General features: G+C 43.7%; 4 protein-coding genes across 6 annotated transcripts; 3 read left to right on the top strand and 1 right to left on the bottom strand.

Annotated features, from left to right (window-relative positions):
• Positions 1-35,341: 35,341 nt before the first annotated feature.
• Positions 35,342-44,660, top strand: TMEM61 (transmembrane protein 61). 2 transcript variants are annotated; one of them, XM_080921145.1, is made up of 4 exons: positions 35,504-35,578; positions 36,079-36,208; positions 39,104-39,453; positions 44,435-44,660. In XM_080921145.1, the coding sequence occupies exons 3-4, from the start codon at positions 39,146-39,148 to the stop codon at positions 44,640-44,642; spliced, it is 516 nt and encodes a 171-aa protein (XP_080777271.1). In that variant the 5' UTR covers positions 35,504-35,578; positions 36,079-36,208; positions 39,104-39,145; the 3' UTR covers positions 44,643-44,660. The 2 variants fall into 2 exon arrangements, with proteins under 2 accessions (XP_080777270.1, XP_080777271.1); XM_080921144.1 differs by lacking the exon at positions 36,079-36,208 and having other exon boundaries at positions 35,342-35,578.
• A 6,408-nt stretch (positions 44,661-51,068) lies between these two features.
• On the top strand, positions 51,069-58,779 carry BSND (barttin CLCNK type accessory subunit beta). The gene is made up of 4 exons (XM_080921915.1): positions 51,069-51,391; positions 55,151-55,242; positions 56,421-56,675; positions 57,803-58,779. Exons 1-4 carry the CDS (start codon positions 51,215-51,217, stop codon positions 58,203-58,205), a joined length of 927 nt encoding a protein of 308 aa, XP_080778041.1. The 5' UTR covers positions 51,069-51,214; the 3' UTR covers positions 58,206-58,779.
• A 20,284-nt stretch (positions 58,780-79,063) lies between these two features.
• PCSK9 (proprotein convertase subtilisin/kexin type 9) lies at positions 79,064-98,064 on the top strand (the record flags this gene model as incomplete). Its single annotated transcript, XM_080922139.1, has 12 exons — positions 79,064-79,279; positions 83,389-83,580; positions 85,183-85,306; positions 88,068-88,201; positions 88,340-88,481; positions 91,197-91,393; positions 92,350-92,533; positions 94,195-94,368; positions 94,596-94,744; positions 95,261-95,438; positions 97,066-97,247; positions 97,849-98,064. 12 exons carry the CDS (start codon positions 79,064-79,066, stop codon positions 98,062-98,064), a joined length of 2,088 nt encoding a protein of 695 aa, XP_080778265.1.
• A 1,843-nt stretch (positions 98,065-99,907) lies between these two features.
• USP24 (ubiquitin specific peptidase 24) lies at positions 99,908-225,467 on the bottom strand. Of its 2 annotated transcripts, none has more exons than XM_080922047.1 (68): positions 224,701-225,467; positions 198,332-198,497; positions 197,043-197,110; positions 192,796-192,939; positions 192,083-192,205; positions 188,269-188,304; positions 187,442-187,507; positions 184,608-184,673; positions 182,271-182,345; positions 181,594-181,752; positions 180,499-180,613; positions 180,224-180,327; positions 178,081-178,188; positions 177,853-177,948; positions 177,600-177,761; positions 177,371-177,418; positions 171,971-172,078; positions 171,322-171,471; positions 170,042-170,173; positions 169,173-169,284; positions 167,652-167,728; positions 166,577-166,717; positions 166,348-166,401; positions 164,824-164,939; positions 163,073-163,139; positions 162,844-162,954; positions 161,581-161,679; positions 161,314-161,487; positions 158,701-158,786; positions 158,391-158,484; positions 156,568-156,723; positions 153,598-153,695; positions 151,342-151,437; positions 150,997-151,225; positions 150,303-150,462; positions 148,685-148,840; positions 146,514-146,584; positions 145,730-145,890; positions 144,517-144,578; positions 142,679-142,870; positions 141,670-141,787; positions 139,731-139,875; positions 136,615-136,734; positions 135,980-136,105; positions 134,942-135,040; positions 134,092-134,174; positions 133,559-133,700; positions 133,260-133,379; positions 132,702-132,922; positions 132,141-132,265; positions 131,134-131,275; positions 130,315-130,465; positions 127,668-127,763; positions 126,890-126,993; positions 125,486-125,599; positions 121,334-121,430; positions 119,119-119,235; positions 118,644-118,736; positions 116,989-117,091; positions 115,125-115,246; positions 113,948-114,061; positions 112,171-112,236; positions 110,405-110,471; positions 109,326-109,404; positions 106,123-106,198; positions 104,812-104,898; positions 104,399-104,509; positions 99,908-102,442 (listed from the first exon to the last, which is right to left on the bottom strand). In XM_080922047.1, the coding sequence occupies exons 1-68, from the start codon at positions 225,013-225,015 to the stop codon at positions 102,380-102,382; spliced, it is 7,854 nt and encodes a 2,617-aa protein (XP_080778173.1). In that variant the 5' UTR covers positions 225,016-225,467; the 3' UTR covers positions 99,908-102,379. The 2 variants fall into 2 exon arrangements, with proteins under 2 accessions (XP_080778173.1, XP_080778174.1); XM_080922048.1 differs by having other exon boundaries at positions 198,332-198,494.
• Between the last annotated feature and the right edge of the window lie 62,891 nt (positions 225,468-288,358).

Below are 288,358 nucleotides of genomic sequence, written 5' to 3'. Positions count from 1 at the left end.
CCTTTGGATCCAGGGCTCTCTCCCAACTGCCAGTTCTTCATTCCCCGTGACTTTAGAGTGGTCACGCCTAATGACTTTTATAGTTTTCCTACCTGGTGGCTCTCTTCTCTGAATCCTACTGTCTCTGATCTGTGACCTATGGCCTCCTTCGCCACATCTGACCCTCCTGCCTCTCACTTTGCCCTGCTCCCACTCCCATGCCTAGCCTTATTGCTGTAGGTCCTCTCCTTGCTTCACTGGTCTTCAGATGTTTGATACCCCATCCCCAGTGTAAGCCCACTTGTCACTGAAACAGAGACTGTGTAACCTCCCAGATGCACAGTCTCAGCAAGCAGAAACTGATTTTCAGCCAAGCGGCCTTGGTGCGGACCTTTTCAGTATTGTGCTCTTGCGTGGGACTCCACTGTTGTCATTACATTCTGAGAGGGACAGATCTTAACCAGAGCTGCTTTTGACCTTGCCCTCTATGACATTAAGCAAGCCAACACTATGATCCTTGTGATCCCTGAGTGTTTTTCTCATACAAAAAGGTGGGATTTTCATTTTGTTTTGGTGTGTGTGTGTGTGTGTGTGTGTGTGTGTGTGTGTGCATGTGTGAATTTGGCCTATCATTCCCATTTGGGGAGATGGGAGAGCCCTAGAACAGAGCTCCCAAGAAGAGCCAGAGGACTGTCAAGGAGCCAAGGATGGGAATGGAGTCTGTTAAGCCTAAGACAAGAAGACATCAGGAATAGCCACTAAACTTAAGCCTGGCAATTCCCCAGCCAATCAGAGGTGTGTGTGTGTGTGTGTGTGTGTGTGTGTGTGTGTGTGTGTTCGTGCGTACATGCGTGCATGCGTGCATGTATGTGTAAGTGCAGGCTTCAAGTGCAGGAGACCTGCAACTAAGGAGATCTCCACCCCCATGGTCTTTCACAAGGGAGACAGGAGCTCTGATGGTCTCTCAGGGAATCTGTGGGATACAAACACCTGGAGAGCTCCCATGACCCTGTCTTGCCTGCTCCAAGAGTTGCAGTTGGTGGCCCTAAAGGAGGGTCTTTGATTCTACTACCTGTTCATGGCCCAGGTTGAGACATCAGAGAGCTTCGCAGAAGAATAACCAAGAGGGTGAGAGTGCTGGGGGCAGATCCCTGTGTGTGTCTGCGACATGGAAGGAGAAAGTAGCCACCTGGAAGGGGATCTGGCTGCACTATCGTTATGGTGGATGGCCACCACCAGGGTCTGCAGGACAGCACAGGGGTCTGGCTGAGGGGCAGAGCTGCCAGCTCCCTTGGACCTGCAAGCATGTGTTGTATAAATCTTCCAGGGGGTCAGAAAAGGCCTCAGTCACATCACTGACCAGCCACATCTCCAGCCCAGATATTCTCACTGATTTTGAGGATCATCAAATGAATAAGTATGATAGTCATGCTTAAGCTTGGGAACCACAGAGAAGGAGCAAAGGTTCTATTTCATTGTCTTTGTGACCTTCCAGTTACTGAGTTGACAATTTCAACTCAGCTTACATTTCTCTTTCTCAAGTTCTGTTAATGTAACTGGACCTTGACTAATATACTCTATGATATGCCAATTTACCACTGAAAATAATGTCTAGTCTAGCCCTGAATTACCAGAGGGCAGCCACTGGCCAAAGGGACAAGTCTAACATCCATTAGTCAGAGCTTAGTGCATTGTAATGTGTGTGTGTGTTGAGCGCACGTGTGTACAAAATGCACAAAACCATCATAAACATTACCCTTAATGCTAGGCTTCAAAGTGGCCTTATTATTAAATATTTGCTGGCTGAACGGAACACACACTTTTAGGCTCTCAGAGGCGTCAAGGAATGGAAAATCCAGACGTTGGAGCCAACAGGACTTGCGTCTAGCCTTTATCCTCTCACACCTAAGGCAAGTCGCTCCACTTCCTCGGCTGAGAGGTGGTTCCGGCAACAGCTCCGTGTCGTTAGAGCTCAGAATGACTGTGGAAAGGCCGTGGTACAGAACTACTTTAGATGGCCGCCACAGCACAACGTGTTAAAAGGGCATTAAGTTGATGTCCTAATCAGGCTTCAGAGAAGAACAAGAGGTACGTGGTGACATTAATTATCTGAGAAAAGGGGAAAGTCAGCTTTTGATGAAGTAGAGATAAGGAGGGATGTTGCGTGAAATACTAAAAATGGCGCCATCCCATGATAACTTCGGTTACTTTCTGGCCCCGGTGGACTTACGGCTTCCAAGCACCCTTGCCTGTTCTCATCTTGTAGAGACTCTCTGACCCGGTGCCCCCAAATCTCCGTGCAGGACTCACTAATTTACCATGGCGGGTCGCTGCCACGCCAGCTCCACGCATCAAATTCCTGTGGCTGGCTGGGGCGCCCTGCCACTGTACTTTTCTCTAGAGCTCAGTTGAGTCGCTGCATATACAAAAACACCACAAAAACTTAGTTTGGAGTCAACGGATACTCAATCGCTGGGCGCAGCGACTGGCATCCTAATTGTAAGCCATTCTGAGTAAAATCCTCCGGTAGCGGATCTCAATGAATTTGCCACCTGAACCGAGTGCCTTCCCTACCTACATTTTGGACCCCAAGCCATCCACCCTCCCCAGGCAAGTCCTCGCCTTCCTCTTCTTCCTCTCTCCTACCCGGAAGTCCTATCTTCTCCTCGCCCAGTCATTGGTCCCCTGAAATCTTTATTAGGGGAAGACTCACAGGAAGTCACCTGAGTATGGGATTCACCCCTAGTCCCCGGCAACCTCTCTTGGGGAAGCGGAGTTAGCATCAAAATACAAACAGCACCAAGGCTATCCACAGCAGAGAGAGCAGAAGGCTTCTCTGAGGAGGTCCTTCTCTGATGAGCCCTCTGGGGACTTTAGAGATAGTTTGTCACCACAGAGAACCAATCAACGAGCAAACCCCAGGTCCTGTGGTCCAGGCCTTGTGTTGGGGACAGAGCTAAGGAAGCGAGAACTTCTGTTTGAACTGATGAGGTGCTGTGCCACAGGCTGGGGGACAAAAATGGATTACAGCAGGGCTTTGAGGGGCTGAGGAGATGGCTCAGTGGTCAAGAGCGCTTGCAGTTGTTCTAGAAAACCCTGGCTCAATTCTCAGCATCCGTGTGATGACTACAGTTCCAGTCCCACTGGACCTGTTCGTCTCTCTGACTTCCAAGAACACCAATCATATATATGGTTCATAAACACACATGCAGGCAAAACATCCACATGCATTTAAAAAATAATAATGACTAAAAAAAAAAATAAGGCAGGCGCTGTCGGCAGCAGAAGTCGGCAGCAGTTCAGAAGTTAGTAAGGGACACATAAGACCGACCTGGAGCTGAAGGACACCTAGCTGCTCAGCAGCCTCCTGCTTTTTCCTTTCCAGCTCATCCTAAAACTCACTAGGTCCTCTTACACCCTCACTCTCAGCTCTGCCCCCAGAATGAACTTAGCTGTTGGGAATAGGCATATGATTCTGAGTCCAAGTCCTGTTCTTCCTGTTCCTATCTGGGTGGCCTTGATGTAGCCTAAAGCAGACTTATACCACAAACTGGGTCATCTCTGTCTTCACGGGTTTGTAGCGAGAGCTGAGCGGGGTGACTGCAGTTGCGTGGTTTATATCTCTCGATATCCCATGGGTCATTTAGCATGCCTCTGAAGTGGGCCAGCCAAGCGGGGTCTGCCCCAAGGGCTGTTCTGTGGAACTCAATTCCACAAATTCCGAATCTCCCAATGCTGACACAACCTTCTGTACCGTACTTCTTTCCCATAGTGGGGAAGCCCCAAGTTCAAGGTCAGTGCCACAACCCCAGTCCGAGGCCGAGCCTATGTTTGCAGCTTTCCTCAAAGCTACAGGCTAACATGAGAAGATTTGACTAGACTCCAGGGGAAGCTAAAGGAAAGGTAGGAGGATCCAAGTGGACAGATCTGCTGTGGGGAGGGTCCTAGCAGTGACTGCAAGTGGCTCCATTAAGCACCAGACCTAAATCTCAGTGTTGGCTACACTCACCAGTCAATACCCAGTGGCAGTAGAGGGGTGCTCTTAGGGAGTGGTCTTGTGGCTAACCCAGCCTCACAGCTAGGTTTTTTTATTCCTTCCAGGAGGCAGTAGGGTGCCCCCAAGCCTCCAGTATTTGCCTCCTCTGCTTCTGTGCCCGTCAAAGCAGTGTGCTGCCTACAAACCTTGCTTCCTACGTATTGCTCCCTGCCAGAGTGTTGAGTATGTAGACACTGCATTGCTGTGTGCCTACTGACAGTGATTCACAGTGCAGTGCGGCAGCGAGACCACACAAGAGTACACTACTTTTCCAGGGTCCATTCACCTAGGCTTCTGGGGACTTCTGGGTTCTGGGCTAGGCACCCTGCAAACATGAGTCATAGAACAGTTGGAATTAAAAGGTAGCAAAGAGGGAACCAATTTACCTTTCTCTCCATTCATGTCAGCCAGGGGAATTCCTGCCTGTTCTTCATAGTGAGACCCATCAGCCTTTTCTCTACAAAGCCCCTGTGATCATCAGCTCCTGAACCCACTCCAGCTTTTGGCTAACGTAGCCACTCCTTTCTTGGGCCCTGGTCACTCTATTATGCTAGTCAGGGGTTTGCCCCACACTGTGGTAAGACCAGGGCACTGAGAAGACAGATGTTCTAAGCACTCTGTGGGTTAGTGGTACATGTTCAATCTCCTAGCTGTGATCGGGTCCCTAAACTCGCCACCTTGACTTTCCTGGGAGATACAAATTTCAGAAATGAAGGGGTAGGGGGCTGGTCATGGTTCCTGAGCACCACAGACCTTACAGAGTCTCTCTGTCTGTTGAGGAAATTTATTGGAACGACTTACAGACTACAGTCCAACTAATCCAACAATGGGAAGCTGTGAATAAGAGACCCACGAATCTAGTAGTCACTCAACTCCCACGAGGCTGGGTGTTTGAGCTTGCCTTCTGCATAAGCTAGAATCCTGAAGAAGTAGGTTCCAGCAGATGTGTGGGCAGAGAAGGAAGCCTGCCTCCATTGTTCTTATGTAATCCTCCAGCAGAAAGTGGGGCCCAGATTAAAGCGTGCACCACCACGCCTGGACCTGAGCTTTTCTTTACTTGGGACTTTCTCTGTTCCAGGCTGGCCTTGAACTCAGACATCTGCTTGCCTCTGCCTCCTGGGATTAAAGGTGTGTGCCATCTTTCCTGGGCCTAAGCTTTTCCTGGCCACTGTGTCTCAAGCTCCGGATCACAGGTGTGCTCCCTTCCATTTGTAGATTGTGGTTTATTCCAGATATAGTCAAGTTGGCAACTGGGAATAGCCACCACGGGGGCTGACTCAGTTATGGAGCCATGTGGAGGCAAAGGCAGGGTGAAACCTAGGTCACTCCGACCTCAGAACTCAATGGAAGATCATTCAGGTGAGGTGAGGATCTGCCTTGCCTTATTCATTCTGAGCCTGATGCTCTCCTCACAGAAACAGATCCCAGCTTATTATTTTCAGCCAATGACCTTTGTCCACCCTGGAGAGTCTCACTCCTCTCCCCAAACTATATGACCCTTGGTTTACCCCCAAATAAAGAGTATGTGTTCAAACCCACCCCGAATAAAGACATACACACAGGCTGAAATCATTTCAGAGAGCTGTTTCTAAAGAAATATGCACCAGCTAAGATTGTCTGAGAGCTGGTTCACTGAAGATCCTCGGAGAAGGCCTTCACCTAAAAGAGCTGTAACACTGAGATTCCTGGAGAAGCCCCTACCCCTCACTTGCTCCCAGCATACCCGGGACCCTGCCTGCTCCCTTCCAGCCTGGTGTGCAGCTGCGTCTGAGCACTCTGAGATGGAGAAAGCAGAAGACCAAAGACACCACATGCACCCAAGTCCACCGGAGGGAAGAGGCAGACTGTGACCCCACCCACTCTAGACTTTACCCCGTCCTCTCCAAGCTGGTGTACCGGCAGAGTCTGGAAACAAGAGGAGAGGTGGAACCCGGAACCACAGCTATGATGGTGTTGGTGATGGTATTAGTGGTGGTAACTATGGTGGTGATAGTGTTGGAGCTGCGGATCACAATGCTGCTGCTGCTGCTGTGGAAAAAGGCAACGATTCTGGTGATGATGGTGACAGAGGAGGTGGCGATGGCTAAGTAATGGTGGCCCACTATTAAGGTGCCACTAATTGTTGGTGGTTTGCAGTGTGGGTGATGACAGTGGTCACAATGTGGAGTGATTTGCTGAAAGTGCTGATTGTGTTGGTGGTGATCATGGTTATAGGGAGGGCATTACAAAGGACAGTGCATGGTGTTAGGATAAAGCAGAGAGGGTTTGAAGGATGACATAGGCTACTAGGTCCCTTAGTGCAGGCCTATGCTAACACATGGTTGTCTAGGATCAGGCAGGGTTGGATCCAAATCCCAACTTAACTCCTGTCTTAGTTCATTTTCTGTGGCTGTAACAGAATGCCTAGACTGGATAATTTACAGAGAGAGGTTTATTTAACTCATAGTTCTGGAGGCAGGTCTCATGGTTGTCCCTGGCAAAGGCCTCATATCGTAATAATCTGGTGGGATCACATGGAACAGAGCACACAAGAGCTGTGATTGGTGTGGGTGGACTGAAGAAGAAAGAGCAGAGAACTGGCCCATGTATTTCTGGAAACACTGTCATCTTTCCAAGAACAGGTCAATGTGGCAAGAAAGACAAGAATTCCTCTTGAAGGCTGAAGGCTCTGTGTCCCAATATCACTATACTGGCAACCATTTTTTTTTCCTGGCAACCAAATTTTAGCACAATTGCTTGTGGCAATAAGCTATATGCATTCTACCAACTTTGTCTGTGCTGTTCCACCTGGAGCAGGCTAGTTGCTTCTCTTTGTCTCTTCCTCTTTTGAGTGAGAAGTCTTCACTGAGCCTTTTTACTTGCTCACTCATCCAGCATTGCAGGGTTTACACAGCATCCACAGCATCAGCACAGCACACAAATGGCTCAGAGGAGTGACAGACATCTTGATTCTGGAGTTGCAGCTGAGTGCATTTCAAGGAAGATGGATTAGTAGGGGGTAAAAGCCCACCAGGCCAACAGTTCTCAACCTGGAAGTCAAACGGCCCTTTCACAGGGGTTGTCTAAGACCATTGTAAAACACAGATTTTGTAGCACGATTCATAACAGTAGCAAACTTACAGTTCTGAAGTAGTGACGAAGATAATTTTATGGTTTGGGGGGAGGTCACCACAACATGAGGAACTGAATTAAAGGGTTGCAGCACTGGGGAAGTGGAGGACCACTGCACCAGGTAGAGGATCTGGAAATCTGTAACATTTCCCCTCCCAAGCCAACCACCCCAAGTGGAGTAGAGAGGGTGAGATAGAGGGGACTTGACGTCCTGACTGGTTTTGAAGAATGGATTCTTTAGCACTTTGCTCAGTCTCCCGTGGCCTTCAGTTCCTCCCTTGATATCCTAAGGACATAAACTGTCTGACTTGAGAATCAGGAGAATAGCATCTACTGCCAAATGAACAGGGAGATTCACAACTCGTAATGTTGCTGGTCAGAGGCAAGGACATGCCCAAGGTTATCAAGATCGCTTATCTTCACTGCCTGCTGGAGTAGAGAGAAGGGGAGAGGGAAACCGAGGGGAGGAGGGGAAGCTGTTTAGAGGAGTTAGTTTGGGATTATATCAAAAGCATTCAATAGCAGGTGAAATTCTGCTTCATTGTCAGCTCCTGACCCCACCTCATACCTCAGGACAGGATTCAGAATCTACTAGAAGGATGTAAGAAAATTTCCAGACTCACGAATGTTCTGTCGTGAGGCAGCCAGGAAGCTGAAGGCTGCCCATGTAATGTGGTTGGGGTTAGGAGGATGCTCAGGTATCACCAACTGGACATTTGTTGCAATGCAGTGAAAGACCTGGCCCCAGGCTGCAACACTCCCTGGTAAAAAGGCTTATCTGTGTCACTCTTTCAAAGGCAAAGCTCAGTGGGTATAGTTAGCCTCAGAATGCATCCAGACTTGAGAAGCTAAGCAGAGGGGCCAACTTCCTTCTGAGCCTCTAGTCTGCTGGGTGGTCGGGGAGCTGGTGGGGTGGGAGAGGTGGCTCAGCTTCCTTTTGGCTCATAGTAAAGGTAAATTTTTAATGGAAAAAAGTCCCAGTTCAAATGTCCCAGTGGGTTAAGTAAGCTCGGCCACTCCTCCAACATTCTGACTAAAGGGACAAAATGCTGGCAAAGGACGAGAAGATATTTAATTAATGTGGCCGTTTTGGTAAAACAAATTTCCGAGATCTTCCTTTGGGGGGAATTAACATGAGATTTAAAATTTAAATTGGAAAGAAAAATGTTTAAAAGGACGAGATATACGTAATTACAGATTTCTAGTCGGGATATCTCCTTAATCCTTGTCTCAATCCTGTTCCAACAACACGATTGATTTAAGAGAAGATTGCTCCTGCTCCAGGTGCATTCTCCAACCAGATGACTGTCCTTTGAGATGCTAAACTTTTCCTTCCAAAGACTAAGAGGATGACTTATCTCTATGCTTTTGGGTATGTGCTCTATGTATGTGCTGTATATATGTATGCTGTGTATATGTATGTATGTATGTATATATATATATATATATATATATATATATATATATATATATATATATATATTACACATACACACACACATATGTAAGGATTTTTAAAATCACAGTTGCCTCTCCAAAAAATAAAAAGATTTAAAAATTCTGTTTCAAGACTTACAAAGAGGGTTGGACTTACACTGTTTTAAGACTTACACTGTCTGTTCTTCCAGAGGTCCTGAGTTCAAATCCCAGCAACCACATGATGGCTCACAACCATCTGTAATGAGATCTGTTGCCCTCTTCTGGTGTGTTTGAAGACAGCTACAGTGTACTTAAATATAATAAATAAATACATCTTTTTAAAGAAAGACTTACAATGATCTGGGTGTAGTGATGTTTTGTTATAATTTCAGTATTTGGGAGGCAAAGACAGGTGGATCTCTCTGGCTTTGAGGTCAGCCTGGTCTGTAGCGTGAATTTCAGGACAATCAGGGCTATGTAAAGTGAGCCTGACTAAAAAATCAAAACCAAAAACCAAAACAAAACTAACAGAAACAAAAAACAAGAAAAGATTTCATAAAGATACCGTAAGGTTTACAGACAGCCTTGGGTTACATTACATCAAAGTAATATATCAGGGGCAGTTATTGATATGTGGATTTAGTTTTAAAAACTGAAAGATAATGATGAGACTGGAGAGATGGTGCAGTGGTTAAGAGCACCGACTGCTTTTCCAGAGGTTGTAGGTTTGATTCCCAGCACCCACAGGGCAGCTCACAACTATCTCCAATTCTAGTCTTAGGGAATTTCATTCTCTCCTCTGGGGTCTGGGAGAAGGGAGTAGAGGCAGAGAAAGGAAGGAGACAGAGAAGGACTAAAAGAGAGGAGAAAGAAGGGGAGAGGCTGGCTAGGAACATGGAGAAAGAGAGAGAGAGAGAGAGAGAGAGAGAGAGAGAGAGAGAGAGAGAGAGAAGGGTCCTTTTATATGTGAGCCATTCCTAGAGGAAATGCTAACACACACACACACACACACACACACACATGTGCATATATATATATATATATATATATATATATATATATATACACATGTAAGCATACATAAATATATATTTATATGTACTATGATTAATGCTCTTTGCTCCAAATATATACCTATGATAAAGCTTAATTTACAAACCAGGCACAGTTAGAGATTAAAAACAATAACAAATGATAAAAGAGAAAATTATAATAGCATGCTTCAGTAATCGTTTTTTAGGATGCAGAATATTCCTAGAGTATTTTCCCTGCCTTATTTTTGGATCAAGGTCAACTTCCGGAACTGACATCAGGAAAATCAAAATAGCTATCACAGAGGACAGCCATATTTTCCTGCTTTGAGGCCCTTGAGGGAAAGAACACAAGCAGTTACTCTCTCTCCCAAGCCTGAATGCCCTGTTCACAACCGTTTTAGACATTTCTAAGAGGTTAAAGTCAGATAAATTTGTTACCTTTCAGGCTTGTGAGCCAGAAGTCCAAGGTGGCCAACTGGACTGTCTTCCTGTTCCTCAGAGGCCTAGATTAAGGTGTCTGTCTGTTTAGCTCTTCTATGAGGAACTGAAATAGAGGCAGCTCCCTGGTTCTAGCAGAATTGAGCCTTGGGACCTTGTTTCTTGCTGCTGCAGACCTGGCCTCTTTACTCAAGTGTTCCAGTGTGAAATGTCCCTGGGCTGTGGCTGCTTTCTGCCACAGAAGACAGCCTGATTGGGTGGGACCTATCTCAATAAGCCTCCTTCAGGTGCCAAACCTGCCCAGCATAGCCTGCCGGGCTCCCTTTGTGACAATTTGTCAAATGGAGGTTCACAGAGGTCCACGTCAGGAAGTGAACGTTGTCCTTGGCCTGAATAAGATGAACATCTAGGCTGTCACCATGTCTTTCTGCTTCCTCTATGTGCATTGTTTCCCAAGTGGGTGACTTTTTATTTATGTGAGTGACTTCTTTCCAGCCACCTGCTTCGCCATCTTGCTGGGTCCCCTAGTAACCTTCTTGAAGTCACGTGTTTCGATTCGGACTCATTCTCTAGGGAGCACTGGGAATTCTTTTAAAACTAAGGCTCCAATGTCAAACTGGTGCCCACTGCCCCTTCCTGATTCCTCATCGCTATAAGACATACTTGGCCCATGAGCCCCTAGATGGTGGCCCAGCCACTTGACAACTTGTCCAGACTTGGCTTGCTCTTTCCTGCCTCTCTTCCCACACTCCAGCCACTGGGATTTTTCAATATTTCTGAGGAATCCGATTCCTTCCCATCCCGGGGCCTTATAAGTATGTAGTCACAGTGACTTTTACTCCCCAGAACTCAGCTCAAAAGTCACCCTCACAGGAGGCCGTCCCTAAAGTCCCGCCCCACGGAATCCATTAGCCTGTCAATTGCTTTGTATTTCGCTCCATTTAAAATGGTACAATCGCAGGACCTGGGGGATTTTTAGCTAAGCCAGTCTTGAACTTCCAAACTTCCGGCCTCCACTGCTCTAGTGTGGGGATTACAGGTGATCTCCACCACACTCGGTTTTCCAGACTGTTTGAGTAAGGTCTGTCTCGGGCCGGAACCTGTATGCTGCGTGAGGCCAATTCCGTGTCACACACCGTGGAGCCTGTCAGAGCATAGTGCTGGAGCACAAAGAAGGCACGGTTGGAACTTAATCAGCTGCCTGGTGTGAGCAAGAGCGGGACTGAGCTCTTTCTTAAGCGGTATTGCAAAACTAAAGCATAAATCACACACCTGCCCACAGGAAAGAGTCAGAGGTCACTGCAGCAGGAATTGAGGCTCCAACGGTAACTCAGTGGTTGTAGACCAGTGGCCCTTGCTGTTTATCTTTTGGCTATTTGTACGATGGGAAGATTCATTTTCTGACCCTTGAGCCTATGGATGAAAAGTAAAAGCTGTCACCGAAAGGCCACCGGGTGGCAGCACAGACAACGAATGGAAGTCAGGAGCTTGGCTGCTCTCTCTACCCACCATAGGGAGGAGGCTGACCAGAGGACTCTGTTAGACTCCCAGCTCTATTGAAAAGTAGGAAGTGCAGTTGTCTCAGCCTGATCAGGGTGCCACAGAGGATGCAGAGAAACACACACACACACACACACACACACACACACACCACTTCCTTAGCTGCCTTTGGCTCTGGCTGTCCAGCCCTGGACTTGGCATCTGGCTCCTATCCCCGCTTCCTTCCACTCTCAACCATCTGCATGTTCACCTCTAAGCCAGCTTCAGTGGGACCCAGGTAGACAAAGATCACTCTCCCAGTTTGAAACGTTCTAGTTGGCAACTGGACCAGGGTTAGATGGTAGGACAAATGGAGAGACCCTGAATGTGGGCAGGGGCTAGAAAGATGACACAGAGGGGTGGTGGGCTGAGCCTGAAGTCACCTAAGTAGCTGTGAGGTAGGGTGGGGGTGGGGAATGGGGAGATGGGTGGGCAGAGAGCTGGAAGGGGGGGTGTGGGGATTCAGAAGTTCCTGACCAGAGAGAGGCAGGTTAGGTTAGGGGGTGGCCATGGTGTGTGTATGGGGTGAGAAGTTCTAGACTAAGGTCTGGTGATGGTGATGGTGCTTCCTAGGTAAAGGGTGGGGCAGCTGAAGCATTCTGACCCCCAGACAGGGACATGAGGAAGGTAGAAGTTCAAACTTATGTGTCCTGGAGCCCGAAGGCAGACACATCAGCAACAATCTCAGCCAGCAGATCAGAGACACCAGGACAACACCAAGTTGAGATGCTTTGCCAGGGGTGTGAACGGTGAAACCAGTTGGCCTTTACTCCAGTGGGCCTGGCCTTCCCTGGACAGAGAGCAGCTCTCCCAGCATGCTTAGCAGCACTGAGTCCGGGCAGAGCTACTCAGGCTGAGTGATGGGAGGGTAGACACAGACTTAGAGTGCAGGGGTAGACAAAGGTTCTTCAGAGGTGGCAGAGAAGACGCAGCCTCATGTCCCAAGCTCCAGTTTCACCTGCGGAACAAGGAAGTGTCAACATAAGAGCCAAAGTTAACCTGTAAGCCCACTTGTCCCAAGGACAAGAAAATTTCCTGGCATGTTGGATGCTGTAGTTCTTGGGAGATAACCACATGCTCTCACTCCCCTCGACCAGCGTGTTTGAACCAGCTATATCAGATGTACTTGAGCACACATAGGCAGGAGGTACGTAGAGAGGAGATATGCAAGGGTGTATATTTGTCCTTGATCAGACCTAGTGGGAATTGCAGTTAATTATGGGTTTTGCCTTTCTAAGATTCTGCAAAATATGACTCATGGTTATTCCCTGGAAATCCATGGATGGACCTCATCAGAATCCATCTTTCTGGCCAGTATTTAATTAAAACATGCTTCAATTTTGGCTCAGAATTGTGGTTTTCCTCTCACAAATTTCATGACTAACATCTACTCCCTGACATTCTGATTGGGCATGCTGGTCTGTATGAGAGGCAGACAGTAGCAGGGGTTACCAAGTGGGCACCTGACCATCTCTGAGACTGTTACCCTGGACCACTGATGGCCACTCCTGGGCTACAGACTGGGTGGATGAGATTAGTCTGGCAGTCTGTGCCCTGGTCCTGGAACATAGTTTATTCAGTCACCACTGAAACCTTAGGCTTTCCCTGATGGCAGATCTCACCACAAGGTGGTGCTCACTTATTTTATGTTGGTGGGTTTAATGCTTTATATTTTGATTTTGGATGCAGAGATGAGGCACAGGATTTCATTCACGAGTACTGGATGGATACATGCAGCGCCACCAAGCTACATCCCCAACCTGTCTGGATTTTTGTCCCCATCCCTTCAGATGCACACAGTCATCGCGAGCCACCAGGCTGGAGCTAAGAGCTATGCTAGCTCATTAACACTCTAGCATCTTGCCACATCTTGCAACTATCCTGCCTCCTCCTGCCAGAGTGGGGCGGTTAGGATTTCAAGGCCAAACAAAGGTTCTCATTCAGGGACACTGCTGGCAGTCAGCTACCAGCGGCAGCTGGCACAGTCCTGGAGACAGCTGTGTGACCTTCAGCAGGTCATCCATCTCCTCAGAGATTCAGAGGGGGATAGGAGCAAGCAGAAATGGTGCTTGGATTTTGCTTTTGTCAGAATCTATGAGGTGTCTATGAGGCACAGTCACCCTCAGAGGTCCGCAGTCTGAGAGTCTCTTGAGAATGTAGCCTCCTTAGGCTTGGCATGTGAATGACTTCTCTTAGGTCTCTTGGACAACATGTGGTACCCGAGGGCTGGGACCTGTTTCAGAGTTCAAAACAGTGACTTCAGCTCTCAAAGCAGAACAAGGCTCCTTCTCATCTATCCTAGGACCTGTCAGCACTTTGGCATTATGCTGGTTGCTCCTGGTGAGGGAAGGGATGACTCCTCTGGCCTCCAAGTTAGATTGACAAAGAGAGCTGGTCAGGAAACCTCCCAAGGTGACTCAGTTTCTTGCAGATCTGGCTCATAAACTCTGTATCAAGGCCTGTGCCTGGAGCTGACCCTGTGCTATAGCTCTCTGTACCCAGTTCCCACTGGGAGAGAGCTAGTCTTACAGAATCTCTGACACATCTGAGAGCACAGGAGAGATCACTACCCCTGCTCAAATTCCTGTCTCAAGAGGAACCCACCCAGAGCACTCAGGGCACTGGAACCAAGGAGCAGTCTGGGACAGGATCCTTCCTGTTTTTGCCTGTGCCCAGAGCTAACCCTGTGTTACAGCTCTCTATACCCAGACCCTGCTGGGAGAGAGCTGGTCCCACAGAAATGCTGAAACACCTGAGAGCACAGGTAAGATCACCACTTCTGCTCTGTGAATCCCAACCAGAGCCCTCAGGACATAGGAACAGAGGAGCAGTCTGGGACAGAATTTTTCAAGTTTCTGTCTGTTCCCTGTGCTGACCCTGGGCCACAGCTATCTCTACCCAGACCCTGATGGGAAAGAACTGGTCCCCCAGTAATGCTGACATACAGGCTTATAAGAGGGTCAAGCCACTGTCAGAATCAGCAAGACTAGTTAACACCAGAGATAAGCAGATGGTGAGAGGCAATTCCAAGAACCTAAGTATCAGAAACATAGGCCATGTGGCATCATCAGAACCCAATCCCTCCACCACACCAAGTCCTAGATACCCCAACACACTGGAAAAGCAAGACATTGATTTAAAATCACAACTCATGATGATGTTAGAGGACTTTAAGAAGGTCATCATAACTCCCTTAAAGAAATACAAGACAACACTGGTTAATAGGTTGAAGCCCTTAAAGAGGAAACACAAAAACCATCAAAATCCTCTAGATAATTACAGGAAAACATGAGCAAACAGGTGAAGGAATTGAACAAAATCATACAGGATCCAAAAATGGAAATAGAAACAATAAAGAAACCACAAAGAGAGACAATCCTAGAGATAGAAAACCTAAGAAAGAGATCAGGAGTCATAGATGCAAGCATCACCAACAGAATACAAGAGATGGAAGAGAGAATCTTAGGGACAGAAGATACCATAGAAAACATTGACACAACAGTCAAAGAAAATGCAAAATGCAAAAAGCTTTTAACCCAAAACATTCAGAAAATCCAGGATACAATGAAAAGATCAAACCTGAGGATAATAGGTATAAAAAAGAGTGAAGATTCCAAACTTACAGGGTTAGTAAATATCTTCAAAAAATTATAGAAGAAAACTTCTCTAACCTAGAGAAAGAGATGCACAAAAACATACAAGAATCCTCAGAACTCCTAATAGATTGGACCAGAAAAGAAATTCCTCACATCACATAGTAGTCAATGCAGCAAATGCACAAAACAAAGAAGGAAAACTAAAAGCAGTAAGGGGAAAGGTCAAATAACATACAAAGGCAGACCTATCAGAATCACACCAGATTTCTCAACAGAGACTATAAAAGCTAGAAGATCCTGGGTAGATGTTATAAAGATCCTAAAGACCACAAATGCCAGTCCAGGCTTACTATATACAGCAAAACTTTCAAATAACATAGATGGAGAAACTAAGATATTTCATGACAATACCAAATTTTCACAGTAGCTTTCCACAAATCCAGCCCTACAAAGCATAATAGATAAAAATTTCAACATAAGGAGGGAAACAAAATCCTAGAAGAAGCAAGCAAGTGATCTTCTTTCAACTAACCCAAAAGACAGCCACACAAACATAATTCCACCTCTAACAACAAAAATAACAGGAAACAACAATCACTGTTTCCTAATATTTCTCAACATCAATGGACTCAATTTTCCAATAAAAAGACACAGACTAACAGACTTGATACATAAGAAGGACCCAAAATTTTGCTGCATACAGGAAATACATCTCAGTGACAAAGACAGATACTACCTCAGACTAAAAGGCTGGAAAACATTTTTCCAAGCAAATGGTCCCAAGAGATAAATTAGAGTAGATATTCTAATATCGAATAAAATCGACTTTCAACCAAAAGTTATAAAAAATGATAAGGAAGAACACTTCATACTCATCAAAAGAAAAATCCACCAAGATGAAATCTTAATTATAAATGTCTATGTTCCAAATGCAAGGACACCTATGTACATAAAAAAAGCCTTACTAAAGTTCAAAGCACACATTGCACTTCACACAATAATAGTGGGAGATTTCAACATCACACTCTCATCAATGGGCAGATCATGAAAACAGAAACTAAACAGATACACACTGAAACTAACAGAAGTTAGAATCTAAAGGATCCGATAAACCATCTAAACAGTCCCATAACCCCTAAAGAAATAGAAGAAGTCATTATAAACCTCCCAACCAAAAAAGCCCAGAACCAGATGGGTGTAGTGCAGAATTTTATTAGACCTCCATAGAAGACCTAATACCAAAACCCTCCAAACTATTCCACAAAATAGAAAAGAAAGGAACACTACCCAATTTCTTCAATGAAGCCACAGTTACGCTTATATCTAAACCACACAAAGGCCCAACAAAAATAAAAGAAAACTTCAGACTAATTTCCCTTATAAATATCAATTCAAAAATATTCAATAAAATTCTTGCAAACCAAATCCAAGAACATATCAAAACAATCATCCATCACAATCAAGTAGGCTTCATTCCAGGGATGCAGGGATGGTTCAATATATAGAAATCCATAAATGTAATCCACTATATAAACAAACTAAAAGAAAAAAAACACTTAGATGCTGAAAAAGCATTTGACAAAATTGGATTGACAAAATTTATCAAACTAAATGGAGAGAAACTTGAAGCAATCCCTTTAAAATCAGGGACTAGACAAAGATGCCCACTTTCTCCATACCTATTCAATATAGTACTCGAAGTCCTAGCCAGAGCAATTAGACAACAAAAGATCAAATAGATATAAATTGGAAAGGAAGAAGTAAAAAAATCAGTACTTGCAGATGATAAAATAGTATACTTAAGTGACCCCAAAAATTCTATCAGAGAACACCCAGAACTGATGAACAACTTCAGCAAAATGGCTGGATATAAAATCAATTCAAACAAATTAGTAGCCTTCTACTACTCAAAGGATAAAAAGGCTGAGAAAGAAATTAGGGAAATGACACCCTTTACAACAGTCACAAATAATATAAAATACCTTGGTGTGACTCTAAGCAAGCAAGTGAAAAATCTGTATGACAAGAACTTTACGTCTCTGAGAAAATAAATTGAAGAAGGTCTCAGAAGATCAAAAGATCTTCCATGCTCATGGATTGGCAGGATTAATATAGTAAAAATAGTCATCTTGCCAAAAGCAATCTACATATTCCATGCAATCCCTATCAAAATTCCAAGTCAGTTCTTCATAGAGTTAGAAAGAGCAATTTTCAAATTCATTTGGAATAACAAAAACAAAGCAAAACAAAACAAAACAAAAAACAGGATAGGGCAAACTATTCTCAACAATAAAGGAACTTTGGGGAGTATCTTAGTCAGGGTTTCTATTCTTGCATAAAACATGACCAAGAAGCAAGTTGGGGAGGAAAGGGTTTATTCAGCTTCCACTTTCATATTGTTGTTCATCACCAAAGGAAGTCAGGACTGGAACTCAAGCAGGTCAGGAAGCAGGAGCTGATGCAGAGGTCATGGAGGGATGTCACTTACTGGCTTGCTTCCCTTGGCTTGCTCAACTTTCTTTCTTGCAGAACCCAGGTCTACCAGCCCAGAGATGGCACCATCCACAATGGGCTGGGCTCTCCTGCCTTGATCACTAGTTGACAAAATGCCTTAGAGCTGGATCTCATGGAGGCATTTCCTCAACTGAGGCTCATTTCTCTGTGATAACTCCAGCTGTGTCAAGTTGACACAAAACCAGCCAGTACAGGGGGAATCACCATCACTGACATCATACTGAATTAAGAGAGCAATAGTCATAAAAACTGTATGATATTGGTACAGAAACAGGAAGGTAGATCAATGGAATAGAACTGATGATCTATAAATAAACCCATGCACCTATGGTCACTTGATCTTTGATAAAAGAGCTAAAAATCATGCAGTGTAAAAGATAACATTTTCAACAAATAGTACTGGTCCAACTGGCAGTCAGCATGTAGAAGAATATAAGTTGATCCATGTACAATATAAGTTATCTCCCTGTACAATGCTCAAGTCCAAGTGGATCAAGAACCTCTACATGAAACCAGATGTACTCAAACTAATAGAAGAGAAAGTGGGGAAGAACCTTGACTACATCAGCACTGGGGAGAATTTCCTGAACAGATCACCAATGGCTTATGCTCTCAAATCAAGAATCGACAAATGGGACCCCATAAAATCGCAAAGCTTCTGTAAGGCAAAGGACACTATCATTAGGAAAAAACAGCAACCAACAGATTGGGAAAAGATCTTTACCAATCATACATCCAATAGGGAGCTAATATTCAATATATAGAAAGAACTCAAGAAGCTAGACTCCAGAGACTCAAAAGGCCCTATTAGAAATGGAGAACAGAGTTAAACAAAGAATTTTCAACTGAGGAATATTGAATTTTTGAGAAGCACTTAAAGAATTGTTCATCATCCTTGATTATCAATGAAATACAAATCAAAACAACCCTGAGATTTCACCTCACACCAGTTAGAATGGCTAAGATCAAAAACTCAAGTGACAGCAGATGCTGGTGAGGATGTGGAGAAAAAGGAACACTCCTCCATTGGTGGTTTTGCAAGCTGGTACAACCACTCTGGAAATCAGTCTGGAGGTTCCTCAGGAAATTGGGGAGGGGTAGATATGGAACACACTTCCAAGGACAAATCAGTAGACATGATTATTGGTTAGGTGAGTAGGGTGAAGGAGTGGAAGGGAGGTAGAACCTCAAAAATGCTCAGGGTATGACTGGATGGTGGTAGAAATCCAGGACAGTGGCTTTATGCTCCACAGAAGGATCCAGGAAACCTAGAAAATGACTTGGCTTAGAATTATGATGCTGGCATGCATAGGAATGAGGTTCTATCTTGTACATGGAATGAAGAGCAAGAACTACTCTTTTGAGCATGGCTAATGGGTATATAGCCACCATGGCATAGGATCTCCAGCTTCCCACAGGGTATGGTGGGGGCTGGAGTCAGGCTCTGCATTTCTTGGGGGGACTGGAGTACTCTCCTTTGTTGAACACAGGGAGAAAGAAGCCAGGCTTTGCTACCTGTGTGTACCTCTCCCCACCTTTTCTCTTTAGAAGACCAGATAAGTGGTAATGATCTCTGCTTGATAGAAAAGGAGGAACTCCTGGGAGACTCCTGGGGTGTGTCATTCCCAGAGGTAGCATAAAAGAGACCAAAGAGGCAATGAGGTGACAGACAAGCCACCAAGAACTTGAACAGGTCCTGGGTTGGAAGAGTAGAACACATGGCAGGCTACAGTTTCGTCCTGGTTGACTTAGTAGAAAGAACCATTGTAGGAATTAAAAGTAACAAATACGGGTCAAAAAGATAAAGTGATAAAGTGCCTGCTGTGTAAGACCCAAATTGAGTCTTATATATTTGAGGCTCCCATGAATGAGATCAGTGGTTGATGCAAAAGCAAGAGGTTTATTAGTCCAGTGCACTGGGGTGGCCTATATCCAGAGGAGAGGCAACCACAAAAGGCTGTTACAAGCAGTTTTTATACTTTTTAGGGGTGCGGGTTACATCAGCAAGATTATAATTTAAATTTATTGGCTAAGCATATTGACCTTTAAACCTGTTGGTTAGTGAGCATATGTGTCAGGATCCTATCTGGGGCCAGAGGGTCAGATGGCTATCAGTCAGTACGTTCTACGATTTTCTTGAGAATTATTTACTCAAGGAAGTTTCTTACGCTGAGGCAGGTGGGCCACTGGGCCATTGTTTCCACACAGGGCAGGGAGAAGAAGGAGAACTTAAAGAATGTGTAGAGTAGGGGTACCAAGGGTAGAGAATTTTCCACTGCAGCTTCTTCAGCTGTACAAGTTTGAGGACCAGCGTTCGATTTCCATGTAAGAAAAGCTAGGTATGGTGACATGTGACTATCATCCTAGAACTGGGAAGATGGAGACAGGAGTAGCCCTGAGGTTTACTGGTCAGTCCAGCCTATTGTCTGAAGTTCAATGAGAGACCTGACTCAGAAAACAAGGTGGATGGCTTCTGAGAAATGACAGCCAAAGTAGATTGCTGGGCTCCACATGGGTGCCCATATATGCATGTGTACCCACACACAGACACAAATAAAAATCAAATATCCTGTGCTATCTAGATTGTCATTTTCTGAGGTGTTAGGACCTAAGGCTCACTGTTGTGATGGTTGGTGTTAATTGCCAACCTGACAGAATCTAGAATTGCTTGGGAGTTGGGCCTTTGGGCATGGCTGGGAAGATTGTCTTGATTAGGTTAATTAATATGGAAAGACTCTCATTAGGTATTTGTGGGACTATTCCCTGGCCAGGGATCTTGGACTACAGAAAACAGGCAAAGGAGGCAGAGCATTTGTGCTCATGGATCCCTGAAGCACAGTGACCAGCTGCCTCAGGGTCCTTTCCACCTTGTCTCCCAAGGATCCTAAATAAATATTTTCTCTCTTAGAGTGCTTTTGTCAGATATTTTATCACAGCAGTAGGAAAACAAAGACAAATGTCTTGTGCAATGCCTGCCTGGTGAGTTGCTATGTGCACCATGTGAATTGTGTAACGTTTCAGTTATGGAGTCTATGTTGAGTATTTGGGGTGTGAACTAGGCAGTACTATTGTCCCTTCTCTCCACAGGTCATGCCACATTGACATTACACTGGCCTCTTCCTCACACTGAGAGTGAAAATACAGTCTAGGAAACTGGAAGCTAATGAGCATGAATAGATTGAGGTTAGATCATGCTGTCAGCTGTGGCCAAGCCAGCAAGACAAACAAGGTGATCACAATAAGTATGGTCAGGCCACAGATGCATTTGTGTAAACTTTTCAGAGCAGAGCAATCGTCACAGCTTCAGGCTTGTTCATACCTCATTGATTGGCAGATGGCTTGACGGCACACAGTGGGCTACACTCACTTCCTGAGCCTTACATATCAAGAAGGTGAGACATCCACCAGGAGGGCTACTTACAGCTGCCACGTCCTCCACACGTCACTCAGGCAGGCAGCACCTACTCTGCTAATTAGGATGAGTTTCAAGTGGTTTGTGTCTGATTTATAGTATGCTAAATGGTACTTGTACACAGTATATATTTAATATTTTATGTCTGTGTGACTTATAAGACTTGTTTCTTAGAAGAAAATAAAATGTATATTCAATGTTGTACAGTACAGCTGAGTGTCAGTGACATCCACTGAAGTCAGCACTTTAGATTAGGTGTGTTTTTTGGATTTTGCTGAAATGCATAGTAGTTTGTTAAGTAGATGCTTATGAGTATGTGTTGGTTTGAATAGGAATGAACCTTATAATATACTCATGTCTTTGAATGCTTGACCCATAGATAGTGGCACTATTAGGAAGGGTGGCCTTGTTGGAGTAAGTGTGTCTTTGTGGAGGTGGGCTTTGAGGTCTCATATGCTCAAACTAGACCTAGTGTGGGTTAGTCTCCTTCTGCTGCCTGTGGATCAAGATGAAGAACTCTCAGCTCTTTCCCTAGCACCATGTCTACCTACATGCTGCCATGCTTCCCACCATGACTATAATGGACTAAACTTCTGAGACTGTAGCCAGCTCCAATTAAATAATGGTTTTGTGTGTGTGTGTGTGTGTGTGTGTGTGTGTGTGTGTGTGTTTTCTTTTTTTGTTTTTGTTTTTTATGAGTTGTCATGGTCATGATGCCTCTTTACAGGAATAAAACCCTAAACCCTAACTAAGACAGAAGTTGGTATGGGTTATTGCTGTAATAGACCTGACCATTCTTTTGTTTGGAGGAATGTAGATTTTGGGACTTTGCATTAGGAAAGCAGTGGAATGCTTTAAGTAGGGCTTAATGGACCATCCTAGTAGCAACTGGAAAGATGGCCTGGCTCAAGAGGTTTTAGAGGAGAAGAATGTTAGTATGTGCCCTAGTGATTATTTGTGATATTTTGGTAAAGGATGTGGTTGCTTTCTACCCTGAAAAGTCTGCCTGAGGCTAAGTTGAAGAATTTTTAAGTTAATTGCACTGGCAGAGGAAATCTCAAAACAGGCTACAACTGACTGGATCATAGCCGGTCTTATGCAGATCTATAATGAAAAGGAATAAGCTGAGCAAGGAAAAATAGAAAATGTACAGTTCAAGGAGAAAAGGGGCACCAGGAAGTGGAATGAAGCTAAATCCTATGTTCAAGGAGATAAAGAGATTAACGAAAAGCCAGATGCTAAATGGAATGAAGGGAGGGGTGGCCTGAGGGGAAGACCTCACCCTGCTAAGCTTCCAATCTGTGAAAAAGAATGAAAGAAAAGCTTAGAGCCAGGTGTGGTAGTACACTCTAAGCCCAGCACATAGGAAGAAGAGGTAGGAGGATCTTCAAGTTCAAGGTCAACCTGGTCTACAAAGAAAGTTACAGGGCAGCCATGCTTAGCCAGTGAAGGAAACCATACAAAAATAGAAAACTAGTACAGGTGAAATTGAATGAGGGAAGCCATGTTCCAGCCCCAGCAAGTAACAGAACTTGGCAGCTTCAGCCATGTGGCTTTAGAGTCAAGACAGAAGAAAAGGGCTATAGAATCTCCCTTCATGACTAAGGAAAGCAGCTGAGGGTAGGTGTATCATGGGTGTCCCTGTGTGGGCGTTTAGAGAGGCCTGTGTGTGATGCTGTGAAAATGAAGCCTGGATTGCCTTGGAGACCCAAAGATGTTGGAAACGCCAGAGCCACGTGGGATACCTGCTAAGGAAAGTTTCGAACAGGGAGTGGAATGAGCTCTAGAGAAGTGTGTTGCATTCAGCAAAGATGAAAGGAGTTAGAGATCTGAAGAGAGTTTTGACATCAGGCATAAAAATGTAGTTTGGAGTTTACCCAGCTGGTTTTCGGTCTTGCATTAGTCCAGAATTTTTCTCACCGTGCTCCTCTTTCTTCCTTTTGGAATGATAATGTATGCCCTGTACCATTATATATTGGAAATTTATGATCTGCTTTTTGACTTTAATTTTACAGAAGATTGCAGTTAAGAGATAGCATGAGTCTCTCAAAGACTTTGAACTTTGGCCTTTTAAACAAGTTATGACTATTATAGACTATGGGGACTTTTGAAGTTGGACTGAATACATTTCTACATTATGATATTGTTACAAACCTACGGGATAAGGGAGTGAAATGTGTTGGTTTGAATAGAAACAGCCTCCGTAGATTCATATCTTTGAATGTTTGACCTATAAAGAGTGCCACTATTAGGAGCTATGGCCTTGTTGGAGAAAGTGTGGCCTTGTTGAAGGAAGTGTGTCATGGTTGAGGTGGTGCCCAAGCTAGGCCTCATGTGGCAGTCTTCCTCTGTTGTGAATCAAGATATACAACTCTCAGCTCCTTCTCCACAACATGCTGGTCTGCACACCACCGTATTTCTTGCTGTGACAATAACGAACTAACCCTTTGAAACTGTAAGCCAGACCCAGTGAAATGTTTTCCTTTATAAAAGCTGCCATAGTCATGGTGTCTCTTCACAGCAGTAAAACCTAAAATTGGGCAGGGTATTTTGGTGACACCCATAAAAACTGATTGTGCTTTTTAGATGGCTTGTGGGTAAAATACTGGTTTTTCTATTTAGAATACAAGTTTTCTTCAGCTGCCCAGACAGCTACAATAATGAACTGGCCTTCAGTTGTTCCAAAAAAAAAAAAAAAAAAAAAAAAAAAAAATAGCAGCTTCCAGAGTATTGAAAAGAAACAAACACAACAGCAGTTCCTGAACTGAATGACCAGGGTGGTGGTGAGCTGGTAGACCTGTGCCTCAGCCTCTCCCAGGATGAAGGGTGATCAGCAAGCAGATAACAGTCTGTGGGTCTCCTGTTTCCCCTATCAGGGCTTTATGATGGTGCTTCTATAACTAACTGCCCCAAATATCTCAATCATTTATGGGGAAACAGGAGCAACAAGGGGAGAGACTTGGTCAAGGTCATTCCAGATAGTGATAGCACTGGGAGGAACATTGGAGCATTCTGGCCAGTTACAGCTTAACTGCCATCAGCCCGGCCTTCAGGTCGCTGCTGTAGACTGTCCAGGAAGCCCAGCAGGGTATCCCCAGTGTCTGTAGCTGTGCTAGGCCTGGTGCTGGGTGAGAGGAGGTATAGTGTGCAGAAGCCAGATCCCAGGCAAACAGCAGTTTAATGGAATGAGGATGGCAGGGTCTTCGACAAAGCTGCATGTAAGCAGGCTGGATTACAGGAGGAGGGATAAGGGTACAGGTGCAGGAGCTATACAGTATATGGGTCTCCTCAGAAGACATGGGTCAGAAAGTGGGTGGCAATTCCAGACAGCCTCTGCTCCCTGCAAAGAGAGCCCTGACTTTGAACACAATTTGGAGTTCTATTGGCTACCTGTGGAAGCGTGTGGATGAGTAAGCCTAACTCACAAGAGATGAAGAAAAGAGAGGAAGAAAGAGGGTGCACTCAAGGCTGAAGTCTCAGAACTTCAAGGATCCCCAATCTTTACAGACACAAAACAAGAGGGGCAGAGAATTGGCCAAGGCCGCATATTGTAGTCATGGCCCAAACCACCCGAGTGGTTCCTGATTTTCTCACAGACTCCATTCAGTATGTTGAGGACATTGGCTGCCGTATTTCTCTATCCACCTTGAATCTCTATAAAAAGAGATTCTGAGCACCCCAGGTGTCCTCTGGAGCAAAAGCTTCCACTAGCCCTTCATGTGGCACCAGCAAGCCTGCATCTCCTCCCAGCTCCAGGTCTTCTGGGAATCTTGCCATGGGACTTTCCAGAACTTAGAGTAAGCAGTAGGCTTGTTCCAAGGGAGTGGTGGCCCTGAAGTTTCTAATGCCTTTCTTACTCATGGACTGTGCTTTCCTTTATCCACCATGAACACTGGGCACCAGTCCTTACTTCTCTGTGAACAGGCAGAATTCCAGGAACTGTCGGGGCCACCAGAGACAGCCATGCATGGGTTGTATAGGAAAGGGCACGTCTCTTGTTAGCTCCAAAAATCTGAGAAGTTCATCCTGACTCCAAGTCTAAGTCAACTAACAGAACAGGATCCTGGAGGTTTCCTGACACTTTACTTCTAGTCACCAATACAGGCTTTCTCTCCCTATATAAGTGATAATGAGCAGCCCCTGTGTGCACAGGAGCCTCTTCTATGGGACAGGGGAGCCTATCTAACAGCTAAAAATTTTGATCTCAGGGTATACCCATGTCAGGAAGGGGATGGTGGTCCTGAAGGTACTTGTCTACCTGAAGGCAGGAGGGCATGGGGCTTCGGTGTGAGTGGATTCAGGTTTAAACCTGATCTAGATGATCCTGTGTAGCTGCTTTGACTTCTCTGAGCATCAGTCCCCAACTAGTTGAATCACAGTTAACTATACAATCCAGTCCATGCCTACCCAGGTCACATACCCCAGAGAAATGAAAATGGGGTTATAAAAAACTTGGACGTCTACATCCACAGCAGTGTCCGTGCCAATCAAAAGGTAGAGGCAATACAATGTTGATCAACCGATAATGCAAACTGTGTTTTCATGTGGCCGTCAGATAGCACTTGGCAATGAGTGAGCAATGTCCCCATATATGATAAAGCACGAATAGACTTGGCAAACATAACAAATAAAGGGAGCCAGACTCTGCTTTATATGTTACAGTTGCTACGAGATGTCTGGAAAAGGTAAGTCTGCAAAGGCAGAAAACCGATTACTAGCTCTGGAGAAACTCAACTATGATGCTGAGATATGGGACTTCTCTCCAGGCACAATCAATTATTGCCATGGCCGCATAGCTCTGAATGCGTTTAAGGACACTCAATGGTACACTTTAGGTGGATGAGTTTTATGCTATGTGAATTATTCCTGGATAAATATGAAAAAGGGACCCTTTCCGTGCAAGACTGAGGCTTCTGTGATCTAAGAATATAACACAAGTAGTACAGTGTCTAGCATCTGGCAGATGGTCCGTGGATATTGATCTTTATTCTGCTGCTTGTCTTTAACGATCGGGTTTATGCTAAACTTTAAAACTATGTTCATTGTCTGCATAGTAAAGATATGACCTTTGGTGACTGGGGCTTATTTTGAGCAGAGGTCCCTTTTTACCCATGGGTTCTGCTGAAATCCTGTAATCTACCTCTGGGATGCCTACCTATGGGACACCTTGGGTGTCCAATAATCATTTGGGGTGCTTTCTGCAATGTCATTGATAAGAAATATTCAGAGTCAGGATCGTGTCACCATCTGGCTTGTTTCTGGGTTCCCTGTGAACATAACTTCTGCTTATCTGACACCTGGTAGTCCTCATCCAGCCTCTGACACCGCAGAAAGCATGCTCCTGTAATGCCTCGTGTGTCCCGACACAGTCTCAGTGTTCCTCGGCACAGTATCCGTGGTGGGCAGAATTCGGAGATGGCTCTCTTAACCTCTGCTTTCTGGTGCTGACTCCACGAGGGTCCAATGTTACTTGGTGAGAGAAGGTTGGTGGTTGTCATAAACATCCCTGAGCAGCTGCTGTTGAGTTAGGAGGAGGGTGGTCTAACCCAATTGCAGATGCTTCTCTGCCCAGGGAGAACCGGAGCAAGCAGGGAGTCTGGATGCACCAGCTGGACTGGATTTGAGAAACTCAAAGTTGCCATGGTTGAGATTCTGTCCGTACGCAGGACCTATGTGCATCCATTAGAAGCAGAGTAGCCCTGGCAGAAACGAAAGCAGGCCTGTAGTTCTTCAGTCACAGACCTCAGCTCAGACAGCACCTTGAAAAACCTTGCAAGTAGATCCCTTTTCAGACTCCAGATAAGCCAATACTTTGTTGAACCCTCCAGAGCATCTGCCTTAGACCCTAGGAGATAATAAAATAAATTTTATTGAAAGCAGATACCTTTGTGATAATTTGTGGTGTAATGTAGAAAGCTCACACAACAGCCATTGCTGGAGAGACAGTGTATTCTTGGTTTGTAAGGCATTTTCCCAGGAGCAGAGTGCATTAATTTCATCTCACAACAATTTATCTTAAAAAAATGTAAAATTTCTTGTTTTCAGGATATAGATCAACATCACCACTGGGGACTGGCATGTAGTTTGGTGTAGAGGGCTTACCTAGCATGTGAGAAGCCCTGGGCTTGATCACTAGTATCACGGTAAAGAAGGGAGGGAGGGAGGAAGCCAGGGAGAAAGGGAGAGAGGGAAGGAGGGACAGAGGAAGGAAAAGAGGGAGGAGGCAGGTCATCTTTGGTCAGTTCTGATCTGCAGCCACAGTTTCTCCACCTTCTGGGTGCCTCACTGAAATGGGTGACTGTCTCACATGTCAGATAGAGCTTTGAACCCTAGAGTCCTGAGTCTGGGTCCTGGCTGAGCTGAAGGGCCTCTATAACTTTGGGTGACTCCCTGTCCTTTTCTGAGTCTCTGAGTCAAAGCAGGACAGGCTTTTAAGATGTCCCTCTGCCCTCCCTCCAGTCCAGGCTTTTCTCTAAAGAAAGGTAATGTTAAAAGCTCAGAATCAAAGATTAACATGAATGGTACAGATGTGTGCTGGCAGTGCCTAGGACCTAAGGTAGGACAGAAAAGTGGGAAAGGTTATGGTATCATGGGACAAGACAGAAAGCATGGAACAGAAAAAAAGCCAGTTATCTTGGGATCTGCTGATGGGACCAGGAAGCTTCAGATAGACACAGAAAATTCACATTGCCTATGAAGACAATACTGGACTTCCCACAGATAATCCGGTCAACTCGCATTGCTTAGGGAAACAATGCAGGGGTTTCTTTGAAGATAGCCCAGTCAAAGCAAACACACTCAGTTGCTTGTTGCCAAACCACCTTCAGCCGTGAGAGGTTGTTCATTACTCCAATCTCATTTCTAAATCTGGATAGTCAACACTCATAAATTCGTTTTACGACTTTGTTCATAAAAGAAAATCTCTTAGCCCTTAAGGTGTTATAAATCACACACTGGGCAGGATGACTTAGGAAGCCTCATGGTCATTTATACAGCCATTATAAAGACAAATCAAGTCTCTACCTAAGAATGCCATTGCCCAAGCTTGGGTATGTCTCATTTTTTTTTCTCTCTGAGAATCTTTCTATTATCTCATGTACTTAAGATCTATGTTAAAGACACCTAACAATTAATTCAGTTCTGTTTCATATTAGTTGGCTCTGGAATTCTTTTCTGTGTTGAAGCTAAGAATCCTGGATTTTCTTCATTGAAAGTTCCTAAGGAGAAAAGGAATGTTCTAGTTGCCACTTCGAGCTGTAACTCCACCCTTCACTCGTTATCAGGCCTACCCTTCTCTCCTCAGGACAAGCATTACAATCTCTCTGCAGGACATAGGCCAGAACCTCACCAAGATCTGAACTCCCCTCCACCCGACAGTGGGAACTTCTGTATGGAGATGCTGCCCTGCGTCCTGAGGGTTGCAACCCCATTATCATCCCAGCCAGAGTAACAAAGATGTTTCTATACACTAATAAATATCTTTTGGGAAGGTAGGAGTGGTCAGTCTGAGAACTGCTTTGAGTCATGGCTTAGATGAAGCCAGATTCCAGAATCCCATTCTTTTCTGCATCCATGACCTTGATTGGTTTTCTATGTGCTGCTGAATGACCTTGAACTGTACTGTGCTGTTGGCAGGGGACAGAGGACACTCACCCCCTTCCCCATGGCTCATGCTATTCAAAGTAGTTCTTAAAGGCCTGTTGTGGGTTGCTCTAAAATAGCATGGCAGTGGATAAAGGACAAGGCACAAGATATCCACACTAGTCTTTGAGATGCTGTCATTGAGAGGGGCAAACATGTAAGCAAAGAATTAGAACACACACACACACACACACACACACACACACACACACACACACACGGTTTAGAATAGTTAGTACTAATGGGGACTGCTCTGTGGTTGAGGGCACTGGCTACTCTTCTAGAAGACCCAGGTTCAATTCCCAGCACCCCTAGCATGGCATCTCACAACTGTCTGTAACTCCAGTTCCAAAGGATCTGAACAGGTAAGCGAAACACCAATGCACATTTATTAAAAATAAATAAAAATGAAAAACAATAGTTCTAAATGAAAAATTTACATTCATGCACTGGGTAGATGGTTCAGGAAGGAAAGTGCTTTTGAGCATGAAGACCTGAGATTACTCCCCAGCACCCGTGTAAAAAGCTGAGCATGGCCGGGCTTACTTGTAATTCCAGGGCTGGGGAAGTGGAGACAAGAGGATCCCTGGGGCTCAGTGGCCAGCTGGTATAGCTGAATCTTTGTGGCCAAAATGTGGCACTGTACCTTGGACATGGTTACATTGAGCTTGAGAATGACATAGAATAGGGGCATAAGGAGGTAAGGCTTAGAAGTGGCCAGGGTTTGATCACAAAAACATGAATACTTAGCAGCTGGGGTGATTTTTGGGATGATGAGGAGCCAAGTCTATTTAGGTGAGGGGCGGGTGGGGGAATCTGGTGCATTATAAGGAGCAGGCAGCTTCAGGGAAGAGCTACACAGGGGCAGGACAGCAGTTTAGACTATGATTGAAGAGAAGGCAATGTAGGAAAGATGGAAAAGTCTGGAATATCCAAAGGATGTACATTTTAGCCCTTCCTCTCTCCACTCCTCACTAACCTGGGGTCAAGCAAGCACTTCTCGTGGCACCTCTGGGATTAGCCGAGGTAACAAGAGGAGCAACACTTGCCTGGTAATAAATAAGGAGGAGGCACAAATGTAGCTCCTTTCCCAGTGCCCTTGATGCAGAAGGTGTTGACCGATGTTCTCCTCTGAGCCAGCCTCCTAGTGCCAGGAAAGCCTGAGGCTTGTTGTAGTTAATTTTTTAAAATATTAACAGAGGGTTTCTACCTCGCCTTTGATCATCAGCTCCCAGATAAAAGACACACAACCTTTATATTTATAATAAGCCTTTAATATACTAGAGCTGGGCAGAGATCTCCCTCTTTGCTATTATGTCTGCTTCCCAACCAATAATCCCATGTTATAATTTGCCATGTTCCATCTGGGCAACTCTTAACTCCAATTGGCCAGTCATAATGGCCATTTTTTTATGACTCACCTACCCATGGCACCTTCTTCTCTCCCTACCTTCTCTTTTTCTTCCTCATGACCCCAACCCTGGGAACCCAAACCCCACCTATCTCTCTTCTGTTTAGCCATAGGCTGTAGGCATCTTCATTTACCAATCAAGGATAACTTGGGGGACAAGGCTACATAGTATCACTGTATATGTTCATATTCTCTTGTCCTTAGGAGCAACCAGGCCTTGGGAACTAGTATTTAGCATTACGATACATAGCGAAAGACCAAACCTCAAGAATTGCCCTTTTTGTCTAAATAAGAAGGTTCTTTTTAAAATAATAATAAACAACGCACAGTAAAAACTATTATAGAACAATATGAAAATCATTTGGTAAAAAATATATTTTAAAATTTCATCTGTGTGTTTTTGGCAATTCAGGGGAAAGTATTTTATTATCTAACCTATCCTAGTGAATTTAGAGTTCTGTATTTAAGTAAATTTTTATCCTAATTTGCAATATTACCTTAAAATATCTTTTAGATCTAAAACATTTTCCTAAATGTTAAATAACTTAAGTTTAAGCATGAGACTACAGCTATGTGGTTTTCAACCCCATCAGAAACCCACGGAGGTATAAATATTGCCTGAGTATTTAGAAAATATAGGAATACAGCTCCCAATAATTATAGAAATGACAGAGACAGTTGACTGTACAATCCACAATTATGTCTCTGTAATGTTGGAACATCAAGTTTTCGCTTCCTAGCTCAGTATATCTGGCAGACCTTTTGTGAAGCAGAAATTATGAAGACTTGCTTACCTTGTCTTGGCAGAGCTTGGCAGTTTACTTCCCTGCGTCTAGTTGTTCTTTGCTGGACAGATTTGTCTGTAGTTGAATCATAGGCATTTTCTCTGTCCAGTGGCTAGCTTGCCACAATTGAAGCAACTCCTTATGGACGTTATTGATGCTCATAACCTTTGAAATGGAATAGAGGTACTGTCAGGAGCAGACCTGTCTCAGTCAAAAGGTATCTTAACAATAAAACAATTATAAATGTCAAATTCTATGAGTCTTTGAGACTTTTGAAGACTACCTATTTATGGCATATCTAAACCATCAACAGCATTCATATTTTTGAGATAATCAAGACTACAATCTTGCATTATTTAGCTATCCCAAACAGTTTAGAAAAGCAGCTCTTGAAAATTAATAATCTTTCTAACTTTACAATGAGTTGCATAGGTATAATACCCATGTAAGAGTTGAATCACACACAAATCATGTTGTAACAAAGTTAATCTTAATTTTGTATCAACATACAAAGATTTATACCAACGAAAACCTTAAATCTGTATCAATATGCAAAAACTGTACTAATGTAACAAAAGAAAACCTCAGATCTGCATCAAAATATAAAGATCTCAACCAATGAGAGATTATGATTACAAAATGATTTTTTTTTTGGTTTAATCAACCCCTATTTGTCTAATTTCTTATAATATTTTTATATCCTCCCTTTTTCTTATTAACACCTTCCCTTTACCTAAGAAAGAAAGATAGAGAAAAGGAAAGATAGAAATCCCTGAGTCTAAGCTCTTTATTTTGTTTTCTCCCTGTTCAAGACCATAATTATTTGTAATCATCCCTTAAAATGACAAAACTCACAAAATGACCAAAACCATGCACTCCAACTTAAGGGACTGTGACAACTGTCTTTTTATAATTGTTTCCTGCTGAATTAGGGTGAAGAATTCCTGTTTAAAGGCCCAAAAGCAAACTGAAAAAATGATTAAGTCAAAAGAAAGCTAGCTGTAGGATTGCTGTCCAGTCTCCTTGGGCTGGGAAAGTTTGGGGCGTAACTGAAGTCCAGATTGGAACAGCATGAAAGGCTGGATGAAACGAGGTCATCTGCCATTAGCAGTCCTTTTTGAAGCTGTTCTAGAAGCAAGACTCTGGAAAGAGCATCAGTTTGAGGCAGGATCAATCAGAGATCTGGAACAGCAGGTCTTAGCATCTCAGCAACCCCGAGGGTGAATCTTGTTAGGGCTACCCTCCTGGTCCTTTATGCTGCAGTATACAAACCTTACAAGCAATACATAGTTCTATAAAGACATTCGTATGGAATGCACAGGATGCCATCAATTAAGGATCATTTTCTTAATTAAGGATGATTTCCTGCTCCTTGTTTGAGTAGATGAAAGACAACTATCTTTCTTTAGAAGTCAGTTTGATCATATAATCAGACTACAATATAAATCTTTGTTCATGCCATATGAAAGGATGGTATGTAGTAATAAGTCATGAGAATTTGTAGCCAACAAGATTTATGGGCCATTTAAGCTAAAGTTCTGTCTGGAGACATATATATGTTCCAGTCAGTTTCAGAGATGTTTCAATAGAGGGTTTAACAATATACATTACCAGTGCATTTGATCCTTTTGATTTTCTTTTCTGTCAGCAGCGAGATCTTCAGGGGGTCTTTCCCTGTCAAATCATATCCTTATTACTTTGGAAGGAGTCCAAGGCCTCTTCTTCTGTTTTGTTAACACAAATACACAGCCTCTCTCCCAGCATACCATGCTTTTGTCTGGCAGTTTGAAGTCATTAAAAGTATAGATTGATTTAATTTAACAGCCTCTTTTCTACCTAGATGTGTTTTATTTTTACATCTCTCACAGAGGGTGTGAAATACTATCATAACCATAAACACGTAACCACCTTCATTTAGACCATTTAAAACAATTAAAACCTGTTATTATTAATATCATCATCATCATTATTTATTGAGATAGGTTTCTCTGTCTAGCCTGGGCTGATTTGGATTTGCTGTGTAGATTAGGCTGGCCTTAAACTCACAAGGAACCTATGTGTACCTGCCTTTGTCTTCCAAGTATTGATATCAAAGGCCTGGATTTATTTATTGTCTATGCATCCTTGAAAACATTCCTATCTCATTTATGTATGTTCTCATATTTAGATTATTATCTATGTAGATTTATTTTACCCCATTTTCTCTTAACTTCATATCCTTCTCTGTATTCAACTTCCTTCAAACTCCTTCCATTTACTGTAAAGGCATATTCCCAAACCATCCTGTATCTACTGAGAGTGTTTGACTTGGGCAGGTATCATATTAGGGTTAGCAGTACTCAGTTCTCCCATGGGAGCCATGTTTACAGAGACTGGTTGCTCAGACCAGCGTGGCATCCTATTTTAAGTTAGCCCACATGAACTGCCATTTGTTTGCCTGTGGGAACCCTGCATTCCAAGGAGAAAGTCTGGCTGGCCCCACAGAGTAGTTTAGCTCTCAAGAGCATAGCTTTTGTTTTTCTGTTGGATAAAAGCAGAACAATTCTGCCCCAGTCCCAACTCTGGGTCCCCACATTGACCAGCAGAATATATCTTTCCTAGGGAATTTCTTTTTTGCAACAGAAAAGCATCATCTTTTAATTTGACATTATAAACATACCCATATTCCCCTTTCTCTTCATATAAATTTAATATTGACATGTATTTATTTATTTATTAATGTATATAAGTACACTGTCATTGTCTTCAGACACACCAGAAGAGGGCATCAGATCCCATTACAGGAGGTTGTGAGCCACCATGTGGTTGCTGAGAACTGAACTCAGGACCTCTGGAAGAGCAGTCAGTGCTCTTAACCACTGAGCCATCTCTCCAGCCCATATTTCTTTGTTTATATTACTAAGGGAATTCTTAATTATTACTAAGCAAAGACTTATATAGTACTTTTAAGGGAAAATGTGTCATTTTGAACCCCAGACTGTTGTTTGGAAGTGGTTGCATGTATCAGCAGAAGGTCCCACCCTGACTTTAGTGTTGTAGACCGGGCTGGTCCAGAATTTGCAGATCTGCCTGTTTCTGTCTCTTGGTTCTGTTGTGTCTGAGTCCAGACGCTGTAGTGTCCTGTGACTCGACTGACATCCATCCTGAGCTCAGAGCTGTGTTTCAGCGTGGCACCTGGGAAGAACCTTAAGCCTTAAGCACTTAAGCCTGCTCTTTTAGCTTTCATATATGCTAAGCTGGACCAAGTCATAGGGAACTTGTGACTGAAGAAAGATTCCACTCAGAGTGCATGAGTTCTCGGGGCTTCCATTCCTCCCTCAGGTGAAGTCCCTGTGCGTTGTCTGTTTTCTTCCTCATTGTGTGCCGTCTGCATAGATGTCCCCATTTTATAGCAGAAAACATGCCCGGAGCGGGCTGAGAAGCTGGGTGGCTGAATGGACACAGGGAATTCTGACTTTGCCATACCCCATCAAGACAGCTTGCCAGTGACTAAAGGTGGCCAGCGGCCCCTTGGTGCTATGCCTAGAAGATGTGGGTGGGAGATAGGAGGCCATGGCACTTTTGGCTCCTTTAATTTCACCTGTGCAGGTATCCACACACATAGGGTGTGTCCACCTTCCTACCTGTTATCCCCAGGTGAGTCACTGCACGGGAAGGTTGAGGTCCAGCTTGGACCTTGTTTGACCTTGAGTCTCTGGATAGAAAATCAAAACCTTAACTGGGAAGTTGTGGTTCCCGGCCCCAGCCATTTGCAGACCAGACAAGTCTGGCCAAGTCCCCAGAACCCCCTTCCCAGGGCAGTTACTGGGGCTTAATGAGACCTTTCTTCTCCTAGAGAAGCTGGTCTGTATACACTCTTGCCTTACACAGTGGCTCAATGCATGACTCTCCCCTAACTTGTGGACACCTCCCTAAGGACAGGGACCAAGAACCAGGAGGCTTGGACTTCAGCCAAACACCCTTTCTCTCTTAGAAGGCAGAGTGTCCAGAGAAGGAGCACTCCACGCTGGTCCTCTGACTGATACTACGGTCCCGGAATGTGGGGAGAATAAGGGAGGGTTGGGAAGCTGCTCTCTGGCCCTGTAATAAAGCCAGTCCTGTCAATGTAGGGTGCAGGAAACAACCGGGTAAGTGGCTCTCCATTTTTGAGCCTCAGCTTCTTTTTCCTGTGAAACAGGTGTGAGAGGTCCTGACTTCCCACAGTCTACCCCACCTGGGTGTCTCTGGGATATGAGTTTCCACGCTCAAGTTCCACCTGCGCAGTTTCTACCTCTCTGGAAAATTGCGTCCTCGATCAGTAGACTGACTATCCCTTTAAGGTTGGGCGGGGCCTCTTGGACACTGGACACTGGCCAGTGTGGAAGCACTGAAGCGGGCCACCAGAGTCCTTGAGGTAGTGACGATCCAAGGACTAGGAGACAGTGGATGGGTGGCTTTCCAGTGGGATCCCTAGCTGCTGGACAGGGTGACAAGGGAGAAAGCCGTGGGCTCAAGCCTTACTGGGGACGAAAGCAGGGACCTCCAGGAGCTGGTGAAGTACCAAGGGTGCAGCTGTGGATAGCTACCAGAGCCTTCCCCAGATGCTCGCTGCCTGAAGAGCTCAGCTGCAGGCCTTCTAATGTGCTGGGCTCTCCCCTAGACCAGCCCGATGGCTGCACGTGAGGTGGGTGCAAACATCCTCCCTCCCTCCCTCGGGATGCTAACCTGGACCGAGCAGAGCTGATCCTGTGCCCTACTCCTGCTATTTAATGCCACTGCACTCAGGCTGGTATGCGTTTCTCTGCAGACGGGTGTAGGTTCAGACAGTTGCTTCTTTATAGAAACAAGTATCTAGGGTGATCTTCTAGTGCCATGTGGGACAGGAGCAGGGACACTGCGAGGCTCTCCCCATCTCTGTCAGTCTGGGTGCAGGTGCTGCTCCCTTCTTCCTCTTCTGATGGCAACAGGGCTTTCTTCCCACTGATTTGAAATGAACCCTTTTCTGTAGACAGCTGGGGCCAGAGAGTAGGTACTTTCCTGGTCCAATGGCCTTTCGATGTGGTGGAGTACTCATTACTGGGGGTACGGGTGCATTTAGGCGTTGAAACACTAGATAATTTGGTAGTATCTGAGTAGGGCTAGCTCCAGATACAGCTTGCTGAACTCAACGGCATAAACTCTTAGCCCTGACAGCCAGGGTGTGACCTAAAGATAAGGCCTGCTCAATCAAGGTCCCAGAGTTAACCAACTGGCCAAGAAGAGGGTGCTGTGACAAAGCTTCCTGGTGGAAAATGGCTTCCCTGACTGGACAGAGGTGGGCACAGTCCCTGTGAGAGGTGATATTGGCTTCCTTTTTGAACAGGGGTGAAGTGGGGACCTAATCAGAAGGAGTAACGGATCTAGGAGAAAGTTCCAAGTGGCTCAAATTGATGTTAGGGTGGGACAAGGAGAGCTTGGCAGAACAGTGGAGATGGAGCTGGTTTGTCAGGCCCTGGCAGAGTGCCAGGATGTGGTGGAACTTCTCTGGGGCAGGGGAGCTTCCTGTCTGCCTCTGAGGGGTTGGAAGTCACACCTTCCCTTCTAAGGAGCCCTTCCTTCCTCCCCTGTCAAGATACAGGGGTTGCAGGCACACCCATGTAAAGGGTAATGAAGTGTATGATGGTAGCTTCTCTGAAATGGGAGTGGAAGGGTCCAGCATCAGGACTCAGGACTCACAGATAGCCAGCCAGCATCAGGAGGGGTCCAGCATCAGGACTCACAGATAACCAGCCAGCATCAGGAAGGGTCCAGCATCAGGACTCACAGATAACCAGCCAGCATCAGGAAGAGTCCAGCATCAGGACTCACAGATAGCCAGATAGCATCAGGAGGGGTCCAGCATCAGGACACACAGATAGCCAGCCAGCAACAGGAAGAGTCCAGCATCAGGACTCACAGATAACCAGTCAGCATCAGGAACGGTCCGGCATCAGGACTCACAGATAGCCAGATAGCATCAGGAACGGTCCAGCATCAGGACTCACAGATAACCAGCCAGCATCAGGAAGGGTCCAGCGTCAGGACTCACAGATAGCCAGATAGCACCAGGCTTTATAATGAGAAAGAAAACCACCGCCACACAAGGCATAGGCTGTCTTCTGTCTAGGGGGAATCAAAACTTTCCACCCTCCCTAATGGCAGCTTAGTATGCGCCCTGCCTACCCCCAGGATCCACACTGATGGAGAGAGATCCTTTAGAAGAAGGTGGCCACCATTGAGACACACTGAGAATCATTACAGGGACTTGCCAAGGTTGGGGCACACAAATTGTTATCACATGAAGCCAGAAGGAGGATGGCTTGTTGGGGAGATCATGGATTGGTGGGGCTGACTCAACTGAAGTCACCTAAAGCTGTATATACAGAGGCCCCCCACGCACATACAAGAAAAGCCGGGTTAGGTTAGATCCACATCTAAATCTTGCCCTGACTAGTGTCCCTGGGGTGTCACTGTGATGGGCATCAAGAGAACATCTGTAAAGTGCATGACATGGTGCCCAGCTGGGCAAATGTCCCCAGCACATGCCTGGCATCAATACCGTGAATGTAGACCGAAGGATGACAGTGTAGAGAACAGCCCTGTGGGCTCACGCTTGTCTCCGAGGATTCATTCTGGCATGTATTTTGCCACCTCGCCCCCTTCATGATGAGCAATTTTTGCTTTCTTGGAAAACGGAAAACACCATAGGTGTCTTCAAGCCCGTGTGTCTGGGTGTGAGCTCCACAGATACGTGGATCCCTTCTATACTGGGCTTTGGATGGAAGAACCCTCCCTAGTTCGGCCCATGTCTCCTCAGTTGTAGAATGGCCATCCCTCTGCATTACCCACCTATCTTGGTTATAGGAGTCAAAGGTGTTGAAGGTGGAGGAACCCATCACCTTGTCTGCAGGCCTCTTCCTCTACTGCCTCGTTCGGTGCTTTCTCCAAGCTGGTGACTCCAGCCTTGTTTGAAAAGGGTCTGTCACCTTCCGTGGCCTTGCCTTGATTGGAGGTAGAAGGAATTTTCCTAAATGCTAATTCCCAACAAAGAACTGCATTCTATGGCATCCCTATATGTAGCTGGTGACTCAGTGGTTCGGAAAACTCTGGGTAAGAGGACAAGCCAAGGACTGGCCAACCTTAAGAGGTGTGTGGTGTGCTCCTAGGAGGCCCAGGGGTCTTCAAAAGTTTCCCAAGGAAGGGCAAAGCTGAGCTTTGCAGGAAGGCAGTGGGAAAGAACCACACAGAAAGCTCATTAGGGGCAGTGGCTTAGAGGTGAGTGTTGGGGACCAGTGCCAGCCTCTTGTGGTCTGTAGGACCTAGGGCTAGGCTTGCTTCCTGCACCTTCCCCATGCAATGTTTTTACTAAGTCCTTCCTCTTCCCGTGATTCATATGAGTTCAAAAGAGTAGAGTACGTGAGTGCTCCCCTTCTGACAAGCATTCATGCTGAGCCCAACTTAAAATAAATCTTAAAAATGTGTGGGTGTGCCAGGCAGTAGTGGTGTAGCGGCACATATCTCTAATCCCAGCTCTTGGGAGACAGAGGAAGGCATGTTTCTGTGAGTTCACGACCAGCCTGGTCTACAGAGTGAGTTCCAGAATAGTCAGGGCCACACAGAGAAACCCTGTCTCAAAAAAAAAAAAAAAAAAAAAAAAAAAAAAAAAAAAAAAAAGTGTGGGTATTCTGCCTGCATGCATAGCTGTTCTCTATGTGCATGCAGTATTCATAGAGGCCAGAAGAGGGCATCACGTTCAACTTGACTTTCCCAGTGCTGTTGCTCATACTTTTCCTGCTCCCCCCGTACCCTGTATTTTTGGTTATATGGGGACATAAGGTAGATCCCGTGAAGCAGTGACTATGACTAGGGGAGAAGAGGCAAGTCACAATCAGCAAGGCCTCCCACAAACTGTTCACCATACGAACCATTTGCCTATCAGGCCAAAGCCCTAAGGCCTCTTTAGAGCCCCCGAATGAATGTAGCATATTTATTACTACATTATTAAGCTCCTACTGTATCCCAGGTGTGCTAGGGACCCGAAACAGTTTCTCTGTGACCATCAGAGTAGACCTGTGTTCACAGCATCATCTTCACAGGTAAGGAGACCGAAGTGTATGTCAGAAGACTTCTCCGAGGTCTTGGTACACGTTGCTAGACCATTTCTTCAGATGCTCTCTCTTTCTGTGTGCAGACATGCGTCAGAGGCCGGGCGGCCTCCGCTGTTCGCTACTGCATGACAGTCGGTGGCACGGTGGTCCTGGTGGTTGGGACAATCTGTTTTGCATGGTGGAGTGAAGGTGGTGCAGCTGCCCAGCCTGGCTCACCGGCCCCCACCGTGGAGCAGCCGTCGCCTGAGACGCCCCTGACCTGGCTCAAGTCTATCAGCCTCCTCTGCTGTAGCATGGGCGGGATGCTTCTGTTCTTTGGCCTGCTTTGGTCCGTCCAGGAAAGCACAAAGAAGTCCAGCCAGGGGGACCTCTACCAACTCTCCAGAGACCTGTATCACCTTGCTGTGGAGTCCCCAGAGAAGGAGAGCTACAGGTCAGTGGGGCAGGCTGGGGACTTTGGGTGACCCATCATAGCTATGCCAGACAGTATTTGTCCAGCAAATCCTCACGAGATCCCTCCACTGGATGAGACCTTGCCCTGTATCCCTAGGATGTGGGGACCCCATGACAGAGACAAATGACAAACCAGAGTAATGAGAGTCCAGACATAGTCCTGTGGAGATATGGAGAAATCTGGGAAGCCTTACAGGAGGAGGCAGCAGCCAAGCTCATCAGGAGTCAAGAACAGCATAGGAAGAATCCCTGAGAAACAAGAGGCACTTACCAGGGCCAGGTACTACACTGAGTGTCTTTCCCATATCCCTCGTGCCGTAGTCAGGACTTCTCTATTTGTGGAAGAGAAAGCCAGGCACAGAGACCTTAAATAACTTGCCCAAGGATATCCAGTTATATGTCAGAACTGGGACGTATATTCCAGCCACCTTGCTGAGAACCAGTGCTTGTTATAGCTCCTTGACTCAAGAGACACAGGGGACAATAAGGAAGTTGATGCGAGGGAACGGCTCGGCTCGCAGTAGGTGCCAAGCACACAGTAGGTGTGCTGGAAGTGACAAGTTTTTCTGACCTACAAAGGTGGGTGTGGGTGGGGTGAGGTAGGGGGTTGGATGGGCGTGGGGTGGGGGTTGGTGAAAGCAGAAAGAAGCGATTACAGGCATGCACCTCCATGCTCAGCTTTTCAGCACATCTTCTTGGAATCTGATCCCCATAGATGTGCTGTGGTCTGCGTATGTTGTATGTGCACATTTGTGCTTTGTATCTTGCCCTGTAAGGAAGCTGGTCATACATATTCTCACGGAGGACTTGTTTATTCGACGAAGCAGCCTTGGATCTGGAGCCTGCATGCGTTCTCCGCCTTTTGTCTGCTTGTACCTGTATGTCACTGGGAACTACCATTGCTTTTCTGTTACTTGCAGCTCATGGGGCGAGCCTGTGGTCTGCAAGAGTGTGGCCTCTGCACTTCTGTTCCATAAGCAGTGATGTCAGCTCAGTCGGGGCTAGCCTGTGCTCCTGGGAACTGGTTGGGGGCCTCTCTGGATGTATTTCTTTCCTTTGTAGGTAGACAGTATCTTCTGAAGTATCTTGCTATCATCCCATGATTCCTTGAGGCCAGGTACAGCATTCAACAGATAGTACGTAGGGCAATAGCCGGACCTCAAGTGGGACATGGTGGGGCCCACCTGTAATTCAGCACTTGGAAGGCCAAGATAGAACAATTGAGTTCCAGGCCAGCCTGGGCTGCAGAGCTGAGCCTTGGTTTTAAGAGACCATCAGAGGAAAGGGTACTGTGTCCAGCCAGACTTTGCTCTTCTCAGATGAGAAACGTGTCTCACAGAGAATGACCTACATGCACATGACACCAGCTGGACTCTGACAGCCAGGCCAGCCTGTCCTGAGCGCAGAGGTGTTGCTGTTGTCTGTACACACGGCACTGTTGCCTCAACAGTGCCCAGGCTACAGCTGCAGATTAGGTGGGCTACCCTGTCCTCAGCCAGTTAGGCAGGATGACGAACTCCCCTTACCAGAAAGCCTGAAGGGGCCCTTCCAGCTCGGAGACCCAAGTTTCAGATTCAGAAACTGGTGGGACTGTGTTTGGAGGAAGTCATATGTTTGTCTGAACTTTCCCAGCCCCATGGAAGGGAACCTCATAGCCTAGGGTTACCTGGTTGTAGCTAGAAACAGGCTTTTCATCTGCTTGCTTAGGCATTCCTTTTTTCACAGCAGGCTTTAATTCCCTTCTCTTTCTTGCGTCTAACACTAAGTACCTACTGTGTTGGGTCCAATTCCTAGTATTGATAATGCATCAGGAACAAGACAAAAAAGATCCCACCTTAAGACTCACCTGGTAAGCATAGCCCTGGAGGTGGCAGGGCCAGATGGCCCTGTGTCCCTCAGTGAGCACAGCACACAGTGCCAGGCCTACTCTGAAGGCCAACATTCTGTCTCTGCCCTTCCTGTCAGAAGTTGAGTGTCTACAGATGTCTTTAGATTTCCCAAGGCACACCTGATGCCTCATTTATCAGTTCTGGCAGGAGAAAAGGCAGGCTTACGGTATCAGCTCACTGCCGGGACAAAACACCTGAAAAACCTTGAGGAAGGGTTTATTTGGGCTCATGGTTTGAGGGTACATCCTGCCATAGTGGGGTGGGTGTGGTGACAGCAGTGTACAGCATCTGGTCTTGTGCCCATAGGAAGCAGGTGATGAATGGGGTTCAGCTCACTTGGTTCTTTCCATTCAGTGCAGGGCCCCAGCCCAGGGGATGCCACACTAAACATGTGGGATTATGCACTCACACATATTCCCAGAGCTTTGTCTCCTAGGTAATTCTAGATCTTGCCGAGTTGACGCTGAAGATCAACCAACCTTCCCCTCTCCTCTAGCGTGCTGCTGGGCTCCTGAGAGGTGACCATGGTGGATGTGCATGCCACATGGTTTGCATCTCTAGCTTCCCCTGCTCTTTTTCATGGCAGTCTTGGTCTTTAACAGGCCTGAGCCTTGGCGGCTCACAGGGAGGGTGTAAGGATTAGGCCTGTTTTACAGCTGAGTAAAGTGTGGGGTAAACATGGGTTCTGCCATTAGCAGACTGTACACTTAGCTGATGTGCTTTCCACTCATTCCTCTGTGAGGTGGGCGGGGCCTACTCCTCTCTACTGGGTTTGCTCTCTCAACAGAAAGCCACTGGGGTCAGCACGAAGCCTGTCTCTTGCCCTTACAAGGCATTCCTAGTCTCTGTGCATGACCACACCCTACAACCTCAGAGCTCGTGTTGAGAGTGTACTAGGAGCCCCCCATGTGCTATGACAGGATCTTGCAAAGGCCCACATTCCCTGCATTCTTGTATTCTGGCCTATGGCCTTGGACAGTTAAGTCTGAAGGGCTACTAAGGTGACAGGCGCTGGCTTAAGGGCTGTGGTTCTTAGAGAAGCCTGCCCTCTAAGCAAACTTCCTGCTGGGGGCTGAGCTCCTGTGGTTCCTGAGCTCTAGCCTGCTGGATTCCACATGCTGGCATCTGAGCCCCTTTGGGCCTCTCCACAGGATTACTGCCTTTCCCATCCCAGTTCCCTGAGCTGGCTGTCACCCTCACAGCAGGCCAGCAGGAGGCAGGCTCACCCTCCAGGTCTCAGAGAAGCTCTGCAGGCCCTGGATGTGAACAAACATGAATGGTTTGCCACATGCAGACCCAGAACCAGCTCAGATAATCTGGGGAGGGTAGGACATGTTTGGGTCATGGTCATGAATGGAAGGAGGGCCCTGGGAGCCCTGTGGCCCACATTCCCCTCTGAGCTCTTAACCCTTTCTCTGCGTTTTCTCTTCTGCATCTATGATGTATGTGGAAGTATTCTCTCCACTTCACGGATGAGGAAAAAGAGGCCCAGAGACAGTGAAAACTTGACCCAGAAGCACAGCAGTAGAGTTCGGTGTGCTGCTTCCAGAAACACAGCTTCTCTGCAGCCTCACTCACCTTTCTTTCTTTCTGATTTGCTGAGACAGGGTCTTCCTAGGTAGCCCTAGCTGGCCTTGAACTTACTAGGCAGCCCAAGCTGGCTTCAAACACAAATCCTGCCGCCTTCGACTCTAGCATTCTGAGATGCCATGCATATATCATCAGGCTTGGCAGGAGCATTGCCCTCCCTTGCAAAGCCTGCTGGGAGCTCAGAGGAAGGTGAGCACTGCTTGGTACTCAGCTGCAGGTCTCCTGGTAGGTCCTCAGCCCTCTCCTTTTGTCTTAGTCAGGGTTTCTATTCCTGCACAAACATCATGACCAAGAAGCAAGTTGGGGAGGAAAGGATTTATTCAGTTTACACTTCCACATTGCTGTTTATCACCAAAGGAAGTCAGGACTGGAACTGAAGCAGGTCAGGAAGCAGGAGCTGATGCAGAGGCCGTGGAGGGATGTCACTTACAGGCTTGCTTCCCCTGGCTTGCTCAACTTTCTTTCTTATAGAGCCCAGGTCTACCAGCCCAGGGATGGCACCACCCACAATGGTCTGGGCCCTCCTCTCCTTGATCACTAGTTGAGAAAATGCCTTACAGCTGGATCTCATGGAGGAATTTCCTCAACTGAGGCTCCTTTCTTTGTGATAATTCTAGCTTGTGTCAAGTTGACACAAAACCAGTCAGTACACCTTTTATCCACGCTTAATTCAGGGCCTGCAGAGCTGCTCTGATATCAGGGGATGAGCCTGCCTCCTGCTGGCCTGCTGTGAGGGTGGAAGCCAGCTCGGGGACCTGGGACAGGGAACTAACCCTATAGAGAGGTCCACAGGGGCTCAGATGCAGGACATCTGTGCTTGGAACGTAGCCTACAAAGCCTGACCAGAAGGCCCCTGAGGACCCAGCCTTTGTCTCACGCCACTTCGAGGTGCTTTGGTTGTTTAGGTGTGAAGGGTGGGCTGGAGAGCCAGGGGTGGGCAGCAGCATAGAGTGAAAGGTTGACTTGGTAAGTAATGAGCTCTATCCCCTGGAGGCATGCAAGGAGAAACAATTAGCTTATAACGTACCATGTCAAGTCTCAAGTATCCAGATGGGCAGGTAAATGGAGGCCTCACACTCTGCCCTGAACATCACCACGGTAACTTTACAAGTGATATTTCAGTCTTTGGAAACCTTTATGTCCGTGGACCACCACTCAGTGTCTCAACAAGTCCCCCTTCCCAGAAGCATCTGCTCTCAGTGTCTAGACACTGAAGACAACCCCGGAGTGTCAGTCCGGTGACATTGAAGGGTAGTGTAGGGACTGAATGGAAGAGAAGAAATGGGGACAGGTCAGACGATGTCCCAGGGGAGTTTCAAAGTGGGAGTGGTGGCAGCAAGAAGGGAATAGAAGAGGTGGAGAAATATGAGGAGGTGGGAGAGCTGGTGCTGGCAAGCGTCATAAAGGCGACTCCCCTGTCTCCGTGGCATGCAGAAGAGTTTTGAGCTGGTCCTGATAACAGCCTCTTTCCTGTTCCCACAGGCCTCCGAAGGAGCAGACCATGGACTGCCCTCTGACTGAGGGTCGCCTGCAATTCCCCATGCAACCTGAAGAAGACCTCCAGTACCACGCCCCAGAGGATGCCCTGCTGGAGTCAACATCCCTCTCACCCCCACCCAGCTACGAGAGCATCATCCTCGCTCAGGGACCTGTTTCTGGACCGAGTGCTGCAAGCTCCAGCCCAGGTTGAGCTCAGGCTGTAACAGAGTTCCAGGTCTCCAGCAAGGCTGTGAAACTGGCCTCTAACCAGAGAGCTTTGCTCAGGGCCTCCACCAGTACCGGATTCACAGCAGGCATTCAACAAGGGATCTGTTGCTGGGTGCTGTTTATGCATCTGTTGCTGTGTGAGCATTAGTTGACTTTAAATAAATGTCTCACGTTTTATGCATGGCTGGTTCCTATGGTTCTCCCCATGAGATATTGGGGAGATCATCATCCAGGTCCCAACTGGAACAGGACCTCTAAGCTCATGTGCTGGGTTCAGCAGCAGGCAGCTGGGAAAACACGTATGGCGAATACAGGGCCAGAGGGCAGATGTGGTCCAAGTTTACACACCTGGTTTGTGGCCAAGAGAACACAGACTCTAATCTCAGCTCCTTGAGCCTAGGCCCCGTCCTGTACCACTTCAGTTTCTCCATCATAAGATGGAATAGGCACATCACAGTAGCACCAGCCCCTGCCTCGGAGAGCGGAGGGAGAGGACCCGTGGGGTGACTGCAGTGAGTGCTGAGCAGCTGAATGCAGGGGCACAGCCCTGGGATGGTGGCCCTCAAGCCTGCTGCAAGTCTCAGAGTTGATGGAGGTAAGGTGCCTGCCCGCTCAGCATCCAGTGACAGGGACCTCACTAGCTCTCCAGATGTGCCACTAATAGCAACTTCCTCCCCAGCTGTATTCCGCCAGTGACATCTCTCTCCACTCCACCATGCCTCCAGCTGGTCCAGTTCTGAGCATTCCTAGCTGCTACTTCCTTACCCTCCTCATCCCCCATCCCCCATCAACGTGAGCTACAGATAACACACTGGCAAATAAGCTTCTTCTAGATCAGACTGTGTTAGAAATGTAAGGGAAATATAGCACCAGAGTGAGGAAGGCATATGTAGTCCAGGGTCACTCCCCTCAACTCCCACCCCACTCCTGCCCCCCTCCACATCACCAGGGACAGTGAGGGAAGGCTTTTAAGGAAGCAAGGTGGCATGGATCAGGTTAGACCAGATTCTCACTAGCGATGTTCTCTGTCAGCCGTACTAAGTGACCTCCCTGAAACCCTTCAGCAGCAGGGGCGTGAAGGCTGGCTAAGGCGGCAGCCCCAAGAGCCACCTGGTCTCTGCTCTTCTCACCTCCCCATCGGAGGAACTCCTTATTGTTACAGGTGGGGTGTCCCCACTCGAAGAAACAGCCTGTGCAAGCTGAGAGCTCAGGACACAGTCTAGATGTAGGATTGTCGTCCATGCTGGGTCACTCTGCCTGTTTCCTGCTGTCCTCTCAGGCCACTGAGATTCTCTTAATGCCAAGCCCAGGTAGGGCCTGACCCTTGGTTCATCCCTTACACACTCGAGGCTGGGAGAGGCTTCTCTGCGTAGTAACCCTTCAGGCTCCGGACACTTATTTCTGCTCCTTGCTCTTTGCTTGCAGTCAGACCCCTGGTGCCGGCACTTCATAGCCTTCCAAAGTTATGGGCCTGCCTCCTCTACCGTCCCGTCACATTCCCTCCTCCCAGAGGTTATCCTAGGCCACAGAGGAGTCTGGAGAGGCCTCGTCTCCCAACTCTGGTGGTGACTTAGGCTGAGCCTCCTTCAGACCCTCTGCGGTTCCTAAGAGGTTTCCCATTTGAGGTGTTTACCACAGAGCACAGAGTCAGAGTGGCTGGTGTGAACAGGTTCTGTCTTGGCAGCAGCTGGAGGGCAGGTGGGAGGGCCAGCCGGCCACAGAGGACTTTCCTGCCTCTCTTCACCTCTGTTCCTCTGGAAGGGACAGTGACTTATTCAAGGTCACCAGCCCGAGGCAGGGTGCTGTCTCCTTCTGGGCTGTCTCGATGGTGGCTGAGGAACCTGTGGAGAAGCCAGACACCCAGGGCAGGCTTTTCTTTCTGCAGTCCTGCATGCGGCCAGGCTGCTCCCTGCCACTGCCCTTCCCGAGGCTGACTGTGGGCCCTCCATTCACACTTGGACTCATCTTAAGTCACTACCTAGCACCCAGGTGTCAGGGACCTTAGTGACTCAGGCCTGGCCATACCTTGTCCAGGATCCCTGCAGGTGTGTGTTGCTTGCTGACCCCTCCCTACACTGTTCACCTTTACTCTGGCTTTCTAGAAACAAATCGTGATTTGCCCTCCTTTCTAACTCAGACACTCCCGTTGGTTTTGGGAAAATGTCACTGAAAAGATTGCCTGTTCACATGCCTGTCATTGGCTTTCTTCAGCTCTGGTAACTTTACAAGTCAGCTCTCCCCTCTCAAATGCCATCTGGGGTCTTCCCTGCTCCAGACCCAGGGGACACAGAAGTGAATGACACAGACACACATACACACACACAGACACAGACAGACACAGACAGACAGACAGACAGACAGGCACGCACGCACGCACAAACGCACGCACACATACAGACACACACACTGTAATTTGGGTTCTAGTTGGAGAGACAGACAAGAGACAAAGGGATAATTTGTACAATATGATGGTTGATTAATGCTGTGCGATACAATGTATCAGGAAAGCTGAGGGAACTCCTCCAGGAGGGATTCAGCAGTCTAGGGAATGACCAGGGAAGATCCTACTAAGCTTGAAGATCACAGGCTTAAAGGGATCAGCCATGCAGATATCTGGAGGAAGGTCATCCCAGGCAGAAGGAAGGCAGATGCAAGGCCCTGGGGTGGGGCGTCAGTGCATTCCAGGAAGAGCTGAGAGTCAGAGTGACCTCAGGGTGAGTGATAGCCGGAAGGGGCGATGAGCAAGCTGTACAAGAAAATGGTCCATGGACTTGTGATCACCTCAAGGCTTTTACTCTGAGAAGTTGGGTTGCCATTCCGAGCTGAGCAGTGACATGGGCTGACATCTGGGCTAGAAAGACTTCAGGGGTCAAGTAAAAGCAGAGACCAGTGACAGGGAGAGGACAGTAGAGGGATTCTTGTTTGTGGACGGTAGAGATGAATAGGATTTGGGAAGAGAGGAATTGGGTGGGGGCCCAGGAAGGATCTGGAAGATGGCTGACGTGGCGGCGTGTACTGTGGGCTGATTGTATCATGCAGATCCGTCTTCATCACCGCTGCTGGAGAAGATGCAGCTGTGCTCTCCGTCCTTGAAGCTGTGTTCGTCAGCGAGCCTCAGCCCTCAGAGTGCCCTGTATGTCAGGAGCCTAAGCAGAGGCAAGTTTCCAGAACTTGGCTGGAATCCGAGCTCTGTCACAGACTCCAGCCCCTCAGCTCCAGCCTTGCCTTTCCAGGATCCCCTTGTGCCCCGTGTGCTCCTTCTAACCTTGAGTAGCTTGTTGGGCAGCTTACTCCCGGGACCCCCAATTCCTTCAGGCATGTTCAACTCCTTGAGTTGCAATGAAACACCGTCATTCACAAAGTTCATACTTAGGTTTTAAAAGAAATGTGGAAATAAATTTACAATTAATTTGGTGTTAGGCTGCATTCATAGTTATTGGTCACAGATTGGACACACCTTGGAGAAGACGGCATTTAACATGTCTCTGCTAGAAGACCACCAACTCCCCACCACTCCTGTGGCTTTTCTTGATGCAAGGAAGGTCAGAAGCAGAGAGGACTCAGCTGTGAGAGCAGAAACTGCCTCCAGCAGAATCCCAACCCCATGGAATTCTTTTGGTCTTTTCATTAACATTGTTATCAAATCTTTGAGAATTTCCCATGAAGCATCCTGATTTCACAAACAACCCTTCTCACATCCACCACGGGTCCGCCTTTTTCTGGTTCGCCCAAGGCTAAGCCTTCGTCCTTCTACTGGGAGTTAGGGAGTGGGACCACCCCAAGTGTGGTTGATTCACTAGGGATCACCAAAGAAAACGAACTCACCCTCCTCCCAGCAGCCACCAGTAGCCATTGGTAGACCCAGGCCCACCCTCCTCGCTTTATGCCAGAGGCTGCCTAGCCAGAGCCAGTGCAGATCCTAAGACTGATGTTATAGTTGCTACCAGCCGTATGTGCAACTGCCCAGCCTTGTCCAGAAAACATTGTGCCCCTTGTCCCACTTCCCCATGTCATCTACCATCTTTGGATTCCACAATCTCCTTGTCCATCCTTGTGCGACGATTCCTGAGCCCTGGGGGAGGGATGGGAAAAACACAATCCATCCAGGGCCCAGAACTCCAAAGACTCACCCTCAGTCCAGCACACTCACCAGCCCAGGGTCCACTACAAAGAGAAATCTCTCCAATGAGGCCAAGACAGACATCCATCTATGGGTACAGCAATAAGTCACTAGGAATTGCCTTGGTGTCATGTCTACCCAGGAGAACAGCAGCATTGGACATTTTAAAATATTGTATTAGTCCTTTGGGAATTTCATACAATGTATTTTGAATATATTGGCCCTCCCTTCCCTAACTCCTCCCAGAACCACCATCTCCACCCTTCCATCCCTTCCCACTTAACCTTGAGAAGGTTTTCCCTCTCTAGAACCAGCTAGTCCTGCCCTGTGGCCATTTTAACTCTTTCATAACTCCTGCAGCGATTCCCTCATTTAAGCCAGCACTAACGATCTCAGGTGCTTATTCCTTGTCACTACTGGTGCTTTGGGAAAAGGTATTTTGAGAAAAGGGGCAAAGAGAGACCTGCTTACAACAGAGAAAGAAAAGATTAGCAGAGAGGAGAATGTTCAGCCCTCTCCAGAACGACCAAAGTTAGATCCATTTGCTTGGGCTCTGAAGCATTTGGGAAGACCTTGACTGCTCTCTGTCACTGCCCAGCCTCAGTTTCCCTATCTGGGAAGTGGGCATGGGTCTGGGTGCACAGAGGCAGCACCCACAGGATGTGACAGTGCTGTGCCAGACATACAAGGCCACCAGGGGGCAAAGGAAGCTTCTGTGGATGTGACAGAGGTCCATCCCTTTGTATGTATGATACAGCACTGGCTCTCAGGAGCATATCTAGGTGGCCCTGGGCCGGGTTCTTGTCTGGGATGGGAACCAGCTATGAAACTCTGCTCTCGTGGCCTCTCTTGTCTCCAAGCCTCTTTAAGATGTTTCCAATATCTCCCTTAGAGGCCCCTTTGCCAGTCACGATTTCAAAAGACTTTCCCTCTGCTATGTCACTGTACCGGCAGGGGAAGTGGCCTAATTTCACTCCACAGGAGGCAAAAATTTAAGTCCATTGCCTAAGTTCGGCCCAGGGATGAGACTGGAGGTGAACAGACACTTGGCATCTGGGCAGTTTTCTCAGAGTGCCTGTTCACAGTTCCTGGGACACTCTACGAACGGTGAAGTGCAGGGGACAGAGCTGGGGACAGTGGTGGCGGTGACAGAAAGCAGGTCCTCTCGGGGAAGGGACCCCATGAGCAGGCATGTTGGCAGAGATGCATGAGTGGCAGATGGGGCAGGAGGGACATGCATGGTGCATACAGGAAAGCTCCGGAATGCAGGAAGTCAGGGAGCTCATTGATGGCCTGAGCTCTCCACTTGCAGGATCTCCGGCTGCCGTGCTCTGAGTACCTGTGGTGATTCTGGGTCTCTGCAGTGGCAGCAATGGAAGCGAATCCATCTTTCCCACAGCCCTAGACAGCCATTCTGAAAATAAAGATGACTTTCCATGTTGGGGACCAGGACCAAGGAAAGTCTGTCAGTCTGTCTGCAGGGGCACCGTTCCCTTCAGCCCCCATGGCACACAGGGCTGGGCTGTATGTGAAATACAAAGGTGATATGGGAGAGAAGGCCTAGAGCCAGCTCTGGTTCTGGTTACGCCTTTCCGCCTCCCCTTATAGAGGAGGAAAGTAAGACACAGCTGTAAGCATACACTGCACAGCTGTAGACACAGATCCAAGAGCACCACGGGCTTGGCTGCTCAAGAATGCCCGTGTTCACTTACATTGTGGCTGACTAGGGTCATGCTCGTGAGACACATAGCCTCTCTGCTCTAGTGCCAGCTGCCCTGTAATATCTGTGACTTTGAGCAGGCTGCCTGTCTATCTGTGCATCCTTATTTGTGAAACGGGAGCGTGGCACCTGTCTCCTCGCTTGAACTGAACGGAGACATATCTAGAATGGTGACCATTTAGTAGGTATAGATACTTCTGTTGAGCTTAGATGATCAGGTGTCCTTGAGAAGGTGTCTTTGGTGTCTAAGCTGTCAGGCTGTGGGTTCTGGAAGCTGCCATGGCCCCACCCACACCTCCCAGAGCTGGGAGGTGCAAAGACTGTCTGGGCTCAGCTCCACAGTAGGCAAATGAGATGATGTCAAAGCCAAGGCTGGCCCAGCCCCTGTGACCTCCTCCAGTCCTCCCCTGCCTCTGTCCCATGTTCAGATTCACAAGCTCTAAACAGCTGGGCCCAGAGGGGAGGAGAGTGGCAGGAAGAACGGTAGATGGCTGGGACCTTGGGCCCACTGAAGCATGTCACCTGCCCTGCAGAACTGCTGGGCCCAGGGCTGAGAGCTGGACCTGCGGGGACCATTCCTTGCTCTGTGCGTTTCACCCTGGTTCTCAGCCATCGAGTGTCCCATCACTCCCGGCAGGCCTGCTCAATGTTTGAGTAGGATTGTGGGCAGCCCTCTGCTGGTGTACCCATCAGCTACCAGGACTGGTTAGCCGCCATGGCTGATGAGAAGACCTTCCGAATCGGCTTCATCGTGCTGGGTCTTTTCCTGCTATCCCTGGGCACATTCCTTATGAGCCACGATCGACCACAGGTCTACGGCACTTTCTATGCCATGGGCAGCATCATGGTGATCGGGGGTGTCCTCTGGAGCATGTGCCAATGCTATCCTAAGGTATGGGGGCTGGGAAGGGGCAGAGGGACAGGTGGCTCTCATGGTCTCTGGCACTAACCACTGGCCTCCAGCTGCTGTGTTCTTTCCATTTGAATTCCCAATACTCTCCCTGCTCTGGAGAATATCCTTTTGCGTATCCATTCACCTCTCCTTGTGGCTGATCAGAAGCCCCCGTGTCTGGACCTGGAGCCAACCATCACCGGGACACTGTTTGAGATCTATGCACTGTCCCTGTTTGAGCAGAAGCTGGCCAGCGCTTGCTATCTGCCAAGCCCAAATCCACAGCCCACCCAGACCACGTCCCAAGTGCTCTGTGTTTTCTGCAGTTCCCTGTCCTCCTACCCTGAAGCAAAGGCACAGATCTTGGGATGGAACTTGCTTTAAAAAGCAGTGATGAGCACCCAGGGTTCCAGCTGCTGAGAGAGGAGCTCTGCCTTTCTGGGTCTTTCTGAGACACAGTACTTTCATCTGTAAAATGCCCCCTCCCTATCTCAGCTCTGCCTAGCCCAGAGGCAACCCAAATACGTCTGCAACTGTCGTGTTGTGCTTAGTTAAACAGCGGCGGCTGCTGTTACAATTCTTAATCCTTACACAGCCCAGAGGAGTGAACATTTCAGGTGTTGTAGAACTTCAGTGCCCAGAGAGGTGGAGTGACTGTCACAATGTCACACAGTTAGTTAGAGACAGACTCAGGGAGAGAGGGAGGGAGCAACAGGGGGTCTAACTTGCTGTCTGCCTCTAAGGGTCTGGGAGACTGAGCAACCTTCTTCTCTGAGCCTCAGCTTCCTCAGCTGTACAGTGTGAGTCTGGAGGATGCTGTGGGAAAGAAGGACGGACATCTGAGGTCCCAGTGAACCTTGATACTAACAGCCCTATCCTCCCAGCCTCCCACACCCCTCCTTACTTTGGGGATGGGAGTACCCAGAAGGAGTTCTAAGAACTGGGGCCATGTCTCTCCCAGTTCTGCCGCCTCTGTAGCCAGCCCAGGGCTGTCCTGTCACTTCTATCTGGAGCTTGGGCAGTCGGAACTGGTTTGGAGCCATTTATAAAGCAGTTTACAGTCAACTCCCCTCTATGTGCTCAATGTCCTGCGCAGAGGTCACTGGGAGAAGAAGGCCTTGAGGCCAGAGCCACCACGTCCCCACCTAGGGAGGGAGGGAGGGTTGAAAAGACAGCGTCCTTTCTAGGAGCTGGTGGAGACTGAGTAATAGCAGGTAGCCTGTGTGTGTGTGTGTGTGTGTGTGTGTGTGTGTGTGTGTGTGGTGGGAGGTAGGGCTGAGTATTAATGAATAACTGTTGAAGGCTCATGTGATGTGTGAGGAGGTGGTATGGTGGTGGAAACCCACACCTCCTAACATCCCTCAGACCCCAACTCAAGTCTCTGCACCCTGTGCCAAGCCTGTGGCCTTGGTAGAGTTGCCCCCAATGCCTGGCATGGCCAAGTGGAAGGAAGCAAAGGGTGCTCTGGGGATGGAGGGCTGCTGGCTCCATGCCTGTGTGAAGTAGGCACAGAGGCCTTGTTCTTCAGATGATATTGCTGGTCCCACAAGGTCATGGTGGTGGTGGTGGTGAGGACTCAGAGTGTTAGAGCCATCAAAGTGGAGCAGGAGGGAGAACGTGTTCTCAGTCCTCACCGTGGCTGCTCCATTAGGGTTTGAATACAAACCTGGTTAGATCTGGTACTCACCTGGGCCTCAGGCATAGATGGGGAGAACTGAGCCAGGGTAAATCTGGCGTAGGGAGCTGTTGAATATGCTGAGCCTCTATGTTGAGCTGGGGACTGAGGGGTGAGGAAAAGGGTGTTGAGTGGCAAGGAGAGGAGAGCCTTAGCTCCACATCCTCTGGTCTGTACTTTGTCTGCTCTGCTGGAGCTCAAAACCAGGACCAGGTAGGTGAAGGCCCTGTCCTCTCTGTGGGCTTCTCTCTCTGTGCTTCCTGTGTTTTGGGCCTGATCAGTGTCCAGTCTGAACTCAGACCCATGGGTACTCTGTGCAGGGAAAACTCCTCTGGAAAGCCCATGGCTGTGAATAAAGGTTGAAATCTTTAGCCTGACATTCTGAGGGTTTCCAGGTCCCATCCTTCCCTCTGATCATCCATTCTGTGAGTCCTTCCTCTTTCTTTAGGGAAAAAAATTTGTGTTCTAAAATTCTGTCTCCTCTCTGTCCCTTCGTGCTTCTCATGTCCATGAGGTGGTCATGATTGTGGTGGTGGTGATGACAATCAATGGTCGTGATGATGAAAATGGCGATGATGGTAACAGTTGGGATAGTGATTATGATGGTGGTGGTGATGATGGTGAGAATGGTAACCTGTGTGATAGTAATGATGTTGGTGATGACGATGATGATGACAATGGTGATGTTGGTATGATAGATATGGGGATGATGGTGAGGATGATGATGGAGCAGATGATGATGATGATGCTATGTGGGCCATGAGCCAGCTAGCCACCGAGCATCCTTAGTACAGATGTAAGATGCTTAGATACCTGGCAGGGAGTGGGCGGTGCCTCCACGGGATTGTAAAACCTCCTCTACCGTCATTCCTGTCTTCCCATTGTCATGAAGCTTTGCTGGTGCACAGTGCATCCCTTCCTCACTGAACTCTGTGGGAAGAGACAGCGAGTACTGTTTATGAATCTGGAGCCGTTCACCAGAGGCTCATGGGACATTGCATGAAAAGCGTTCAGACTTGTGAGCTCAGTGGCTTGGACTTCAGTAGGACCAGGTTGTGAATTTCTGAGAAGCTGGGCGTCCTCTGTATTACTCAAGGAGCCCTCCCAGCTAGCTCTCTTGGGGCACAGGCCATTAAAAGCGCCATGAAACATATAAGCGTCTGGCACACTGTGTCTGGCACACTGTGGGTGCACACGCAGTCTGAAACATTAGGCACATCAGCAATGTTTCCAAACTGGGAAATAAAAGATTTACACCCGCCATGCGACAGCGCCCCGTTACTATTCCCATTAGTTTTGGGGAGCCACCAGCCTACTTTCTGCCTCTCTGATTTCCCAACTTAGTGCACTAGGAAAGTGGAATCTTACAGCGTTTGTCTCTGCCCCATCCCAACCTGCCACATTTCACTCAGCACCATGCCTTCAAAGTTCATCTTTGCCGTAACTTGCATGGGAACCTCTCTCCGAAGGCCGACTGGATGCGGTTGCCTACGTTCCTTGTATTTTGTGATCACCCATCTCCTGGTTGTGGTTCACAGTATTTCTCTGAGCATGGAAGAGCTCATGTCTCTTCATTAACCCCAAGAGCTCAAGGAGGCTCTGGAAGCAGGAATGGCTCCCAGGACTCACAACAAGGACCTGTCTCCAGGACCCCCCAGAACTGCTTAATTGGTTTGCCTCCTGCATGGCTTGTCTTCGCACCCCAGTGACCACTGTTGTCACTCTGATAGCTGATCCAGAAAGCTCAGGGATGGCACTTGGTGGCACTTCTGTATCTCTGCCTCCCTGTTACAGATGAACCGTGTAGTCAGTGATGGGCTTCCCGCTCACTCTCCAGGTGCAGATACTCACCCTTAGTAGAGGCCGCAGAGAAATGATGGGTCTGGTTCTCCAGGGATCATCCAGTGAAGGGAGAAAGAACATGGTGACAATAGAAGCCTGGGGATCTGTCTGCTCACTGGAGCTGAGTTACAGATACTCTGACATCAAGCAGAGGCCCTTCCAGGTCTGGGCCCAGCAGCTGTGGAGCAACAGCTGGCTCCAGTCCCGGTCAACTGCAGAGACCATGTCCTCTCTCCTTACAGATCACCTTTGTGCCAGCAGACTCTGACTTCCAAGGTATCTTGTCCCCAAAGGCCCTGAGCCTGCTGGAGACGGGGCTTTCGGAGGTAAAGAGGTAAGTGTGGGCAGAATGCCTTATTTCAGCCTCCTGTCAAAAGTGCTGAAGAGGAGAGCAAGAAGGAAGGAAGAAGGGGAGGACCAGGATGTCAGGGTTGAGTGCCTGAGTCTCTGTCTTGTTCTATTCAGTTTCCTTTTTGCTTTGAGTTTTCCGAGAACACACTCTTTGAAATCATGGGTAATTTTAAACTCCCAGTTTTGTGCTTTGTACATGTAGAAATGGAGGTTCCGAGAAACACAAACCTCAGATCTCACTGGGAGGGTCAGTGAAGGAGACAGGTGTGACTCCTGGCCTTGATTTGCCCATAGCCTGTTTTCCTCCCGGAAGTGCCAAGCCCTGGTTCTGGCTTGGAGCACCGCTGAGGACCCTTTGGCTTTGGTTAATCTCCTGAGCAGTGACTCCCAAGCCCCAAAGGCCAGGCTACAGGCTCTGCCGCTAGGGAGCGCTAAGAGCCGCTCTGCTTGTTTTGCATAGTTTGTAACGGGGGCATTTTCCACTCCTGATACACAAGGAAAAGTATCCCAGTGGGAACTAGCTCAGGCTACCTGGGGTTCCTTCCTTTATCTTGTTACTTCCCAGGCATGTGACCCTGGACAAGGGCCTAGTCTCTGAAGCACAATGGCAGGGAACGATCACGATGATCCTGCTCCACCAAGCAGGCAGGGTCTGCGTCTCTTTATGTACAAGGCAGTTTACATACATGCCTCAGTTTCCTCACAGCACCCCCTGGAGTTGCGGGGAGTGTAGAGGCAATCGGTTCCCAGCCTTGCAGGCAAGGAGCCTGTAGCAGCTGTGACTTGCTCCGTGGCCCCCTCCGTGGCCCGCTCCGCATCTCGCTCTGTGGCTCGCTCTACTCTGCATCAGAGCTGCGAACCCAGAACAGTGATTCTTGAGGAGTGGTTCCACAATCCTTCATGCCGGTCCCTCTCCGTCTTGCTATCACAGGCTTTGGATACATTTGGGGGTACATTATGTGAAGTTGAGTTGGGGTCAGATTACCTAATTTACTTACCTAGTTGGGCCTTAGCCTCATTATCTGTGGCCTGGGTTCAGTGACACCCCTAAAATTTTCCTTGTGAAATCGGTAGGCCCATCCCCCCATGTAGGCAGACAGGGGGTCATGATGAGGAAACTCACACCTGCCTGACTTCTCTCCCACTGTCTGTCGGACCCAGCCCCCAAACCCCCTATGTCAGGCTGTGGGAAGAAGCCGCCTATGACCAGAGCCTCCCAGACTTCACTCACATCCAAATGAAGGTCATGGGCTACAGCGAGGACCCCAGGCCACTGCTGGCTCCCGAGATGAAGACAGGAACCAGCGGTGTCACGGAAGGCGAGCCTTGTTCTGCTCAAGCCTGGATGGAGGCTGCGGTGGTCGTCCACAGAGGGTTGGATGAGAACGAGGGTGAGAAACTCTGTTCTCAGAGCAGGTGAGTGGGCAGAATAGGAGTGGGCTCGGTTCTAAAGGGGGGGTCTGGTCGTTGCACGGGTGGAAAGAACACTTGGCAGTGATGAGCAGGCAACAGAGGGTCACAGACAAATGAGGCTGGGCTGGGGCTTTAATCAACCTCGGTGCTAATCTCAGCTGTGTAAGTATGGTGGGTTTTAGATTTTCCTGAGCAATTTCCTCTCATAAGGACAGCCATTTCCAGCCCACAGGAGCAATGCTTTAAGTAGCCAGCATATAGTTCTTTTCCCAGATGCTCGGGGGCAGCAGGAGGCCAGAAGTAGGGCTTGGATGCTGGCCTGCTCTGTAGCTCAGGCAAGTTTGTCCCTGCCACAGCTCAGTTCCTGCTTATTTTCAAGTCTGTCTCTGATCCATCCACTCATCCACGTGTTCCACCATTACTAGATACCAACTCCTGCTTAGGCCTTGACAGCCCTCTAGTTTCCTGGAGATTCTGTTTCAATGGGGGAGGCAGAAAGGGACACAGAGGGACCTGACAGGGTGAAATGGACTCTGAGGGGCCAGAGAAGAATCTAGAATGCCTGCAGTTCAGGATGAGCCATTTGGCTGGCTTCTTTCCCTCCCTCCCTCCCTCCTTCCTTCCCTGCCTCCCTCCCTCTCTTCTTCCTTCCTTTCCTCCCTCCCTTCTTCCTTACTTCCTCCTTTGTTCCCTCCCTTCTTCCTTCATTCCTCTTTCGTTCCCTCCCTTCTTTCCTGAGTTCCTCCTTCTCTCTTCCTTCCTCCTTCCTTCCTTCTTCTTTCCCTCCCTTCTTCCCTGACTTATTTCATTCTCTCCCACCCTTCCTTCTTCCTTCCTCCCTCCCTCCATCCTTCCCCCTTCCTTCCTTTCCTCCTTCCTTTCTTCCTTTCTTCCTTCACAGCTCTGTGGTTTGAGCATCTATTCTGTGCCAGGCACTGCATGGAGTACCTTGGACAATGTGCCTTCTGTAAATCTCAGTAACTACTGTATGTGGGAGGATTCCCACTGCCCTCAATTTCCAGAGCGATAAAAGGAGACTTAGAGATAGGGGCTCTCCACAGCTAGTGGCTGACATCTGGACCCAGACAACGTGACTCACGGCCTACCCTTCATGGTCTTTGTCTCTGCAGCCCTCCAGCATGTTCCCAAGGCTCTGCACCCTTGGCTTCATTCCATGACGACCTGGATGTGGGCTCCAGTGAAGGCAGCAGCCCCCATGCATCCCCACCTGATAAGGATGAACCACACCCACAGATGTCCTGGGCCAGCAGGGGTCCATTGGATCGCTTCAGTGACTTTGCTCTGATTGATGACACCCCTACATCAGAGGACATAGTCCTGGAGAGGCAGGCACGGGAGGCAGCTCTACCCAGCAAGCACCGATGGTCCCTGAGGATGAAGGAGGAGACTGTCCAGGCAGGTGCAGAAGAACCAGAGCAGGAGGAGGAAGATCTGTACTATGGGCTGCCTGACAGCCCTGGGGACCCCCTCCCTGACAAAGAGTTGGGCTTCGAGCCTGATGTCCAGAGCTGAGTTGAAACTGTTTCCAGGGTCTAGCCTGATAGCACTGCTCTCTCTACATGACCCCTCAAGGGCTCAGGATTATAAGGAGGGTCAAGTGAGGCAGTGAACTGAAGCATCTTGGGAACTGAAGCAAACACACACGGGGGGTAGCAATTCCCCCCTCCAGCGAGCCACACACTTCTGGTGTAGCTTGTTCTGCTCATGTTCAGGTTCAGTGTGGTTTGCTGAGGTTCTGTGTTACAGCCAGATCCTCAGAAGCCCTTTCTATCTCCTAAAGCTGGTTTCTGATTGGGCCTCCTGTGGTGCTACCCAGGGCCTTGAGAGCCCCGTATCCACTGTGTTTTGGTTCTTTGATGGCTGTTTGACTCTCCCCACTCAGAGATGATTCTATCTCATGGCTCAGTGTCTTCAGCAGCCCCACTGTGACTCTCTGGTTGATCTCTACTGACCTGACCTGACCCCTGGATATCTCTCTGGTCCTTCCTGTTCCCGTAGTTGCCCCTAGCTCAGGCCCTTGCCCTGGCTTAAGCTATGTTTTTCAGAGCCCCTTATGCTGAGTGAATTCCCACCCATTCCTATACACCTGCTATCGTGACCTTTTTTCTGCTAGTTTTCCTGACATTCCAACTCCTAGATGGGAATTTCTCTCTGGGCCTTGTGCATCCATTCTGGTGGCTGTTACTTGCCACTACCCTGGGACAACATCTTGGCCTCATTCGCCATGGTTTTCAGAAAACCCTTAGAATGTGCAGATCTCAATAGACCTGGGAACCTTTGCAGATAGTGTCACCCTCCCCAATTTTGACAAGTAGTAGACTCTGACACCCACTTTTTAAAAATGGCTTCTAGGCAGCCATAAAAACCAGGCAAAAAGCTACCAGACGAACCCAGCAGCAGCTCACAGAGCACACTTACACTGGCTTAGAATGGACAAAGCCCAGCTGTTGAATTGATCCCATTTGATGCCTTTGGCATTTACTGAGCATTTGCTATGTGCCAGACCCTCAGCTTGGAAAAAAGTCATTGGTCCCTGACCCCCCAAAGGGCTCATGATCTCAGCTTGCTGTCTTGTAAGTTGGGAACACAGCATGGAGCAGAAGGTGGGGTGGTGTCAGAGTTACCCCCATCTGCAGATCTTGCTACCCTCTGCTCTCAGTCCAGAGTGGAGGAAGCCATAAGGAGGAGGGTTTTGCTACCTTCTCCAGCCAGGTCCCCACAACTTAGATCTGTCTGTCTGAGATGTCTAAAAGCAGGGCACCAGGAGAAGGTTAGGGGTCTCAGCCGAGGAATGGAAATCCCACTGGTGCTTAGTGAGAACATACCACAACCCTGCCCGCTTCTGGGGCATTTCTACCTCTTTCGAGAAGATGCCTCCACCAGGCACATCCTCTCTGCTAATAGGTCACAGACCAGGTGTCCCTGCTCACGTCCCAGCCAAAGGTGAGGTGACATGGAGCAGCTCTGTGTTCTGCTGGCCCAGGCAGGGACGACTGTGACCCACATCAGACAGAGCAGAGCCAGCACCAACGGCTGCAGTAAAATAAATAATAAATAAATAGAAGTTTTTGAACACTGAAAGGTCACCTTTATTTGCCTGAGAAATTCTTTTCTGTGAAACTGCCCATTCCCCTCAGGGCAGAATAAAATGAGGCTTCACGCCTGGCTGCCACCGAGGGTTCTTTGTGAAGTGACTAACAGACACAGAGGTGTGGCCATGTGGGATAGCTGTGGGGGCAATGTCCCTCATGCCCAGAATCATAGCTGCAGAGGCCTCAGATTCCAAGAGCCTCTAGCAGGGGACCATTAACTCCGCCTTCCCTACAGATGGGGATGGAGCTACAGGAGTCCCCACCTACCTTGAAGTGAGACCATGCCCCGTCCAGCACTGCCTGGATTGAGCCCACTTACACTAATGTCTCAGCTGAGGAGTATAACTCCGCACTCAAAGCCATGAGTGGGGGACAACTCAGGGCACCAAGCTTAGCAAGAAAGGATACCTGGGGCGTCGGGGCTTGTGTCAGGTAGCTGATGAAGGCAAGGTTTGCTCCAGATCAGGAAGTTTCAAGAAGCAGGCTGCTATCTATGATCCTGTGACCTGCGACTCTGGAAGGGGAAGAGCCTGGGCACTGATGCCAGGGTAGCAGTGGTTGCGCAGAAGTGGTTGGAGGCGGGGCAGGCAGAGATGTGTTTGCTTCTCTCGTGGCTTAGTCACCGTTTGCTTTGCCGGTGCCTCATATAGGCTGCTTTTGCTGTTGCCTATCTTAACCCTTAGCTCCTTGTCAGACTCTGGAGCCAGCCGGTGACCGGCAGGTAGGGATGGAGGAGAGGGCACCATTGATTTTGATGGTGAGGAAGGGTTGTGAACTTGGGCAGCAGGAACAGTGGCTCACTTTTTCCTGTTCTAGCACTCCCTAGCTCTCTGGTTGCTCACTGCAGCTGCCACAGTAGATCTAGCATTCTGTTGCCTCCCTGACTCAGTGTGTGTGTGTGTGTGGGGGGTACAGGTCAGTGCCTCTGGGTATCCCCCAGATGGCTGATGGGATTGGAGGGAAGCAACCTGTTCATGGTGGCCTGGAGTAGCCAGAAGGGCCTGAAGGAACGTGATGGGTGTCACACCCTGGATTCCAGCCCCCAGCCCTAGGTACTGGTTTGCATGCCAGAGCAGTTGCTCTCCCTGTTTGATGTGGGAGTTTCCACTCTAGGGAGAAAGTAGCTGTGGAGGGGAGGCAAGGGCAGACAGTTGTTCTGGGGGCCCTGAGCACTGGTCTGCTAATGGTTTGCTGTGGCCTGGGTACCCTGTGGTCCTTCTTAGGTGTCTGTTCCTTCTCTACACATGAAGGTAGAAGGAGGTAAGACTATACATCCAGTCCCTGTCCTTGAGCACACTCACATCCTTTATTCTATCTGGTCCTCAAAAAAGCCCTGCAAAGGGCCGTCTGTTGACCACACATGGTAAATGTCTTAACTCCCAGACTCTGAAGTACAAACAGACCTGGGTTCACACTCATTCTCTGCCAAGTCCTTCTGTGCATGTTTGAACAGGTCACTTGCTGTCTTTCTCTGATCCCGTATCTACATTCCTGCGGTGAAGATAACCTCTCTGGGTGGAGCCGAGGGTAAGATGAACAAATGGGTACAGTGCTTGCTGGCATACCACGGGTGTTCAAAATTCAGGCTTCCTTCCTTCTCCATATCTGTTTCCTCATTAGCAACATGTTGATCAGCTACATGTCACCTGTTAAGGAGACATCATGAGAGCGACTTAGTAGGGAGTGTGGAAAAACTCCCACAAGGGCAAAGCTTGAGCCTGTGCCAGAGGTGCTCTAGCATCAGATGGCATGGAGCTAAGTATGGCATCTTCTGAGGGGGGGGGGCGCTGCTGGGGAGATTGATGCTGCCTCCCAGAAGTCAGCAATAGGAAGAAAGGAGGCCTGTGCCTTACGGGTAGCATGGTGCACAGTGGCCCATCTACAGCACCTCTGGGAGCCTATGCGGGCTTCCTAGGTCTCCTACCATCACTGAGGGACTGGTGTTGCAGGGGGCTGAAGTTGGACCCAAGTACAGGCTGTCTGAGTGGTCCCTGGGGCCATGTGGTCTACACAGTCGTGAGACTAGATAGTGCACCTGATTTCCTATCCCTCTCTCAGCCTGCCCGGCTATACTGTCCACATCTAACAGGAAACCGAAGCTCGGTGAGGTTGGATCACTTGTCCATTTTTTTTTCCCCAGAGGAAAGCTAAGTGGAGGCAAGAAAATATAGCTGTAAGAGCTTCAAGTCCTGGTTGGGCGTGTCTATAGCTCCAGGCACACAGAAGCAGGGCCGTGCACAGACAGTTGGGCCACATGGAGCACCTACCCATGCCCACTTGCTGTTGTGAGAACGAAAGACCCACCCTAGCTTCCACATATTCCCTGATTCCTTACTCTGTTCTGCCAAAGGTCAGCTCCCATAGCCTGGCTTCACAGCCTTTCATCATTGGCCTCTACTGCCCTTTTGTGGCTGAATCACCCGCTATGGAGTGCATGTCCAGCAATGTAGACCCACCTTTGTGCTATCTTTGTACACTGGCTCCTGGATGTCCCTCTGTCAGCCCTCAAGGCTTGGCTCGAATTGTCTCTCTGCTCCTGGACCCTGAACCAACCTGTCCCCTGTTGGAGCATAACACATTCCCGTTCCACTCTATCTTCAGGGTCTTTTCATTGTTTTCTTTCTCCCTAGATGGTTGGATGACTGTGGTTTCTGCTTCTGAAATGGGAAGTCTTTATGGGCCTTTCTCCCTACCAACCTTCCACTGTTTGCTTAGGAAAGTAAGCAGCAGCAGTTATGTGGGACAGAGTGGAGCTGGAGGAGCCAGGCGCCCACTCTGCAGGTTCCTGGCATGAGCACAGTGATTCTCAGCCTGGGACAGAGGGTCAGCTTTAGAGTATCTGCAATGTGTGTGAGGCTGGGCTTCCATCTGGCCAGCTCTGTGTCTACGGCCAAGAGATTTCTTTCTTTTTTCTTTTTTTCTTTTTTTTGAAGTCTGAAACAATTCCATTGTTCTTATTTGGAAAGCGAGGCAGTAACAGAGATCAGAGGCACGCTGTGGTGATTTCGATGGGCTGCTATTTATGGAGTGGGTAGCATGCTCATGATGCCAATGAGCCCCCCACAAGCCACACTCATTGTTATTCTTGTCATCTGCAGAAACGAGCAGACCGTGTTCAGAACTGTGACACCAGGCGTCAATGTAGGCACAGGGCTGGCACTCAAATTCTGTCACCAACATTTCCAAACTCCAGGGATGTATCTGGTGGGTAAAAACATCACCCTCTCCATCTTCACTCTGAATGAGCAAGGCAGAGACATTGGGGGAAAGGGCGCTTCCATATTTTGTTTGCTTCATTTCAATGGAATTATGAAAGACCCGAAGCTGGAACCCAGACTGAAAAAAGAAGAGACAGGGGATCTCAGACAGAGGGCATGACAGAGGCCAGCTGTGTTGTGGGAAGGAAAGGGTGTCTTCCAAACTGGGAATGCTTGGACACTGGTATGGTTGGAATGGTGGGAGTCAAGGTTAGAGAGGGGGGTTGAAGTGGTCTGGGGCTCCTTAAATTTCTACACAGAGCCAGATTTGGTCCCAACAGCAAGGGAGACGTGATGACGCTCATGAGCAGAGGGGTGACATGAGGAAGGCAATGCCAGCAGCCATATTGTTAACAGGCATAAAAGGGACCCAGGAAATGCTGGTGGCCTGAGGATGTCCGTGCCCTGCCTGGGGTTAGAATTTAGCACTGACTGTCCATGAAGACTTACTGCACTGGTAGCCCTCACTGGATGCCAGGTCAGGCCTGAAGGCCATGGGGCCATGGTTCCACATCCTCATTGCTAATCACAGGCCCAGCCAACCAACCTAGCAGAGCCCAGTGCTTCTCCCCAAGACACCAGGGCCCTGGCTTAGACAGGGTACAGCTTTGAGGTAACCCACAGTCAACTCTGGGTCTCAGGAAGGCACAAAGGTTGATGGCAGCTCTACTGTAGAAGGTGAAAGTTCTTAAGTGTCTGTGTGTTGTCTGCACTTAGACCTAGGATAGGTAAAGCAAGCAAGGCCAGAGGTCAAATGGCAACGGCATGCTTTAGATGTCTGCTCGCCAGGCTAGGGGATGAAATGGACAGAGTCTGGTAATTAATTAATTATCCAATTAACACATTCTAGCTATGAGTGCCACCTCTGTGCTAGGTACAGAGGACAGAGATGTGGCTGGCCTTTGCATATCACGGGAGCCTGATGGGACAACTGTAGAATGAGCTAATGGTTCTCTGAGGGCTCAGGGATGAGTCTAAGGAGGCACAGGAGGGTAGAACTTGACTTAGAGTGAACAAGAGAGTGATTAAGGAAGCAAACAAGGTGAAAGAGCAGAGATTACACAAGGGTACACATCCAGGCACACATTTGGTCTGTGGATAGTGTTCTCAGGAGGGGATTTGATGGAATCTTGCTTGTGCAGAGGCCAGGGGAGACTCACCCTTTCATATCCCAGACTGGCCCTGAAGCAGATGGCCAGGGATGGGCATAGAGGGTGGCAGAAGAGGGTGAGAGGATGGGAAGACAGGACTGAATTTGGGAGGTTTTGGTGTTCCATGGGAAGCCAGAGGGTTAGTTTGACAAGGACACAGAAAGAGGGGATTTTGTAACACATGTAAGAGAAGTGTGTGTGTGCACACACAAGAGCTGAAATCTCATAGGGAGAGAGATGAAAGGTTATCAGTTCCAGGAATGTGAGTGGAATACAAACAGAAACAACCAGTAATGCTGCCCCAGTAACTCTGCAACATTTTGGAAAGGTAATAGTGAGACAGAAAGTGTTGTTGGAGATGAGGCAGGGGCTAAACTTTCTTAGCAAGGGGTCCTCTAACAAGAGAAGGTCCACAGTGTGAGCTTCAGCCTCAGCAGCCTGTATCATTCCAGCAATATCACTTCTGGGGATTGTGATTCAGAATAGAAATTTACCCTAAGTTAATCAGGCCGTGTCTTAGGGTGGGCGTACAGAGGATATTGACTGATAAAGTTAAAACATGCTAAGATCGAAACGACACCAATACATTGGTTAAAAAATTCTGCTGTTGATTTTGTCTAAAGCTTGTATTATGTTAATTGGGTTCCCAAAATTGCATGAGAATCCACATGTAAGATGCTGAGGGTCCCTGCCCCAGTTGGCTTTGACTGGTAAATGAACTTGCAGCCAATGATGAGCAGAGAGACAGAGGCAAGACTTTACTATTCCCAGGCAAGGGGGACTGTGAGAGAACGGAGAAGAGGAAGGAGGAGGTGAAACCACCATGCAGGGGAAACAGTAAGGCCCAGGCCTGAGAGATGCAGAAGAGAGAGCATACCAGTCATGTAAGAGCCAGGGAAGAGCATGCCTAGTGCCCCCCCATTGGGTTTAGGGTAGAAAAGATGGAATATAGATTTTAGTAAGTAATAAATTAGTATCAGAAGGGGATATTAGCCATGTGGAGGTTTGGGAACTCAGAACACGGGTAGGTAGCGACGAACGTGAGCTGTAGCGTCCCTCCTGGTCAGTGTAAGTCGCTTGATTGCCTACTGCAACCCTAGGAAGAGTACTCTACAGATACTCAATGTTATGACCTTCCATTCAATTTTGTGAATCTCCATTCAATCTCCCTACTCAACACAGTAACTCTCCACTCAGTACAATGATGATTTATTCAACACAGCAATCCACCATTCAACATAGTGACCCTTCATTCAGAACAGAGATGATCTACTCAACACATTGATCCACCACTCAACACAGTAAATCTCCACTCAGTATAGTGATGATCTACTCAACACAGTGATCCACCATTCAACATAGTGACCCTCCATTGAAATTGGTGACTTTTCACTCAGCAGACCAGACCCCTGCACTCAACAGGGTGGTGTTCCTCTTAATATGATAACCCTATGTTCAGTATGATGACCCTCCATTCAACATGATGACCCTCTACTCAATATAGTTATCCCCCACTTAACACAGTGACCCTATATTCAATGCCATAATCCTCTACTCAGTATAGAGACCACCCTTGTTTTTCTGTACCACACAGTAAAACTGAAGCTACACATGTTATGTGCATTTCTCCTGTAGTTTCTGTATGCTTCATTAAGCTCTATACCTCAAGACAGTGGGGCTCCATGATGCTTGTCATTACATCCACAATGCCCAGATAGCATCCCAGAGTGAAATGTGTTCTCAATAAATTATGGTTGAATATGTGACTGTGTTCCTTGATGTGGAACAATGTGATAGTATATAGTTAAGAGAAAGGTGAAAGATTATAAAGCAACACACATGCAGCAGAAGGCTGTTATTTCTGTCTTTTCTTGATTTTGCTTGTGGCGATCACATGCCCACTCACAGCTGGTTAATTATAACTGGCTCAAAGGCACTTATGACAATTTTATTTGCTCCTAAGAATGTCCACAAGATCAAAAATTATAACGAACAAGCCTTAAAGAACAGCCAGCCGTGGTTATTTCTGAATAACACTTTGGTTTCCCTTTAGAAGTGGAGAACTGACTGCCTTTGCTGGTCTCAAACATGGATGCAATGGATGGAGCTGTTGCAGTCATATTGCAGCCATGAGGAAAAGTCCAAGGGAACCACAGAAAGGCTATGATTGCTGAGCCAGTGGACTAGTTAGCAACATTAAGTGCTCCACCTAACTGAGAAAAGTCTACCTCTTTTTTTAAGCTACTGCAGTTGCAGTCAAATGCACACTCAATAGGTGTAGAGTATGTACACTCATCCAAGTGTACAGAAGTGATTATCAAAGCTTAAAAGGTGATATTTAAGTGGGTATTTTCTCCCCATCTTCATGTAAAAACTTATTTTTTTTTACAGAAAATGCATAAATAATGAGAAAGGAATTTATATTTAGGAAATGATATTAATTTTATTTTTTAACTAAATAAAACATCAGGTTCCTGGGAAGAACCTCACATTCCAGTCACCTGTTCGCACCTTAAAGAATGGATTTGAGTGCTCACTGAGTGTGGCACGTGACACTAAAGCTAAGGCCATCCTCCATAGGAGTGTGTGTTCCAAACCCTGATAGGTCAGTAGCAGACACGAGGGCTCCAGGGAGGAGGTTCTGATCTGAAATGATCACCCAAACACTCAAGGACACAAGGTCTTTATCTGAGACCTGGGCCCTGCCATCTATGTTACCCATCATGCCGGGTGCTGTGGAATCTGCAGGGTGGGGCTGACAGGTGGCGGCCACATGTATTTGATGTAAACAGAGACATGTGGGGGAGCTGCCCAGGTGGCTCTTCTCACAACAAACTCAGGTTGTAAAACCCTGTGAAAGTGACCCTGGGGGATAGCATAGGGAATTGGAGGAGAGATGGCACTCTCTCCTTGGTGAACATGCCAGGGACAGCCATGGCCAAATTAAAGGCTACTACCTTGGGCTTATGTAGTCCCCTCAACCTCAGTTTCTCTTTTCTTACAGTGGAGAGCAGGCTGACCGATGACTTTGGGTGCTGCTAGGAGGTTTCAGATGGCTGGCTTCCCTGCATCATTAGCACCCTGACCTGGAGGCCCAAAACCCTGTCACGTGTATAGCTATTCCCCACTCCCTGCTACTTGCCCCAGGGCCCTGGATGCTGAGGATTCCGTCCCTTCCTTTCCATCCCTTTTCTCACCCGATACCAGTGGGGTTCATGCCCTTGGGGTCTTTCAGATCCGAATCCCCAGTCAGGGCAGGGTTGGGTGCTCATGGGGCGAGGCTGCCATCACACCTGAACCCTGTCCTTCCGTGCTTGACTGGTGGATGTGAATTCCATTAATGTGGTGAAACACTTGCTCTCTCAGCTGGCTTCCCCTCCCCTTGGTGAGGTCGGAGTTATGGTCACCATTTTATTGACCAGGAGTGGGCAATGGTAACACTGTACAGCCTCACCTGACTGTTCTTTCCCTGCAAGCCCCCTTTGCCACCCTTCACCTCCCACTATGGCCACTGTCAGTTGCCCCCACTACCCTCCGGCCTGTGAGTTTGCTGGCCTCTGCCTCTGCACTAGATCCACCACACCCAGCAGAGAGCTGCTCCTTAATGGCAGCTGGGCTCCAAAAGCACTTTGTCCAGAGCCACACAGAAAAAGAGAGCAGGGAAAGATGTTGAAGGCCTTGGCAAAGAGGAGTCAGGAGGTAAGGAGAGGTCATGTTGCCTGAAGGGAGTGACCTTGCAGAGTACGTTAGAGGGAAGAACACTGGGAATGGGCTACAGAAGGAGCAACGTTGAGGACATTTTGGGCATTTGTAGGCCCCCATGATATTAGAGGAAACTGACCGTCTCACAGGCTGCCACACATCTGGTGCTCAGCTATGGACATCCTGGAGCATGGGGAGAAGCAAGCATATGGAGTCCTGGTGACAGCATGTGGCCAAGCAGGCATGGGGGGCTGTAGGAGGGGCTGAGGGGCTGCCGCGTGTACCTACTTAGTGTGTTTGTCCTACCCTCTTCTGGTCACACACCCATCCACTGTGTCCTTCTCTGAAACTCCATCACCACCTCAGGCAGAACACTGGACTCCCACTGTCTTGTCTACAGCTGTGACCTGTTGTCTATTATCTTTGAGGTGATGAAGGGAACCTTCTCTTTGTCTTAATTTTAATTTTAGGGGATGAAAGCAGTGTGAGAATGCTTGGAGGGGGATGGGGAAAGGCATGAGCAGGTCTCCTTATGTTTTCTCCAAATGGCCTGCAAGGGGCTTCTGGACAGGTAGAGTTGTAAAAAGAAGACAGTCAAGGACTGTGGGGAACCTGGAGGAGATCCTGTGTGTGTGTGTGCATGTGCGTGTGTGTGTGTGTGTGTGTGTGTGTGTGTGTGTGTGTATGAAAGCATTACTCAGTATAGGGCTATAATAGGGCTACAGTCAAAGCCCTCTTCTGCTCTTAACGTAGATTCTCCATACTCTCAGGAAAGACCTTTGTTGGTCTCAAGAGACAGTAAAGACGTTTCCACCCCAGCCACTTGGGTTGAGAAACGTACTGAACTTAGCATGTGGCAGCCATGACAACTGGACCATAGATCCTGCTTCCCAATGTGCCTGCTTGGGCCACCACCATGGACTTTGGAGATAGAGCTGGGTCTAGCTCAACTCTCTAGAGCAGGTGTTTGTAGCATTGGGCTCTGCTGCATTTGTCTTCAGGCTGAAATTTCTCACTTGTTATACTGGTGCCCTCTTCTGGCCCATTGTAGTCACTGCTCCTAGACCTCCAGCGCTTCCTGTAAGAGGTGGGGCAAGTTTGGTCTTTCTCCCTTCCTCCCTTCCTCCCAGCTTCATCATGCCCAAGACATCCCGGCCCATCCTCAGCCTTGTTCTCTGTGGTCTCTCCATATACATCCCTCTCTCTTTGCTCAAGAATGCCTTGTCTCCTAGATAGCCTGCTTCCTACCTTCTCTTCCCCAGCCTTTCCCAGAAGCATAGATGCTGCTCCTGCCTCTTCTCCCGTTGTCCTCCCGACTCGCAAACCCACAGAGGGCCACATAACTCCCCGTCCATGCTACCCCTGCTGCATGAAGAGCTTGTTCTGACTAGCTCACCGCCACCTCTATGAGAGGCCTTTCCGACACCCACATAGCCTCCCACTCCCTCCATTGAACTACTTACTGACTTTGTCCTATGGTACCCCTGTGTGTTCCAGCACTTCAGTCTTAAAACTCTCATCTGCTCTACTGGCTACATCCTCTTTCCAGGCATCTTTTCCAGCCACAGACATCCTTTTTACTCAGCACCACACTTTCCCTCCACTCTCCATGCTTCCCCTCACAGCCCTGGGTCCCTGGCCTAGAACTTGCAATCCCACCCTTGCCTCAGTCTCCTAAGTGTTTGGCTGTAGGTGTGTGTCACCAGACCCTGCTGTCTATTTTAACTAAACACCTTAGAGCTGGGGGCTGAAGAGGTGGCTTAGTGGTTAAGAGCACTGACTGCTCTTTCAGAGGTCCTGAGTTCAAACCCCAGCAACCACATGGTGGCTGACAACCATCTGTAATGGGATCTGATGCTCTCTTCTGGTGTGTTTGAAGACAGCAACACTGTACTTATATATAATAAATAAACAAATCTTTAAAAATGACCAACATGAATTGCCATTTATAAAACAAACAAACGAACTTCTAGCTGGATGTTATAGCCTGTGCCTATAGGCCCAGAGTTGGGGGGATTAAAACAATGTGCATTCAAGGCCTGCCTGGGCTACAGGAGAAACTTGTAGGGAGCCGTTTGTGCCACACCCAAACATGGCGCCGGCTTCCCGCCGAGAACTCAGCAAACAGAGCTGTTGCCCAGCCAAGAGACTTAATGCGCATGCGCCACATATATCATAGCCCGCTCTCGGGGCATACTATTGAGTTACTGGAGGGTGCACCAATCAGGTAGCGACATGAGTCTCCTAGGCATATATAGCAGTGCATTTCTCTCCCATGTGAGAAGAGAGGAAGACAGTGGAGAGATTGCGGGAGGTCCCATGTGGAGAGAGAGTGGACAGAGAGATCGCACGTGGGAGACTGCACGTGAGAGGTCACCTAGACAGTAGAACTCGGTAGGGAGTCCCAGGCTCAGAGAGAAGTTTCCTGCTCAAGAAGTCCCCTGCTCAGAGTGCTGTACAATAAAGGTTGTCCGCAGAAGAATCTGTTTGTTTGTTGCACGCCTGTTCCTATCGGCGGGAAGCGTGGGCGCGTGACAGAAACTGCCTCAAAACAAGAGAAAGTTACGCTTTACAGGAGATAGTCTAAGCACATGAATTCCAGCACAGTTCTTAGAGAATTTCAAAGCTCGGTCTATTCTTATCACTTTATAGATGAGGTCATAGTGTCTCAGAGAGAGACTGTGTGACCCCAGCTGTCTTGCCTAGTACTGGTCCTGCTGTTTTCTCAGGTTTTTAAGACTCCCTCCTCATCCTTCCCAGCAGCTGATGTCTTGCTGTCCGGTTGGTGAAAAAACTTGTACAATATTAACAGAACCCCCATCCTTGCCCCCAGCATCTGACTGCACATTCCTTGCTGCATCTTCTGTTGCTGTAAAAGAAGTCTCTGGGCCCTCCTCAGTGGCTCTGAGAGCATCTTTTCTCCCCATGAAACACCCCCTCTCACCCATTCTACCAGCGCTTCCCTCATTACTGTGTTTCCCCTTCAACCCAGCATGTCCTACCTCTCCTGTCCTGTGAGAAAAGAAAGCTTCGTTGGCCCCATGTACCCTGCACCCACTGTCTATTTTGGGGCACATTTAAAAATTATTTTTTAAGTTTAGTTACTCCAAAACAATGTGCTCTCTCTCTCTCTCTCTCTCTCTCTCTCTCTCTCTCTCTCTGTGTGTGTGTGTGTGTGTGTGTGTGTGTGTGTGTGTGAATTATGGTTTGATGTTTGGGGCGTTTGTGTAATGATGACATTTGAGTGATTAGTATACTGATGGCTTCAAGCACATGCACTTCTGTGTTATGAGAACAGTCAGACATCTTTTCCTGGCTATGTTGAAATCTACATGATATTTAGCCGCAGTCACCCAGTGCACTAGAACCCCATCCAGCTGCTTTTGCCTTCTACCTGCCTTGTCACTCCTGCAGGAAAAAGCTTTGCTCTAGGGGCGCATCCGGTGACATTCCTGTGCTGAATTTAGTTGCCAGATGCCATCTTCTGGTCATAGTTATGGTAGCATTTCTGCTATAATGGTTCTCAGTTGTTCCAGGGCCACTTCCTTGCCTGATAGGCTCCCCCAGTGAACTCTGGGCTCTGTCTTTGAGTGCCACTAATGCTCTCTGCTCAGCATCCATGGCTTCTAGTGAGTGCACAGCTCAAGAGATCAAACGTGTAAACACATAGCTCCGGTTTCCCCAGTGAGCTCCTGTCTCCAGCTCCGTAAGCAAGGACACCATCCTGTTAGACATGTAGCCCCAAGCACCCCACTCCCCATAGTGCTCCTGCTCTGTTCTGCTCTGCTCCCCAACTGAAGGCTGCTAGCTTTCAAACATTCATGTTCACAGCCCTCCCCTCTTCCTTCGTCACCGGTCACCAAGCACCGCAGGGTGGCTCATGGGTGCCCAACTGTCTTCTTTGTTTCTTCCCTGGCCCCTGCTGCTTTCTGTCTCCTAAGTAGCAGGAATACTTCAATAGGTCAGATAAATTATTCTCCACTCACGGTTCTCTTCATTTCTCCGCCTGAGACCCTGAGGGTGCAGATGCTCCTGGCATACTACACCCCACTTTGGGACCCCCATGTGCCCACCTCCTCATCTGGAAGCAAAACTCATCACCACACTGTGCCCAGGGCTCAGCTTCTCCAGGTTGCTGTCCTCACTGCCCTTTCAAGTCCTTCTATTCCCCTCAAACACTCCAACCTAGTTATCCTCTCATGGGCTAGGCACCTCACTTTCTTCTGAGTGTATTCCATTTTCCTGCAGTGTGTGTGTGTGTGTGTGTGTGTGTGTGTGTTGCTCAGAAGTCCTTGCTCATTGCTCTAACCTAGAAAAGCATTCAGATGCAATGTGTACTTGGTAATTAATTAAGTCGATGGCTAAAGGGATGGATGTGTCAGGCTCAGGTGCTGAGAACCCTTCAGACAGGGCTGCCGCTCCCACCGACTTCAGTTTGAGAGGGAGACAGACACACTACCTGACTGATTCACAAGCAGCCATTCGCTGACACAGCCCTTGTTAAATCCGGGCGGAGGCTCATTTTTGACAGAAAACTGCAGCACCACTCACCCACCTGTTCCCCAATCCCCACCATCTGGAGGGGTGCCATGGCCTCTGACAGTTGGCTCACACTAGACTCAGCCTGTCTTCTCCTGGTCATGCCTTCTCTGGACCTTGGGGAACAGCCGGAAAGGAGTCAGGTTCACTTAGACTCAAGGCTGTATGATGTCTTCAAATTCTTCATCGCTTAAGGAAAGGCAATAGTGTCAGCCCAGCGTGCTGCCTGGAGCCTGGACAGATGACACAGGGAGAAAGGAAATGCTCCAGATAAAGGTGAGGTGGCTGTACCAGGTCTACTGCACTGCCGCAAACAAACATGACAGACCTAAATAGGACACAGGCAGCAAGAACCCTCCAACCTCGTTTGGACTTTGGCCCACCTCAGAGGCAAACGCCGCATATGGTTGGCATATCACTTGAGTGTCATTCCAGAGTCCATTCTGATTGGCGGCTTGGTTCCTAGGGTAGAGATATTAGTAGGGATAAAATATTGGATCGTGAGTTCTTGCGGGAAGGGTCTTGGAAAATCACCGTGGAAGTTCACATTGGAAGAGATTGCGGGGTTCTAACCTGTCACCTCTTTGTTTGCTGTCCTTGGAGATATGAGCCTTTTGGTCCATCACTTGTGCCACCTCACTGGGAATCAGTCCATGCTGGTGTCCTGCCCTGGCAGTCCTTACAGGATTCAGGTTAGGAACTCAAGATTGCCTCTAACCATAGGGGCTAGTTACTCCTTCTCGCCCTTGCCCATTATAGGCCGTGGATGGAGGACACCCCGGACCCTTGCTGGGACTCACATGCACTTTGGCTGTCTTCAGATTTTCACTAGGACAATTTTCATGAGTACCATTTGACACCTTGCCTAATTCTTTCGTGGAATAAATTCTTGAAAAATAAAGTCACCAGGCCATAACTATGCACAATGTCACAGCCTGTTACTGATTAAGAGCTACTAATGCGACAAAATGGAGAGCCTGACCTAGATACAAAACTGAAGGGGGTTATTACTGAGATATCATCTCTCCAGCCCATTACCTGCTACTAAAGGACAGTAACACGTTTAGTATATAAAAGCCTCAAACCCTCTTACCAGCCGCCATGGGTGTAACCACTATACCATGTGGCCCATATGCCTTCTAAAGCTTGCATGCTCAGAAATATGCTTGCTCCCGAGGAACTTGGCTGTAGGAATAAATAGGCTCCCCTGTTGAAAATCCCCATGCTTCCTCTGTCCTTGCCTGCTGTGGGTAAGGAATCTTCATTTTGAAAGTATTCTATTTTGATTGTGGTGTGTGTGTGTGTGTGTGTGTGTGTGTGTGTGTCTGTGTGTACATGTTTGTGAATGTGTGTGTGAGGTGATATGGATTGAAGAAAAATGGGACTCATGTGTTCACATTCTCTCTCTTTCGGTGTCCAGCAAGGTGTCCATTGATGGTTCTTTATCAGTCTGCTTTTGAGGTGAGGTTAATGGCATTGTGAAGAAATGGCCTCCTTTGTGGACAGAGAGGTAAAGCTGAGAGGAAGCCTCATCCCTGTGGGCCTCTGAGGCTTGAGGTTCTGTCTGGTGGCTTGAGTTCCAGCCTAGATTCCAGGGAGTCAGCTTTCTTCAGGGTAAGAAGGAGAGCCTCCAAGTGCTTCCCTTCCCATTCCATTTCTAAGAACTCATGTAAGGAAGCATGAAGCATCCTTGCACACTTGAATGTGACAGTCAAGGAAGACAGGCTCAACGACAGGAGGCTGACTAAAGAACTGTGGGACAGATTGTGTGTGTGTGTGTGTGTGTGTGTGTGTGTGTGTGTGTGTGTGTGTGTATGACTGACTGACTGCAACCTGCTCAGTCTGTATAATGTTATTGTATGTATACTATTTCAAGGTCCATGTGGCGGTTTGAATAGGTGTGGCCCTCATGGACTCATGTATTTGATTGGATCATGAGAAGTGGCATTATTAGGAGTTGTGGCCTTGGTGGAGGAAGTGTGTCACTGTAGGGGTGGGCTTTGAGATCTCCTACACTCAAGGTCCATCCAGAGTGGAATCCAGTCTTCTGCTGCTGAAAGTGGACCAAGATGTAGATCTTAGCTACTCCAGCATCATGTCTGCCTGCGTGCTGCCATGCTTCCCACCATGATCATAAAGGACTGAACCTCTGAAACTGTAAGCCAGCCCCAATTAAATGTTTTCCTTTGTAAGAGTTTCCCTGGTGTCTCTTCACAGCAATAGAACCCTAACTGAGGCAGTACTTGCACCACTATTATGACCCTAAGTGTTTTAATGTCGCATTGGTCCTTGTTGAGGTTCATGGGCATTACAGTTGGGTAGTACTTTTAATTGGTTCCTTCCTTTTGAGGCCTCCATGGCATCCTCTAGAGACATGAATGCTAGTCCTTACGGGGTAGGCGTACAGGTCACATCCAGTTTGAGTAAACTCACTTTTTAAAGGCATACCTGACTCCACTTTGAGTGCATGTGATGAGGCTGGGTGACTCTGTATCTTGTTTATGGATGTAGACAACCACTCCAGCATGAGGCCCAGACTGAGGAGTAACTTATTCTTGAAAGTAAAAACTATCACCTACACGGTGGAGAGGTGGCTCAGCGGTTAAAAGCACTGGCTACTCTTCCAGAGGTCCTGAGTTCAATTCCCAGCAACCACATGGTGACTCACAACCATCTGTCATGGGATCCAATGTCCTCTTGTGGTGTGTCTGAGACAGCTACAGTGTACTCACATAACATAAAATAAAAACAAATCTTATGAAAAAAAGCCTGTCACGTAACTTAGCAAAGTCCATCAGGAGCACATAGACACAAGGCAGCATGAGGTAGCAGACAAAGCAAACCTGTGAACTCACCAAGAGCATCAAACATAGCCCTCTCATCTGGGACTATAAAAGTAGCAGCCCGAGACAGAGAGGTGTCAGATACATCAACCTATCATCTCGTCTCTTGCCACAGCTGTGTCCAGGAAAATCACCATAGGAAAGGACCTCTGCCTCTGTCCCCAGGTGTCCTCTGAAGCCGATTCAGCCCCTGGAACAGCTTTGCTCTGCCCTGAAGTTGGCAAAGCTCCTCTGGTCCCCCATGGAGACCTCCTTGCTCCATCAGCTCTCTCCATCTGCCTCCAATATAGCCTCTAACCATTTCATGCCGACGGAGTCATCACAGGCCAATAAAATGTATCACAGCAGAAAGAGGTGCTGGCAGTACAGAGGCTAAACATAAATGCGGACCACGAGAAACTCAAGGGTTTGGCTCAACTTTGCTGTGAACATAAACTATGCGAAGTGTAACGTGTGACCTCAGAGTTAGGATTAGTACTTAAGTCTGGAGTAAAGGAATCTGTGACGGCCGGTGGCCACTGTCCAGTGAAATGAAGATCACTTAGTGAATTATAAGTGGGGAAACTGACTGCAGGTGAGTTTGTTGCCTGTTGGGAAATTCTGATGTTGTAGGAAGCTGCAAATGTGTCTGTCTGTATCTCTGACGTGGTGCTTTTATGACACTTAGAGTAGCAAAAGGGTCAAGGTGGAGTCGGTACGTGGCTTTATTGACTTTGGCTCAGGGTAGAGCCCAGGTATTTTGGGCCACAATCTAGCAGTCCTTGGTGGTGCTGTGGAATGTTCAAGGTTCCAGCTTGGGTTAGAGCCTGCAGGGGTTGGAGGACCTGCTGCTGGCAAGAGCACAGTTAAGCACTCTGTGATTTTAGGTCACCCCAGGTTTGGGGTGGAGGAAACTGCAATGCCCTACGGCTGGATGTAATGGTTGACAGGGTCTGGATCACACAAGAGTCAAGTTTGTGAGAATTTTGTACATTGGGTTGGTTGAAGGAAGACGGCTTCAGGACTGAGTTAAAAAGAACAGCAGTGCTCATCTCTCCACTGCCTGACTGTAGATGCAATGTGATCATGTGATCGGGTATGATCATGTGATCGAGTATGATCACATGGTCTGGCGTGATCATGTGATCAGGTGTAACCACATGACTAGCTGCTCCTGCAGGTACACTTCCCACAGTGATGGACTAGGCTGGCAACCTGTAAGTTGGAATAAAAACCTTCTTTAAATTGCTTGTCTCAAGTATTTTTCAGAGCAAATAGGAAAGGCAACTAAGACAAGATACTAGAGTTTCCAGCATCTAGAAAGACAAAGTATTTCCTTACCACCTCACCAATAGAAATAAAAGGTTAAATGTTTGAAATTCAGATTGAAAATATTTTTTTATAAAAATGCAGAATCTCTGAAAGATACCCAATAAGTGGTATTATCCATCTCTATAGATGCTAATGCAAATAAATCACCACAAAATTGGTCATCTCAAACAGCAGAGTCTTGTTATTTTGGGGTTCTAGAGGCCAGAAGTCTCAACCAAGGGGGAAAGGAGCTGCAAAGAACCCCTCCTAGTCTCTCCCAGTATGGGGCACCCCCAACCCCCCCCCCCCCCCCCCCCGTGAGCATCTCTCCCATCTGTGCCTCTGTCTTTGCCCAGCCTTTTCCCCAGGTTTCTCTGGCTTTTGCATATTCCTCTTCTTTTGTTTATCAAACCATCCCTCTCTCTAAGTAGGGTCAAGATTGGTCACATCTTTTGAGTGGACATTCTCAAAATTACTACTGTGATTTCGGGAGTGGGAGAACGAGCTTCCCAGTAAACATTCGTCAGTGGTTCTTAACCCTCCCACTGGTGTGACCCTTTATGTAGTGGTAACACCAACCATACAACTATTTTAGTTGCTATTTCATAACTGCAAATTTGCAACCGTTACGGATAGTAATATAAATGCCTGTTATATGAAATACCTGATATGTGATCCTTGTGAAAGGGATCCAACCCACAAAGGGGTCTCAACCCACAGGTTGAGAACCACTGATTTACTTAAACTTGACGGCCAGTACATTTGGGGGATAGGGCCACAGTTCGGTGACCAGTGGCTGGGGCTTGGGGATGGTTCTCAAAAGGGGGAAAAGTTGCTTGGGGCAACTTACAGTAAGGGCATAATTAATGCAACAGGACCAAGTGGCAGGCGCCCAGTGAGGTGTCCTCTCCACCCCTGTGGAGAATGCAGTGGAGGGTGTGGGATGAGTCCTGACTGCTCCTCTGGTTCCATCTGCCGCAGAGCCCAGGGTACGTACCCCCTTCCTCATCTCCCTATTCCAAGGCAGGGGGCGGGGAACTGGACAGGGCTGTGTATCTACACAGAGACCCTCTGTGTACAGCTCCATCATCCACTGGGTGGGCCTGAAGGGCGAGAAGCCTGGCCTCCCGGAGGGAGCACATGGAAAGCCTGCTCAGGGACCTTCTTGCTGCAAAGTGGCCTTGGTGAGGACTCAGACCAAAGCCTGGTTCATCAAGCAAGGCAGAGAGTCTCCAGCCATCTCTGAGGGAGAAAGAATGAGCTCATTTGCGGCCAAAGAAGCTGAGCTATGCGGCGTGGGGGATGAAGACACAGGACAAAGGGGTGGGACCAGCTTAGTCTCGTGGGCCTTCCTTCAGTCCTCTCTCGTGGGCTGTCTGATGTGAGGTCACGGCAAAGGTGGACAGGATGGCTGCCTCGGACAGGACCTGGATTCAGACTGCTGAACGGTGCCAGACGGGGACCCTGAAGCTGCTTGCAATCTTGCTTCTGAGCAGAGCCTGGCCTCAGGCTTTCCCTCTGCGGAACACACTATTGGGTCTGAGGGTGGGATCTCCTTTGCATCTGCCCAGCACACAGCTGGTGTAGCTGGACATTTGCTCCACCGAGCTCTTGGTTACAGCGTATAAAACAAAACAAACAGTCTGAACCTTTGCACAGACGTACACACACGCACGCGCGTGCGCGCGCACACACACTCAGTGCCCAGCTTGTGCTTACAAAGGAGTTTGAGTCTCCGGCATCTTTGAAGATTTAAATGTGGAATCTCTGTGAAAACGTCCCTCCAGGTGACCAGCGTAGCTGGAACCCAAAGAAAGCAGTCTTCTCCAGGTAGGCTAGGGTGCAGGTGGGCCTACGGAGCAGGAGGCCAGGGAGGGAGGGGATACAGGCTCTATGAAGTGTAAAGTTTAGGCAGGTGGAGGCAAGTCACCCCGCAGTGAGGAGTCACGGGTCACAGGAGGAGGGCCCAGGAGAAGGTAGTTAATATTGTTGGAGGGAGAAGTACAGGGGTGGCTGGCAGACCTCGGAAACACTAGGAGGTGGGATTAGCATGCCTGGTTGGCTCCCTGCCTGAGGATTAGAGTGGGGGGAAGAGGAAGGTACTGGAGCATGTTCGGTTTGCAACCCAGTTACGATTTGGGGTTTTGTCCTTTCTCAGCGTCATTTGAAGCTGTCTGGGGAGGGCGAGGACGAAACCCGATCCTTTAGTACCCGGGCCCCGTTAATGTTTAATCAGAGAGGATCTTCCGATGGGGATCGGGGTGGCGTGATCTTCCGGCCCCCAGGAGTCCAGCACCCACACCCTAGAAGGCTTCCACTTTCATGTGGACGCACGGGCTGCGGGTGGGCTCCCGTTCTCTCTCTGTCTGAGACCGGAGGACTGAACGAGTGCTTGGCTCCCCAGGGTCATCACAGCCCGCAGTCCCGGAGCCGGGTGCCCCGAGTCCCACGCGTCCACGTGCTTCCCGAGGCCCGCGTGCACCTCTCCTCGCCCCGATGGGCACCCGCTGCTCTGCGTGGCTGAGGTGGCCGCTGTCTCCGCCGCCGCTGCTGTTGCTGTTGCTGCTACTGTGCCCCACGGGCGCCGGCGCCCAGGACGAGGACGAGGACGGAGACTACGAAGAACTGATGCTCGCCTTCCCGTCCCAGGAGGATAGCCTGGGTGAAGAGGCCGCATATGTGGCCACCGCCACCTTCCGCCGTTGCTCCAAGGTATGGATGCCAGACAACAGTGTTGCTTTGGGTTTGGGGTGATGCTCCCCGAGGGTCTTCTCTGCACATCCGGCCGTCTGGGTGTCTCTAAGTGCAGCCCTGGGGTGCGGGGGAGGAAGGGCAAGACCTAGAGTGCAGCTGCAGAGAGTGATAGGGGAGGCCACGCGCTAAAGGCACTATGGGGCTTGCTTCCAAAGGTGTGAGGTGGGGCGTGGGCTACTGGTGTGATCCTGTAGAAAGGGTGTCCTCCGAAGTAAGGTGACATCCGGAGGCTGAGAATTCTAATGCCACATCTTTCTAAACTGGGTGCCAACAGCCATCCTGGGTGCCTTTTGGGGTTCTGTAGGCCTCGATCTAGGGGAGGGGTGTCAGGGCTGCACTGGTAGGCGAGTGCGTGGGTGGGAGGGGTCAACTTCTTCTGGCTCTGGGTCACAGGAAGTGGAGCAGTCCCCTCCAAATTAATCTTCCCAGGGTTCCTTTGAGGTTCTTTGCCCGACTTGGAAATGGTCTTGGGGCTGGCTGGAGGCTGAAGTCACTCACCTGGCCCTGGGTGGCCAGTTACTTTGTCTTGAGCTTTGTTAAAAGGGAAGTAACGGTCCTTCGGGTCCACGTGGGTGATCTCCGGATGTAACCAGGGAAGAGATCACTTTGGGATTATAGCCCACTGCAGTGTGACCACCTGGCTACTGCTAATGAGGCTGAAGGGGGAATGGGCTTCCGGAATCGATCTAGCCCCAGCCAGTGTGCTGCTGGTGGGCCAGCCGGTGTCATGTTCTCAACTAATCACACCTCCCAATGTACCAAAAGGGTTGTGGAGTCACAGTCAGGGTAATAAAGAGCATTTTAGAGCCAGGCCTGTCTATAATTGTGGCTCTCAGGAGACTGAAGCAGGATTGTGAATTCAAGACCAGCCTGGGCTACATAGCAAGACCCTGCCACAAACGAGACAATTCTAACCACCATCGCCCCCAAAGCGACTGGCACAGGGAATACTAAGGACCCTGTTTTGAGAGATGAGTGGGCAGAAGTGAGTGTGTATCTGAGGGGCTCAGGGGTATCCTAAAAATTGCTCGTTCACTCATTCATTCATTCGTTCATTCATTCAATGAGTGTTTAATGGGAACAAAATTTAGAATGAAAACAATTTTGACAAGGAATTTTAGTCCAGTCTTTTAATTCTAGCCACGAGATACTGGGACCCAGAGAGAGGAGGTGCGCCTCTGGCTTCCTGGAAAACTCACTCCGTTGCAGAGCATCTTCCCGGTTCTGTAACTTTTCATTTGGCAGAGGGCACTCTAGACTGAGCTTTGAAGCATCGCTAGGAACTCAGCAAATGAAGGTGGCATGAGAATCTTCTAGAGAGGGCGTGTCACGGGTGAAGGTGCAGAGTTGTGGGAGGCAGAGGAAGGTTCGTGTGTCTGCAGCCTTTACTGTCTTCGGGAACGTGAGCTATTCTGAACCCCAAAGGTCCTTTGGGGTGTACTTGTGGTAAAGCTTAGGTCTGATCTGACTCAAGAGTAGCAGGGATCGTCATTTCTTCCATCGGGGTGAGCATGGATATTTAGACATTTGCTGCATTGGCCGCTCAGCTTCCTCTCTAGAATGCAAGTGAAGTTTGAATCCTCAAATCCAGTTGACTCCAAGGGCTTGGCATAACACAGGGTTATGCACTGAGCTGCTCTGGCGGCAGTCAAAGGGGCATGTGCGGTGCTGTAGGGGGTGAAGCTGCAGAGTGGATTAAAGTCAAGGCTAAGGAAGAGCATCGACGTTGATCTTCAGCCATTGGATACTAGGGATCTGTGGAAGGTTTCTGCGCAGGCGCAGGCACCTCTGCTCCCATTCCCTCTCCCTTGGTTCTTCCCTGTCTGTATGGAGGTGTGGTCTTGCGAATCATCTCGCCTGCCTCCATTCAACTCTCTCCACAGGGGCGGGGCTGTCCACACTCATCTCTTTTGAGTATCTTTGCAGGTGTGTCCCGGGAATGTTATGAGCTCTGCAACACATGAGCTAGTACCTCGAAGATGTCACTTGCTCAGGGCCAAAACTCCAGTGAATACTGGAGATGGGATTAAAGCCGGAAGCCTTCCGGTGTTCTCCTCTGGGCTGCTTCTGGAGGGAGTCAGAGGTGTTGGGATAGGAAGGGAGTGAATTACCTTGGATGGGTCAGGGACTAGGACTACCTTTGGGTAGAGTCAGCTGAGTGACCAGGCCGTGGATTCTGTAGAGAGAGGGGTGTGATATGCCTTCCCTTCCTGCTGACCACCAAGTTTGAAATTGTGTACACCCCAGTAGCACAGATAGCTGCATAGCAAGGGGACATGTGGCTTAGTCACTGTTTGGTCACCTCTATTTGCAGTTTGTCTACTCCATCTCTCTGGATTCACTCCTAATCTGTAGGCAAGACTGGGTATGACATGGGCGTAATTGACTTTCCCACACCATCCTGTTGTGTGAACTCTCTTTCCATAGAATACTGTTTAGTCCCCTGGGAGGAATACTTCCATTCACTGATGGGATGTTCCGGGCAAGATGCTTCTTCAACCCCTTTAGAAGTGAAGTGTAGGCATTAAAGGCCATTATGTAATTGCCTTTTCAGGCACAGAAATCTTTTTCGGCTTTAACACAGGAGAGTCGTTTGATTTACTGTCTGATGGTCATAACACATTTGCCTCTCAAACCCTATCTTCTGTCCAAACCCCTTAAGCTGTTCAGTGCTCATCACCACTGGAAAGGTTGGAATTTTGATTTTGTGCTGTTTGATTAAAAGTCTGTCTCTCTATAAGTCCTAAATTGAAGGGATTTAGCAGGTTTTAAACAAGCCCTGGCCAGTGTGTCCCACTCATGGGGTATTAGGCGGTTTGCTTCAGTAGTCCCTTTCAACAATCCCAAAGCTATATGGAGAGATTGCTTCAGAAGAGGGCATGGCATGTTTAAAACCCCCAAGTATCTTACAGGGAAGGGATAGTTCAAACTTTGCATGTATTCCTCACTCAAGAATCGACTCCTGATGATGGTGATGGACCCAAGGGTTGAAGGGGTTGGAAATGCAAGAGGCAAGGTTAGGCATACCTCAGGATCCTTCTCTTAGAGCTAACAGAATCTCCCAGGCTAATGCAAATTCATCAACCTGTAGGGGTGCAGAGAAAGGGCTAGTAGAGAATGTTTTATCTAATGAATCACTGGAAGAATCAGAAGACTGGGAGTGGGGTGAGGGGAGCTGAAGGCTTCAAGGCAAGGCTTGTCTACTTCTGTCTCTGTCTGAAGGGGCTGTCTGCTGCTATCCTTAGTGTCAGTAGGATAGGAGTGGTTTGCAAAGGGGAATGACTAGTGATCAGATTAAAGGGGGCTGGACATTTAATAGGCTCCTCTGCCTACGGACTTGTTTAAAATAACACAGAACACCTTCCCATCACTTTATATGAGTGATGTGCCCTATGGTGGCAGCCAGCAGCAGTGTGTCCATATGTTTTGACAGCCCTTCCACCATGCTTTCCACCTTGAGCACAGTAGGCACACTTGGTCTTTTCCTTTGCTTTTGCTTTGCACCCATGACTCTCCTGATGTCCTGGAGTGGCCTCCTGTGTGTTTACCAGAACCACACACCTCTCATTAGATTCCCTCTCTTTCCGTCAGGACCTGTCCGTGTACCACACGTTTCAATCCACCAGTGATTGGGGCAACTCGAGATTCAACAAAACCAGGGCCTCTGTGCTGCATATGAGCCTTTTATTGGTGTTCTGTGGAGGGTTTATTTGGATAGTTCAGAATATGGGCAGAGAAACAGCGAAAGATATACACATTTATTTATGATCACTCTCACCAGATGTACTCAGGAGACAGAAGGTCTCATGGCAGAATGCATTAAAGCTACATTGCTAAGGAGGAGGAGGAGAGGAGGAAGAGGAGGGGAGGGAGAAGGATCCTGATCCTTTCTGCAGCATTCCTTAGGCAGCAGAGACGTTCCTCCCGGGGAGATGAAGTTCTATAGGAACATTGTGCATACAATAAGACAATGTGGGGAAATCTTACAAGATTTACACTGGGTTGAGGTCATGCCGGATCCACTGGGGTTCTCAAGTTCTTTGCTTCTCTTCCTTGCTGGGGATCAGGAAGCCTGGAGGCTGCCAGGAACCTACGTGGTGGTGCTGATGGAGGAGACCCAGCGGCTGCAGGTTGAACAAGCTGCCCATCGCCTGCAGACCCGGGCTGCCCGCCGGGGCTATGTCATCAAGGTTCTGCATACCTTTTATGACCTCTTCCCTGGCTTCTTGGTGAAGATGAGCAGTGACCTGTTGGGCCTGGTGAGCTACCTTGTTGGGCATGGGACTTCCCAGGAAGGATGGGCTTCCATTTCCAAGGCTCGACTGACCTTAGTGTGCCCACTGCTGAGAGGCAGGACTAGTAAGCTCCTGCGACTCTTGGTTCCCTGAGCAGCTTCTCCATCACTCCTCTGGATGTTACCTTTCGTTGCTGAAGGAGTGAAAGGGTAATCACCCACCCTCCCTGTTCTCCTCATCTTAGCACTCCAGGTTCTTGCCTATCTGCTAGTTCTCTTTTCCACAGGGTGCTCTCAGCCCACTGGGCACACTTAGGTCCCAGGGCTCCGGGCCTTGCCCAGACCTTCAGTGTGCACTGTGTATGCCCCTGGACTTCTGGCCTCAGATCACTGCTGCCCCAGGGTTTAAACTGACTTAATGTCTTATTACTAAATGACTGAGTCGTGGATGGTGCCACGGAGCAGGAGGACATCAAGTCAGGGCCTTTCATCCACCCGCTGTGCACATCCATCATTTGTGGCACAGGCTTGAACCTTTCCATTGAGCTTACCGCAAAGGTAGAGACTACATGGTCCATGCCAGAGCAGTTATCTGGTGCCGTGTGCTCAGCACAGTGGGGAATGAATGTGACACTGAAGTGCCAGGTGTCTGACAGGTGCCTGCTGGTCAGGGCAACAAGCTCTGTACAGGAGGCCCTAGAATTTGCTCTAGGAACTTGAGCCTTGGAGCCTCAAAAGATGCGTTGATCTCAGTTCAGTGTCTCACTAGTTTGTTTAGGTTAGAGCAGATGCCTTTCTCTCCCACAATTATCTGTAAGCCAGATGTGTTGATGGGAACCGTCATTTGAGGACTAGCAGAGGGTGTGTAATGCTTTTTTAAACAGGAATAGGTTGAGACAGTGTCTTGTTCTGTAGCCCAAGCTGGCCTCTAACTCATGATGTCCACACCCCTGCTTCTGGAATATTACAGACAGGTGCCAACATCACCACCTGACTGTTGAGTAAAGAAACTGGTGGAGGATAGGTTAAGGAGCTCTGGGGATACTGAAGCACCTAGAGATGCTTAGGCCTTCAGGAGTCAGGAAGGGGGGTGAAGAGAGGAAGCTGAAGCTTGGAGGAAGGGCATGGTGTCTAAGGATGCAGCTGCTGTGAGCCTGGTTAAGGAGCAGATCCCTCTTTCAGACTGATACAGATACTGGAGGCCTGGGAGTCTGGTTGCTGTGGTCTGCAGGGTCAGTGGAGATGGGATGCAGGCTAGAGATGGGGGCAGCCACACCATGGCCACCAGCACTGGTTCCCTGACCTGAGAGCGACGGTATTAAGATTCCTAACCACCTCCCTGAAGCTAAGCATAGCCTGACTCCCAGGTGGGATGTGGAGCTCAGAATCCAGAGAGAGGAGGAGAAAATCCTCCAACCAGATTCAGCCACAGGTGCTATGGGGCGCCTTGCTCCCCAACCAGAGAGAGATGAGGACACTGGCTCCTGGTCTGTCTTCTGGGGCCCAGGAGGGAGACTCTGTGACAGCTGAGGGGGGGGGGTGGACAGTTGGCTCATGTGGGGCTGCTGTGAGCTGCTGTTAGCTGAGAGGTTTTTGAAGCTACGTTCCTGGCTCTCTGGTTCTGTAGGCCCTGAAGTTGCCCCATGTGGAGTACATCGAGGAAGACTCATTTGTCTTTGCCCAGAGCATCCCATGGAACCTGGAGCGCATTAGCCCAGCATGGCAGCAGACAGAGGAAGGCAGCTCCCCTGGTAAGGTCCCCAGGAAGCCCCCAGCCTCCATTTACTGTGCTCTGGCTGGCCCCTTCCCTCCCTACCCAGGGTTCTGGAGTCTGCACTGACCTCTCTGTCCTCTCTGCATTGCTCCATGAAGAAATGCAAGAGTTTTCCTTTAAATGACCCTCCCCACCCCCTCCGCCCAGCTTCTCATCTCCTGTCTTAGTCAGCGTTCTTTCTATTGCTGTGAAGAGACACCATGATCATTGTGGGCTGATGTTAAGGTGAAACATTATTGGACAGTGGAGAAGTAGGCGGGGAAGAGTCTAGGAAAACGGAAGAGGAGGAGAGATTCCAGGAAGATTGAAGATGGAGGCAGATGTTTATGTTTCTCTCGGTGCTTCTCTTCATAAATAATGTTTTATAAATGAATGTTTTATAAGGGATAAAATTGTGCAGTATAATTTGACTCATAAAGGTTAGTAGTACTCTGGATACCTATTGGATCAGAGTAGTTTGGTGTGTTCTTTGATGTGACGACTTAATTGAGTTCAAAGGGTGTAGTGGCCGAACACACAAAGCCCACCACAGACTTGGGATGTGTGTGTCTAAGGCTTGGCAACAACCTGCTAAGGGGAAGTGAGTGAGAACAACATGCTGGGGCGGTCATACCCACCCAGAACAGAAGCAACAGGGGTAGTAGGGTGCACCGGGTCAGAGTACATAGAGGCAGCATAAGGCCCCCAAGTTAGAGATCCCAGCAGTGCCAGATGGCCCGGTGCGGGAGCCGGAAAAGTGCAAGATAAAAGGTTGAACATCATTTAATATTTACCGAAACAGACCAAGGTAACTCTTAAACAGGAAAACATTGAATTGGGTCTGGCTTACAGTTTCAGAGGTTCAGTCCGTTATAGTCATGGTGGGAAGCATGGCAGCATGTAGAAGGAGCTGAGGGCTCTACCTCTTGATTCAGAGGCAGCAGAAAGAGACTGTCACGTTGGACACAGCTCGAACATTTAAAACCTCAAAGTCTGCTTCTACAGTGACACACTTCCTCCAAGAAGGCCACACCCACTACAACAAGGCCACACCTCCTAGTAGCGCCTCTGTCTACAGGTCAAGCATTCAAACACATGAGTGTATGGGGGTCATTCCTGTTCAACCCACCACATCTCCAATCTGGATAGGCCTCTCTTGCTTCACCTCTCTGGGAAGTCAGTTTCTCACTGACTGACCCACCATTTGTGGGTTACGCAGCCTTGTAGACAGGGACAGAGCCCTCAGCAGGACAGACACAGCTCACTTTAATGCTCCCATTTGGATGTTTAGTCTCTCTGCTCACCTTGCCCCTCCCACGAGTACCACCAGCCTGCTGGAGGCTCCCTGCATCTGTCAACATCTGTTAATGGTCTGCCTAGTGTGTCTTGCCTTCAGAGATGGAGAAAGAGAGACTTGGGAAGGTGGTCTGGATCTGGTAGGAGTTGAGAAAGGCTGAGGGGTACCTGCTTTGGGGAAGGATCAGGTGTCCTGTGGTGTCTGAAGTGTCTGTCCCTTTCGGATATGTAAGGAAGGTCAATCTATTGCTTAAACAGATGGATTTGGTGAGACAGATGAAGCCTGGCAGTTGCGAGTATCTGAGCTTCTCAGGCTGCTGGGTTAGTTATGCAGCCAGTCAGGGTACCCCCTGAGGGTGGCCACAGAACTCTCTGTGCCAGGCCACAGGCTGGGAGGGGCAATCCAAGGTTCCTCTTCCTTTTAGACACCTTACCCTGTACCTCTACCATACCTGATAGGGACTGAGCTTGTCCTCAGGTCGGCTAGGGAGGTACTCAAAGACTTAACTCTATGCCCCACCACAGGATGAGAATTCTTTAAAGATTCTCTCTTTTTTTTTCATACATGTGTGTGTTTTGTCTACATGTATGCATATCTACCATGTGCAGGCAGTGCCTGCAGAGCCTTTGAAGAGGGCATTTGTTCTTCTGGACCTGGGGCTGTAGATAGTTGTTGGCTACCATGTGGGTTCTAGGAACTGAACCCAATTCATCTTCACAAACAACAAATGCTCTTAACCATTGAACCATCTCTCTAGTTCCCCAGGCTGAGAAGTTTTGAGTGTGGCTGCCGCCTTGGGCTCCTCTTTCCTTTCCCCTATTCTCCTAGCTCTTCTTCCGTAGGAACAGACATGTGCTACCCTCTGCAGGTCCCCTCCACCAGGCCCGCATGGCACCCCTGTCCCCAAGCGTCTCATGTAGTGCTTACCCTGGGCCTGTTCCTTGAAGGCGCAGGCGTCAGGCTCATGCTGAGTTTCCTGCACTGAGTCCCACCCAGACTCAGTGGGGGAAGAAATAACCCATGGGTTTACCCGGCCCTTGCTGGTGAATCTGTGGACTCGGAGCCTGTTTCCTTCCTGGGAATGTGTTGGGCAGTCAGGACACCAGGCTATCCTACTGGTTTCTTTCTGTCTTCTCAGTCCTTAGTGAGCTGGGAGAGCATATGTTTGGAAGACTGGTTTATCTTATACCATAATATTGTGTTCTGAATGTTCCCATTGTTATTTTGTATGGGACTGGATACCTCAGTTTACCTCCTGGCTCTGTCATTTGCCAGCTATAGGCCACAGGCAGCTCCCAGCTCACTTCTTGCTGTAAGATTCAATAGCACGCAGCTTGCAGGAAGCATATGGGGATTTCTCATGAGCTGTCTGACAGGTGTGGTGGCAGACAGCTCAGTACATGAGCAGGAGTGTTAACCCTGGAACTGTTCTTCCCCGGCCCTCAACGGCTGCCATTGGAAGATGGAAGTAGCCAGGTGGAGGTGTATCTCTTAGATACCAGCATCCAGAGTGGCCATCGGGAGATTGAGGGCAGAGTCACCATCACTGACTTCAACAGTGTTCCTGAGGAGGATGGGACACGCTTCCACAGACAGGTGAGTTTGTACTACTCAGAGGTAGGTGAAGGTGGGCAGAGGTGCCACCTGTGGAGCACTGTGTCAGTACTGCCATCTGTGGGATGCTTTGTCAGTCTGTCCAGACCCTCTCACATGACCCCTGTGTTGATTGATCAGGCAAGCAAGTGTGACAGCCATGGCACCCACCTAGCAGGTGTGGTCAGCGGCCGGGATGCTGGTGTGGCCAAGGGCACCAGCCTGCACAGTCTGCGTGTGCTCAACTGTCAAGGAAAGGGCACAGTCAGCGGCACCCTCATAGGTGAGTTCTACCTGCGGTGTGAAGGGAGCCAAAGCTTAGCAGGAAGCAAGGTCTCACAGTCAGGCAGTCTGTTACATAGTCAACAGTGATAGTCAGCAGGGTCCCAGAGATCAAGAGTGCAGGTGGGAAACTGAGGCTTGGGAGGGGGTGGGGCTCAGTCCAGTGGGTGAGTGCTCTCCCACAGCTCTGCACTGTTCCCTTACAGTGTTGTCATGCGTCACCTACATCAGATTTTTCAAAGCCCTGAGGTTGTGAAAGACAGTTTTCCCACACACAGTTTTTCTGTGTGTTTACTGTCATTGATGGGGGGACTGCAACTGACCTTTCCAGGTGTTTGCAGGTTACTCCATCGGTCCGCTCCAGCGGGTACCCGGAGGGCTAGAACTTCAGTACGTAGGCAGTGAGAGGAAGTAGTGTGCTGGGCACAAGTTGTGGGACTTGGCATGTGACCCTGAGGCTGGCATGAGATGGTGGCTAAACAGTAAGCCCAGCCAGAGAAGGTGACTTGGCCAGGGCCCACAGCGGGAGCCTGCCAGCCTCTGGGGATGGAGCTGCTAATGGCTTGACTGTCACCAACCAGTAAAATGCTGGCCTTGAGCTGACCCACGAAGGATTTGGGAACCAGCGTACCTTATCAGTGGGGCTTCAGTTTTGTTTGTTTGTTTTGGATTTATTTTATTTTATTATCATAAATGTTTTGCCTGGATATGTATCTGGTACTGGGAACTGAACCCAGGTCCTCTTCAAGAGCATAGAGTGCTCTTGACCACTGAGCCATTTTTCCAGCCACATGCTTGGGACTTGAGCACAGTCAGTCACTAACACACATTTAAAGCAATAGCTTCTGTCTCGTGAGGGACCTCTTGTGTCTTTCCCACCCCTCTTATTGACCAAATTCAGTCCAGCTTGCCGTCACCGCAGGCCACTGTGTAGAAAGAGACCAATCCTTCCCTGGAAGTCCTTATGCAGACCCCATATTACCTTCTCTTCTCTTCTCTCTGCTGAACCCCCTCTTCTTTCCAATAAGCCATCTATTTTCCTGTCTTTCGTCTGACAGCTTGTTTTGTGATCCACTGAGGTTCATTACAGCTGCTAGCAAGAGCGTTATTTACTGGGGTATGAGCAACTTAATAGTGCACAGCTGAGAAAAAAAAAGACACCCCTTGCCCTGGGGAGCAGTTAACTGCTAGTAGCTCCTTAGGGTGGGGTTTCTCGAGACCCTCTGTCATCCATGATAGAGTGCTACCCACCTGGTGAGGTGGCAGGCTACTGTCATGAGTACAGTGGCCTTGTCACATTCAGAAGATAATGTCTCACAGCACCCCTGCTCAACCCTGGTCCTTATCTCCTTTCTTACCTTTCTCCTGTGGTGGACCTTGAGCTCCGTAGGAGACAGGGGTGATAAGGATGTCCCGTATGGCTGAGCACTCATGGTCACTAATCCTCACAACTTTGAGGTGAGGCTTCTCACACCAGGAGGATGCACGGGGCAGTGAAGTGGACACAGGAGTGCGGGTGACATTTGTGATCGCAACCAACCCAGTTATGAGTCTCTGCATCAGCTGCTTTTCACTTTATAAAGACCAAGGTTGAGAGCAGCACAAATCTAAGCATAGACACTTAGAAGGCAGTTTAATAATAGGACTAGCAAGACCAATAGTGGTATATTTGCCCCTAGGGCCTGAGGCCTTCCCAGCCATGGGTTTTTGGCTAGCATATGCCACTGGCCAGGTTTGAATTGAACTCAAAGGTTTACGGCTGGGTAAGCTTGTTGACTTTTATCTCCCACCAGCCTGCATAGCATCCTTCAGCTGTGAGAGCAAGCAGCAGAGAGAAGCTTCCAATTAGGGCTATTTAGAGTAACTTAACTTATAGAATGAGCCCCCCCCCCACTTCTCCATGTATATGTGTGTGTGTGTGTGTGTGTGTGTGTGTGTGTGTGTGTGTGCATGTTTGAGAACGGGCACATGCTTATATGATTTATTAGAATGACTTACTTACAGGTCCAGCTAATCCAACAATGGCTGGCCATGAATGGAAAGTCCAAGAATCCAGTAGTTTCTCAGTGTGTGAGCCTGGATGTCTCACCCCATCTTCACTGTATCCCAAAGAAGCAGGTTCTAAAGCCAATGAACCGATAGACTTGCTAGCAAGGTGAGAGCAGGCAGGCCAAGAGCAAAAGCTTCCTCCTGCCATGTCCTTAGGCTTCCCAGGAGAAGGCATGGCCCGGATTAGAAGTGGGTTTTCCACAACTCAAAAGGTCTGGATTAAAGGTGTCTTCCTATCTCGTAGATCTGGATTAGAAGTTGACAATCAAAAATAACCATCACACCCTGCAACCAACGTGTGTGATGTTTTCAGAAATAACATCTTACCATCTAGTTCCGGGAAACACGCAGCTCCTTCAGTTTTGAGTCTAAACTTAGAATTATTCCTTCCTCCAGGAACCCAGTGTTTTCTTTCAAGGCTTTCAATAGATTGTATGATGACCATCAGTGCTTTGGAACTCATCCACTTGACTCGAAGAAAGCGAGTAAGGGATTTAAATGTCAGCCATACATAAAATACTTTCAGGGCAGCATTCAGCTAGGTTTGGCTAAGCACTGGAGCACCAAAGCACCACAAAATAACCCATTGCACCGTGTCTTTGAGGGAAGGAGCTGGAGGGGGAAAGTATACCTCTCTAGCAGGTGACCTGGGCTTGATTTTTTGCAGGCCTGGAGTTTATTCGGAAGAGCCAGCTTATCCAGCCTTCAGGACCACTAGTGGTGCTGCTGCCCCTGGCGGGTGGGTATAGCCGGATCCTCAACACTGCCTGCCAGCATCTGGCAAGGACCGGGGTAGTGCTGGTTGCAGCAGCCGGGAACTTCCGGGATGATGCCTGTCTCTACTCCCCAGCTTCTGCTCCGGAGGTAGGTGCTGAGCTGTTCTGCTAGAACAAAGGGAAGATGGCCCCCTTGCTGCCTGAGCAGCCTGAGCCGAAAGTGCTTAGAGCCCCGAAACTAGGACCCTGATGGGACTCAAGTCTTCTCTGCTCCAGTGTCAGTGGGAAGCTGTGACCCATGCAGACATACTTATGATCCATGCAACCCTTTCCCCCTTCCCCCTCTCAGCACAGTCCCTCGGAAGGGAGAATAGCATTCTCAGTGGTCTCCCCAACCCCTCTGATCCCCTTGTTCACCCACAGACCCCTGAGCCATTTATGTATCAGACCCACTGTCCTGTCCAATCCCTTAGCCCCCTTCTCCACTGTCCAGCTCCCCCTATAACTGATCTTAGTGAGATTGGGGGTGACCGCTGGCCACACACCCTCACGTGATGACATCATATGATTATCCACCATGTCTGGGGCTGTAGCAGATGCATCCTGGGAGGGGTCTGTGGGAGGAATTGACAGTCCAGTGGGCTCATCCTCATCTGGAGGACACCTGCAGAGCATTGCTATGCAGTGATCCATTAGTGCTGAATGTACGGAAGTGGGAGGCACCTGTTCCTGCTCAAGGCTTCATGTAACTCAGCCTCCCCTCCCTGACCACCAGAGCTCAGCAAGGTGCTTAATTTAACACTGCCATCTTGCCTGCTGTAGGCTTTATACAGTACCCTGCCGGCCAGACAGCAGGCCCCTTTCCTACTCGGTCTCTACCCTAGAACATGGGCTCCACGGGGAGTCAGGAAATGGGGTCTGGAAAGTGTTGGGAAGCCCTGGGCAAGGTGAGATGCAGAGTTCCCGGAGGAGCTGCATTTCCCACAGGGTGTGGCGTTTCAGTGGGCCACAGTGGGAACTGGAGTTGGCTAGTCTAGAAGCAAGATCTGGCTGTCCCGTTGTGGCTCTGGTCTTTCTCTACCAACCAATTCCTTACTGTGCCAGGTCATCACAGTTGGTGCCACTAATGCCCAGGACCAGCCAGTCACCCTGGGCACTTTGGGGACAAACTTCGGACGCTGTGTGGACCTCTTTGCCCCCGGGAAGGACATCATCGGAGCTTCCAGCGACTGCAGCACATGCTTCATGTCACAGAGCGGGACATCACAGGCTGCTGCCCACGTGGCTGGTGAGTCACCACCCCACCATCCTGCCACCATAGCCCTTTGGCAGGCAACAGGGTCTGTGCCCCGACCCTCTGGGTCAGCTCCTGTGCCTGAGGGCCGATGTGAGGGGGACCAGATGGTGCCTGTGGTGAGTGGCTTTGCTAGTGTGAGCGTCTGAGGTAACCTACTCAAAGGAAGAAGTGTTTATTTTGACTCATGGTTTCAGAAGATTCAGCCCATGGTCACTTAGCACCTTTATTTTAGGGCTTGTCATGGTGGGAGGTGTGTGGTAGAGCAAAGTTGCTCCCCTCATGTACCTGGAAAGCAGAGAGGAAGGGTACTCCCCAATGACCTAATTATGTTAAAAAGGTGTCCCCAATGACCTAGTTGTATTATGAAGGCACCCCCAATGACCTAGTTGTATTAGGAAGGCACCCCCAATGATCTAGGTGTATTAGGAAGGGTACCTTCCAATGACCTTGTTGTATTATGAAGTGTACTCCCCAATGACCTTGTTGTATTATGAAGTGTACCCCCCAATGACCTTGTTGTATTAGGACATACCTCCAAACGTCTCTACCTCCTCCCTCATGTTGGTGACCAAGCCTGCAATAGGCTGACCCTTCTGAGACCATGAGTCAAAATAAACTCTTCTTCCTTCAAGTAGGTTACTTCAGACATTGCACCATATAGGCTTTTGGGGAGAAATTTAAGAATCAGATTATCACAATGTCCTGTAAATGGAGTTTAATAAACTCTATTGTTTATTAATATGACCTGGACAGTCCCCCAATCCTATGGATTATTTAATCAGCTCTTACACAACTACTGAGAATTACCCTTAAAGCTATTTTACTAATCACTAGACTAGTCACTACTTTCTGGCTGTGGTACCCAAGTACATGCTGTTTGAATCTCGCCTGGGCTACTTCTGCTCCAACAGTCCCTCCGGGAGGGGGGTGCATTTCACTCGGGCACAAGCTCCTGGTCCATCCTGTCTAATGGACACCTCCTGTTCTCTCCATCTTCCTCCTCCACCCCTCTTTCTCTTTCTTTCTCGTGGTCCCTACCTACAACTACCCTAGCCTGGTAATGGAAACTCCACCTATTTCTATTCTCTCCAGTAATCGTCGGTAGTGGCTTCCATTCATCTGATAGTTTTAAACTGGGGAGCAAAGTTTACACAGTATCACTTGGCGTGAGGACCTGCTTGTTGGGGGCAAGATCTTGGGGGCCAGTATTTAGCATTTGAATACACAGACTGACTCCCAACAATGTCCCGAAGAACACGAGGTCTACCAGGGAAATGATGGAACAGAAAACAGTTGGAGTTCTCCCAGAGGGAGCTCCATGGAGGCACACTTGTACAATCTGAAGGTCAGGGAAGGCTTCCTGGAGGAGGGGCATTTGATGTGGGGTTTGGTGGATGGTTCACCTAACAAATGTCTGCAGTTGCCAGGGCCCATAGGCAGGATCAGATGTTTTCTTACCTGGTTTTCACCAAGCAAGGGATTGCAGGTGCTTACATTTTCAGAGGAACAGGGTGTGTGTGTGTGTGTATGTCTGTGTGTGTGTGTGTGTGTGTGTGTGCGTGTGCGTTTGTTCCTGCATGTGTGCCCTGGCAGGAGCCCTATGTTTTGGGAAGAAGGGCAGGGCCACCACTTTCTATAATTCTGCACTCCAGGCATTGTGGCTATGATGTTGTCACGGGAACCAGCACTTACCCTGGCTGAGCTGCGGCAGAGGTTGGTCCACTTCTCTATCAAAGACGTCATCAACATGGCCTGGTTCCCTGAGGACCAGCAGGTGCTGACCCCCAACCTGGTGGCCACACTGCCCCCAAGCACCCGTGAGACAGGTGAGCAGGATGGCGGGGTACACAGTCCCTCCCCTGGTCCCCACAGGAGGGTTTTCTTTTCTTAGCCACAGTTGGAGGGCAGAGACTCTGAAAAGACTTAATGACATTTTCTTGGGAAAATAGCCAGCTTGAAGCCTCTTTTCCTGCCATCAACTGAGGCGATCCCTAACATCTCTGGTGGGTGCTTTCCCCACCCCAAGAACCTACTTTTCTGGGCCTTGTTGCAGGTGGGCAGCTGCTCTGCAGGACCGTGTGGTCGGCACACTCGGGGCCCACTCGTGCAGCTTTAGCTACAGCCCGCTGCGCCCCAGAAGAGGAACTGTTGAGCTGTTCCAGCTTCTCCAGGAGCGGGAGGAGACGGGGTGATCGGATTGAGGTGCCCAGGCCCTGATTGTGTGTCTGTCTACCCCTAACCAGTCCCGGACCTCAGCGGCTACAAGTGGTTGATCCCTGAATCTTCTTCTGATCCCCATCTTCAGGCTTAAAGGCAGGGTCAGAGAGAGCTACATCCAGGATGGGCAGTGCCTACTGAGTGTATGGTCGGAGCCTTGTGGCAGAACATTTTAAGAGCTGCTACACTGTGTTGGTCTGTGGCTCTGGAGTAAAGAGCATGGGGCAAAGGGCATGCAGATGCTGTGGAGAGCCAAGTCCTGATTAGCTAGTGCCAAAGAACTGTCCCGCTGGAAGCTTCATTTATGATGAAGCTGCCTGGAGACAGAACAGTCTGTCTTGGGCCTGGGCAAATGAATTGTCTCTGGAGCGGTGGGGATAAGTATGATGCTGAGGGCTCCGAGGGTCCCAACTCGGTACCTGTGTACTTCTGTCCCAGCCCCGTATTCTTTCTTACTGGTTCTTGTTTTTTTTTTTTTTTTTTTTTCCCCTGCAATTTCAGGCCATAGGGGGCCAGCAGGTCTGCAAGGCCCTCAATGCATTTGGGGGTGAGGGTGTCTACGCTGTTGCTAGGTGCTGTCTTCTTCCCCGTGCCAACTGCAGCATCCGCAACACTCCTGCAGCCAGAGCTGGCCTGGAGACCCATGTCCACTGCCACCAGAAGGACCATGTTCTCACAGGTACGAGTCTAGTCCAAGCTGTGAGAAAGAGGCCTGATTGACTCCAGAGTGTGGTCCTCCTGAGCCTGAGACCCAGGGCCCATTTTAAGCTGGTCTCCATCTCGTCCATGTGGTATGATCCTCTTTCTCCTTAGCTTCCTTCTGTAAAAGAGGGTGATGCTGGTGGAGTAAGGTGGAACACAGGATGGGGGTGCCTGGTGCCATCCAAGGGAAGGCTTTGAGGTCTGTCACCAAGGGGCAATCTCAGTTTGAATTCTGTACTCAGTAGTGGGCCCAAATTCCTTATCAGCCTGTGCTTGGTTTCCTCCTCATGAAATGTAAGGGTGCATGACACGCATGCAGTCTGGTGCTGGACAACATACATCAGCTCTCCTTGCCTCTGGGCTAGGGAGCATTAATAGCCACTGTCAAACATTCCCAGGCAAAGTAGCAGAGGTCACCTGGAGGGACAGGATGGTGGCTCCCAGGTCGGGAGGAGGCCAAACAGTCCTTCGTGGATAGAGGATAAGTGCTGGGCAGGGCTTGAAGGGGTGGGAGGTCATGGGGTTGGCAAAGCACAGGCACAGAGCGGATCTTCAGGGGACAGATGAACCCAGTGGGAGGCTGCGGCCTGAACCATCAAGGTCCCTGGACCTGTCGGTTCCGTACTGGGGTCTTGTTTGCCTGTTTGAGTGCCAACAGTTAAGCTCCAGAGCATGTTTGGAGCCCCGAGAGTCTTTGACTTTCCCTATCTGCAGCCTTGCAGAGATACACATATCAGCTAAGCCAGTGGCTCTCAACCTTCCTGATGCTGTGGCCCTTTAATGCAGTTTCTCTTGTTGTGGTGACCTCCAACCATAAAATTATTTTTGTTGCTGCTTCATAACGGTATTTTACTGCCATTATGAACTATAGTTGTAAATATCTGTGTTTTTTGATGGTCGTAAGTGACCTTGTGAAAAGGTTATTCTATCTATCCTCTGCGAAGGGGTCACAGGTTGAGAACTGTTGAGCTAAGGGATCTGACTCTCCATGTGGAGTGGCTCTACTGAGGTCCTGTAGCTAGGACAGAGAGAACTATAGTCCTCGACATCCTAATATGCAGTCTTTGCCACGAATAGGTTATATGCTGGGACCACACATGTGGTCTCCATCCTCTTCATAGTATCCCTGTGGGTACTCTTGCACTCCCAATGCCACAAAGGGAACCTAGGGCTTAGTATAGCCTAGTGACCACTATCCATGGTTTTATAGCTGGTGGTGTTCCTTACTTCCAAGACTAGAGTCCCAGGTCCCACACACACCTGGCTCACACCTTAACTTTTGGTAGTAAGATGGGGAAGGGAATCAGTTCTGAGCACCTCAGGCTTAAGAGCCCTGTCACTTCCCCTCAACCCCATCTCTGGCTGGAGAAACCATGCTTTTCTTAAGTAAGTTTCCAAGAGGTTGGATGGCTCTCCCACAGCTCCCCCAGATGGTCAGAGGCAGAACTGAAGTGAGAATCCTGTTACTCAAGACAGCATCATGTCTACGTGGAGCTGTTTCTGTCTTTCCCAAGCTTTAGACTTGAAAGAAGTAGCATCAGTTGGAACCAGAAAGACAGGAACTCCACAAAATTACAGCTTCAGCTGTATGTTCTCTGTTCTAGGCTGCAGTTTCCACTGGGAAGTGGAAGATCTTAGTGTCTGGCGGCAGCCTGTGCTGAGGTCCAGACGTCAGCCTGGCCAGTGCGTTGGCCACCAGGAAGCCAGCATCTCTGCTTCCTGCTGCCATGCCCCAGGTCTGGAATGCAAAATCAAGGAGCACGGCATCTCAGGTCCTGCAGAGCAGGTGAAGGAGTTGGGGATGGCTGGGTACCTTGGTTTTGTTGGGGGAGCAGGGAAGAGTGGTAGATAGATACCGTTGAGATGGGATGACAAGCCACAGGGCCACCACCAGGAACAAAGTTTCTGGCAGAGGAAACAGCTAAGGCCAAGAGGGGTGATGGTTTATCTTGGTGACAGGATCAGCCAGGCCAGTGGGCAGGGTGGTACTCAGAAGTTTGCAAACATCAGACCTGGGGGGTGACCAGGCCCACAGTTGCCGAACTGAGAAACAGGAAGGTCTGCAGGATGACCCCTAGACTGCTCCAGGTCTAGGGGGTAAGGGACTAAGCTGGAGTGGGAGGCAGGGGAAGGTGCAGCAACCAGAGATACGTGTAGATGAGGAAGAACAGGTTCAGGGTTTCTGTTGAACCTCTGAACTACCATTAAGTAGGCTGGAAGGCTGCAGAGGTACTTTGTGGATGTGAAGGTGGCCGAGTTATATTTCTGCCCTGGAAGGAGAGCACGTTGGTTACTGTTGATGCGACCCTGCTTGCATCTGAGAGGCTGTGGAGCCTGGTCAGCCCACAAGTCTCAGACACAAACCATCTTCCTCCGGACTCTGGCAGGTCACCGTGGCCTGTGATGCAGGATGGACCCTGACTGGATGCAATGTTCTCCCTGGGGCATCCCTCACTCTGGGGGCCTACAGCGTGGACAACGTGTGTGTAGCGAGAATCCATGCCACTGACAGAGCAGACAGGACCAGTGAAGAAGCCACAGTAGCTGCTGCCATCTGCTGCCGGAGCCGGCCTTCAGCAAAGGCCTCCTGGGTTCATCAGTGACAGCTTCGGGCAGGGATGGTGCGTGGCCGGGTGCAGAGAACCTGCCTGGCTTTCTTGTATGGGAGATTCTGCCTGGGAAAACTGGGTGTCTCACCCTGGGTCCCCATTCCTAGTGTATGTGTGAGGAAGCACCTTCTTCATGGTCAGGGGCCTGTGCTTGGCATAGTTGCTCCAGTGTAACAGAACCTGAGAGCACTTGCTGCAAGGCTAGTGTTCGGTCCTCGGGCCTCCAGGGTGTATCTGTCCTGCAGGAAATTAATGATGGGTCACCCCCTCCCCCAACAAGGTCAGATGTTTCCAGACCAAGTACTAGACTAGAAAAGTGTCTGAAAGCTGCTGGGACCACTCACAGCTTGCTCACATTGGAGACACCAATTTGGGCTCCCTGATTAATGCAGCTCAGTTCTGCATACCTCCAGGGGTGGATCAATCTGCAAGGCCACACCTGTATCTTCCAGATGTTCTCATCTGTTGCACCACAGGCTTTGGACCTGCTCAGGATAACTCAGTATGCACAGAACCATACAGGGCTTACCCCACTACCCTGTTCACTTTATGAAGGAAGAGACCAGAAAATCGATGTCACACAGCCTGTGATGTCAGAACATACATCCAGAGTGGCTGGCCCTGAAGCCATGCCTCTTGGCAGTACCAGGCTGGGCATCTTATTTTTGAAGCAAACAAAAAACTAGGACAGGCTATGCCTCAGTATCTTGTTCCTGGACCTATATGCTCCCTTAGCCCCAGGCCCGCAGATCATGTGGAGACTGGAGGAGTGACAGAGGACGACTGTATTAAGGCCACACAAGAACACCTCTATCCTCTTCTGCCTTTTTATAGTAAGCTTTCCCCACCCGCGTTGCTTTTGTAACTTGATATTTATGCAGGGTTTTGTAGAGTTTTTATTATGTAGTGACTTTTCAGAATAAAAGCAGCTGATGTGACTGCCTGAACCTGACTGAGGCTGCCTGCTTACCAGGTGCGACTATCTGCCAGATGGTGGGGTGCACGGGCCTGCAGTGGGTCCATTCTAAGACCTCCTGATGCCTCAGGGTACTGGTGCTTTGTCCTGGGGGCCCTGCTCTCTTCTGGCAGGGGCTCAACAGTGCTTATGGACCCATTTGCTCACGAGTCTGTGGTGTTTCTGCAAGCAGTCTATAGTTGCCCCTGATTTGAAATGAAGCATGCTCTTAGATCTCTTTCCAGTGTGCAATGTACAATGTTCCAGTCATGTAGTGTGGGCCCCTTAGTGTCACTGTTTTAAGTACCACCTACCTCTATACAGTCTACACAACAGATCTGCCAAGTCTCCAAATGATTTTCTGCACATGGTGTGAAAAGCATTGCAGCTGACAGATGCCAATGGCTCAAATGTCATGATAGTGGCTGGCACCAGAGAGAGTCACTGGCCTGTGCCTTCAGCTCTGTTAAGACCTCTGCCTGTCCCCTTCATGGCAGTGACCATCCACTGGTTGGTCAGATGCCAAATGTGGACAGCTGGCTCCTGCAGATGTAGTAAAGGGGATGGGACCCACGTGAATAATGCAGGCCACCACGAATGACTGACTAGTGCAAGACACTTAAGTTTCTGAAAGCTGAGGCTACAGGCCCTGAGCCTAAGACTGCTGGTCCTGCCCAAGCTGTACAGACAGAGATCCTAGATCAGAGAAGGCTGGGAAGACACATAGCCTCTAACTCCATGTGGTTCCACTGTCCACTGTCAGTGCAGTAAGTACACCAGAAAGGGACCTGGTGTCTATGGTGGTTCCCAGAGTCTCCACAGCCCCAGTTTAACATTCGGAGAAAAAAATGTCTGTGAGACTCCAATTCTACAGTTTCGAAAAATTTATTTTATACTCTTAGAAGCTAAGAACTCCACCACACATGAACCAAATTTAGAATCCAGAGTCTTTCCTAGTTTATCTATTTCCTTTCGAAATCTTATAAACAAGATTTTGTACACAAGAGGTAGCAGAGGAAAATTCCAGTCTGCTTGTTCCAAGCTCAGAAGATGCTGTACATGTCTTGGTGCTAGCAGGGAGGGCAGCAAGCCAGGTGAGTCTGGAGGCCCAGGCTCTGGGTCTTACAGCCATCAGCTGTTGGTGACCATGAGAGAGGCCACCTGGGGAGCTACAGGCAAGCTGCCTGTGGGAGGCTCATCTGTTTGTCCTAGGATGCCTTAGGGGCAGGATAGCAGTCCTGAGGTCAACCTGGACTAAAGGAGCTTCTTTGAGAATACACAGCATTGAGTCAATTGTGCAATTCCTGCTTGATTGCAGACCACTGTAAAAGATTATAAAAACATCTTCATCCAAAAATTGGCAGTAAAAATGACAATTCTTTCAAGGCAGGCCTGCCATAATTGTCACTTCGTGATACTATGTTTAAAAAAGTCCTCAGAAGGTTAGTGGACTGAAGCTGTTGGAAATCAAGTGGTTCTTGGTAACGTGGAAGGATGCTCGCTGCAGCAAGGAAAGAAAGTGGACCAAAGTGAACAGTGCCGGCGATCCTGATTCAGCTTTATGTGAGGACAGCAGGCGCAGGGGCAGAAGGAAGGCGTCGTTTCCATAGGAAATAAGGGACTGGCTAGAAGTGGCAATTTCACTCCTGAATTCGGGCTCCTGAGTGCAGTTGCTGGCAATGATATTCCTCTATGTATCATGGCCAGCGTTTCAATGCGGGTCCTACACAATCTTCCTGCAGGCATGGGTGTGAAGAGATGGTGAATTGGGAAGGGAAATAATGGTGTTCAAAATCAATTTCAGACCCTCACATTCAAAAACTAGAAGAACACCAGAATCAGACCAGATCTGCCACTTGCCTTTGTCTGTTTCCCTGAGGACACAGCTCTGTCTTACTTGCTGTTCCATTCATCTTCATGAGTGTGACCAAACCTGGTTCTGGCCTGTGGTAGGCCACAGAACCCACAGCTGAAGCTGGTTGCAAGAAACATCTACAGTGAGATGAAGGGTCCCTGAAGCATACAGCAGGGACTGCTGCCGGCCTGCCGAGTGTCCTCACAATGCAAAAGCAACCAAAAAGGCACTTAGGGGCTGGCTGTGCCTCTTTGACTTGGCAAATCTAGCTGACAGTGAGTGGCAGCCTGGCATTTCCAGAGGCTCCCCCAGTTCTGTGCATGGCAAGTGGAAAACTAAGGCGGAACTAAAGGCATAGCAAGGCTGACACTGAGCAACTGAAGATACAAAATGTACAGAACACAGGAAATGGCTCCTGAATCCCAGCCTGAAACAAATGGGAGATGCCACGTTGCAAATACAACTAAGTGGGTGGCATCTAACTATTTTCTAGTTACTTCAGAGAAAGTACATTTTAAATCTTCCCTTTTCAGTGTTAGTTACATCAAGGAGAAACAAAGTCTTGAATTCTTTCTCTGCAGTAAAATTCTGACAGATCTCACAAAGCAGCAGTTCCCAGCCTAGGTATTTAACTCAATATACAATCAATGCAAGGGCCACAGAAATTATGTTTAAGCAAAACAAATGATTGCAGATCACATGACTTAAGACTAGTTTATTCAATATGTCTCCAAGCATTAAAAGGATAGTTTTATGAAGTCAAACTCAATAAACTTATAAAGTGCTTTTAATCTTGTTGTTTTAAATTTTATTTTGGGAACAACCCATCAGTGTTTAGTGACTGATGTCAGAGAACACACCCTATTCTTTTAGAGAACATAGCTTTTTGTTTTGTCTTAAGTTTATTATTGCTCTTTTCAATCTTGAATCAGAAAATATCTCAAAGAGCTGAACACTGCTCCAGCTTCTGAGCCTGGAAGCATGCCGTCAAGGTCTGAGAGCAGCTGAGGGCTTTCCCCAGACACCAGAGGATCTGTGCAGAGGAGACATAGTGAATACAAAGGCCTGTGTAAACTGGGCTCATTCCTATTTTACAACAGAAAGAATTTTACCACATATCTTCACGTCATTCTAAGTTGGATATTCCCATTCAGTGTTACTGCAGATTAATCATTTTCCCTCTCATTTCTTCTCCCTGTGTTACAGAGAGACACAGCTTTATCCCTCGTCCCCACTCTCCTATGTCCATGGATCACATTTGCCACCAGATTTATTTCCTAAAATCATGTGTCAATGTACATGTAGATGCTGGGACAGCTGGTCCACATTCCAGAATTCTCCCAACAGCTCCCAGCCTTCTAGTGACCAGAGAAGTTTCTCCTCTGGAGCACTCGGTCCTCATCACACTCCTGGCTCCCATTCAAGGCTCTTTTAAGGCCTTCAACGATGAGATTCTGGTTTTCCAGAAGGTGCTGAGCATCCTATCTGGACACACTGCTCTAAGGATCAACATCATCAAGGTCACTTCTTAATTCACCAATCATCATGGGAGACTCCGAACCCTGTGGCAAAGAAAGGAAGTTAAGGATCCTACAATTAAAGTCAGACAGTCTCCCACACTGCCTTCTTACTCGAGTTCTGTAATTTAAATATATCACTGAGAAACTTAATTCTGCTTATCGAAAGGATGAAAATACAATGCTACCTATGACTCCTTCTGGCAACTCATAGTCATGCAGAACATTTGCATTTGTATGGTCACCAAAAGAACCTTGGACTGGCTGCAGCCTGTACTGTTTCTTTGCACCCACACATGCAGACTCTCATTAGGGCTGGGTGAGCAACTGGAACAAGCAGGGGCATGGGATAACGATGACACTGAATGCCAGTGACACTTTACCTCATGCTAGGTACTACCCATGATAGGCCATTCCTGAGTCTACCATTGGCTTCTGTAACCAGGTGGGCTATATTTGGTTTAGATGTTTAATAATTAATTTGAAGACCTAGCCTATGCCTTGGGACTACTCTCAGTTGAGGTAAGGATGAGGAGAAGAGACAGTCTCCTGTGAAAAGAACAAGCGTGTTTGATAAACTAAAAGCCAACAGTGAGGAGTGAGGTCTATGGGGTCAAGGTAGGCAGCATATATGGAGAATCCTGCAGTGGCAGTGACCACTGAAAAGTTTCAGAACGTGTCATGAAGTCAGCCATAGTACAAGCAGGGGATTCTCACAGAGAGTACAGAGCTTAGGATGAGAGAGTAAATGGGTGGGTGCTAAGTTAGAGGCCTGGGATTGGCCCAGCACACAGGGGTGCTACATATGGGGTATGGGATGTTGAGAGAGTGGCAGCTTTGTAGGGAAGTGAGGAGTTGGGCAAACTAAGACAAGCCGAGATAAAGCAAGTTCACCCTGGGGCTCTGGAGCTGTGCAGTGGTGGGTGGAATGAAAGCCGAAGGCTATCTGTAGGACGGAGGTGAGAGGAACAGTCAGGAGAGAGGGTTTGAGGAAGCCAGCAGTATTACCTGTTGTTGCTGGCAGCTGAGATAAGACCCGAGAAACACAGGCCACCTGCCATTCCAACTATGGGGTAACAAGAGGAGGGGATGAGGTAGACGACTGAGTCAAGAGCTGACTGACTGTCTTTTAAGATGGAGAACTGTGAGGAAGCATCTCTAGAAAGGTCAGCAGAACAGAGTTCAGGATGGGAGGTAAAGTTCTATCGAGTCGGGCAGAAAGTGGAGCTGGCAGTGGGGGAGCCCTGGTCTGAAAGGCCACTTTCCTGATGAATAAGGGTGGTGGTGAGGGAAGCTGCTGAAAACCAGCCTACATTATTTTACATGGCAATCCGGGGCACCAGCTATCTGTAAGGGAGACAAATGGCTGCCCATTGTGGCTGTAAACATGTGAAAAGCAAGCTTTCCGGGAAGCAGCATCTCCACCTGTAGCCTTCACTCACGGGTGGACGGGTGGCTGGCTGCCTCTATGCTCAGAGACTGCTGGGATGGAAGGCTGTGGCCAGGGGAGCCAAGGCCCACAGAACATGCATTTGATTCTCTTTTCTTTCCTACAATCATGAGTAACGAATCTTTTCCCCATCTTCCTTCCTTTTTTTTTTTTTTTTTTTTTTTTTGTGAAACTAATTTTGAAGAGTTTGGAGATCCCTAAAAAGTAGGTGTCCTTCAAGCTGCACAGAACTTTCAAATCCACATTTCTAGGCAGACTGGGGAAAAGCGACAGAGGTTTTCATCCGCTGAGCAGAAAGGAGGAAGAGACAGCAGTAAACGAGTGTACTGACACATCTGCATGCTGCCAGCAGACACCGTACAGTCTGGATCTGCTTCCCTGTGGCACTGTTGAGCTACGTAAGTGTGCCGCCCTGTGTTCTCAGCCCACAGCACCAGAGGGCTGAATTGGCCTATCTTCATACCAACTTTCTAGAGCAAGGCTTTTTGTTTCTTGACTTTTGAAAAGGAGCAAATCTTGCCCTTTCAGCCAAAGGCAGGCCACAGAGATACCTGCTGTAAGTGTCTCTCTCCGTTCTCATTGGCAGGACTGCTCTCTGACCCATTGCTGCTTCCTGATTGCTCTTTTTCATTCAACAAAGCCGTGGCGTATGCTAATGTGTCCTGCATAGATTCAAACACAAGAAGACAAGTTAGAAACTTTTGCTGAGCAGCAATTAGTCTTTAGTGACCTCTGGTGGCACCTCAGCACCAAAGCACCTGCAAAACCCCACTGACCAACCTGCAGAGAGGCTCTTTTCTCTGGTCTATCTAGCTGTCTGATGACACCAGCTTGATGTCTTCTATACAAAACCCAAAGGCTGCTTTTCCACCTCATTTCCTCCCCTCCCCTCTCTTCTTTGAGCTGTGGTTCCTAAGAAGCTGGCACAAGCGTTTTAAAGTACATCAGATCAGACCTGCCTCACCTGAGCTGAGATGGTTCGTTGAAAGGTTTTTCCAGTCGAGGTTTCATTAGAGACATTGCTCTGTGGAGTCCAATAATGCTCTGACATCTGGAACAAAGGCCAGACAGAGGTGACAAGTAAGCCCCCACAAGTACATAGTTCCTATTTCACACCAAAGTGTAGCAGCCGGAGGTGCAAGTCTACCTAGACTCCCACCACCTCAGTGATCATGGAACACTGCCAACTTCCCACAGGAAAATACTGCTTCTCAACGAGTCCCAGCCTACAACCTCTCATCTTCAAAGTTAAGACAAATGTTACTTGTGAATAACCATGATTCAAATATATTGAAGGGAGAATTGAAAAAAAGTCATTCTTAGGTTTTAAACTGCGCCAGTCCGGTCTGCGTGTTGTGATAAAGCCCTGCACTGCTCAAGTCTGGACATTAACATTTGTCCAGCCATGTGCTTACCCTCTATATCTGTCCCTGAGCTCTCTCCACTATTGACAATCTGAAATTCACAGCACCCAGCTCTCCACCTCCCCCCACTCTCATCACTTCATATCTCCACAAGTATTAGCACAGTACAAGATCCTTTTATTACAGACCCTTGGTATCATTATTATTGTTAATCTTGTACTGTGCATAATATTTAAACTAGACTTTCATAGGTGTGCGGCATATGTACGTTTGGTACTACCACTCAGCACAACCCTTCGGGCTGCAGAGATGGCTCAGCAGTTGTGAGAACCTGCTGCTCTTGCAAAAAACTTGAACTTGGATCGCAGCACCTCTAGGTCCAGAGGATGTGGCACCCTCTTCTGGTTTCCATGGTCACTCACGAGCATGTGTAAACTCACATGCATAAACATAAATAAAAATAAAATTGTAAGAAAAAAGAACACAGCCCTATGAGACGTGGTGTGACCATATTAAAACACAGCTTTAATACATGTATGCATGTATCAACTAAAGAAATGTTTGAGGAGCTGGAGAGAGGGCTCATTGGTTAAGAGCATGTTAATTCTACTTGCAGAGGACCAGGTTTGATTCCTAGCACATGTCAGGCAGCTTACAAGTGCCTGTAATTCCAGCTCCAGGGGATCTGATTCCTCTGTCCTCTATAGGCACTAACACTCACGTACACATACATACATAAACGCACAATCAATATTGATAATAATAACATCTAAAAAAATAAATATTTGGCATCTGAAAGTAGTTTGAGGTCATTCTACAAGTTAAGTTTAGGAAACAGATCCTTTTTCAGGTAAGATGCATTGTTTTGGATTCCTATGTTATAGAGCTAGGAAAGTTCAGAATTCTATTACCTTTTTTTGTAACCACTGTACAGCCCAACTCCAGTGGTGGGAATTCTCCTTGAAGTATTCTTTAGCAGCGGGACACCTGGAGATCAAGGAGATTATTATTAGTTAAATACTTTTCTGAAAATATTCTTGTTCAGCCACAGTGCTCCATTTTGAAACATGTAAGCTACTTAAAAAAAAAAAAAAAGATTTAGTTATTTTATGTGCACACACTGTTGCTATCTTCAGACACACCAGAAGAGGACATCAGATCTCATTACAGATGGTTGTGAGCCACCATGTGGTTGCTGGGAATTGAACTCAGGACCTCTAGAAGAGCAGTCAGTGCTCGAGCCATCTCTCCAGCCCAGTGTATGCTACTTTTACTAAACCTAAACTTCCCTTAATGTTTGGACAGGTAAGACCAACATCCACTTGAACTCCAAAATGCAGCAAAGGCACTATAATGCCTGGTCTCACTATCTCTAACGTATCAACAGTCCTGCTAACATCGGAAGCTGGAGAGCTAAAGACATCCAATATATTTAATAAATAATTTTTGATCTAATTCTGGAAGAATAACTTCTAAAGCATGCCTGAGAGCACCTCTCTTCTTTCCACTTCACTTTGCCTATTCATATCTGAAGACAGCGCTGAAGATGCTCTTGCTTCTGATGTGTAGAACACAGGACAGGACGCGGTTTAGCTGCTGCTAGGGAATCTGCCATTGGTCCTCGCACTACTCAGAAATGCCCATCTTGACATGCTGCCAGTATCAAGTCTAAACAAGGAACCCACAGTTGTGGTAGGGTGACACCTGTCTGTGGCCAGAGTACTGTCCTCTAGGAAAAACATTATTTCAAGCAAGCCCTAAGTCTCCATTTAGGAAGATCAAGCACAAAGGATTAAGCCCAACAGATTTCTCATTCTTAATCTGACACACGTCCAAGAATGGCAATTTCTATGCCTACAAACTGGGAGAAAAAGGTGGCTAAGTTCAGACACAGTATAGCCAGTATATAGTCACTGACTGTGTCTACACCACTGTAAGGTCCCAACATCAACTAAAGAACAACACACAAAACATGACACATAAATACAGTAACAGCCTTCAGAAAGAAGGAAGTTCTGCTACATTACAGCGTGAACAAACCTTGAAGATACTGCAGAAAGTCAAGCAAGCTAGTCATAAAGTACCCAGTGTGGTCAAATTCATGAGGCAGAAATTAGAGTGGTTGCCAGTGGCTTACGTGCCAGGAGCCAGCCCTGCCTGGAATGGCTTGAAGTGGGACACAGCACTGGGCGAAGAGGTAGCTTTAAAGACTGATGGTCTTCTAAAAAAAATCATAAAAACTTTCTTGCTTAATTCTATGGTTAAAAACCCCCTGGCTTGGGAGATTAATACCTGTTGCCTAGCAGGGTGGGATTAAATAAAGAATTTATTGTTATCACATTCTTCTCTGGCCAGGCAGCCAGAAGCCTCTCTGGCTAGGCTGGTTAACTCTTTGTGAACCAGAGAGGAAGGAAACTTTTACACAGGCTAATTTGCACAGAAATGTCTAAGTTCATACACACGTTACATTTTCATTCACATTCTCATTTATACACTAACACATTTACATTTTTGTTGGGCCCAACCACCTGTTTTATACACTACACAGTATTCATACATGCTTACATACACATATATACCTACTCACGTACAAACAGACATATACAATTGGATAGATGGATAGATGGATGGATTGGAGGGGGCAGAACTCCCCAAGCCAAATTATCCAATCAACTTTATTTCTTTTCTCTGGTCTTTCTATACCTTCTTAGACAAAAAGTTCTTTAAAAATTACCTCAGAGATAAAATGTTACATAAAATGGGAGTCACAGAAGGATATTGATGACAAGTTCAAAGCAGTGTTTCATACTGCAAGCTCACTATAAGTTCAAAGCAACAGTTTTTACATGGCCTTGCCTTATCATAGTGCACACCTGTGACTTTATTCTTGGAACCAAATGTTTTTTCTTAAACACTAAATTGTCCCAAGTCTATTTCTCTTTTTAGTGTGATTATAAAAGCTCATTGTATTTCTTATTATGCAGCCTTTACTTACTATTATGAGGTGTGGACATTCAATTCTTGGTTCTCATTTTGTTACATCTTTCTAGCAAAGCAACTAAGACCATCTCTTAAAACTTTCTTCCTTCTTCTATTTGAATCAAATCAGGAATTCTATAGAATCATTAATTTATCTAAACAGCATTAATTCATGAAAGTTCATCTTTATGATGATCTGCAGGAAATCTGATCAATAGGGTGGGCTAATGCCCAGGGACTATTATATTAATAATGACAGGAAAAGCATATCAGCTGCAGGAAGCAATCCTCAGATGAAGACCCTTTGGGACCTTGCCTCATAGAGCTCACCCATCACAGACCACATACAAAACAGTGGGCTACCTCCAGGAAGGCCACCTGTTAGCCTCAGCCTATCCTAAATGCCCCCTGACACTCAAGGAAGAAGGAAATGGGGACCCAGTATTTAGCAGGGTTCAGAGTTTTAGGTTTGGAAGAAGAAAGGCTCTAGAAATGAACAGTGATCAGTACAAATTTTCTTTAAAACTTTGTATTCTTTACTATTTATGAGCCATGGTACAGATGTGCAAGACAGAGAACTTGTAGGAATCAGTTCTCCCCTACACACACAGAAGAGGTAAACAGCTCTGCACACTAACAACGCTTCAGGTGACACACTCTGCATATTGTGTCACAATTAGAAACAGCATGCCACTCAAGCCATCTGAGAGTCGGCATTTCCACCCCAAACTGTGGTAAAGGTTAGATGAGGCAGCACAAAGCACCTGGTACTGTGTCTTGGCTCATAAGTACTTGTCAGGTGTAAGTGACAAGATTCTGTCTCTTGAGAGACTGCTTTTAAACTGGAGACTTCTGGCTCGAAGGAGCTGTTGATTAATGAAAGGGACTTCGGGAAAGTACACCAGCCATTGCTCCTGAGGTCTCCAAAGCCCCTTCTGCTATACTATGGCCTTTTCTGGGACATCTGTTACTTTTTAACATTTCCCCTTCAGTTGCTTTAGAAAAAGAATCTGAGCACATTCCTGTAGATTTCAAGCAAGCGTGCTCCCAATCAGCAGCTTCTCTCAGGTTTCTAAACAAGGCAGTTCCCGCCCACAGTCAACCCACTTCCTCCACATTCTTAGTTTGTACTTACTTTTGAGCAAGAGTGACAAGAAATTTGACACACTGGTAGCAACGACTGCTGTCCACATGGTTACTGTGGTGCATCAGTGCTGGAAGAAGAGAAGACACTTTAATAAGGCCCTGGATGGCTTCAGGTAAGAGTGACTGCTCTTGCTCTGGAAGTAAGTTAGATAAGTGGATAGGGAACAATGACTTGACTTGGTAGAAGCATCCAGGTTCTAGAGTTTTACGATGTTTAAAACCAGGCGTTAAGTAGCAGCTTGACTTCTTAGACTGAAAGAACTACAAACCTCCCACACACTGCTACCCAGACAAGAGCAGCAGTTACAACTATTCATCATTTGATAATGGAAACTTGTATTAGTTTTTTTTTTAATGCTTCCCATTTTCTATTTCAGTGATTTAAGAATAAATAACACTGTTACATGCTATGTGCTTTAGACTGCAGATGACCTACTATGGCCGAGAGCCATGATTAGGGTACACTGCTCCAAACTGGGGCTTAGAAACCTGGAGCTTGTAGCTCCATTCTGTGATCAAAGTAGTTTTTAGGTTCCTCTTAATGTTGCCTACCTTGTGCTGCTTAAGGACTGGGGTATATCCTGAGAACTGTTTGGCAGGTGAGGTCATTGTTGTAAAAGATTAGGAGAAACTTATACAAAGGACAGCTATACCACTAGTGACATACTCTTATGTGACATACTCTTATCACACTTCTACAAAAAAAAGCCCAGACACAGAGCATGGTAGACACTGGACACGTGGATCAAAAGACAACCACAGTTCATATATCTGATAGTACTGTGAGTCCAAGGTAAGGAGAAACAGATTTGTTATCAGAAAGACTCCTTTAGCTTGTAGCATTCCCAAACCTTCCCTGAACTGGGGAAGACCCCCAGTCTGCATTATCTGAGTAGAAAGACAGTCTCCCGGTCAGGATGAGGAGCCCCAGTGTCAAGAACAAGACTCCTAATGGAGCAGTCAGCCACTGATGCAAGTCAGGGAGAGCAGAGGGGGCACACCCACCGGACAGAGCTCACTCACACACACTTACAGTGCAGACACTCGTTCCTAAGCTGGCATACTTGCCTAGTAATCCATTTTCTGTCTCAAATACGAATTTGATTCGCTCTACTTGTATGGGATCTTCAATGACCTGGAGAGGAAGGAGACAGAGTGAGCAAGTGGCAGCACAGCTGTGTTCCCTCACAGTTGGACTCCAGAGGGGTTTCTACGGCAACGCTCAATAGTGAGGGATGCTGTGCCACAGGCATGTGTCTCAAACGCAGCTCTAATTCAAACCCAAATTATTAAGGATCTAATCATCTCCTGTATGTATGTTTCTAACAACCATTACCATAGTTCTCTGGGGGCTGTGAGGACAAATGTTTTGTAGTCATAAGGACACGAGTTCATTTTTAGTTTATTTAGCAAAAAATGTGCTTAAGTGTTGGACAGGCTCTTCTTGCATGTCTAGTTATTGGCACTGAGTGCTACACATTGCAGCCCAGTTCAATGATATATAACTATTGTTTCTCAAAGTTTATACAGAGGACTGGAGTCAAAAAGAAGAAAAAGATCAGAAAGCCAGGTTTGCGTAGATGGCATCCATCATGTACTTTCCATGATGTATATTACACACACACACACACACACACACACACACACACACACACACACACACACACTATGAGCCAGGTCAATTATTACTAGGTTTCTCAGAGGCTCTTGACTAGTCTCTCTCATTAGCTCACTTCAAATCAATTTCTCTCAGTTCTTTTCCAACCGATCTGCCCATTGCTGGCTGTCTACCCACTGCCTCTTTTTCTTGCCAGGCTCCTGAATTCCTGTTCTCCCAATCGCCAACCTTGCTTGCTTTAGTTGTTCCTTCAAAACAAATGCCAAGATGGGTACCAGGGGGGGGGGGGGCTCCACCCAATCAGAGGAGAAGGAGAGGGGTACAGGGAAGAACTTTGGGGGGGGGGACAGTGAGTGGGATGTAAAGTAAAAAACACAAATAAAAAGTGTAAGAAAGATTAAAACAAAAACCCAAAACCAAACCAAAAAACAAAAAAAAAAACAAAAAACAAAAAAACAATTGCAAAAGACTCTTGCTATGCAATTGATTCTTTTCACGTTCCTGCTTACACCAGTGCCTGCCAGCACCGATGGCAGAGGCTAGGAGACAAAGGAGATGAGCAAAGATTCAGGAAATAAGGAGTTAAGAGGAACTGGAAGCTACACACACATCCACAAGGAAGCACATGGCTGCTTATCTTGACTGTTTACCAGAGATGAAACTAATACAGCTAGATCACTTCACAGTGAGATTTATCTGTTGAATGTATCCTGTGCCCTACAGGAAGAAGTTGGTGTGTCCTGGAGACCGTCAGCAAAAGCCTTCTGTAACCTGCCTTTGTCAGTACCTCACCCACGCTCTACTGCACAGTTCTATTCTTTAGTCACAGCAGTGAAATCCTCAGAGGTCCCTTGTCATAATGGAAAGGGTATGACCAACAATATCACACATGCAAACCCAACAACTGACTCCTGAGTATTGTCCCTAGTGGGGACATACAGCTGAGGCCCAGACAAAGGCTGTCCTCCATTAGTCCTCTGATCTCTGCAGTATAATTGCTCTGCCTGGCTTCCTCAAGCTCCTGAAGGCCCTAAGGAGGCAGACGTTCATTGCGGACCCTTTCTCAGTCAACAGTACAAGCACCATGACTGTTATGAAGAAGAGTTAGTAAGTGCAGGCAAACGGAACAAAACCCACCAAGGAACTAGTGGTTTAAAAACACATGCTAAGTAGTAAACACGTAAATGCAGTGAGTCAGGAGACGTGTGTCACTTACCAGTATCTCATGCAGTAGCTGGAATGTGTTCTTTAACTCATGGGGAGGAGCAGTTTCTAGCTGGTTCTGAAAACATTTTGTGAAAGAAAAAGAACTGTGGTAACTTCAGTAGAGCACTCTTCTGGAACCCAGCTCCAGTGCTGCCACCATTTGCCTATCAGTAAGCCAACTCTCCCCTTGGGGGCTCAATTTCCCCAGATTCTTATCTGGGAGCAAATAAGCCTTGAAGGCAGTCTTAGCCCAGCATCCCAGGACACTCTGCTATGTTACTGACAAAAGTGAGCAAGAAAGGGAAAGGGAGAATCCTAAGTCACCAACAACCCTAAATTATACACCTACATCTACATTCTACTTTGATCTCTAAAGATGCTGGTATCGAAGAAAATGCAAATTAAAAACTCTGAGGAAAGCTTTGTGTGAAGTATATTAAAAAGGCAGTATACAAAACAGAAACATCCGCTAAGAAAATAAGGTTTAAGGAAACCCTTTTAAACATCTGAAATTTTATTTTTACTTGTGTGTATGCATTCACATGTGTGTGCAGGTATCCAGAGGCTCTGAGGAGACATTGAAAGTTCACTGAGCTGGAGTACAGGCCATTACAAACTATCTGATGTGGGTGCTGGGGACCAATGTCCAGTCCTAGCACTTCTGAGGTGGCAGGGATGTGCCGAGTGCTGCATGGATTCTCAAGCTTTGACGTCAAGTCTCACAGTCAGGGTAGTGAGTAAGCAGAGGGGAACTTCATCTCTGATGATGACAGACACCCTGCTAAGAGCTACAGGGCTACCTCACTGAGTACCTATTCCTGTTAACACTAGTGCACCAATTACAAACACAGGAGTGTGAAATTTTACCACACAAAAGAACTTCTGTGGGTAGACACTAGTGCATACAGTGTGAATTCCATATCAAGAACCTGGAAGGAAACTGTCTATGTGACAAGCTTGTTCCTTAGGGCAGAGTGGAAAGTGAACTATGGATGACTAGCAGTCCTTGTCAAAGTAGACTTTGGCCATATTTGTGTACTTATATTTTTTCATCAAGAGAATCAAAACCACATAATTATGTAAAGATTTAAAAGCTAGTAAAAGGACACGTGCACTCAAAACACAGCTAAGTGCATGACCCTCCTTACTCTGCTCCAGTTTCATGTACTGGAAACCATATCTATCCCACAGGACTACTGGAAAAGTAAGCTATCTGCCATAGCTTCTCTCTTTAGTAGATAGAGAGGTGAGGTAGTAATGTTTATTGATTAGTGCTTTATAATTAATTTATCACTGTTCTAGAATACATAAAACCCCACTTTTGATTTTTAAGACACTGCAAGTAAAAAAAAAATTACAGCTAGTACACAATTTCACAATAACAGCCATCTCAGCATTAATATCATTAAAATATTATTTTTAACTAGTTAAAATGGAACCATTGACAAATGCTCACCACTAGGAAAGGGCCAAGAGAATTATGGAACATGAAGAAATGAAATTACAACACCAAGTGAACAAAGAAAGAATTATACAATCAATAAACTCTCAGTTACAGTAAAATACAAAGACAGAAAATAAAAGGACATAACAGGATAAACTAAAAGAATGCTCCTGGTGGTCATCATTAGATAGTGGAGCTAGGAATTCTTAATTCTTTAAAAATAAACACAATACTATTTTTATAATTATGAAAAATGTTATCCATACTGCCTGGGAGCAAGAGAGTGACTCCCAGGGACTCCCAGAATGCCACCAGCTACTGCTAGGCCCGACCGAAGCTGTACCTTAATGAAATGCAGCATCGTGAAGGAGAAGTGCTCATTGCAGAAACAGCAGTACACCACCATCTCCATGAGTGCCAGGAGGGAGCCAGTCAGCTCTCGCAGAGCGAACATGACCTGGTGGGAGGACAAAGGAGTGGGCTCAGCAGTCAGCACTCTGCTCCTGCTTTCGCTGCACTTTCAGAGCTTAGGACCCAACACACTGTCCTGGCACTGGGTGTTTGAGGCCTGAGGATGGGTTTCAGGGTATGCGACTCTACCTGTCATTTTATACAGAGCTGTACAAACTTTATTCTCTAGAGTCATCTTCACCAGTTTTCAATGAAAACATTCTCATGAGAGGTTAATGGCTAATGACAGGAAATAAAGTTAAACTTAAAAAAATATGTTGCTCACAAACTCATCTCCATATAACATCAGATGCTGGAAGAATTCAAAAGGAAGGTAGCTCTGGGTGGAATGAGCTGGCTGAAGATGAGGCACAGTGTATGCCCTGCACAGGTGTGAGAACAGCCCACAGCCACAGTTCTTTTTAAATTAAAAAAATATTGTTTATCTTATTTATTTACATTTCAAATGTTATTCCCCCGTCGTTTCCTCTCCACAAACTCCCTATCCTCCCACCCGCTCCCACCTCACCACCCGGGCATCCCCTACGCTGGGGCATCTCCTCCCAACCACACATCCCCTCCCAATACAACCACAGTCCTAAGGTTCACACACACATGCTTCTAGGCTGCAAGGTTTTAGAACTAGGGAGAAACAGACCAGGGACAAAATCTTTTGATAATGAAATATTTACATGTGAACTGTCACTCACCTCTGGGGCTTTAGGGGGTAGGCTCTTGGTTGAAAAAGATGAATAATGCCCACTTAACAAATTTATCCATCCATCATCCATCTGTCCATGCATGCATGCATGCATACATACATACACACATACACACACACATACATACATACATACATACATACATACATACATACATACAGTGCTGGACATGGAACATGATGGGCAAGTGTTCTAACATTCAGTAGGCCTCATATAGGAAATAAGCATTTCTTCTCCTAACAATATTTCCTTTCACCAGAGAAACTTGAAAAATATACTAACAAAAGGATTTCACTCAAATGGGAGAAAATAACATAAGAAAATGGCTTCAGCACAGCAATTACATACCTCTAACAGATAAGGTTTCCCTTCAGACAAGAACAGTAAGGCTTCTACTTCCTCATGGAGGGGCAGCAGAGGGCTTGAGGGAGCAACACTAATAGGTGGTCGCTGTTTAAATATTCCAGGAGCTTGAAGAGACCCAAGAAACAAAACACAAAATATAGTCTGTCTTACTTGGAAATGTTCCACGAAACATATCCACCAAAGAGCAAAAGTCTCAGGCCTGCACACACTATTGCTCTGTTCTTACAACTCAGTCCTTCAGACTAACTGAACCATGAGCTATGCAGACGAAATCCGACTATCTTCAAAGTTCATGTCAGCAACAGCTATGAAGTAGCCAAAGCTGCTACCAAAGAGACACTGAACAAGTCACTATTATCTAAACAATTGTTTGCAAATGACCACCCATGCTAAGGCAGACTCAGCCCACACAGCAAGGCTGAGTCTAGAGAAATCAGGACACACACTTGTCTTTTTCTGTTGTAAAACTGTTTGAACTCAAACAACGAGACAGCTTTTTATTTTTGAGATGAACGACTCAGATGTAGAGAGCAAGCTATATTCATGGCCGTGTACCAGTCTGTTCTCTGTCAACTTGACACTAACCAAGGGCCACCTGAAAGAAGGAACCTCAAGTAAATAATTGTCCAGATCAGATTAGCCTGCTGGGTGTTTTCTTAATTGCTAACTTATGCAGTAGGGCCCATCCCACCGGGGCAATCCCATCCCTAGGCAGGTGGACCTGGGGTGTATAAGAAAGATGGCTAAGCAAGCTAAAGGAAACAACCAGTAAGCAGTATTCTCTGTTGGTTTGTTTCAAGCTTTTGCCTTGAGTTTCAGCCTTGGGTTTCCCTGATGATGGATTACAACATGTAAGCCAAATAAACTCCCCCCTCCCTATAAGGTGGTGTTTATCACAGCAACAGAAAGCAAACTAGAACTCTATTCATGTGCCCCTTAATGTCCCTTGTATCCTTCAGCTGGAATGATGCACTTTGGAATCTTTATTTCCCGCCTTTAGATTTTACTATACATGTTGCCACCACACTTGGAAGGTCTGTCACCTCAACCTGTGAACCCGTGTCTTTATGTTTTTTCATCTACAGAAGGGGACAGCTTCTCTCAAGTTTGCTGTGGGAATGGGCACAGTAAATACAAGCACCATGAGAAATCAGAGCACACAGAAATCACTCAGAGTTGTCTGCTTTGTAGTACTATTGTGTGACTGTCAGGACAAACCCTAGGGACTGCACACACACAGTACACATGTATGGTTAGGATACTGGATAATTGTGTAGCACAAGAGTGTATCTGTAACTGTGCCATTGGTAGGTGATAATGGGAAAAATTTCCAATTCTAATATATTAAAAATATTTCACTAATTTACATAAATTACCTTTGCTTTCACAAAGCACTTTGGTATTTTATCTAATTAATCTTTGCTATACCTAGAAATTATTTTTAAACTATTTTCATTTTGTATGAAGGATAAGAAAGGTGAGGTGGCTTGACCAAGTTCACACAGCTAAGAGACAACAGCTCATACCTTGGCTATTTTCCTACTACATAAGTTGCTACACTAAGGTGATGAATGAACTCTGAATTAGTCTTTAATCCTAGAGTTCTTTAAAAACAATCTTTTTTTCTCTCTGCTCCAAACCAACAATTGACCTATCTTCTGTTGTTATTAATAAACTAGGTTAAATAAGGTTTAGCATTAATTAAAAAAAAAAAAAAAAAGGCCCAAAAACTTTAAGCACTCCCCAAATATCAATGGTCACTTGAGAAACAAATACTATTCATTCAGTTCCTAAGATGAAAGCCTCTTTTCATGCCTCTGATGTGGGAAGGTAAGGTCAAACTTACCAACATTTCTCTGTGAAGAGACATCTGTATGCAAGACTAGCAAGGCAACAGTGTTATGGAGATTCCCAAATTCCCGTGCTTGTGCTGAGCTCCATCGGCGTATCTGTCAGAGAAAAGTTAAACATGCTTCTGTTCTGAGTGGGAAAGGGTGCACTAGCTGTCCATTTACTAAACCACAGCATCTCTTGATGCCCACAGTGGAAGAGGTCAACATATAAGGTCATTGGTTTAAAGGCATCTTCACAGGATTTGCTCCCCAGAAAGAAAACATTAACTCAGATTCTAAAACCAAGTATATAGTACAGGTTGGGTAATTTTCTAGAGCCTCGGTGTAATGGAAAACCATGAAGCTGGAGGATAGGAAGCCTGGTCCTGTGGTGTCTCCAGTGTGTTGTATAAATAGGCACATACTCCCTAAAATGCTTCATGTAATGGCAGAGATAATCTACCTGCTCTGCCATTTTGTGGTTTTTGAGGACCAAGTGAAATATTAAGACTGACAACATTTTAAAAGTAGTGTGGGGGCTGGCTCAGTGGTTAAGAGCACTGACTGCTCTTCCAGAGGTCCTGAGTTCAATTCCCAGCAACCACATGGTGGCTCACAACCATCTGTGATGGGATCTAATGCCCTCTTCTGCTGTGTCTGAGACAGCTACAGCGTACTCGTATACATGAAATAAATAATTCTTTTTTAAAAAAAGTAGTGTATTCCACAAATGCAGGTAAGATTGACTGCTTATGTGGTACAAACACAGTGAGTTCAAATCAGTCCTCAGTCTGTGTGAAGAGTAAGAAACAAACAGAGGTACTACAAATCCCAGCATGGTCACCGTACAGTATTGTGGCGGCACTGAGCTTACTACTTAAGAGTCACTGCAGCAAGATGATGTGACAGTGGCTGAGAGGAGCTTAGGAGTGTCAGTGCAAGTCTGTCCTCAACAAAGGACAACTCTGCCCATGCTCAGCACAGCACAGCACAGCACTTCAATCAGTTTCACCAACACCCATGTGCTTTGTCAACTTGCATAAGTTACTTAGCACAGCTGTGCTTAAGCTTAAATTCTCCCTAGAGAATGGAGTAACACTGCTGTGTGTGTCCAAACTGTACCACCACAGAGCGACCAGATGGACCTGCTACAAAAGAAGCACTCTATTTACCATTATTGGATTCTAACATTTTGGGCATTTAAAAAATCTATCAAAAGAAATATATAGATGAGGAAAAATAGAGCTATATAAGGATTTCTATCAGGACAGACCATGTACGAACACAACATCCAAACAGACACCCAAACACACACACACACACACCCAAACACACACACACACACACACTCCTCAATGCTCTGGGAATGAATGTGTTCCTATTATTTGACTGAGAACATCTAGCTGCAGTATAGTTCAGTTTTTAATAGTTCAGCTTCACAGAGTCCAACCACCCTTAAAAAAAAAAAAAAATCACAGCTCCAGGGAAGAAAGAAGAGGACTCCAAGGCCACTTATTCCTTGTCCTACTGAAGTTCCTCTTCCACTGATCTCCAAAGACTTTTAAGACCTACATAGTATTAATATCCAGAACTAAACGAAGTAAAACATTTATCATCCACAAAATGAAAGCCAAAAGCGTCTCACTGGGAACAGGAAAGCAGTCCTTACCTGACTGTTCTGTCGACTGACCCCAAGGAGGAAGCTGATCATGTGTCGCAGTGCTGAGTGACGCAGGAGGAGATCTCCAGCCCTAATACCTTGCTGTTACAAGGCAGTAGAAGGACAAATTATACTCCCAGCCAGATAAAATGCTGTTTTAAAACTACAGTCAGATGAGAAGTTTTAAGAAACCACCAAGTGCTGTAACTTATGTGTAGTGAGTACTTGTTGATGTCTAATTAAAGACTTCTGAACCTTCCACCCCACGGCAAACCACTGCCGATGCCTTTCACCGTTGTCAGTAAGTACACCTTCTTGTACCAGGATTCTTACAGGTAAAATTATCCATTAATTTAGATTTAGTTAGGAACACCAATGAAACCAGAGAACTACACAGAATGGAATCTAACATTTTTCCATGTATGAAATGTTTTAGATTAGAAATCTGCTGTATTAGGAAAATGTATTAGAAAATAGCATTTACCTTTTGTACAAAAGTGTTGAACAGAGAAAAGTACTGAGCACAGTTTTTACAATTTTCTGGGACATCTTTATCCAAAAGAGCAAGCAGGACTTCCAATAACTGATGAAGGCTTTTTAACTGGTGAGAAGAAAAAGGAGATTACATAAAGAAAAGACAGACAGACACTATCACAGGGTTAATTTGAAATAAACCACCCTAAGAACAAAGGGAAATTGATACAATCCAGTCTCAGATTTAGATGGATTTATGCTTTGGAGAGCAAAACAGAGCTATCCTTTTACCTTCAGGAGAGTGTCAGTGCTGCAGAGGACTAAGAGAAGCTACTGTTACTTCCTAGGTACCGGAGTCCAGGCCATGACCCTACTGGCCCAGCTGTCCTATGTTCTCCAGAGCCAACCTCTGTCTTACAGAGAGGCAGGCGACCAAGGGGAGATGGAGTCTCAGTCCCTCCCTCCACTAGGCCGTTTCTTCACAGTCACAGATGCAGAGAATAGAACACAGACACAGGCAGAAGGGCCAGAAACCAAGCCGATGGAGCAAATGAGAGCAGCAGCCTGACAGATGACACGGCAATACCAACTCAACTAGGAACTTACTTGAAAGCCCGCTGACGCCTCATGGGAAGCTTTGAAAAACATTTTATTTGTTTAGAAACCATTTTGGTATGACAGCGCTTCTGCTTTCCCTCCCACCCAGCTGTTTGGACAAGTCCCTAGAAACTCATTTGTTATCCAAGCATTGAGACCAGATTCACTACTCTTATTAGTTCATTCCTTTGAAGATGGTATTCAAAAGAATTCTGGAATACCCCATCCACCTGTCACACCCGTTATAAATAATACAAGTTAGCACTTACATAGCACGTCATTTTCAAAGGACAGTTATAGTGGGTGCCAAGAGGTATAATTTCCATTGTGGGGAAAACAAACACAAAAATACATCAGCTGGATATTAAATAAAATTGACTTCAGGAAGTGGTTTTCATGCTTACAACCTCACTCCTTTCTCTTTCACTACCTGCTCTTCTGTCTTTAAAAGATTGGTGATGTCCTGTATCCTGAACCTATCTACAGAAGACTGAACTAAACCTGCCTTTTCTCTTTGTGGAAAGAAGGAGAGTCTAGGGTAAACACTCTTGAGACACCTTAGACACTCCCAGAGGAGTATCTCGGAGCAATGGTATTCAAGCTCTAAGCAGCTCCCAGGGATGAAAAACTATTGCTTTACAGTGCACATGCACCAAATGACCCTGGAACTGAGAGGAGAACTTTCAGGACCTCTCTAAGAGCACATGTGACTTGCTGTTCCTTGCTTCCTGTTCTTCTGGTGGAGCAACACTGAACTTGTCTGGTCTAATAGCGCTCACTGGAACAGGTAGTAAGTACCAGTAAGCGCTTGGTTGCCCAGATACTAACTAGACCTGGAACATCCTCCTTCAAGGTTGCATAACAAAGTCAGCGGCTGAATTTGAAGCAGTCATTCCTATAATTATTGATGCATAAAATGCCTGGAATCATGTTTATAATGAGCCAATTTATCCTGAAACTATTGTTTTTCAAAGTTTTCCATGAAGTATCAGCTGTTTGAAACAGCAAACTTGGGAGTAATTGCTGTACTTGAGAAGATTTAGTAACAGACTGAACAACCAGAATGTACACAAGGCTTAAACCCTTTGGGAATATACACCACGGTTTGTTTTATGTTTATGTTGAATTAGGATTCTGAAAGTATCAGTGTAGAGAACAGAGTTAGGAAGAAGAAACAAAGCTCAGGGAAGGATGAAGAATGAAGGAGCTACCCTGCCTGGGATGAATGGCTCTGGTTTGCTGCCAAAAGCAGTCAGATCAGAAAAACAGCTTTTGAGAAAACAGAAAGAGCCAAGGGTGACTCAAAAGGCCTAAATGCCGGTTAGTCTCAGTTCATAGGGTCTAACACAAGTTCTTGAGAGAAGACTGGTCAGGGATCTAGAAGAAAAATCTTAAAGCAAACAAAAGCAGACCTGAACTCTTTCAGTCTATCCTGGTATCTGGAACATAAAGAGGGATGGGCAAGAATGCCTTCTATCCTGGTGTGTGTCAGAAAGTCTCTCTGTGTGTTTATGTTTGCCATGTGGCAAAAATACTAGCCCAGATACCAGTTCTAGGTCATCTTTCTTACGTACATCTGAGAACATCTGATAAAAACAGGATACATCAAGTTTACAAGTGAGACTGACCTTATCCTGATAAAACAAGGCACTGTCTAAGGTCTTCTCCAGAATGGTGGCCACAGCAACTCGGACTTCTCTCACACTGCACTCCAACAAGAAAACCCTACAACAAAGAGAAACATGATATAAAAAGGACACAAGCATGTAGCACTGACCTGCTCTACACACCTCCAACTCACAGCCGTGAGTGAAATGACTCAGAGGCACTAGTTCAAGTATCCCGAGAGCTTCTAGGCTCATAGGTACCTGGGGGCTTCCCCAGGTCACTCCATATGCTGAGACAGGAAGTTCACCAAGATTCTAAGTGGTAACTCAAATGCTCTAAGGACAAGAGGCATGCACATAACATCTGCAATGTGACTTAGCCAGATGCATGAGCTCTTGAGGAATACTGTTTATTTCCTAGTGCAACACTAAAGAATTAAAGTAGACCAGAATGGGGCGGGGGTGGGTGGGAGGTCAGGCAAGAGGCTAATCTCCAGAATAAAAAGCAAGACAAAGAAGGGGAGACTTGGGGATGCCAGTACTGAAGGTTAGCATCCATAAGAGACACACATGGACGCTCATGTGTGGACTCTGTAGCACCTGGGTCTCTACAAGCATTGTGCAAGATGACATTTCTAAAGTGTTGGGGGGGGGGGAGTCTGAGCGGGGTGTAAGAAGATATAAAGGAATTCTTAATTTTGCTTGGTTTGAAAATGATATGGTGTTTATGATGGAAAAAGCCAAACTCCTTTATGTGATAGAGACATATGCTGAAAAATGCTAGTGAATTCTGTGTCTGAAATTGGCTTTAGATCAGAAGTAGAAGCGAACTCAAGTCACTGGGAAAAGTTGGTCAGTAAGAGAAGATTTTGTAGGATACTGCTCTATGTCTGTAAGTGTCTTATAGGAGAAGTTCCTAAAGGGTGTAAAGAATCCTTTGTGCTAGTGGTCTACACTTTAAGTCAACTTGAGAACATTCACTATTAAAAACCTCAGAAAACCTACATCAAACACCTGAATAAAGAGAGCAGTGTAGGGTGTTGATAAAGAGAGCAGTATAGGGTGTTGATAAAGAGAGCAGTATAGGGTGTTGCTGTGAAAGAGGCCACTGTCATCTTCATGTTTCAGTTAGAGAGTATTTGTACAGGCTGACTACCTACCCTCACTCCAAAATGTAGTAAAATCTGAGATCTTTGGGTGACAAAACAATGCCACTCTTGGAAAATTCTATGCCATGATACTGTTTAGCATGCAAAAGATGAGCAATGTTGTATAGAATTATCTCCAGATTATGTATATACTTAGATAATAAAGTAAAAGTGTATAAATGTTTGCATTTGCATTTGATACTGAAACACATCTCTAAAAATGCAAATATCCCTCAATTCAAAGAATTTCCTATATAGTCTGGTCCCAAGCATTTAAGAGAAGCCATACTCACCCATGTTCTCACTCTGACTCTGTGTGTGCTAGTGAAGACACATTTACATTAGAGCAATGATAAACTATCTTTAAGGCTCTACGGGATAGATATAGCTCAGTAAAGTGCTTGCCCTGAAACCATAAATTCAATCCTCAGAATCCATGTATAACAACAACAACAACAACAACAACAACAACAACAACAACAACAACAATAAAGAAATGGCAATGCACAGGCCTAGGAATACAAGGTGAAGACAGATGAATCTGCATATCCATGAGATGCTGTCATTAAAAAAAAAAAAAGGTGAGTGCTTTATTCCTGAACATGTCCTCTGACCTTCATACGCAAGGGCAGCCAGCTACACACACACACACACACACACACACACACACACACACACACACGCACGCACATATGATGTATATGTAAAAAAGGTGAGAAAGAGAGAGAGAGAACGCATGAGTGAGCAAGCCAGCAAGCTAGAGATAGACAGCCTGGAGGTTCAAGAGAAAACTAGACAAAAAATATTTTTCTTAGATATTAAAAACAACTTTACTTATTTTTATGTGTATAAATGTTTTCCCTTCACAAAAGTACACCACACACATGTCTAATGCCTTAAAAGGCCAGGGGGGCACTGGATTCCTTGGAACTGGAGTTACAATGGTTATGGCTGTCATGTGGGTGCTGGAAACAGCACAGGCTCTCTGCAAGAGCCACAGTGCTCTTAACCGCTGAGCTATTTCTCTGTTATTTTCTTACAGCACATTCTCTACAATTAAAAGTAATAAGATCTTATAAAAAAGATCAGGTAATCCAGAGGGCTGCTTCACAGCAGGAATACTAAGAACTACTACTAAAGGAAGATAATTTCTCAAGAGACAGTCAGAATCAAGCCTGTCTTCATATAAGGTGATGAATGAAATATTTTCTATGTATTTTCCAAATGTATAATCATTCTTTGAAGTGGTGATTGGGAGACCTATGGGAAATATTTTCCAAATGAATTAGAGAATTTGGTAGAAGGTTATCTATCATTATTGCAAATACTAAAGGGGCAGGCACGAATCTCCAAGAAATGTTCTTAGTTCTCTTCATGAGCTGAATGCACACGCATGATGTACGTGTGAACGAATATTTGAGTGTGGGTTATCTGGCAGGTACTCTGTATGGCAGGGAACCAGCAGACTTGATTCTATTCTTAAGAAGCAGAAGCTCAGCAGGAGAGACAGGCAAAACCTTAAGGAGCACATAGAGCAATAGGGCAGACCTTCATCAGTCTGTGTACATGTGATCTAAGCTGACGTCTGAAGGAACAGAAGAAATTACTATATATGAGTAGAGAGAACCATGTTCCAGACAGGAGGATTAGGTGTAAGGGGCTTGCCAGGCTGCCTAAGTGGTGACTGACTGCAAGGAGTAGGTGCCCACTGCAAGCCTGGAGAGTCAAGTGAATCAAGTAAAGCCCATGAGTTAGTTTTACTGTGGTGTGAGGGGACCCACTCAAGACCTCCAGGGAAGAAGTTATGTGACACAGCTGTTTCAAAAACCACAGAATTTTATAGGAGAAAGAAATGGAGATAGCAAGTAGGCAAATGAGTGTTTGGAGACAAAGAGGTAAAGGAAATGTATGTGAGATTAAGAACTCTGCTAGGGTTCCTATGTAGCCTAGTCCTGCATGTGTGAGGCCCTTGGTTTTATCCCAGTAACATAAAAAATAAAATAAAAATCCAACCAAATTTCTAACAGCACCAGACTGTGCTCCCGCAGTAGGAAGGGGCCTGCATGTCTGAATTTTCTGTTGTGTGTCTGTTTTAACACAAGAAATACCAGAACACATTTGCATGCTGACAAAATGACCCAATAGAAAAGTCTATAAGGTAAAGATGGAGTGAGGGTTAATGAGAAGGCCTGCAGACAGAGTCATTCTGAGAGGGGCATGCTTTATAACCTGGAATGCGACAGTCTATGGCTCCTGTCAGCATTTACTAATCACTTCCTCTGTGATACCTGGCTATTAATCAGAAGAGGGCTTCTCACGTGACAAGTTTGAGGACCAAATCAGAGGGAAGGAAGAGCCTACCAGGGCCAAGAAGACAGGACAAAATCTTGTAACATTGAATGGGGTCTTGCTGGGCTCCTCATACAATGATAAACTTGCAAAGGATAAAGGAAATTACTCCAGTTCAACTGGGAATAAGGTATAAACAATAAGTGTGATTAGGGAGGCTTGAATTTTTATGTGAAAAGGCAAATTATCCATCTACTGTACATAGGTAATAGAGTTCCATGGCTAATTTTTTTTGGGGGGGGGGGCAGAATCTAAGCGTACTTAGACTGTAGTAATAGGGCAGTAATATTTCCTTGTTATGCCTCAGATTCCCTATTTCCTTACATATTTGGTAATATTATAATAAAATACAAATATGTAATAGCTTCAATCTCCCTATTTCCTTGTTACCAAACTGAGCACCCTACTTGCATGTGTCTCCTTAGCCAGAACACAAATTACGGGCTGCAAGCTGTGAGCACCTGGTGACTGTCACCTTACCCTCTTTCTACAGTCACAGAACCCTTGCCATAGTCCAACAGATGATTTTGGAGTGGCCTAATTTCCTTACTACTTCAGTGAGAAGCTTAAAATGGACTCTAATCTGAAAAATGATTTCAACTTGAAATGTAAAAAGACACTTTACAATGATAGGAAAAGATAGAAGTTCTTTTAATTAAAAGATCTTGACACTTACTTTACCAATTCTCGTCCTTCAGAGCTAATAAAATATTCAACAAGCCACTGACAAGCATCCAAACTTTTTGAAAGTAAAGCTTCAATGGTAGCGATCCATTCTTCAGTGTCGACCCTTTAAAAGAGCACAGTGCAATGTGAGGCTCTCCAGCAAGGGACACAGTGCACCCAGCGTCACACCGTCTACCCAGCTAGTCCACAGTCGCCGTGAACAAAGGGGAGAGGATTCACTGGCTACCCACCAACAGGACTCGGCCCTCACCCACACGCAGAGCACATGTGCCGTACCTACACTTTGACCTATTTTCATCTTTTACATCTTCATCATCAGCTTCAACTGGTGAAGACCAGATCTGTCACATTTTGTTTGGCACAAGTAAGTGTGTGTCACTTTCAGAACAACTTAGGTTTTATACCATATTGGTAAAATCAATATCTTGCGTCAAGATTTGGACAGAGAAAAAGTGGCCTGACTACACTCCCTGTAATCTCACACCATTCCTGAGACCTCAGTGCCTCACACCAGCCCCAATGGTGAAAACAGACAAAATATAGTATAACATGCAGATAGGTATGAAATTCACAAGCCTATCTGAATTTCTCCACTTAACCCTGTGCAGACCTTAAACGACAGAAATGTGTTCTTTTTAAAAATCATGCAACTTAGTTATTATACATAAAATGAGGCTGCCATTATTAACTGTTTTTCTTCATTAGTCTGGCAGAAAAGTCTCTTCCCAAACCCAGGTATATTCGCTTTGCTAGCCAGAGTTCAATGGTTTCCCAACATTAGCCAGTTTTCCCCTTCCTCTAGGTATTTTTCTACAAGACCCTTGGCTCTCTCCATTAGTCATATATATTCTGGGCCAACGGTATCTAACCCTGAACCTTTCATGCGGCAGACACCCTGTCAGGTGCTGGAGATAAAAGCCAGTGATGAATAAGATGCAGACCATGTCTGGAGATCATAATATCACTCTGAACATGTCCTGGTTCAAACTCCTCCACGAACTGCCACTGAACACAGCCCAGACTTTCTGGTCTGACACCTAGTGATTAGTCTTAATGAGTTCCTTACAAGTATCAGAAAAATCAGTCACTTATGGGTGGCCTTAAGCAAATCCTGCTTGCTGTTCTAGAGTCTTTCTTTCTGCCTAGAATGATGCCTTCTCTTTTCTTCCTTTTAAAATTCTCTGAAGGCAGCAACAGATATGATTTTACCCAGTTCTCAAAGACAGGGAACTTACTTCTTATAGCGCAGCAATTTCTTCTTTAAAAATCAATCCTCACTAAGCCTTTCTTAAAGACTGAGGGTATGTTTTAGTAAGCTGATTATAAACATATTTTTCATTGAATTAACCAGTGTTTTCTGTAACAACAGAGCAGTAAAACATCCCAACCTTACCTGAGTTTTTTCTTTGTCCGTAGGTAGGTTTGGAAAAGGAACTGAATGGCAAGCTGCAAGCTTACCTTTGCCATGCAAGGGTAATATGGGTGCTTTAACTTAGTCTGCAGGAAGGAAGAGGATACTTTTCATAAAAGTCTTACAGATCATTATATATTCTATAGAATGTAATAATGACAAATGATAAAGTTATAGGAAAAAACCCTAATCTTAGCACTTAGAAAGTGAAGGGAGAAAGTTCAGAGCCATCCTTGATTACTTGGAGACAGCTGGGAAAAAGAAATGCCTAGCCAGTTAATAACAGAAAACACTCATTTAAATTTTTAAAAAGTTAGGATATAGCTTGTTCATCTTAAAATGAAATACTCTCAGAAAAGAATCTTTGTCCTTCTTGGCATTATTAACAATGGTACTGTAGACAAGGAAGTACTGAACAGTTAATTTTGAGTCTGACAGTATGTGATTACAGATTAGGAAAAGTTAGCTCACAGAGCACAGAAAAAACTGATAAAACCCAACCCACAGCCCTCAGTCCAATGTCCCCTAACCCCATAGCCTTCAGCCCCATAGTCCTCAAATTTGTCACAAAAATCTAAAAATTCTGTATGTGCAAACCTATACCACTCATTCACAGTGTACAGCCCAAAGCTGCCTGTGTGATAGTATCACCCAGTAGTAACGTATTTATAGGAAGCAGGGTTTTGCATCTAGCCCGAATGCTGACACCTGTGATGAGAACAATGCCCTTTCAGTTCTTCAGTTACAACTGGATACTTACGGCATTCAACGAAGCTAAGGACAAAACAAAACTGAAATAGTCACTGCTGTACACATCTCTGTTCTTCATGAACTTGAGGTTTTCATCTCTCACCATCTACAAAACAAGATCAGTGGTCATTTTTAGCAAACAGGTAGAATAATATGTGGAAGGTTTGGCGGAGCCAGCTGACAGTCAGGCCACAGCAGAGTCAGGTCATGTGATGGCCTTGCACAGGAACCTTGAAACAGAGAAGGAGAGACCTGAGGTCCTCTGCTTTGAAAAGAGACAAGATGGCTGCTCTGAGTCAGGGAGCCAGAAAATGGAAGCTGCCTGCTTCCTTAGCAGATGTTGACTGGAGTACGATTTAATTCAAAGGCTGGTTTATCTGTTTTTCATATAGATTTGTATACAAATTTTATCCAAATCACATGGGAAATTTCTCCCACAGTTTGGAACTAAGATAGGGAGAAAAATTAGTCACTGACTCCAAGTAGACAGCAGTGATAATTGCCTACTACATATAGGTATTAATTAATAGAAGTCTGTAGCTCCTGGTAGAGAACGTAACAGTTAGATAATATAATTAATCTGCAGGAAACTTAGATTCTTTAAATGTGGGCTCCATGGAAATTTTGGGTTAATTTCCTGGCATGACAGAATAGAAAAAGCCTAAGAATAGGTTTATATAATAATTTAATTTGCTTAATTTGTTTTGGATTGCCTTAATTTTCAAAATGGGTATGATTTTGAATTTTGTGGTTATATTATTTCTCTGGGAGAGAAGTCAAGCTACAAGTTTTCCTGGTTGCTGGCTGAAGGATTTGGGAGATTCTTCATTGTGTTTTTAGAAAAGGTGATTAGGCTCTAGACATTTCCCAGAGCTATAAGAATCAGATTTGATAGAGGGAGACCCCCTGAAGACTAGATTCCAGAGACTCAAACAAAACAGGTATTTTGGTGAGACTAAAATGTTGCTTTGAGATTTATATATTAGAGCTTTGGTGCGTCTCACTGTCAGACATGCTGAACTGAACTGCTTAAACTCCTGATCTCGGACTTTCAGCCAGCCGCAGTCAGGACACACACCAGAGAGTACAACAATCATTGGTATAGCCTCCGTAAGGCCAAACAACTCCCCCATTTTCCCTGCCCCCCCCCCCAATCTCAATGCCCAAGAGCGGCTGCACCGGTTCCCTGGGGGCCTGGAGGTGATTATTTTAAGGTCGTCTTTCTGGGGAATTTAGAAATGGTCATAATTTAACAGTGAGGAATTGGCTAAAACTGATTATGAGCCTTAATTTCATTTGGTAGAAATCCTTGTAATTGTTACTAAGTTGAAGTTATAATCCACACATTAGTACAGAATTTGTTTTGATGCAGAGTCAGGGTTTTCATTGGCATAAATTTCCTCTTCTGTTACAAAAATTTTAATAGTACAAGGCTTGGACCCAGTTCTTCTATAAATGCCATTACAAACTGACCTGAGATGATTAGACACATGAGTTAAGGGACAGATAGCAAATTCATGGCTCTGAGTTTACTGTTAGGGTGTTTTCAAGATACTTTTATTAGAAGTAGCTGAGAGTAGTTAACAGACAACAGTCCAGATTACTTTACATAGTTTTCAGAAACGCCAGAAATCCACAGAATGTGACATTTACTGTTCTTTTTACTTTTGAAGGCTCCACATTTTCTTTAGTTTCTCTGGTTCTACCTACTTAGCTTTGGGTGGTTAGTATAGTCTGGACTAGGCAAGTGGACAGTCTTGAATTCAAACCCTCGCCTTGTGAGATGGTGGGTCATTTCTCTGTTTTTAATCAGCCTTGTTTATTAGTTCCATCTGAAAAAACAGGAGTAACATCTCCTATTCTACAATAGATTTAGAAAGCTTAATTAATAAAAACCTCCTTTAGTCAGGTGTGGTGGTGTGTGCTTTTAATCTCAGCACTTGGGAGGCAGAGGTTGGAGTATCTTTGTGAATTTGAGGCCAGTCTGATCTACACAGTGAGTTCCAGGCCAGCCAGGTAGTTGAGAACCTGTCTCAAACAAAAGAAAACAAACCAACAACAAACCCACTGAAACGTGTTTACAGTCTTTAGCACAGAGCAGGTGTTTAATGAACAATGACCATCAATGCTGACTCAGCCTTAACTGAAGATTATAGATCCTGAATTGCTTTCTCAGATAAAATAATTTCTACAACACGTTTGTCTGCTAAGGGGTGTGCTGGCCATCTCGGCTCATCTTTGTGGCACTATTGCTGTAGTTTCTGTATCTGGCATAGAAGACAAAGGACAGGGAGGGTGGCCGAGTGGCCCATGACAACAGTAACCAGAAGTGCTCTGAAACTTAAAACATGGATTCTGACATTCATCTTGATTTTCTCCCTTAGAGAACGATTTATCTGGTTCCTCTTCCCTTTTAAAGATTTATTTATTTTCATTTTGTGCATCAGTATTTTGGTTCCATATATGTATATGCACCATGAGTGTGCCTGGTTCTGGGAGGTCAGAAGAGGGTATTGAATCCCTGGATCTGAAGTTATGGGTAAAGGTTGTGAACTTCCATGTGGGTGCTGGGAACTGAACCTAGGTCCTCTGCAAGAGCAGTTAAGACTTCTAACCAGCTGAGTCCCCTTCTCTATGCCTGCTCATGTAGTTCTTACCTGGTATATCCGAGCAGGCATTTTCTCCACAAACAGTCCTTTCTTCTCACCTTTTTTAACCAGCTTGGTTAGAATAGAGAGCCTGTCATTATTAGGCCTGTGGGGCCGAGGAGAGGACTGAGGTGAAATCTCGGGTGAAGAAGGAGCTGACCTGAGAGAGAAAAAGTAAAGAACTGTGAATGTAAAGGGTGTTTGTTTGGTTTTTAACTTACCAGATTTATATACTGGGACTGTACTTAAACATAAACTGCATACTTTCCTGGTCCAATTAGTAACGGCAAATTCATTGGGAATAAGACCTTTAAAAGAAAATCTTTCTGGTTATAGTAGTATGATTTGGACAGAAACTGCATTCAATATATGTATATACACATACCTCAATTCTAGATTGAAAATAGCAATCTCAATTCTGCCTTGCCATGAATAATTTATATGCATATTGCTAAACACAAAGTAACTTCTTGCCAGGGCAATAAAATCCAGGGAGCAATAAACAAGCAACTTCTTATTTTCTTTTTTGGAATTTCTCTTATGCTTAGTTAATTATTTTTAAACATTAGGAATTATATTATAGGACTAGAGAAATAGCTCAGTGGTTAAGAGCACTGACTGCTCTTCCAGAGGTCCTGTGTTCAGTAACCAGCAACCACATGGTGGCTCACAACCAACTGTAAAGGGATCTGATGCCCTCTTCTGGTGTGTCTGAAGGTAGCAACAGTGTACTCATATGCATAAAATAAATAAAAAACCTTTAAAAAGAGCATTCTATTTTGAAGATCCTATCAGCACCCACTGAAATCACATGGCAGAGCGACTTACAGAGAAAGATCCTCAGCCTCCTGCCTCACCACGCTCACTCGGCTTTTCTTCGGCAGCACCGGGGAGTTCTGATCAGACACCCTTTGATAGAAGAGCATGTAGGCATTCCAGTATCTTCGACGAACATCAGTGTACGGGTTTGCTATTTTATAAGACGTTAAGAGAGAATTTTTGTAAATAAGATTTTTTTAGAGTGACTATCTATAATGAAGGGACTCCAGATGCAACAATTTATTAACCAAATTTGCAAAGTGCAAAGTGTAAGTAAAATGTGGGTCTTTTTAGTGCTGCCTAGAATATAAGTTAAGGTGCATCCCCTTGGGGTGGGAGGATAGAGGGAAAACTTCTTTATCACACTATATAATAAGGTTTTGTAGAGGTGCTAGAATTGTCTCCTTTAAGTAGTCATATCTCTGCATAAAAAATATGAAAAGAACAAAATCTATTGTATTTTTATATAAAGAATATAACTTCTAATCTGTAAAAACCTTGTACTGGCTAGTTTTGTGTCAACTTGACACAAGCTGGAGTTATCACAGAGAAAGGAGCCTCAGTTGAGGAAAGGCCTCCATGAGATCCAGCTGTAAGGTATTTTCTCAACTAGTGATCAAGGGGAGGGCCCAGACCATTGTGGGTGGAGCCATCTCTGGCCCAGCCCATTGTGGGTGGAGCCATCCCTGGCCCAGCCCATTGTGGGTGGAGCCATCTCTGGGCTGGTAGACCTGGGTCCTATAAGAAAGCAAGCTGAACAAGCCAGGGGAAGCAAGCCAGTAAGTCACATCCCTCCATGATCTCTGCATCAGCTCCTGCTTCCTGACCTGCTTGAGGTCCAGTCCTGACTTCCTCTGGTGATGAACAGCCATGTGGAAGTGTAAGCTGAATAAACCCTTTCCTCCCCAACTTGCTTCTTGGTCATGATGTTTGTGCAGGAATAGAAACCCTGACTAAGACAAACCTTATTTAATAACAAATAAAATGAATGAACTGTATCTACTTAAAATACTTACTTTGATCATAAACTTTTGGTCTATATTCTCCTCCAAAGCACTCATACTCCAGGGTCTCATCATTTAGGTCGAATTCTTCAATCACGGTGTCATTAAATTTATACCACTTTCCTTTTCCGCACCCCCTAGGATCCAGATAAACACTTTAAGATTTAAAACCAATTATGTTCATCCCTTGCATTTTTCTCTATAGATTATGCATAGATAAAGCAGGTGACAGTTACTCAAGAGCATCCAAGAAAAATGTAGCAATACAAGTATAGTAATTTCAGTTTCTAAAACAATTTTTTAAATCAAAGGAGTAAAAAATTATCCTAAGTTTAAAAAATTCAAAATGCAGAACCAAGTATAACATGAATTTTTTTCTAGCTGGGCATTATGACACATGCCTGTAATCCCAGCACTGGGGAGGCAGAAGCAGAAGCACTGAGCATTGGATGCCAACATGAGCTATAAAACCCCATCTTATCCACTAGCCCCTCCCCCCAATTTCTCCAGTGGGTGACAGGCTTCATCAGGGGGAGCAGAGACTACATGGGGGCTTCTGTAAGAAACCCTTACCGCCTGTCCTTGATGAAAGAATAGTAATGGCCAGCATGTGCCTGCCCACTGTGTACAATGACACCAACAAGCTCATAGTTTTCTGTGAGGGCGACTTTTTTCCGTGGGGATCCGCCACCGCCTTGATCCATATTCTTCCCATTTTCACCGACTTCAGAAGATGAATCCTGGCGAGCCATTCCTGCAACTGTGTAAGGCTCCATATTTAGCATCCAAGGAAACTATGTAAAAGTAAAAAGAACACACCAATGTTAAGTGGGAATGTACTGGGTGGTACCTAGTAAGTCAAACAAAGAGAGTCATGCTTTCCTAGGGAAGGGCTGACTCTTACTCCCATTTATACCTGGCATCTCACAGTCATAACCATGGCTAGAATGCCTTCCAGAAATAAAGGGCAACACCTGTAGGTCCCCCTGTTGTACCAGCAGCAGTTTCTCAAACCAGGGCTGCACACCCCTCATGCTGCATCTCAGAGGACAGACAGGGTATAGAAAACAGAAGGAAAGAAGGATGGGATGCGCATGGCTGAGAGAAATTTCAGGAAGGGAAAGAAATTACCCGTATTTGTTCATCGTATTTAATGGATCGTCCACTCTCCCAGTCAAAGCCAAATCTCATCAGGTGAATTACCAACACACTAGGTAAAGACTTAATGCATGTTCTTTTCACTGTTATTCTCTAAGAAAAAGCAAAAACCAAATTAACTCCTTGGAGAAGACTGAATAATGAATGTAAAAGCTTTTGGTTCTCATGTGAAACACAGCAGCAGTCTGCTGGAAGCAGCAAGCAGAGGGCAGCGATGGCCCTGCGGGCAGCCAGACACTAGCACTGTCTCCTGGGAAGGGCGAATGCAGTACCTTCTCTTTACACTTTTCACAGTAGTACGCGTTACTTCCTTCTAGAACTTCACCTCTAACGAACTGGTCCAAAGAAATCTCCAAGCTTTGGCAAGATGTAACTCCTAGATTGAGAGCCATGAAAGCTTCCTCACGCTCATACCTAATTAGGAAAAACAGAAACCCATGAATGGAGAACCACTTCCACTGGCATGAGGCCTGAACTTCAACACACTCTGCAACAGCCAGCAGAATCAGACAGCCTCAGCATGAAAGCACACTGACAAAACTATCAACTTCAAAAATACTTTAAGACTACAAATTATAGAAACTGAGGAAATAAAATTCACTGAACATTTATAGATCCACTAAGAAATAAATCTACAAGTCAGTCAAGAAACTAACATTATAACATTCTAAAACATCATTTTATTTTCCCCCATGGTGCTGGTATCAAAACCAGGGTCTTATACATACCAGACATACTGTACCACTGAGCTACAACCCTATCCCTAATAGTCAGTGTTCAATAGAGTGGTGACATTTTCACTAACCTGTGAGGGCAATCTTTGCAGATCTTCTGATCAGAATAGATGCCCTGGAAAGTATTCTTAAAAATTTGTTCTCGTCCCATTTTCTGTTGGAATAAAAATTTAAGGTTTTAACCAATAGCTCTAGAATGTACAAGTTGGTTCACATAAAATCTTATATAAAAAATTTTGATTCAGCCACCAAAATATAAAGAGTAATGTTAGTAGTTTCAGGCAGATGGAAGGCTAACAACCAATCACTGGCCTCAGTATCAGAGCAATGTAGACAAGAGGGAAAGTGAGGGGTCAGGAGAGCTCATCATCCCAAGCCATCCCAAGATTCTGGATCTTCTTTCTGTGCTACAAGCTAAAAGCTGGAAGCACTTTGACAGTCTTTGCTTTTGTTCAAGGACAGGTACTACAGATCTGTATGGTATTTAGACAGATGAAGCTGTGCTGATTGATACAAGGTACAGTGGCACCTCTGGGCAAGTGTGTTGTTTTACCGAGAAAGGCAGAAACCTTTGAGTCTAGGCCTTAAAACAAATAATATTCTAGGCCTTTTGGCCCTTTGCCAGAGTCTCCCAGTTCCCAGAGCCTCCAGGAGCCATCAGTTCACTAAGCACTCTGCAACCAGACTACCTCTAGGGACATTGCAAACAAAACAAAACAAAGCCTCATGCATAAATGGTCATTTATTATGAAATATAGATTAGGAACTATATTATCTTCTCAGCTTAGGTGAATATTAACTGCAATAATGTGTAGGTATTCATTTTAAATGGCAAAAGAATGGACTTGTGAGTCTCAGTCACCGTGAACCTACACTGTTTCATAGCTGCAGGAGCCAGAGGGCAACGGAGACCCTCATTACCTTGAGATACTCATCCATCTGATCAATGAGGCTGGTGAAGAACTCATATGCGTCCTGCTGCTCTCTCACATAGAGCTCCTTGTTCCACATCTTGAAAATCTACATAGCAAGAATTAGACAGGTGTTTAAAAGGACAGCAGCATTCTCTGAACAACATGGAATCACACATGTGTTTCTGAAAAGCAAGCTCACTCTTAGAGTGTAGATGTTTTACTGGAGTGAGCCAGGCTTGTATCCAGCATCTGTGCATTTGCTAGGTTCTTCCTCACAGCCAGTCTGAAACCAAACGTGAGTGTGGGGTAAGCCTTCAGACTACAAGACAGCAAGTCTCTCTTAAAAGTGACCTCTGCTCTGTGACAAAATGCAGCAATGTTTCTTTGGAGGCACTAATGATACTTGCACAGGTGAAGAGAAATGATTGGAATCACTACTTTAAGATACATTTCCATGGGCTGAAGATATGGCTCAGTGGTTAAGAGCACTGTCTACTCTTCCAGAGGTCCTGAGTTCAATTCCCATCAACCACATGGTGGCTCACAACAATCTGTAATGGAATCTGATACCCTCTTCTGGTGTATCTGAAGATAGCTACAGTGTACTCATATATATATGATACATTTTTATTATTATTTTAAATTATGTGTACATATCAACGTCTCTGTGCAGGTGTGTACACATGAATACAGAGGTCAGAGGTATCAGATCCTCCTGGAGCCAGAGCTGGAGGTGGTTGTGAACTGTCTGGTGTGAGTGCTGGGAATCAAACCTGTGTTTCTGCAAAAGCAATACAACTGTTAGGTATCTCTTTAATTCCTTTAAAGAATATTTTAAAGAGCTAAAATAAAAATCCTAAGAAAGTCAAAACAGATGAGCGGATCCCCAGAAGTTACAAATGACTTTCTTAACATTCTAATCATTTCAAAAGAACCAATTTGTTGAACATTCCAATCTCTGACAAGTTGTTAGTTTTTGAGAGAAAACCAAAGTGGAGACAAACTCTAAATATTATCTAACATCAAATATAGTTACTGTAAATACCTTCCAGAAATTCTCAGGCACATAATACTGCAGCTTGCTCTCCATCAAATGCCCAAAGAGAGACTGAACTTGGTAAAACACACTGTCATCTGGATTGTCTGTATCATCATCCACTGAAAGGAGTGACTATGAAGAAAAGCATTATTAAATGAGAAACTTGTAACTGCTTCACACTAACAACAAACATGCATGCACACATGAGTAGCCACTCTGCTGTTATGCTAGGGCACTAGTGTTTGATGTAGAGATGGCCTTGTAGATATCTAGGTTTGTCATCTCCTAGTAGGTGTGGTTAAGGATAAGCTGATAAGATGAAGATCTCTAGACACACTTATGAAATAGTCTCAAAAGATTGCCTGCTACTCCATAAGGTATGACTATGTTAATAAGATGTGCTAAAAATAGAGCCAGATATTCTAAAATATTAAGTATAACTTCATAAAATAGATTGAGAATTAATTTTGCATGTACAAAAATTACATTTGGTCAAGTTCTGATTAAAAGAATAGATTTACAGAAATGTGTCATTATAACATCTTTACAGATTTTAGAAGCTAATAAAGAATTTTTAACTATAGCTACAAACAGGGAAATAATGATTAAGCATGCCAAATCGGACAGAAGAAGGAAATCACCTCAGGGAGCCCGGGCTGCATATACAGCTGCTGGAAGACTGCATTCATGTAACAAGTAGCACCACCATTCCTCAGCCCCACAAACCCTGAGCTGGATCTGCTGTCCACTGGGGGGAGGTACTAGGAAAAAAGGAACAGAAACAGTGGGGAGGAGAATGAGTATTTTACCATAGCACACTTCTACAACAGCCATTTGGGATGACTAAGAAGAAAAAGTAGTAGACACAGATTTATCCATCCAGCTTGGTATGAACCATCAACAGAACCTACGTTCCTCAAGTACCTGTGTTAGGTGCTGGTACAATGATGGAACGCAATCTTCTTAATGTTTCTTGTCTGTTCATAAAACATGTCACACAACACAGGAAATAGTTTAATCAAGATAAACCTGCAGTCATTTACTTATTATTCAACAGGTGTTTGTTAATGACCTATCATTTACCAGGTACTGTACCAGGGATTAAGAGAGAACAGAAAAGTTAGTGGTCCTTCATCTCCCAAGAGCTTACAATGTGGTTGTGTAAGCTTTATGGTATTAATCAAGCAGAGACACTAGATGCCTACTACACACTGACATAGTTTTCTGAATATTTTGAAACTTATCCTGAGGAATTCTGTAGTGCAACCAGTCAAGCAAAGTAATGTTTTTATATAATACCTTAAAAAACCCCATGTTTTTATATATTATCCTTTTTAATATGAAGTAATGTTCTATTAAAGTTTTCCTATAAGCATACAATTAAAATGACAGGAAAATACCCCACTGTTTTATTTACAAATGTTATCAAACAATGCAGAGCTAACACATTGCCTTTCTGGGCAGGAATAATCCAAATAAGACATCTTGGCTAATGTTGAACACAGCACCTCTGTAGATAGAAGGACAGTATAATTCTATGTGGAGATGTGAGTACACCAGGGGCTTGGCTCTCTTTCCGTAACCACACACAAAGTATATCATGTCAGTAGTTTGTCAGAAAATGCAGACTATTTTCTAGGAGCTAATAAGTACTGACATTTGTTTGTAATAAAAAGCACAGATTATTTTAAGTGATGAAAAATTTTTTTCTTTTGATTTTTTTGAGGCAAGGGTTTTTTTCTCTGTGTATCCCTGGCTATCCTGGAACTCCCTCTGTAAACCAGGCTGGCCTCGAACAAAACATTTTTTAAATCCTAAAGTTTAGCACTTAGAACACACCTCCAGCTTACACTGTATCTCATAGTGCTGAAACAATGTGCTGACGGCTGTCTCTTCCACATGCTCTGGCCTCCCGACAGCTGTAGCAGTGCTTTCATTTCTCAACTTCACACATCTAGAACTTTTCTTAATACATGATAAACTCTATGAATCTCATTGAATTTATCTGGCTTTGTAACTCAAGTGCCTGGCATTCTGCCAGCATAAATTTACTCAAAAAAAACAAAAAACAAGAATATAAAAAAATCTAATGACAAAAATGGTACAAATTTTACTTTTTATTGAGAGTAACTTTTTAATTTGAAAATGGCTCATTGGGCTGAAGAGAGATGGCTCAGCAGTTAAGAATGCTGACGGCTTTTCCAGAGGTCCTGAGTTCAAATCCCAGCAACCAAATAGTGGCTCACAACCATTGGTAATGAGATCTTATGCCCTCTTCTGGTGTGTCAAAAGATACCTACAGTGTATTCATAATAAATAAATCTTAAAAAGAAAGAAAGGAAGAAAGAAAGAAAGAAAGAAAAAGAAAGAAAATGGCTCATCTCAGTAACAAAAGATGAAATAAGTTTGTGGGAATTAAGCCATGTTTAATTGGATACTCCCCCCCAGCCCCCGACTTTCTGTGTATCTTTAAAATTTTTACTGTGGAATGGTTTTCTTGCCAAATATCTTTGTCAGACAAAATTATTAGCCTCATGGGAGATGAAGTAAGCCAGATTTTGGGTGAATTTATGTGGACTTTGGTGAGTTTGTAGTTCTACTTTATATTCATAAAGATAGTTTTCTTCAAATCTATCTTCTTTTCTAGTGTAAAAACTTATCTTTGGAGTAAAGAGTTGAGTGTCCAAGGGTTGTAACAGACAGGAGGTCAGAGGGAGCTGGCCTGGCCTGGCCTCTGCCCCCCCACAACTGACAGACTCCAACAGAAATGTATTTAAATCTCCAGTAGACAGAGCTGGGCAGGGCAAGAAAGGGGAGGGGTACCTGGAGAATACAAAGTCACTTCCCTTTTTTGAAACAAAACAAATTAGAAAAGAAAACCTACGATTTTTTGCTTAGTAAAAATAAAAATATTCTAATGTCCCTAGTCACAGGAACCAGTTCCATGTTGAACAGTAGGAACTTAAAAAATTTGAAAACATTTGGGGAAAGGGAAAATTGGCTTTCTGTTTAATTGGTACATGTTCCAGTGGGAGCAGGGGGTGGTCTGTTTTTGTTGGGGATGTGTTATACTTTATGTACATGTCTATGGCCCTGAGTCTTTAAGGAGTTCATACGTGGGTTAGAAAAGATGACTGGTAAAATCTTGATTATTTCTTTTTGTTAATTTATCTCAATTAAAAAAAAAGAAAATGGCTCATCTTTAACTGAAAGGATATTTCATAATAATACAGTGATTAAGTATAATATAATAAAAATATAGTTGATTGTAAGATGGAAATATGCTATGTTAAAAAAATACTGACTTGGTTGTGGTTAGAATAATGCAACCTGAGTCACAAACTTATGTACTGTGGGGCTAGAAAAACTCCACAGCAAGAACCTTGCTGCAAAGCCTGGTCCCACATGGTGGTGGGAGGTGAGAGGACCTTCCTGCAGCTGCTCCTGGTCCCCATCCTGCTCCTTGTCATGTCATGTCACAAAAGGTGAATATAAGTTATACATTGCGGAGGCCATTCTAAAGACAGGTAAATTAGGGCGATGACTTAGGGTAAAGTGCCTCCTATGCAACTGTGAAGTCTGCAGTTCGGGTCCCCAGAGCAAGCTGGTTACCTAGTCTAATCAGCTCTGGGTTCAAGTGATGCTTTGCATCAGCCAAACAAGTGGAGCATGACAGAGGAGGACTCCAGGATCTCCAGCCTCTAGCTCACTTACACAAACACACCCAAGAAAGAATATTAGTAGGTATAAAACTTACATCAAACTCCTTGGTGAGAGCAGGGTCTGGCTGATGATGCATTGAAAGTAGCTCTTTTGTAATAATCTGAAGATTTGAAGGTGAGCTGTCAGCTAACATCACAAGAACTTCATAGGCTGCCAATCGGCTATTTACTGTACTACACCTAAGAACGACAGCACAAGTCATCTTCAAAAATCAACATTGGAAAACAAAATATAAACATTACAATCTCTTAAACACAGGTAAGTTAGGCCTACACCAGAAATCTAGTAATCTATGTGCCCTAAATACAGGAGGCAGGAAGAGCTTTTAGAATTATTATCTTAACCTGATAATAATCAGTAAAATCCTCTCAAGAAAAAGGAAGCTATGAAAGTAAAAGTAGATTCCCACAAACATTTCAAATATGCTGATGGTCAATAATTCTCCAATGACACTAATAACTTTCTATTGTGTTACAGTTGTCAAATTAGTTTATCAAAGTGACACATGGGAAAGCAGATCTCCTTTACTGCTTACCTTTCAACCCAGGCAGCAATTCTGAACGCTAATTAACCTGGCACTACTGAAGTGATCGAAGGTTAGAATAGATGCACAAAAAAGAGGACATCCAACTTCTGCGTGAACCACTTATAGAAGTGTGGATTGTGCAACTCCTGTGTTAGCACTGTACCTGCCGCTGAGGACAAGGCCAAAGAGGTGACACTGTCCTTTAATTCTTGTCTAAATGCATGGATTGAACAGGCTGGACAAGAAATGAACAGGGAGGCACTATACACAGAGGCAAAAGCAGTTTTGTTATTGCGACAAAGTATACGTTCACTTTCAGAAAACTGTCGTGTACTTTAAATCTCTTTTGCTTCAAGGTTTTGTTGGAAAAGGGGAGGATAAACACATCTGCTTTTCCATCCAGGACTTATACATGAGCTTATCATTTAAATAAAAATAAGGGAAAGGAGTCACCAATGAATTTTTTTCATTAAAACTGCTAGAGATATATTGTTTTGTATTTACTGAAAAGTCAAAAACACTAATGTACTTCTGGTGCTTTAATTAGAATCCCAGAAACCTAGTGCTTCAAGACAAGACCAGACAGGAATGAGATGGGAGCCAGACTGGAAGACAGTTTAAGAGCTCTAAAAGTGCCCTCTCCCCGCCTTCCACTACATTCTGCTAATAAGTGATTTCTCTAGCTGGAAAAGTATTTACACAGGATGCTTCATGAGATGCCATGTAGGTCTTACTATGCCTTGCCTCTATCAGCCATCTCTGAAATTGTAACTCTGTTCTTTAGAAAATTAAGCTTGAATCCAAGTAAGGTAAGTGGCAGCTTACAGCTGCCTTTTCTAGGGACAATAGTCTAAATCTCACTTGAGCAGGGTCAACAATACTTGCAGATATTTCACATTTATATCTCCAAAGAATAGTTTAAAACCTTCCTTCCAAAATTACAACTTTAATAAATTACTAGCAACTGTAGCTATGAGAACATAGTGTGACCCAGCAATGACAGGATTCTAGACCTTTCTCCTAAAGAAATCCTGAAGCCTATACTTGGAACCTGTTTACATTGGAGTAATCCATTATTTCCCCTTCAGTGATGGGGATTGGACTCCGGACATCCCACATGGTTAAACTAATGCTTTGTCACAGGGCTAAAGTCCCAATCTCTACATGGAATTCATACCACCTTTGTTTCACCTTGTTACTGACCAGCTCAGCACACAGTTACTTCCTTTCCCACCTTGATGAGAACTGTACCAGGACACTTTCTGTTTCACTATGTGCCAGGCACACTTTAAACAAAGCTCATTTGCATGCATTGGTTTGAGTGGCAGAAAACAGGACAAACTCACAGGATGGAAGACAAATTTCAAGTTAAGAAAATCTTTTTTGAGTTACAGTTGTGAATTAAGAGATTTTACCAAAACTGAACACAACGTGCAATTTTCCATACTTTGGATGAAAGTCCTGCTGACTGATGGCGGCACTGCCGGCTGGAGAATGACTATTTAGAATAATTCTAGAAGCTCGGAAAAGGAAGTCATCTAACAATGGTTTAATCAGTGATGAACCTGGAACAGAGCAGAGTAGCACGTGAAGAGGACACAGATTTTAACTGGAAGATTCCTATCAGAGCAGCACAGGCACTCGAGGCCACCCAACAGCAACCTGCCTGGTTTAACTTAAAGAGTACTTTTTGAGAGCTCAGTCAGTATATTGCACAGATCTGTGGCATTCTGGGACCAGGAAACAAGGTAAGGAGTAGTCAGGTGACAGTGCCTTCCTTAGGAGTCAAGCTTTCACCTTGGAAGCACAAGAGTCACACCACTACAAGGCAGAACGGTCTGAGGGAATAATTCGTATCTGGGCATTAGGAAGACCGCCACACAGGGACTAAAGAAACTTCTAAGCCTATCTTTGTCAGTAAAATGATACTCCTTCCTTCCTGGTTAAGAATCCCTCTTTTCAGAGTATCCTCAATAGCCATGAAGATTCTATACTGTTGGTATAGTTGATGTTACAACTGTGGTAGCTACATTTTGTTTGTTTTCTAATTTATACCATTTGGATACATATGCCCAAGTTGTAACTGTACTACAGGGGAACCTTACATTTCCCCAACACAGAGGAGGTAATGGCTGGGGACTACTTATAAGAATGAAGATTTATTATAAAATATAACAAACAACAAAAGAGACAAACCTCTGAATTATAATTTTTACTTGATAGTAACTTATGTGATAACTATTTTCAACAATGTAAAATTCTCCATGTGATTTAAGGATACAGGTAAAAGACGCCCTATGTTTTACTAATCATTACAATTACAGACAATCTTCTACTCCTGAAGGTCAAATTTTCATGGAACATCTCGCAATTATCATATTGTCATAATTATACACAACACTATGGTAGTAACTGAGAACTGAGGGACTTTCCCAATAAAATGAAGCAATAATTACCCAGCATTTCCTTTTCTGCCCCACAGAGTGACAGCAGGGTCTTAATGAGCCGCAAATGTCCTGCCAATAGGATGTTGTCTGCTTCACTGGTTTCACACTCTGCTGTTCGATTAGGTTCAAAGTTATCCAGCCATGTAATCTCATCTTCAAGCATCGTAGTTGGGCTGATTCTTAACTGTTCCATTTCTGAAGCTGAGAAGGAGGATAAAGGTGAGGAGGGAGAAATCTATTACAAAGAAAGGCTTCTGTTCATGGAATCAAAGTCCTGGACTAAATATAACAGTCTAAAGTCCTCATCCCACAAACGTTCTGGCTGCAGACCTGCTAAGGCCATCTCTTCCATCAACTAAACATTTGACTGCCTCCTCCAGGTGGGCCACCATGCTACACACTAAGTTTGAGACAATGGGGAAGAACATTGCTCTAACAAAGCACCTGGTTTGGTGAACAAGACTTTCCAAGAGAAGGAGGAATGGAGAGTAATGAGAAGAACTGAGGCTCTCCACAGTGCTTCCTCAACCAGAGGCAGATTTATAAGAGAAAGATCAGGCACCATGAGCTTTCGTCTCCAAACCATGAACCCAACACAACAGAATAATTCCTCTTACCCTACCAAACAGGGACCGACAGTCAAATTCTACACTGGAAGCTATAACTCTAGGCAGTTATATGGACACAGTCCCATTCTCTCTGCTTTATATTTAAGTCAAGACATATAGTCTATGTTACTCCAGTCACCAAGAAGCTCACTGCATTGCACAGAGGTAGAGTTCTCATCTAAAAGCCAGGATCACCTGCCTGCAGAGCTGCTGCTTAGGTGTACACCAGACACTACAGCTTTATGCTCATTTGCAAGAAGAAAGGTTTTTGCATGAAAGTTCTTTTAGAATGAGATGCTGGGAAAAGTTTGTTTCTTTTGAGAAGCCATTCTATTCTTTTTCTAGAGTACAGAGAACAGTCACATGCTGTTTCCTTTAGACCTCCAGCCTCCAGGAACTATATCTATGAATCCCTCATGGGGCTGTCCAACTTGTACATTTCACAGTGGATGTTTATTTTCACTTGGCTTTGATGTTCTACTCCAATTAATATTTCTGTTGATTCTGAATTCTATTTCCTGTAATCTGAAGTGAATTTGAGGGTAAAGAGTAGGAAATATGTTGAACACTTGGTCTGAACAACAAAAATTTACATGTAAAATTTGTACTATTTATAATATATTTGCATTATTTGAAAGTACAGATGAGTAAAATCCCCACATTCTAAAAGGCAACTGCTGTCCCTGCTATTTCACTCACTGACTGACCTCTGTCACGGTCAGTATGTCCCAACAGATTCCAGCTGCCATTCAATAACCCCTCAAGTGCCAGCATGGGGCTGCAGGTGCTCAGTGATACACACTGGCTGCTTTTCCAGAGGACGCTTGTCAGGTTGCTTAGAACTGGCAGTAACTCCATTCTTAGGGTATTTTATACCTTCTGGCTTCTGTAGGCATCTAGGCACATGTGCATACATTCATACAACACATAAAGTAAAAATAAACCTTAAAAATTAAAACGTGATAGAATAAATTATGCTAGAGAGTCAGATCCTTCATGGTAATTCGTTCTTAGTTCAATTACAAATGAGACTTAAAGATTCTGAAGTTAACAAGTCTTCTCTGTACCTGGCTGGTGATGTGACAGAAGCAGGCTCAATGGCACATGAACTTTTATGCCATTTCCAAGAAAACCAAACCCAATGTCAAAATGAATGTTCTCTTACTTTCTGACAGGTACATCAGGTATAGTCTGTGATTTTCATTTCCCCACCCCAAATCAAAGTGAGACTTTACTTACTTGTCAGATCATCTAGTAACTGGCACCGCAAATCAAAATACTCCATACACTGAGACAGCAGTCTAAAAACCAGATAGATTTCAGTTACTAAAATAGGGTCAATTTTAAAAGATAAACCATTTTCCTTTAAAAAATAAGCTCTCAACGCAGCTGAGCAAGGTAATTTTCCTAACATACAATTACATACATTAAACACCAATTTTAGCATGAAGGAAATTAATAATTTTAGTAAACTATGGTCTACGAACAATGGTGAAGAGAGAATAAAACTTACAATTGTATTGTATCGTGTTTTAAAATAACAAACACAATACAATTTGCATTTGTTCACTCAAATGTGAACTTATATCTACCAATTAGCTGTCAAATGCAGGGAATTACTGGATTATTCCCGTGAGCAGGAGCACAGGTCCTAGAATCCGACTGTGTTCCAGAGTCTAAGATCAAAAGCTCTTCCCTAAAAGCAGCATGACTACTTCCATCACCTCTACTCAGTAGAACACCCAAACTTCTAGTTAGAGCAAATAGGCAGGAAAGACGGCATCCAAACTGGGACAGTAGAAATGGACTTTCCTGTTCACTAATCTGACAAACATATTAATTATGGAGAACACTAAAGATTTCACTCAAACCCTGTTAATCCTTGTTAATTTAACAAAGTTACAGAATATAAACATCAACAAAGGTTGTATTTTCCCACCAAAAGTGTACAATCTGAAAAGTGAGTTAAGAAGACAATTCTATTGCAATAGCACCAAGAATAATAGCACACGTGAGATTCACCTTAATCAAGAGCCAAGTCTTATACAGTAATGCAGTACACACTGCTGGAAGAAATTAAGCACAATGAGATGCCTCATGCTTATGAATTAGAAAACAAAGTTTTAAGATGCTCAAACTACCAGAGTCATCTACAGACTCCATAGAATACCTGAGCTTAGACAGTGGTGTGCAAGAGGACAGAAGTGTGATGTGGACCAAGGGACAGGCTCAAATAGCCCTGGGGTGCCACCAATTAGGAAGAGTAGTGTGGGCGTGGGAACTGCTGGAGAGGGAACCTGGTGGGTTTTAACTCTCCTGTATTAGGAAAAACATGCAGAACCTGCATGTGAGGGAAGAAAAGAGAAGCTCTCTTGTCTCAGAAATCCTGAGACAGGACTTTACCGGAGTAGCACAGAGACCCACAGCCCCACTCTGTGTCTTCATTACGTACCTCTGATTGACTCCTCTCATGATACTGGTCGGGGACCAGAGAGGCAGCTGAGCTGTGAGAATGACGCCTAAGAGGAACTGATTTGGCTTCTGTACTTCTGGATGGGTAGAAGTGTCCGTTTGACTGAGAGTGTACAGCTGATCGCAGGCGACCCGACGGATCTGAAATGTTACCAGTGCAGACTACTTAAAAAGTAATACCCTGAAAGCCCACACCATTTACTTGTTCAAGTGACTGAAATATGTTAAAAAGATGTGAATTCTAACTTTGTGTGTTAAGAGATTCTGCAGACTAAATGGACTAATTAAAAAATAAATGTGGTTTGGAAACTTATTTCCCAAATTACTCTACTACTTGAGCTAACAGCTAACATAATTCAATGAAAATAAACCCTATTTTCAATTATTTAAAAATTTTATTTTCATGGTCACATATGAAAGAATTAAAACCTAACGAAAGTTCATGGTTTGAAGGTGATCTCTCCAGACTCCGACCAACATGCTGAAGCCTAACGTCTGCTGCTTTTGCAGTTAATAGATGCTTAACACTGGAGGCTGCCCTTTGATTGTTATCAACAAAATCCAAATACCCGTCAATTTTAACACTAGTGCTGAAGCTTTTGTTGGAAAGTGAAGAGAGAAAGAGAAGGCAGACAGTATTGTCCGAATGGCCACTTTTCCTTCAAGGTGGCGGTCTGTAGCCTTTCATTCCTTCTGTACTCCTTGCGATACTGCAGGCCTTTATGAAAGCCCATAACAAGACCAAAAGTAATAGAAATCCTCACCTCAGCACTTAGTGATCCGAGCAGAACATCGATGATAAAATCAGCAACACATGGCAAACTATAGAAAGATGCTGTGGAAGGAGAACAGGAGAATGAAAGCTAGAAGGAAATGATTTGGATGCACTTACAATGACAGTATTCCTAAGTGATTTCTTGGGACTAGAACTTTCCCCTTTCTACATAGAGGCAAACCCCAGGACTGTCTACAATGGTCTCTGTGACTGTCCACTAGTCCCTGGGAACTGAACGTGCCTCATGGCACATCTCAGCACCACTACCCCGTGTGTACCAGTTACAAAATAAGGAAGTCTTCTCTCTATAAACTACAGTGCTACTAACTATAAAATATACCTTAAACTAAGTTCACACATGATAAGAGATAAAAACTTGGAGACGTTGTACTTTTTCAACTTGAAAATGTCTCAAATGATTTCAGAAAAATTAAATTCTGAATACGGTAGAGGTTTGAAAAGCTATTTCATAATGATTTATACTTCTCATATAAAATCTTCAAATTAATTTGTTCTCAGAAAATTTCTGCAGTTATTACTTTAATTATAAGTTGGAACTATAAATGTCTATTTTCTATGTTTATCTTGATGATTTTCACTTCTGAGCTATACAACTAAGTTTTTGGATGCTATAGAGAACACACCATGACCATCAAGTCTTTAACTATGGTAGTCTGAAATAAGTAATTACAGCTAAGACTGGACAATTAGTACAGTTCCCAGAACTGAAGTTACTTTGCTTCTGAGTATTTCCTGAGAGCTTCCTGCACATTACAGGAAGTATAATGGGGGCTGGAGATTCAGCAGGAAATGCAATGAACAAGTCTCTGGCTTAGTGGAGCTCACAGTGTATTTGGAGGAGAGGGGTTCATGGCAATACCATCAAAAATGAGTACATTTTATTGGCAGTTATAAAAACAAATGATGTTGGAAAGTAAGGGAAGGGTTTGGGTTGTGTGAGGGCATGGGGAAGGCTTAGGCTTTTGGGAAGATGATCAGGGAATGCCTAACCAGGATGTTATGTATACAAAGACTTGCAGGTAAGGAGAGAGCATTAATAGAAAGAGGGAACAGCCAGTGTAAAGGACCCGAGGCAGGAATGTATCTTATGTATTGAGGAAATAGCAAAGAGGCCAGCAAATGAGGGATAAACTAGAAGATGGGAGAAACAGAATCACCGGTATACTGGTTGGATTGTGTTGTGTTTGGGGACTTAGTAAAGAGTTGGTTTTTACTGTGGATAAGCAGAGACACCTTGGAGTTCTGAAGGAGCATGCATGAGGAATAAACTATAAGGGCAGGAGTGGGGAGAGAAATTAGGCAGCACTGACTGGTACAATCCAATTAAGAGATGGCAGCAGTGTGAAAGTACTAACCACACACGAAAGGGGTACAAACAGGTGGAATACAGAATCTGAAGGTTATGCTCACATAACAGAAGCAGAGACAGTAAAAGGTATAGTTACTCCAAGGTTCTTGGGCAAAGTATGCAGGAAGCTGGAACTGCTCTGCTCATACAGAGGTAGAACTTCTGAGTGATATGGGCAAGATCAAAGTCATTCTGGACAGGCTGGGTTTGAGATATCTCCAGTAGAGTGAGGAGAGTGGTCTAGACTACAGACTAAAACTAACATGTAGGGTAACAGTGTCTAGGTGGACTTAAGGCTGTGAAACTGGATGGAGTTACCAAGAAAAAGAGAAGACAAAACAGAGATATTGAGGAACTAAGGCCTAGCATCTCCAGCATCTCCATCCACTAGAAGTTAACAAAGATTAGAGGCAGACCTAGATTTCATAATTTTACAATGGTGTCATTACCAGGAATATATAATTCTGACCTAATTCATTTATTATGAACTAGTAACCTGGGTGCTTCAATTTCTTACTTACAATTATCTCCAACAGAGCAGACATGGTATCCTATAACACCTGATGTAGAATTGTATGTGTGGACACAAAATGTGTATGTATACGAAAGGCTCCGCAAACACTCAAAGACTCCTACAGAATTACCCACGTTAGCACTGTCTTCACCTGGTCTACATCCTTACTCTATCCCTTTTCTCATCAAAAGGGAATTTCTATAAAGCAGTGCCAATTTTTAACAGAAACCTGTTTTTTCTCTGAAAGAAATCAATTTGCTCATAAGCTGCCTCCTACCCAGTTGCTGACTCCGAAGCTGCAGGCACGTAACAAGAAGAGACAAAGCCTCTCCAGCAATCAGAGCATCTTTGGTGGACACAGACTGCTGCCGGACACAGATCCCCGCATGTAGGGCTGCTGGTTCTCCTTCACTACTTGAGCTGCAATTGCTGCCTGAAAGCAGGGAACACAAATTTAGTACAGTTCCTAGGAGTGTGCAGTATTTTAATGCAAGACCACAGCCCCTGTGCAACAGTAAATACTGCAAGAAAGCACGGCTGGGAACAGGAGATGTAATTTCCCTATTTGATGCATACCAGCTGCTTTGTCCTAAACACATCTGCAGGGATTCAAAATGTTTTGACATGACAGAAGTCCTTTCAGGGGGAGAACGCCTTGTATCTTAGAAGATGGCCTCCATAGACTACATGGACACAAGATTCCTAAAATATAACTTACTTAACAGTTCTGCATACTGTCATAATTTAAAAAATATTCTTAAGCTGGGTGTGGTGGCACACACCTTCAATGCCAGCAATGGAGAAGCAGGGTAGAGATCTCTTTGAGTGTGAGGTCACCGTAGTCTATAGAGCAAGCACCTGGCCAGCCAAAGCTACCATGAGAGCCTATCTCAAACCAAGCCAAACTAGAAAAACCTTATACTATTGACCAATTTATAAACAGAGAGAGCAGGAAGAACGAACAAAGATAACAAATAAAGCTACATGAAAAGGCCCAAGAGAAAATAAGTGGTCAAGGCCTAGAAGGGTAGCTCAGTTGGTAAAATGCTTAGCATGCTAACTCTAAGAACCTGACCTCAGTACCCAGAGCCCATGTGTGCAGCCGGGCATAGTAGCACACCTGCAAATCCAGCACTTGGGAGGTGGAGACAGGTACATTGCTAGGGCTTGCTGAGTCAGCCCAGCATAATGGGTGATTTCTATGTCAACGAGAGACCCTGTCTCAAAACAGACCCTCTCACCCCAAACCAAAAGAGAACAAAAATATCTGAAGAACAATATCTTATCTCTAGCTCACACATAAGCTATGGATGGCACTCCTTCCCCCGCCTCCCGCTACACACACGCACACCCCACACTCTGGAGTGGGGGCAAGAAGCTGTGCCAAACCAAGAAAAGAACTGTTTACCATGCTAGACATCTGGGAAATTTATGTTTCTGCCACAAATTATAGATGTTGTAACACTTTTATATGCAGCAAACCTAAAGATGGCAGGACTCAACATCTGCACTTATTCCATGCGTTAATAAATTCCCTTTCTCTTAAAAAAGGTGTCAAGACTCATTAATTTTTTTAATCATGTTCAAAATAAGAGGAAAAGCTTCTTTTTATAATCTAACGAGTCTGCACATGGATTATTCTTACAGCTAATTCTTACCCAATGTTCTATTACTGTCTTTGTTTTTCCTGGAGATTTTTCTACAAAGGTACCGTATATCACTTCTACCCCCATCCACTCCTCCCCCACTCCCTCTCAAATTTATGGCCTTGTCATACATACATGTGTATGCATATGTATACAGGCGCACACACACACTAATGAGGACCAAAAAGCCATAGGGAAACATACTGTTCTGTGTTTACTTAAGAGCACTGTCCCATTTTAAATCAGTACCTGAACTGCTGAGTCTGTTTCTGATTCCAGCAGGAAACAGAGAATTACTTTCTTTAATCGGCTGGCTACTTCCGACGAGGTCGAGCCGTCCTGCAGCTGCGGCCCATGAGAGTCTCATGAAACAAGCCACAGTGGCAGTGAAATCACTTGCTTCCATAGTCTGAGGAGGCATGGGAAGGGTACTATGAGAACGACACGCTTGGGTACAAACAACCCTCTCCTCCCTCAAAGGTCATGCAGGACCGCCCTTCTCACACTGTGTCCTCACACATGCTCAGTAAGAGCTGTATCCTATAGTCTCTAGTTTTACCCAACCATCCCTCAATTTGTCCTATACAGTACACTTCAGCTTCTATCAACATCCAGTCACACAGCATGTGAACTCTGGTTTTGTTCTTTTTACTTGAACAAGTCTCCTCTCCAACTCTCGAATTCTGTTTACCATTTAGTCTTTAAGACCCCGTGGGTTAAACATTCATGGCAGTACAGGTGAATGGAATCATCCCCTTACTGCTGAGAACACGAAGGCTTTGTTTCTGTACTTTTTACACTTGCTACTTTCACCTTGATCACATTTCTGTATTTGTACACTAAGTTGCTTTAAAGCAGTGTTCACACTGGAGCAGTTCCATATTCACACTTCTTCTCTCAAGCAGGAGTTACTTGGTACTTCTTGAGTTTACCAACTACTTACTTGTATTGCAACTCGAGCAGCAGGAATGATTTCTTCAACCCTGATGGAAGACCTGTCTGATACTGACAACTGTCTGTAAGATGACTTTTCTGGGGTCCCACATAATGACATCTGTCTGCTTGTCTGGCGGCTGACATTTCGGAATGGACGGGAAGAAAGGGCTTCTATGCCGTCTTTGGTGAGGTCTTCATCTAATGACGTTGGCATTGTCTGTCCAACAAGTAAAAACCTTGAAACAGAGAAGGCAACGTACAACTGAAGTTACTTCATACTCTTTTAAAATAATAAAATTTAGAAGAAAAGTGAAATATGGCCTTGAGAGAATAATGCGGTACATCTTCATACCTTGCAAGCTGCAGACAGATGGAGTAAACCCCTTGCCTTGTCTCATAGTCTACTTCTGATGGAATGGAATCTCTCTGCATGACATTTACAACCAAACTTCAAAAAAGAACAAACAGAGTATACTAAACCTTCGATTTCTTCAAAACAGAAAACTAAATGCAGTATTTCATAAATGTTTAGTTACCAAATTTCTACACATAAATAAATTACCCACATACATACTTTTATCACAAGGACTTCCATAATAATTCGACCTGTGGTTTTGCGTTACAGATATCCCAGACAGTATGTTCAGACTGCAGCTTTTCTCACTAACTGGTTTGCCATTACAGAACGATGCTTACCTTGGCATTAGCCAAACTATATTAGCAACTCAAAAATATATAAGAATTGGTGTATTCAGTCATGCCTGATTTTAATCTCTACATTTCCTGCTTCCATCCTTACCTCTCCCCCTTCAAATCTATTCTTAGAAGGTCAACCAGAGTGACTCTTTAACATCGATCAGATCATGGTACTCACCTGCACAAAGCTGTTCACTAGCTTCCTATGTAAACAGAAAGGGCAGAGTGTGAAGAGCAGACTGTGAGGTGCTACACATCCTGATCCCAAGTGTCCAGAGTGTCACTGGCTTCGAGCACTCTGGCCTCTGGTGCCCTACAGAGGTACTAAGCAGCTTTCCCACACAAGAGAAGACAACTAGCTGCTGGCCAAGCTTTGCCCCTTCTGAGTTTTCAAGTTTCTGTAAAATGTCACCTCACCAAGTGGATTTTCTCATCTACTATTAAGAATCATAACCTTACTCCTTAGCTTCCTCTTCTGTGTCTTTCTATAGCTCTTAATCCCTTTTAGCATGACCCTTTACTGACTGGCCTACCATTTGTCTCCCTCTCTAGCAGACCGAAAGCTTTATGGGGACATAAATTTTGTCTACTTTATTCACTGCTCTGTTCCCATTGCTTAAAATAATGCATAACATATAAACTAACAAATACACACAGTAAGTTCAAGAACAATGCCTTGACTACCATAGACATGCAAACTGTTGGGCAATTTGAAATTAGTGTTTAAAGAACATTTCTAAAATGTAGAATGAACACTGGATATAGTGGCTGAAGCCAAGGCTACAGAATTGACATACAGCAGGCCCGCCTGAGTTAATTCCAGGCTAGCCTGGCCTACAGAATAAGACCCTGCCTCAAGGAAAGAAGGAGTTGGGGTGGACAAATAAAGGGAGAAAGGAAGCCTGTGGGGAGGGGCTGCAGGGAGAAGGAGGTAAGCACAAGAAATTTCTTGTGCACACCAGAACTTTCACAATTTTATGTTACGTGCGTGTGTGTGTGTGTGTGTGTGTGTGTGTGTGTGTGTGTGTGTGTGTAAGACCCTGCGGGAATCTGAAGATGGTGTTGGATCCCGTGGAACTGTCATTAGCAGTGGTTGTTAACTGCCATGTGGGTACTGGGAACCAAACCCAGGTCCTCTGTAAGAGTGTGTACTCTTAACCACTGAGCCATCTATCTACCGGCTGCTTGGGAATTCTTTTAATCCTCCTTTCCCCTCTTATCTTCAAGGTCTCTACTTAGATTCTCTTCTATGCTATTTTTCCACACAGAACTTCTATTAACCATCTTTTGCTTAAACTCCAAGTTGGTCTTCCTTCCTTCCTGCCTGAGAACCTTTCTTCACTTTTGACCTTCTAGTCAGGTCTACCTGAGTAGACATAAGAGACAAGCAATACATGTTTATGCTTTTTACTCACCCTGCCCTCTACTGGATTATAGCACTTTCTCTGCTTACTGACCTAAGGAATATTCTACTCATTCTCAACTCCCAGCTCAAAGATCGAGTTTGTGAATCATTTCCTAGCTTCTTACTCCGGTCACTGCCTTCAGGCCGGCTAGCTGTAAGTCTCACTCACACGCAAGCTTCTCAAGAGACGAGTGCCACCTAATCAACTTCACCACCATCAGTGCTGCTGCAATGCAGGACACAAACTCATGAACTCAAAGAGGCGACCACCTCAATTTTACTGTTCTTGAAAATCTCCCTCCCTTGCAGAGGGGAAAGACATTCTTCACTAAGTTTTCCCAAGTAATGAAAAGTCAGAAAATGAATAGACGCATCCTAAGATACCAAAGCACCACTCCTACTTGTGCTAACCGTCAGAATGCCTCACACAATTCACTGGAGGAACGCACAAGGCTTCCAAGGGAGAAATAAACCATGTGGCCTTGATGGGTTTTGCAGCTCACGAACCTCAAGCCTCCGGCTTTGAGAAAGTTCTCACAGAAGGACTTCGCACAGCTTCTTGCCATGTCATCATCAGCTGTCGGCATGAGTTTGGAGCTTAGAACCTGGGGAACAGGAAGCAGTCAGTCACTCAAACGTTTTCTGTAGAGCGTACTCTGGCTTACACAGCTCCCAGCAGAATTCCTTTGATGCCCTCTTAGTTCTCCTGAAGATTATGAAAGCTGATCTCCCTCAATAAAGACAATCACATTTTCCCATACTGTGCTTAATTAGGAGTTCTTTTTCTAGTTTTGAGCCAAGTGTTTTCAGGAAATGCCTTCAAGCTTAGATAACAAATAAATTCATGTAAAATATATTCTTTAAACACACACAGGCTAGAGTTTTACAACAGCTCAAAAACAGACAGCACTAGCTGTCCCTGCAGAGCACAGCACCTCCTCACTGGACATGTGCTCTGCTGGGGGCACAGCCGTTCCCTGTAAGGCTGAGGTGGGTCTTCCTCTAACATCTCTGTCCTCTGATACTGCAGAGCCTACCTTGAAGTAAAGTGTAATTGAATACTGTGGTGGGGGAGGATTCTGGCACAGAAATCAGTTTAGTAACAACTCAGTCCTGTTCTCGTTTTATCAGCTTTGAGCTGAGAGATCATGTAATTTCCCCACAGCTAAAGGAGGACACTGACTGAACCAGATGCAACACAAGTGTCAGACCAAGACAATGGTAAGGTGTTCAGCGAGCAGCGGAACAAACAAGTGTCCAGGAAACAACAGAGCAGTTAGTTGTTCTGATTTAAATATCTCACGCAATCTTAGTTTTAAACTAGATATTTTGAACTCAAAATACTTTTCTATTCTAAAAACTCTACTTCTGTGACCTTCTGGGCATTATGAGCTTATGTATCTAATATGGGTTTTTGATGGTTGTTTTAATTAGAGACACTTTCTTCTCTTTGGGAAAGGGGTCCTCAGCTGCAGAGAATAAGCACAGCCTGGAGGAGGAGAGTCCCTGCTCTGCAGTCCTTCCTGTGAGCAGTTAGCCCTTTGCGCGCGCGCGCACACACACACACACACACACACACACACACACGCGCGCGCGCACGCGCACACACACCTCATACTTAACAACAATTTAGTGAAAATCAATTTTCCTCAAAGGACCAGGTATTCATTGTATTAATTTTGAGGTTTCTTGGTAGACAAGTATAAACTAATAGCAAAGTTCAAGGACAGTAGGATTTTAGGAACTAGCAAAAACAAGTACTTTTGGGGGAGTTATGTTTTCTACATATTTTGTACATTTGAAGCAGAAGAGATCTATGGAATGGAACTCAGTTACTTCACAACCCTAAATTACAGCGGAGGTGTTTATAATCAGTGCTTTGGTTATAAGACAATGCGTTCTAGACAGTTTGTGCCAGCACAGCCCTGTTCTGCTAGGTGCTCTTAAATATAGATGGTAAAGGTACACCTCAGCTTCCCAGAAACATCTACTCAAAAGCAATAAATCCAGTAAAAAACCATAAGGTGAAAAATCTAAGTAGGACAAAAACTTCTAGATATTTTTGTTTTTAAATATTATATTTATTTCCAAATGCCCATGTTATATAAGGGCATATTTCATATAAAAACTGATTTATTAAATATTTTCTCTTTTAAGCTAATCTGTCTTTTCAGAATCATGAATACTCTAAGGCTAATATGCAATATCATCATGCTCTGAACATACAAGCAACAAGTGGAACAGAAAAGGGATAACTATACACTCCAAATTACATTAGATGAGTACACTACAGGAAAAATACATGTTTCCCCTTACTAATTATAACATTTGTTATGACTCAAAATCTACTCAAAATGCAATGCTAATCAAGATACCTGTTATCCATTTAGGCACAAAGGTACACCAAGGCTGCTTAGTTACTGATGTGCACATACCTCTGTGCAATAAAGCCAAGTCATTTAATCACAGACACAGTGATTAAAGGGTTTGATCTACGAGCAGAAAGGTCTGCACCCCGGAACTTTCCCCTTTGTTTACACTTTGCTTTCCTAATTAGGTGCACCTAGCATCCCATGTCTTACTTAAAAACCTGGAAGTCACTACCTTTGTCTTTTTTAACTACTGTAATAATTTGTACACAGGAAACAAGTAGTGTTTGGTGAATTAAATATATTCATTTAAAGCTGCTTTTAATGAGGTAAGTAACTGAACTTGAATGACTGTATGCACCCCAAATTCACCCTTTCAAATTTTAATTCCAAGTGTATAACAGGGTGTTGGGGCTATGGGAAATGATTAGGTCCTGAAATGATGTGCTCATGAGGTGGACTGGTGTTCTAAATGACTTCAGAGAGCCATCTTACCCTTTGCCTACCAAGTAAGTACTCAGTGAGCCATGAGGAGGTTCTCATCGGACACTGACTCAGCTGATGGTTTAATCTGAGATTATCCAGTATCCACAACTATAAGCAATAAATTGTGACTTAAGTTAATTCAGTCTATAGATTCATTATAAAACCCTGGATGACTAAAAGATAATATAACAAAAGTTCTAATAAAATAATAATAACTCTAATTCACTTAATAGCCTTCTTAGAACTTGAAATAGTAATGTTAGTATGTTTCTTGACAAATTCTTCATAAATTTGTTAATGGCATCAAACTACAACTTAAAGAAATATTATAATGTATTTAATCAAGAAAGCTAAAGATAATTCATATTATAGCCTTGCAAAGCTTATAGAGGAAGGCAAGAAGATGTCTGACACAGAATTTCCTATTCTTTTACTTAAATGCTAGTTTGTGAGTAAACAATGTGTAGAGGTATAAAGGGAAAAAAAATTAAGAATTTTCAAAGGTGAAAAAAGTTTCACTTTTTCCCCCTGCATTAATTTTCTGGTAGAACATCCCATAATAAAATCTTTCACTTGATTCTGGTGTCTGTCAAATGAAATGGAAGGAAATGGCATTTCTTACTTCCAAGTTGTAGAGCACTCTGAAGGTTGACATGCCAGGAGCAAAAGAGCGAAACAAACTTTCCAAGATGGAGCTGGCGCTTGGCTGATGCTGCTGCTTTGAGGAGAGTGATGGCGACTTTGAAGACTGGGAGCCTGTTTCAGACAGCAGAGTTTTCTATGTTTGGAAGAGTAGGAAAAAACCCACATTACTTAAAAGCACACTTTAAAGAGAAGCAAATCTCAGTGCTTTGTGTTCTTTTTTCTTTAATATAAGTCACAATAAAAAGGTTCTTTAAAAAAGGGAGGGGGCTTCATAAAATCACATAATCTCCATTCACAAAGCACCCAGCTCACTCTGCAGCTGAGCTCAGTGAATAAGTCACACGTCATGAGTGCCTTGGGACTGCATTCTTAGAAATACCCGCAACGCCATTTTGATTTGTTTCCACCTTTATATTTTTATGCTCTTAATAAAACTGTAAGATTGCTGATTTAGTAGTCTTGAGGATTTCTTTTCAACTGACTGATATTTCATGGTTAAATGAGTTCTCTCCAAGCCCCAGACAACACAATTGAGCAGATCCAAATTTCAACTACTAAAATATTAAATAAAAAACTCAGTTTCAACAACTTTGGCATAAATTTCTTCTGAGAATGTAATTAAATATGACATATAAAATAGTTGATGTATAAATCTCTTTGGAAACAATATTTTAGAAATTAAAACAAAATTAATTTTATTAATTTTATTCTCTTTTTTTCTCTGCAGTGTTAGGTACTGAACTCAATACTCTTTATGAGGGCAAGTGTCATAATGCCCAGACCTTGTCTTTTTGAGAAAAGACCCTGTTATGCAGTTCAGTGTGACCTTAAACTCAGATCAGATCTTCCTGCCTGAGCCTCCTGAGTGTTAGATTACAGGCAGGCACCAACAAACTCAGCCAGGATGAACTTTAAGTGTCACTTGTGAAAAAAAGTAACAACAACTTCATTATGCACGACTTCAGACATGGAGTGATCAGATCCAAGGAGGCATCTTCTGGGAACACAGAGGTCCTTGGACCCAGATCTCCAGTGAAACCAGGAGTGTGAAGCATGCAGGATTGTCCTCTCAAAGGCATAGACACGCACACTGTTTAGTCTAAATGACTAGTACATTATCTGTATACCCAGGAACTTGCCCAAGCTCCCATAAACAGAACCAGAAGTAACTAATAGTCCTACACTATATGACCAAGACCACACCAGACCCTTCTTAGGCTCTTAGCTAGTACAGCATCTCTCTAGAACCCATCTTCTTGGAAGAAATGACATGTATCCTGAGTTGAGTTTCAATATAATTATACTTCCTTGTGCACTGGGAGATTATACTACATCAGGATCAGGAAATGTTTTTTTGTTTTTTTTCCCTTCCGTGTTTAAATTTGTTAACAATAAATCAGCATCGATGAAGTCAGTCCAGGTTTCCATTCTCACCTCTTGGGGCTTTACTCCATAGCCTGGTACCGGCAGAGGCCCTTTCAGCATTGTAGAAGAGAAACATCTCAACACATCAGAACTGCCTGACCCCTGAACAGTAAGTACATCTCTCTGGGGCCTCAGTCTTCCCTTCCATACCAGGAGCACAGAGAAGATTCTTCCTAATCCATTTCATAAGTGGATTTGTTTGGACCTTTTACAAGGCAACCCAAGGATCTGATTTTGACTTAAGGCAAGGGTCAAAAAAGAAAAGTACTACAGAAAGATGATATCATATGACCTTCACAGGATTCAGGTAATGCTTTCAGTGAATCATGGCACAAAATTTCAAGCTAGTTAAACAACTATCAAAAATCGGAATACCTTTCTGCCTAAAGAATCCAGCTGATCAAGGGCTTCTTGAATGGCTGGATCAGTGGGTATCAAGAGCAGAAGCTTCCGTACTCGCAGAGTTATCCTGAGACAAATTTCAAAAATAAAGTACATTTCTTTAATTTCTTTCATATAAGCTATGGCTTCAGTAACAAGTCTTTTAATATAAGTTTATATACTACTATGAAATAAATTTAGCATATATATATATGATATATAATGAAATATATTTCAAGTAAAATTTACTTGGCTCATTAACTTTAAGAACGTGCTTTCAAGCCTCACAAATACATGCATTTACCTTGGCTCCTCTAGATTGGCAAGTTGGTATAGCATGTCGAACACATTACATACAAGTGCCATCACCACACCAGGGAGAGACTTCTCCTGAGGGAAAAACACCAAATATAAATACTAGCAAAAGAATTTTCTTTTTCTAACCAAACTTACAAACAACACTTGTTCTGAGAAGTGGGCACTACGAAGTGGGTATCACTCAGTCAACACCTCCCGGCTACCTGCTTGGACCAAGGCCCAAGAAGCAGAAAGCAGAAGTGAAGTAAAGGGGCTGTGTAGTGCCACAACAGAAAGCAGGCAATAAGCTTATCAGTGGCTTTCTGGAGCAACAAGAAAATGAATGATTTGAAAAAAAAAAAAACTGAAGTAGTATCTATGTGTACAACCACTCACATCTGACACCCCGGTAGATGGAACTCAAGGTGAAAATGTTACTCTTGTTTTAACTAATGATCAGAGAAGACAAAGTAAACAAAACCACAAAACAAAGAGGTTCAGAAGTAATTAAAGTCAAGATACCTGGTCACAAGGCACAAGAAATGACATCAATATAGGATATATTTATATGTAGACTTTTAATAAATTCACACATAGACATAACTCTGAATATATGAGTTAGTTTGTTGAATTCAAAATCACTATCAATACGGCTTTGTTAACCATCAGACGACACTGAGATTTCTTAAGTTCTTGTTAAGGAGTACTGAGCTTGTTAAGGAAGTGCTCTGTGCTACCTACAGTGATCATGCCATCAAGAACAAAGAATCCAAGACTTTACATACGGATTAAAGGACTACATGTAATAAACACACATCTTACAAATACTTTCACTTCACATGTATTTCCTCTCTAGACAGTGAAACCCTAAAGAACTGAACAGCTTTCTTCAGTTTTCTGTGTCTCTGACGCCAGCCTCAGAAATTATAAACTGATCAATTATCTCATGAAGTTCAAGTACTGACCAACCCAGGTACTGTTTCAGGTGTTAGGGTAAGGCAGCAAACAAAATAAACCGGTTCGGTCTCATGGAGCTTAGAGAAGGGACACGAGCAGGTGTAAGGCCAGAAATGGGGTTGACAATGTAAGCAGGATGTCCAGGACGGCAGACCAACTAGCTACTGCTTGAGCAAAAGCTGAAGTGAGAATAAGACACCCTGGTGAACTTGCACAGGCAATGAAAGTGCATTTGAGGGCCATTAGCACTGCAGCTATAAAGGTGTGAGAGGAGGGTCATAGCAGAAGGCCTCAGACATGCTCCAGGGGTGGAGTTAGAACAGCAGACCCTGAAGGTCTCGAAAGGCCTTAACTTTTGCTTTGAGTGGGATGGTAGCAATAGTGAGTTTAGGAGCGGCACAGTATGATTTTGGGGATGTTGTGTGCCATGCAGACTCCTGACATGGTAGTTAATACTAACATTCAGGTGAAGGATGATGGCTGCCCTGAACAGTTCAGAAGCTGTGAAGGCAGAGAAAAGTAGCTGGATTCTGAACACACGGGAAAGGTAGAGCCAGATTTGTAGGTGCATATAGGTTTAAGAGAAAGGAAGGCTCATAGGCAGCGGTTCTTAACCTGTGGGTTCTTGACCCTTTCACAGGGGTCACCTAAGACCACGATATTTACACTACAATCCCTAACAGTAGCAATAAAAATGACTGAATGAAAAGTTACTAATGAAAACTGAGGGTCACCACAACATGAGGAACTGTAGTACAGGGTCAGATCATTAGGAAGGTTGAGAATCACTGAATCAGTAAGAACAAGGATGTCATGATCTGAGATGGATTGAGACTATAAAATGAAAAACTTAGGAACGAGGGCAAGGAGATAAGAGAGGGATGACGAGGGGCTCAGCTTTGGGAATATCACTGGGGTGAAGAGTGGTCAATGAGGGGACACTGGGTTAGTAGGCAGATCATGTCTGTGGGCTTCATGCAATGCAATTTGGGAATAAATTCAGAGAAAAGGAAGGTCCAAGGAGTAGGCTGGAAACTCCTCTGTATAAAGGATGAAGAGGAACCGATAAAGGAGATTAAAGACTAGTGCACAGGATAGGGTGAGTACCGAGAGCCAAACAAACAAAAGTATTTTAAGAGACCATCATGCTCCCCTGAAACATGAAGACGGGGACTGAGAGGTGGAGAACACAAACCTGGGCCAGAGCAGGCAGAGCACATACGGATGATGGTCAGTGAGACCCAGGATCTGCCCATCTCTGCTTCCCAAGGGATAGGAATACAAACATGTACCATCATTCCCTACTTTTTACATGGAAGCTAGGAGCTGAACTCAGCTCGCCAGGGTTGTATGGCAAACACTTTACTCAATGACCTACCTTCTCTGCCAGTAAAGTAAGTACTAAAAAAGCACAACATATCTGAGTACTGAGGACAACTCAGTGGAGAGGGATAAAAAACCAAAGAAGAAAGATGTAGAAGAGGACAGCAGGAGGTCAGACAGGAAAATCAAGTCAGTGCTTCAGAACATTCCAAGACTGAGGCTGGACATTCTGTATCCTCTCAGCTCCGAATCAGTTCCCAATTACAGTTATTCAGATCTTCCGAGAATAAACAGATGCGATCACTCAAACCTGTATAGGTTGAAAGCAGAAAGTTTCTACCTGTTCCATAGCATAGGATGAACTGAAGACCCCACTGCTACTGCTGCTGGAGCTGGTTGAGGAGTCGGCAGAGCTCCCAGAGGGGGTCCCACTGCCAGAAGTCTTCACGGTAAGAACTTGTTCATCAGAAAATCCCAGCTGGTGGAGGAGCTTTTGGTCCTTATTCACTGTCAGCTGCGAGAGGTTGTTTCTTAGTTACTGAGAGTAAAAGAGGAGGAAACTATCCAGCCCTGGGCTAACATGCCAACAACTGTTGTTTAAACCTACCAGACTATCATTCGTAAATATCTGTATGTTGTCCACGGGAGAGCACAGCTGTTTGGCTATCTTCCACCGGACACTGCCTATGGTTTCATTACTGTGAGCCTAGAAAATAAAATACAACACTAGGGTGATAGAACTCATTTATTCAGTTCACTTCATTACTCTGTGGAAGGAAGTTCTTAATTGTCGAGCCTTCTCTGCAGTCTTTCATTTACTTAGTCCTTCACACAACAGTACCGAGCATCTGCTATGTACTGGACCCTTTGCTACAAAGTAGGAAGACAGCAGAGTCCTCTCTGAATTCCTGCTCATGGGTGGTTCCCCTTATACAGTGTTGAATGATTTATGCCATGTTTGCATTCCTCCCCTTTATGTGTAGAGTAAGATCTCAAGCCATTCCCAGGAAGGGACTGCTAACTGCACCCTTTCTCATCAACCCCTTAACAGCCACCCTGTGAGCTTTTATACCTGCTGCTCTCTACCTAAAAGACTGCACCGATAAAAACAATTACTCTGCTGCTTCTCAAATCCCAGCTGAAATGTGACCCATCTCAGAGTCATCTTTATCCAAGATATTTCATGAATATCATCATCTTCAACTAGCTTACTATCCTTTACCATTACTCTATAACACTTATCCTCACAAGGCACTGTGTTTTATACTTACTTATATATCTGCTTATATTCCAAGCTGTCCTTTCATTTCAGGCTTACTCTGTTTTATGTATGTGTGTGTATGCATTCATGAGTGTGAAAACCACAGACTGGTGTCAAGTGTCTTTTTCTTTTTTAAAAGATTTGTTTATTTATTATATATGAGTACACTGTAGCTGTCTTCAGACACACCAGAAGAGGGCATCGGATCTCATTACAGATGGTTGTGAGCCACCATGTGGTTGCTGGGTATTGAACTCAGGACCTCTGGAAGAGCAGTCAGTGCTCTTAACAGCTAAGCCATCGTTCCAGCCCAAGTGTCTTTTTCTACTATTCTCCACCTTACTGTTTGAGACACTCATTGAACCTAGAGTTCACTGAATGGCTAAGCAACCTCTAGGGAATCTCCCTAGACCCCGCCCCCAGCTCTAGGATTATAAGTAAATACTACCACGCCCAGCTTTCACCTGGGTGCTAGGGATCCAAGCAGGTCTCATGTTTGCTCCCAGAGATCTCAGTCTGTATTTTCAATTTATTTATCAACTACAGCTGGGAACTGTCATTTATCTCCACCAACATCAATCTTATGAAAATAGGTATAGATAAACCTACCTCTACAGTGAAGGTATCTTTGGTAGACTCGTAGGTAACATTAAGAGTTAAAAGATGTCCATGAAATGAGGCACCATGAGGTAGAATAGTTCGTGGAACAGAGTAAAAATCCTTGAAAGAGATAAGCCAACTGAGTCAGACTTACAGTGGCACAACTGCACAGATCAAACGTAATTTGCCACCTCTTCTAGCAATATGAGTAAAGTCACTCTAAAAGAAGGGAACATACCTCTATTGTGATCACATAGCGTTCTGCCAGAAGAAGCAGTCTCTCGATTATCACAAGTTTGGTTGATCTGTGCATTATGAAAACCAAGAAAGTTTTAAAATATATTTGAAATAAACTGCTGACTTCAGCTCACTTCTATTCTATTTCACAAAACCCAGACTCATAGTCAACAATCACTGGTCACAACTGAAACCCACAAGGATTAGATTCTGATTCCACGCTGTATTTAAACCCACTCACAGCTACTATGCTCAGATGGAATGTGGGAGGTGAAGCCTGCTCCTTCTCATGTTCCCTCTCCTTTTTAAACAGTTGTTTCATGGAAAGTAGACCTAAGTCCTCAGGTCTTCATGTTCACCAGTCCACCAACAATGAACAGCAGAGAATTTGATGTTCATGATCTTATAACTAACATATGTCACAAAATTCGACAAAAACATGGAATATGACAAGGTTCCAACTTGTCAGGACAATCAGAAGACAAATGGAAGCAAATATACTATGAACACAAGTTGTTAACTGAAAATAAAATCCAATGACTATTTGATCAATGACTCTTACTTTGACAGCTCATGTTCAAAGAGCTACATCTGTTAAGGAAGCCCATGCTAACACCCTCACTTTAAATAGCGCTTGTCTCAATCACACTGTCCATCCTCCCAAAGGCGGAGGAGAAATACTCAAGACCTTAGTAAGCAAGAAAAGTGAGCAGCCTGTTCTGAGTCCACCTCAACAATGAACTGAATTACAGACAGCACTGTGATGGTGAAACTACAGTAGAATAACCCAAACCCCCTAGACTACAGTAATTACAGACTCTAAAAGGACAAACTACAATAGTCTTATTCAGACTCAACTCTGAAATAGTTCATTAACACTATTTAAATAAGAACATTTTAAACATTTTTGTGGTTTCTTTAGTTTGCTATATTTGAGAATCAAAATAAAAAGCACTCAAAAAAGATGGGCTAAACATATGTTCATTTAAAGTAGCAACTGGCAAACACAATCTTATAGGTCATAAATGACTGGTGGATAAATTGCTAAGGAACTGAGCAACAGAACTGAACTAAATCTTAGAAACATTGTAATAAGATTTCCATGCACATGCGCACACAGAAATACATGCAAACATATGCTCACACACACATGCACACAAGAATGAGGAAAGCATTCATTCTTATCATGAACTGATTCTTTAATTGCTTTACTTTGGCCATTTAAAATGGGGTCTTGGGACTAGGTTTCATTCCATCACTTCATATTAATAAACTATAACATATAAAACTCAGTGTCTTGACTACTGTGTGTGTGTGTGTGTGTGTGTGTGTGTGTAAGTAAGTAATATCTCAACAAGTTAAAATACACACATTGCTCCAGGAGTAAAAAAAGGACTGTACAAGTATCTGCCAGTAGAGGGCAGCAGAGGGATACTCGGAGCATTAAATAAATCCTAATGATCAGGCTACACATAATCAAATAGAAGATGAAGTAAAAGAACAATGTGTCCATGGGGCAGATGGGCAGGTACAAGCGATACTCAGGTGACTCCAGTGATGACCTGCAGATCTTCAGGGCACTGACAAAAGGTGGACATTAGGAAACATACAACTATCTTTCTCCAAGGTAGAACAGCTTACAGAAGCTCTGAGGACCCCCGTGAAGAGATGTTGGGGAGGAGATAGTGTAAACATTTGTAACTATATTCATTTTTGTGTTGTGCGTCTGCGTTCACTTTTGAAGCCACTTACCTATATGGAGACTGAACTGATGTTGCTACAGTTGGCATGGCAGTTGCAGTGAGCATTTTGGTTGCTCGGGTCACAGCATGTGTTAGAGTGGGGCCACCGAGTGCTGAGCTGGCTGCCTGTAAAGTACAAAACAACATTCTATGTCTGGGTTCCGCACCCTGGTCTCTGACACTGAGGCTAGCTTCTTGCTGCGAAAGCTACCCTGGACACTGCAAAGTGCTTAGCAGGATCCCTGGCTAATCATTAGGTGTCAACCAGATTCTTTTCAGTTATGACAATCAGTATTCACCATGTAACCTGTGGGAGACAAGTAAGAGCCAGTCGAGGGCTATGAGGTGGCTCAGCAGGTAAAGCACTTGCCAAGGAAGCATAAGGATCTGAGCTGAACCCTGGAAGCCAAGTAAAGACAGAAGGAGAACTAACTTCATAAAATCTTGTCTTCCAACCTCCACATATGCAACATGGGATGTGAATCCCTCTGTACTATCACACACACACACACACACACACACACACACACACACACACACACACACAATAAAAAATATTAAAAAGAGCTAACTGAGATCTGCTAATACTTATATTGTGCTTCATATAGAAGAACTTGAATATTTGAGTCATTTATGATGACTTATTTATATAGGAGTCACAATTTGAGGAATACTATATACAGTATAGAATAGCACATTGCCATGAGGGAGATCAATTAACATCTGGGGACAGTGGCATTTATACTTTTATTAGCTATAAAACTTAAGCACAGATTTCAAGTGAACATTAATCAATGCTTTAGTCATCATGATGGAACTAAGGCGGTCAAAGTGAATGAGATGGTATTAAACCACAGGCTTCTAGTGAACAGAGACTGTCAACATATTTACTTCTAAGTCTCCTGCTGTGGTATGAAATAGCATTTATTGGATAAATTATGTGAAACATGGACACTCTACTACCAATGTTGACTCTATGTACAACAGATGGTTCCACATGTCCCAGAAGTGGGAGCTAGCTAGATGGACAGACAGATAGGAGAGGGGATGAGATAGAAGATTTTATACAGAGTGTAATTGGTGTGTGTGTGTGTGTGAGCATGCACACATACGTGCATATGTTCATGAGTACATGTATGAGCTCATGCATGTGGAGGCCAGAATTTAATACCAGGTACCTATTGCTCTCTATCTTGTTTTTTGATGCAGGGTCTCTTCACTGAGCCTGAAACTCAGTGTCTTGGATTAGGTTTGCAGGACAAGTGAGGCCCTGAGAGTCACTTCCAGTACTGGAGTTACACATCCCCACAGCAATGCCAACACCTAGTTCTGAATGTGGTTTTCATACTTTGTAGCAAGCCCTTAGCCCCTGACCAACATTAGTGGTCATACCTATCCCCACACCATGACTTTTGATCGATTCTCCAATTGTGCTTAGACACAAATATCAGCATTCAACATTTATCCGAAAACATAAACTTACAAAAGGGGAAAAGAACTCATTTAAAAGACAAGTTAACAAATTTTTACTCACTTCTAGTCTTGTATAACAATCAGCAATGAATTTTTTATGTAAAGACACTGAGTCCTGAAAATAGGAAGTACATAAAAATTAAAATTAGACTTTGGCATTTAATTGTAACCACTAGCCAAGACAAAATATCAAAATAAATCAAATTGGGATACAACAAGGATCACCATTAACAAAATACATAATTTAAAAAATGTTTACATCTGAGTAACTTTTTTCCTTGGACACTCACCTTCTTTAACCTAGGGTTTAGATTAATGTAACTGTAGTTTATGATTAATTGAATAGCTTCATTAGCAATTTCTTCATCAGGTGATTCCATGGCTATTTTCCAAATGAAATCCATTCCTACCAACTCCAACTTTTCTACATACTGTGCAAAATTAAAATGTAGATAATTAAACTTAATAGTACACTAGTATTACAAAATCACAGGTCATTATTTTCTGCTACATTATTGAGCCTGAACCTCTGTTTAACAAGAAGACCATTATGCCAACACCCTACTATAGCTATACGGAACTCTCACACGGAAACAACCAGGGAGAATGGGCATCCGCCATGGCATTCAGAACAGGTGCAGGGGTGTTTCTCTAGACAGTCCTGACACGAGGCAGACATCTACCCAGAGAAGCTAATCAATCAGAAACTGAAAAGTAGACTTCTCTTCAAAAGAAATGATTCAAGACTGAAGTGGCTACTAATTCTGGGAGCCTGATCCAGTCCTTCCCAAAGCCTGGTTAGAAAATAGTAGGGTACAGAGCTTAGAGTGTCTTGTATATATCCTGTACTTCAGGTAGCAGGACCTAAGCACCAGGGACTTAGAAAAGATCAAATGCTTGTTTTTCTGTCTTAAGGAGATATGTGATTATAAGCACTCTGTGGGTCTCCATTTTCCTACTTCATACTCTGTTCCCACATTTCCCTGCAATCCTTGCCACTGACATCCTAGAATGCACATTTTCTCATTCACAGGTTCATGTGAATCACTGCATGAAAGCCTTCTGAACCAATGCCCCTGGAAATCTACCTGATAACCACAAATACAGAGCTGCTTCTACATAAGAGGGGTGAAGAGTGGGTTGACTTCCCAGGTGCTGAGGAGGGGAGGCAGGGCTAGTCATGCAGCCACCAGTGCCCTCAAAGGAGCCTCTGCCACTAATGCCGGAGTAGGCAAGTAAAAAGACCTTATTTAAACAAGCAGGTCTGTGCTTTCAATCCATTAGAAGACAGTTTTTTTTTTCCCTTCTGAATATCAAGCTATATCAAAGATTTCTATGTATCTAGATTGAGAATAAGATACATACCAATTGAGCTCCTTGTCTTTTCAACCGATGATCACAGAGATTCACATTTTCAAAAAAAGTCTTAAATAAGTTGAAACCTAAGAGTATATAGAATGCCAGTCAAACCCATGCACTCAGACCCAGATAATTGGGGAAAGACTAAAGTGAAGCAGAAGTGAAGGCTACAGCGCTCCTGACAGTGGTTCTTAAACAGGCATCACAGTGTAGCGTACAGTGGATGATGGTGCAGGCTGGCAGTCTCAGAACCCAGAAACTCCAGACCAGCCTGGTCAGTCCACCCAAATCCCATCTCAAAAAAAACCCAAAGACACCTTTATAAAGCACAAGCAAGCCATACATCTTTAATCATAACACTTGGGAGGCAGAGACAGACCTTCATGGGTTGTGGCTGGTTTGGATAGTGAGTTCCATACCAGACAGGGCTACATAAAGAAACCCTGTCCCAAAAATCCAGACAAATCAAAAACAATAACCCACAAACATCAGAAGAAAATTCATGTAAACCAGAATTAATCAAAATGTAAAACTTGTTTCAAGGGACATGATCAAGAAAAGGACACAACATACAAATAGAAATTTTTACATACTATGTATCTGCTAAGGAGCTAATACCCAGAGTATATAAGGAGCACTCACAACACAACAGTCTAATTAAAAAACAGTCAAAACCATAACTAGACATTTCTCCAAAGAACCTATACACATAGACAAAAAACTAGTCTGACCAGATGCTCAGTATCACTTGTTATAAGGAAAAGCAAGTCATAACTATAGGACAGAGCTCACCACCCACCAGGACACCTTTTAAAAGGTAGATAATAAAAGTCCTGACAATGAGGAAAACTGGAACCCTCATACATTGCTGGTGGGATTATGAAATGGTGCAGCTACTTTGCAAAAACAGTTTGGCAGATCCTCAAAGATTAGTTCTCATGGCAATGTGACTCTAAAATTCATAACCAAAAGAAATGAGAACACAAAAAAACCCTACTAATATGAGTGTTTATAGCTTAAAATGACTGATGAGATCCCAAACAGTATATATGATTTCACCTGTACCAAATTGGGCCAGACTATAAGGGAAAGAGCTGAGAGGCTGGGCAAGGGAAGGGTAGAAAGTGGCTGCCAATGAGTGCAGGGCTCCTCTCTGAGGTGACAATATTTATGGTTAGAAAGTAGTCAAGGTTGTACATGTGAGTGCAGGCTAAAGTCATTGGTGGTATATTTATGAAATGGAGTTTTGTGGAATTCAATAAAATAACTCAGCTAAGAGAAATAACTGAAAGGAAGCATTTTGTACCTTAATGTATCTTTACCTAATGAACCCTATTTATTAGGAATACCAAAAAGACATTTTGACAACTTAATCTATTAGGCTATGTTATTTAAAACTCAGTCAGATGCCATGCAGTTATATGTGGAAAATTATGAACTATTTAGTTGCTTCTGAGAAGTAGAATTAAAGGTAAGCATAAAATCTCTCACTCTCCAACAATCTAAAGCAATTATAAGCTTTCCTACCATTCATAGTGATTTCATATGACTCCAATTTCAGAATTTTCTCCTTGAAGAGCTGCTGCTGAACGTCACTCTCCAGATCGTGCTGCCCCTTTGTAAACCACTCAAAGCACATCTGTGGATTAAGACAGAATTGCCCTAAGACCAACCACAATCCACTGCAGACAGAAACATCTGGCTACCTGGATAGTAAAGAGATGTTTTCAGTATTTCTAACCCTCCTATGGCTGCTCAAATGACAAAGGGAACTGAAATGTCTGGAGCTCTGAAGTGCATGGGACAGGAGCTCTTTGTGCTGGTGATGAAAACATGCATTCACACTTCTCTAAACCTTCCGGCCAGGCCAGCATTCAGGTAAGCCTTTGCTGGATGCCAGGTCCACTGCTAAGCCCTGCCACAGTCCTTTCAGTATGCCTATGAAGTAGCTATTAGTATCTGTCAAACAGAGGAGACCGAGACTCAGTTAGCAAGTGCAAATGCTAAAGTAAGTGTTTCCATTTTTACTGTAATTGTTCTTGACTCATGTTTTCATTTCTAGGGATACAACATTTTTGGGAACTAAGTTTTTTTTTAGCAGTGATTTAAAGTTTAGTCTCACGGGAAAGGAAAAGACTAAATTATACCACAATTGTTCAGGGATAGTTTGTTGATTTTAATATTTCAACCAGAATTGAACAAAATGATCACATTTATGCCCATTACAGATGTCTTGTAAGACCTTTTTTTCTAGTATTTACAGTTCCTACTCCACAGTTAAGTGCTTGCATACTCAGAGTCATAGCCAACAGGACTGAGAGAACAGAGACGACATGAGACACAGAGGAGGGTTGTGTTTTAGTGCAGTGTCATGAACCCACAACCCTATGCCTTACCTCTCGATCTAACTCACAGACGTCCTGGCCAGTCACAAGGCACTCCCAGATTTCTTTGGCTCGGTTCCAACCAAGATACAGTGTAGCTTCTTGTAAGAAAAATGCCAGAAATTTCAGATGTGCCTCTAAATACTGAAAAGAGCAATAATGCAACCAGTTAAGTCATTTGAGGCACTCATCCTAAAAGAAACATTACTATAAAATTCTACAAAACAGGCTTACACAGACATTTTTCATGGAATTCATGATAAAGTAAATATGACAAATAGACTCAAAAGCCAGCAATTCAATGCAGCAGAAGCAATCTCAAATTTATTACAAAGTCACGATTTTAGATCTCAATCAAATCCAACGTCAGTAATCTTAGAGTAACCATCATACTCACAAGTGGTGACATCAAGTTTTATTTCTGGCTTTTGGTTTTTTGTTTTGTAGAGAGCAATCTTACTCTGAATTCCAGAATAGCCCAGAATGCAACTTATATAGCCATACCATGAATTCACAAAAATCCTCCTGCCTCAGTCTATGGTAGCAGTTTCAACCTGTGAATTCTGACTTATCTGGTGGATCAAAAGAACTTTTCACAAGGTCACACATATCCTGCATGTCAGATATTATGATTCATAACAGCAGCAAAATTGCAGTTATGAAGTAGTAGCAAAAATAATTCTATGGTTGGGGAGTCAACACAACATAAGGAACTGTATTAAGATTCTCAGAATTAGGAACGTTCAGAACCACTGAGTCCTGAACTACAGATGTGAGGAACCATACCCAGCTGAGATTATTTTAGAAAACATTATTAGCTATCAATTGATTTGAAAAACAAATGTATTACCTACAGAGTTAGCAATTATTCCTAAGAAATACTATTTTTCTAAATTTAATTTGAAATTATAGTAGAGGACTGGAGACAGCCCAGTATGGGTAAGAGCACGTATTGCTCTGGTAGAGGGACTAGGTTCAATTGTCAGCACCCACATGGCGGTTCACAACCATCTGTTACTCCAGTTCCAGGATATCCGATACCCTCATCTGACCTCTGTGAGCACTGGGCCCACATATGATGTACATACAAACATGTAAGCCAACCACAACTTAATAAATCTAATAAAAAAAGAGAAAAATGAAGTTATAGTTAAGATTTAAAACTGTTCCCTCATTTCAAAGATTGTTCATGGTACCCTTTTATAGTTGTACCCAACAAATATTTTATAGTTCAAATAGAAAAAAGTTAGGCAAATCCTGAAAACCCAAAACACAAACACAGTGCCTGATACCTCCCGGTAAGTATAGCGGCCATCCACCAGGGCTGAGCCAGTTAAGCCTCCAGGCCCAGCCACAGCTGCTGCAAGTCGATGACAAGCTAGTAAACTTCCTGTTACCAACTTGACAATTTCAAAATTTTTCTTCAGGTCCTGAATAATGCTCTAAATAAAAGCAACAGAAACGAGTGGCATAAGAATGTGTGGTCATTTTGTTGTGTCACACAATACAGCTTCCATTCCAGAATGAAAGAGCAAATATAGGATTTCCATGGCAATTAATAAAATCAATCTGGTACTTACTAGAGAACTAATATTGCTAACGTTGCTAAGAGAGAAGCAACACCTTGAAAAGAGTTACTGCACTCTATGAGCTTTCCTGGATCTCACCCCCAAATCCTTGACAGCAAGAAAGCTCTACCTAGCTCCTTAGACAAAGTTATCTTTTTGTAATAGAAAATATTCCTTTTTGGAATCTCTTTAAATTTTGGAACTATCATTAATGTTTTTAAAAGCTAGTCAGGAAGAAGAGTTAGGACTGTATCAAAGGAAAGAGTCCCAGTGACTAAGCCACTGACAGCCAGTGAGATACTATCAATGCAGCCTCAGCCATGCCTGCTTATTACAACAGCTAACACAAGAACCAAAGCGAGCGCATTCCTACCTTGTCTTGCTTCTGATAGGTTTGTTTTATAAATGAACGAGTGATCTCATGGAGCTGGCGTAGAGCTGGTACCACCCACACAAACTGCGGATTATTAAGTTGAGATGACTAAAGAGTTAAAAAGAAGTTACATTACTTAATTTTACAACTAAATGGCAGTTTATTAGCTATAAAAATGTCCGAGTCAATTATTTCACCATTACACATTCTAAAGTTTTCCTTTCTGTTACTTATTTATAGTTTATCTCCATGCAATCATAGTTCAGTCTTCAACTTCTTACTCTGCATGCAATTTCCTAAGCCAAGAGCTGCAAACAGGAGTGGATGTGAAACGACAGCAAATGTACAGAGGGACATCAGCAAAAACAGACAGGGAATTAGCAACTTCAGAGGACAGATTAGGTAGCGCAGGGCTGCTAAGACATGTTGGCGCAATAAAATACATTGATGGCAAAGTTCAACACTGAACTGGCGAGCAAGGAACATGGACTAAGAATATGGCTTACTTTAATTAATCATCGGATCAAAATACTGGCAACAAGTTAAGTATTAAAGAAAAATATAACCTGTTTCTATTTCTATTTAAGGTAATTTAACATAGGGAACTCTGCCTTAGTAACTGAGGAAGGGCTTGGATGCAGCTCCGAGCAGACACGGCTCAGCCTGTCTGAGCCCCTGTGCCTCACTTCTAGCACTTCCTGGACTCTATCCAACCCATTACTGTTTTCATTAATTATTGTGGATACTTTACTCAGACTATACTTACTTTCAAAGCACTTTAAATATACTATTTCTGACACTGGTTCAACACTCTGGACCTTTGTGGTGTAGACCAAAGAAATCTGATAAGCATGTAATTCTTCTTACAGAGAATTGGCCTTTAGTCAATGGCATCTTTTAAACTACAAACTTTCATAATAAAATTGCTATTAGATTAAATGCTATTAATCAACTGATTGATTAGTAATCAAAACATCAATTAAATCTATTTAAAAGGCTAATTTTTAAAGTAATTTTATAAAATAATTTTGCAAAATGGAGACCCCCGTTGAAAGGGAAGTATTGAAGTCTTAAAGAAATGCACCTACTACTATAGGTTTCTTTATGCAAACTACTTACTACCACCAAATAATATTTTCTCCTCACCTCAAATATTTAAGCCAAATAAGTTAACAAATACCATATTTCCTGGCTTTTAAGACACATTTCTACTACTCAACTTGAATTTGATATTTCTACTTCTCAACTTGATATTTCTTCAATTATGTAACACATACCAGCCACTAAACATTAAATGCAAGCTTTTCTAACTGTCCATTATCTCTGTATATACAAACTTACCTATACATAAAAGGCATTTGTTCATCTACCTGTTACCTGAGTTGAGATGTCATTTAGTTGTACCAAACAAGGATGCCCTTTAAACCTGAATTTGGGTTACTAATTTATTTAAATATTATCATAAACATGCTATGACATAGCATGACTTCCCTTATGTGACTGTCAAAGCAGTTCAGGTCATTTTTGAAGCCAGAGGCTACCATGCAGACTGTTCCCTTGTGCGAAGCTGTCTCTCTCAGCACTAGTGTCTCTCTGCCTTAAGCACTAATTCACATAGATGCTTAACCTATACTATTCAGTACTCAGAGAACAGCTGCTTTCATGAAAGATGAGCATACAAACTCCACATGTGTCAGTATGCCTCAAGGACTGCTGGGGATGCAACTCAGTGCTAGCACACTTGCCTGCATGTGCAAGCCCAGACTCAATTCTTAGAACCTCCCATACAAAGATTTCAGAGTGGTCCAAACACGACTACAGATAATAATAACCAGTTTGAAAAGGTGAAGTTTATCATTGATAAAACAAAACAAAATGGTTTCATTTAACCCCTGGTGTAAGTCTAAACAATGGCTGGTAAATGGAAAATGTACTTTTTTTTCTTGGTTTCTGGGCAGTCTCAGATACCATGGCTGGCCTTAAGCTCACTATGTAGTTAAAGATGATTTTGACTGTCTGATTCTCTTGCCTCCATCTCCTGAGTACTGGGATTGCAGACATGTGTTATCACACTTGGCTTATAGTGTGAGAATGATGCAACTCTTACTAGGTCTTCTTTATGCCAGGTGAGCATTCTACTAACTGAGCTAAAGTTCAACCCCAAAAGGTAGCTTCTGCTTTTCTTCTCTATAAATCCAGTAATTCTGCAATGTAGGCTCAATCTCTGGCATCTTCAAATCATAGCAATGAGGTATATATTGAAGACAACTACTTCTAAAGTTAGTCAGAATATTTTTGCTAAAACAAAATTGTAAAGACAATGAGAAAATCTGTGAGGCCTTTTATCTGAACTGACACCCTCCAAAAGGATTACAAAAAATAAAATATACATAAACCCTTCAGCGATAAGCAGATACATTTAAAAGTATCATTATAATTAATTAGATCAATTATAGCTGGTGGAAATTATACTTTAAATAAATAAAAAGAATAATCATGTAAGTTGAGATTTAAAAATTATTTCTGATTGTCTCTCTGAAGGTTAGTTATCAGGAAACATGTTAGCCATGGTTATCTATCTATTATGTTGTAAAGTTACAAGAAAAATTGAAAATCCCTCTGATTGCTAAAGATGGCTGCAAATAGACTGATATTTGATGACTTCACTGAATTTTGTGTGTTCTTCAAAGCAGAGTGACATTAAAGGAAGCTGCAAGGCAAACCTGTTTGCATTCTCCTTCACTTTATAAACCCACGGTACATTCACTGCTGCAGCAGGTAAACATTCTGTCCAGACACTTCTCACTAGAAAACCTAGAGGTATCTCTATGCTGTACCTTAGGAGACATAAAACCTACGTCAACTCCAATTTCTCGTATTACTACCCTCTAAGCACCTAAAGAAAGCATTCATATTCTTTTTGAGTTCTCTCCTCTTAGGGCTGAGCATCCCCACTTATCTGTATTGCTATTTCAGTTTTAGATTTTTATCTAGAAATAAAGTTTAAAAAATTATACAGGAAGAAAGTCTTTAAGCAGGATTTTCTCCTCTACTACCTGCACCTCTGTGAGACAGTCTGTCCTTCAGCAAACAGAAACAACTCACTAATATACACATCAACTGTTCAAAATCCCAAATCCTGATTTCTAAAATTGAAAGCACTTTTGAATACTAATATGTTTGAAACTTTTTTTATTTGAATTTGGGATGCTCAACCAGAAAAGTCTATGTAAACATTCTAAAATCCAAAAAGCTCCAAAAACTTCAAACACCATAGGTCCCAAGCGTCTCAGACAAGGCTTATTCAACCTGTGTATGACAGCAATATGTGTCTTCCTAGGGTGCAGGGGAAGAAGAGGAGGGAACTAAGATTAACCAGAAGCCTGCCAGGTGCTGTCAGGAGACCTACAGACAGCCTACGGAATATGAAAACACCACTACTGGAGAAACATCACTTCTGTTTGTTTAGTACTTTTGGATGAGAACATTTAAACTTTTAACTGGAGGAAGAAGTGAAGTAAGAGACAAAGGGTTGGGGGTGGACAGTGGAGGGCATAGATGACGCAAAGGGAAGAAAGAGGACCAAGGGAGCTGAGGGGACCTTGGCAGAATCTATAGAAATGAAGTCAGAGTTTCTGAACATGACAGTGGCACTTGGGAACTTGGAGTGTCAAAAGCAGCAGGAAGGGAATCAGTTGGGGGAGAAGAGGTAGCTGAGGGTAGGAGGGAATAAGAGGTGGGTGATCTTGTCTTACCCTTCGCTTAGTTTCTGTGTAGCCTGGCAGGGAGACATAATCCCCAGTCAGCCCACCTTGCTGCCTGGCAGGAAAGGGCATAGCATAGAAAAACACCTTTAGTGGCAGTAAATATTTCACTCCCCTGCCAGGGGGCTTTGATCTTCCCACTGCCCCCCTTCAGCAACGTGCACTTTGAGTATCTGTGAAGCACTTAGCAAACTGGCAAGTGCTACTGTATAATGCGAGCTGTTGTTACTCGGAGAGAGCAGCAGTGCACTAAGACTTCCTTTCTGGGAGCAGCAGGGACTAAAGGAAGAATATTGCTTTTGAATTTCATAAAATGACGGGGTAGTTTCCGTTTGTCGTATTGTTATAAAGCAACAGACGTGAATGAAGTGACTGCAGAGAGAGGCAACAAAGACACAATGATGCACCTGACTAGGACAGCTAGGGATGCCCAGCTGGGACGAGGGAAGAACAGAGGTCCAAAGGAGTCTCTCGATTTAAAAGCCATTTCCCTTGAGGGAAGGAAATGTCCCTTCAGCTTCGACCTACACATCTATCTATAAAGAAAAAAATGTCTGTTGCCTAGAAGAAAAGAACGTTTTCCTACAGGTCCCTTTTCTTTTATTGAGACTATTGAAGGATATATATTTCAGTAACTCAACAAAAATCATTCAGTCATAGGAAGAGAGACTGCTAAATAATGTGAGTCACTGAGCGGAGGGAACTGGAACTTAAATTCTGAGTAGAAAGCAAGCATTAAACATTCATCATTCCTTTTAACCCCAACATTACTTGTGCCCATTTGTGAATGTCTTTAAAATCACTAAAGCTAGATCTTATGCAGAAAATCCCACTAATCAAAGTTCAATGTCAGAAATATAAAACTCCATAATCTCATACTCCCACCTAAACTGTATAGCCAGATAAACGGAAGTGCACAAAAGCCTGGTAAACTGCTGAAGCTTGTTAGCAAGAACTGTGTTTCTATGGGTATTCACTCAGATGGAAGCCAGCAGTACCCCAGCTCCTGTAAAGAAACGCCAGTGGAAATCATGGAGAAGTTTGGCTGATGAAATACTCAGGTCCCCGTCTATTTTTACCAGAAATGTTTCCATGTTGTTTAATATGAAACTCCAAAACTAGAACTGTTCCTACATGGTTAGGACATAAGTCTAGGGCTGCCGGCTGCCTGAGCGCTGCCTGCGGCTCTCCTTAGGGCTGCTAGGAGAACAAAACCATGCACAGGAAGATGTGCAGGTGTGTGTGCAGGTGCACCAAACACCTACCCTTCCCGTACACCAGCACCACATGCACCTTCCCTGCTTTCTCCTATCCACATTTTAGGAGAAAAATGGGGACAATTTATTTATAATTCAATGTGCTTTAAAAACTGCATATACTCTACATATAATCTAAAAGGAAAATGAAGTTAAAAGTCATACAATTTCCTAAAAATTATTTTTCAACGGAACCCTAATTTTTTCTATTTAAGGGTAAACAGCTACTAAGTTCTAAATAAAGCACAGCTCATAAAAATCACATCTGTATATTCATATTAGTCTAATAAACACTAAAATATCTTAGAAGTAGGATAAAATTTATTAAAGGTAATTATAAAATTAGAATACCTTAGTTGGTTCCATATGGAAATACCTACCTTAAATCCATCTTTCTTGTTTTTTTCTAAGCCCGACCATTCTCCAGGCTGAAAATTCAGAGAGATATAAGTGACTTAGTAAAAACAAAACCTATAGCCCCAAATTTGGATTCTAAGTTTCCAAATAGGAAATTCCACTTAATTGACAGAACAGGGTGGGAATTTTCTTGGCTCTAATCACTCAAAACAGTATCATTGCCCTGACAACAAATTTAAAGCCAAAACCAACCCTTTTAATGTCTTCTATGCATTTAATGATGTAGCTCCTCTTGACCGCTTCCTTCACTGCATAGGCATCACTGAGGATTGTGAGGTGCTCCTCCAAGGCTTGCTGAATAAGGCTACTGGGCAAGGTTGGAAGGTGAGCCAGTTCCCAGAGGACATCTAATACCTGCAATAACACCGTTAGAATGAGCCATCCCATAAGCATAGAAGACCGTCTTAAGCATTTGTAGCTAAAGAAATCCATTTCATTTTCCTGCCTTTCCAGAAGTGGCCTCAAACCGAGCTTCCCGGCCTATTCGTCCAATCAGACTCAGCAACTTCTGCCTTACTCTGTCACTCTCGGTCTCCCAGCTCTGCACAAGAGAACAGAGAAGGCACAGAGAGGTGTCACGGTCAAGCTGGTGAAATTAGCAAAAACTGTACAATTAGAGCTAAAAAGCTTAAAAAGGTAAGAGAAGCAACTTAAAGGCAGCTGTAAACTTTACCTTCTGAATGAGGATGAACAAATGGTTAAGCTGATCTGCATTGAACTTCACAGCCGCCGCAGCAATGATTGTGTGAATGTTCTCAATTACTGTGGATGACTGTCCTGACTAGAAAAAAGACACCAGGAGAAAGTTAAGTCCTGGGACTTGGTAAAACCTAAATCCTCTTCCTGATAACTTACACCGTGACTGTAGTCTAATTAGCACTCACTTCCACGACAACATTGGCAGGGTTACAGGAAGCAACTATCACTGATGGCCACCTGACTACATTTCCACTCTCATAAGCACTACGTCTTTTATGTGTAAAAATGCAAAAGAATCAAGATCTCAGTCTGTTATTTATTTAGGAAGAAAATAAAGTACTTTCAACAAAAAGACCAAACTGATTATTCAAACTTATAAAATTATAAGGCAAATATAAATTTAGTGTTTTTACAGATTTGTGATCAGAGCTTTGGTTGAGAGCATTATTGGCCCCATTTTAAATGTTGCTTATAAAATCTTTATGACTTCAACTAGTACTTATTGACCCAATGAGCAGTAAGTCTGCATCAAAGCTGGGGACCCTACTTCAAGTGAATGACTGACACTTATTTTATAACCTCAGTCATGACACAGGATAGAAACTTGGAAAGCAGGAAAAGATTTGTAGATTCAGTTCATTTTCTCCACAACCACTATGTATATGTAGTTGTTCATTAAATGTAGAAAGCACCCCTCCCCATTGTGTGTCTCTCTGTCTATCTCTCTCTCTCTCCTAATACTCACCTCATGTAAGTTCAGCATGTATACTGAGAACACATATACATGAGGGTATTCACCAAGGCCAGATAAGGGAAGTCTAGGAATCTAAGAGTGCTTTTCTGTAATCCTGCCCAACTGTAACCCTCTCTGTACTGCTAGAAGGGAATCAGCTAATTGTATTCCCACAGTACCCTGTCAGCTCCTTCCTGTGTACTGGGAGAGAAACAAGTGTTTGGGGCTCAGGCTCAGAGAATAAACAGAGGGCTGGCGAGGCAGCAGGGGTGCTGGATCACTAGTGGCACTCCTCACTTTCACTGTCACCTCCCAAAGTAGATTCCTCCCAGCCATCTTCCATCTTAGCAACGCTTTCTTTTTATTATTTGTGTTTGGGTATTTTATCTGTACACACGACCATGTACCTCATGTGGACATGCTCTGTAAACACTTCCCCAGCATCAAGTCCATGTGTCTAAAATGCCCACCACAGTTTGTTTCCAACCAGAGTCTGACTGCTACAGAATTAAGGAGAGTTAAGTAGAGCACCAGCTTTCACTCTGACTTAAAGCTTGGAGCTTGGAATTTTGCTAAGATGTACAAAGGAGGGTGAGGTGCGCAAATATTTAAGTGCTGCACTGCTTAGTCTGAATTAGTATTCATAGTTAGCAACACACTGATGGAGTGAAGGAAACTGACTAATGAAAAGCTTTTGAGGTGAGAAAAGGGCAAAAGATTAAGGCTTGAGGATGGGAAAGCAAAGTAGAAAAGAGGCTCGGCATGATGAACACCCATAAATGCAACACTCAAAAAACTAAGGCAGAAAATCCCAAGTTTGAACTCGTCAGGAGAAAAAGACCGAGACAGAGGCAACACAAACAGAAAAGGAAAACCATGCTGTAGTCTGTCATACTGATGAGTTCTGAGAAGCCAAAATCTAAACACCTGCTGTTACTATCAACCTCATTTATTAGACCAAATAAGAAGAATTATTATGAAAATTAACGATACAGAGAAAAGCAACAGGATTGATAAACAGAAGATGTATACCTACTCTTATTACTGCACTAGCTACGTTTTCAGGGAGACTTTTGGCCTTTTTTAACAGAAAAAAGTGAGACTAAAGTCTGAAATGTCTTAAGTATGACATTCCTTTAAAAAAAAAATTTTTTTTTTTTCTGAAACTGAGAACGGAACCCAGGGCCTTGTATTTACTAGGCAAGTGCCATACTACTAAGCTACAACCCTTTATATATGCAATCTTAATAAACCATAAAACAGACTAGCTATAGCTCACTTAGTCAGAGGAGGTCCCCCTGCTTTGACTGACTCCTCGCCACCCTACCCCCTTTCTTATAGTCCAAATATATCAGAAAAGGGCAAATAATTCTGCTCAACTTACTTGTATCTTCCAAATTTTAGTGAGTTCATCCAGCGACAATTTACTGCCCAAGAGTTCAATGATTCCCTTTATACGATCACAGTATTGTGCTTGGTCTATGTTGCCTAATAGAGGAAACATCAGAGAGGGAACCAGATGCAGTCAGTAACAGCTCTATTAATGCAAAGCAATGATAACTTCCTAAGATTACCTAAAGACTAATAAAAATAAACCAGATGTTTTGTATCTTTTAAAATTACATGTCTAGTAATTTTTATTCTTTGAAAGCAACTTACCTTCCAGTGCAATCGACAGAACTGAGTTTTCAACTAGCCAATCTAGTAACCTGTCTGTGTCTATAGCATTCTTCACAGACTTGGACAGAGTACTGTCTTCTATTAGTTTTGTTACCTAAAATGACAGCATTAGCGTGAGTGAACCAAACGTGCATAATCAAATCTTCTCTTGTATACATATAGACATTCTATAGACTTACCAAAGTCTAATAATTAATCAAAATATTTCAAAACTAGCTAATTTCTTAAAGGTTAACAATTATGATGTCTCCTTAAAAAGAAAACGGAATCATTCTTAGAGCTCTACTTAATCCTTAGGCTACCTGTGACTGGTTAAATGACAAGGACCCAACCCAAACAGCAACCATGACTTGTCCTCCACATTTTATAACTGGAAGAGGAGCCAGAAGCAGACAGCCATCTCTGGTGATGGGAACTTCAGGTTAAACTGTACACTATCCATGGCCACAGGACTGATGGAAGACATAGAGTCCTGGCACGGGCTTGCTCAATCTGTACTTGTTTACACTTGCCTTTGCTTGTGTTCATGGTCTGATTATTCAACCCTTCATATATGTGAAATATCTTAGTCCCTTTCAATAAATTCTTTTGACTTAAAATGATCTAGGATGAGCTGATTTGACTTAGAGCCAAAACTCTGAAAACTAAACGAAAAATAACTGGAATCATGACTGAATTAGGTTATGAGCTTAACCTGCCATCCACTGAACCCAACCACATAGTTTGAGCAGTTCTGAAATGAGCTTGAGGTAGCTGAAAAGTACTTTTAGCGTTTGCTTAGACTTGCACTAGTACTGTAGTAACTTCACTCTGTCTAACAGTAGCTAGAAGATAAAGTTATATGTGAAATAAATAGAATTGTACCTTAGTAAATAGCTAAGGATGATACTGTAGGAAATTTCACAAAAACATTTCCAGAGAGAAAATCTTGAAAATAATACAAATCTGACAGTCACTTGCAGACAATTCACACACAGTACCACTGTTTGTTTCCTCTGTCTTACAGAGTAAAGAGAATTTATTTTCTCCCAACATCTTTATCTTAATAACCACACGAGTAAAGTACAAACTTACTTCTTTGAGGGAATTCATCTTAGCACTAAAATGTGGTGACTTCAGCATACGTAGCAGGATGTCAAGGCGAAGGTCATCCACAATCGTCACAAGATCCGGTTGGAAGCGCATGCAAAGTAACTTAATGGCAGACAAGAGCTCCGGGATGCTAACCAACCTCTTTCATTTAATAAAAACAGAAAAACAAAGAAACGAACAAACAAAAACTGTAAAAACATCCTGATAGTAATTCTTATCACATACATAACATAGCGAACAGAGGCCAGGAGACAACTCATATTTTAAATGGTAATTAACTCACCTAAACAAAAGCTATCTTGGGAGGGGCAAAGAGAAGAAAAAAGATCATTGTAGAAAGGATTCGAGGTAGGAAAATCTTTCAGTGTTAAACTGCTCTAAAGAACTCCGATACGCTAAAAAATACAGTATTATTCTAATCTAGCCTAATTGTAACACCATCCAAATTGTGTTAGGAAGACCTAAATTAGGTTTCATTCCTGAGAATTCCGTATTTGTTCTATTTACTGAGAACACTATCCTCAGTTGTTCTGAAAGTAGCTTTTTGGGTGAAGGGGCATAAAATTAATTTTAAAGCAATAGGATGGGAACTTGCCAAGACCTGGCTTGCTATCATGGACTAAGCAGTGTTAGGTTCTACTTGTCTAGGGAATAATTACCTTGTCTTTGAGGTCTTTCTCCTCTACACTCCGTACATCCTGGATTGTGGTAAGAATGACAGGGTCTAGCATAGGCTGTAGACATAAAAGAGTAGTTATAAATCTCCTGAATCTATGCTACAACAGCTATCCCTCACCTACCATTCACAAAGGAGAGGGCACAGTGAAAGGTATGAATTCTATGTGGCAGTGTCACCACTAACTAGCTGACCATCCCAAGTGCCCTTAACAGATTCTCTGCCTCCATTTTTTCAATGTAACATGAGCAAAGTTCCTCTCACTACACTGTATAAGAGTCATTTGAAGAACAACTCAAGATACACGAACTTCCCTCCTAAAATAGCTATCTTGTTTGAGACAGGGTCTCACTATGTAGACTTGGCTGGTCTGAAACTAGTCTGGTCTCTAACTTAGAAATCTGCCTGACTCCCAGGCCTGACATAAGTACTTTTATAATAAAATATTTTATATTTGACTTTAAAAAATGGATACAAGGAAGCAAAGACTATGCAAAACATGCTGCAAACAAACTACTTTTATTATGAATGAAATACAACACGCTGCTCCAGAATGAGAACACAATCACACATTTAACTCTAGATAGTTATGTGAGAAACCGTAAAATAGTAGTTAGAGGTAAACTGACCCTTTCCAGTGAAATAAACAATTAAAAACAATACAGGAGGGGCTGTGCTGTGATTACAAAGGGTCAGGGCTCTGGTCAGCAGTGCCAGGCCACGTTGGGAGACAGATGCTGTTACAACAGCAGCGCACGCTTCTGACCACACCACGCAATGGGACAACGATGGCAGCTAACGTGGCCATGATGTGTGCACATGACTGAACTGGGGTCAAGGTAGGGCAGTACGACACAGACGACAGCAGCTGTGCCCTACACTCTTCCAGCCCTCACTCTGTGTGCCCTGCAGAACTCAACTGATTAGCATTTAGAGTATTTATGCTAAATTTCTTACATGGAATACATACATTTAAAAGCCAGCCCTGAGCTTGATTCATTAAGCTAACTGAATTACTAATTATAATCTTTTTAAAAACTCACATTATGAGTCCGGGATGCAGCTCAGTTGGTAGAATGTTGAGCAAGAAAGCATGAAGTCCTAGTTTGAGCCCAGCACTGAATAAACCTGATCTGGTGGTATACACCTGTAATGGTACCACTCAGGAGGTGGAGGAGGAGCCAAAGTTCAAGGTTGTCCTTGGTTACATTGTAAGTTTGAGTTTAGTCTGGATTACATAAGACCCCATCTCAAAAATCAAAACATAATAAAAACCCTTATACTGATATACTCATTAAACTGACATCATTAGATGTTTCTAAAGAACTTAACACACAGAATTAAGAAAATATCTAAGTTCTACCCTTTTTCCTTAAAAATTTTTACATATTACTTTGTTGTCCAAAGAAAGCACTTAACATTGAGAAACAGCAGAAATCCCTCACACATACTTTAAAAAAAGTATCACTCCAGTTAATCTGTTTCCAGCAAAATAATATATTAGCAAAAATCAGCACATACAGAAAAGTAAGGTCCCCAGGGGCATTGTGCTTGTTGCAATTTCAGTATCTATTGGAACTTTCACAGAATTACTTATAAAATTTAAATGGAGGTATTCTGATAGGACATTTTGTTTAATAACTTACTAACCAAAACAGAGCAACAAGAAAGTATAAGGCCTTCAGCACTAAAACCTGACTACTAGGAACTAGGAAGATGCTTCAGTGAGTAGAGGACTTGAGCAGACCCTGAGTGCAGGACTCCCTCTCCCTTTTGAAAGTGGCAGTGTGTGCCTTCAACCCCAATATCAGGAGACAGAGGACCCTGGCGCTCCCTGGCCTGCAGAGGCATGCACACAAGCAAACTGGAACACTCTCAGCTTTACTACTTTCTGACTTGATGAATTACTATTGTGCAAAGAAAGGAAGTCAGACATGATATGCTGCCGCACTGTTACCCTGAAGGGAGAGAGACTAGGCAATAAGCATGCCTGGCTGATGGTCAAAGCTGATCTAAGAGAACCCACACAGAAACAGACCCTGAAACAACCCTGTGAAGAAGTCAGGGATACATGCCCCTTCTTTGTAGAAAAGATAATGACTAAGAAATTATATTTGCTAAAAACCCATCTTTTAAAAAAACAACAATATTACAGGTCTCTACTCTTAGGAAAGTACTTTCTGACAGCATTTTCAGTATAAGAACTGCTATCTTGAAAAACAGAAGCTACTCTGTATTAAGCATTATTCTGAACAACCTAATAACAAAAAAGCTACTATTTGTCACATCCCAGGCAATGACACAAATGACTTCATCCTACCTGCACCACAGAGGAGTTGAGGTACTCTGCACACACCCCTAAGGGCTGCACCAAAGCTGAGACGGCCTGGGGGGAGACAGTGAAGGTGAGAGACATGTGAGGTGGCTTTGTGCCATTACATTAAGCAAATCCCTTCCCACATATCTGAGAAAGATGTAAATGCTGACTGGATCAAGTTGTGAAGTAATAATTAGACAAACTAAATTTCTAGACAGAAAGACAACCCACTTAAAACATTACAGACATTTAAAATAATAATGTCAACAGAACTTCCCTGAAAGACTGAATGGAATGATTCTGAAGTTTATAATGATGGATATTGAAACAGTTTCTTTTAAAAAGAATATATGAAGAGGAAGTAAAATACCCTCTAGTCAAAAATAAAGTTAAGGCTTATCTGAAGAAAAAAATTACTAAAATACAGAAAAGAAAGCCCAAATAAGTAACAGAGAATTTGTGTTACAGAGTGGGAAACAGCAATTATAAAAAAATGTCAATTCTCTGTTCACCGACCTACATATTTAATGCTATTCTAAACATAGCCTCAATGGCTTTTTTTTTTTTTTCTGGACATGTTGGTTCTATGCAGAAGAGTGAAAGATATCAAATAAAGCCAGAGGATTTTAGACAACAGTGACAATGCCAATCAGCATAGCTAGTAATTAAAGATGCCCACATTAGCCCAGAGTCAAAGACTGCCACAGGTGTCCAAGAACAAATCACATACTCAGGACTCTGAGATAAGACAAAACTAGTAAACATTAATGACAATGGAAACAAAAATTATTCAAAGAGGATCTTGTATTAACAGGTTATTTATTTGAAAGAGAAGTATAGGATCCCTGTTATAATACAATATAAGTAAATTGAATAAATCAAGAGCCAATTCTAAAAAATTATAAAAGCATAAAAAGAAAGAAATTGTAACCTTGATGTGGGAGAATATTCCCTAAGCAAGTCTGAAAAATGTTAAGCTATTGCGGAAATTGTATAATTTCTGATAGCATTAACACAAACAGGCCTGGCAAGGTGGCTTAGCAGTAAAGGTCGCTGCTGCCAAACCTGACACTCTGAGCTCACATCAAGACCCACAGAGTGGGAGGAGAAAACCATTACTAAGCTATTTTCTGACCTCCTTGCAAGTGCCACACCCTCATAATCAGATACAGGGACACTCACACAAAAATAGGTTTAGAATTAAAAGAATTCCTAAAAATTAATATTGACTTGAAATTAATGATTTACTACTTGAAATATAAAAAGTCAATTTACATGAAATGCCAATAGACAGTAATTACTTGGAGAAATGCTCTAGTTCCCAAAATAGCACAGCACTCCAATTTAATTAAGAAAACACCATCTTTGTCAATTATATTAGAAAAGCACAGATTAAAAGATACTTAGCATTATGGGTCAAACTATAAAATGGGTTTGTAGAGCCCAGATGGGCAGTATAGCTTTTTGGAAGGAGATTTAGCAGTCACCTGTAATTTAAAAACGTATAGTCTTTGATTCAGAAGTCTTACTTTACAAACACATCTACATGAAGACACATATATAGGGAACATTTTTTCTGTAGGAGTAAAAACTAAGAAACAATCCAACGACATTAACAAGCATGGCATGTGCATCAAGGTGCGTACAGCCTTTGCACAAGCAAGCTGGAGTCACTCAGAACATTAATGGCTCTAACTGGGAAGATGCCCATGATATGGTGAGTGAGAGAGTACTAGGTGTACAGCGCGACAGAGGCAGGTCTTAGAGAAATGGACAGGTGGGAGAAGAGACAGAGGAGAGGGAGGGGAGCAGGGGGTAGGCGCACGCACAGGGAAAACCAGTTTCATTCTTTAGTGCTTGTGTCTCTTAACTGGTAAGAATGTGATTATTTTTCCCAATATTTTTCAAGCTAAAATATATGACATCAACAATTTTATCATATGGCCTAAATTTATTCTGGGACACAGCTACCTTCTTAATTGGACAGAAATCAGACACTTCTCATGAAACTTTAATTATACTTGTTATAAAAACGAGAACTGAGGTCACTCTCTCCTCAGTGCATCCTCCCTAGATCACTGTTGCCCAGAAGAGTGATTCTGGAAAATGGCTTGACCTAAGGTATGATTTAAGGGTTTTTAATTCCACAACTTAACACCAAATAGAGAATGAGCCTTCCATACACTGCACCATTCTCCAGTGCTCAACCACATAGGGCAGAAATGGGGGCGTGGGGGGGGGGCTCTGTTGTTTAAACACTAGGAAGTTATTGAATGTTTTTACGTTCTTGAGAAATAAAGTTAATTTCTAACATTTCTCAATAACTAAACAGCCAGTTCTTAAGAAACAAATAAACTAGACAAAACTGTCTCTGAAGAGATTTTTCCCTTTTCTTTTTCAAATCACTATTATCTTTCATGTCAATAAGCCATTTCCAACATACTTAATATAAAAGACAATCCAACAGCCTAAGTGACTCTCAAGGCAGGGAGACAAATCTTTCCAGCTTGTGGCAGCACAAAAACCAGGTCATTCTATTCCTACTCCATCAGTGAGTCTTCTGCCTTCTTCTAAAGGGCAACCAGGGAGTTGATTAGTTGTTGTCCCACAGGACAGAACTGCATCGATCCAGTTATGGCAAGTATCCCACTCCAGGGCTGTTACTACAATGTACACCACACTGGGCTTTTTACTTGGGTTCTGGGATCAAACTCAGGTTCTTATGCTTGCACAACAAACACTCTAATAATGAAGCTTTCCCCAGACATTTTAACTTTAACATTTATCAACCCAAATAAAGTGTACTGCACACCAAGCACAGCGAATGATTGACTCACCCCAAGTTCTATATCTTCTGAATGGAGTTTGGCTTGGATTGCTGCAAATCCACCTAATTCTCCAAACTGAAAAAGAAAGCAAGCATGAATTATTTTTTAAATGTTCCACAGTAATAATTTGAGCAAAGATTTAAAACTACCATTTGCTCTTTGCCACTGTGGTCTGTAAGATTGATCTTTGAAGACCAGAAATGCAATTCTAATGTGAACTACAAGATGTGCTAAGGTGAACTATAAAAGATGAGCTGACCCAGAAGCTGATGTTCAGCTCTATATATCACATACACAGGAAGGAGCCATACAACTCCTCCTCAGTGAAACATTCTTATTTGGGGTAGCTTGAACAAAACTATTATCCATAAGCTCATGCATTTGAACATTTGGTCTCCAGTTGGTGGCACTGTCTGGAGAGGGATGGAACTTTAGGAGGGGCAGCCCTGCCAGAAGGTATATCTGTGGAGGCAGGTTTTGAGGTTTACAGCCTCATCTCACTTCCTGTGCTTGCTCTCTGGTTCCTCTGTGTGTGTGTGTGTGTGTGTGTGTGTGTGTGTGTGTGTGTGTGTGTGTGTGAGATGTAATCAGTCAGCTGCCTGCTCCTGCCTCCTTCTGCCATATCTTCCCCACCCTTATTTACTCTGCCCCTAAATCTGTGGACCAAAAATAACTTTGCTTACACTGCTTTTGGGCAAGGTATTTATTTCATCACAACAGAAAAATAACTAATAAATCTTTTCCATAGGTATCATTTGTTTAAAATACCCAACTATCAGAAATGACACTATAAACTAAAAGTGGCATATCAAAACCAAATTAATAAAAGTGTATACCTTATTTACCAAGTCTACCACCCATCCATGAGGCTCCTGTGAGAAAAATAAATCCAAAAATTAATATGGGAAGAGAAAAGCTTCTGAATTTTTAACCTTTGCATTTTTTATTTCCTAAATGGGAAATCTGAAGGAAAAGCATTAAAAACATACTTTGGAAGTCTTTCCTTAATGTTTCTTAATGTAAGCCTTTGACATTACTGTATACAATTTTAAAATAATTTTTATGTATTTATATATGAGTGTTCCGTATCTATCTACCTACCTACCTACCTACCTATCTATCTATCTATCTATCTATCTATCTATCTATCTATCTATCTATCTATCTATCTATCGTGCATGCCAGACACCATGTGGTTGCTGGAAATTGAACTCAGGATTTCTGGAAGAGCAGTCAGTGTTCTTAACCACTGAGCCATCTCTCTAGCCTCTACAGTATACATTTTTTAAAAAGATTTATTTTATGTATATGAGTACATTGTTGCTGTCAGACACCAGAGGAGGGCATTGGACCCCATTATAGATGGTTGTGAACCACCATGTGGTTGCTGGGAATTGAACCCAGGACCACTGGAAGAACAGTCAGAGCACTTAACCACTGAGCCATCTCTTCAGCCCCTACAGTATACAATTTTTGAAGCATGTGTGTTAAGTTTAGATTTTCAAAGTCTTTGACATTATAACTTTTGAAGCATGCAAATCCAGAACTTTGTGGGATTGCCACATTAGGAGCATTCATGCATTTGGGGCTGCTGGGATTTGTAAATCCTCTAAAAACAGTTGTATTTTATTTATTGTGCTTTTCCAAAAGGTAGGACAAGACAGGACAGGTGGTGTGTAGAATGGAATGGTTTAAGAACACAGAGTAAACACTGGAGGCATGACAGAGTTTTAAATCAAAGACTCTGGTTATGGTTTGAATACAGAACTAAGAAAACAGTCAATTTTGCCAATTCTGGTTTAACTTGAGCACTGGGACAGTCAGTGATGCTATCTACTCAGAGGAAAAGAGGCTGTATGGCAACCAAGAAGAGATGGTTGTCCTCTTAACTCAGACGTGCTCAGAGAAGAGTCTGAACCGCAGACATAAAGTTCTCAACCTTAAGGTGACGTTCTATCGATGAGAAAAGAGGGCATTCCTTAGAAAAGTATAGTACAAAGAAAGGAAGGCCTGGACCAAATTGGGGTAGCAGAAAAGGACCTAATAACATGGTAGGTAATCCCTGAAATCCCAGCAGTTAGGAAGCTGAGGCTAGAAGATCAGGATATCAGGACAGCCTGGGCTATATGAGACCCTGCCTCAAAAACAAAACAAACAGAATGCACATGTGAGTGCGTGCATGCGTGCCTGTTAGTAAAGTGAAAGATTTACATGTTAAATAGAAAACTAAATAAAATACAAAAGAAAGGAAAGTAAACTATAAATATGGGGAGAATAGTATTACAAATATAAAACAAAGAAACAGAAATAAGGGGAAAAAGGGAAGGACCATTGAAGACAGAATGAGAAAGTCTTGTGTGTACCCAATCAAAGTTCTAAAAGAAGACAGAATGACAGGGGAAGTCATTCACTAGAAGAGAGCAGCTGAGAAGTGCCAGCACTGAAACCAACTCTGCTGACCACAGTAAGATGCTTGCTATCGCAACAGGAGAGTGGCCAAGAAAGACGGTGATACCAACTCTGGCCTCATACATAGATATGCACAAAGACCTGCAACACGTGTACAAACTCACATGAATCTATGCACCACAGACCTCATCCCCATTCATGCACACCTCCCCCTTGTGTATGCACAAGCACACAAGACATTAACCATTAAACTATGAAGTCCAATCAATGAATCTGCACCAAAAGAAACAATAAGAATATCTTGATCAGCCACTTAAGTTAAAAAGGGTGAAGGAAGAGAAATCTGAAAAAGAAGGGAGATGAATATAACTAGACCAGGAGCCACCTTCTCACCGGGCCTAATCACAGCCAGGAGACACTGCAAATGACAGATTTATTATTCTGACAAATAATAGCTATTGTCCAGAACTTAAAAGCCAATGAAAATATTAAGAAATGTAAAATAACGGTTCAGCCCATTAAAAAAATAAGGCAGTCACCAAGGGACACTTAAGTAAACCATATTTTATAAGTGAGCTACCTTTTAATAGGGTTTAAAAAGAGGTGGGAAATGATAACAAGGTAGGAGTTAAAGGTTGAGGGAACCACAGGAAACAAATTAAAGCTTATATGCATTACTCACGGGAGAATAAAGACAATGAAACTCAGGCTTTGTTAATAAGGTAAAGTTCAGAGTAGCCAGTGGAGTGGCAGAGAAGCTGCAATCTTTCATGAGGTTTGGTGTGAAGAGAACCCATGCTGGAGTCACAAAGGATGTAAGGGCAAGAACATGCAGAGATGGAAAACACCAGAGCATGCAAAGCAGAACAACTCTTTGGGGAGGAAAAGACTAAGACACCAAAGAAGGAACATGAACTCTAAGGAGCAAAATGCTTGAGAAGGCAGGATAGGCAGCCAGGACTCTCCTGGGAGAAGTAATTGCCCTGTGAGAAAAAGGGGAGACACAAGACTGAGCCTTTCTGGTTTCAGTTGTAGAAAGCAAAGGGAAGAAATTAAATGTCTGCTGAGGACTTATCTGCAATAAGCCACTAAGTGTAACACTTTTATACACTCCTGCCCTGGAACACAACAAATGTGCTGTGTTCACAACAAAAAGTGAAGAAAAGATTTTAGTATTTAGGAAAACTATACTGTGCAAGTTCAAATTTCATGACTTGCATAAATTCTTGCACCTTGCTACCTGGCCTTGGGGAAGTACATAGGTAGTTTTAATTCTCATGCAATGAAAAGGGAATAAGATGGAACCTAACTCACAGGATTACTAAGGGATTTAATTAATTCGCCATCCTTGCCACTCAGCAGCAGGAGAGTGCTCCAAGTGTGGTTCATGAGCATCTACAAGGGGATCTGATGCCCCCTTCTGGCATGCAGGTGTACATGCAGCAAAACACTCAACAAAATAGAAATACTCAAGTCATTCACGACTAGAAAGTTATCAGTTTTTTTATACTGTATAGAATAGTCATGAGCCAAGAGCCATGTAATATTATACTTTTAAACAAAAGCAAAGAGTATTGGTATTTATTTTCCAAACCTAGAATAATGTCAGGTAAACATCAAGTGGTCAAATCAAATGTGCTTCTGTTAAGGTGATGGACAGACACTGTTCCTAACAACTAAAATTGACTTATCTCAATTGTCCCTTAAAAACCAGTGTCTGAATTAGAGGACATTTAGATTACACCCTTTTTGTGGGTATAATACTCCTGTCACATGGCAGACCTTTCATTTGCAGAGTCCTGGATCTGGAAATGTAGAAATAAAAGTTTCAATGCTTGTATGTTTGCAAGAAAATTCTAGATAGTACTGATGACTGGTTTCATTATTTTTTTTTTTTTTTTGGGTAGAATTAGTCATTTCAAGTAATTCAAATGCTCTACTCTCTCAAATACCTCTAGAAAACTGGGACATCAATTAAACTGTGGTTCAGATAATCCAGTATATGAAGCAGTGAAGCAATTTCTTTCACAAAATATAATTTCAGATAAAATTTTTCATAACATTACTTAATAGCTACAAAAAAATAAAGAATTTTAATAAATTTTAGGAAGTTCTATTAACCAGATACAATATTTATCCTTTATTTTCAAATGATTTTAACTCTTCTATGTAAAGTCAGTTCTGAAGCACAAAACTTTTTCAGCATATGGATAAAAAAAGGTGAAAAAGAACTACATTTACCTTTTGGAAAGTAGATACAGGTGAAATAGCAAACATATTTCCCTCTCCAAACACCTCTGCCCAGTTCCTCTGAGACACTTTCATTCTGTTTTTAAAGTGGTATTCATTATCAGGATTGAAAGCCTAGATTCAAAGAGAACAGAGAAACATCACCTACTTATATAGAACATATTAGCATTAGAAAAGGAGATAAAATACAGCTTCCGGCTCCTGCACTGATAGAGTTGTTGCAGCACACCGGCAAAGTTCAGGCCTTGGCTAGTGCTGGAGCAAGGGACTGGCACCATGCTCCTCTGCCCGGCTGGTGCCCATGCCATGGGAGATGGAGCCGGCAGGGTGAGAGGTCTGACTTCAGGCAAGGCAGTCCCAGCATCCCTGAGTGGCATCTTGCCACATGTACAGCCAAATGACAGAAGTGGAGACAACAAAGCTGAGGAGAAAGGCGGAACTCTCTGTAAATAAATTTTAAGATGGGAATAATCAGAGAGTTACCATGGAAAGCTACTGGAAATTTATTAAAACTAGAGAAGCATTTCTTCCAAACATGATGGCTGCTCTGTTTTTAAACTAGAAGCAAGGATTCTAACAGCTAAGTTAATATTTTTCATGACAAAATGTTCATATTTTTCATTAGTTACAAGTAGAAGAATAGCAAATTATTTTCAATTAAATCAAAACAAAGAGAGTGGCACTTCATTTTCAAGATACTATACCATTGTAAGCACGCCTAGGAGACCAATGGGTATTGGGTCCTGTTTCATCCTCTCTGCAACCAATTCTATTAGCAGCATCAACATGTTGTAGATTCCTTCATGAATTTCAGTACCCCACTTGTGAACAGCACTTGATGTCAGGAGCTACAAAAACAAAAGGGAATCTAGAGTATAACTTGGAAAAAACCAAAGAAACCTACAGTTTACCAAACAGATCTCCAATAGTAAAAAACACATGACCAAAATAGCCTTTTGGATGCAGATGGCTTTAAGATTAGTAACTGATCCAGCTTCTTCCTGTATCTCAAAATCAGTGCTTCAATTTCTTTATAGCAAAGCATTTTGTTTAAAAGCAATTTTTTCAGGGTCTCTCTAGGAAGTACTAGCTGCCCTAGAAGTCACTATGTAGATTAGGCTGACCTCAAAGTCACAGCCTGGCCTGCCTTTGCATCCTGAGTATTGAGATCAAAGACAAAGAACCCATACCTGGCATTAAAACATTTTTTAATTTGTTCTTCTGTTCTTCATTGTTATTTCAGAAAACCACATAATACAAAGCAAGCAGAAACTTGACATCTACTGTGGAAACTACTGGTTCCTAACTGTTGTGGCCTTCAACAATGTTCTCAAATCCTCAAGAGACACTGTTCTTATTGTACTACATAATGAAAATACCTCTAGTGAGGCATGCCTATTGCTCATGTCATTTACAAAGATCAAAAGATTAAAAGAAAGCATTTTACGAACGGTAAGGTATTAATATATGCTGATAAGACTAACAATCAGTAGCTCTGGAATCTAAGAACAGGAGGATGTGTTGCAAGGATTTTCATATTCATATATATACACACACAATTCACATCGTCCATATCTCAGAAGGATTGTATCTTCTCACCTGTCCACTAATAACTCTCAAAAGGAACAAATCTTATACATACTTTCAATAATTTACTGTACTTCAATTTCCCTTTTTGGTAAGTACAAAAGTAAAAGTTAACTTTTTTTACTGGTAAAGCATATCTAAAACAGCTCAAAATAATAAGATATTGCAATCTACTCACTGTAAAATGTTTTTGGTCCTAAACATCAAATATAAACAATGGTCTAGCATATCAAAATTTGGATGGACGCTTCACCTCTTCAGTCCTTAGGACAAGCAATTCAAGACTAACTGGGAGGTGAGAGAATGAGGACACAAAGCATCACGCTTCAGTCTCTAGGATGTTTTCACAGGGTTTTGTTTAGATGGATGGTGTTTTCTGCTTACTGCTGTTGCTTTAGGCTCTTTGGTGTTTAGTTTTGAGACTGGGTCTCAGCTCAAGCCTCCAACTCTCCATTCTCCACCTCAGCTTCCCAGATACTGGAATTGCAGCTGTGTGCCACCAAGCTAGCAAGCTAGGGAGCTAGTTCCATGCTTCTGGAAGATTTCCATTCACAGGGAAACTACTCTGCACTAAAACCTTACTTTGGTCACACTGAGAACTGAGCAGCGCAGCCTGGACAAGCCCAGATCTCAGTAGTTGTAGAGAGGAATGCCAGATCTACATTTTCTTTTCTGTTTGTTTGTTTATTTGATTTTGCTTTTTTTCCAAGACAGGGCTTCTCTGCATAGCCCTGGCTGTCCTGGACCTTGCTCTGTAGAAGAGGCTGGCCTCGATCAGAGATCAGCCTACTTCTGCCTCCCAAGTGCTGGGATTAAAGGTGTGCCTCACTAGCTCTACATTTTTGTTTTAAAATGTTCAGTTCCACTGTTAGCTCAAATGAGAAAAACTCCAAAGACTACACTTATATAAACTGGCAAGGTACTATTTTTTTGTGGCAACAGTGACTGTACCTAAAAATTACACATTAAAATGAAGCATTGATTATGATGTTTCATGTGATCTCAATAAAACGCAGCCCTCTGTTCTTGTCTCATTAGCTCACTTTCCCTTGAACATCAAGTTCTTCTAGGAGACAGGGAGCTGGGGAGCACCTTGTGTAGAGATGGGCATACGATTTAAACATAACCACGCACTGGAGCTGACTGGGGTGACTTCTGCTGGCAGAATAAACAAGTCAGATGGAAGGTGAAGGTGAAGAAACCCCAGTGACAACAGAGCCTTTCCTGCACCTTCACCATGCTATCAGCACTGCTATCTAGAAAAGCTGGAGGTGGAAGGAGGAGCCTCACTCTAGGAAGTAGTTACAGAAAGCAGCACCCAATAGATTAAATCCGCCCAGTTTGTGAAGGTCACGCCCAAAGGCACACCCAAGTCAGCTGTTCTGGCTTAATCAAAGAAAGCAAGGCAAACCTTGAAGGTGGAAAGTCTTTAGTTCTAAGCCCTGAGGAACTTTAACTTTCAGCAATTCATATAACAGCATCTCTATGCTCATGGTTCCAGAGAAAAGCAAGCAACTAGCACTCGATTACAGTTATCAGCTAAGGGTACAATATGAAACAGGTCTCCCAAGCAACTGTTTGGAGTTAAGAGTATTATACACCAAATATGAAACTCACTACAGACTTTCTAGATCTGGAGCTTCTCAACCTAAAGGCTGTTTTGTTTTCTTGCTTAGAAATTTGTTAAATGTTTTATTTATGTACATGTGTGTTTGAATGTTTGTATCCGCAGGTGTATGTGGGTGCAAGAAGAGGGTGTCATGTCTCCTGGAACTAGAGTTACAAGTATTTGCCTGACACAAATGCTAGGAACCAAACTCTGGTCCTCTTCAAGAACAGCAAGTGCACTTAACAGCTGAGCAAACTCTTGGCCCCTATAGGCTGTTTTTAAACTAATAAGTTGTTTCCCATGACTAAATAAACAAGCATTTCCTTCTCTGTAAGCCTATGTTCATACATGACATATGTCAGACTAGCACATCTGCTATTTTAAAGCTTTTATATATTAAGAGTACTTTCTATTTAAAATTGATTAATTTTAATATAAATCAATAAACAAATTCATCTAAAGAACAGACCTTGATTCTAAATAAGTTCCATCAAAATGACAACTTAAAGAAATTTATTCCCTTTTTTCAAAGATTAAACCATTTTGTTTCTCAAATTAATTTTGTTATTGCGTAAGCCTTGAATCAGGGATATTATACCAAAGTGCAAACAGGAATAACCATTTACAAATAGATCATTTGTGTCAATGAGTGTTAAGATAAATAAAATATCATCCATCTATAGGTCTACTGACTTAATTTGCATATGGGACAAAAATTAATGCAAAAAATTCTAAGTATAAAATGGAGGAAACCCATCTCGGCTAAGTGAACTGAGCAGCACTTAACTTTCTTCCGAGGAAAAGCACGGCCCCTTTCTCTTGTGAGGAAAAAGACGCAGGTCCTGAAAAGGCAATCAGGCTGAGTCAGACTGCTTTTACAAGTCTGTGGCCTCCAGTTGAAAAAAATGGCTGTCTAGGAGAAGTGACCAAAATGAGGAGCAAACCTATTACTCTGGCTTTGACAAGAGATGTTCTCAGTCATGTCATTTTTTTCAGGAAGAACAAACTTTTAGTTTAAAATATGTTTATGCCTTAGTAAAACAATAAACAGAACGATCCCTGAACCCTAGGTGCAGGATTTGTGTTGTAGATATATCAGCTGGAACTGGGCTCAATGATCCTGCATTTTGATTGGTTTTTCTGTTATGGTGCCCATTTAATACAAGGAGACATTTCTATGATGAGGAGTAAAAAAATACAGACTAAGCAAGTTATAGTTATACATTTAGAATTATCTACCTTTCTCTCTTCTCTCTCCATTCACACACACACATATATATACATAACAACAATTAAAGAAAAAAAGAGGCCATGAATTTGAAAGAAATCAAGAAAGAATACATAAAAGGTCTGGAGGGAGGAAAGAAGGGAAATGATAATATTATAATCTCAAAAAATTAAAAATCAAAACAAAAACTAATTAACATAAAGTGGCTATGACTTGAGTAATAAACGCTAATTTACTAAGTGTCACAACCTTTAGTTTATTAAGATACACAATCCGCTATTATAAATTAATCTATTCTTAAGCTACTAAATATTAAGAAGTAAGAGTTATATTTACCAAAGGTAAGTGTAAACATTTAAATGGAATGGAAGTAAATTATTTAGTTTCAAATTCAGAGCTTACTTCTTATTAGAGAATTTCTCAGTGAAACAAAATTCATGAACTGATTGCATAGATTTTTACATATGTGTAAGCTCCTAAAACTAAAACCTTTGCCCCTACCAGCAATCAAATCAACACTTTCTTACCTTCTTAAATGCTTCAGGCATGCACCGTTCCATAAATCGTTTGCAGTTCTCATCAGACTCTGAAAGACCTTGGTTAAACAGATAAGAGCATATAAGTTATATAGATTCCAAGTGCTTTTTGTAGACATTATATATTTGTTCTAAATTCATAAATAGATAGGTAGATAGATAGATAGATAGATAGATAGATAAATAGATAGAGATATATACACACTATTTATCTCAAAACTTTGGTTCTTAAGCAATTATTAAAAGCAGGCATTCTGCTGTAGTATGCTGAGAAATAATGATAGCATTCAATTAGATTCTAGTTAAACCTGAAATGGACAGTCTTATGTCTTACTGTCACAGTGGCTTACATGATCTGATAAAACAACCAGCAGCTGCTTAGTGCCACTAATTGCCTGAACAGCCATTTATAAAAGCACAAATATTCAAAACATATGCCTAAATCACTCCTCTCCTATATTATGTAGATGAACTCTGTAAATAAAACAAAAGAACTGTGTCTGGCACCAAGAAAACAGCAAGGAATGAATGCTATGGGAATGGAAAAACCTATTGTAAATGAATGCATTGCTTTTTAAAGTTACTGTGTATACTTATTTACTGTGGGGGTGAGTAATGCATGTGTGTGGAGGTTGGAGGACAGCTTTCAGGAATAGAACTCTCCTTCCATTCCACCATCTAGGTCTCAGCGTTAAAACTCAGGTCATTAGACTTGGAGGCAAGGGCATCTACCTACTACAACAACTCACTGGATCCAGAATGCTTTTCTCTCTTAAACTTAGTAATGAAATTTATTATTAGGAATATTGATAAACAATTCTAATTTCCAGAATCCTTGCCTAGCATCCTAACAGGCTCTTAATAAATGCCAGTGTTGGGAAATCAATACTAAATACACCATAAATGTCTCTTGAGATTAAACTTAGGACTAGTCAAAATATTTCTTTTTGAAGCATCTTACATTTAATCACGACGGTAAACTACACACTCTTTCCAGCCCTCCTCACTCTCAGGGACTTGGCCTCACAGTTGCTAGGGAAGTGCACTGCCAGACCTCTCTCTATTCTGCAAAGCCCTGAGTAGAAAGTGCTTCAAGCTCTCAGAGAAAAAGTTTATTTTTGTCTCTACAAAGCTTCTCAATTATAAGAAATCTTATGTTCTACTAGAAATGAAAACAACTGGTTTATTCGAAGCTTTTATCATCTCACAGGGAATGACAAAGACTGAGAAAATAAATGGTATGACCAAAATCACAGACAATGATTTATGTGGAAGCTCACCAAGTCTTGCTAAGTAGGTAGAAGCCAGCAGACATTTGCCTAGTGATTCTTCTCGTTTGTATGGGATAGACCAATGATCAGTCAAAACGCGGCTTTCCAGCTCATACAGATTTGTTGTAGGAAATTCAATTCCTTCTCCTGAGCAATTTCCATTTTCATCATTCTTCTGAGAGAAAGAGATGAAGATTTTTTTAAAAAGGCTCCAATTAGTGACTTCCTCCAAATACTCAGAGTTTACACAGAGCAGACCAATGGTAGTTATGTGTACCAACAGTGTGAATTCATCTTTCTCAAAAACTACAACTTCACCAAACTCCAGAAATTCTCATCATTCTGACATCCCCACTTCCTCTCAAAGGTTATCATTCTCTTGAATTCTCATTTTCTCTTTATAAAATATTAAAACGACATCACTGTCAGCCACGCTACTCTCTAACTATGAGGTTGAACTTGAAGGCGCCATCTAATCTGCTGCTTTTATCCCCTCACCAATGACAAGATCATACCCAATAGGGATCCCAGAGTCCTTACTCCCCCAAATGACTGCTGTTATGTCCACAACCGAACTTTACACAGCTTTAAACCAACCACCATATATCAATCTTTTCCCAAAACTTCTTAGGAATATTAGATCTTCTGCTTGACACTTCTCCTAAAAAGCCAGGTTTTTCCTCCTTTGCCCATGCCTACCTGAAAGTCTGGATTTTCCTTCTCTACACCCTTCTCTTTAGCCACCAACTATATGAGTACCGCAAGCCACAATGCTGGGCCTCAAGCCTCTTCTCTATTCCAGCCACTCTTCATACTTATCTCTTCTCCAAATCTCCATCAGGACCCATAGACAACTCATGAACTTTTGATATGTAAAGTTGTGTGTGTGTGTATGTGTTTGTGTATTATGTGCATGTGGGTGCCCAATGAGGGCATAAGAGAACACTGGATTCCCTGAAGTTAACAGGTTGTCATAACATTCCCAATGGGGGTAGTGGGAACTAAACTCTGGTCCTCTCTCTCTGCAAGGGCACCAAGTACTCTTGAACAACTAAGCTATCTCACCAGCCTCAGATGATCCATAAATTTCTATCTCAGCATAGCTCTTTCTTCTGACCTACAGGCTCACAAATGCAGAGTCTTCTTTAATATCTTTTCCAATTCAATGAGTTCCAAAACTAAGTTCATGTTCTTCTCCTTATTGCAGTCCATTTCTCCTGTCTTTCATGCTGGCAAATGGCCGATTTGTTGGACAGCAAATCAGAAACCAGGATACCATACTTAACACTTTGTTTTCTTATCCCCATCCTCAAGATGTAGTCATTGTGCCTAAAACCCTTCATTCCTCTCAGATCCATGTACTTCTGTCTTCATAGCCACCTCCTGACCCACTTTACTCCTGGATTATTTTACATGCTTCCTAACTGGTAGGGGGTGGGGTGGAGAAAGAGGCCACCTCATACAGCTCTCCACACTGACCTTAAAAAGACACAAATCTAATGTTAACCTCAAAATACTTTATGTCCTTAAAAGCAGTTTTTAAATGTTCTACAAGACCTTGTGAGTGACCTATCTTCTATCTCCCTCTCTAGCTTTCTCTTGTTTCTCTGAGATCTACTAGCTTCCTGAGAGGCATAGCACAGTAATACTTCTATATTACCACTTTGCTACTCTCATAATCAAAAACTTTATTTCCCTTGGCCTTCAAAAAGAGTGGGGCTTTGTGTTCCAACTTGATGTCTAAGCCTAAATCGTGAAAAGGGAATTAGCCCATGCAAAGCTGTAACTCTTAATGGCTGGAGGAAGATGTGCCTTTAGTTTTCACCATGCTAGCTTGTAAGGAAGAAAGCAAATGGAACCCAGACCGTCCAAAACCTTCAAGTTATTTAAAACCTAGCTTCAATCAGGCCATAATTCACCCACAACAAAATAACAAGACCATTCCATAAAACCACTATAACTTCAATAAAGAAAAAATCCACTATTATAAGATAGAAATGATAAAGCACAAAAACATTATTTTCAATTTCATCAATGTATCTTTTTAAATGTGCATCAACTCTCATAACTTAATACCAAAGTTATATCCATCAGAGAACTATTACCCTGAAAATAAAAAAAACATAAATATGTTACAGTATGAATACACTTCAAAATGTTATGCTAAATCATAAGTCTGACATGTTAGTCCACATACTGTACCATGCTACTTCTGTGAAATGTCCGAAAGAGGCAAATCCACAGCCACACAGGACAGCAGCTCTTGGGGAGTTAGAAAGGGGAGTAACTGATGATGGGTTAATATGCTGAAGTTAAGTAGTTATGATGGTACACCCGACTGTGCACAAATACTATATGGCATGTGAATTATATCTCAAGAGAATCATTAGGAGGATTAACACATTAAGGGTAGCAATTATAGTCCCTTAACCAAGAATTTCAAAACAGCATAGAACTTTATGATCTGTAATAAAATACAATACCTGTGGCCAGTAAGACAGTTTTAAAACAATTTAAAAATAGTGATTAGGGTCTGATAGAAAACAGCCCACAGGCTGCTAAGTGTTAATGCTTTTTAGTCTGTAAAACAGAAAGAATAAAGAGAGTCAGGGTATATATGATCTAGGTATACTGTATATATGAAATTGTCAAAGACAGCCTTTTTTTAAAAAGGAGGGAAAGCTATGTGATGTCTGAGTGGAGGCAGCACTGCGCTGTGAGGAAGCTGCTGCCAGACGGGAACTTCTGAGTGTTCTGAGGAAACAGCCATGTGAACCCATGTGTAGACTGGTTACTATTCTGAGTCATCATTTTGAGTTGGGCCTGATCATGGCAAAAACTATATATTAAGCAGAGCAAAACAAACAAACAAACACGGCACACAGGAGCTTAGGACGGTCCTACTGAAACGTAGTTCCAACAGACATAACACATGGGAGGCATTTAAGAAAAACTTAAGGATATAATTATTTTCTTATTGGACATAGAAAGACACCAAATCTAAATGATAAAAGTAACCAGTAATGGTCATTCATTCTACGTTAATTAGAAATAATCTATTGGCAAGGTGCTTAATACTAGAGAACAGACACAAAGGCTCCTTCCCTAGGAGGATGGTATAGAGTAGAGAAAGGGACAAAGGGGTGCGAGAGGTAAGCAGCCTAAGAACTCAGAGTCCCCCAAGTGGAAACACAGAGCACATTCAAACCAGGACTGTTTAACTTTCAAAAGTAGCAATACCTCACTCAGTGTTTTCAGCTTTATATATAAAAAGAGGGAATCCCTTTATTTTTTACTATATTCCCTTAATTTCACTTAAAATTGAAAATTACTGTAACAAAACAGGATCCTGAACCTGTCCTGTGTTCCTTAGTTTCCTCAGTGAGAAACAGGGACTAGAATTAATACACAGAAAACAGGAACATAACATAAAGTAGCCTGGCCTTTCTTCAGGCTGTTAGTAAGTACTTCTCTCTCAGCTGGACTGACTAGCCATGGTATATTAAAGGCATATATATACATATACATATATATATATGGCACATACATTATTAAAGGCACATAGATATATGTATGTGTATGCATATGTATATGAATATGGTATATATAAATGTCCCATATCCTATGAACTAATAGTTCTGCTGGAATCTGTTTTCTTCCTCCTCCTTCCCTCCTAAGGTGGTAGTCTGAGAAAGGACAGCCCCTATAGGCTCATATATTTGAATGTTTGGTTCCCAGGTGGTAGATTATTTAGAAAGGATCAGGAGGTGTGGCCTTGTTGGAGGAGGCATGTCAACAGAGGACAGAGGTTTCAAGGGACCAGGCCAGGCTGAGTATTGCTCTCTTTCTACCTCCATCTTGCAGATCTGCTGCAAGGTCTCAGGCTACTGCTCCACAGCCACACTTGCCTGCCTTCCACCATGCTTCCCACCATGACTGTCATGAACTAACCCTCTAAAACTTCCTAATGCTTTTACATGATGCCTTGGTTATGGAGTGTCTTCACAGCTACTAGAGCATAACAAAACACTTCCTAATCTCTGAAAGCTTTGTAAAATTCTTGCAATCAACTGATCAGCATAAGACCTCAGAAATTCCCTGAACAGTCCTCAACATAGCTTTAGCTGAGGACCTTCATATGTTGCTTAGACTGATACAAGGTTCATGTAAGTGTCATGCCTTGGACCTGTGCCCCTCTCCCTACACAAACTGCTACCTGTCTTACTCAGGGTTTCTAGTACTGTGATAAAACCATAAACAAAGCAGCTTAGGGAGGAAAGAGTAATTATTTTGCTTACACAGTCCATTGACAGAAGCCAAGGCAGGAAGCTGGAAGCAAGAGCTGAAGCAGAGGCCATGAAGGAGAACTGTACACAGTCTTATCCCTGTGGTTTGCTCAGCCAGCTTTTTAAACAGTCCTGGACCACCTGCCCAGGGGTGGTACCTCCCATAGTAGGTGATTTCCCCTACACCAATCATAAATCAATAAAATGCCCCACAGACTTGCCTAGAGAGCAGTCTGGTGGACATAATTCCTCAAGTTGAGATGCCCTCTTCCCAGATATGTCTGGCTTTGTGACAAACAGACAAAACACACATAAAAAGAAAACAGCCCACCATTCTCTCTTCCATTTCTTACCCCTGTTGCTGTGTTGCTGACAGGTACCTAAGAAGAAAAATTTACTTCCTGTACTGGGTATATGCTCTCCCCCATGCTAACAACCCCCTCCCTCTCCTTCCTCCCTTCCTCCATCTCTCTCTGTTCCAGCCCCTATAGCACAAGGTCCTGTCATGAAACCATGCACACCAGAGATGATCTTCTCTCTCCCCAAAATGTCTATCTCAATTAGAATGTCCTTCTCAGACTGAGATTTCTACTCCTACAAAGTCACTTCAAGTATCACCTCTTCCGAATTTCCAATATACTTCCAAACAAAGGAATGTCCTCTGTCTTCTATTTTAACACAGCATTAGCATTCTGCCCTTTCTGAAAGCTGTGATTAACACACAACAGGTTCTGATGTTGAAGCCTAGAGAAAACAATTAGATACGAGATTCTAATTTCTTGTAAGGAACATGTTACTCCAGAGTGCTATGTAAAAACACGAGGGAACCATTCAGGTTTTAAAAAGAAAATTTGCACCCCCCCCCCCAAAAAAAAAGCATGCACATGAGCAAACCTTGAGGCTAAATGAAATAAGCCCGTCACAGAAGGCTAGTAGTGTATGACTCCTTGTGAGCAGTACTAAAGTAGTCAGACATAGAAACAGAGCAGAGTGGTGTTTGCCACAGGCTAGTGACAAAGTATCTGAACGGGTATGGAGCTTAAGATTTCTGTAACACAATGAATTTCTAGAGATCTGTTTCACAACCTTATGAACATACTTAGCACTACTGAAATACACACTTTAGAAAAGAAATTCCCCACAATCACAGTTGAAGGCAGCCTATTACATGAAATTATACATAAGCCAAATCCCAGTACACAACTACTTCATGATACCAGTCCTTCTCAGGCCTAACCCACCAGCATATTTAATTCTGCTGCTCCCTGGCTATTCCTTGAAAGCCCTCTATTACTGGGTTCTAGAAAAGCCCTTGCCTAGTTCCTCATCATCCAGTGTCTAGACTCTGCACCTTGGAATCCAGTTTTCAGGCCACTTCTCTGACTGGTTTTGTGTGTCATCTTGATACAAGCCAGAGCATCACAGAGAAAGGAGCATCAGTTGAGAAAATGCCTCCATGAGATCCAGGTTTAAGGCACTTTCTTAATTAGTAATCAATGGGAGAGAGTCCTGCCCATTGTGGGTAGTGCCATCCCAGGGCTGGTGGTCCGGGTTCTGTAAGAAAATAAGCTGAGCAAACCAGTAAGCCTCCATGGCCTCTGCATCAGCTCCTGCCTCCAGGTTCCTGCCCTGTTTGGATTCCTATCCCGACTTCCTCCAATGGTTGGCTATGATCTGGAAGTATAAGCCAAATAAACCCTTTCCTCCCCAACTTGCTTTTTGGTCACATTGTTTCACTGCAGCCTTAGAAACCTCATGCTCAGGTGGAATCCTGTTTGCACCCCTTGCCTCTCTAAACACCTTTTTACAAGTTGAATTACCCAACTCCCCAGGAACCTGCACACGGAAGAGTAAGACAAGGTCAGGCAGTGCTGAGCTTTGGAATGTCTGAGAAATCATGGTGTTTTGTTCTGAATTACTGTTTACACCCTGTCCTCCCCGTGGAGTAACGCTGCCCTGTTGAGAATGCACGTGCCAGCAGCTCTAAGTCCCACTTCTGAGCAGAAGGCTTCCACTTTGGCTACTTATAGCCCTTCTCTGGACTCCACTCCTATCTAATCCCCTTTCTGACTTCACTTGAATATCCCTTAATCCCCCAACTCCCGATCCTTCCCACCTAATCATGTTTCCTGGTTTAAAATCTTCAACTCCTTCATTTTTCTTCCCAAAGCTGAGGAGCCAGACCCCCACATTAAACCCCAACAATATTTGCTTCTCTGCTGTGCTGCAAACACTCCAGCCCTGTTCTTACCTGAACTCTCTGCACTAAGTGTTCCTTCCACTGAAAGCGAAAATCAAACGGCACAACCACTACTTTTTAGATAAAGTTATCCTGGAGCACAAACCTACTCATTCATCTGGTTACTTTCATATGACAACAGTGGGCTGAGGAGAGACAGAGAGACGTCATGGCTCACTAGCTTTAAGTGTTTACTATGAGGTTCTAAAGAGCACAATTCTCCTAGTAAGAGGCAGTGCCTTCACCCTCTTCCGGTCTTAGTTCAGACATGACCTCCATAAAGCCTGCCCTGAACGATCTATTTTAAAAGCATTCTGCCCTGTCATGCTTACATACTCAGTCTAGTTAGTTCTCCCACTTTCTCCCACAGTACTTAAAACCATGCAACATTCTACATTTTACTTATTTATCCTGGTGATTTGTTTGATACATATTTCACTCTACTTATTTATCCACCTTCCCTGGACTACATGCAATATAAAGTTTTCACCGGGAAGAATGTCTTTTTGTTGCATTATCTAAGCTAGTCACAGAAAGGAAGATGTTCCATAAATATTTGATGAATGAATCAGGGATGGCTAGACACCTGATAAATACTTGTAAAAATGAAGAGAAGGGGAAGGGATCCTGACAGAGAACGCTGTGTACTCAGGCAATTCGGAGTGACATACTGAAATCACATTTCCTATCTTCCTAGTACCAAGTTATGAGCTGTTTTAAGCCATGTATGAGGGTATTTGGTGCCTGCACTCAGGCGATGTTACGTAACAGAAGGAGCCATGTCTTGTCCACTCAGTTTCCAGTGTCTACACTCTGATACCCAGATCCTTACAGAGCCTCTCCAGACATACCCCAGAACATCCGCCCAGAACAGGTCTAGCAGCCAAGTGCTTAGGTCACTCTGGCACTGCCTGATCCCTCTTTATAGATGAAATTTTAATTAAAATCTCCCACAAAATAATTCTAATACCTACCTGAACACAACAAAAAGTTCCTTCAAGCTTCACTTACTAACTTGTGAGAGAAACATGTCATTTGTTGCTTTGCTTCTAACTCCAAAAGGTTTTGTGGGCAATGAGTAAATAAGATCACTTTCCACATTTTCCAGTATGAAAGAGAATTCTCCAGCGCGCGTGCTCTCTCTCTCTCTCTCTCTCTCTCTCTCTCTCTCTCTCTCTCTCTCTGTGTGTGTGTGTGTGTGTGTGTGTGTGTGTGTGAGTGTGTGTGTGTGTGTGTGTGAGAGAGAGAGAGAGTGAGAGAGAGAGCATATGCCCTGAAAACCCAAATTCCAAATGCACAAGAGTAAAGTAATATACCTTAAGAATTTATCTACACAAATATAACTCCATTCTTTTATATTACTCCTTTTAGAAGAGACTCAATGTTCACTCAAGCAATGCATTCTAATTTGCCTTAATGTTTACAGCTGTCAGATAATTCATTTGTAAGAAAATGATCCAAAAATGAGACCTGAGGACAAAGGTGAGTAAAACACAAAAGGGAGAAAGCAAGGCCCCAGTGTTCCTGTTCCTGGTGTGGAGAGAACAGGGGATTGCAGGTCCAGAAGCTTAGTATCAGCCTAGGTGAGTGCTGTTCAGCCAAGACCTTCTCCTTGAAGTGGGGACACTCATTCTCCTCACAGTGGGGACACCCACTGCACACTCATACCTGGTCAAGTACTGAGAAAAGGTTACTGGTGAGAAGAAAGTTGTGGAAGAGTGGGTGGAAAGACTGTAAAAGGCTGTCTTGTGGACACAGCACTGCTGCTGCACTCATGTTACCCACTGACAACCCATCCAAGATGGGGGTCCATCAACATTCCACCACAGACAGGGGAGGGGCTCATGAGGATTGCCTCTCTCAGAGGAGCTGCTGGCAACACCCATCCCAGTGGTATAGCCAGTTAAGATGCCCTTGATCCAATAAATGCTCACCTGTGCTGCATGCAATCCTAATTTATCAGCAGGTCACCAAAAAACATCAAAAGCAGCCATCACACAAAGAAAAGACATGAAAATAAGAAGGGGCTTGTTGGGAAGGAGAGGCTCCACAGGAGTAATACAGGTAAGAGGGAGATGGGGATGTGTGAAAAAGACCCAAAGACATGTATGAAATTGACAAAAAATAAAAACATTAAAGACACAAATCAACAAAGGGTGAAGTCTCACCATTAGTTGTGGAGCTTTCCTGGCTCAAATTTAGGCTGGATATTTATTTGTTGGGAAAATTGTCCTGTATACGAAGGGTGATTAAAACTGTGAGCTCTGAGAGTTAAGGAGACTCTCAGAGATTGCCAAAGCCAAGTGCTACAAATACTGGCACACACCACTGTGCTGAGTTTAGGTGGTCCTGAGCTAACCCAGAGCTCCATTCAGACTAGGTAAGCACTCTACCAACCAAACACATCCTCAGCCCTCCTGGCTTAATCGTATGGTAAAATGTTTTCTCTTTCTTCACTAAAAGGGATAATCTCTGCAAATAATCTCTTTACGGAAGTCCTAACTCCTAAAATTGAAGATTGTTTTTAAAGCATTTACTGTGTGTGTTCTTTCCTATGTACAATGCTGTTCTATGAGCTAAAGAAAAACAAAGTAAAGGAAGTAGTACAAAATACCTAAGATCAAGTTTAATGTGTTAAGTCCAAAACTGGTTCATTATTAAAACACTGGCAAGAGTTCAAAAAATTCGTTCCCACAAACTGTAATGAAAAGAAAACACCCTGACAGGAATCTGCTCAAAGACTCCCAAAATTTATATGACTTTTAGCAATGGTTTAAAGTTTTAGTCAACCAGCTTGGTCTACATAGAGAGTTCTAGGACAGAAAGAACTACACAGCTAGACCTGGTCTCCAAAAACAGACAGACAAACAGAAAGACAGATGGGTAACTTTAGGACATGAATGGAACAGATTTCAAAATAGTGATGCAACAAATCCAAACACCGGAGTCCGGAGCAGACCCTCTCACTTAACTCAGAGCCTCAATACTGTGCACAGCAGGCTGGCCCAGTCCTCAAAGCACTCCCAGTTCAGCATGAGTGAAAGATAACATCAGTACAGTGAGAAAAATCACAATATGTAAAAGTTTCGGTTCAAATTCAAGAAGGGACTTCTAGCAGAGGCAGAGGGAAGGAATAAGAGGCTACACTGTGTAATGGAAGGTTATACTTGATGAAGCCTTACTGACAGCTATTAATAAAGTAATTAACAACATACTGGGTATGTCTTAGAGGTCTTAGAGGGCTTGGCCAACCACAAGGCTGTTAAGTCTACTTTATAGAGAACAGACAAGTGCAGGGTCAAACTGACAACACTAGCAATGTCATGGATTAACTCCTAAGGTCAATCAATGAATTAAGAGAAGGCAATGCAATAGAAGGCGGCAAGGGAGAGTAGTTAGGAGAAAAGCCTTTTGCAGACAAGGAATCACAATGCAGCACATCATGCTTTAAAGCTGACTTTTTAAAGTAACAGCCAAGATTTCGCTAATTTGCCGTTTTATTTTTTCAGTTATTAACAGACAGAATCTAGGTCAAATGTTTTAAACATGATAATACTGTCCCAAGTAATCTTTCAAAACGCTTAATTTCAAATTTACAAACATATACAATCTCACAGATAGTATTTTTGATATGCTCTATGTTTGGTATATAGACAACACAAAAATAGTTTAAAAGAGCAGGAGACACAGAAACTTTGTGAGGAAGGGTATATTTAAGATGACCTACAGTTAAATACTTCCTCATTTTACAAAGAAATACATGGCTATGCAGTTGGCTCTAACGCTCAAGAGGCTAAGGCAGGAGGATTGCCGCAAACTGAAGGCCAAAGTTGAGTCTGATGATGCAGGCTTTAATGCCAGTGCTTGGGAGGCTGAGGCAGGAAGATTATTATACACTTGAGGCCAGCCTGAATCACAATGAGAGGGCTGGCCTTAAAAAAGATAAAATAAAAAAGACATTTAAAAAAGTAAACAATATCCATCCAAGGAGGTAAGAGGAAGATTTTTTTCTCTTGATTTTGATAATGAGACAAAAGTTACTGTCCTCTAAGTGATAAGATTTGACACACCAAGATCTATATGGTCCCTTCCAGCCCTGAGACAAATCTTCTACTTTAATCCCTAAAGTTTTAACACAAAACTTTATTTGCTGGCATAAGGGAAGGAGTGCCAGGAAACAGCTCTGTGAAGTTTTCTGTTTTGTAAGGAATATTTTGTTATGTAGCTTTGATACTTTGATCCAGATTATAATCACTGTGCATTGGGTAAATGAGAAGTAATGTTGCATCATGTCTGACCTTTGACCCTTAGTGAATGCTTAGAATTCCTTTACTATAGACCTGTTCTAGATGTTAACCAAATAAAGCCCAGAGTGATGAAAAGCAAATAGGACTTGCTTGTCATCCACTGCTGACGCTTGTGGGCCTCTCTGCACACATATTGTAAACTACTGTTTCCATGGCACAAAGGGTTAGATTTGGCCTGCACCACTGCAATAGGAACTGAGTGCTAGCTATTCACCAAATACATAACATTCTGTCAAAAACAAACATTTGTTTGTGTGTGTTAAGACTGAAGCATCAATGATCTGTTGCTACAATAATTCACCAGAACATTTCAAAATGAGGCATGAACTGAGAGAAGTAAATCACACAACATGAAAATAACATTGTCAAAGTATTTTTGGTTAGCATTTCAACATAAAGCATACCACAAAAATCAAAATAGGAATAATTAGCCAGAGCCAACTTGAAGCAGCCTCTGCAAAGGCTTTCATCCACAGGGTTGCTGCTATGCCTCTCCAGCAAGTCTCCCAAACATTCCCAATATCTATCCAGCTCTAAATGACTTTTTTGTATTATCAAGGATTTTTGAGATCAAACATTGGTTCCTATCCAGATGTGGTGGCTTACACTTCTAATCCAGCACTTGGGAAGGTAGGTAGGTGGATAGCCACAATATGAGAACCCATCTTTAAGAAAAACAGAAACAAAAGCAACAACATCAACAAAAACCAAACAGACAATGGGTCATGCACTCTGGGAGACAGACAGATAGATCTCTGAGTTCAAGATCAGCATGGTCTACACAGTACGTTCCAGATCAGTCAGGGCTACATAGTAAACCCTGTCTATGTAAAAAATAAACTGCTTTATTTTTTTATGCTTTTAGGAAAAATAAATGGCATTATTCTTTTATGACAGTAGTTGGAAAAAATACCAACCCATGAATATTAAACATTCAACAAATAAGTAAATAAAAATTCTGTACATGGCAATAAAGAATTTCCCTTAAAAAATTGATTCCTGGCAATGGATACCACTGCAGATAAATTATATCACAAAAAATTCTAAGGCACTACCCAAATTCTTTTGATCAATCTATATTTCTTCATATTTAACTCATAGTTTTAAAGTCTCCAGCTGTTAAAAATAAAATATAACTTATTATACTTTGAACATAAAAAATTGACCAGGCTCAAAGCTGTAATAAAGAAGTGTAGTGTTAATTCTATGATCACCTTAACTGGATTAAGAAATGTCTAGGGTACAGGGAAGCACAGCTCTATGCTGTGATGCTGGAGAACGAACTAAAAGGAGAACCTGGTGGGATGTGGGCAACAGCACCCCTGGCTGGGGTCTGTAGATGAAAACAAAAACAGTAGAAAAGCAACTCCGTCCTTTTCTCTGCTTCCTGATCAGATAAAAAGTGTGGCCTCCCACCTCATCCCCGATGCCATTGCCTTCCTTACATGACAGACTATGCCCTCTCCAACCCTGAGACAAAATAAATTCTTCCTTTTAAACTGCCTTTGTTGGGTCTCCATCATAGCAATGACAAAAGTACTATATGTAATTTCTGCATCCCAATACATAGTACTAAAAGGGGACTATATCTAATTTCTGCATCCCAATACCTATCTCGGTGTATAGCATACACAGTAACTTCTGGCCAATCTGAATGGCTAGTTTTAGCAAAGCTGGTATTAACTATTCTGCTGTTCTGATATTTCAATATAGTACATGTCATTTATCAATCAGATGTGATCAAAACCACTATTTAATAGACACCTATGATTTTTATTCAGAGAACTCTTTCTATTTAATAAAAATAACAGAAACAGCTGTCTGTTCTTTTAAATATACAGTCACTGTATGTAAAGGACCAAAAGAATCAGGTGATTAGAATCCTAAAAACTGCAGGCAGACCCTACCAATGACTTAATTCTAACACTGCTAGGCCACTACCTGTGCTATCAGTGTCTACTGCGTTCCTCTGTAATCTATCCTTTACCTTAAAGCAAACCTCTGAATATGGCTGTCTCAGAATACGGTCACAGTCGTTTCAAAAGCTGGCAGGTAGATAAGACAGAGATCAATCAGAACACACAGCAATAACTAGGAGAACAAAATGCCGAGATGCTGGGGAGGGACCCGAGTAGGCAAGCGCAGGAGGGTGAGCAGAGCAGAAAGACAAACTATAAGTGCTGCTCATGCTCAGGCTTGATATGGATAAATCCTGTGGAATCAGTTTTCTTATGGTTAGGAATAACAAGAAAGCAAACACTGGAAACACAAATATTTGGTAAAATAGTTCCTGTGACAGCTAATTTTTACTGTTAACTTGACTAGATCTATAATCAACCAAAAGGTAAGCTTCTTGGCCTGCCTGTGAGGTGTTATGACCTCCCTGAAACATGGCAGCAGAGACAAGAGCTTTGTGATGCTTGTTTTCACTCCTTGTTAGTCTGTCGGCACTCCTTCCTGGTAACAGAGCCAGCTTCCTGGGGCTTCCAAAACAAACTGAAGACCAATAGCACTCCAGGACTCCACCAGCCTTCAGTGCCAGATTGAGACTGAGTCTGTTCTAGCATTACGCCTCTCAGTCGCTCCAGTGTGAGACAGCCACTGCCAGACTACATAGACTATACTATCTGCGAAAGCCAACCAAATACATCTTTGATGTGTGTGTGTGTGTGTGTGTGTGTGTGTGTGTGTGTGTGTGTGTGTGTATCACTTAGATGATATATGATAGATATATCAAAGTATGTTAGATAAAAACCAAGAAAACCTTTTTATACTTAATTTTCCTCAGAAGTCATTTGAGCAATTTTAGAGTCTGCTTAAGAAGTGTTAAGTGCTTTAGACTTTTTAACTACTTTCATTTTAATGGAAAGACAGTAAAGTTTACTTGTCTGTATTTTAATGTTTATTTAGATTTAATAAAACCTATAGGTCATTAGAAGCTCATCAAAGAAAATTTTAATTAAAAATATCAGCCTCATTATCCAAAAATAACAGCATATAAATATTTTAGCATTAGCTTATTTTAAATATTGCATATATATTTATATGTGCGGTAGTTTGAGTAGGTATGGCCCCCAAAGACTCATGTATTTAAATGCTTTCCCAGAGGGATGGTATTAGGAGATATGGCCTTGTTGAAGTCGGTGTGGCCTTCTTAGGGGAAGTGTGTCACTGTCAAGGTGGGCTTTAAGGTCCTACATACTCAAGCTATGAGCCAGTGTGACAGTCTCCTGCTGCCTAGGTATTAAGATTTAGAATTCTTGGCTCTTCTACCACCATGTTTGCCTATAAGCTGCCATGCTTCCAGACATGATAATGAACGAAACCTCTGAAACTATAAACCAGCCCCAGTTAAATGTTTTCCTTCACAAGAGTTGCCTTGGTCATGGCATCTCCTCACACAATAAAACCTTAAGACAACAAATAAGCACGACGGTTCTACAGTTTCTAACTTCTCACATAGATCAATAAATGAAAGAAATTTAAACGGCATGGTGGTACACACCTATAATCTCAGCACTTGGGAGGTAAAAGCAGAAGCATCAAGAATTCAAGGCTAGCCTGAGTTACACAGCAAGTGTGAGGCCTGCCTGAGAACCTGAGGCTACATGAGACCCTTTCTCCAAAGGGAGTGGGGAGAAAAAGAGAAGGTGAGAAAAAAAAAAAAAGCCATAAATTGTCCAAGTTGCATGCATGTGTGTTTGGGAGAGGTTGGCATCGGTGTCTTTCTCAGTCACTTTCTACCGTCCATAATATCTTATGATACAGAGTCTCTCACTAAATGTGCAGCTCACCTACTCAGCTACACTAGCCAGCCGTTGAGCGTCAGGGATCTGCCTGTTTCTGCTTTCAATACTGACTTTATGTGATGAGTTGCTAATCTAATGTAAACTTGAAACAAGCTAGAATTATCTGAAAGGAGAAAACCTCAATTGAGAAAATACCTCCATAAGACCTGGCTATAAAGCATTTTTTAAAATTAGCAATGATGTGGGTGGTGGCACCCCTGGGCTGGTAGTCCTGAGTTCTTTAAAAAAAAAAAAAGTCATGGGGAGCAAGCCAGAAAGCAGTATCCCTCCATGGCCTACCTTCAGGTTCCTGTCCTGCTTGAGTTCCTGCCCTCACTGCTTTTGACAATTATGAACATTATATGGAACTGTGAGTAAAATAAACCTTTTCCTCCCCAAGTTGCTTTTGGTTGTGATGTTTCAAAACAGCATCAGAAACCCAAACTAAGTCATGTGGGTTCTAGGAATGAAAGCTTAGGTCTTCATGATTTCATGTGCATTAGTTATTCTTGATAAAAACACGATGACCAAGACAACTTACAGAAGAGTTTATTTGGGCTCACTGTTCCAGAGGTAAAGTCTGTGTGGCATGGAGACATGGCAGCAGGCAGCAGGAATGGTGGCTGGAGCAGGATGCTGAAAGTTCACATTTTTACCTTAAGCTCAAAGCATGATGTGTTGATTTGAATAGGAATGGCTCCCATAGACTCATGTGTTTGAATGTTTGGCCCATAGAGAGTGACACTATTAGGTGTGTCCTTGTTGGAATAGGTATAGCGTTGGAGGAAATATGTCAGTGTGTGGGTGGCCTTTGAGGTCCTCTGCTTAAGCTGCACCCAGTGTGGAAAGAGGCTTCCTCCTAGCTGCCTGAGGATACCAGTCTTCTCCTGGTTGCATTTGGAACAAGATATAGAACTCTCAGCTCCTCCAGTAACATACCTGCCTAGATGCTGCCATGTTTCACATCTTGATAATAATGGACTGAACCTCTGAAACTATAAGCCATCCCCAATTAAATGATGCCCTTTTACAAGAGTTGGCTTGGTCGTGGTGCCTCTTTGCAGAGATGGAAACCCTAACTAAGATACAAGGGCAGCAAATTGGAAGTAGTTGGAGTTTTTTACACTCAAAGCCTACCCACAGAAGTAGTAACACAAATTCCTCTAGCCTGGCTATACCTTCTAAACATCTACAATCAGTGTCACAAATAGAGATCAAGTATTCATATGGATATGACTATAGGGACATTTCTTACTCAAACCACCACACATGGCACAAACTTACTGACTGAGCCATCTCTTCATTCTTTGGGGAGAACTAAGATGCAGAAAGATAAACGAACCTGCCCAATATGGTGGGTTGAATAGGAATAGCCCTCAAAGACTCATGTGTTTGAATGCTTGGCCATATTAGGAGGTGTGGTCTTATTAAGGTGTGGTCTTGTTAAAGAAAGTGTGTCATTGTAGAGGCAAGTTTTAAGTCTTAAATGTGCAAGCTATATCCAGTGTGAAACACATACAGAGTCTCCATCTGCTGTCTACTGATCATATCTCTATGTAGCCTTAATTATCCTGGAACTCTCTAGATCAGGTTAGCTTGGAACTCAATAGAGATTGTCCTGCTTCTACCTCCCAAGTGCTGGGATTAAAGGTGTGTACCACCATTCCTGGAAATATCTGCCTTTTCAAGGACATTTCATGTATGTGTTTGTTTGCATCTATGTATGTATGTGTATGTGTTTGCATCTAAGTATGTATGGTGTGTGTGTGTATATATATATATGTGTGTGTATATACATATATTCATATATGAAGATATATATATATATATCTTCTTGCCTCTAAAGCCCCTGCAGCATCAGAGTTTTCATTTGATTCCCTGATGCATGGTGGAGTTGGAGGTTATAGTAATAAATGCAACAGGCCTGAGGCCCGGTTCTACCCTTTCCTTCCTAGGGACATTGGCCCAGTCATTTCCCTTCACTGAGCTTCAGCTTCTCCAGTCATACATGAGTGAGCTAGGAAAGACTTCTGATTGCCAATGTTTTTAGTAATTATTTTGTTCAATAAAAGTTACATGACAACCAATCATGTGACAGAAGCAATAGTGTTCCTCCTGTTGAAAAAGGCTCATGCTCTTTATAAATAAAACCCTTGAGGAAATTCTAGACTCTGTTCTGTGAAATATTAATTCCATGTTGACAGTGATACAAGTGTCTGAGATAAAGAAGGGAAGAGGAGAGCCAGCAAAGCTCCACGGATGATTTACCTATTAAAGTTCTTGGGGTCTTGACCATAGTAACATGGTTAATATATAGCTGGGGAAAGGGCGAAGTAGACAACCTAACACACACACACATACATACACACACACACACACACACACACACACACACACACACACGCACATCATAATATATGTGCAACTTAATATATAGTTGGGGAAATGGCGAAGTAGACAACCTAACACACACACACACACACACACACACACACACACACACACACACCATAATTAATATATAGTTGGGGAAATGGTGATGTAGACAAGTTTTCTCATTTTTTGAGTCTTATCATGTAGCACAGTGTAGTGGTTTGAATAAATATGGCCCCCATGGACTCATGTGTTTCAATGCTTGTCCCATAGAGAGTGGCACTATTAGTAGATATGGACTTGTTGGAATGGGTGTGTCCTTGTTGGAGGAAGTATGTCACTATGGAGGTGGGCTTTGAGATCTCCGATGTTCAAGCTGTGCTGAGTGTGACACACAGTCTCCTTCTGCTACCTATGAATCAAGATATAGAACTCTTGGCTTCTCCAGCACCAAGTCTGCCTATACTCTACAATGTTCCCACCATGATGATAATGGACTAAACCTCTGAAACTGTAAGTCAGTACTAATTAAATGTTCTGTTTTCTAAGATTGCCATGATCATAGTGTCTCTTCACAGCAATGGAAATCCTAAGACATCCAGCAACATAGCAAACAAGCAAGAAAGCAAGCAAAGAACCCAGAACAGAAAACAGTCTCCCAAATCCCTGATTTAATATTAAAGTACCTTTGGACCTTTAATTTCTGTCCGTCCACTAACTTATTTCCCTATCCAACCAAACATCAGCCAGGGGCACTGCAGATAAAACACACATATAGAAACACCTTTTGCACTAAAACTTCATCATCAACAGTACTTAGTGCTTGCACACTATGTAGTGGGAGAATGGAGCAGTGTAAAAATTTGTGCACTTCATAAAATATGGTCCAGAGCTAACCTTGAAGAATGAATCAGTGTTAGCCAGAAAAGGGAAGCATGTAGTGGGAAGGCAGATGGGAGAAACCTACAAAGGAATAGGAAGGTAAGAGAGAAAAATCAAGTAACAGGAAAACCCTGGAATAAAAGACTAGATTTTACCCAGAGGAGATAAGGGTCTATAGATCCTTCTGACCAAGGTTATGATTGAAGCTTGACTAGTAGAAAGATCCTTCTAGTGCCACACACAGAATCTCAGAGAAACATGCAGAGAAGAGGCAGGAATGGGAACCAGAGCAGAGAGGGAAAGGAGCATGCACTTAAACAGCACAGGCCCGGCGGCACTGGCTCTCTCTCGTAGCTGGAGTTCCAGTGTTGGGAGCCTTGAGTTATGGGTGCTGGCATCCAAACTCTAGTCTTCCAGCTTGAGCAGAAGAGCACTGAACCGCTAAGCCATCCCTCCAACCCTGACAGCAGGAGTCAACAGAAAGGAGAGGGAGGGGCTACAATGACTGAGACAACCAACAGGGCCTTACCTTTTGTAGCTGGAATACTTTCCTATTTCTGAGATAGCAAAACTTACTTTAAATTGTTTCTAAATGCCTTGCTGTTCATTCCCAAGTGTAAATCTTAAAGTGCAATTCAATTTCCAGCTGAAACTGACAAGATGCACTGAAAAGCATGAAGGAAAAAGGCATTCTTTCTCTCAGTAAGTTGGGGGTCTGACAGCACAGGTCACAGACTCCGCAAAGTGGCTGCCGTGAAATGTCTGGCCAATAATCTTGATTTAGTTTCTAAAGTCATTTTGAAGACCTACTGATAAAGATTATAACTGTCATGTTGAATTTTATTATTTCAAAAATATTTCTGATATAAACTCATGTGAAAGCATGCCAAGTAAAGTCAACTGAAGGTCACAAAATGGGTTAATAGTATGGGACAGCAAACTTCAACAGGACAACTGAGCTTCCCTTCCAAGTGGGAAGAAGATGGTAGGTAACTAAGATCTACTTATTTGCAAGAGGACAGTCAAGTCTGAGACTCAGCCTCAGGAAAATGGTCCTCAAATCTTCCTATCAGGGCTAAAGTACCTTCATTTCTAAACAATTATCTAACTGAAATTTTGATTTAATTGTTGAAATTTGGTCTGTTCCTATGTAATGTAATGCTAAATTCTGTAGGTTTTGTTGTGAAAACCTTGTTGCTTGATTTGAAGCTATTAGTTAAATAAAATTGACTACAGCTGACTGAATTACTGGAGAAATTAGAGGTAGGTGGGTTTTGAGTTACCTGGTTGGAGGTAGAGAAGAGAGAGAAGTGAGGGGAGACCAGGAGAAGGGTGGGGGGTAGGACATGATCCCCAAAATGAGGGGAAAGAGACCATGAGCACGTACGTGGTCAGGAGAAACAGCACGTATCTGGAGTATACATCACTGTGGAGGTAGCTAGGCCAGCAATTACAAGAGTAGATTACCCCCAGTAATTGTCAAAGTCAAATAAAATTACCATAGTCAGGTCTCATCTTTGTAAGCTAGTTGGGAATAAGTCTAAATTGGCTGTACTACACTAGAACAATAAAAACAAGAGTATAGCTTTATAATCCATAAATTAGATTCAAGGAATCTCTAAAAACAAGAAAATTTCCTTTCACACAGAGGAAGAGAGAAAATCATAAACCATCAATGGTGGGAACAAAGTTTCTCACTGTTAGACAAAATTATGAACATGAAAATGGTCATATATTTTGATAAAAATTCACCACAGACATTATAAACAATATCAGCCACTACCAATGTGAGCTTAACAAAAAAAAAAAAAAAAATGTATGCAAAAAACTTGTATGAAACAGATGTGACTGAAAACTGTGGCAATGCTCAGCAATAAAAGTTCCTATGCAAACAATGAGAATGAGAAATACAAGCTTTAAAATGAAACCAATGCTCTCAAAAAGGCACAAAACAGTCCTAAAAACGAACAATTTTCTTGGTTGACTATTTGCAGTTTACTCAGACTGGACTGTCTTATCTGAATTCTCTAGATGTCTGAAGCTTATTTGTTCAATGCTCTAAACTTTTTTAAGATTTATTTTTATTTTATGCAAATATGTGTTTTGACTGCATGATTGTGTTTAAACCACATGCATCCCTGGTGACCAGAGACAGGAAGAAGGTGTTAGATCCCCTGGAAGTAGAGTTAAGCACAGCTGTTTTTAAATGAACATGAGTGCTGAGCCATCTCTCCAGGCCCACAACCCAAAACTGTTAAAATATATTGCACATTTCTAATCTCAAAGCACACTGAAATGCCCTTTGGCTTGTGACATCATTATAAATGCATACCTTCTCTTAAGGTTATGATGCACACAAAGGTGTTTCAAATCACCCTACGGAAACTAGCCTGCTTTTAAGGTTTCCTTTCTTCTGTAACTAAGGGACTACAGACACTTCTTACCACAGTCCCAGGTACCTTCTTCTTAGAGCAAACCACCTCACGAGAAAACTATGCTGAAATTCGGGAACAGGAACAAGCGGAGGCAATGGAACACCTGTCATGAAGGCAGGGTGGGATAAGCTAGATGGTAGCTTTGCCTGTCCTCTCAGCACTCCAGAAGAGGAGACTGCACAGAGGGTGGAGGCCAGCCTAAGCTACAGAAAACCCTGTCTCAAAAGTCAAAACCAAAAAGCCATTCATACAAATACCACCACTAAAGTGAAAGGGGAAATGTTTCTATGAGCAGCAGGGGTGAGGTACAGCAAGAAGGACAGAGGAGGGCTGGGGAGGGCAGTGAGGGAGCAAGTAAGCACAAAGTATAATGGTGTCTCTGAGAAAATGTCTCCTCGTATTCTAATCAAAAAACAAATAAATGAAACAATAAAGTCTAAACACAAATGAGTAAATCTATGTACTTTAGTGCAGTAAATTTCTTTGGTCTCCCAAATATGAAAATTTTCCTAGAAAACTTATCTCTGGCTTTGAAAGATTCTATTAAACTTTTTTTTTGACACTATTAAAACTGAAAATTTTTCAGTGCTAAAAGGGAAGTTTGGCAGTTAAAAGCATGCACTGCTCTTACAGAGAAACTGTAACTGCCTTCACAGAATCTAATACACCTAGCCTTTGCAGTCTCCTAAACTTTTGTGTATACACACACACACACACACACACACACACACACACACACAATTTGAGAAGCAACCCTAAAAGTGTATAAGTACACTGATATATTTTCCTAATAAAAGTTGAAACCAATCAAACCCACCACAGTTCCCAGGGACTTCACAGAGAGGCCCATGGCTCCAGTTGCATATGCAGCAGAGGATAGCATTTTCTGGCATCAATGGGAGGAGAGGCCTTTAGTCCATTGAAGGCTCAAAGGCTGTTTTCCAGTGTAGAGGAATGCCAATGTGCTGAGGTGGGAGAGGGTGGTTAGGAGAGGGAGCACCTTCATGGAAGCAATGGGAGGGGGAGGAGAGGGAGGGAAAGAGGAAGATGGGATTGGGGGAAGTGGATAACATCTAAAATGTAAATACAGAGACTATCCAATTAAAAAAAAAAGTTGAAACCTTGCAAGGCCTGGTGATATAGGCCTTTAATTCCAGCACTGGGAGGGCCAGCAAGCCAGCTCAGCAGGTAAAAACCAGATAGAAGCCTCACAAACTAGGTTCAATTGCCAGAACTCACATAAAAAGCTGGGTGTTGGGTCAGCAGTGAAAAGCATTTGTTGCTCTTGTACAGGACCCAGATTTGGTTTCCACATGGGGGTTCACAATCATCTGTAACTCCAACTCCAAGGGATGTGGTGCCTTTTTTTGGCCTCTGTGGGCACCACGTACACATGCCATGTCTATATATACAGCCAAACAAACATTTTTTCATGTGCAATTTATACACGAAGTAAAAAATAAAAAATTTTAAAGCTGGATATGGTAGTGTAATTTTTGTGATCTCTGAATTCCTACAGCAGGATGGAAGGCAGAGACAGGCGAATGTCCCAGAGGCTCATGGGACAGTCAGCCAGAGGTACTCAGTTCACCAGCAGAATCCAGAGACTATCTCTACAAAGTAAAACAATTTCAAACACAAATACACAGGCACAGACAGACACACACACACCTCTAAATAAACAAATAATTGAAAATAATCTTGAAAGAAAATAAGAGTGTAAACAAAAAGTGAGAATCCAGCCCTTCCATGCACTCACTCAACAATTCCCCAAGGAACTCCATAATGATCACAGAGAAATGTTTTCTTCAAAAACCAGGCTATCCTGACTCATCTTTCAGACTCTTAATTTCTCTTTCATCTACTTTCAACTGATCTGCGGATTTTTGTTTCCTCAAACTTTTACATGATTTTTTAAAATGTATCAAATCACATAGTAAGGCAAACTACAGATCACATATCCAAATCACTGTTAACTAAAATGTATATCATTTGATATTGATACTAAAACATAGTAAGACTTATATTTTAGGAAAAAAAATTGATTTTAATATAAGCCTCATGTACAGCTGGGGCAGGGAAAGAAATGGGACAAATTAGAAGAACTACCTGTCAATGTGACATTAACTTCTGTTTTACATGTTCTATATGAGAGGACCAACTTAACCAGAAAACAAAACCAAACAAAGCAAGGAATTCTTGCAAATACTTCTGACATAATACTTCCAAGGAATGTCACACTCAATAAAAGCAAAACATAAAATTGACAATTACTTGTCTGATTAGCATATGAAATGATTATTTCAGAGTATTAATGAATAAAACTAGGCAGCTAAGAAAAGTTAATTCTCTAGTCAATGTAAAACTCCTTTCAAAACCTTTTAGTATTCACTAAAGACAAAATTAAAATGGGAAAGGTCTATTTCTAAGCTGCCAAGGATACCTGACTCCCTGGGCAAGACTACAAGGGCCAACTCCAGAGCTCTGTGGAGAACAGAACTGTGGAACGGCTGTCAGCAGTGGCCAAAGGGGCACTGGGTTTACTTTGGCCACAGTAAATGCTTCCCGAAGTGGGGATTTTAAAGCTGGTGAGAAGTTATTTAGAGCAGTTGTGAGATATCACACTCTTTAATAATAGAACAGACTACCTATGTGCCATGGATTCCTTCTGGAATAATGCCATTCATTCAAAATCAAAACCAAAAGGATTCTTCAGAGTCCCTTCCAGACCCAAAGACCAAGAACCACTTCTACCCCCACATCCAACAACACTAGCACGAACAAAACAGCCTCCTTTGCAAGGCAATACCTTCACTTAACTGAAGACCACTACCAAGGGTTTTTTATAGTCTGTGTGTTTTATGGGCTATCTAAAAGCAACCCCTTGCACTTACTGAAAAGCAACTTTTACTTTTCAAGTTGTTTAATGTTTAATGCAAGTTCTAATTACAAAAGGGCCCCAAATCACCAAACTGATTCTAGCTACATGACCTTGGTAAGTCACTTCATATAAAACAAGAGCCTAAACGTAAGATGATCAGAATGCAAGCTGTTCTGTTGGCCACTCTACCCCCTGCCAGGGGACAGGGAAGGCATGAAATGTTTATGACTGACAGAACCACTGCTGTCTCAAAACACATATATACAAATAGAACCATTTCTATCATTTTTCTGCCACAATTTTTTATCCATGTGCTAAGGACAGAACCCAAGGTTCCAAGTACACTAAACATATTTTATCACTAAGCTGTATCCCCTGCTTCAAAAACTAATTTATCTCAAAAAAAAAAAAAAAAAAAATGTCTAAAGGACCCTGAAAATAGGATATCCTTATGCAGAAAGCAGACACACATGTATGTTAAGATACAATAGTCTGCTTTTAGAAATAGGGAAATCAGACATAGCGGGCAATCACCACTGTGTTCACTCTAGTTGCTTCCCTTGGACTCCTTACTGCACGGTTTCTTTTTCCTATGAAAGGGAAGCATCTAGTTCTACTAGCTGCCTCTGCAGAGACAACTTCCCTTTGAGACCTGAAAGGCTACATCTATAAAGCGATGTAGTATAAATACTCAACTAGGTATTAATTTCTAAAGTCTGTGCTTAAAAAAAAAAAGATTGTGCAATCATTCTACCCACTAATGCAGCCTTGATTGATACAGCACTCACAACCCTGGACTCAACGGGTACCCCCCCCATTCACCTCTTTCCAAATGCTCTCCTTTCCCTTGCCATCTACACTGGACCAAAGGAATTCAATCGGAAAACCATCCCATGGACACAAGTAAAGGCACCCTGGCTTCTGATGCCAGAGACCTGGATTGGGATGTAGGTTCTGCTACTAACTGCATACCTAAAATGGTGGTGTAGTAACTATTTCACTGAGGATTAGTAAAATGTACAATTGCTAACCCACAGCCCCACCGCATCCCTTTCAGAAGCCCCAGTTTCAAGGGTACCATACACGATGATTTTTAAAACTGCGATAATATTGTTATCACACTCCTGGTGTGGTATCAGAAGGTGGCCTATGCTCAGCCAGCATACAGCAAAGGCAGCCCTAATCAGCCCTCTTCAACTCTATTAGGTAAGAGTACAGCCTCCCATAGCCCCAAGCCTTAAAAGATAAGATTCCAAGGATTTTCTTGAAAGCACACACTCTCGGTCTGATGTTCAACTCAAAGAAGCTACTCCAGAGTGCTCCAACTTCAAGGTATGGAACGTAAGTTAATGTTAAGGTGCCACAAGTATTTTAACTTACTTTGTTTTTTAGTCATAGGAGATTAAAAGCAGAAACAGAAAACAAAATCTCTCACATACTGAAAACATGCTGAGCTCTGTAGACATGTATAAACATGTTCGAAAGAAGTGACAGTTTTCTTGATTTCTAAATAGACCAAGACTGGATATGGGGGGGGAGGGGGGCTGGTGTCTTAAAATGTCACACTTAAGAATCATCACTTTAAGACCAGGTGGTGGTGGCACAGGCCTTTAACCCCAGCACTTGGGAGGCAGAAGCTGGAAAACCTGAGTTCAAGGCCAGCCTGGTCTTTCAGGACAGTCAGAACCACACAGACAAACCCTGTCTCAGAAAAACTCAAACAAACAAAATAGTCAATTACACATAGAATTTTAAAATTCCCCAAAGGAGAAATTACAGCCTTTACTTTCCCGACCAAGGAAGGGCACAGCTGAGCTACTGTTATCAGGGGACTTCCGGCTGGAGCAAGCAGGCAAAAACACCAGACTGAGAAACTGCTGCAAACACACACAGAAAAAAAATCAGGTGTCTCAGCTTAGAAATTACCCAAATGAATTTCTCTAAGAACACAAGCCTACTTACTAATTTGAGATCTGCTGCTCTGTAACCAGACTAAGCCAAGCTGCTACCTTGGACCCTAAAATACACTATCCGAAGGAAAGCACAAAAATTTCTGCCACGAGCTGCCATTTCCTACAAATTAATGCTAAGCACTATGGCTTCTGGGTGATTCTTGTTTTGGCAAGCTTGTCAGCCTCTCCCATGCTCTTTGCTCAGTGTGAACCAAACACTAAAAGGCACAGTTTCACTACTTAAGATCTGAGGTATCTGAGCGAACGCACTAGACTTCCTTCTCTGGACTCCAGTCCCATGTATTTCTCCTCTCTAGTCTATGCCCCCGCCTCCATGTTAACCTCTCTAAGGCTACACCCCCTTTCCTCAGTCTAATTTCCCCTCTTCAGTGACCATACTGCCCTTATCCAGGCCATGTCCCAGCTTCGACCCCCCATTCTTTATCTCGTCGCTGTCTGGTCCTTCCTTTGCTCCTACTTCTGCTCAGGCTCCTCAGTTATCCTTTATCAGTCCTATTCCACTACTTGTCCTAGTACCTGACCTTAGCCAAGCCCATCCTTCCAATCCAGACATTAAAACTGCCAAACCTGCTCCTCTACCTTGTATTCATTCCTACCATTCCTGGTCGTGCGTGCCTAGGCCCTTCCTCGTTTCAGACCCTGTCCTCTTTCTAATGGTTGGCTTAAAAACCTAAACCCTACTCCTAACCCCACTAGTCCCTCTTGTGTGACCCGGCAAAGGCCTCTGCTCTGGTAGGCCTATAGCAAGCACTATTTCTGGCTCTCAACTGGTACCTATCCCAATCCTTCACTGAAATCTAGTGTCGCAAACACTCTGGTGCACTGGGACTTCAGTTTTGACACCTGATATTCATGTCCTTCCCATTTCCCAGGCCACGCGAATTTGGAAATGTGGACCCTCCTCCCCATCCTTCCAGGGATTCCTGCCCACTGCATAGACTCAGCAGGTAGCCTATGGGACCCCTCCAGAGCCCAGAACTGTATCCCTAACTCCATGCGGGAATATTCCTCCCCCAAGGCCCCTTCTCCCCATGTGACCCCAGTCTAGTGACCCCGATCTCTGACCAGAGCTGGTTTTCTATTATCTCTGTGTCCCGAGTTTCATTACAGCCCCCGCCCAAGAGTCCCGCTGCGAGCCGGGCAGGCTACGGTCCCCGGTCCACCGGACTCCAGCGCGGCGGCCTCTCCCGCGAGGTCAGGACAACCCCACTCACCTCCGCGTCCACTACCTCGTGGTAGGCGGGCGGGGGGTCGAAGCCGCCACCACCTCCCGTGCTCCCGCCGCGGGAAGGCCCGCTGCCGTCCCCGCCGCCGTCGCCCCGTGGGCCGCCGCCGGGCCCCGGACTGGGGCCGCCGCTATCCATGGGCTCGTAGCCGCCGTAGTCGAGGCCCGGCCGCTCGTTGGTGAGCAGCGCCACGGCCTCGTTGATGTCGTTCTTGGCCAGGCGCAGGGCCTTGCGGATGGTGGCCGGGTCCGAGAAGCCCATGCACAGCAGCGTGGTCATGTGCTGCTCTTCCTCCGATTCCATGGCTCGGGCCTCGGAGCCGCGCCGGCCGGCGTGCAGCGAAGCTGCGGCTCCCCGGCCTGGCGGGCGGTGCCGCGCTGCCTCGGCGCCGGCCGGGTCCCCGGGAGGGCCCCTGCGCTCCTGCGCCGCGCGCTCCGCGGCCGCCGGGCCAGGGTTAGGTGCGCGCGTGGGCGCCGCGAGCCGAGCTGGGGTGGTGGGGCGCTCAGGCGCGGCCGGCCGGCCCAGCCCTGCGCGCCGCCATGTTGGCCTGCTCCTCCTCTTGGCGGAGCCGCGCCTCCGCTCCCGGAAGCAGCACGAGCGGCGCTCGGGCGGCCGTCCCCGGGCTCGGGCTGCGGGGAGCGGCGCTAGTGTTGGATTTGTCTGGTTCTCCGAGTCCAGAGCCAGGGAGGGGCGTGCGCGGAGCGTGTCTGAGGTGAGAGGCCGCGGCGCGCAGAGCGAGCACGAGAGTCCTCCGCCCGCGCCTCCCGCCCACCCCTTCCCGGGCAACAGGTTCCCTCCGGGACGGGAGGGGCGGGCGCGGAACGGCTCGCTGGCGGCGGCCCTGAGGTTCCCCCGGCCGATCGGGCCCTGGAGATCTGACGCCACTCGTGTCCCATCGCGGGCGACTCCACCCGTCGCCTCCGGAACCCTGCTCGGTTCTCCTGAAGTGACCTGCGGCCCGAGGAAAGTGACCCCACGCGCCGCCGAAGCCCCCTCTTTGCCGCCCGCGGTCGCGGGTGCCGGGATCCGCACGACCAGCGTCCGCTCACACCTTGGCCTCGACCCTCCAGCCTTCTCTGGAGACCCCTAGACCTTGAACTCCCACTCCTGACTGAATCTTCCCAACCACACTGACCACCTGTCCCACCAAACGTGATAAACTTTACCTAATACTTTTCAGCCGAAATCCATGGAAAATCTAAAATGCATCCCCCGCCTCCCAACCCGATATAGAAATCCTAGTGCTCTGTATGAAAACATCAGAAAATGCGAACTGTATTCCGTCCTATCAACACAGATACTTGGGAACATTCTGGGTGTCTACTCCCATCCTGATTCTGATTACCAGCCATGTTTCTACTAAAATCTTTGGCTCAGATGTCCGTCTGTCTTTGGGGCTCACCTCTGTTTCTGTTCCAGCTTTTGTCTAGCTCCTTGCCTCCTATTTTCACCTCGGCATTGGCATTCCCATGGCCTTTGCCCTTTTATCAGTGTTCTCTTCCAAGATCCTGGTTCCTTTTCCTTCTCGCATACTTGCTTATTAGTTCGTCTCCTGTGGTCTTCGTCCTGCTTTATTCTTGAACCCCAGATCCACCAACCTTTCTTTCTCACACCGTTAAGACATTTCTGATGGCTCAACAGTCAGGCCTTCACACACCCTAAATCTGAAATTATTGACAGCATGCAGGACTTTCTCTGCATTCTCTGCGAGCATCTTTCCCCTTAGATCCTGGTGGCTTCTTGCCCGGTGACTTGACAGTTTATAAACAATTTACAGGGTGAATTTATCGTGTGTGTGTGTGTGTGTGTGTGTGTGTGTGTGTGTGTGTGTGTGTGTGGTTTCTATTGTTCTTACTAAAGGCTAAGTAGGTCATGCTTTGGTAACAAAATAGACATCATTTAGGTTTTTATTTAAGTTCTGGGGTGTCAGTGAAGTGTTAAGTGCATATAATAGATAAAGACCAAAGTAGTCTAACTTGAGGTAAGCAGCCTGTCACACACCAACACTATAGGTCAGGACACCTGTAATCCCAGCACTCTAGAAGCTAAGCCAGAGGGACCTCCAGTTCAGAATAGCTGGAACGACATAGCAAGACCTAGTGAACCGTTTACCAAGACAGGCACTGCTGGTGCTGGTGCTACCACAGGGGAACAGACCATTTAATGATGGAAAACGAAATGAAAGCATTCCATTTTACCCCGGGTCTGCAGAGTTAAGTCAACAGCTAAATTACTAAATGAGTTAGCCACAACAACAACAAAAAATTGCTTCCTACTAAGATTGGAGATAGAACCGAAGAGGTAGTGAGACAGAGCCAGCCCATTCAGATGGCACATGAAACGACTCTCATCGGCAGTGGCAGGCTCACAGAGCATGACAGAGGAAGCTGGGCTTCGTTAGCTAGAGGAGGAAGCAGAAAAGGAAACAGAAAAACAGTCTGTGATGAGAACTGGAAAGGAGCCACGAAAGCCTACCCTCCCCCGTCCCCCCCCCCCCCAAAAAAAAAAAAAAATAGATCCGGGAGTGACCGAAAAGCCAGAATTGTTTGAAGATGCAACTGCACCGCCAGGATTTTTTGCATTCTTTTTAAAAGTAAGTCTTGTTGAGTAAGCTGGGTGTGGTGGCTCACCTCTGTGACCCCACCATGAAGGCTGAGATAGGAGATTCAAGGTCATCTTCAGCTGCCCAGTAAGTCTGAAAGCCATTCTGAGCTTCAGGACACCTAGTCCCAAAGGAAAGTATCTTGTTAAATTGGGGAAGTATACATGTGTCTTATTCATGTTTTCATTTACGTTTTTATTTTAATTGCAGAAAGCCCAGAAAAAAAAAAAACTTTAAAGAAATTTAATTATAGCTGGGCATGGTGGTTTAAGTCTTTAAGCCCAGCATTTGGGAAGCAGAGGCAGGCAGATCTCTGTGAGTTCGAGATCAGCCTGGTCTACAAATAGAGTTTCAGGACAACCAGGGCTATTATACAGAAAAACCCTGTCTCATAAAACAAAGCAACAACAACAAAAACATTACACCTGTTTTACACATATCTTCTTCAGAAACCTAAAGAGAAAAGGTACCTACGACTAGAAATAAGGTATGATGGAGTATCTTAAGGATATGAAGGGCTCTAACAGTCGTTTTTACCGTCTGGACTCAGACATGCGTGAGCGAACACACAGCTCCTGGCCTTTTGAACTTATTGCCTCTAAAGGGAGATGGTCATAAATAAGCCATGATAGATACTTTGGCAGAATTTCTTACTCTCCACCGTAAGAGCAGATTTCTCACCCTCCAGAGAGAAATTTCGAAGGCCTGGGCGTCTCGAAAGGAAATGACATCTTAACTAAAGTATGAAAGGAAGCAGGCAAACCAAGAATGGGCGTGAGGAGAAAGTCCCAGGCGACAGAAACAGCGTGTGCAAGTGTCCTGAGGCGCATGAGAGGAAAGCAAGACAGGCACTGAAAACCAGGGAGCTATGGAGTTCTGGAAGCAAGAGAAGGAGAGAGGAAGCTACCAAAGTACACAGACACTAGGTCCCAGGAGGCTGTATGAACTGGAGGTTTCATTCTGACAGAATATAAAACGTGTACCCCGAAAACACAGATGCTGCTGCTTAGGAAGATGGACCTAGGGTGGCCGCTTTAAGACAAGGAGCTGAGCTGAGTTTTGTTCTCTCACCTATTACACAACTCTTAATTTTGTTCCTGTGCCATCGTCCCAGTGCTGAGAGCCAGGGCCTTGAACCTTCGGAGCAAGCGCTCTGCACCAAGAGCTCTAGCTGGTCCTTACGCCCATTCTCTCTGGGACTTTCCCTTTGATGTATCTAAATATGCTTCTCTTTATGTCTGTCTTCAGTGAGGTCTGTAGAGTTTCTGACTATGTGGCTTGAAGTCTCAGGAAATTGCTGTTCTTCGTTATTGTATTAAGACAGTCTCGTGCGTATAGCCCAGGATAACCTCAAACTTGTGAACCTGCAGCCTCGGTATCCTGAGTGTTAGCATTGAAGTGTGCCATTGCGTATGACTGGATATTATTTCTTCACATATTTCTATTTAATTCTCCCCCTTCTCCTCCCTCCATCCTTCCCCCGGATTCCTCCCCCTCCCCCCGCTGTCCATCCCCATCCCTTCCTCACGAGACTTCAGTTACATACACCTTCTATCCTTCATTACTGTCTCTCTGTCACTCCCTGCCTCAGTCTAGATACTTTCTTTGATTTTCTGTTCTAATTCACAGATTTTCTTCAGCGGTGTCTTTTCTGTGAAACTGTCCACTGTGTTCTTAATTTAATTACTGAATATATAAATCCTCTTTCCGTTTGTTTGTTGAGACGGGGTCTCTCTATGTAGTCCTGGATATCCTTGAACTTGCTATTTAGACCAGACTGGCCTTGAGCTCACAGAGATCCTCCTGCCTCTGCCTCCCAAGTACTGGGTTTAAAGGCATGCAATATATATGTTCTTAAATTTCACTTAAATTTTTTATGGATTCTGTAATTTTATATTTAATTCCTTGAAATATTAGTCACAGTTATTTTATAATCTGTGCCTGATAATATCCATAGCTGAGTCTCCCTTAGGTCTCTTTCAGTTGTCTGATTTTCTTCTTGTCCTTATATGCTTGTAAGCACAATATCATTCTTGTTTATTTATTTTAAAACTGACGTTTCTTAAACACTACAGAGATTATTTTTGTGTTTGTTTTGCCTCAGGCAGGTAATTGGAGTTAGAGGTGATTTTTTAAAATGGTGTATATTTATTACTGTTTTTAATTATGTGTGTGTATGTATGGGTGAGTGTGTGGAATCTGTGCATGTGAGTACAGGTGTCCCTGGAGACCAGAGGCATCAGATCTTCCCAGAGTATGTGGTTGTGAACCTCCTAATGTGCGTGCTAGAAACCGAAGGCTTTTCAGGTCTTCTTTATGCTTCTTTGTGCCTGCTGAGCCCAATGGTGCTGCTTTTAAAAACCTGAACCTGTTTTTAGGTTCTTTTTTTGTTCCCGTTTTAATTGTTTATTAGTGTATTTAAATCACCTCAATATTTGTGGCTTAAAACAGTGATTTGTTATTCTAATTGTGTGGGTTGGTGGAACAGTTTTTTATCCCAATCGATGTTGTACCTACATACATAACACATAAGTCTTTCTTAAAACAACACCTCTACTTCCAATTACCAGTCAGAGGTAAAGTAAATACACAAAATATTTCTGTAGTTTTTAAGATATAATAAATACCCCAAACAAACAAAAACTCCACTGCTGGGCTACAAATATACAAGAAGAGACAAGAGGAAAATCATACATAGAAACACTTCTGACGCTAAAGTCCATTCATCTTAGAGCCTGGCTGGGAATCTCCAAGGCTTTCCACATGACCCCTCCTTTAGCATAATGTCCATCCTGCAGGCCTTATGGCTTGTCTCTCCCTTGGAATGACTTTGACTTAAGTCTGAAGGCTAGATCCTAAAATACAAGCCCCAGTGAGCAAGAGTATATAAAATCTCTCTGTTTTAGAAAGATTTAGTGTTGTCATTTGTGCATGCATGTGTGTGTGCCCATGTGTGTGTGTGCATGTAAATAAATGCCACATTAGTGTGGGTGCCAGTGGAGGCCAGAAGAGTGTCAGGCTCCTGAAGCTGGAGAACATGCTTATGAGCTGGGTTGGTGCTAAATGACATATTTGGGACGTCTGGAAGAACAGCAAGCATGCTTAACTGAACTTATCTCTCAAGCCCCTTGTATCTCTCTTTACACGACCTTTACGGATATACCATTGATCAAAACAGATCTCAAGACCACACCCAAAACCACAGTGAAGAAGACTTTCTAAAGGTAGAAATTTCAGAAGCCCTGGCCCATTGTGGGTGACCACCAATGTAGCATATTACTATACTCACTGAAATGATAGGGTGTTCTCTTCAGTGATCCTTGATCTCCAGTTGGTCATCATAGCCCAGTAAGATCATCCAATCTTCTCTGAGCTGAGATCGAGAGTCAAGGAATATATCAAAGCAGTGTCAAATGATTGACAGGTGTAGTCTCATGTGCCTTGTTTCTCTCTGCAATTTGGCCCTTCAGGTTCTCACTGACTTGAAAACTTCGCAGACTCATCAAACGTAGTTCCTGTATTCTTCCCAGGTTTTCTGGTTATCCTCAGCAGGCGGTATTAGCTTAAAAGAGCATGCCCAACACTGCTGGAAGCAGAAATCCCATAGGAGACAGAGGATGGGAAAGGGAACTTTATAGGCTAAGAGCAACAGACAGCCTGGGGAGATGGCTCGGTGAGTGAAGGTGATTGCTGCCCAAACCGATGACCTGAGTTCGATCCCCAGAACCCACAAGGTGGAAGGAGAGAGTAGACTGCCTCAGGTTGTCCTCTGGTCTTCACGAACGGTGCCATGGCATGCACATACACAAGCTTTTGTATGAAATAAAAGCATTCGTTTTTCAATAAAAGCAGGAGTGGAGGGGACACAACAGGGCAGGTCTCTCTGACTAAGGAGACTGTCCAAGACTAGCAAGAAGTTCCTGTGGAGGAAGAGGTGTGGGGAGCCGAATGCGGACAAGATGGCGCTGGCTCCCTCATGACTTGAGGTAAACAACTTCTTATATAGTAATGTTCCTGTCAGCTAAGGCACTGCACCCTGCGCATGCGCAGTACATAACCTATCTCCGGCCAATCCCAAGGCCTTTGGTGTCAGCAGACTGGTGACAACCAATCATGGCAAGCCGTATGCGCTTCTCCCTATATAAGCGGACAGCTAGGGTAGTTCGGGGCCCCTGGCTTCCTGCTCTCCCCTTCAAACAAGAGGCTCCCATAAAGCGTGATCTGAGAAGAATCCTCTGGTGGTGGTCGTCTTTCCTCGCTGGTCGAGGAGCGCGCCGCAAAGAGGAGCCCTTTTCTGTAGCTACGCAGTGCCCAGGAGATAGAGTTCAAAGAATGACTGTCTGAGCCCTAGGACCTCTATTTTCCCTCAAGTTTCCCAATCTTTAGCAAGACAGGGAAGCAATACAACCACCTCCTCTCAGAGAAGCCCACCCTGTGCCACTTTTATATAGACTACAAACCTTTCTTTGCTAACCAAGGACCAGAGGTCATTCTGCAAAGCTGCTTCGGAAATCTCTTATAACCACAATAGGTAACAGTGGTGTTAAGAAAGGGAACCCAGGTTCTGACTAGAATCCAGTGTTGTGATACTGTGGAAAACAGTTTTGTTTTAGAGATGTCTTAGTCACCGTCCCACTGCTGTAGACAGAACCATGACGAAAGCAGCTCTTACGAAAGAAAACTTTTAATTTCAGCGGTCTAGTCCATTATCATCATGGTGAGGAACATGGTGGCATGCGGGCAGGCACTGAGAAGTAGTTGAGAGCTACGTCCTGACCTGGAAGGAGGAAAGCCTGGGCCTGGCATGGACTTGTGAAACCTCAAAGCTCACACTGAGGGACACACTTCCTCCAACAAGACCACACCTCCTAATCTTTCTTTCTTTCTTTTTTTTTTAAAGATTTATTTATTAATTTTATGTATATGAGTACACTGTAGTTGTCTTCAGACACACCAGAAGAGGGCATCAGATCTCATTACAGATGGTTGTGAGCCACCATGTGGTTGCTGGGATTTGAACTCAGGACCTCTGAAAGATCATTCAGTGCTCTTAACCACTGAGACATCTCTCCAGCCCCTCTTAATCCTTCTAATCCTTTCAAATAGTACCACTCCCTGGTAACTAAGCAGGAGCTACATGTACCATTCTCATTCAAACTACCACAAGAAAAAAAAATTAGAATAGTACTCAGCATACCAGAGTTTGGTCAATTCAGATTTATGCCCATTGTATGTGTTAGAAAGAATAAAACAGCAACCAGAGAGCTGATACCTTTTAATGTACTAATCTGGCAATGATTGGAGGGGGAGGTGTTTTGTTTTTTAACAAAATCTCAATCGTTCCATTTTATCAGTGAAGACTGGGAAGCCAGATGTTGGGGTGAAAGCCTGCTAGTTCGAAGAGGCAGAGAAAGCACCCAGCTGACCTTCCTCATCAGCCAATGACCCACCAGCAATGCCCCTCTCTAGTGCTACCTCAAAAAAACTCCTTCAAATGGAATGTCTCTTTTCTACTTCCTGTGTGTCACTCTGTCTTCCTGGCTCCTTCTTACTGTCTTTATGGTTTTTTTTTTTTTCTCTTAATCTTAAGCTCACTTCCTGTCAACTAGTTACTTGCTCTGCCTTATGACCTATGGTTGCCTTTATTTAACCCTCTTTACAGTGTTCAAGCAGAAAGATCTTGGATTCAAACTACCACAAGAAAAATAAAATAAAATAATACTCAAGGTACCAGAGTTTGGTCAGTGCAGGAGCCATGCCCATTATATGCATTTATAAGGATAAAACATACCTTTAGCTATGTGCTGAGGCTAGGCCATACCACATCTGAAAAACAGGGTTTTTTCCCCCAGTAAATAACACAATCTCAGGGTTCACAGTGTGATCAAATATCCTGCAACAGGTGAAGAGGGTGTGGTTTCAGGTTTTTTAAAATGTAGGTTACCTGCCACACAATTCGCCCATAAGAAGTGTACGATTTCGTGGTTTTAAGCCTATTATTTACAGACATATGTGACTACTACTGTAATTTATAACACTTTTATTATGGGTTTCCCTTCACCCTCATCCTTGCACATATATTAGGGACCCTTGAAGAGGGACAACCATAAAGTGTTACTTTAAAAAGATGACTGTAAATGCTTCTGTCAACTCTGAGTCCTAAAAGCCTACATTTTAAGTCTTTGGAAATTGTAGGTGAATCTATAATTTCAAAATAGCTTTTTAAACCAAAATTTGAGCCAGTGTTCCCACATGACCTTTGATTAAGTCTATTAAAATCAGGCTGAAAATCAACCACTGACTAACAGTTTCCAACCACTAACAGTTTTCATGGTGTTTGTGTTAACTTCTTATCTACTTAGTTTTTAAGTTTTTAATAAAACTTGGTTTCAAGAAACAATAAGAGGCAAGTAGTGTAAGCTGCACCTAGAAGAATCACAGGCTAGAAGCGTTTAAGGCTATCTCTCTGAGGAATTAATAAGGAATACATTCCAACACTGTGTTCAGATTTGCAGTTAGTTTAGCAGAAACATACTCCTAAATAACTTACCTTAGAGTCTAAAGTATAATGAGAAAAGGTGAGAGGGGTAAGGGGGAGAAAAACCCAGTGGAAAACAGTCTCTATCTCAGCCACATCCCACTCCCTAAGTAACTGTGTACATTTTGCCTGTTCTAATAAGGTGTGACCTCTGTATCCGGCTGCCTTTACTTTTCCAAGTGTGATCGTGTTATAGCCTGTTTAGAACTGTATGGATGAATAAAACTGAATTACATATGGCTATGTTAGATTTTATTTACCTACTCGTGATTGATGTGAGCTTTCATCCACCTTTGGGGGATTATAAATGGTGTCTCAGCAAACACTCAAGTTTTTATGTGGATAAATGTTTGCATTTCTTTCAGGTATCAATTAGGAGTTCAACTGTTAACGTTAGTTCTGCTGAACTTTTTCAAGGATTGCCAAATTGTTTTGCAAATGTATCTTACCCTTTACAGCCCTTCCTTCTAACAGTGTTTGGGGGTTCTATGAGGGAGGGGGTTTCTACTTCTTTCTTAGTTAGGGTTTCCCTCCTGTGAACAGACACCAGGACCAAGGCAAATCTCATAAGGACATTTAACTGGGGCTGGCTTACAGGTTCAGAAGTTCAGTCCATAATCATCAAGGCAGGAACATGGCAGCATTCAGGCAGGCATGGTACAGGAAGAGCTGAGAGTTCTACAACTTTATCTGAAGGCTGCTAGGAGAATACTGGGTTCCAGGCAGCTAGGACTAGGGTATTAAACCCAGGCCCACAGTGACATAGCTACTCCAAGAGGGCCACAACTTCTAATTGTGCCACTCTCTGGGCCAAAAATATACAAATCATTACAACATCTTATTTTCTTACTGTTTAAGAGTAGTGGCTATCAACACCCAGACCCCACTGGGAGAGAGCTGATCCCCCAGAAGTGCTGAAACACAGGTAAGACCACCACTTCTGCTCTGTGGGTCCTGCCTGGAGTCCTCAAGATACAGGAACCAAGAGACAGTCTGGGACCGGACCCTTACAGTTTTCCCTGGCACCTGGAGCTGACCTGGGGCCAGAGCAATCAGTACCAAGACCCCGGTGGAATAGAGCTGATCTCACAGAAGCGCTGACACATCTGAAAACACTGGGGAACCACCATTCCTGCTCAAATCCCTGGAGCACCCAGGACACAGAAACGGAGGAGCAGTCTGGGACAGAATCCTTCTGGTTTCTGCCAGTGCCTATGCTAACCCTGTGCCACAGCTATTTCTACCCAGACCCTGCTAGGAGAAAACTGGTTCCCTACTAGTGCGGACACACAGCTTTACAGGAGGGTCAATCCACTATCAGAATCAGCAAGAACAGCTAACACCAGAGATAAGCAGATGGTGAGACGCAATTCCAAGAACCTAAGCCACAGAAAACAAGGCTACGTGGCATCATCAGAACCCAGTTCCCCCACCACAGAAAGTCCTGGATACCCCAACACACCGGAAAAGCAAGACTCTGATTTAAAATCACAACTCATGATGATGTTGGAGGACTTTAAGAAGGGCATAACAACTCCCTGAAGAAATACAGGACAACATAGATAAACAGGTTGAAGCCCTTAAAGAGAAAACACAAAACCCACACAAATCCTTTAGAGAATCACAGGAAAACATGAGCATGCAGGTGAAGGAATTGAACAAAACCATACAGGATCTAAAAATGAAAATAGAAACAACAAAGAAATCACAAAGGGAGACAATCCTGGAGAGAGAAAACCTAGGAAAGAGATCAGGAGTAATAGAAACAAACATCACCAACAGAATGCTAGAGATGGAAGAGAGAATCTCAGGGGCAGAACGATACCATAGAAAACATTGACACAACAGTCAAAGAAAATGCAAAACACAAAAAGCTCCTAACCCCAAACATACAAGAAATTCAGGACACAATGAAAAGATCAAACCTGAGGATAATAGGTATAGAAGAGAAGGAAGAGCCAGAAAATATCTTCAACAAAATATAGAAGAAAACTTCCCTAAACTAAAGAAAAATATGAACTAGCCCCAAAGAAGACAACCACACAAACATAATTCTACCTCTAAAAACAAAAGTAACAGAAAACAACAATTATTGATCCCTAATATCTCTCAACATCAATGGACTCAATACCCCAATAAAAAGACATATATTAATAGACTGAATACATAAGGAAGACCCAATATTTTGCTACGTACAGGAAACAACACCTCAGTGATAAAGACAGACACCACCTCAGAGTAAAAGGCTGGAAAACAGTTTTCCAAGCAAATAGTCCTAAGAAACAAGCTGGCATAGCCATTTTGATATTGAATAAAATAGATTTTCAGCAAACAGTTATCAAAAAAGATAAGGACATTCACTTCATACTCATCAAAGGAAAAATCCACCAAAATAAAATCTCAATTCTGAATATCTGTGCTACAAATGCAAGGGCACCTACATTCATAAAAGAAACTCTACTAAAGTTCAAAGAACACATTGTACCTCACACAATAATAATGGGAAACTACAACACCCCACTTTCATCAATGGACAGATCAAGGAAACAGAAATCAGAGACACAGTGAAACTAACAGACTTTATGAAACAAATGGATTTAACATATCTATAGAACATTTCATTCTAAAACAAAAGAATATACCTTTTTTCAGCACCTCATAGTGCTGACCTTATAATTGGTCACAAAACAGGCCTCAACAGATACAAGAAGATTGGAATAATTCCATGCATCCCATCAGATCACCATAGACTCAAACTGGTATCCAATAACAAAAATGACAGAAAGCCCACATACACATGAAACTGAACAGTGCTGAACTCAATGATAACTTGATCAAGAAATAAAGAAAGACTTTTTAGAATTTAATGAAAATGAAGGCACAGCATACCCAAACTCATAGGACACAATGAAAGCAGTGCAAAGAGGAAAACGTATAGCTCTGAGTGCCTCCAAAAAGAAACTGGAAAGAGTATTCACCAACACCTTTACAGCTCACCTAAAAGCTCTAGAACAAAAAGAAGCGAATGCACTCAAGAGTAGGCGGCAAGAAATAATCAAACTCAGGGCTGAAATTAATCAAGTAGAAACAAAAAGAACTATACAAAAAATCAATAAAACCAGGAGTTAGTTCTTTGAGAAAATCAACAAGATAGATAAACCCTTAGCCAGACTAACCAGAGGACACAGAGACAGTATTCAAATTAACAAAATCAGAAATAAAAAAGGAGACATAACAGAAACTGAGGAAATTAAAAAAAAAAAAAAAACCAATCAAATCCTACTACAAAAGCCTGTACTCAACAAAACTGAAAAATCTAGAAGAAATGGACAATTTTCTAAACTGATACTAGGTACCAAAGTTAAATCGGGATCAGATAAACCATCTAAACAGGCCCATAACACCCAAAGAAATAGAAAGCCTTCCAAGCAAAAATAAATAAATAAATAAATAAATAAATAAATAAATAAATAAATAAAATAAAATAAAAAAATAAAAAATAAATAAATAAAAAGCCCAGGACCACGTAGGTTCAGTGCAGAAATCTATCAGACCTTCATAGAAGACCTAATAACAATTCTCTCCAAACTATTCCACAAAACAGAAACAGAAGGAACACTACCCAATTCATTCTTCAAAACCACAATTACGCTCATTCCTAAACCACACAAAGACCTTACAAAGAAAGAGAACTTCATGCATCTAGAGAATATCATCGTGAGTGAGGTAACCCAGTCACAAAAGAACAGACATAATATGCACTCACTGATAATTGGCTACTAGCCCCAGAAAGCTCTGAATACCCAAGAAACAACTCACAGACCATATGAATCTAAAAACAAAAACAAAATGAAAAGAAAAAAAAAAAAAACAAAGCAATAAGTGTATAGCACCCTTTCAGAGTGGGGTACACCTAGACCTTAAATCATTAATAACTCGAGCTAAAAAAATAGCCTTGTGTGGCAATTTTTGGTATTTAAAAAATCATTATGTTTAATCTTTACGCACCAAGAAAACTTTGACTATTTCCATGTTATGTTTTGTTTTACATGTACTTGATACTCATTGTAACTAGTAAGATTTCAATGAATACTATCAAACCTTTAAAAAAAATCAAGCACTAACAAAAATATATTCATATAGTTTATGCAAAAATGCTTTTAAAAATCTGTACATGTATCTCGTTTTTTTAAAATAAAGTTGGGGACAAAAAGCGAACTTCAGATCAATTTTTCTCATGAACATTGATGCAAAAATATTCAATAAGGGCTGGAGAGATGGCTCAGCAGTTAAGAGCACTGACTGTTCTTCCAGGGGTCCTGAGTTCAATTCCCAGCAACCACATGGTGACTCACAACCATCTGTAATGGGATCCGATGCCCTCTTCTGGTGTGTTTGATTAAAGCTACAGTGTACTTATACATAATAAATAAATAAACAAATAAATAAATCTTTAAAAAATTCAATAAATTCTTACAAACAGAATCTAAGAGCACATCAAAATGATCATTCAGCATTATCAAGTAAGCTTCATTCCAGGGATGGAGGGATGATTCAATATATGGAAATCTGTCAACATAATCCACTATATAAACAGACTCAAAGAAAAAAACCACATGATCATCTCATTAGATGCTGAGACAGCATTTGAAAAAAATTCAGCACCCCTGCATGTTAAAAGTCTTGGAAAGAACAGGAATTCAACACCCATACCTAAACATGTTAAAAGCAATACATAGCAAACCAGTTGCCAACACCAAACTAAATGGAGAGAAACTTGAACCGTTCCCACTAAAATCAGAGACTAGACAAGGATGCTCACTTTCTCCTTACATATTCAATATAGTACTGAAGGTCCTGGCCAGAGCAATTAGACAAAAAAAAAAAAAAAAAAAAAAAAAAAAAAAAAAAAGGTCAAAGAGATGCAGATTGGCAAGGAAGAAGTCAAGATATCACTATTTGCAAATGAATGATAGTATACCTAAGTGAGCTTTCACTAGAGAACTTTTACAGCTGAGAAACAATTTTAGTAAAATGACTGGATATAAAATTAACCCAAACATATTAGTAGCCTTCCTCTACTCAAAGGATAAACAGGCTAAGAAAGAAATTAGGAAAACAACACTCTTCACAGTTGTCCCAAATGATATAAAATACCTTGGTGTGATGCTAACCAAGCAAGTGAAAGATCTGTATGACAAGAACTTCAAGTCTCTGAGGAAAGAAATTGAAGAAGATCTCAGAAGATGGAAAGATCTCCCATGCTCATGGATTTGCAGGATTAATATAATAAAACTGGCCATCTTGCCAAAAAACAATCTACAGATTCAGTGCAATCCTCATCAAAATTCTAAATAAATTCTTCATAGAGTTAGAAAGAGTAATTCACTTGGAATAAGAAAACAAACAAACAAACAAACAAACCAGGATACCAAACTATTCTCCAAAATAAAAGAACTTCTTGGGAATCATCATCCCTGACCTCAAGCTGTATGACAGAACAGTAGTCATAAACTGCATAGTGTTGGTACAGAGACAGGAAGGTAGATCAATGGAATAGAATTGAAGATCCAGAAATGAACCCACATACACATAGGTGTATGGTCACTTGATCTTTGACAAAGGAGCTTCTGTAAGGCAAAGTACACAGTCATTAACACAAAACAGCAACCAACAGAATGGCAAAAGATCTTTGCCAATCATACATTTGATAGAGAGCTAATATCCCACATATACAAAGAACTCAAGAAGTTAGACTCCAGAGAATTAAATAACCCTATTAAAAATGGGGTACAGACCGAAACAAAGAATTCTCATATAAATGAGAAGGACCTAAAGAAATGTTCAACATTCTTAGTCATCAGGGTTTGAAAATCAAAACCTTGAGATTCCACCTCACACCAGTCAGAATGGCTAAGATAAAAAACTCAGGTGAAAGTCAGTGTTGATGAGGATGTAGAGAAAGAGGAACACTCCTCCATTGTTGGTGGGATTGCAAGCTGGTATTACCACTCTGAAAATCAGTCTGTCAGTTCTTCAGAAAATTGGACATAGTACTATCTGAGGACCCAGCCATACTACTCCTGGGCATTTACCCAAAAGATGATCCAACATACAACAAAGACACATGATCCACTATGTTCATAGCAGCCTTATTTATTATAGCCAGAAGCTGGAACCCAGACGTCCTTCAACACAGGAATGGATATAGAAATTGTGGTACATTTACACGGTGGAGTACTACTCAGCTCTTAAAAACAATGACTTCCTGATATTCTTAGGCAAATTGATAAATCTAGAAAATGTCATCCTGAATGAGGTAACCCATTCACAAAAATAACAGCCATGGTATGCACTCAGTGATAAGTGGATATTAGCCCAAAAGCTTGGAATACCCAAGTCCTTTTTTATGGACTTTTTTATGGAATGCCCATTTTTAATCCAGGTTATTTGTCCTTTATATCTAGAGCCCAATATCTTCTCAGATGTATGATTAGCAAGTTATCTTTTACCCTGGGAACTGAGGAGATAGTTCAGTGAACAAAGCACCTGAGTTTGGATCCCCACCTTCCACTGGAAACCAGGTGAAATGGGAAATGCCTATACAATTGTTGGAAAGGGACCTGACACAGAAGGACCCCCTAGGGCTCTTTTGTCCAAATAGCAAGCTCCAGGTTTAGTAAAAGTCATTGTCTCGAATAATTTAGGTAAAGAACGGCAGAGGTAGACACCCAATGTCAACTTCAGGCTTCCTCATGCCTATGCATGGGCAGGCACACTACCACCACACATACACACACACACACACACACACACACACACACACACACACACTACCGCAACCAAACACATACATGTTAAAGTGTTAAAATAAGTGACAGTCTGATGGTTAACCAGGATTTCCATCCATTTCTAGAATCTCTCTTAATGGAGGTGATAAGACTTTTAGAGAACCAGTTAGTAGTTAGCAGAAAATATTCACTCATGATGGACATGAGTGTGTGATGTGTAGTATAACTTCATTCTTCTACATGTGGCAACCTGGATGTCTCAGCACACTTGTTCAAAAGACTTGTTTCTCAATGGAATGGTCTTTGCCCTTGCTCAGCATCAGTTGAGCACAGATCCACATTTATGAAATCTAAGGACCACTCACGCTGTGCATCTTTATCCATGCCGGTGCCTCCCATCTCCACTCCTCACTAGTAAGTACATTTACTAGCAAATTTCTCCATCTAGTGTGACACCTCCAATTCTGTCTTTCACTTTAAAAATGGTTTTGGCCATCTGGATCCCTTGGAATTATATTTTAGGATCAGCCTGTTAATTTCTATGAATAAGTCTTCTGTGATTCCTGTAAGCTTGCTTGGAATCTATAGATAGATAAGGGAGTTTTGGCACATAAATAACAATAACTCACTTGGCCCACGAATACCAGACATTTCCCCCATTTATTCAGGTTTTCTTTCGTCTTTTCTATTTTTTTTTCAGAGTACAGTCTCTCTTGCTAAATTATATTCCGGATGTTTAACTTTCCTGGATGATTTTGCAAATAAAATAATTTTCTAAATATTATTTTGAGCTGTTTACTGTAAGTGAATAAAAATGTATAGCAGTAGAATTTTGCATATTGATTTTACAACCTGGAACCTTGCGGAACCTATTGATAAGGTCTAATGGTTCCTGTAGCAGATTCTTTAGAGTTTGTTTATAAGTGTCATATCATCTGAATAAAGACGGCTTTACTTCTTCCTAAGCTGGGTGCCTCTTACTTATTTCTCTTGTCTACTTACCCTGAGTGGAGCCTTCAGAACAGTGTTGAAGAGAGAAGTCCTCCTCGTCTTGCTTCCTGCCCTGATAGGAGAGGAAATGCATCTACCTAATCTCTTATCATTAAGTATCCTATCAATTTCATTTTTCGTTGTTGTTCAGCACCAAACTGAAGGAGTTTCTCCTCCTTTCCTTTTCTGCCCTTTGCTCATGTCAAATTCATCTGTAGAATGTTTTTGTTTTCTCTCATCTAGATCATATGGTATCTTCATTTCTTTTGGGTCAGGGTCTTGCTATGTTGTTTAAGCTAGCCTCACACTCCTTGCCTCAAGCAATCTTTTTGCTGGCCTTTTAAGCTGCTGAGACTATATGTGTGGACCACTATGCCCAGAAAGCATGCGATTATTATATGGGTACGGTATATTCCTATATACCTTTCATTGGTTTCAGACATTAAAACAATCTTGTATTTTGAGAACAAATCCTGCCCTGTTATGTTGTATAATTCCTTATTGTCACACATTTATAATATCCTTATTATTATAAATCTATTTTGCTCATATTCTGTTTCAAAATATGGAGCTAGGGGACTAGGGAAATGGCTCAGAGATCTAAATTCAAACTCATAGCACCTGTATAAAAATGAGGTTGCTATGCAGTTGTGATGAATAATGACAGGGGGTCACTGGGGTTTGCAGCACCAGCCCAGCTCCAGGTGCAGTGAGAGACCATCTCAACAGAATAAAGAGAATAAAGGGGATGAGGTGGAGCAGGACAACCCACCGTCTCTGGCTTCTGCGGGTGCACAGAGAAGCATGCCCACATGCATGTGTATATACCACACACACACACACACACACACACACACACACATCATTTTTTCTTTCTTTTTTTTTTTTTTTAGGATTTATTTATTTCATGTATGTGAGTACACTCTCACTGTCTTCAGAAACACTAGAAGGTCCCTCTCCAGCTCCCTGTATATCACTCTTAAAAGACTGTAGTTTCTAAGTATGTACTTGCAAAAAAAATCAGTGTGAACAAGTGTAGGAACCTTTTCTGCTGTGGATGAACAAATGTTTACTCACGCCAGATAGTTCATCAATAATGGGGGCTGGAGGGACGGCTCAGTGGTTAGCACTGACTGCTCTTCCAGAGGACCTGAGCTCAATTCCCAACAACCACATAGTGGCTCACAGTCATCTGTAACAAAGTCTGATGACCCTTTTGGTGTATCTGAAGAGAGTGACAGTGTACTCATAAAATAGATAAAATAAATCTTTTAAAAAAATAAACAAAACAAAACAAAAGAACAACACAAACAAGGAAACAACTCTATCTACATGTAGCTTGGAGAACCAATTGGTTTGTTTTTACATTCATTCATTCATTCATTCATTCATTCATTCATTCATTCATTCTTATGGGTATAGGCTGCTGAAGGATTTCCCTTCCTCGCGGGTTCAGCTTCATGTATGCCTTACTTAGTCATTAAACTCCCAAGAACTTCATAGTTGTACCTAGCTCTTGCAAACCATGAAAACTGATTCCCTCTTGTGTTTCTTTAGGTGTGCATGTATGTCTTTCAGATGCTTTTCTAAACATATAAAATGTGCAGAGGTCAGCATTATGAAAACATATAAAATGCCCAGAGGTTAGCATTATATAAAACCTATGAACTAAAACCATTTGGCTGGAAGAATCTCCGAAGACCCACCAACTCTTGTGTAGACAAACATTGTCGAGGTCAAGGTTTCACAACTCGAAACAAGTCAACCACATGCTGTTGCTTTCTCAAAAGATCGGCGTTGATACAGCGTGATGAATGGGAGCAGGTTAGCTACCTCCCACAATCTCAGTCATTTTCCATCTTGCCTCTTTATCCACCACAGGGCAGCCATACCTCTGTCACCTCCATGGCTTGGCAGGCGAGGCCAGCTTTTACTGCACTGACTGCCTCAGCTGTTCCTGCCCAGGCTTCCTGGCTTTGATAGGCTCTAGGGTTCAAGCTGTGGCTTGCTGTTGCCTCTCCAGTGTCGCTGGGCTAAGTGCTAAGTGAACATCCTCCAAACCCCAGGCCACTTTCTTCAGGAGAGAAATGTATATAGGTTAATCTGGGAGAAAACAACCCTGGGACAAGCTTTAGTCTTCACCACATGGTTCTATTATTCATACCTTATAAAATGTCTGCTCAAGCTTTAAAGCCTTCCACAGACTCATAGGCAGCGAATTCGGCTTTATATGTATATGTTTGTGTTCTTGTGTGTGTGTGTGTGTGTGTGTGTGTGTGTGTGTGTGTGTGTGTAGAGGGGGTGGGCATGCGTGTGCTTGTAGGGCACCTTCCTCAGTTGCTCTCCACCTTACTTTTTGAGACACGTTCACTTGCTGAACCTGTAACTCACCAATTCAGCTAGGCTGGCTGGCTGAAGAACTCCATGGATTTGCCTGTCTCTGTCTGTAGTCCCCAGTGTTGGGTTACAGCTTTTTGTGTGTGTTCTGAGGATCTGAACTCAGGTTATTATGTTCAACCTTTTCAATACTTTCAATTCTCCCGTAAGCACAACAGTCTTATCTGTTCCAACAATCTAGACATGAAGCACATTATGCAATCTGCTAGGTTCCCTTTGTAATTTCTGACCTTCCTTTAATGTCTTCTAGTTTGGGGGCTGGGGGGAGACAGAGAGGGAGAGGGAGAAGGAAAGGGAGAGAGAAGAAGAGGGAGAGGGAGGGAAGGGGAGGGAGAGGGGGAAGAGGGAGAGGCTGCATCATAGAACAAGTGTGGAGGTCAGAGGGCAACATTTGGTGTTGGGGTTCCCATTGTACCATGTTTTATATAGAAGTCCTCCTAGTCAAACTCCCTTACCTGAGTTTTTTCTGTGTCTGTGTCCTGCCTCACACTGGGAGCACTGAGCTTACAGGGGGATAAACTGTGCCTGGCTTTGAATGGTCTCACACCTGCAGGTGAAGTGCTTTATCCACTGAGCCCTCTCCTTGGCTTTCAACCCACATTCCTATAAGTGATTCACAGTCTCAATGAAAGAGTTTGAAATTCCCTTCCCTGCTCTGTAACATAGAGAATTCTGCTAGGAATGTGTCTAACCCTGGTAGCAGAGTTGGAATAGAAGAAAGATGGGCTCCTCTTTTTTTTTTTTTTTGGCTGAACACTCAGGGTCTAAGACTTTTTAAAGGACTTAGCCCTGCGTTCCAGCTTAATTCCAGCATGGCTTAGAAGTCTGTTTGTTTCCCTCTTGAGTCACCAGACTGGATTCACTTTCCAGGGCGTTATGCTAATTTATATGTTACTGGAGTTAGTGGATTAAATAATAACATTAAATAATAAAAATGGCTTCTTCTCCAGGGCAGGTCTGCTTATAACCTCACAGTCATTTGGCTACTATCAATAAGCATCACAGTGAGGTCCAATTTTCCGAGGTGGTCACCGAGATTTTCTAGCTAATCTTTCTCAGCCATTACTGCACTGACTTTACACAAAGGGTGGAGCTGATGAATTGGTTGCCTGAAGTCATGTCTGTGGTGAAGCTGAAATTACATTTTAAATGGTATGAATAATAAAAACAGAGTAACTGCGATGCACCTCACAGCTTTCAAAGGACTTCCTCCCTCATTATTTCACTGTTGCTTACTAAGTGCCCTTCCCCGGACAGTTCCTGTTGAGTGGCTGAGACAGCAGTGTAGAATTCACTTTGTAGCTGTCTTGGTGAAATGGGAACTTAGTACTGTGGCCTCTGGAAGTCTGTACTCACGAACTTCACTTTCTATCTCCTCTTTTGGTAGGATTCTGGGATTCTTTCAGGCACTACAAAACAATTTACATTTAGTCAGATGCATCTTATGATTTGTAAGGCTTTCATTTTTGTCTCACCAGACCATATTGTGTGTAAATCCCTAGAATTCATTGTCAGTAGAGACCGAGTTTAAGAACCAGGCATGCTGGCACAAGCCTGTGATCTTGGCTCTCAGGAAGCTTGTAGGGAACCTTAGAGTTATCTTAAGACACCACAAGACCCATCTCAGCACAAAGGGAGAGAGGGCAGAGATAAAAGACAAAGACAGGAGACAGAAGAAGAGGGACAAGGAGAAGGAAACAAGGGATAAGGGAGAAAGGGGGCAAGGGAGATGAGGAAGGGGTATTTTGGGGGGAATGTGTGCGCATGCACAAAGTACCACCTCTGGACAGAGAAGAGACAGATGTGCCATAGACAAATGTTAATTTATAAAGGTAAAAGGGGAAACCCCAGTTTAGAATGAGTTGTTTAATTTTAATTGGGCATGTTAATTAGGTGAGCCAAGGGGGGATTCTGATTGTTGGACTTCAAAACTTTGATAGCTGGACCCTGGTCAGCTTCAGGAGGAGGAAGTGGCTAAATAAGGGAATAGACCTGAGGGGGGGGTTCTTTCTTTAGGAATGTAATCTAATGTTTTTAGTAAGGCAGAGGGAATGAGAAAGAAGGGCAAGACCTTTCAGAGCCATGTTTGCTGTGCTTGGGCTGGCTGGAGGTCCTCCAAAGCTGAAGTAGAAGATTGCTCTGAATTTGAGAGTGGCCTGGAGTATAAATTAAGTACTGGGTGAGCTAGAGCTATATAGCAGGAGCCCATCTCAAGTACTACAGCTCAGTTAAATACAGTTGAGTTAATCCAACGTCTGCTCCTACTAGGATGGAAACCTGGGTTGGATCTAATAGCTACTGTGAATATGTACAGCAGAGAAGTGTTTCTGCTCACTTCCTCTTTCTTCATCTCCTTCCTCTCTCCCTCTTTCCTTCCCTCTCTCTTCCCTCCTTTTTTTCCTAGCTCCCTTTCTTTATCTTTTGCTTGAGACAGGGTAGCTCAGGCTGGTTCAAACTCCTTTTATAGCCAAGACTAGCCTTGAACTCTTGATCTTCCTGCCTTTGCCTCCAAATTAATGAGATTTTCAGCATGAGCCACCAAGCCCATCATTTCTCAGTACCTGGGCTTGCCTTGACCTTTGTAGACCCACACTCCCCATTTAGTCCTTCTAGACCCTCTTATAACCCCACCTCAAAGAATTGCATGGTTGGACAGGTTTTTAAAGGCATGAAGTCTATGCCTCTAATAAAACTCTAACAGGACCTTTGATCATTCTATGCTTGCTCCTAAAATTTGCTCCTTACATTTTGAATCACTTAGTTGCATTCATCGAGGAACACCTTAACACTGTGCAAATAATGGTGCTCAAACAACAGTATGAGGCTGTGCAACAAGATGACCTTTGATTTCAAGATTGAAATGGTAGCCTAGAGAAAGGGGGAAATGAAGGACCTTAGGAGCTTACACCCCTGCCTCAGGTTAAGGCTAGGCCAAGTTCCATTCTCCACCCACAGTTCTTGGGAGAAGCAGAAACATTCTTGAAAACCCGCAGAATGTGCTGACTGATAGTCACCTGACCCTCTGATCCCATGGCCTGTCACATGCTTGCTAACCAATAGATTCAAAGGCTAATACGCTTAGCCAATGAATTTAAATTATAACCTTGATGATGTAACCTGTACCCCTAAAGAGTATAAAAACTGCTTGTAACAGCCTTTCACCTCTCCTCTGGATATAGGCCACCCCAGTGCACTGGACAAATAAACCTCTTGCTTTTGCATCGAAAAAAATGCAAATGTGAGGCTCAAATAGTTACGTTCTAAGTCACCAAGCTGGTAATAGTCAGACTAGAATCAAGAAGTCATTAGACCTTTGCTTAAGTAGAGAAGAATGGTATAGCAGTGTCTGCCCAGCTCACTGACCACACATACAGAGAACTGTTTCCAAGATGTGTTCCTGTTCTTAGGGTCTCTCCTCTGGGTAGGGTTCTGTGATCATATCACTTGGCTTAGTTGGAAATTCATGATGCAAATTAGAAAACCGGAAACTCTGGAAAGTCCCTTGGGAAAGAATCTGTTTAACCAAGTGTTTCTCAAAATACTTTGTCATTTACCCCTCCTCATAGGAAGTCTAATTACAGCTGATGTAATTAGTGTTCCACGGTGACGATGACATAGTAACAGACAGACAGATGTTGTCTTTTGAGTTGGGGCAGTCGCAAGCTAGGTCCTTGGCTACCAGTTACGTTTATCTTTACATGAGTTTAGGAATTAGGTATCGTCAAAAAGAGGGCTGGTTTAAACTGGGTTATGTGGCACGGGGCCTGCAAGCCAAGCATTCCAAGGTGTAGGCAGGAGGATCAGAAATTTAGGACCATATTCTATCAGCTACATAGGAAGCTTGAGGCCAGCCTAAAGATCAAAGAATTTAGAAAACGCTGGTTCAGGGTTCCATTTTTCTACTTAACTGGAAATAATAAATAAGTACGGAGAAGTTCCTCTGGAGCTGGCATTCCCGGACTCTAGAAGTTTATGGGATGGACCCTTACCTAGAGACCTCTGTCTCTAAACCCCTTCTGACTCCCAATTTCTCAGTTAGAAGCTTATTGCTTTGAACTCCCAAAGCCAGAGTTGCAGGCCTTCAGAACTAGTCTCTGGCTTTGAGGTTTTGAAGCCCGTGATTTATGGCTCTAGGCCTTGAGCACGAACAGCCCAGTACCAGGCAGTCAGTGTAGTCTCCCCGACGTTCCTGTGGTAACAAAGTGCTGGGCTTTTAACTTTCAATGGTTCTCTTGAATGTTTCCAGCAGTGTCGTGTGCAAATCTCCTTGGGTTTTTGCCTTCTGCGGCGGTCTTGGTTCTTCTTACTCTCTTGCTTTCTAGTAGTCTTAGCTCTTCGCTTCCTCTCATCGTTTTCGCTCTTCTGAAGTCCTTAGTAGCCTCTGTCATCCTACCTAGCCACTCTGGCAGTCTTTGGCTGCTAGTCAACTCTTAACTGCTGCATGAGCCACGGACATAAACCCCAGGATTTGTAACTGTTAGGCTGCACGCTGTTCTGAGTTCCTCCTATTGGGTAAACAGTGGTTCTTTGGGTACTGCTTTGCCACTGGAGACCCCATTTCACAAGCCTTTCTTTCCCTCCTCTGTCTTGAAGGTGGAAGACGTTGTATGCCTGGTGGACTAGCAAACAGGACCATCTGTCTGTGTATCTGGATAAATTGAGACTTGAGGCACACATGAGCATGAGTCACATCAGGGTCATCAAGAACTTAATATTAATCAGATCCAAGAACTGATTGGGCATGCCAGACTGAGTAAAGGGTATAGTTCCCTCAACTGAACCCCATAAAGCAGTAGATACTTAGCACTGTGATCACATCGCCCCACTGACCCGTCATCCAATACCCTGTGTGTGTGTGTGTGTGTCTGTGTGTGTGTGTGTGTGTGTGTGTGTTAAGGACTGACAGAGAATTCTTGACTCTGCCCAGAGCTTCAGTGTGCCTCAGTCCCCTCCTGTTGATGTGGCCTATTGGACTGGACTGTTATCTGCTCATCTTCCTACTTGTCCAGCTTGAATGAATTTGTTGTTTTTGCTCTGAGCTCAGTCCATCCTGCCCCTTCATTTCTGAAGCTGACTACATCTTCCTTTGCAACCCCGAGTTCTCGTCTTCCCTGCATCTGGCTTGGGTCTGTTAGGTCATCAATACAGATTCCACATGGGCTTCTGTCAGTCCTCTTTTGAAACCTCTGGAAGTCTGCCATTGCCTCTTTAACTTACATTTATTCTATAACTCATATATATATATATATATATATATATATATATATATATATATATATATATATATATATATATGGACAGATGAACAGATGGACAGATAGAAAGTTAGTTGATAGACAGGGAAAGATAGAAACATGTTTTCCAGGTGCTGTGTGATATGAGTTAATAGTTAATGTTAGTAATTCATATTGGAATAAAAGAAGCTGTATTTGTCTTGACCAGGTTAGAGTATAGAAGATCATCTGAAAAGTTTTCTTAATGATTTATTTGTATTATTTTTAACAGTGTATATTCACATGTGTCTGTGTGTAGGTATGAGCTTCCACAGAGGCCAGAGTCATCAGATCTTTCTGTATCTGAAGTTACAAGTAGTTGTGAGCTGCCCAATATGCCTGTTGAGAATTGAACTTGGGTCCTTGAGTTTTTAACTGCTAAGCCATCTCTCTCTGGCCTATGAATTAATTTTTATTTAATAAATTCTGACACTGTGGAAAAACACAAATGTCTTTATTTATGTCCCTGGCATAGCATGCTCAAGACAAGTCCCTGCAGGTTTATGGCTTTGGGAGTCACTTTCCAGCGGTTTCTAGCTGCTGTTGCTAGGTAGCTAGGGTGGGAAGCCCATGGTTTCCTTTGTGTTCACAGTTCAACTAACTCCTACCTATGGCAAAGACCACAGGGAAACAATAAAAGACCATCCAGAAGAGACTTTTAACAGGGCTGTTGTAGCACTTGTGGGCAGTACATAGGAGGGAACCCTCCAGAATGATCTAGATAGAGTAAAATACTGTCTGCTTATCAAGACAGAAAAAGAACATGGTTAGCTTGTAAACAGCTTCTGGTTTTATCTGTCACAGCTTTGCACTCCACCAATTGCAAGCTTTTTGCTAAGTCAACAAGTTGCTCTTCCGGAGTCTGGCCAGCTGCAGTTTGGTGGCGTGGGTCCTCTGGAGTTCTCAGAGACTTGTCCTGGCTAAAGTGAAATCTCCTGGAGACAGGGCAGGATGTCTAGGGCAGTTGTGACTAGAGCAGAGCCTCGGCTAAAGCCGTATCTTCTTCACTGTGATGGTTTCGGGCTACTTTGCAAAGAGGAATCTGCTCAGAGGGACTGTTGTGGAGCGTTCCAAGGGACCAGGCTGATATGATGACAGTCCAGCTAGTTTGCCAAAGCAATGGTGCTGGATTGACAACTCTCCTTCTGAGGCGAGAGTCAAGGGAAAGGTCTACCAGCTGTTGGTCAAGCGGCCCACTGGCTGACTCTGAACAGCTTTGTGAATTTAAAACACCAAAGGGCGCTCATAATAAAGGTCTAGTAGTTGATCAACATTCTCAGTGGTACTTATTAGTAGGTGAGTCCTTCCCAGATAACCTTATGGAGAGCTTGAGTTTCTGTGATCTGTCTCAGTACTACTATCTCTACTCAACAGGTGAGTTTGGTACCCTGGTTGCCTGTAGCCAAAGTTGAACAGAAACTTACTTAAAGAAAAAAGACTGGAATGGCTCAGTAGTGAGGAGCACTGGCTGCTCTTCTAGAGGACCCAGGTTTGATTCCCAACACCCTAGGTGGCTAACAACTCTCTGTAACTCCAGTTTCTTCTGGCTTCCTTGGGCACCGGGCACACAGTTGCTGAACGAGGTGCACATGAAAGCGAAACCACCCACATACACGAAAGAGGGAAGGAGGCGGTGTTTTATTTGCATAACTGGGAAGTTTAGAAACAGTGAAAGCAATAGTTCCTTTCCTTATCTCTGCTTCCAGGTTCCCAAGGTCCATTCATCCCCTTTACAGACAAACCTCCTCAGAGAATAAGATCACTGCTACAAGGTTTATATCCACTCCTCCACGCAGCAGCCAGAGAGGAAAGCCTTGCTTCTGCCCACCTCATTTACCAAAATCAGGCTAGGGCTTGTGATAGCCCAGCAAGCCTAGCCCCTGCCACTCACACTCATCAATGGGGAGAGTGTTTGCCAGGGATGTGAAAGTCTCATGCCAGTGCCAAGTCTCAGGGTTTTGTTTGCTTGTTTGTTTGTCTTGTTTTTAAGAGCCTAAATAGCTCCAGATGCCATTTAATTTTCTCTTTAGTTTCTTGACTCAAAAAGCTATAGCTTCCACCCTGAGGAAGTAATAGTTGGTGGGACAGTTGGGAAGCCCTGTGGGATGATGGGTAAAAGATACAAGAACAGCAACATCCAGCAGAGGGGGAGATCACTCAAAGATCATATCTTATCCTTTGAGGATTATGGGAATCTTTAAAAATCTGCTGAACCCCATTGGCACGTGTGCGCTCATACACACACACACACACACACACACACACAGTGCTTTACATTTTTCTTTTCTTTTTTTCTGGCTTGTATTTAAGGATGTTCATTGTTCCTTCTCCAAGGCACTTCAGGCTGAAGACTTCAGGTTAAGAATTGCTGTTCTAAAGATACACTTAGTTAGAAGAACCTGGATACCTGGCTCCAAAGATCTAACCCTGCTGTTGAATGTTGGTACCAGCAGCCCCATGGCCAGTCAGATGAGAACCTCCCTGTGTCAGTCGACAAGGAGGGTCTGGGCAGCCCAAAGTGTGTGGTGCAAGGATGTGCTAAAGAGTCTACAACTTCCTTGGAGCACACTTTGAAATGTGCTAGCTCACAAAAGCAGAAGTGAGCTATCCAAGGGCATGACAGTCATTTGTAGATCTTGCCAGTTATCCATGCTTTTTAAAATGTGAGTAATGCAGTCAGAGCGATCAGGTCTTAGCTCCTTTTAGAGGAAAGGAAGTACTGAGAGACTAAGAGATTTACCCAAGAGTAAACATTCTCTGCACCTGAGTCCAACAAGGGCCATTGGCTGGGACGGTCCTTGCTTTCTTTGTTATCCCTCACCACACGGCCACAGAGCAAGCAGACAGCAGGAGAAATGTAAACACTGCTCACTTGTGCCTCTCATCTCACTTTATGTAACCCTTAACTGTTCACTTGCTCATGAGAATGGAGATTTTACCTGTGTCAAGAATTGCAGCTACAGCAGGTACCTTTGTAATCTTGGCAACAGTGACAATGACGATGATGACGATGACAATAACAACAACAATGGTGACAATGATAGCGAGTTTTATACCAACCTGGGCCACATAGTTAGTGAGACCCTGTCTCCAAAGAATATGCCTCTGTCCCATCTCTGTAACCAGCTCACAGTGGACACTCAGGAAGTATCTCCCTCCTCAAGGTGACTGTAGAATAACAGAGTCACAGGAGCCCAGCTCCTGTACACGGTGTACTGCTGCTGTTTTAGGAATTTCTACATGGTAGCCTGTCACCCTACCTTTTCTTTTGTCCCTAGCCACTTTCTGTGCTTTCCTTGTCTTCCTAATTCACATCAGGGAATCCTCCATCTTCCATGCATGTGAAGACCCAATGATTTCTAACTCCTGGCTGTGTTGGTATTGGCTGAGGGGGCCTGGGAACACTATTCTCATCTCTCTAGAGGCTCATCAGGACAGGTTTGGGCTCTTTGTCACTCTTCTGATACTCTGAAGAGATACATGATAAGGTAACTTAGAAGAGAAAACATTTATTGGGAGGGCATTTATCACGGTTCCAGGGGATTACAGTTTATGATCATTATGGTGGGAAGTAGCAGGCAGGCAGTAGCATGGTGCTGGAGCAGTAGCTGAGAGCTTTAACCTGATCCACAAGCCTGAGGCTGAGACAGATGGGGTGTGAGTGTCCATGTGCATGCTAACTGGGAATGGCATAAGCTGTTGAAACCCCAAGGCCAGAACCCAGTGACTCATCTCTTCTCCCAACAAGGCCACACCTCCTAATTCTTCCCAAACAGTTCCACCAACTGGACAGAACATTCAAATATATGAGTCTATAGGGGACATTTTAATTCAAACCACCACAGCTTGTATGATCTCAAGAAATGCATTAGAGGAGCATGGCAGATTGAGGGCCAGCCCCCACAGAAGGTAGCTCTCACCACCCCTGGTCCTTAGCAGACCCCGACCCCCACCCCATGCTGAAGGATATAGAACTCTCTCTTACTTCTTTGAGGTCAACAGTAGCTTTAGAAAAGCGAAAGGTTCTCCTTGGTATTGGTCAATCAAACTAGAAGTTCTCAACTGCTTGGCAGCAGGCAGGAACAGACACCACATCTTTCAACTTGCAGCTTCTTCAGACAGGAAGTCCATGCAGTGTGATGCACTTTTAATATCCTGTGGAAGGGCAATGGCTCAAACCTTTGGAAAATCTACACTGAAATTAATTTTTCAAGGTCTACATAAGTGCAGGATAGCAAATCCTCCTTAAAAATCTAAAGCAAATTATACAGTTTTGTAAATGTCATCCCTCAAATGTTGTTGTAGTGAAGCTTAAAGAGAATGCAGTGTGAAAGGCACCCAGAACCGTGCTCAGTGACTCAGTCATTTTTTGCTGTTTCCTATCCCAGATCTGAGGGTAGAGCAGCCAGAACAGATGAACCTCCTATGTGTATGGAGTGAGACTGACTTTGGCAGTCAACAACAGAAAAGTCAACATCAGATGTCAAAGTGAGAACTTTATTTGTTTTAGCTTAGGAGCTCACTTAACTCATAGCTGACGGATCTTCAATTTTCCTGGCTTTGCCCCTATGTTTAATGCTTCACAGTTCCAAAACAGTTACTGTGACTCCAGTCATATCCAAGACAGGGAGGGAGGGCAAGAGGATCACTGGTACTATGGTATATGAGGGCCTCTCTCATGCTAGGCTAGTGTTCTGCCATTGAGCTATATCCCTGGCCGTGTGTGTGTGTGTGTGTGTGTGTGTGTGTGTGTATACAAGTGCATGTGGAGGAGATTCACGTCAGCGGTCTTGCTTAATAACTCTCTAATACCTTAATGCTTGAGACAGAGCCTTAGTGAACCTGGAGTTCATGACTTAGGCTACCCTAGCCGGCCAACAAGACCCATGGATACTCTTGTCTCCTTTGCCCCATAGTGGGATCCAGGCACATGTAATAGCATCATGCTTACAGAGAAAACATTTTACAAATCGAGTTGTCTACATAATGTGCCCAGAAAGGTCTTGAACTTGCAATCCTCCTGTCTCAGCCTCTGTAATAGCCTCTGCCATGAAGACTCCCTCTGTTTGCAACTCAGCCTCACAGAAAGCAGAGAAATAAGTGTTTCTTTTTCTACTCTGTCTAAAATATCTACATAGACAAGTGGTAAGGGGTAGGTTTTGGATCAGCTGCATGGTGATCCATCTTACTACAGCAAAGATTTCAGTATGAACTTGATTTCTTCTGCAGAGATGGAAGTGGAAGTTGGGGGTCAGTTAGCAGGATATGCCTTTACTTTCTTCCTCCAATCTAACTGAAGACATTGTTTACCATAGTTGACTTCTCTCTGAGAGATGTATGTGTCTAGTCAATTGGAGAATGAGCAAGGTGGTACTTAGACCATTTTTGTGGGATAAAATAGAGAATAAATTTACGAACAAACCAGCTTGTAAACTCAGCCAGTATTAAAAATACAATTATGTAAAATATGCATATTGTAAAAGATAAATGTTTAAAATGCATTATCACCTAATATCACTTTATTGCTCCTGTTTGTTCCTGTCTATTGTTCCTGTTTGGTGTTTTAAAAAGGACTGCTCTGCATGCCTTCCTGTTACTACGTTGACAGCCTTAATGTGGCTATGAAAGTGTTTACCCCAAAGAAATGCTACAAGTCTGTCCTTTGATGTGCTTGAATGAGTCAGTTGGTCAACATTCACCAGCACTCCAGTGTGATCAGTTCTAGAGGACCATGACTTGGAGAGAGGCTGAAAATGTGTGGACATCTGGCACAAGCATGTAGGCACTACAGCCCATCTTTCAGACCCCTTCCAAAGAAACCACAAGCAAAGCAAAACAAAACAACAATGAAACTGCTTTGTGTTCACACAAGTACATCAAATGCACTGTATACCCTGCCTGCTCTCTGCAAAGAGAAGTACAACTTCTTCATTCCCTACTGTTAACGAATTATCCCCACACAACTGTCTGTCTCTATTGCCACTACCATCTTTAATAAACATCTGTTATTGATTATAAATATCAGTTTAGCTAAGTAATGTAAAATATGGTCTGTACGATGAGGAAATGTTCAGCTAGACTGGAGTATTTATAGGAAAAATGAGAGTGGCTTATTCTAGGTGCCCCATTTGTCTCTTTACAGTGCTTACCTTGATTTATATTTAAATGCACGTGTATATATACACAAAGTATGTGTCTCTATGTGTAAATAGATAATTAAATAAGGCTTTGCTTAGTGTTGTGTCTTTTGAGACTGAATTGCATTGATGGCAACATCTGCCTCTCTTTTGTTCCCAGCTGTTTCCTTGTATTTTTAGGACCAGACAGATAATAGGCACACCGTTGATGATAATTAAATCCATAAATGAAGTAAGTGGTATGGACCATGAGGTGGTAGGAGGCAGGAGGAAGGAACCAGGGACTGGAGCCATTGCACATGTTTTAAGGAGGTGCTAGAACTTGAGTGGGACGTTGAAGTAAGGGTAGGATATCAATGAGGTATTGTTTTGTTAGGGTTGGAACTAACAGCAGTGGTAAAGCTATTGGGTAGGGGGCGTGTCGCCAGGCTTTAAGGAGGCATGTGCAACTTAAGAAGCCTTGTGGTTTGAACAGAGCTTCAACAAACTTATGTGGTTGAATCTGTGGTCCTCAGCTGATGGCACTGGTTTTGGGAGGTTGTAAAACCTTTCATAGGTAGAGCCTAACTAGAGGAAGTGAGTTTCTGGGAACAAGCCTTGAGGTTTATAAACCTTCTAAATCCTGGCCCCACTATCTGCTCTGATTTTGCTTTGGACAGTGCTTTCCCTATGGTGGTGGACTTGACTCAGACTGTCAGCCAGGACACACCCTTCTCCAGTCACAGCACTTTTTCTCAGGTAGCTGGTTACAGCAACATGAAAAGTTACCAGGGCAGGAAGCAAATGCAGATCAAAGCTGGGAAGGGAACTCAAGATTAAATAAACAGAACAATAGCTCCTCTGAGATCTAAGGGACGATTCTGGTTGCAACCTTGATATTGAGGAAGTAGGAATTCAGATTGGGGTGGGAGTTTGGATGAGCAGAGTCTGATGCTGGGCCTCAAGTCTTCCTCCTTTGATCTACTTTCCTTCTGTGTCAGTCAGAGTTGGCTAAAGCAAAGAATTGATAGAGTGAATATATATGTAATATATATGTAATTTATAATATATATCATATGTTACATAATATTATAATATATAATTTAGTCTATATTATATAAATATTATTAATACTAAAATAATATATGCTAAAATATTATTTATTAAAGTGGCATACAGGTGTGGTCCAGGGTAGTCTAACAATGGCTGTCTCACAATAGGAGTCTGAGAGGCCACTAGCTACTTAGTCCATGAATCTAGATGTCTCAGCAGTCCAAGACTAATACTGGAGAACTGGAAGATTATTGGAGAGCTTTTACATTGGTATCTTGAAGAAGTGGTGATATATGCCTTTAGTTGCAGCACTGGGGAAGCAGAGCCAGATCTCTGAGTTTAAGGCCAGCCTGGTTTATAGAACAAGTGTCAGGACAGCCAGGGATGCACAGAGAACCCTGTTTTGAAAAGAAAAAGAAAGGAAGAAAGAAGGAAGAGAAAATGCCTCACCAGAATGCCCATCAGCTTCGGCTTTACTTGATTGCGATGTAGTCAAGTTAACAGCCAAAATTAGCTATCACACCTTTCCTAGGTGCTGTTACCCATTTTCATGGCTTGAAATGCTTCTTCTCTTGGGCCCAGACTTAACATCTAATTGATTAACATTGACATATGAACTCTAAAAGATGCTTCAAACTTACTATGTCTAAAACAGAGCTCTTGATTTTCTGTTTCGTTTCATCTCCTTCTGCTTTCCCCACACGGGCTTTTTTTTGCCTTAGTGAATAGAATTTATGATCTTCCTGGTACTGGTCTCATCATTCTTGGTATTTCCGTGCCTACACTAGTCCTCTCTTCCTCCAAATCACATCTTATCCAACAGCAGTCTCATCTGATCTTTACATCCCCAATCTGATGGTGTCTCACTTGTCTACTGATGTATCTCTAACATCTGGACAACTTGAAGTGACTTTTTAAAGTAGTTCCTTAGCAGATACGCTTCTTCTTCTTCTTCTTCTTCTTCTTCTTCTTCTTCTTCTTCTTCTTCTTCTTCTTCTTCTTCTTCTTCTTCTTCTTCTTCTTCCTCGTCTTCTTCTTCCTCCTCCTCCTCTTCTTCTTCTTCTTCTTCCTCTTCCTCTTCTTCTTCTTCTTCTTCTTCTTCTTCTTCTTCCTCTTCCTCTTTCTCCTCTTCCTCTTCCTCTTCTTCTTCTTCTTCTTCTTCTTCTTCTTCTTCTTCTTCTTCTTCTTCTTCTTCTTCTTCTTCTTCTTCTTCTTCCTCGTCTTCTTCTTCCTCTTCTTCTTCTTCTTCTTCTTCCTCTCCCTGTCCCTCCCCCTCCCCCTCTTCCTCTCCTCCCCCCCTTCTATACATTCCATACAAAGAAACCAGAGTGGTTTTTTTTAACATGCAAGTTAAATAGTATCTATCTATCTATCTACCTATCTGTCTGTCTGTCTGTCTGTCTATCATCTATTTTTATGTGTGTGAGTGTTTGCTTCACATATTCATGTGCACCATGCATACCTTGTAACTAAAAAGTTCAGAAGTGGGCATTAGATACATTGAAAATGGAATAATTGCAGATGGATGCGAGCTGTCAAGTGGAAGCTGAGAACTGAATGCAGGTCCTTTGATGAGCAGTCAATGCTCCTAACAATGATGCTGTCTCTCCAGCTCCAGGACAGAAATGTTCTTTTAAAGTTAATTATTTGAATCTAGCATTGTGTAAAAAAAAGATATACACCTTGGTGACAAGGAAATGGGGTTTATTTCAGGTATAAAAAGCTGGCCAATGTTCAAGAGTGTAGCCTGTTATAGCTGGGGAGTCTGAAGGCAGCACCTTGAGAGACCTTGCATCTGCAGTCAGGAAATATGATGGCCAGTGCTGGCGCTCACAGCTTTCTCTGGTTTCTCTGTTAGTAACATATTGAAGAAGAAGCATGTCAGCTGAGAAGCTGCTTAGAAAGCCACTTGATGCTGTCCAGAGGTTAGAGATATGTCAGCAGAGAATTCAGATGCAACCCAAGCCCCAAGTCCCAGGCAATGGTGATGGTACTTCTCTCCCCACTTAAACCAATCGATAAAATCCCTCACAAGCATGCTCAGAGATTAACATTGGCATTTCAATAATTTTGGCCCCCATAGATTGATGTGTTTGAGTATGTTTGGCCCCTAGGGAATGGCACTATTAGGGTTTGTGGCTTTGTTGGAGTATGTGTGACTTTGATGGAGGAAGTGTGTCACTGTAGAGGGCAGGCTTTGAGGTCTTCTCTGCTCAAGTTGTGCCCTGTGAAGCACACAGTCTTTCCCTGCTGCCTGTGGATCAAGATGTAGAACTCTTGGACTCCTCCAGCATTGTCTGCCTGCATGCTGCCATGCTTCCCACCATGATGATAGTGGACTAAAGCTCTGAAACCGTGAGCCAGCCCCAATTACAAGAGTTGCCATGGTCATGGTATCTCCTTACAGCAACAAAAGCCCAAGACTTAACCTAATCTAGATAACAAGTGTGCTCAGAGGCTTGTCTGATGGTTGATTCTAGATCCTGACAGGTTGAAAATGTTAATCATCACAATGCTTCTTCAATGCTGGGACTACAAGTCTGTGCTACTAAGCCCTTTATCTGCTTTCTCCCCAGTTCTAGCAAAACAACAAAACAAAACAAGACAAAAAACTAGAAATGCACTCACTATAGTATAGTGCTTGTATTCTTGGACATTTACTCTAGAGGAGAAAAACATACATTCATGTAAAAACCTCTGTGCAAAGTTCTTGTTATTCATAACATCCAAGAACTAACTAGGCTGTATCTAGTAACAGAAGAATGGCAATCCATATCAAGGAATACCACTCAGCATTAAATGGAACTGAACATTGGATGGGCCCAGGGAAATTCTGCTTAGTAAAATGGCTGATTCAGAGAGTGCAGACCATACGATTCCATTTATACAATATCTTTGGAATGTTGTAATTACAGAGATGGGAACCAGATCGCTGGTTCCCTGAGACTGGGATTTGAGGGGAGGGAGCAGGACTGGTTACCGAGGGTGAACACCGTGGAGCCTTGTGGTGACGGCATAACTGACATCTTGACTTTGGTGGTGGTTGTGGAAAGTTATGCATGTTATAAAATTATCAACCCCACCCCACGCACGCACACAAGCATAGGTAGGACTGATGAGATGCGGCAAACTCTGTGGCCCACAGCCGTGCCAATCACAGGGTGGATGTTACGCTTCTACAGTGACATGAGCTGCTAATGAGGGAGCAGAGTGCAGGATTTAAATGCCAGTCTGGGTATTTTTTGTACTTCCTGTGAATATAAACTGTAACTTTAAGGAATGTCAATCAGACCTCATCCAGGTCTAGTCTCTTATCTAACATCACCCCAGGGCTTTATATTACAATGAGAAGAACCCCCAAATTCCTCACTTTGTGTTCTTGACTCCTTGCTCAGCATCTCCTCTTCATCTTGTTAGTTGGCCTCTGACACACAGCCCCTCGCACACAGTTCTGTACTTACTACACTCTTCCCCACTCTGGAGATGTCTCTCTGATAAATTCTGCCAGAAAAGCTTTTTGTCTGTCCTATCCCCGTTCCCTGTTATCATTCCGCTCACAGCAATGTCTCCTCAGAAAAACTTCCCCTTAGTCCCTTTCGTAAAGCGTACTCCTCGCTGTCCCTGTCAGTCACAGCGCTTGCTCCCTGGAGCCTGCCTTATTTGAACATAGGTTTCCTTTGGCCCGACATTTTTTTTTTTTTTTTTTTTCCTCTATGAGGATACAGAGTGGGCCATCTGCTTTTTTTTTCTTTAGTTTTTTTAAAAGCAGGTTCTCTCTACACAGCCCTGGCTGTCCTGGACCTCACTCTGTAGCGCAGGCTGGTCTAAAACTCAGAGATCCACTTGCCTCTGCCTCCCGAGTGCGCACCACCACGCCCCCTTTCCCTCTTTCCACCACACAGTCTCACGTGCTTCCAGTGGCTTAGACTGTGCCTCATGCTGGGACCCACGGAACATTTCCTGACTGCAAAACAAACCTTACTCCCCAGCCTCTTTTGAGTCCAGGACAATTTCACATATGTACTAACGAGGCAAGAACAGAAATGAAAGTACCACCGTGCTCACTGGTAAGGTTTATACTTGTATTTTTTTTTTTTTTATACGAGCGTTTTTGATACGGGTCAATGGCAAACCAGTCTTAGCCACTAACCAGCTCTGGGTTCCACTAACCTCTCCTTCAGTGTCTGAATCACTGGCACACACTAATTATTCTGCAGCTTCTGGGGCTCCAGAAAAAGGCCTGTTGACTTAAAGATACAGGTCTCCCTGGAGAATAGGGGTGGGGTGGGTGGAGACATGAATAGGAGGAGCCTGGAGAACATCCCCAGAAACGGACTTGGCAGCTGTCCAGGGGAATGTTGGAGTGAGCTCACGCTTACACCTCCATCTGCTCTTTCACCTGGTGCTATTTTTATTATTTGAGGGAGGCGTGAGCAATTGAATTTTCTATGACTAAGCTCACTTCCCTACCGAACACAATACAGTACGAAGCAGTCCATCAGTCTTAATGGGGTTTGTGTCGCTACCACAGCTGCCTTTTTCTTAAAAATAATAAGATTTTACCTCATGTGTCTATGCGTCAGCTACATTAAGGTGCTGTATTAGTCAGAAGTGGAGTTTTAAAAAATGCTAGGCTGTGAGTTACGATGAACCACCCACCCAAGTATTCCCTTTGACAGAAAATAAAAGTTTCAAGAGTAAACAGATTGTTTGGAACAGTCTGGCCATAGCTGTGAATAAGAGATTTTAAAAGATGTGTGTGTGTGGGGGGGGCACTGTCAGCAGGCTCAAAGGAGTACACAGAATGTGGTTCAGTCAATCAATATATGGATAAGGGTAATATCAGAGACCACACTACTCAGAAAGTAGCCCCCAAATAGTCCTTTTTTTCCGTGTGTGTGTGTGTGTGTGTGTGTGTGTGTGTGTATGGTGTATGTGTATCTCCCTAGAACTGCAGTTAGCAGGCAGTTGTGAGGCCCCAGATGTGGGTTCTGGAAACTGAACTGTGGTTTTCTGTTCTCCTAACTGCTAAGCTGTGTCTCCAGCCCTGAGAAAGCAACTTTCAAGGAAGATTAAATACTGTTTCCACAACCAGATTAGAATGATTATCCAATATTATTTGATATTTGGATCCAACTTTCCTTAATTTTCCCCTTTTTACCTCTTTCCCAGGCATTAATGTACAACTACCCAACTCTTTCCCTGCTATCTATCTATCTATCTAATCTATCTATCTATCTATCTATCTATCTATCTATCTATCTATCTACCTATCTACCTGCCTACCAACTATCTACCTATCTATCTACCTACCTTCTATCTACCTACTATCTACCATCTATATGTCTATCATTCCATCTACCTACTGTCTGTCTGTCTATCTATCTATCTATCTATCTATCTATCTACCTATCTACCTACCTACCAACTATCTATCTACCTATCTACTTACCTTCTATCTACCTACTATCTACGATCTATATGTCTATCATTCCATCTACCTTCTGTCTGTCTGTCTGTCTGTCTATCTATCTATCTATTTATCTATCTACTACCTAATAATTCATCTACCTACTATCTATTTATCCATCTACCTACTATCTACCTACTATCTATCTACCCATCCATCCATCCATCTACCTACTATCTATCAATCTACTATCTATCTATCTATGTATCTATCCACCCACCTACTATCTATCTATCCATCCATCTACCTTCTATCTATCTACTTACTATCTATATATCTATCCATCCACCTACTATTTATCTATCCATCCATCTACTATCTATCTATCTATCCATCTACCCACTATCTACCCATCCATCTACTATCTATCTATCTATCTATCTATCTATCTATCTATCTATCTACCTACTTACTGTTTTCTTTCTTTCATTTTTTTCTTTTTTTCTTTCCTTCCTTCTTTCTTTCTTTCTTTCTTTCTTTCTTTCTTTCTTTCTTTCTTTTTTGTCTCTGGTTTGGTTTATGTCCATAAGGCAAAGTTAAGCCTACCTATATGTGAGGTAGGGGTGGGGCATAATGATATGAGAGATTGCTGTCTGTAAAATCAGAGCTACTGCTTGTTTGCTTTCACATGAATTATCACCTTTATTTATTTATCATAAAGATGGAATGTTAGAGTCTAGCTGCTATTCAGGCTGCAATACTTGCAGTAGCCCCTTTTCTCCCGCAGACAAAGACAGGCACCTCACTGAGACATTATCTGAGTCCTTAGTAGACTTCTAGGTGCTAATATTTTTTATATATAGAAGGGAGTTTCGGTCTGTATTGGTCAGGGTTTCTATTCCTTCACAAACATCATGACCAAGAAGCAAGTTGAGGAGGAAAGGGTTTATTCAGCTTACACTTCCATATCGCTGTTCATCACCAGAGGAAGTCAGGACTGGAACCCAAGCAGGTCAGGAAGCAGGAGCTGATGCAGAAGCCATGAAAGAATGTTACTTACTGACCTGCTTGCTTGCTTTCTTATAGAACCCAGGTCTACCAGCCCAGGGATGGCACCACCCACAATGAGAGAGAGAGAGAGAGAGAGAGAGAGAGAGAGACCTTGGGATTGAATCCAGATTATTTAGGTTTGGCAGCAGGTACCTTTATTGGTTAAGCCATCTCACTAGCCTTTGTTTGTCCATCACTTTAGGATTGAAGAGGTAGACTCACATATGATTACTCATAGCTTTGGTGGAATATATATATATATATATATATATATATATATGTGTGTGTGTGTGTGTGTGTGTGTGTGTGTGTGTGTGTGTGAGAGAGAGAGGGGGGGGGGGAGAGGGAGAGGGAGAGGAGAGCACAGCCAGAGGCAGAGACAGTTAGGAGTCCAGAGTGGTCATGACCTTAAACCATGTGGAGAGAGGGGAACAGGAAGGGAGAGAGGGGATCCTGGAGGGGACTACAGCAGTCAGGAGGTCAAAGGTGCAAAAGAAGCAAACAGAGGGAGAGAGGATAGGTGGGTGTACTGGCTGGTTTTGTGTCAACTTGACACAAGCTGGAGTTATCACAGAGAAAGGAGCCTCAGTTGAGAAAATGCCTCCATGATATCCAGCTGTAAGGCATTTTCTCAACTAGTGATCAAGGGGGGAGGGCCCAGCCCATTGTGGGTGGTGCCATCCCTGGGCTGGTAGACCTGGGTTCTATAAGAAAGCAGGCTGAGCAAGCCAGGGGAATCAAGCCAGTAAGTAACATCCCTTCATGACTTCTGTATCAGTTCCTGCTTCCTGACTTGCTTGGGTTCCAGTCCTGACTTCCTTTGGTGATTAACAGCATGCAGAACTTTCAGCTGAATAAACCCTTTTCTCCCCAACTTGCTTCTTGGTCATGATGTTTGTGCAGGAATAGAAATCCTGACGAAGACAGTGGGTAACCACAATGTCTGGATTCTATAGGGAAGAACCAGCCTCTGGGGGAAGGGCAGTCCAGCCCCTTGGCCTGAAATTTCAGGGTGGAGTGTGGCATGTGCCAGCCACTACCTGTAACAGGTAGGGACTGAGGGATGCTGGGAGAACTGTAGGCCAGGCCCGCTTTGATACATTAAATAGACACCTCAGCTTCTTGTCCCAGGCTTGAAACTTCACTCTTTTTCTCCTTGGTCTGATTTGGAAGAACAGAGTGCCAAGGCAGCATGAGAGGCAGAAAGCAGGAAATAAAGGCAACTGATCTAAAGCCTGTTAAAAGCCAGCTCACACACATGACATGTCTCTGTGTCCCTCTGTGCTGCGTAGTGTGACAGAAAGGTTTCAACCATGCTGTTTGAAACTGGGTTTTAGTCAGGAATTTGCCACACTGATGGAAACTTGTGGCTGGCATCCTGAGCCCACAGGAATTGTTTTCTGTCTCCAGGGTTGTTTCTCTTTGTGATTTCTTTATTGTGTCTATTTCCATTTTTAGATCCTGGAAGGTTTTGTTCAATTTCTACACTTGTTTGGTTGTGTTTTCCTGTGATTCTTTAAGGGATTTTGTGTTTCCTCTTTAAGAGCTTCTACTTGTTTACCTGTATTTTCCTGTATTTCTTTAAGGGAGTTACTTATGTCCTCCTTAAAGTCCTCTACCATCATTATGAGATGTGATTTTAAATCCAAATCTTGCTTTTCCGGTGTGTTGGGATATCCAGGGTTTTCTGTGGTGGGAGAACTGGGTTCTGATGATGCCAAGTTGTCTTGGTTTCCCTTGCTTAGGTTTTTGTGCTTGCCTCTCACCATCTGGTTATCTCTGGTGTGGTCTTGCTGTCTCTGAATGGAGCGTGTCCCTTCTCTGGGCCTTTGAACTGTGATCTTAGGAGTGAGAACACTCCTGGGAGACCAGCTCTCCCGGGGCGGGATTTGGGTCGGGAGGGCCGTGAGACAGCCTTAGCTCTGCGTGCAGATGGAGACTGGAAGGATCATAATACAACATCTTTAGCAGGAGATAGGTTCAGAGGTTCAGTCCAGTATCATCAAGGCAGGAACATTGCAGCATCCAGGCAGGCATGGTACAGGAAGAGCTGAGAGTTCAGCATCTTCATCTGAAGGCTGCTAGTGGAAGACTCGAATTGTTTTACAGGTCAAATCCAGGTGTGACACCTCATCTCTCTCATTCCATTGCCTGTGGGAGGTTGAGGCAGGAGAATTACCTGGGCTACATAGTAGAGTCTGAGTTACCCTAGGAACCTGCCTCAAAACAAAACAAATGGAAAAAGCAGCCAATCTAACAACAACAACAACAACCACAACCCTGAAAAGCAAAACAACAAACCCTTTAAAACAGTTAAAGGACAGAAAATATGAGTCATTGGATTTCCACACAACCTTCTGTTTACTGTTGTTGGACTCACAGAGCCATTTCGACTTTTAACTGTCCCATTCCTTGTGACCTGAGAGAAAAGGGGGTGGGGTGAGGGAGTTGGTGTATCAGTCAGCTCCTGCATCTCAGCTAGGAGAGGAGGAGTTGGTACATCAGATAGGGTCTTGCATTTCAGCTAGGAGGGGAGAAGTTGGTGCATCAGATAGGGTCCTGCATCCCTTAGGATGAGCCTAAGAAGCAAAGTACGGCACCATCCAAGGACAAGGTGCTACCATTTAGAGGTCTTGACTAGACTTTTTGGCAGTTAAATCATGATATCGCATACCAGGAAGTGGCAGTTAAGTCATGATAAAGCATACCCCAGGCACAGCAAACAAAATCAGCGGGTGAAGAAAGGCTTTGATTGGGGATGAAGAAATACACACACAGCAAAGCACCAACTGTGTCAAGTTGATATAACACTACCCGGCACAATCACATAGGTCCAGACTATATGAGGGATGAATGCAGGGAAGACAACATACATTATTTACTGGTCTCCAGAGGCAGCAGGCAGCCCAGCTCTTAGGCAACTGCCTAGTCTGGCACAGTTTCCAGCCCGTTCCTGCTCCATTAAGCAAGGGTTTTAGCTCCTTTCTAGGACTAAGGTTGACTTAGGCGAAAGGTCTTCATTGTTGGAGAAGTTCTGTTGGTCAAGTTGCTGACTTCACTCCACCAGTCTTTTATGCCCAAGAGTGAGACTTTATCACAGAGCTATCTTCAGCTGAGCCTCACCAAGGACCTGTGACACACATGTATTAGACTCCTAGGCTTTTCAGAAGTCATCCTGATAGAGAGATGTGGCTTATCTTACCCCAGGGATGGCGTTATGGGTAAATAGAGAAGTGAAAGAGGTTTGATAGAAGGTAACAAGTACTTATGTATTCTGTTGGTTTCTTTCAAAAGCCCTCTCCTTAAATTAATTTTACTACCTTTAATCTATTAATTCATTTAATAAACATTGAGTGTACCATATTGTAGAAGTTTAGTCTAGTTCTTCCTCTGGCCCTATGTTCCTAGAAATAAGACTCAGACTCAAAATATATTTACAAATACCTTGGTCATATAGCTAGGCTCTTTCTTAACTAGTTTATAATGTAAGGCATTTATTCTAATCTACATTCTGCCACATGGCTGTTTGCCTGTGCCCAAGCACCATGTATCTATGCTCATCACATCTTCCCAGGGGAATCCCCATGCCCAGAATATCCCAGAATTCTTTCTGCCTACAGGATATCCCACCTCTTATCTCTTGTCTAAGTTATAGGCCATCAAGTTTATTACTGACAGGTACCACATCCATCAAAACACAAGATATTTTCTCTATATCACGTGGCTCAGTTTCAGTGCTTCTAATTTATATATATTTGGCCCAACCCATATAGAGATGAGTAAAATATTGTCTGTACCCTTTAAAAAACATTTGAAAAACAGAGCAGATGTATGACCTATCCCATTCACAATGGGAGTCCTCAACAGATGCAGTCCAAGTGCTGTCGCTCAGGGAGCAGAGTATTAACATGGCCTCTGGCAGTACAAGACAGCTAGATGGTCCCACAGCATCTATTGCTTGGGCTAAATCATCAGATACCCGTTTAAAAACATTAATCTGTCCTGGGAGGTGGGCACTCTTAACTTCGTGCCTGTAACTATGATTGTTAAAACTGCACAACAATTTTTAGACCCATTTTTAAGAAAATACTCAGCCACTTCCTTCCTGGTGTGCCTTTCAAGCAACTAAGAATGCTCAAAGCCTTTATAGTACAAACATTTTCTCTGGACCCACTTCCTCCTGTATTCCCCTTTCCCCCTTTCTCAAAGCAGCAAAAGTTCTCAAAGGAATGGTCGCCTCTCAATCATTTCTCTTCTCCCAGCTCCCTGCACCCTTCTTGATGTACCCCTACCAACACTAACACTAACACCCTACCCTGGGTTGCTAGAGCAACTGGTAACCTTTTAGTCCTCAGCTTTCTCAATCCTCAGCAGCATGCTTTGATTTATCAATGGAGACAATGAGGCCAAAAATGACTGGAACAATGTTCTACAAGTTATGAAAGAACACAGTTGCCAAAAGCAAACAGAACTATCTGTCATGATCAAAGAAGAAAGGAAAACTTTCCATGATGGAAACAGACTTACGGAATTTACTACCACTAAACCAGCTCTAGAGAGAACATTAAAAGGAATACTTACACCTGAAGAGGGGCTCCATATACTGCTTAGTTTTATGTCAACTTGACGCACAATGCCATCTGAGAGAAGGCGACCTCAATTGAACATGCCTGTAGAACATTTTCTTAATTAGTGATTGATGAGCCTATCAAGCCCGTTGTGGATGATGCCAACCCTGGGTAGGTGGTCCAGAGTTCTGTAAGAAAGAAGACTGAGCAAGAACAAGTCAATCAGCTCTACCCTTTCATGGTTCCTGCTTCAGTTATCATCTCCTGCCCTGCTTGAATTCCTGCCTTGACTGCCTTCCATGATGGACTACAATATGAAAGTGTTAACAAAATAAAACCTGTCTTTCAAGTTGCTTTTAGTCATGGGTTTATCACAGCAATAGAAACCCTAAAAGAAGGTAAGCACACCCTGAAAGGCACAAGGAACAAATAAACAATTTCTAATCTTGAATAAAAAATGTCTACTAGATCACCATAAAACAACAAAATGGCAGGAATTAATAGACAGCATATAATAATAGCTCTTAATAGTAATGGTCTCAACTCCCCATTAAAGATACATAGAGATTAGAGGACTGAGCAACACAATGAATGCACTTGAAAGCCATGGAAAAATGAGAGCAAAACATCCCCAAACATTAGATAGGAAGGGATAATCAAATCAAGGCTGAAGTGACTGAAACAGAAATCAAAACCACAGAGAATTGATGATATAAAAAGGTGTTTCTTTGGAATACAAACAAGATGGATAAATTAACCAGATGGGGGAGAGAGAAGACCCAAATTGGTAAAGTTAGAGATGAAAAAAGAGACATCACATCAGACGCTGAGGATTCAGAGAATCCTAAGGATGTAATCAAAACCTATATTCTAGTAAACTTAAAAATCTAAAAGAAATGGATGAATCTTTAGATGTACAGAAACTACCAAAGTCAAACCAAGATATAATAAATAATTTAAGCAGATTCATAACATCCTCAAATTAGAAGTAGTAATTTAAAATTTTCTAACTCAATGAAAGCTCGGGCCAGAGGGGTATAATGTAAAATACTACCAGACTGTTTAAAAAGAATTAACACTAGTATTATTCCATAATAACTCAAATTATTTCATAAAATAAAATAAAGAAACACTTGCAAATTTATTTTATAAAGTTAGTATTGCCTTGATCCCCCAAAAGCCAAATACTCAACCAAAAAAAAAAAAAAGTTCAATTTTTCTGATGAACATAGATGTAAAATCTTTCAATAAAATACCTACACTCAAATCCAAGAACATATGTAAGAGATCATTCAACACAATTACAGTGAATTCAAAGATGGTTTAATACACATGAATCAAGTCTAATGGACCATATGAATAAACTCAAGAACAACAACAACAACAAAAAACCCCACATAATTATTTCTTCAGATGCAGAAAAGGCTTTTGGTAAAAATCTAACATCCCTTCTTGATAAAAACCCAGAACCAACATCATGCTAATGGACAAAACTGAAAGCATGTTAATAAAACCAGGAACAAGGCAAGTGTGCCACTCTCTCTATTTCCACTCAATATAGTAAGTACTTGAAGTCTTAGCCAGAGAAATAAGACAAGCAAAGGTGATAACAGAGACACAAATAGAAAAGAAATCAATGTATCTTATTTGCAGATGATTTTGTTCTATACATAAAAGACCCTGAAGACTCCACCCGAATCTCCTTTAGCTGGCAAGCGCATTCAGCAAAGTAGCTTATGTTTTCAGAAGGTTCATTATATTCATGATGGGAAACTTGGCAGCAGGCAGGCAGGCAGGCAGGAATGGTTTGGAAGCAGTAACTGGGAGAAAAGGAGTGAAGAAATGCAGATAGATAGAGGCAGAGAGAAAGCAATACTGTGTCTGGCATGAGCTTTTGAAGCCTCAAAACTCACCCTCAGGGACACACCTCCTTCAAAAAGGCCATACCTCTTAACCCTTCCTAACAGCCCTCCAACTGTGAACCAGGGTCAGGGTGGAGATGGGGGTGGGGGATGGGAGGTGTGATTCTTATTTAAGCCACCACAAGGCCAAAGGTACACATTGGAGTAAAGACTGTTAAGGGTCTGGAGTTGTTCAGAGATTCACCAGCCTAAACATGAATATATTTTAACAATGAAGAAGCTTTTATTCAGATACTGGTGCTGGATACTTAGGGTACCTGGACTGCACCTGAGAGTGCTCTCAAAATACAATTCCAAATTATATTAGTCATGGGTTTATGGAGGCAAAATTCACAGAGCTATGCACTTCCTGCCTTGTGCCACCAATGTGCAGTCAAGCTTACAAGCAAGTTTGTTTACAGAAGTGAAAACACACGGTTTGCTATTGTACATGAACAAGATCAGGCAATTATAAGAACCTCCCCCAGTGTTCCAGGAAGTCATCTGTTCTTGGGAAATGGGGACTTACAGGTTAGAGGCATTTTTGTTTTATAGTTCTTTAGAGCACAATAATGTTAAGTTTTTAAACATAATGTTCACCATCAGAAGATAGTATCTCCAATAAATCTTACTAACCAAAGTGAACATCTACATATAGAATAATCTCTGACCTTGTACAAAACTCAACTCCTGGTGGATTAAGGGTATCAGCATGAGACCCAATACCATTGGTTTGTTAGAGGAGAAAGTAGAGAATATATTTCAACTTTAGGTGCAGGAAAGGAATTTCTTAACAGAACTCTGATAGAGCAGGCATTAAGGCCAAGTATTGATAAATAGGACTTTATGAAACAAAAAAAGAAAAACCCAAAAACATCTGGACCATAAAAGACACTATCATTCCAATTGCATAGGCTTACAGAATTAGGGGAAAATCTTAAAATAGCTATACATTTGATAAAGATTATTGTTTAGAATATATATATATATATATATATATATATATATATATATATATATAAACAACATGAAGACAAACAACACAATTAAAAATTGAGACATGGAGCTAAACAGAGTTATCAAAGGATAAAATACAAATGACTGAAAAACATTTTTAAAAATGTTTAAAATCCTTAGCTCTCAGAGAAATGCAAATTAAAACTACTTTGAAATTTTATCTTAGCCCAATCAGAATGCGTACGATCAAACAAAGACAAGCATGGGTACATTGTCACATCATGTTCTGATTAGCTGTAAGTCCTGTTTTATAAACAGAACTTATGACTGGTTTCCAATAACCTGTGGTTAGTTACATCACAGGCCCCATGGAAGAACCTACTACCAGTATTCAGCTAAAGAACTCAGCATTAAATCAAGTTCTAACGACTTATTTGGTTATTATTATATGCTCATTATTATAATGATAGATCAGTGCATCGTTCTCCCATGTCTTCCTTCCAGTGCTCAGAGATCATTGTGGAAAGATTGCGGATGATTATAGTGAATCACTGTTTTCTGGATTCAGTAGGGCAGCAGCTCACATCAGCTTACAGCCGTAATGACAACATGAACAAGACCTCTGCAAACTCAGGCCAGACAAAATCCCAGCACAGAGGAGGGAGGTGATCATGAAATCTCACCCCTAGCTGAAGAGCTGTTAGTAAACAATGGCTATTGCAAAAGGGAGAGTCAGTTTTCTTCAAGGATTTGGCTCCCGAGAGGTTACTTATAATCAAGTATATGATTCTGCGCCCAGGTGTATACTGGCAACAGTAAGAGGACTCAGGGGGTTAAAAAGAATTTGAAAAGAATTGGAAGACAGCAGTGGTGAGGGTGACCCAGGAGGAATTAGAAAATGTGGAACCAGGTGAACCTCATCAAAATATGCTTGCCTGAAATTCTCAAGCAAGGAAAAATAAGAATAAGTAAATTTCAAAAAAAAAAAAAAAAAAAAAAGAATGCCATGAAATCATATTGCCCTTCTATTTAGGAGCATCTGGTGGCTTCCTGCTTCCCTGGGGGGTCAAGGGAATACTCCCAAGGCCCAGAGGCCCTAAATGCTCTGCCCCCATCTCTGTCCTTTCCACCTCTTGCCATCTTGCTGGCTGTACTGGCTCCTTCAGCTGCTCCTGCTTTTTTCAGGATCTGTGTACTTAGTCCTTCTATCTGGAAACCTTCTTTTCTTCTGTTCACCAAATTTATCTACTTCTGGATCTGTGCTAAACCTATGCATCTTCAAGGAGCCTTTCGTGAGTTCAGGCCAGATAAGACCCCTGGTGTTGACATAAAAAATAGCCATTACTTTTTCTGTCCTAATCTTCAGTTTTCAATTATTTGTGCAATTATTTGACTAATGTTCTTCTTTGACACTAATGTTTGTGATATATGGGTTGATTTGTATTTTCCTCATTATAGGTGCCCTAGTTGGTGCTAGGTACACAGTAGGACTCCACAAATTCTTTTTTATTTTTATTTTTTGAAAAAAAGAAGGAAGAAGGGAATGGCAGAAGGAATGTTAGAGATGGCTTGTGAACTGGGGATCCAAAGAGAAGTGACTGAGAGGAAGTAGGCTTGCCTGAGGAATGTTCAGGAAGACATGGTGACTTCTGGGTATGTGGAAGGAGAAAACTGGAACACATTGTTGGGGCAGAGTGCAGAGGCACCATCTCTCCTTTAAAAGGCTGGGTCCCACAGAGGTTAAGCACACTGTCTTAGTTAGGGTTTTACTGCTGTCAACAGACACCATGACCAAGACAACTCTCGTAAGGACAACATTTAACTGGGGGCTGGCTTACATGTTCAGAGGTTCAGTCCATTATCATCTAGGTGGGAACATGGCAGCATCCAGGCAGGCATAGTGCAGGAGGAGCTGAGAGTTCTACATCTTCATCTGAAGGCTGCTAGCAGAATCCTGGCTTCCAGGCAGCTAGGGTGAGGGTCTTAAGTCCCACGCCCACAGTGACACACCTACTCCAACAGTGCCACACCTTCTAATCATGCCACTCTCTGGGGCAGAACACATACAAACCATCACACACACTGAATGGGAGTCAGGACCTATCTTCTAGGCTTGGTCTGCTTGCAGTTGGCCACAGTTCTCCCCTCTTACTCTTGGCTTCATTTAAAGAATAACAATGATTGTTTGAATTCTTAAACCAGGCTTGCGCCTATCTTTTTGTTTTTTGATGTATTGCGGTGCGCTCCTTGACCAGCGAGGAAAGACGACCACCACCAGAGGATTCTTCTCAGATCACGCTTTATGGGAGCCTCTTGATTGAAGGGGAGAGCAGGAAGCGAGGGGCCCGAACTACCCTAGCTGTCCGCTTATATAGGGAGAAGCGCATACGGGCTTGCCATGATTGGTTGTCACCAGTCTGCTGTCACCAGAGACCTCGGGATTGGCCGGAGATAGGTTATGTACTGCGCATGCGCAGGGTGCAGCGCCTTAGCTGACAGGAACATTACTATATAAGGAGTTGTTTACCTCAAGCCATGAGGGAGCCAGCGCCATCTTGTCCGCATTCGGCTCCCCACAATGTATGTCTTAGCATTCTCAGTCACGGCAGGGTTATTGTAGTCCAGACTCTTAGTGTAAAGCACAACGGAGAAGAAAAAAATCAGCAGATCGAAGGGATATTGGCTCATTCGATTACCAAGAACCAGACTCGGAGAGAGGGAGGAACATGGAAGTCTGCACAGGCAGACCAGAGCCAGGCTCCGACAAGGTCACCCTGGGCACTTAGCTGTTGCATGCGGAGCATCTCAACCTACCTGTGCCAGGAACAGGCATCAGGTATCTCTGTTGGTAACTTTGTCCCCGTTGACCTCAGGGAGTAGATGCTTGGGGTTTTGCTGCTACACTCAGAAAAAATTCTTCACATGCATAATTCCCCCACCCCCACCCCATCTTCTTCTTCTGGGTCACCAACCCTTTATCCTAAAACCTGAGCAGAGATGCAAGGTGACTTCCAAAGCCAGGTCATAGAGTTGAGCCCTGGCTGCTAGGAGACTAAGAAAACAGCTTTTGGGGAGAGGCGAGTGAGACAGGCTGTGACCTCCACCCCCAGCTACATTTCTATGGTGGAGCATTTCCCAGAGTGGAGATCAGAGGACAATCACACGAGACAGCCAATAAACATCACATGTCCAGTAGCAGGTCATCCCTAAGATCCTCTCAGTGACAACCATCCATGTCTCTACCTTCTCAATGAGAAAGGGCCCAGCTGCCACTCTAACCTGTTTCCTATTGATCTCAGCTTCCTATAAAAGCTATAGCATAGTGGCTTTGTCACAGAAAAGCACGCTCTGCCTGCCAGCTTCTTATTTCTGGGTACTCTAAGGATGTATTGTGGAAGCCCTTGTACTCAATGCTTAATGAGACACTGGAGCCAGCTTGTTTTCCTGGCTCCCCAGCCCTAAAAATAGGGCATTATTTAATAGTCCAATAACCTGGGCAGTTTCCCCAGTGCAGCAAGCCCGAGTGTGGATTCACATGTTTAATTGGCAGATGCTGTAGCTACTGGAGTTTCTATTTTTAAACTTGTTAAATGCCAATTCTCTCTCAAATGTCAGTTCTCAAAGCATGTGGGTTTGTTTGTTTTCTTAGTAGCAATTACCTTGCAATGTAAAAGACACATTTATCATTAATGGCGTTTTTTTTTTTTCCTTTTTGGATAGAAGTAGCAATTAAAATATTTTTATTTTTACCCTTTACTGTCTTCTTTTAAGCTGGGGGTTGGGGGAACGGATGAAAGGGGGTTTCTGAAAAAAGAATCCAGCTTGCAGGATCATGTAGTAATAATGTATGTGCCTTCCTTACATTCGGATCTCATCATATCTGCTTCCCTTTCTGGCACTGGAAAGTAACTGTAGAAGCAAAGCAAGCGTTCTAAAATCATTCAGCGCGAAAGAGCTGATTCCGGCTTAATTTGTTACTACTCCAAGGTAACTCGGAGGTGCGAACAGAGAGCGGTGTGACTGAAACCCTCCCTCCCCCACCGCACAGCTGACATATCTGCACTGAAGGCTGAGCTCCCAGAGTTCCCTTTGGAAGGCATTGAACTTGGTCTGCCCAGAGTGGTTTTGGAGCGGGCTTCCCAGCTGTGGCTCTCGGATGCTGGAAACCACAGCAAGCCTCTGTAATTTGGGAACCTGGGACATTAGCTGAGAAGGTGCACACTTTAGCTTCCCCTTTGTCACTATAGCAAAACTCCGACAAGGCAGATCAAAGAAAAAAAGGTCTATTCTAGTTCAGGGGTCAGGGCTATCCTATCATGTCAGGGAAGGAGGGGCAGGGAGCTGGGAGCGGCTGGCCACATTTTAGTCAGAGTTAAGAAGCAGAGCGCATGTCCTGTGTGGTGGCACATGCCTTTAGTCCCCGTACTCAGGAGGCAGAGGTGGGTGGGTCTCTAGTTCAAGGACAGCCTGCCTAGCCTACATAGTGAGGTCCAGGATAGCCTTTCTCCACTCATACAGTCGGAGATCCCAGCCAGGAAATGATGACGCCCACAGGGGGAGGGTCTTTCCATCTCAAAAAAAAAAAAAAAAAAAAAATCAAGATAATTTCCCTCAGGTGTGGTCCCTCTCTCTGGCGTATCTAGCTTCTGCAAAATTAACATAGACCATCACAGTGACACCTTCTGTTTCTTTGGCACTAGCTGGAATGGCATGCATGCAGTTCTGATGGAAAGATTGTCAGTTCAGAGTCAGGTCAGTTAAGAGCCAACCTTTTCCATTCTCCAGCTTGGCCATGTTTCTAAAGGGCCCGGAGCGTCAGATTCCTCCCGAGTGAAAGGGAGGAGGTCACACTCTCACTGTCGTGAATATTACAGGAGTTAATGTGTGCAGTGTCCCGACACCGCATGGAAATTCAGGAAATGTTGACACTCCTCTCTGCACGCCCACCCTGTGATGTTACTCTGCTCTCCTGCTTCCAAGTACGTGTCATTTTCGTCTTTTGCTGCTTGAGACAGGATCTTTGGAATGTCCTAGGCTGGCCTTGAACTTGCCATTCTCATGCTCCAGCTCCCTGAACTGGGTCACAGGTATGTGTTACCGTGGCCTAACTTCTTCCAGTGCCTTTACTATCCCGCTCTTCCTATCCTGTGAGATTTTCCTACCCTGCTCCTCATATTTAACATTACTTCTCCCGCCTCTGCATATCCAAATCCAATTACTCTGTTAAGGTCTGCCTCAAAGAAAATGGTGTGTGAACATCTGAGGCTAGCCTGGACTACACGTGACTGTGTATGAAAAAAAAAACCTGAAAAGTTAAGCATTTTGCTCAAGGGTTCACATATCTTAAGCGAGTGGTAGGGTTGCCAATGTGTGCACGTCACAATGTCTAAATTGTGTTGGACTGTGTAACCCCGTGCCAGTGTACACATCCCACTGTATTAGTTACTTTTCTATTGCTGTGCTGAAACACCACGGCAAAAGGGTCTATTTGGGCTTACAGTTTCAGAGGGGTGTGCGGACACTGCACACATTAACTACTGTAGTGTTCAGCTCAAGCAGGGAGGCTGAAGCAGCAAAGCAGAGAGCTCAGACCCTGAACACAGCAGAGAGAAGGGGAAGCCTGGGGTTCTCAAAGTCCACCCCTTTGACACGCTTCCTCTAGCAAGGCCACACCTCCTAAGCTTCCCCAAAGAGCATCATCAGCTGAGGGCCAAGTGCTCAAACAACATGACCATCCGAACCATCACATCTGTCTTCATCGGGGAGTGTTCTTAGAGATAGCCTCTTCTGAAGCTCCCTTCTGCATCTGGTGGGATACAGAGATCTACAATTGCACAATGGGCAGAGAGTGAGAGACTTCGGAACTGAATGGGATCATCAAACCCTTTCTCTCGGGCCTGGGAAGCTCTGTGGAAGAGGAGGGAGAAAGATTGTAAGAGCCAGAGGAGACGAAAACAGTGTCTTCCAGACACCACAGGACTGCTGCAAATATGAACTCACAGAGACAGTGACAGCATATACGAGACCTGCACAGGTCTAAGAAGGGGTCCTAGCACTGAGAGGGAGACTGGACAGGAGACCCTAGCTCTAATCCACCAGCTATCTCCAAATGTCAACAGCTTGCAGAGGAAAAGCTTTCTCCAGTTGGGTCTCACTGGATATACAAGCTACACTTAAGGCTAGGACCCATGCCCAACAGTAAATGGCCAACACAAAATGAACTCAGTGGTATTTTTGGAAATTGTTTTTGTTTCATATGTTGTTTGGGCATTTTTTTTAAACTTTCATTATGGTTTCCAATTTTTGTGTTGTGTGTGTTTTTTCTTTTTCTTTTTCTTTTTTTTATTCACGTTCCATCCCTCTCACTGCCGACTCCTGGTCATCCTCTCCCATGATCCTTCCCTCCACATCCTCATCTTCACTTCTGAGCAGGTGGGGGGCACCTGAGTATCCCTCCACCCCAGCACATCAAGTCTCTGTGGGGCTAGGTGCATACTCTCAAAGCAGCCTCACTAGAAGAACTTATCCCATATTCAGGCAACAGGTTTTGGAGTAGCCCCTGCTCTAGTTGTTCAGAACCCACATGAAGAACAGGCTGCACATCTGCTGCATGTGTGTGGGAAGCCTAGGTCCAGCCTGTGTATGCTCTTTGGTTGGTGATTCCGTCTCTGAAAGCCCCAAAAGACCAGGTTAGTTGACTATGTTGGTCTTCTTGTTGAGTTCCTATCCCCTTTGGGCGCTGGAATCCTTCCCCTTTCTCCCATAAGAGTCCCCAAGCTTCATCCACGGTTTCGCTGTGGGCCTCTGTATCTGTCTGAGTCAGTTGCTAGGTAGAGCCTTTTCAGAGAACAGTTATGCTAGACTCCTGTTTGCAAGCATAACAGAGTACCATTACTAATGTCAGGATTGGTGCTTGCCCATGGGATAGGACTCAAGTTGGACCAGTTATTGGTTGGTTATTCCCTCAGTCTCTGTTCCATCCCCCCATCCCTGAATTTCTTGTAGACAGAATAAATTTGGGGTCCAAAGTTTTGTGGGTGGGTTGGTGTTCCTATCACTCATTGGGGATTCTGCCTGGCTAAGGGAGGTGGCCTCTTCAGGGTCATATCCCTAATGCTGTGAGTCATAGCTAAGGTCACCCCCCATTGATTTTTGGGTGCCTCCCTTATCCCAGGTCTCTGTCACATTCTGGAGGTGCCCCTTACCTCTCTATCCTGTCAGTCACAGATTTTCATTCATTCTCATGGTTATGTGACCATTTCTCCTGTCCTTTCCCACACCTGATTCTGACACCCCTAATTTTCCTCTCCAATTACTGTCTTACCCTGTTATCTCCCTCCATCTGTCTCTGATGATTATTTTATTCCCTCTAAGTGAGATTCAAGCATCCTCTCACTTAATCTACAGAATGTAGCATGGGTATTCGCTATCTTATGGCTAATGTCTTGTTTGTTTTCTGAGGCAGAGGAGGGAGACCTGGAGTTGGGTGAGTGAGGAGATTGGGAGGACCTTGGATAAATGAGGGAGGAAAAGTCATGATCAGAACATATTGTATGAAATATATTCATTTTTCAGTTGAAAAAAAAAAGAAGGAAGCTTCTTCTGCCTTTGAAAGCTTGCCTGGTGACACATGTCTTTTTCCTCAGACACTATCCTTTGGTTTTATCTCTCTGAAGAATGATTATTTCCGTTTTTCTCCCTTAAATTTGTTTTATTAGGGCTAGGGGCTAGATGTAAGAGTCGTATTATACAGCTATATTTAGAGCAAAAATTATACACTTGAAATACCAGGATAAATTCTGACCCCCTAACAGGTAAAGTAGAAGACCCCTAGCAGATAGAGTAGAGCCAAAAATGTAGGATAGCAGGCTCAGTGACTCTGTTTCAGGAACTGGCTGACCATAAAGAATTTATGGCCTTAAGGTCTGGGTGACTCTGTTTCAGAAACTGACTGACCATAAAAACATAAAAGTTAAATAACACATCATAAACAATCTTGAGAAACCGGATGTTCCCCTCGAGATTATTCACTGGTATTTTTGGTATTCTTCAATGACGTATCCTCCCCCCCCCGCCCGGTTGTAGTTTTCTTCCCTTAAAACCCCCTTCTCCAGCCACTTGTGGTCAGACTCCTCTACTCCTGCGTGGGATATGAGTCTCGACCCCAGTGCACTGGTTCATTAAAAAACCTCATGTAATTGCAGCAAGGATGATCTCTCGTGAGTTCTTGGGAGGTTGTGTTATCCTGGGACTTAACTGAGGGTCTCTCTTCTGTGGGGGTCTTTCACCCTACAATAAAAATAATTTTATTAGAACCAAATCTCAGTAGCAGTTCTGCATACTTTTCAGCTATGGTGCATGCTGAGATTTCAGTTGCAGATGTCTCCCTGACAATGTCTTTCACAGCAACTCCCACACCGCTCCATTCTTTTGGAGGTAGATACCAGTTCTTCTCAAGTTTTCATATGGCTCTTCTACTGAAAATATCCCTACTTACCTGCATAGCTTTGACCAGATCTGCCACATTAGTAGACATTACTTTTCTCTTAATAAAGACAGACTTGTTTACTGCTTTTCCTATACTCTGAAGATATCTTTATTTTGGCTATATGGCTTAATAGACAGTTTTATTTCTTGCACCTTCTTCTTTCTTCTTCTTTCTTCTTCTTCTTCTTCTTCTTCTTCTTCTTCTTCTTCTTCTTCTTCTTCTTCTTCTTCTTCTTCTTCTTCTTTTTCTCCTCCTCCTCCTCCTCCTCCTCCTTCTTTTCTCCTCTCCTCCTCCTCCTCCTTCTCCTCCTCCTCCTCTTCTTCCTCCTTCTCCTTCATCTTTATTTTCTTTTTGAACTTGTAAGAGTTTGCTTTCTGTCAATTTAACAGCAGTAGTAGAGGGTTGGATGTGACTTGATGATGAGGTATTGTCAGAACTTGGTCCCTGAACTGAGAAACCAAGTATTTCCCAGGGCTTCTGTCCAAGTAGATGAGGAGTACTTTTTTCACGATAGTCATCTTAGTACTTGGAATCATTAACTGTAGGTGTTCAAGATACTTGGTGAATAAATAGCTTTAAAGTGTGAGTGTGACTTTTCCTTTCCTCTGCAGGAAAGGTTTCATTTTATTTACAGTAAGAACTAAAATCCTCAGCACAGTCTGCAGACTAAGCAGTGAGACCTGTGACCTTCCTGGGCTCACTGGTGCTATGGCCTCTGGTTCTCTACAGTCAGGGCAACATCAGATTCTGCCTACTCCTTGGTATTTTTTGTTCGATTTCCCTCTCCTTGGAATTAACCTTAGCTCCTGTGAGAACTGTTTTGTTGACCAATCCCTTTTACCTTGCCTTCAGGTCCCAAGGCCTGTCTGAGAATAGATGTATTAAATTCTGGACATACTCACCCAGTTCTAGAAGATGGAAAAACCTAAGGTTAGCCTTGCTTTCTTGGTAGGAGAGCCAGGCCAATTGACCCTTACGGCAACAGAGCTCACTTGTCTAGTTCAGCTGGCCCTGTTATAGACAAGGCAAGCTCTGGCTCCAGGCCAGAGATTGATCCTGGCGGGAACATTTTTTGAAGGGACATGTACCCTTCATCTCCCCTTGGCTTGTGCATGCTGACTGCCATCAGGCCTGGCTCACAGCCACCTCAACAAAGAGGAATTTGTATAGCCTGATTATTTTAATTTTAATGTCTTCCCAATTTTCTAATTCTAGGGAGAAATAAACCCCAAATAGCTTTTATGACATGTTGGCTTAAAGAGAGGGTGCTTAGGCAGGCAACAGATCAAGGTAAGCACACACCCAACTCAGAAATGTTAGTTCTTCATCTAATAATGACATGTAAGATTTACAGTAACGGGTAACACTTATGAAACATTTATTAGATCCCAAGCAAGAAGTGCACCAGGAATTTTATATGTGTAGTAACTCATTTATTTTTCTTAATTACCACCTTATATGTTAGGTCCTGTTATTAACCCCACTTTATAGATTAGAAAGTTAAAGCTGGGATGTTAAATAACTTGCCTACGTTTAGAACGTAGCAGAGCAGAGCTCATAGCTGAAGGCAGGAGAGCCTTTCAAAGCTTTGCTTTAGAGAGAATATACGACATTATAGTTTTTGGTGCAGGAGCATAGCAAGAATGGTTCACCAGAACAGCAGGTTTAATACTTCCTGGGTGTTTCACATTGTTGCTGACTGTTTTCTCATCTTTAAAGTGACAGTGACTAAGTCAGGAGGCACACTGAAGCTTCCGGTCCTGCTTTCCATGCAGGTAGTGGCTAATAAATGGAACAATGAATACATCGCTGGTATAAAGAGACACTAAAGTGAAAGAGACATTAAAGTTCCCCTCCTATTCTTCTATTAGCTGATAATTCCACCGTTAACATTCTCAGGTATCCTGTCTCTGGGAGACCTAATTAAAAAGGAGACACCGTAGAGGAAAATCATTATGACTGTCATCCTATAATCATCCTACATTATTCACTTAATAACCAAGCCATGCCTTGTGTACGCCTTCTGGAAAGAAAGATTGTCACTTGTAAACTGCCTTTAAATTGGTACACTGCTAACAGCCACCTCTGTTTGATCTACTGTGGTTCAAGGTCTTTTATTTTGTTAATCATTATAGCCACCCTGTGGGGATGTTGTTATTGTCTTTTGAGGCTTAAGGACAGATTAAGCGGGCTGGAGGGATGGCTCAACCATTAAAGGCTAGGCTCACAACCAAAAGTATGAGAATGGATTAAGCTGGAGTCTGTAAGTGGTGCAGATAGGATTTTGCTTGAAGGCCCTCTACAGGATCCATGCTTGCTTCTGCTGCTGTGATAAAACACCAACCGAAAGAAGCTTGGGGAGGGAATGAAATTTCCTTTCACAGTTTATAGTTCACAGTGAAGGGAAGTCAGGGCAGGAACTCAAGGCAGGAACCTGGAGGCAGGAACTGAAGAAGAGACCATGGCGGAACACTGCTCACAGGCTTGTTTTCACAGGGTTCACTCAGCTATTTTTCTTATATTACCCAAGATTACCTGCCCAGGGGTGGCATTGCCCATAGTTGCCTGAGCCCTCCTCCATCAATTACCTCCTCCATCAGACATATCTACGGGCTAATTTGAAGGTGGCATTTTCTTAATTGAGGCTCCTTTTTCCTAGATGACTCCAGCTTATGTCAAATTGACAAAGGACTGAACAGTGAGTTTTTCCATTCTTGGGCCTAGATAGCTCACTTTTGTGAAAACATTTTCAGTAGACAATATGAAGCAAAAGAAGTCATTTGGTAAAAGAAAAAGAAAGTCACAATAATAAAGATATTAGGTTCTCCACCTAACCCTTTGATCCAAAGTTAGATAACTAAGAGGCAACCCCCCCCCACAAACATAATATAAAAACGTCAGCCACAGCCAGATAAATTAAGCAACAGAGAACACCCGAAACCAACTTCAGCTAAATGAATAAGATTTAAGATAGGTTCACATAATATGTAATCAGTTCTCCAAGTGAGACAATTGTGAGAATAAGAAATGTGTTTGTAGATGTAGCTCAGTTGGTAGTGTACTTGTGTAGCATGTCCAAACCTCTTTGTCTGAGTCCTGGTAACATATACTAGATATAGCAGGGAACATCTGTATACTCCAGAGGTTGAGCTGGAGGTGGAGTTGGGGGTGAGGGTGGGAGTGGGGGTTGGGTGGAGGCGAAGGCAGAGGCAGAGACAGAGGCAGAAGGATCAGGAATTCAAGCCAGGCTGGGCTACATGAGACTCAAAAGAAAAAATAAAAGGAAATAATTTATTTCTAGAGTTGTGCAAATGATTAGTGTTTAGAGTTTCTTGGATGCTATAGTGGTAGACAGATTGGTGTAAATTGTGTATTCAATTACAAAAAGAAAAGCATTTTAAATTAAGTTAAAAAGAGGAAAGATCTGTATCTTAAACTGTCTGATTTTACTACTAGGTTTAAGTAGTAAAGTTAGCTTCTTCAAAACATTTAGTAAAATCATTGCTATGTAAGGAGGAATTTATTATAGTGTTTCCTTACCTAGTTGAAGACTTTTAAGTGTGCACTGATGAGAGGGAAGAGGGAGGTCCACATTTTCACAAAATTCTCATTGTATATCTTGACCATAGTTAAGAATGCCAGACCTTTGATTTAGGTCTCAGCATCCAGACTGCATTGGCTGCTTTTCTTATCCCTGTGAACAAAAGCAAGACAGAAGGAACTTAATGAGGAGGGTTCCTGCTTTGGTTCCCAGTTCAGAACAGTCTATCACCGTGAGGAAGTCATAGTGGGTTGAGTGGGGAAGTCCCTGAAAGACTGCAGTTTCCAACACAGGCCCTCAGATGTCCCCAGCAGGGAAGCAGCGAGCTAGATTAGGACCAGAGCACAGCTGTAACCCTCAAAGGCTGGTTACTAGGAGCCTGAGTCATACCTTCCAGAGTAGCACCACCAGCTGGGACCACGTGTTCAAATACATGATCCTGTAGGGACCATGTCACACACTCAAACCATAACTGTGACCTACTTCCTCTATAATGCTGGGCAAGGTCACATTTTGGTCACTGTGTTTGTAAAGCAGTTATGAATAGTTATGCCTCTCCTACCCAGGAAGCATGTGGCAAGATTTCCATGGCATTAGCTGTCAATAAACTTTGAAGCTGCTTTCATGTGGATTAAGTCAGTAGATTCATTTGTTTTCTCATGCAAATGAGAAGTGCCCCGCTAATACATGTGTAAAATTTTGATTGCCAAAATGAATGAATTGCTAGTAAAACTTATATTTATTGTCTTAGTTACTTTTCTATTGCTATGAGGACCCCGTGGTCAAGGCAAATTTTAGAAGAAAAGGTTTGTTGGGGCTTACAGTTTCAGAGGGTAAGTCCATGGCCATCATGGTGGGGAGCATGGAAGTGGACACGCAGACACTGGAGCAGTATCTGAGAGCTCACATCCTATCTGAAAGTAGGAAGCAGGGAGAGTGAACAGCAAATGGCACTGGGTTTATGAAACCTCAAATCCCACCCCCACTGACACACTTCTAACAAAGACCACACCTCCTAATTCTTCCCAAACAGTTTCACCAACTTGGAACTAAGCATTCAAATATACGAGCCTATAGGAGCCATCTTCACTCAAACCATCACGTTTACCAATAACATTTCTTCACAACTATGGGTGATAAGGAGGGTGGGGAGAAGTATTAGGGAGTCTTCTCTAAGGATAATTATGTAAGACAGATGAAAACAACGCACTTGTATTAGCAAAATCACAATAGCAGGCTCTACCCCAGCATCTATGATTGCTTCAGCCCTTGGCTGTTGACCAGCATTGTAGTACCAGTCATAAAATTCCCTCCTATAGAGAAGGCTTCCAATCCATTCAGAAACTGATTATCTCTTAATAGTCATGCCACTATTACACCAGTGGTTAGATCCATCATCTCTAGCAGGTCAGTACTGTAGCATGTGGGATCTAGCATTGGGTAAATCCATTGATGTTTTTATCTTCTTATGAAAGGTATTTATCAGGGAGAAAATTTCCAAGTCAGTTTGGAATTAAGTTCTCTGTGTCCTGCAGCCAAAGGGTGGGGTGTCTCCAGCAACAGGAATCAAGTTAGCCCAGATTCCATGGATGGGAGGTGATCTCTAACCCTTACTGAGGGGCTACTGTCCATTGATAACTGCTGGGAGAGGATGAACCTCTCTCTCTTTCTTTTCTTTTCTTTTTCTTTCTTTCTTTCTTTCTTTCTTTCTTTTTTTTTCTTTTTTCTTTTTTTTTTTTTTTTGAGGGTGTGGACACTCGCAAGTTTCCCACTGAATAGTAGATGGCTATACCAAGCACTAATTGGCCTTAGTGGGAGAGAGAGGGAGAAGAGAAGGAGGGGGAGGGAGAGTGAGACAGGGAGGGGGAAAGGAGAGAGGGAGAGGGAAAGAGAACATGGGAGGGGCATGTGTTGGGAGAATATCTGGGAAGGTGAAGGGGAAATGAGGGTGGATATGGTCATATTTCACAGTATATAGGTATGAAATTCTCAAGAATAGAGAAAATAGATTAAAATAAAATACAGTATAAAGGTTTTATATGCCATAGACAGACACTATAGGATTAGTCTTGTTTAAGAGGGAGGGATGGATTAAGTGAGCATATTTACAGAAGTTAGGGAGCAATGAACATAAGCAGAACTGGGCAGGGGTGGGGTCAGGCAGCGGTGGCTCGTGCTTTAATCCCAGCACTTGGGAGGCAGAGGCAGTGGATCTCTGAGTTCTAAGCCAGCCTGGTCTACAGAGTGAGTTCCAGGATAGACAAGATTACACAGGAAAACCTTGTCCCCCCCCCAAAAAAAAGAACTAGGGGGAACAAATAATGTTACACAGATTGAGAATATTGTATTTATGTTTCTAGGATCACACACACATCACCACCATCGACAGCAACTATTAAGGAAAAAGGCCTGGACTGTTTAAAGAGGTGAGATGGAGATGTGGTGGGGGTGGGGTTGGAAGGAAGAAAGATAAAAGGGGATGATGTAAGCATATTATAATTTCAAAAAATATTAAAAGAAGTAGAACTGGGTGGGAAACTGGTCCCTGTTTGCCTAGAATTTTACTGGTTGAAAACTCGAGTCTGTTGTTCATCATGTTGAAGTGCATAAGGAGAGGAAAGGCTGGGCCACGGGTACCAAACATATCTGTGTAAGAAGTTCTGCTGCTCTCCAGTGAGGTGGTGTTGGGGCCATAGCTTACAGCAACTTAATGACAATTTCTATTAAAGCATCAGAAGAGAGCAATTTGAAGGCTGATACATAGAGGATGACAGACATGCTTACTGGCCTGCCTTCATTCCATGTTGTGTACACACATTGAATCATCATGCTGTGCCTGCTAAGTTCATACTTACTATGTGTCAATTAAAAATTCAATTTCACCCAAAACACTACATTGGGTGAGTAGGGTAGGAAGTGGAGATTAGTGCTAACACAGCCTTATATAAAGTGTGTGTGTCTGAGATACTTGTGGTTACTAAGTTCTCTAAACTCACTCCCACCCCAAATCCACCCTACTCTTTCTAACAAGCCTGATACTATAACATTGGTATATCATTGGTCTGTGGCATGTAGAAATGTTTTTACTGCATTTTATTTAAAAATAGATATTTTATAGTTTTATTTTTGAGTCAGGATGACACCCACGTGGTCAGAGGAGATCATACCAGTGGATCATAAGCTGACAATCTCAGCCATTACTTGGCACACACGGTCAATATTACGGAGCAGTCATTATGAGCTATGACTGTTCTGTGCATGCTTAGTATTTAATTATTTAAATATCTAATTTAAGTGTACTGAGAGAGAGAGAGAGAGAGAGAGAGAGAGAGAGAGAGAGAGAGAGAGAGAGAGACTGTACAAACGTGGAGGTCAGCGGACAACTTGTAGGAATCAGCTTTCTCCTTGACTGTGTGTCCCAGGTGTCAGTCTCATTTGCTCTCTAGAGCAAGCTGCAGAGATAAGGATTAGTTCTTCTCTTTACAGTTGAAACAGGCTCAGAGATGATAAGGAACTAGTACAGAGTTGAAAGTTAAATAACTGAGTAGCAGGCTAGGGGATAACAGCGGAAGAGGAGGAGCCCTCCATCTGTATGGGGACTGCATAGTCCAAGGAGCTGGTGCACTTCACATGTCTCTCCTCACCCAGAGAGAAAGGCTAGGCTTCTTCTTTCTCTGCCAAGTGCAGTATCCCTGCTCAGACTCGTCTTGGTCCTTTAGGACTGTGGCGTCAAGACAAGAAAGTTAGAACAGAGGCATGTGGAGGCGGGGAGTGGTTGGGGGAGTGGAAAGGGTGGGATGGGGTGATTCTGATGACACCAGCACTGAGCCGCTGAACATGGAAGAGAGGAAGGGGTCATTTTAAAAGACATTTCTCAGGCCGAGTGTGGAGGCATATACCTATGAACCCAGAGAGTTGAGGGGCAGAGGCAAGAGTTTTAAGTTTAGTCTAGTTTACATACAGAGTTTCAGACCAGCCAGAACTACAGTGTAACCTTTGTTTCAAAATGAACTCTTTGCTTTAAATAAACCAAGCAAAACCAAAGCCAAAATAAAATTTTTCTTATGGTATAAATACATTCATAGCACTTGCGAATATCAACGGGGAGGGGGAGATGGCTTTATGGTACACTGTGTACACTGACTGCTCCTGTAAAGGACCTGAGTTTGGCTCCCTGTACCCACACTGGGAGGCTTACAATCGCCTGCAATGCCGGTTTCTGCGTGATGACCTCAGGGTGATGATTATCATATGTTGCCATAGCAGGATCACATGCTGAATGACACAGCACCCAGGCAGATGGAGCCTTAGGGACTGCAAACAGAAAGGGAGAGGGACCTCACAAGAGCTGAAAATTTATCATGTGCCAGATGCCTACACCAACAGGGAAAGCCACCACCCAGGCCTCCAGGGGCCCCTAGCTTAGTGGCAGTGACAGACAGCTGCTACGGCCTCACTGTAATGCAGCAAGGAGATTGCCAGGTGCACATGGGAACAGTTCTGTACACCTTGATGAAGGAGGGGTTCGCACTGTCAGACAAGCTTTCCTGGAAGAAGTAGCACCAGAAGCAAATCTTGAGGGAAGAAAAAAGTCAGGAAAACAATCCAGAAAGGAGAGGCCTAGATGGGCAAAGATGTCAAGACAAGAAGGGCTGGAGAGATGGCTCAGTGGTTAAGAGCACTGGCTGCTTTTCCAGAGGACCCAGCTTCAATTCCCAGCACCCACGTGGTGGCTCACAACTGTTAACTCTAGTGCTGGGTGATCTGACGCCCTCTTCTGGCTTCTGAAGGTACTGCACATACTGTGGTACACATTAAGGTAATGAAAGTGAATAAAGTCTCTCTCTCTCTCTCTCTCTCTCTCTCTCTCTCTCTCTCTCTCTCTCTCTCTCTCTCTCTCTCTCTCGACTATTTGAGAACTACTAGCATGTCAAGGTGACCAGAAGTGAAGTCTGAGGCAGTCACTGTAGCTGATGGATCCGGCAAGCCATGGACCACCATAGCCTCAGAAGAGTCTTGAAGCAAGAGCTAAACAAAGCGGATGTCTTTCCATAAGTGATTAGTTATACTGGTAATTGAGAATAACTTTGGACTCTCCATCCCACTCCGCTTCCCAAGTGCTGGGATCACACAGATGCACAAACACACCTGGTTCAGACACGTCTTTGAAAACCTGGAGAACAGTGTTGGGGAGAGGGGAGTTAACCTGGGCTGTCGTCTGGGAAATCCTGCAAAAGCCTAAGTGCTCCCAACCTGAAGCACTTCATGAATATTGGACATCTTAGTTATAGTTTCTATTGCTGTAATGAACACAATGGTCAAAAGCAACTCAGGGAGCTGGAGAGATGGCTCAGAGATTAAAAGCGCTGTCTGCTCACTCTTCCAGAGGCCTGAAGTTCAATTCCCAGCCACCACATTGCGGCTCATAGCTATCTATAATGAGATCTGAGATCTGGTGCCCTCTTCTGGCCTGCAAGTATATATGCAGGCAGACTGTTGTATACATAATATATATATATTTAATATATAAATATAATACATATATATATATATATATAAAATAAGAAGCAACCTAGGAAGGAAAGGGTTTATTGTCAACTTATTTGTCTCAGGTCACATTCTGTCACTGCGGCAATTCAGGGCAGGAACTTGGAGACAGGGACTAAAACAGTGGCCATAGCTGAGCGCTGCTTGCTCTTTATGGCTTGTTCAGCCCGTTTTCTTACAGCACCCTGGACCACCTGCCACAGAAGTGGTGCCACTCACAGTGAGCTAGGCCCTTCCACATCAACCACCAATGAGAAAAAAGTACCTTTACCCATCGGCCAACTGGTGGGGCGGTTTTCCCAGTTGCGGTTCCCTCTTCCCATATAGCTCTTGCTGTGTGCATTGACATAAAACAAGCCACCACGGCTTGGTTTTAATGTTTTCTCCCCCACATGGCACCTTGATGGAGTACTTGGGAAATATA

Source organism: Micromys minutus (assembly GCF_963924665.1).
Source record: "Micromys minutus genome assembly, chromosome: 9".
Lineage (NCBI taxonomy): Eukaryota > Metazoa > Chordata > Mammalia > Rodentia > Muridae > Micromys > Micromys minutus.
The sequence above is the reverse complement of the archived record's forward strand: the minus strand, read 5'-3'. Positions and strand labels throughout refer to the sequence as shown.

Coding starts and splice junctions, on each gene's coding strand:
- BSND (XM_080921915.1), top strand. CDS start 51,215: ATGGCTGATGAGAAGACCTTCCGAATCGGCTTCATCGTGCTGGGTCTT. Junction 51,392..55,150: donor TGTGCCAATGCTATCCTAAG/GTATGGGGGCTG, acceptor CTCTCCTTACAG/ATCACCTTTGTGCCAGCAGA. Junction 56,676..57,802: donor AAACTCTGTTCTCAGAGCAG/GTGAGTGGGCAG, acceptor TTGTCTCTGCAG/CCCTCCAGCATGTTCCCAAG.
- TMEM61 (XM_080921144.1), top strand. Junction 39,454..44,434: donor CCAGAGAAGGAGAGCTACAG/GTCAGTGGGGCA, acceptor CTGTTCCCACAG/GCCTCCGAAGGAGCAGACCA.
- USP24 (XM_080922047.1), bottom strand. CDS start 225,015: ATGGAATCGGAGGAAGAGCAGCACATGACCACGCTGCTGTGCATGGGC. Junction 177,762..177,852: donor TTGAGGCCACTTCTGGAAAG/GCAGGAAAATGA, acceptor GTGTTATTGCAG/GTATTAGATGTCCTCTGGGA. Junction 144,579..145,729: donor ATGAGAGGAGTCAATCAGAG/GTACGTAATGAA, acceptor TCTGGTTTTTAG/ACTGCTGTCTCAGTGTATGG.